General features: G+C 40.9%; 2 protein-coding genes, 2 non-coding genes and 2 pseudogenes across 7 annotated transcripts; 5 read left to right on the plus strand and 1 right to left on the minus strand.

The window, feature by feature from the left end:
- Positions 1-361: 361 nt before the first annotated feature.
- On the plus strand, positions 362-21,872 carry ARPP19 (cAMP regulated phosphoprotein 19). The gene is made up of 4 exons (XM_070422618.1): positions 362-460; positions 675-729; positions 16,701-16,823; positions 17,672-21,872. The coding sequence occupies exons 2-4, from the start codon at positions 685-687 to the stop codon at positions 17,840-17,842; spliced, it is 339 nt and encodes a 112-aa protein (XP_070278719.1). The 5' UTR covers positions 362-460; positions 675-684; the 3' UTR covers positions 17,843-21,872.
- LOC139000325 (U6 spliceosomal RNA) lies at positions 19,821-19,921 on the plus strand (annotated as a pseudogene).
- A 12,819-nt stretch (positions 21,873-34,691) lies between the features above and the next one.
- MYO5A (myosin VA) lies at positions 34,692-235,108 on the plus strand. 4 transcript variants are annotated; one of them, XM_070422631.1, is made up of 41 exons: positions 34,692-34,794; positions 104,789-104,899; positions 109,907-110,078; positions 112,202-112,346; positions 123,619-123,775; positions 128,760-128,903; positions 131,132-131,213; positions 131,817-131,924; positions 133,611-133,717; positions 140,549-140,814; positions 141,415-141,496; positions 146,647-146,787; positions 150,082-150,207; positions 151,455-151,538; positions 155,165-155,326; positions 156,493-156,590; positions 165,060-165,146; positions 165,230-165,338; positions 167,792-168,003; positions 168,905-169,061; positions 174,162-174,401; positions 176,908-177,156; positions 180,505-180,598; positions 183,151-183,299; positions 188,546-188,659; positions 189,450-189,593; positions 189,850-189,903; positions 195,593-195,820; positions 200,686-200,786; positions 203,582-203,662; positions 205,434-205,632; positions 207,833-207,907; positions 208,569-208,662; positions 215,333-215,479; positions 218,660-218,814; positions 221,240-221,329; positions 223,056-223,206; positions 225,506-225,788; positions 227,501-227,675; positions 228,748-228,828; positions 229,082-235,108. In XM_070422631.1, exons 1-41 carry the CDS (start codon positions 34,768-34,770, stop codon positions 229,232-229,234), a joined length of 5,634 nt encoding a protein of 1,877 aa, XP_070278732.1. In that variant the 5' UTR covers positions 34,692-34,767; the 3' UTR covers positions 229,235-235,108. The 4 variants fall into 4 exon arrangements, with proteins under 4 accessions (XP_070278732.1, XP_070278741.1, XP_070278749.1 ...); XM_070422640.1 differs by lacking the exon at positions 207,833-207,907; XM_070422648.1 differs by lacking the exon at positions 203,582-203,662.
- LOC138999758 (U6 spliceosomal RNA) lies at positions 152,576-152,682 on the plus strand. Its single transcript, XR_011469446.1, has one exon. It is a non-coding gene; the product is annotated as a U6 spliceosomal RNA (small nuclear RNA).
- On the plus strand, positions 194,917-195,020 carry LOC139000025 (U6 spliceosomal RNA). Its single transcript, XR_011469509.1, has one exon. It is a non-coding gene; the product is annotated as a U6 spliceosomal RNA (small nuclear RNA).
- Positions 235,109-235,844: 736 nt separating the features above from the next.
- On the minus strand, positions 235,845-235,967 carry LOC138999468 (U2 spliceosomal RNA; annotated as a pseudogene).
- Between the last annotated feature and the right edge of the window lie 1,553 nt (positions 235,968-237,520).

A 237,520-nucleotide genomic window follows, 5' to 3' on the forward strand; every position in this document is an offset into this window, starting at 1 on the left:
AGGCAGATTAAGGAGATGAAGCAGAAGGGGAGCGCCTTGTGCGGGGCAGCAGCATCGAGGCCCGGGCGCCCGGAAGGCAACCTGCGTGGCTGCACGGCTGCACGGCTGCGTGGCTGCGTGGCTGCACGGCTGCGTGGCTGCACGGCTGCACGGCTGCGTGGCTGCGTGGCTGCACGGCTGCGTGGCTGCGTGGCTGCGTGGCTGCACGGCTGCACGGCTGCGTGGCTGCACGGCTGCACGGCTGCGTGGCTGCACGGCTGCAGAGCCCAGAGCGAAGAGAAGGGACGGGGAGAGGCTAGGGAGGTGGAAATAGGCCAGGAAAGGCGGGGAGAGTCGGCTGCACCTACAAACTCCAAGTCCCAGAAAGCACCGGGCAGACGGATGTGAGCGAGGCGCGAGCCGCGACCCTTGAACGGGGAGAGGAAGTGCTCGGGCATCGCGAGCCGAGCAGCGGGGCCAGGTGGGCTGGGGCGCGGCGGGCGCGGGCGGCGGCGGGCGCGGGGCTCGGGAGGGGGTCGCCGAGCGCCCGCCACTGTGTGTCGTCATAAGGTGCCGGCCACTTTCGCGGGCGGAGGCGGCCCGGCGGGCGCTCGGAGAGCGGGGCGGGCGGGCCTGCGGCGGCCGGCGGCCTCGGCCACCGGTAATTGCATCTTTTCCCGGCGTCTCGTCTGCAGAGAGAGCAGGATGTCCGCGGAAGTCCCCGAGGCAGCCTCCGCGGAGGAGCAGAAGGTGAGTGCACGGGGCCGGGGGCCGGGGGCCGGGGGCGCCCGGGGCGCAGGGGGCTGTGCCGAGGCGCCTGGGCCGCGGAGGCGGGACACTCCCTGATCCACTGCCCGCAGCAGGTCGGGTCCTGAGCGCCAACGTGCCGGGAGTTTGAACGTTCGCCACGCCTTTCCTCCATAGGCAGAGCCCAGGCTCGGTTCCGAGGCGTGGAACCCACGTTTCCCGTGGCTTCCCCCGGCCTCGGAAGTTTCCTGTTGCCCTTGGAGAACGGCTGCCCTGCCGTGTAGTCTGCGCGCTGTCCATGCCCGAGGCGGCGCCGGTTTGGGCGGCCACGGGTGGAATTTCAGGGCCAGCCCCTGGTGGCCACGGAGTCCTGGTCAGTGATTCCACTCATTGGGCGTCCGTGTCCCAGTCTGTAAAGTGAACACTAGGGCTTGCTCCGTATGGTAGTTTGCAGGTTCAGAGGACGGGTAACTTAGGGTATGCAACGCCGGATGTGTTCACAAACGCGAGCCGGTGATCATGGCACACGGTCATCGACTAAAAACCGAAAGGTTGGAATTAAAACTTACCAGTTTAGTTGGTAAGGTTTTTCATGGGAACATAGGAATATTTTGTAAACTCACTGGTAATATCTCTGTTATGTAGGGAAGTATGCCATGGGTCGTTATGATCCACATGACGAATATACAGGCCCTAGATTTTATCTAGGCTAACTCTTGCCCCTCCCGCCAAATTCTGCTGCCCTGCCCTCCTGGGTACTTGGGGCTGGTCTACAAACGTCCATGATAAGTTGTTTCCTAAATTGTTCATGGAGCGTTACCATCATTTTCTTTAAAAAAAAAAAAAAAATTCAATCTGCATTATCATAAATAGGACTTGTTTTAATCCTTGGACATTGTAAGGGGCATCTAAACCCATTCCATGTGTTCTTAACTACGAAAACTTTTTCTGAGTTGGATGGTTCTGTTGTGACATTACTTGTAAAGTAACTGGAGCAAAACAAAACACCTATAGCATAAATAATAGGCCAAATTACTGCATTATTTGGAAATATTCCAGTGAAACTGTGTTGGATATTTCTCACTTTGTAAAAAAAAAAAAAAGGACTTTGGGGGCAAAAAATATATAGGTTAAAGAGTAAAATTTTTACAGGCTTGTCTGATGTACAATAGTACACTTGCCATTTTCTTTTGAGATTTGCTAGTATGTTGCCAGAGGGTAAAGTGCTGTTTTCTCCAGTATAAATGCTTTAAGTTGGAACAGCCTAATACTCTGTTTCAGCAATGTTAAGGAAATCATGAATATCTTCTCTTTGTGAGTGTCTAAAAGTTATTTCAGGTCCTTTGGTTGTAGGCTTGTTGTCATTAATACCAAAGAGTGTTAGTAATATAATGTCCCTTGAATTAAGAATTGGCTGTAGATGTTGAGTGCCTGTAACATGGATACCATTCCTAAACACGAGGGAAATGTGCAGAGTCACTTCTGTGTTCCTATGGGCCAAGTCACCTGTTTTTTTTCTGTTTGGAAGAATAGTTAGATGACCTAAAACATTGGATTATTGTCTGTGTACCCAACTGACCTTTCAATTAAAGTCAAAGTGTTCCACTAAAATAGCTTTATAATTTCATGGTACTTTAGCCTCTGAAAAATTAAGGCAAAGAGATGAGTACTGCATGGAGTAAGAGCTAGATCACTGTTTCTCTACCTGAGTAGTCTGAGTACCCTTTTTAAGAGAAAAAAAATCAACAGAACTATTTCTTATTGGAATACTAAATATACTTAAGCATAAAAAGAAGTTTAAATGCATATCTTTTATACCACTCTAAAACTAAAATTAAATACAAACAAAACCAGTCTATTATTTCAGAGTCACATGGAGTTTTGGTGAAAATTTCCAATGTATTGAGAATATGGTAGCAATTGTTAAAGTTCAGGAGCTTTTTGAGTGTGGCAAGGTAACACTTCCAAGACCATATGATGACTCAGTTCTCCTCATTACAAGTAAGTTGTGTGATTATTTAACTGTAGAGTCATAGATACATTATTTAAGTTGTAATTCAACTCTGTTCTTTTCCCATCTTGGACAGTAGGAGTAATACTGCTGAGTCTGTGGTCATAAATGAAAGCCCAGACAAGGAAGTCACATAGCTCTACTTAGATATGAGATGGCAATTCAGAGGTCCCAGAATATGCTTGTAGATAATCTCTTAGATTATCACCCACGTGGAAACAAAACGTTAAACAAGTTTTAGCAGAGGCCTCATGGATTTATTATCCGTGATCTCCACTTCGAATACTACTAAGCTAAGACAGAATGCTCTTTGGTCATGGGGGTGAGGAGGTATGTGGAGACTTAAATACATAATTGTGTTTTTATTGAGAGTATCTTGAGCTCAGGGACCTTTAGTTAGTTAGTTATAGAGGAAGAGAGAGAGAGACATTGATCTTTGCCGTATGCATCACGGGATATCAAACCCACAACTGGGCATGTGCCTGACTGGGAATCAAACCCTTCACCTTTTGGTGTACGGGACGACATTCCAACCATCTGGGCCACACCATCCAGGGCAGGGACCTTCTTATTTGTCTTTTCTCCCATATCACCTAGCATAGTACCTGGCATTGTTCAGAAAATGTTGAATGAATTTTTCTCAGAACTTTGCAGTTGAAACTATTGCCAAAGTATTACTCTAATACAAATGGCAATGCTAGCACTATAGTTAAAAGAGGGGTCTGGGGGAGTAGAGAGAACCCTAGCCGGTTTGGCTCAGTGGAGAGAACATCAGCCTGCAGACAGAAGGGTCCCGGGTTCCATTCTGGTCAAGGGCACATATCTAGGTTGTAGACTCAATTCCTATCCTCGCTTGTGAGTGGCAACCAATCCATGTGTCTCACATCGATGTTTCTCTCTGTCTCGCCCCCTTCCTTTCCACTCTCTCTAAAAATCAGTGGGAAAATGTCCTCAGGTAAGGATTAACAAAAAAAAAAGAAAAAAGAGAGAAAGAGGAATAGACCATGGCAATATAAAAATCTTAGCTTAGACCTACTTAAGTCTTAATGAAAAGGGGAAGGGGAGTTATAAAATAAGCCACAGGGATGTAATGTACAGCACAGGGAATAGAGTCAATAATATTGTAATAACTATGTACAGTGACAGATGGTTACTAGGTTTAGTGTGGTGATCACTTTGTAAGGTATATAATGTCGAATCTGTATGTTGTACACCTGAAATGAATATAATATAATGTATGTCAACTATAATAAAAAATAAATTTTTATAGCTGTGCCCAGGCAGGGCACATACTCAGGTTGAGGGTTCCATACCCAGTTGGGATGTGTACGAGAGGAAACCAGTCGATATTTCTCTCTCACATTGATGCCTTTCTCCCTCTTCCTTACTCTCTAGATGCAATTTTTTTTTAATAGACTTTTATTGATTTCAGAGAGGAAGGGAGAGGGAGAGAGAGATAGAAACGAGAGAGAATCATTGATCGGCTGCCTCCTGCACGTTTCCTAGGGGGGATTAAGCCTGCAACCCAGGCATATGCCTTTGACTAGAATCGAACCTGGGACCCTTCAGTCTGCAGGCCGTCCCTCTATCCACTGAGCCAAACCTGCCAGGGTAAAAATTTATTTTTTAAAATAATTGATTCTAGCCCTAGCTGGTTTGGCTCAGTGGATAGAGGGACGGCCTGCAGACTGAAGGGTCCCAGGTTCGATTCCAGTCACAGGCACATGCCCAGGTTGCAGACTCGATCCCCAGTGTGGCATGTGCAGGAGGCAGCCAATCGATGATTCTCTCTCATCGTTGTTATTTCTATTTCTCTCTCCTCCCTTCCTCTCTGAAATCAATAAGAGTCTATTAAAAAATAATAAAATAAAAAATAAATTTTTACAAAATTAAAAGATGCGCATACACACACACACACACACCCATACACATATATATATATATATGTTTTCCCCATATATATTGTGGGTTTTTATTATTTTTAAAAGATTTCAATAGCATGTTTTCTAGAGATTTTATTATAAGATCGATTAAATCAAGTTAGTTAAGAAGTCTTGGAAATAGGCTAACTCTAACTCAAGTAGAGTTTTCAACTATATTATTTCTGTCAGTTTAAAAGATATGCTTGGTCCTGCTGGGCTGGTGTGGTTCAGTGGTTGAATGTTGACTCATGAACCAAGAGGTCACTGTTCAATTCCTGGTTAGGGCACATGCCCAGGTTGTGAGCTCAATCCCCACTGTGGGGCATGCTGGAGGCAGCTGATTGATAATTCTCTTTCATTGATGTTTCTATCCCTCTCCTTCCTCTCTCTGAAATCAATAAAAACATATAGTGTATATTTTTTTGGTTTTTGTCACCCAAGGATATGTCTCCATCGATTTTTAGAGAGAGTGGAAAGTGCGGGGCGGGGGGGGGGGGGGGGGGCGGGGGGGCGGGGGGGTGGGTAAGGGTGGAGGGAGACACAGAGAGAAACATCGATGTGAGAGAGATACATGGATTGGTTGCCTCCCGCATGCACCCCGACCAGGACAGGGAATTGAACCTGAAACTGAGGTAAGTGCCCCTGACCAGAGTCAACCCGGGACCCTTGAGTACGAGGGTCGATGCTCTATCCACTGAGCCAAATCTGCTAGGGCAATAAAAACATATATTCTTAAAAAAAAAAAAAAAGATATTCTTAGTTCTTTTTTGAGTGGTGGAAGAAGAGAACTAATATTTAAATTTAAAAGTGCAGTTAATACTATCATTTTCTAGGACTGGTCTGACAATACCTTTGGTAGCTAAAAGGCTTAAGAGTGTTTTCAATTCAGAGCCCAATGTGCTAAAGCTATCAGGTGTTTAGATAGAAAGTTCCTTAGCTTTATTGAAATAGTTGGAGTGTACATCGTTGTATTTGTTGAACACCCATTAAGTGGCAGGCAAGCAGCAAGGACTTAGGATGACTACAGTATTTTTCCAGAAAGGTTGACAGTATTGGTACCTTTCTGACAATATCCCAAAGGATTTGTTGCTTTCATTAATCTTTTCTATTTATTCATAAATCAGTGCATCAATGAATTATATTGCTTGGCAGAGAGAGGAGAATTTGCTTAGAATGGCCAGATTTTTATTGTGTAACTTCTCTGCTGAAGGCTGAACATTGGTATCAGTCATTCAGGCTTAATATCAGTCCATGACAGACTACAAAATAATCCTTAGTTATTGAATGTCCTTTTATATGTATGTATTTATAACTTATACCCCACCTATTTACTGAAAGGATAGCTAATGTATTTCAATAGACTAGTTCATAAAAATGCAAGTGCCTACCATTAGCAAATGTTAGGCCCTGTGCTAGTATAGAGTATACAGTGAAGATTATTTGGGGGCAGAGGTACTTGTCAAGAGGATAACTGTGATTTAAAATACGGTTTTAAATTATTTTTTGTACATCATAAGCATATCTGTTACGATATCCTGAATTTCTGCTTTCTCAGTTTGTGCCTAGTCAAAAGTCCCAGAATCCTAATGGTACTCCTCCTTCCTCCTCCCCCTCAAAGGTCAGCTAAGTAAATCCACTCACTTTCCAGCACCTATTACTAAAAAGTAGTAAAATGGCTGCATAACACAAAGGCTTCTTGGAGAATAAAATTTCAAAACCAGATTTGAATTTTATTTTATTTATTTTATTTTTATTTTTTTAAAAATTAAATCTTTATTGTTCAGATTATTACATTGGTTACTCTTTTTTCCCACTATAACTCCCCTCCACCCAGTTCCAACCCCACCCTCTGCCCTCACTCCCCACCCACTGTCCTCATCCATAGGTGCACGATTGTTGTCTAATCTCTTCACTCACCCCCACACCCCTTTCTCCCCCCCCCCCCCAAGAATAGTCAGTCCATTCCCTTTCTATGTCCCTGATTCTATTACAATCACCAGTTCATCAGATTATTTATTCACTTGATTTTTAGATTCACTTGTTGATAGATGTGTATTTGTTGTTCATAATTTGTATCTTTACCTTTTTCTTCTTCTTCCTCTTACAGGATATCTTTCAGCATTTCATATAATACTGGTTTGGTGGTGATGAACTCCTTTAGCTTTTTCTTATCTGTGAAGCTCTTTATCTGGCCTTCACTTCTGAATGATAGCTTTGCTGGGTAAAGTAGTCTTGGTTGTACGTTCTTGGTATTCATCACTTTGAATATTTCTTGCCACTCCCTTCTGGCCTGCAAAGTTTCTGTTGAGAAATCAGCTGACAGTCGTATGGGTACTCCCTTGTAGGTAACTGATTTTCTTTCTCTTGCTGCTTTTAGGATTCTCTCTTTGTCTTTTGCTCTTGGCATTTTAATTATGATGTGTCTTGGTGTGGTCCTCTTTGGATTCCTTTTGTTTGGGGTTCTCTGCGCTTCCTGGACTTGTAAGTCTATTTCTTTCAGCAGGTAGGGGAAGTTTTCTGTCATTATTTCTTCAAATAGGTTTTCAGTATCTTGTTCTCTCTCATCTTCTGGCACCCCTATAATTCGGATGTTGGTACGCTTGGAGCTGTCCCAGAGGCTCCTTACACTATCTTCGTATTTTTTTATTCTTTTTTCATTTTGCTTTTCTGGTTGGGTGTTTTTTGCTTCTTCGTATTTCAAATCTTTGACTTGATCCTTGCAACCCTCTCTGGTCTGCTGTTGGGAGTCTGTATAATGTTCTTTATTTCAGTCAGTGTATGCTTAATTTCTAGTTGGTCCTTTATCACAACATCGAGGGTCTCATTAGATTTCTTGAGGGTCTCACTACATTTATCGGCGGTCTTACCAGTCTTTTCAAGGATCTCACTACATTTATCAGTGGTCTCACCAGTCTTTTCGAGGGCCTTACTCAATTTATCGGCAGCTTCTAAACAGTTCTTTAAAGACCTTAAAAGTGTGGTTTTGAACTCTATATCCAACAGTTTGCTTTCCTCCAATTCTGTCGTTTGTATCCTGTTTCTTTGTCTCGGCATTTTTTATGCTTCGCTGTGTCGATATATCCAACAGTTTGCTTTCCTCCAATTCTGTCGTTTGTGTCCTGTTTCTTTGTCTCGGCATTTTTTATGCTTCGCTGTGTTGATAGAGTGCCTTTCTGTGCTAAGTGTCCCAATTACCTGAGGTAGATACTCTTGGTGCACCCCCTTGTGGACTTTGTGCACAGTCTTGTTGTGGTTAAGCCTTAATTGTTGTAGTTATCACTGTGAGGAATTGACCTCCAGGCCAATTGGCTGTGAGAATCAGCTGTGTGGGGCTAGACTTGCTTCGATGGGGCTTTGGTGCTCACTGAGTCTGCCCCCTGAGTGTGTCTTTTATGGTTCCACGGACCTGCAAGCTGGATGGTCCCACTCTGACCTCTGGGCTTCCTGGCTCCTGGATCTCTAGGGAGGTGCTAATCTAGCCTTTGCCTGAGGCTATCCAGCAAAAGTCTCCCTGCAGGGCTTGGGCGGGGCAGGTCCCAGGGGATCAACAGGGCGGGGTTAGCAATTATGGCTTGCTGGGGTCCAACCCCAGCGGGTCCAGGGGTCCCCAAAGGTGTGGACGGAGTCGGCGATGAAGGAATGACACGGAGACGGCGTTCAGTTGATCAGCAGCCTAGCCAGGATCTCCAGCCAAGTTCTGGTCAGGATCTCCAACCAAGTTCTGGTGCCATGTTCTCTCGCTAGGTTCTCCAGGTTCTCCAGCCAGGTTCGGTCTCCAGGTTCTCCAGCCAGGTTCTATCCAGGTTCTTTTGCCATGTTCTGTCTAGGTTCTCCAGCAAAGTTCTGTAGCCAGGTTCTGTCCAGGATCTTTTGCCATGTTCTCCTGCTAGGTTCTGTCTCTAGGTTCTGTCTCTACGTTCTTCAGCCAGGTTCTCTCACTAGGTTCAGTCTCTAGGTTCTGTCTAGGATCTCCAGCCAAGTCCTGTCTCTTGGTTCTCTCTCTCGGTTCTCTGTTTTGTTGTCTTGTTACATCTGTATTTATACCAGTTGATTTTAATCCTGTCAATTTCTATTTCAAAGGTTAGGGCGTTTCTTATCTCCATTCCAGGGAGTAAAGATTATGTAGCTTAAGGGTGATTGTTTGTAGTTAAAGTGATTAACTACCCGCCTGGCACTTAGGTAAGAGGTTTTATCCTCTCCTTAACTTCAGGGAAAAATCCCTACCTGGGAAAACAACCTTTCTCGGAGAGGTGACCTTGGTTAAAACACATAGCGCTAAAGGGAGCAAACATATTAAGAACAGTATGCCATATACGCCAGGTCCCTTGAAACATATGTTGTGCAGATGTTTCTTCTCTGCAGCGACTGTGTCAAACAGCAAGGATGGACCGGCTCCCGGCAATGGCTGCTCTCAGTCTTGCCCTCAGAGGCTCTGCTTCTCAGTGTCCCAGTAATCGCTGCAAGCCCCACGGAGAGAAAGCTGCCCTAGGGTTCTGAGCGATGCCAGACAGTCCCGCTTCTCCCATATGAGTGTGGGTCCTTAGAGACTCGCCCGGAACTGGAGGTCAGAGCCTGAGACTCCCTCCAGATTGAAAACGACAACCGCGCACTCAGCCTCCAGCCCGCTCCGCATGCACACCGAACCTTAGTATTTTACTTCAGCACTGCGCCTCCTCTGAGCCTCGGTATGCTTTTCTCTTGCCTCCTAGTTGTAAAACTTCCACTCAGCCAGCTTTCCTGTGGTTCTGGATGATGTCCGTTCCGTCTTTTAGTTGTATTTTTGAAGTGGTTGTTCAAGGCAGCAAACTCCCTATGCCGCCATCTTGGTTTCTCCAGATTTGAATTTTAAAAAATACTTCTTGATTAAGCATGTCATTTCCCCTCTTTGTTGAACCTCTCTATTGTATCTTTGTTTTCTGTTTCATTAATTTCTGCTTTTTATTTTCTCCTATTCTCTTTCGGTTCCGTTCTTTGTCTGATTTCTTAAGTTAGGTGCATATAGCTCATTGAGTTTTGTTTTTCCCCTCTAATAAAAGCCCTTTAAGGGACACTTGTATCCCACAGATATGTTACATGTAGTTTTTTTTTTTATTAGTGAGTTCCAAGTATTTATTTTTTATTCCCATGATTCCTTTTTAAACCATTAATTATTTAGGAATGGGTTCTAATTTCCAAATGGCAGGAGTATAAACAAATTTTTATTATTGACTTTTAACCTAACGAATTGCAATCATAGATGGTGATCTGGATCAAAATGGTCAAGACTTACTTTATGGTCTAGTATTTAGTCAGTTTTTCATTTGTGCTTGAGAAGAAAATGCGTTTCAGTTGTTGGGTAGAGAATTAATATCAGGTATCTTGACAGCTTTGTCTTTTTTTAAAAAATATATTTCTTTATTGATTTCAGAGAGGAAGGAAGAAAGAGAAAGAGAGATAGAAACATCAATGATGAGAGAGAATCATTGATTGGCTGCCTCCTGCACACCCCCCACTGGGGATTGAGCCTGCAACCCAGGCATGTGCCCTTGGCCGGAATTGAACCTGGGACCCTTCAGTTCGAAGGCTGATGCTCTATCCACTGAGCCAAGCCGGCTAGGGCAACAGCTTTGTCTTTTTTACCTGTAAATAATTGAAGAAGATATGTTGAAGACTATGCTGATTGACTTTTTAGTTGCTCCCTGTATTCTGTCAAATTTTGCTTTATATATTTTGAGGCTTCTTTTTTTTTTTTTTTTTTTAATATATTTTATTGATTTTTTACAGAGAGGAAGGGAGAGAGATAGAGAGTTAGAAACATCAATGAGAGAGAAACATCAATCAGCTGCCTCCTGCACATCTCCTACTGGGGATGTGCCCGCAACCCAGGTACATGCCCTTGACCGGAATCAAACCTGGGACCTTTCAGTCCGCAGGCCGACGCTCTATCCACTGAGCCAAACCGGTTTCGGCATGAGGCTTCTTTTAGAGACATGAATATTTAAATCTTCTGTCTCCTAATGCTTTTTCTCTCAAAATCTGTTATCTGATCTTAATATAGGTGTGCTGGCTCTATTTTGGTTAACATTTGCCACGTATGTTGTTTTTGTTTTTCCATGTTTACTTTCAAATGATCTCACTTATGTATATAGATTTGTTTTTGTAAAAAAAAATATTTTTATTTATTTCAGAGAGGAATGGAGAGTGAGAGATAGAAATATCAATGATGAGAGAGAATCATTGATTGGCTGCCTCCTGCACACCCCCTACTGGAGATCAAGCCCACAACCAGGGCATGTGCCCTTGACCTGAATCTAAGGGACCCTTCTGTCTGTAGGCTGATGCTCTATCCACTGAGCCGAACCAGCTAGGGCTATAGATTTCTTTTTGTACTCAGAAAGTGGCTAGGTTTTATTTTAATACAGCTGCTAAATTTAAGTGGACAGTTTATTTATGTTTATTGTGCTTATTTACATACTGGGTTTTATTTCTCCTATTGTACTTTTTTGTTGTTGTTCTTGCTTTTTTTTCTCTTTTCTTGCCCTTCTTCTCCCCCTCAAAGCACCCCCCCATTTTACCCCCACTAGAAGTTATATACTTTGTTTCTGTTATTTGAATGGTTCCCCTTGAAATTTTATCATGCCCCCTTAACTAAACAGATTGTTAGATTAATATCATCAATTCTTTTCTAAACAATACTTAAACTCTAAAAATACTGTGCTGTTAAATAGTATTATTGTTTGTTTGTTTGTAACCATACATATTAAGACTTTAAAATTAGAAAAGTATGTCAATAAAGCTGGGGGAAAAGTAGAAAAGTTACTAGTTTGTCAGTATACATGCGCATACCAATTTCTTTGTTTGCTCTTTTCTTCTATATCTCAAGTCTTTTTAGAGATTTATTTTTATTCTAGCTGAAATAAATGTTCAGAAATAGCCTTGGTTGGTGTGGCTCAGTTGGTTGGAGCACCATTCTGTGCACCCAAGGGTCATAGGTTCCATTCTTAGTCAGGGCACATACCCAGGTTGCAGAACCTATCGATGTTTCTCTCTCTCTCTCCCATTCCCTCCCTTCCCGTCTATTCCCCCTCTTGTACCTCTCCCCCTCGCTCTAAAAATCAATTAAAATATATTTTTAAATTGATTTCAGAAAGGGAGGGAGAGGGAGAGAGAAATAGAAACATCAATTGGGATCAAGCCCGCAACCTGGGCATGTGCCCGACTGGGATTCGAACTGTGACCACCTGGTTCATAGGTTGACGGTTAGCCACTGAGCCACTACGGGCGGGCTCTAAAAATCAATTTTTAAAAAATTAAATGTTTAGCCCTAACCAGTTTGGCTCAGAGGATAGAGGGTTGGCCTGCAGACTGAAGGGTGCCAGGTTTGATTCTAGTCCAAGGGCATGTACCTTGGTTGTGGGCACATCCCCAGTAGGGGGTGTGCAGGAGGCAGCTGATCGATGTTTCTCTCTCATCGATGTTCCTAACTATCCCTCTCCCTTCCTCTTTGTAAAAAATCAATAAAATATATATTTTTAAAAAATAAATGTTTAGGAATTCCTTTGAAGGATATTAGAAATATGCAATCACACCAAACTCTGTGTTCCCTTTTGCATTTTTTTTAGCATGGCTCTAGGGATAAGTTGTTTATTTACCTGAATTTATCTGTTGGTGTCCTGTCTGGAGGATAGAAACCTATTTGGGTGTTTTAAACGAAAGAGGTGTGATTTAGGGAATTAGTTTACAAATTATTAGAAGGGATAGAAGAGCAGTGGTTCCAGTGGCGTGGGAAAGCTGTTGACCCTGCAAGAGTGAGCACTATTGTGAGCCCAATGTCCTCCATGCCCACTCTCATGTAGCTGCCACAATAGCCTCAGTTTATCTGCTCCAAGGCCCCTACAAGAGCTACTGCTACATTGTTAGTGGCATCACCAGGAACAGAATAGATTCTTTCTTGCTTGCTTTTTAATCTGGTGTAGGTACCACTGACAGAACCTAATAAGAATGCAGTTTGAGAAATGTCATTTCAGGCTTCTAACTGTAGAGATTCAGGAGAGTTTTTAGAGAAGGGTAACTGGGGTGAATGCCAGTGTACATAGTCTGCTACCTGCCATGTTATTTATACTTCACTCCACAAGCAAATGTGTAGCTGTGTTGGAGTATTGCTGAGCGTCCAGCCAGGCATTTGAATTTGCTTACCAGTGAGGTCCTAGAACTATCTACATCTGAGAACATCAAGAATGTTTGTTTATCATCCATGAAAAGTATTGATGGTATTTACTATGTTTAAACATGTAATTTACTATGTTTGGACATCTCTTCTCCCTTTGGTATTAAATGCAGCTCAAATCATGAATCCAGCTACGAATTTTCATCTGGCAGGGACTTGCCATTGTGTTACGTATTTGGCAAGAAAGTTCAAGAAAATCCATTCTCAACCTAAATTTTCTTTTCAGCTATAGTTGTGGTTTTGCCGAAAACATTCTTCTATAGTATATTATTTTAATTGAATTGAGCATGCTTACTATTATATGTAAATGCATTCCTTATTGAGAAAGTTAGGGAATGCCAGATAAGATGGCATATGGTGTCCAATTTTTCCTCCTGATATAAAATGGGGAAAACCTGAAGAAACACTGCAATTTAGGGAATGTTGCTGCCCTTATGCCAGAAATCTTAGATATAGAGAATGATATTCAACTCAAAGGAAGAAGCAGAGAGCGTTTATTTCCTAGGCCCAACAAAGCTGGATGGTTTCAGTGGAAATGTGGGACTCAGTTAACACATTGGAAAGCTTGAATTAGAAAGTTCTGAGATGAAAGGCTGTAATCAGGTTGGAGTCCTTTCCAGCCCACATCCAAATTTAATGTCCACCAATTTAAAAAACAATTTTACAGTGAACTCAAGTGTAGGTCCTTCCTCCCAGTTCCACTTCTGAATTGTAACACTGCTAATACCCTGGGGCCATAGTAGATGCCTGAGCGAATGCTGAGACACCGAGAAGAAACTGCAGTGACCCGGCCCACCTCCTACATTGAGCTGGCAATCTTAAATTTAAAGTTAGTAGGGGTGGGATGAGGGCATGTGACGGGGTAGGGGAGGCTGGGGGAAGGTCAGTGGGGAAAAAAAGGAGATATATGTACTACTATGTGTAATACTTTAAACAATAAAATATAATTAAAAAAATAAAGTTAGTAATAAGGCAAAATCGCATATAACTAAAATCCCCCTTGAAAAATCCCAACAAAGTCATGATCATATTGGAAACTTTCCCATCAGTTCTCAGTAGGTCAAGTATTCACTTGTTATCTGGTGTTTGAACAGATGGCTGGGCTGATTCTTCAGGTGATTGCCAACTGAGGAGTAGGCTTGTGTTGTAGAGGCTAAGTTTTTCAACACTAGATTGATAAGTACATAGATATGCTTGCACTCTGAGAGACACTCAGGGATTGAGATCATAGGAATGCATCACACACCTCACACTTCAACTCTCTGAGGCATACCCTTTAAAAAAATGTTTTCAGAGAGGAAAGGAGAGGGAGAGAGAGAGAGAGAATCATTGATTGGCTGCCTACTGCATGCCCCCAACTAGGTATGGAACCTGCAGGCTGGGCATGTGCCCCAACTGGGAATCGAATTTTGTATGTGAAGGAACCGCTGAGCTAAAGCCAGCCCAAGGGAATTGAATTTTGACCTCCTGGTTCATAGGTTGGCGCTCAACCACTAAACCACACTGGCCGGGCCTGGGGTATAACCTTCTTGAATGGAATGACTGGCAGAGTCACTGATGCTCTTTAGAATCTCTCTTTTTTTAAAAAAATATATGTTACTGATTTTTTTACAGAGAGGAAGGGAGAGGGAGAGTTAGAAACATCGACGAGAGAGAAACATTGATCAGCCTCCTCCTGCACACCCCCTACTGGCCGACGCTCTATCCACTGATCCAAACCAGTTAGGGCGCTCTTTACAGTCTTATCTCTGGCTGAGTCCACCTAGTTGAATTTTGTGTGAATCAAGTGAGTGAATGGTATGACCACTGTAAAGAGACTAAAAATCAAAATATGTGTATGAAACTGCAGCATAAAAGGAGGAAAGTAAACACTTGAAGCAGAAGGGAGCATATACATAAAGGAAACTCCATAGAACAAGTCTATTTGACAACAGCTGCTTTTTTCTCAAAATCCTCTAAGACTAAAATTGAGAAGATGTAACAACACATGAAGCTGTTCAAGATGAAGGGGATATTGATGCTATATAAGGTGAATAAAGCTGATTATAAAACATGTATAAATATAATTTTGAGGAAATTTGTACAAAGTTTTTTCTTCTCTTCCTAGATTGATAAATTATTTACTTGTTATATAAGAACAGTAGGCTTGACATTTATGGATTTAACCTTCCTGCTTTTTTTGACTGTTCATAAATAACCTGGAAGAATTGGGATATGCAGAAGTGTGTCATTTTGCTGAGCTGGTATATAGAGTACATTAGCTAGAAAGTGCACCTTGCCATTGCCCCGCCTCCCATATCAGGGTAGTTCTGTTTTTCTTGATTCATTCATTCTTCCACACTTCTTGCCATAAAATAATGAACACTGCTTCTTTATAAAATGCTGGTGGCCTGGTGCATGAAATTCATGCACATTAAAAGGGAATTAGAGGAAATATTTTAATATTGCTATTTGCCCTTTCTCTATAATAGAAGTGTCAGAAATGAAAGAAAATTAGTAAAATGTATAAGAAAATCTCTCTCCTGTCAGAGTCTGGGGTGCGCCGCGGGACCCAGAGTCAAGTCCCCACCCACCCACGTGCTCCTCGAAATCGTGTGAGTCCCAGACCCAGCCAGCCCCACCCCCATCAAGCCCCGCAGGGCAGGGGGCACAGCCTCAGGTCCCCCAGGCCGGTGTCGGGCAGGGGGTGCAGCTTCAGGTCCCCTGGCCCAGTGCTGGGGTTGGGGGGGTGCAGCCTCAGGCCCCCAGGCCCCAACACAAGGGTGTGATGACCATTTGCATATTAGCTCTTTATTATATAGGATAGGATGGCTCTTGGGAAGAAACTAGACTATATCAGGGCTGGTGTTAAAAATGAATAGCCTTGCCCTGGCCAGTTGCTCAGTGGTTAGAGCATTGTTCTGCACACCGAAGAGTCCTGTGTTCGATTCCTGGTCAAGGGCACATACCTGGGTTGCAGGTTCAATCCCTGCCCCAGTCAGGGCACTTGCGGGAAGCAACCAATAGATGTGTCTCTTTCACATTAATACCCCCTTTCTCCTCTCCCCCCACTTTTCTCCCTTCTACTCTCCCTACTAGTAAAAATAAAAAAATATGTCCTTGTGTGAAGATTAACAACAACAAAAAAAGTGAATAGCCTTAAGATATTGACAGTCATTGGTCAGAAAACACATTTTCATACATCAAAGAATGGAATGTTTAGTGTGAATAGGGTCATTAATTATGGGGCATAATCAGGTAATAATATATATATATATATATGTATATATATGTATATATATATATATATGAAGACTGATGAAGATGATGTTTTTCTCCGTTACAAATGTCACAGTCTTCTGTAATGAGTTATTCAGAAAAAAATGTGCTGGTTACTAAGCTGCTGTTAATTTGTATTAAAGAATCTCAGGAGCTTCCAATCATTCAGGGTTTTGGATAAATAGGTGATCAAAAATATCTTGTGTATTTTAACAGTATTAAGATGATTTTCCATATATAGGCAAAGAGTTGATGAATTCCATAGAAGGTAACTAACTATAAATGTATTATACATGACTAACAAGGAATGGCAAGCAAGACTTCAGAGCTGAGTTACCTTGATATTTTTATCCACTGTGTGGGGTGTTGCACATGCATCACACAGCTATAATAGAGCTATCACGTGGATCATTGGGAAAAAGAAGATAGAGATGTTTTAAAAGCTTCTGTGTTTCATTTTTTAGTCAGATGCTGCATTATTTGGCATTAGACAAAGTCAGAATCCAAGTATTGAAAGGTGAATTATTTTAAATAACTGAATTGTAATAAAGAAGTAATTTATTTAACATTTTTTCAGGAAATGGAAGATAAAGTGACTAATCCAGAGAAAGCTGAAGAAGCAAAATTAAAAGCAAGGTATCCTCACCTGGGACAAAAGCCTGGTGGTTCCGATTTCTTAAGGAAACGATTGCAGAAAGGGGTAAGTTCTTTTTTCTAGTCTTCAAATACTTAAGCTCTATAACCTCAGTGTGCCGATAGGGATTGTGATACGGGTATCTGCATATATAGCTCTGTGTGTGTGTATAATGGTTTTTTCCGCAATGTTTTAGCCTATTCATCCTATGATAAGAATTAAGAATCTAGGATTCTTTTATCACTTTTAACTATAAATTATTTCGAGCATGTAGAAAGGTTAAGATAATATAATAATACAGTAGAACCCATATACCCACCACGCAGATTTAACAGGTTTATGTCGTGCCATAGTTACATAAGCTTTATCTTTGCAAGAAAGAAAATGTAGATATACTTAAACCTACCACATGTGTTTGCATATCACCTTTCTCCCTTCTCTCCAAAAGCAGCCACCATCCAGATGCTGGTATTTATTCTTCTGCTCATGTCTTTGTGTTGTTGTTTTTAACTTTTAACTGTTTTCAAGGTGATTTCTACATAATATCCAAAGGCTTAAAATACCTTTTATTTGGATGAAATGAGCCTGCTTTTTCCACTAGTAAATGAAAGGCTTGCATTTCACTCCTTAAGTCCAGGACTGTTCCTTCCTGGGTGGATTGATGAGGAAGCTGATGTCAATCTTGAGGCTTCTATACTGAAACCGGAATGATATAAGTAAGCCCGAAGAAAGGGTTGTTGCCTAACTTCTCCGTTGGCTGACTTGTGGCTGACAGAGATAGCTATTTCATCTAATTTTTGTTTTTGCTTAAATTTTGTTAGAATAACTTACACTGGCAATATAGAGTCACATCTTAAACCAGTGTAATTGCATATGAAAGCTTTTAAATTCTCTGAATTTTTTTTTTCTTGTAGCAAAAATATTTTGATTCTGGAGATTACAACATGGCTAAAGCAAAGATGAAGAACAAGCAACTTCCTGCTGCAGCCCCGGATAAGACAGAGGTCACTGGTGACCACATTCCCACTCCACAGGACCTTCCTCAGCGGAAACCATCCCTTGTTGCTAGCAAGCTGGCTGGCTGATTAAAAGAGCTGAACTGCATGAATCTTCTAATTCCCATTGTTTTTCCTTAATATGTCACTCCCCGCTTTTTATTTCCTTCCACTCACAAAGTCATTTGAGAGTGACAGCTTTGCAGGTAGTGGTAGTGTGTGCTACTATTGTAAGGGAAGATACATGTAAGAGTTTTTGATTAGTTTAACAGTGCACTGATGAAGAGAACATGTTAGAGCAGCATAAAGTAATCTACTTGAAAATAATTGTATATATTACCTAACTGCTAGTGTAGGGAGGTCCTAACAACTACGAAGCAAGTTTTACAATTTTAATGTTTTGGCTTTCTTTACTTCATCCTAATTATAGCTTTGTAGGTTACTCTTATTTAATTAACCTCTATTGTATTGATTTCTTTGGTATCTTCCTTTTGGATTTTATAAACAGAAGTTTAAGACCACAAGTTGGACGAAAAGTCACATATTTCAAACACAACTAGATGGGGCTCCAAAAGATTTGTATTTCTGTGCTTGGACTTGAATGGCCTTAAACCTGTTTCAGCTTTAACAATAGAAGTTTACTTGGGCAATATTTGCCCATTCTGGTGTAACTTATGTGACGCTAGTGCTTAACAACTGCCGTTGAAGCTAATATTCTTCTTCAGTTCTATAGTTAGAATACCTTTTGTTAAAGATATGAATGAAGTATGCATGTGCATCGACTGTTGAATTCACTTTTGTGCCATTTTTGTAAATACAATAGTTTTGCACAACCTCTCACAAATGTCTGTATTAATTTCATATATTAGAAAGTAGATGATGTGCCAACCAGAAGCACAAAAGTTCCTACACAAAACTCTGTATGTCATTAGAGCTTTTGTATAGTAAGAGTAGTTTACAATCCTGGGCTTATAGAATACCAAACTGACATCTTTGCTCAGTCTGCCATAGACTTAAGCTTTTTCATTTGTTACTAATATCCATGACATTCAGTGGCCTTGTGCAAATATGATATGTTGCTTAGGCATATCTTTTGTCCTATGCAGAACATTTCATTTTGACTTTTAGGGAAATTGCAATTCATGTAATTTATATAAACTTTTAAATGTAGAAACTTTTTACTTCCACAGTCAGTTTTGGGGACACTAAAATAAAAGGCTTCAAAGCTCTGCCTCCTGTGGCCCCTCCCTTCTTTTTTTTTTCTTCTTTGACTCAAATATTGGGCTGTGCTGTTCAGTCTGTTTGGAAGCATAATGTCTATATCCTTACTCTTGAAACTTGCTCTGCTGAATGCTGGATTTTATAATGATGTTTTCCTTACAACATTTTAGTTAACCATTGTTATTCCTATATTATTAGTATTTGACAGTTTCAGTAAAAGGAACTTTATAATGAAACAAGTTCTTGAGAAGACTGGCCCGAGAACCTATGTCAGGATGAGCTGAACTCTGGTAAATAATTTTAAGGAATTCTGATGAGCTAAGTGAATTAAGCTTGTGACGATTAATGTACATGATAGGTGGAACATACTCATACTAAAATATTTAGATGTCTTGCTTCTATAGATGTCACTTTAATAAAATATCAATTTATTTTTAACTTGTGTTTTTATCTAATTAGTAAGAACTTCAACAGACTTTATTAGGACAAATTTACTGCTCTTATAGGAACTCTTCCCATAAGTCGTTGTAATGTTCTAGTGTGATGAGGATCAGTAATCAGATGATACTATTTTTCTCTTCATCCTTGACTTGCACAGGGCCTCCCTTCTTTTGGGTCCAGGCACCTAAATCATCATAGATGGTGCTTTGAGTATAGCACCTGCACTTAAAGACAGCCTAACGCTCTGAGGAAAGCTCACTGATTATCTTTGTGCTCTACCCACCCCAAAAAGCAGAAATGAACAAAGTCAGTAATGTGTTAATTTGTAATTTTAGGAAATGGGAACAAGTAGGGTATTCCACAATACCTATAATTATTGCAGGATCGATTTAAGAATTACAAAATAGTGCTGACTTTGGCGCACATACACTAAAATTGGAAAAATAGAGGTTAGCATGGTCCCTGTGTAAGGATGACAAGCAAATTCATGAAGCGTTCCATGTTTAAAAAAAAAAATTACAAAATACTCCAAAGTAGAAATTCTGCAATATCTAGTTTTTTAAAATGCTTATGTGCAAGCTATCACCATTAAATCTATGCATCAGAGACGAATCTGAAAGATCAGAGAAACCGTATTATTCTTGACCATGATAGCACTCCTGCTGTGATTTGTGACAAGTGATGTAACGTCTGCCTGAGTTTTAGTTTGTAAAATCAAAGCTAATATTTAACCTACCTCAAAACTTGAGGATCTGTGAAATACTGAATAAGTGCCCAAAATAAAATATTGTCTTTTTATTAAAAATTTCCTCATTAAACCAACCTGCCTTCTGTAAAGTCACAGTGCTTAAAATCTCAGGATTTTCCATTGGGAAAGACCTGTCATTAAGGACTTGTAGGTATAATTGCTTAGCCTCCATTATTGGTGCTTGGGATGGAGAGGTTTTAGCTTTCTGTTTTTGGTTCACCTCTGCTCAGTTTGCTGACATTTGCAGATCATTTCACCACTGCTAGAATGAAGATTTTGACTAGATGAGCTCAATCATATTCATCCATTTCTATGATTGCAGAGTTGTGGTTTGAGAGATGGCTACTTTTAATTGTCCTGTTTATTATAAACTAGAGGCCTGATGCACGAAATTCATGCAAGGGGCTTGGCCCCTGCGGCCACCTCTGCCTCTGCCCCCGTCACTGGGGCTTCGTCTGGAAGGACATCCAGTCTAATTAGCATATTACCCTTTTATTATTTTAGATGAATACTGAAGTAAAGTGAAGATAAATACTTCATGAAAGTCTTGGATAACGTCTGAAATAAATTACCTGTTTCATGTCTAGTAGCTCCTACTTGATAGTACAGTTTTGAGAAACATGCCAGTTTTGAAAGCTACAGCTGACTAAAATAATGACCGTTCTTGGCATTTGGAATAGTAGTAATGCTTGTTGGATTGTTTTTGATGAACTAGAAGGAGCATATTTGCAGTCTATTTACTAGTCAACCCTTTTGTGCTGCTGACCTGGTAAAGTACTTGTTTTACTTCAACAGTGGGAATTAGTCACTCTTCTTACTTGATGTAACAAAACCATACCTCTGAATATAACTGATACTTTTTACTAAATCAGATGTATTCTTAGTCCAAATTAGTGATGCTTTATCAAAGTTGAAATGTAATCTCAGCTTAAATTGTGTTCTAAATTTGGTGTTTGGTGAGCCAGGAGCAAGAAAGCCTATAGGAAGAGCACATCTGAGTGGCGACTAAAACAGTTTCTCTGGTGGCCTTTTCACATTCCCCAGTGTCCAAACACATGTCCACTCTTTCCTTTTTCACCTCATTTTACTGCGTCCCACATCCTGACTTATTTAAGCCCTGATGGCTTTCATTAAATGGTATTTAGGGCTTGACTTACCAATTTTTACTATTGTTCCCAATAGGTTACAATTAAGGACACATTTTTAATGTTCTAAAACACTATCTTAATCTGAATAATGACCAATTTGAGCCACCATCCCAACTCTGCAACTCAGTATACACTGCCAGTCTTCCCCACCACACCTTGTAAAATTAAGATTTTAAAAAATCTCATTCTGGTATTGTTAAAATAAGAGTACAAACACTGATTTTAATAGTTTCGGTCATTTAAGTAAGTAGGCCTATATGTTTTATTCTGCGAGCCACTGGTGGTGGTGATAACCATTAATGTGTGTTTGTATTATTTTTCAACTAAATGGCACTTGAAAGGAAATATCTAATTCTTTGAATATACCCTCAAATCTGTTACCACATCTCTCATTTGTGATGCAGTAGGACACTTTGTACTAAAAGGGCCAAGAGTAAATGCCTTTTTTGTTGAACATGTCTGTAGAGTTGGCAGTTAATGCTGAAATTTGTCAAGTAGCCCTTCCAAAATTATACTTGTGAAATATACAGAAAAATAAATGGATTTACTTAATTTCTACTGATTTAATTTGCAGTTTTTGTCTCATTTAAATGTTAATGTTTTTTCAGTGTATTTTGTGAAGTTGATCCTTTTAGATTTTGGCTATTTTTATATACAGAAAGAATGATTGCAGTCTTAAATTTTGTTTTAATGTGTGTTAATGAGATTCTAGCAGTTAACTTTTATCTTTGTGAAGGCTTTGTGTTTAAGGTAACATTAAATGTTTGCAGATTGTGAGTCTTATCCATGTCATGTATAAAACACGCTAGTACAATATTGTCAGAGATAGAAAGATGGATGAGACAAGAAGCTTACATTCTGAAAAGATATATAATAGTATGTTTATTATATGTGCAGAAAATTTAATTCAGGTAGAAAGTATTACATTTCTTAATAGAAATAAAGTTCCAGGAAATCTAGAGAAATGAGTTATTCAACTTGGGGGGATAAACGGGATGAATGAAATATCAGGGTAGTCTTACAAGTAGCTTTAGGAGATAGGTTGGTGTAGGCATGGGTGGGGGAAAAGGTAGGAAGGAGACCATTTTAAGAGGAGGGAATGTTACTTTCAAATAGTCGCCCAACCGGTGTGGCTCAATGGTTGAGCATTGACCTATGAACCAGGAGATCACGGTCCGATTCCCGGTCAAGGCATATGTCCAGGCTTGATCCTCAGTGTGGGGTGTGCAGGAGGCAGACAGTCAGTGATTCTCTCTCATCACTGATGTTTCTATCTCTCCCTCTCCCTTCCTCTCTGAAATCAATAAAAAATAAACAAAAGAACACAGTCAAGGAGTTAGGAAATGTGGACCTGTATAAGGAAGATTGGATGGAGATCATGGGCATGTGAAGGAACTCTTGATTTTTCTCCTTAACACTCTCCTTTCCCTCCAGCCTTCAACTCAGGTGCTCAGACCAACCTTGCTTCCTCAAGCTGGGACCAACATCCACCAAAATCTATTGGAATTTTCGATTTATCTCCACTGCCACCACCGTATCCCAAGCCACTAATAGTTCTTACCTGGATAGCTGGTGCAGTTCTAACATCACTTTCTGCTCCTGCTCCCTTCATGCTGTGCCCTTACCCATCCTTTCGCTCCATTCTGCTTCCATTTTTAACAGATCATATAACCTCTTAATATGTTCCATGTTCATTCCTGCTCCTGTTCAACACATTTCTTTTCCATTAAACACTTCCCCTAACCTGGCTGCTTCTTTTTCTTTGGATCTCAGCTCAATTTTTAACTTTCTTAGCGGGAGGTCTAATTCATTATTGTATCCTTAGCACCTAGAAGCAGCTTATACTCAAATGCTTGTTGAACAAGTAAAGTAAAATAGAATATTGGGTTGGAAATGTAAGTGGAAAACCAGATTAAGGGGATGGATACAGAGAGATAAGGCTTGATTTCTCAGTCTCAGCCAAGTCTAGCTTTCATAGAAGTAGGCCTTTATACTCAGCATTTCTGTGAATGAAGAAATGTCAAAGAGCTTTGTTCTCAGAAACTTCACAACTGAAATTGGTATACCTGGTTTCCATGGCAAGGATGTATTAACTTGGCTGCTTCTCTGCTCTTGCTTGTGATCATGTCCTTGCAAGCATACTTTATCTGATTTCCAAGGCCCTTTATTGACCCATTTCCAATGCATAAGGCTGATTGTGATGTATTTTAGGTTCTTGTTTTTCTGCATCTATACTAGCTAATGTTTTGTAATGACTATGTATAAATGGAAGTTACCATTTGTTTGAATTACTGCAGACATTATCCCTGGAGGCTAGTCATATTTTAACGATAAAGATCAGAAGCAGACTCCAGTGGGCAGCTTTCTGCCAGGCCACACTTATAAGTTATAGAATACAAACCTTTCATATCTTCCTTAATTCTCAACTACTTTAATATCAACATTATGAGAAGCCCCAATCACTATGGATGTTAAAAGATAGACTAAAAATATTCGTTTTCTTTTTAATGGTAGACATTTACTACTGATTATAAGATATATCTGTCTTGAAAACCTGTATATGGGTTAGGTACATGGCTCATGTTGTCAACTGGGGTAATTAAAATGGTCATATATAGTACTATTCCTACCAAATTTATTTTCTGCCAGGTTTATATGTAAACTTGAAAGAACTATTCATTATACTTGTAATTCCTGAATATATTGTTATGATGTTGCCAGCTAATTGCAGTATATTCCTATTCCCATGAGAGCTAGCTGTTCTACAAGAGTCAGAAGCAAAGGGAGGAAAAGGTTTTAATAAGAGGGAGATGGTCTCCAGTGGGGAGCGCAGTACAGCAGTGAGAAGAGTGGGACCTGAAAAAAATGCCAGAAAATTGGGAAATTGGTATCGCTGGTCCTTTGGCAAGGACGGTTTCAGTGGAGAAGATATGCATGGGCGTGGGGCAGAGGAATAGAAGAATGATAAACAACTAAAGACGAATTAAAGGTGAAGATGTTCTTCTGAGAGATTCTGAGGTACATGAAAGAAGATTTTGATTTTAAATGTAGGAAAGGTTTACATATGGTTATAGGCAAAACAAAAAATACAGGGAGAGAAACCAAAGGAGGCAAGAACTGGGATGGAGAGTAGGCGTGAAGAGATCAGCCTTGGCATGTCTTCTGAAGCGTCAGAGGATTAATGACCAGAGTTCAGGTGGGGAAAAGAGGCACTAGAGGATTGCTCACCGAATGACCTTAGTCTCATCCAGGTGGTGAGGTCATTTTCAAAACTGAATGGAGCAAATGCCGTCCAGCGGAGCATCAGTCATAGAGTAAATATATGGCAAGAAATGATAGAACTGATAGTTGGATCTAAATTAAATTGCTAGATTTCTTTTCCTGCTTCTATTAAAATTATTCTTGTGTGTGATTCTGAACTCAAGTAGTATAGGAGGGCACAGTGAAAAGCTTTAGGAATCACAAAATGTACTTCTATTACCGACTTTAGCTCTATAGAGGACTTGAAACAGTCAAGCTGTTTTGAGTTTTTTTCAGATAGCTGCCTCCATTAACTCTCAAGAATACGTTTGTACCACTGTTTCTTGATTTCTTAATTTTAGGCACAAATTACTGGTTGTCAAGACTGATGAAGATTTAGTTTACAGCACTTCCCACATTGCTCACGTCCTCTTCCTAGGATCATAATGTCACTACTTTTGATTCCTTTATAGGCTTTCTTTACAATGTCAAATAATATATTTTCACCTTTATTTCTTATTTTATTGTCTATCAACAGTATTTAGCCCTCTAATGTGTGAGATGACAACATTAACACCCTGATGCTTCCTTTGACTCTCCTCCCTTCTCTCAACTTTTGTCATCTGTATTCTTACATTATCCAGTTAACAACACTTATGTTCTATTTAATAATCATGAATAGTCTTCAGCTCTATAGGATGATACATACAGTTCACTGCAGATCACAGCTTATACTCTGATTACATTTCTTTCTATAGTTTTTGTTTTTCTTGGTGTTTCTAATTATTATTTTCCCCTTGTGCTTTTGGCTTCTATCATAGCCACAATTATTTCATGTCTTCCATCCTATCTAGTATTTTAGAGTCTTCCTTATGTTCCAGAAACTCTCCCCTAGAGGCCACTTCTCCCTTGCTTCAATCTGAACTTGTTGCTTTATTATCCCTAATGCACAGCTCTCATCGTGGGACCTAGCTGCCCTCCTGAACTGATTCCATTATTTTCTAGATTCCATGTATGGCAACCATTGCTTGTTGCCTTTGTCTTAGTTCAGGTCCCCTAGAAGAACTGGAAGTTCTTTATTTTTGAAAAGTTTTGTGAATAGTTACATACATCATAAATATCTTTTCCCAATTTGTGGTTTGTCTTGTCTTACTAGGGATATCTGTTGATATACTTCTAGTTATATTTTAGTTAGAACTATTTCAAACATGCCTTTGTGAAACGGAATATTCTCCTCCCCCATGTGTTAATTGTACCATCCTCTGACACACAATATCCATTTCCACATAACATTTTAGCATGTAATCACAGTGCATTCTAATTGCATTCATTCAGTTACTTCCTTTCCATGAAAAGTAACATTATTTTGCTGTAGCACTTACTTAGCCCAGTGCCTGGCCATAGTAAGTGCCCAATACATATTTTCTGATAGAAAGTACACCATTGAGAGTGTAGCCATTCCCATTCACCCCTGCTATATATATACTGTATATATTAGAGGCCTGATGTACAAAATTTGTGCACGGGTAGGGTCCCTAGGCCTGGCCGGCGATCAGGGCCGATTGGGGCCTTCCGGCTGCCAGAGCCTCACTTCCCCAGCTGCTGGCCGTAGCCTTCCTTCATTCCGCACTGCCCCCTGGTGGTCAGCGCACGTCAAAGTGAGCAATCGGTCTCCTGGTGGAACTCCCGCAGGGACAATTTGCATATTAGGCTTTTATATATATAGATATGCACATACACTATATCATGGTCAGGGCTCTTAATCACAAATTCATAATTCTGGCTCATTAGATCAGGTCACTTACAAAATTGTCGAAATGCTAGAGAAACAGTCTATTTTTAAAGATATATTTTTATTTATTTCAGAGAAGAAGGGAGAGGGAGAGATAGAAACATCAATGATGAGAGAGAATTATCGATCGGCTGCCTCCTGCACACCCTCTTACTAGGGATTGAGCCCACAACCCAGGCATGTGCCCCTGACCGGAATCGAACCTGGGACCCTTCAGACTGCAGGCTGATGCTCCATCCACTGAGCCAAACCAGCCAGGGCTAGAGAAACAGTCTTGATGTAAATCTAGGAACAACCCCAAAAACATGCTCCACTAATGGCTTGATAGGGAAACTGCTGCTGCTGCCACCACCAAACTGAGAGCCAGGAACCCAACTTGGCCACCTCTGCTGCCACCTTCACTGGCAATGGAAGTTCTATTTGCAGAGCCTATTTCTTATATCCTAAGTATCCTAAGTCTTGTGCAGATGAATCTAGTAGACTAACTAGGTCATATAGTCATATAGCATTCAAGCTGCAAAAGAGGTGGGACTGGCATCTTGATTTTTCTATCAGGAGGCAGGACTAATGTAGAAATTTTCTTTAATTGATCTTTTAAAATGTATTTTAGAGATAGAGAGAGACATCAATATGAGAGAGAAACCTTGATTGGTTGCCTCCCACACACCCCCCAGTTGGGGATTGAACCCACAACCTAGGTGCCCTGTCCAGGAATAGAGCCCGCTACCTATTTTGGTGCATGGGATGACAACATTCCAACCAATTGGCCAGGGTGGAACTCCCTTAAAATACAGAAAAGAGGACAGACAAATATGGTAGATGCCACTATATCTTCCTGTCCAATACAACACTGCAGTGTTGTCTACTCTCCTCTGGGAGAACTTCAGGGAGTTCTGTATTACTTTGATTTGACATGCCTAGAGGCATTAAAAGAGGCTCTTAAACTATATTGCCAGATGGTAACCAATTAAGTTAGAACATTTTTACAGTCCTAATCTTTGGCCTATATATCCCTCCTGATTCACCCCCAAGTTTATTTTCTCCCCATCAAAAATGTTCTTTCAGAAGTCACTCAGTTCTTGATTGGGCTGCCCTTGAATCTTGCAACATGATAGAAGCAGGCCGTCCAGGACAGGGAGTGAACATGTGGGAGCTAGGACTGAAAATTTGATCAATATTAACTTAAAATTATATAGCACAGACCCGTTTCCAATACTTTCTCATCTCATTTGAACCTGCCAACAATACACACATAAGTTGTCCTTTCTTTGCTGATTAAAAAAATGATAAGCTTAGGATTCTCAGTGTTGGAAAATATAGGGATAAGCCAGGGGAGAAGGCTAGAATGATTTCTGTGGTGATGGGTCAGAGTTGAAGACATTAGTATGAACTCATGCTTACCTTAATATAGTTTACTACATATAGAAATATTTATAGATATGTGTGTATACACAGATAAGTATACACATATTTCCTTACTCTGTGGCTAGAAAAAAATGAGGCCAAGAGCAATGAGGCCAAGATCTTAGTTTCTAATACTCTCCAATGAAAGGGACCAGGGCTCCTTGGAGAAATGGCTGATTCTAGGACTGGAGAAGAAATGAAGAAATATGAAGATGAGTCTGCAGCATCTTACTGAGCTAAAAGGTAAGGAAGTAATCTGAAAAACAAAAATAAAATAAAATAAAACACAACACAATCCCTTACACAATGATAGGGGGCTGGGGGTGGGGGGTATGTCAAAAGGACACAGGAACCAACTGAAAGAGCTCCCAATGGCTGAAGCTTGAATAATTTCAGCAACAAAATAAAGTATCAGATCATAACTGAAAGTATTAAGTAAATACTTGTAAGTCTATACTTGCATAAATAAATAATTGAATGAATAAATGGTGGAAATGAGACAGGTCGCCCATGTAGAAAAATTCCAAGGAGGTGGAGCATAACTTCCCACTCATATGTGAGCTGCATATAGTGACTTCATTCAAAGAGTATGGAGCTCTGGCAGGTGCAGTTGGTTGAGCATCGTCCTGTATACCAAGAGGTCACTTGTTCTATTCTGGATCAGGGCACATGCCTGGGGTTGTGGGCTCAATCCCCAATAGGGGGCGTGTTTCTTTTTCTCTCCCTCTCCCTTCCTCTCTCTCTCTAAAAAAAAAATCAATTAAATAAATTTTACAAAAAAGAGTATGGAAAAGGGCATGTATTAGTTTGCTAGGGCTGCCATAACAAAGTATCACAGACTTGGTGGCTTAAACAACATACATTTATTTCTCACTTTTCTAGAGGTTAGAAGTCCAAGACAAGGTCTTAGCAAGCGTGGTTCCCTCTTAAGCTCCCTGGCTGAGTCAAAATCAAACTGACAAAAACAGATTAATAGGAGAAAGGCATGCAAACTCATATTAAATTTTACATGACATGGGAACCTTTATAAGGAAATGAAGGCCCAAAGAAATGGCAAAACCTACTTGCTTTTATATTAGGTTGAACAAAGAGAAATAATTGAGGAAAAGTGACTAAACTATGAAAGGAGGTTAAGGAAGAGAATTATTTTAAGGTCTGTATAGAATTCTCTTGGCCTCAACTTCTAGTCCTTGGTGTTAAGAATGTTACTTACCTTGTCGTATAGGGAGGATATCTTTCATACAGAATTTCACCTGCTTTTAAGAAAAAGAAGGAAGGTTAGAATGTTTTTTCTTATATATATATATTTTTTAATATGTTTTATTGATTTTCTACAGAGAGGAAAGGAGAGGGATAGAAAGCTAGAAACGTCGATGAGAGAGAAACACCAATCAGCTGCCTCCTGCATGCCCCCCACTGGGGATGTGCCCGCAACCAAGGTACATGCCCTTGACCGGAATCGAACCCGGGACCCCTGAGTCCGCAAGCCGACGCTCTATCCACTGAGCCAAACCGGTCCTGGCATGTTTTTTCTTATATTTTTTTTTTTTAAATTAAATCTTTATTGTTCAGATTATTACATTTGTTCCTCTTTTTTCCCCCCATAACTCCCCTCCTTCCAGCTCCCACCCCACCCTCCACCCTCACTCCCCACCCACTGTGTTCATCCATAGGTGCATGATTTTTGTCCAGTCACTTCCCGCATCTCCCACACCCCTTTTTCCCCCAAGAATAGTCAGTCTATTCCCTTTCTATGTCCCTGATTCTATTATAATCACCAGTTCATTCTGTACATCAGATTATTTATTCACTTGATTCTTAGATTCATTTGTTGATAGATGCATGTTTGTTGTTCATAATTTGTATCTTTACCTTTTTCTTCTTCTTCCTCTTCTTAAAGGATACCTTTCAGCATTTCATATAATACTGGTTTGGCGGTGATGAACTCCTTTAGCTTTTCCTTATCTGTGAAGCTCTTTATCTGACCTTCAATTCTGAATGATAGCTTTGCTGGATAAAGTAATCTTGGTTGTAGGTTCTTGGTATTCAGCACTTTGAATATTTCTTGCCATTCCCTTCTGGCCTGCAAAGTTTCTGTTGAGAAATCAGCTGACAGTCGTATGGGTATTCCCTTGTAGGTAATTGAGCCTCTTTCTCTTGCTGCTTTTAAGATTTTCTCTTTGTCTTTTGCTCTTGGCATTTTAATGATGATGTGTCTTGGTGTGGTCCTCTTTGGATTCCTTTTGTTTGGGGTTCTCTGCGCTTCTTGGACCTGTAAGTCCATTTCTTTCACCAGGTGGGGGAAGTTTTCTGCCATTATTTCTTGAAATAGGTTTTCAATATCTTGCTGTCTCTCATCTTCTGGCACTCCAATGACTCTGATATTAGACCGCTTAAAGCTGTCCCAGAGGCTCCTTACACTATCTTCACACTTTCGGATTCTTTTTTCATTTTGCTTTTCCAATTGGGTGTTTTTTGTCGAATCTTTGGTTTGATTATTGTACTCCTCTGGTCTGCTATTGGGTATAATATTCTTTATTTCAGTCCGTGTATGCTTACTTTCTAATTTCTTTATCGTAGCATCGAGGGTCTCATTAGTTTTCGTGAGGCTCTGCACAAATTTATGGCAAGCCCTCAAAATTGCGATTCTTAGCTCCATATCCTCCATTTCTGTCATGTTTCTTTGTCTCCGCATCTTTTATGCTTTCTTGGTGCACCCCCTTGTGGTCTCTGTGCGCAGTCTTGTTCTAGCCAAGCCTTAATTGTTGTAGTTAACACTAGAGGGGTTTGACCACCAGGCCGGCTGGCTGTGGAAATCAGCTGTGTGGAAAACGTCTGCCTTCTGGGGAGGTGCTAATCCAGCCTTTGCCTGAGGCGATCGGCAAATGGCTGTGCGCAGGCTTTGGGCGGGGCGGGATCAACAGGGCGGGCGGAGGGAGCAGTTATGGCCACGCTCAGTCCCGTTCCCAGAGGCTCTGCTTCTCAGAACCCCGGCAGCCGCTGCAAACCTCGGAGAGAAAGCTGCCCTCAGGTCCCAACTGATGCCGGATAATCCCGCTTCTCCCGTTTGAGTCTGGGTCCCTAGAGACTCGCCCGGATCTGGAGCCCAGAGTCTGAGACTCACTCCCGGCAGAAAACGACAACCGTGCCCTCAGCCACCAGCCCGCTTTCGCGCGCACCTCGGTACCTTTCTATTTTCCACACTGCGCCGCCTCTGAGCCTCGATTTGCTGTTCTCTTTCCTTCTAGTTGTAGAGTCTCTCTTCAGCCAGCCTTCCTGTGGTTCTGGGTGATGTCCGTTCAGTCTTTTAGTTGTATTTTTGAAATGGTTGTTTGCGGCAGCGGTCTCCGGTGTTTACCTACGCCGCCATCTTGGTCTCTCTCTGTTTTTTCTTATATTTGCTGTTTTTCAAGTACCCCTTGAAATAGTCCATATGCCAAAGCAGCATTACCATGGGGTGACATGCCCTGAACTCCTTCATCAGCATCTCAGCACTTCTCAACAGTTGGGGGAGGTAAGTATTATCCCAAGGGCAAGAAAACAGAATGATTACCACCTTACACAGGGCACGAAGGAATGTAAGGGGGTAGAATTCAAGTCTCTTAAATCTCAATCCAGTGCTCTTTTTAAAATATTTACATATTTTTATTTATTTCAGAGAGGAAAGGAGAGGGAGAGAGAGAGATAGAAACTTTAATGATGAGGAAGAATCACTGATTGGCTGCCTCCTGTACATAGAGCCCACAACCCAGGATCGGGAATTGAACCGTGACCTCCTGGTTTATAGGTAGACGCTCAACCACTGAGCCACACTAGCCGGGCCAGTGCCCTTTCTGTTGTACTGGTCATAACTGCACATATGATCTTGTTTTATGTTTGGGCAATAAAGGTGGGACCCCGAAACATAAAGGTTTGGTTTTAGAATGGTAAGGAACACAGAGAATTCTGTAGGACTTTGTACTCTGTAGCCTTTACCTCTGGCACCTCTGAAGAGACTATGGGCAGTGAGCAATGGAAGGAGAGACCTGAGTTCCAGAAAGTGAGAAGTGGCCCCTCTGTCAATGATCTTCCTTCAACTACACATGCAGGATATACACAACCAAGGATGCAGCCTTAAGAGATGGTCTTGATAGACACCATCCCAGATTCTCATGACAGGCACTGGGCACCACTTAAAGTTCAAAGAAATAGGGTGAGCACACTAACAAGAAGCTGGGATTAAAAAATATGTATATACTAGAGGCCCAGTACATGAATTCGAGCACGGATGGGGGTCCCTAGGGACCCCCGGCCGGCAATCGGGGCCCATCAGGGCCAAGGGAGGTTGGCCGGCCACAACCGGTTGACCGGTCATTCGGTCGCTTAGGCTTTTATATATCTACTAGAGGCCCGGTGCACAAAAATTTGTGCACTCGGGAGTGGGGGTGGGGGGGTCCCTCAGCCCAGCCTATGCCCTCTTGCAGTCTGGGACCCCTCGGAGGATGTCCACCTGTTGGCTTAGGCCCGCTCCCTGGGGGGTCAGGCCCAAGCTAGCAGTCAGACATCCCTCTGGCAGCCTGGCAGCCCTCGGGGGATGTCCACTTGCCAGCGGGGAGCAGGCCTAAGCTGCAGTCGGACATCCTTAGCACTGCTGAGGAGGCGGGAGTGGCTCCCACCACCACTGCTGTACTGGCAGCTGTCAGCCTGGCTTGTGGCTGAGCAGAGCTCCCCCTGTGGGATTGCACTGACCACCAGGGGGCAGCTCCTGCATTGAGTGTCTGCCCCCTGGTGGTCAGTGTGTGTCATAGTGACCAGTCATTCCCAGTCGTTCTGCTGTTAGGGTCAGTTTGCATATTACCCTTTTATTATATAGGATAGAGGCCTGGTGCATGGGTGGGGGCCGGCTAGTTTGCCCTGAAGGGTGTCCCAGATCAGGGTGGCAGTCCCGCTGGGGTGCCTGGCCAGCCTGGGTGAGGGGCTGATGGGTGTTTGCAGGCCGGTCACACCCCCTTCAGGGAGGGTGGTCCTGCTGGGGTGCCTGGCCAGCCTGGGTGAGGGGCTAATGGCTGTTTTCAGGCTGGCCACACCCCCTTTAGGGTGGGGGCTCCCCACTGGGGTGCCTGGCCAGTCTGGGTGATGGGCTGAGGGCCATTTTCAGGTTGGCCAAGCCCCCCCCCCCTCGCCCCAGGTGACAGAAGCTCCCAGCCTCTCCTTTTTTTCTTTTTTATTCTGGGATTTATTTACCTTCTATAATTGAAACTTTGTAGCCTTGAGAGGAGCTCAGAGCCGGCCAGGGTGGGTGGGAGGGAAGCTTGGCTTCCTCCATCACCAGGGGCAACCCATTCCTGCTTGCTCTAGCTCCGTGGCCATGGCTGGCTAAAAGCAGGTATCTGGGGTTTATTTACCTTCTATAATTAAAACTTTGTTGCTTTGAGTGGAGCTCAGAGCCAGGGCAGCTGGGAACCTTGGCTTTCTCCATCATTGGGGCAACCAAGCCTCCTGTTCGCTCCAGCTCCATGGCTGCTGGCTGCCATCTTGGTGGGTTAATTTGCATATAGTCGCTCTGATTGGCTGGGGCGTGGCTTAAGGCCTAGCGAAGTTACAGTCAATTTGCATGTTTGTCTTTTATTAGTGTAGATCAGGGGCCCTCAAACTTTTTAAACAGGGGGCCAATTCACTGTCCCTCAGACCGTTGGAGGGCTGGACTATAGTTTAAAAAAAAAACTATGAACAAATTCCTATGCACACAGCGGCGGCAAAAACACCCGGCGGGCCGGATAAATATTTTTGGCAGGCCACATGTGGCCCGCGGGCCGTAGTTTGAGGACCCCTGGTGTAGATTGTCTTTTATTAGTGTAAATAGACATGGAGAATAATCAACCCAGGAGTGAAAGTGTGGGTGGGAAGGAGGCAGCTAGAGGGTGAAGCCACCATGGGGGTGGGGATGCAAAGACCATATTCTTATGCCTGAGGTGCAGGGATAACAGTGAGTAGACTGAATGCTGCTTCTGAGATTGAGTCTTTTATACAGAGCGACATTTTCGGTGTAGACCCTCCACAAAAGCCCTCAGGGGGCATCCGGATCGGCTTCAGCAGGATTATACATGGTGTGGGCACACCGGAAACAGGACGAGGAAGAGTCTGGAGAAAGGGCACCCCTACAAACACAGAGGCCTAGGAACAGGTCGGCTCCTGGCCCCCCCCCCCCCCCCCCCCCGCGGGGCATCTTGCTTCAGGGCTCACTTAAGTGTCTGTGGCTTAAAGCAGGCCGCTCTGCTTTGGCATCATTACCTGACCCAGCTGCAGATACCAAGGTGTTCCGGTGACCTCGGTGATCCATCCATCCATCCATCCTCCCTCCCTCCACTGCCAACAAGGCTCTTGTGGAATTCTAGGTCATCCTATGGCCTTCCACGGCCCTCCCTCCGCCCCCCCCCCCGCCCCCCCTTTAGCTAGAAATGCTTGGAGGACAGGAGAAGCAGACTTTTACCTGGACACCCTCAGTGACACCAGCTACCGCCGCCCCTTGCAGGGCTGGCTTACTCCGCACGGTTCCGGGCTCGCTTGGGGCAGGGGGCGTCCGGGGTGCACCGCGAGTGACCTGCGGGCGGGAGACCCGGGGCTGCGCGGGGTGGCCGGACAGCGATGCTCCGAGCCCGCAGCCGACGGGAGGCGACGTGCGCCCGCGAGAGCCCGGAGCGACCGCGGCAGCCGCGCTCCAGCGCAGCCTCCTCCCGTTCCCACAATGCACAGGGCGGCGGCGGCGGCAGCATCTCCGGCCGCCGAGCGGGCTGCGGCGGCGACTCCGAGGACCCCGGGCACGCGGGGCGCTCGCGGCTGCTCGCGGGGCGCCGGGGAGTGATGGCGAGGCTCCCGCGGGCCGCCCGCGCCTGAGGCGCCCCGCCCGCCCGGCCCCGCCCGGCCCTGCCCGGCCCTGCCCTGCTCCCCGCGCGGCAGCCCGGGCGCTTCCTAGTCGGCGCGGGCGGCCAGCAGGCGAGGTGCGGCCTCCGCACTGGCGGGGGGCGTCGGTGCCGCGGGCGCCATGGCCGCGTCCCAGCTCTACACAAAGGTAGGGGGCCCGCGGGGTGGGGAGGGGCCCCGCCGCCGGCTGTCAGGCTGGGCTGGGGGGTGTCGGGGGCACCACTCCCTTTCCGAGCATTTCCACCCCCTGCCCCCGCCCTGCCGCCTGCGCCCGCGGAGGCGCCTTCCTCTTTCGGGCGGTGAGGATGGTGAGGGCGGCGGGGGAGGCCGGCCTCGCGGGTGTCGCTGGCCCGTGCCACGCTTGTGGGGCTGGAGCGGAGCGCGTTTCTGGACCGGAGGCCGGTGTGGATCAGTAGGGCGGGCCCGGGGCAGGATCGCTCTGCCCTCCGTTCGCTTCTGGAAAAAATCCTGGCGGGTGGGAGATGCTTGTCAGATGGGCCCTCCCTTGGGGACACGCGCTTAAAATAACGTCTGGGGTTGGTGCGCGGTGCCACTTGCACTGCCAGCCAGGCTTTCCGTGGGATTATTTGGAACCCTGCAGACTGTCGCCAGCCAGTATCCACCCCTAGTCGCCGGGTTTCAGATCGCTGCCCTCGGGTGGTGAGCCCCGGGGTGGTGAGCCCCGGGGTGGTGAGCCCCTGGATGGTGAGCCCCTGGATGGTGCAGCCGGATCAGCGCCAGCTCATTCACGGGTTGGGATGGTCCTTACTCATTTGTCGCCGGGAGTTTGCAACCTGCATGCAATCCCCTTAGAGCCTCGTTAGGCTCCATGTCTTCACCCTCCGCTGGGGCGAGCCCTTTCTTCTGGGTTTAATTTAAGGGAAGTGGCATCCTTTTCTTTGTAATACGGACCCCAGTATTCTCTGGGTCTGGAAATCTCTAAATGGCATGTTTTGGAAAACTGTGTCTTTGAAAACTCTTCTGAAAATTTGTCTTGGGCAGTGAGTATGTGGAGTCGTGACATTTTATACTGTAACTCATGGGTAGGTAGGTGTTTTGCCAGCTATTAATTACCTCTAATTACAGTGAACAGAATTGCCCTAACTTTGCAAAGTTTGCATTTGCAGCAGAATCTCCATTTAAAATCCTGGAATCATTGTGTCCAAATGTGGCCCAAGTAAGCCCAGGGCCCATGTTGCAGCATGTTTCAGAGAAAAGAGGTCTGGACCCAACCTCAAGAGAACTGGATCCCAGCCCCGGGCCTTGTCACTTACTCTGTGACCTTGGGCAAGTCCTTAACCTCTTCAGTAGATGGAGTTAATTATACCTGCCCTGCATCTCTTACAAGGCTGTCCTGAGGATTAAGCTTAATAATAAACAGGAAAGCTTTCTGTAACCCGTGAATTTCTCTATAAGTACGAGGTGTTCGATTAATTTCTTCAACCATGAAATGAGGAGTTTTCATGGAATATTCTCTGGGACCTCTTTCCTTCCAGCCTCTTTCCTTCCCCCTCCGCTGGGGCGAGCCTTTTCTTCTGGGTTTAATTTGAGGGAAGTGGCATCCTTTTCTTTGTAATACGGACACCAGTATTCTCTGGATCTGGAAATCTCTAAATGGCATGTTTTGGAAAACTGTGCTGCTCAGTTGGAACTTCTCTCTAAACCTGGTAATTTCTTTAGGCGTTGTAGATCTCTAATGTATAAATGAATACAATTGGAAACTGACTCAAAGTTTCTTTATTAACAAACATTTATATAGTGCCTACTGTGCTCGGTACTGTTCTAAGTGCTTTACAGGTTAACTCATTTAATTCTTATAATAAATGTATGAGGCTGCTACTAAGAAATATCAAATATCAGAGTCATTTTCACATGAAGCGATAAAGATCTGCAAACATTCCTTCACTGTGGTGAGGAGTCCATCCTTGAACTGCCTGACTAATTGTAGGTGGGTTAACTAGAGACTAACTGCATAATAAATTGCTCTTGGATTTTGGATTTGCTTTTTTCCACCCAGATAATCAGGGGGTGGGGAGGGAGGTACTGTGATTTTTCAATTGTAGCTTCATTCATCAAAATCTGTTTTAAAATTACCTTCTAGTCATTATAAAGACAGACTGATTTAGACATCAAGACTGAAGTTGGCCCTGGCCGTTGTGCGGCTCAGTTGGTTGAGCGTCGTCCCGTGAACCAAAAGGTTGCGTGGGTTGGGATACATGTGGGATCTCACATCGGTGTTTCTGTCTCTCTCTCTCCCATCCCCTCTCTCTCTAAAATCAATAAAATATATATTCTATAGAAAGACAAGTTGAGCTTAAGCCACCTTCTTCTAATATACTTATGCCCAAGAATAATCTGGTCACTTGGCTATTGTTGATTAATTCTTTGTGTGAATGGACTTTAGCTTAATGGTGGGCAAAAATATTTATTGAGCACCTCCTAGGTGCCAGGTATCCTGTTTAATGTTGAGAGGTTCTAACAATGAAGAAGACACAGCCCTTTCCCTCAAAGGGCTCACAGTCTGCTTTTGATATTCCTGACCAAATTTGAACCTCCAAGGCCATAAATAACCTGCTGTAATTCAACAGCAAGCAGACAGCTGGTATAGTATTAGTAGAAGTTAGGGAATAGGTTAGCATATGGGGAATGTTAGAATGAGTCTAGAGATGAAAGCTTGAGTAGTGATTATTAGAGAAAGAGGGCAGTCATTAGAAGTAGTATCAGTGGATAAACACAAGGATTTTTCCCTTGCAGAGGATTATGGGAAAGGAAGTTCTGGGGAAGATAACTAGGAAAGATATATTAGTGACATGCCATCATAGTGGTATTCAACATAGTGCATGTTTGTTGGCCCTAGCCAGTTTGGCTCAGTGGCTAGAGCATTGTCGTGTGGACTGAAGGGTCGCAGGTTTGATTCCAGTCAAGGGCACGTATCTCGGTTGCAGGTTTAATCCCTGGTCCAGGTCAGGAGGCAACTGATGGATGTGTCTCTCTCACATCAGTGTTTCTGTCTCTCCCTGTCCCTTCCACTCTCTCTAAAAATCAGTGGAAAAATATCCTCGGGTGAGGATTAACAACAACAAAAAAACATGTTTATTGGTTTTAAAATAACAGATTTATTGAGATAGAATTCACATACTATATATACCATTCGCCAATTCAATTGTTTTTAGAATGTTCATAGAATTGTATGTTGATTTGTTTTTAGATCTACCTGGCTTGTTCCCGAAAGAATTGAAGGTGGCTATGATATATTTTGAAAATATTTGCTAGTCTTGACTTGCCAGTGGATATCTGAATCATAACATTACCCATAGATGCTTTCAGCAACTTCAAAGGATTCAGTGTATGTGAAGCAAGGTTTATTAATGAGACCTAGACGGATCACTCGCAGCAATAAAATATCATGCTAGTCCTCTTTGCTTGAGGTTCTGAGACACCATGGATAGCACCATAGATACTGTGGAATGGCCAAGATTACCTGAAGCTGTTTCATTAGGAGTCCCTGTGCTGAGTTTTGTAACAGTGCAAAAAGGACTTAAAGCCCCCGCTCTGGAGCCACGTAAACTTTCCTAGATGAAACAGCTGTTTATGCCAGTCGATTGTATATTTGTAGCCTTCCTTTCCCACCATATTCCCTCATACCTACTGAATCTATGGTCAAGATTTTTTTCTGGGATAGTTTCAATTTTATATTCGATGCCATTGTTCCTTTACTATTAATCCTGGAAATTTTAATATTTTGCTGTCAAAATTACATTTCTCAGCCAGCTTCCAAAATCTTAAAGCAAAACAGCAATCTCATCTCTGATAATTTCCTCAAGTCTTCTGTCACACCCCTTCCATCCACATTTCCTCCCGATGTCCCTAGGCCTGTTAACTGCACCGCAGTTCTAGTCCTTCAGGTTAGAAACCTCCACAGCTTTTCCCTTGTCTCTTTACATTATACAGCTTCTTTACCAAGTCTAATTTTACTTGACATCTAGCTGACAGTTCTGTTTTTGTTGTTGTTTTGTTTTAAATATGTTTTTATTGATTTTAGATAGGAAGGGAAAGGGAGAGGGAGAGAGAGATAGAAACATCAGTGATGAGAGAATCATCGATCGGCTGCCTCCTGCACACTCCCTACTGGGGTTTGAGCCCCCAACCTGTGCATGTGCCCTGACCGGGAATCTAACCGTGATCTCCTGGTTCATGGGGTGACACTCCACCACTGAACCACATCATCTGGGCCAGTTCTCTTTTTAATGACCTGTATACATTTCCACCTTATTCTAGTTATTTGTGTGTATGTCTGCCACTCCCACGCTAACGCAAGTCCCCTGAGATGCCCATGAGAGTTTTGTTCACCTCCTGTAGAGCCTGGCTCAGTGTCTAACACATAGGAGGTGCTGGTTAAGTATTTATTGGATGAATGAAAGAATACATAGAAGAGGGATAGACTGCAAATAAGGGTTTAGGATGAGCAGTCCACTTGTAGGAATGAAGCAGGGTATAAAGAAGTAGTTAAACAAGTAAGCACATTTTCAGGCATGTTTTACAGGAGTAGTAATGAGAGCTGGGACTCAGGGAGACCAAGGAAACTTACAGGAAACAGACTGTGAATGATGAAGTCCTGGTAGACTGAGGCACAGAAGGTTGGGAAAGAATAGGACACATCTGAGAGACAGCTCTCTGTGGTGGCTTAGACATCGGATGGGAAGGAGAGGAAATGATGTAAATTAATGCTAGAAATTGGAAGTTCATTTCCATTGCATCATGAATTTTTGCCGACTAGAGAACTTTTAAGTTACTCAGATACTTCTTTAGACTGCTGGAGCAAAGCAGAACACTCATGATTTTCTCTTGAAACGTTATTGTCTCTTGAAGTGTGTGAAAGTTCAATGTGTTGTCCAGTGGCTAAAAGGTTACAAAGAGGTTCTAATTTATTGAGAGTTGCTACTGTCACATAAACAGTTTAAATCTCTGTGATGCTTTTATCTTTCCAAAGTAGGGGAATGGTGGAGGGAGATCTCTGAATGGGGTTCCAGGGATTTAACAACAATCTCCAAAGTGTTGGGAAGTGGCGCTAACTTTTATAGGAGAGTGTGGGAGTAATGAACCCCCTTACTTTTACATCTTCTCTTAGAAGGCAATTTAGCTTCTCTGTTTTTCATTTTTTGATTGATTTTACCTCCATTGGGAGAATGTAGGGGCATGTGGCCCATGGAAGATGGACTTGGATTTACTTGTCTCCATTTTTGGCGGTTCCTAATGAAATACAAGGTATTATTGGAAGTGTAAACTCTCACCTGATCAATGGAATAAAGTCTGGCCCTCAGTAAAATATTGTGGGCAACTCCACTCCTCCCACTCCATCCTGATGGGCGTGTCCTCTGTCCCACAGTGGTCTTCCTAGACTTGTTCCATTTGTTTGCCTGGGGCATTTGTCCCCATTTTCCTCCAGTGCCTGCCTCTCTCTGTAATCAACTTCACTGAGATCTAATTTACATGTAATAAAATTCACTGATTTAAAGTGTACACTTCAATGAATTTTGACAAAGATATTTTGTCAAGTAACCACTACCTCAAACAAGATATAGGACATTTTTATCATCCTCAGAAAGTCCCTTGTGCTTAGCTGCTGCTGCTTCTTCTTCTTCTTCTTCTTCTTCTTCTTCTTCTTCTTTTTTTTTGTAAAATATACTTTTTATTGATTTCAGAGAGGAAAGGAGAGGGAGAGAGAGATAGAAACATTAATGTTGAGAGAGAATCATTGATCAGCTGCCTCCTGCACGCCCCCCACTGGGGATCGAGCCCGCAACCTGGGCATGTGCCCTTGACTGGAATCAAACCTGGGACCCTTTGGTCCACAGGCCGATGCTCAATCCACTGAGCCAAACCAGCTAAGGCTTAGTTTCTTCTTTTCTTCAGCTTATTTAGAGAGTTTACTGGAGTTGCATGTGCCCACCAGGGCAGAGAAGAGTTGTTTGTTTTCAAAAATAGATATTATGGTTCCACCTTAGCCCAACCCATAGAGACACAGAATACAGAGGCCTGACCTTGGGACTCACTCCTGTGGAGTGTCATTCAAGTGGGAGGTGGGAGTAGATGGAAAGTGGTTTGGGTGGTTGATTTAATCTTTCCTTCACACACTTAACCCTTTACCTTTCATAATGGTGTCTGCACTGGATGCCTGTGTCCTTAGGTCCTTAGTGTACTAAATGTCCTCTTGTCAATTTTGCCCTTTAATAGTGCTCCTCCCCCATCTGCGTTGGCTTTGCTGTCAGTCTGGGTTTGTGCTGATACAGATTTCTGAACTGTGCAGAAACGTATCCCTGACTTCTCTTCTGCCTCCCAAATTCTGAATTTCTCTGCTAATCCCTCTTCAGCTGGAAGTCTCCTTACCCAGAAGCATTAGCATTAAACATCTTGTAAAACAGAGGCTTGTTGCCAATTGTAGAATTTAGGGATGATGTAATTATGTTTCAAAATAATGACTCGAGGACTTGATTGAAATCAAGGGAGAAATGTGTTTATCCACCTTTGATTGTTCACAGGGACCATCTATCCACCTCCTTTCGCCTGAGGTGCTGCTGTGGCCCAAAAACATGAGCAAAATGCTAGCTGGGAGGGGGACCAGATAAAAAAAAGACAAGTTTTATTTGTCCTTGGTCACTCATACAAAAACATGCATTGTCCTGGCTATGAGTCCTGTGTGTGTGATTGGGGTTTCTACTTTTGATAAATACATGCTGAAACTAGAGGCTTTTCAAAATAGAAATAAAATGAATCTGGCTAGTGAAGTGGCTAGACAAATTGAAAGGGTAGAACTCTGGTTTAGGAAGATGAATGTGAGCTTGCAAAATAGTGAAATATTTAACACCAAGGATGGTAGAAGTTTTTAACATCAAATCTCAGTTTAGTAGGGACAGTTGTTAAATCTTAAAATAAATAAATTATGATATCAGTTAAGATGTAGTACATAAAGAGAAGATTCTGAATAATTCATAGATGATAGTTCTGACAAACCGATTTACCTAACCACTCCTTGACATTGTTAAATAGTTTACGAGCCTGAACTATTTTAGTTGGAAATAATGGAAACCCAACTCAAAGCCAAAAAGGATTTTATGAAAGTGTAGGCATGGCTGAATTTAAGGCTCAGACGTGGTCTCTGAGGCTCTCTGTCACTGGCTCTCCTGTCGGATTGTGCTGTCTGACCTTGATTTCATCCTCAGGACAGCTCTTTTTGGGGTGAAAATGATGGTTAGTGGTGACTGTAGATCACATGATCTTGTAGCTCTGGACCTGGAGGAAGAGAGCCTGGAAGATGACTTGCTTGGGGTCACGTGCCCTCTCCTTTCACTGTGCCGTGTGGGCTGTGGGGAGGAATATCATGAGTGGTCATGTCATGCTCACCCCAGATGCCAGGGGGTGGACAGGGCATCGAGATTGATAGTCCCACTCAGACTTGAGAGCTAATTCCCATCAGAAGGAATAGTGCTGGTCGACCAGACAACTACCCCTAGTTGATGTCCACTGTGAATAAATCACCAAAAATGACAAAGTGATTGAATTCTGTCCCTCCTTTTCTGCTCTTTGATTGAAGATTGGGAGAATTTTGCATATATAAGAGGCTATTGGATATCTTTCCCTTAGAGAATCATTTTGATTAAAAAAAAAGAAAAGTCATGGAGAATCATACAAGCAAGTGTTATTAAAACCATATCAGACATTGAAGATTTGAACATTATTTTGCAACAGTCTTAATTAGGGGACTGTGAACCCTATATTACCTTTCCTTCTAATCTCTTTCTCTGCCTATTTCCTCAGCATTTTATTTCCCATATTTTCTTCACACCCTTGCTTGCATACATTATTCTCTTTCCCATTTTCACCTAGAGATAAATTGCAGAATTTCTTATTTTCCCTTTTGGACTGTCTGAATTGTCACTGAATTCATCTTTGGTATCTGACCTTATTTTCATCCTCAGGACAGCTTTGGTATTCATCTTTGAATACCAATTCATCTTTGGTATCTTTTTCTGCTCTCTTTTTCTTCTACCTTGTCATCAACTTCTTTATTTTAAATATGTTTTTATTGATTTTAGAGAGAGAGAAAGGGAGACGGAGAGAGAAATAGAAAACATTGATAAGAAACATCAACTGGCTGCCTCCTGCATACCCCAACTGGGGCCCGAAGCTTGAGCATGTGCCCTTGACCGGAATTTAACCCGGAACCTTCAGTCCCCAGGCCAATGCTCTATCCACTGAGCAAAACCAGCTAGGGCATTACTATATTCATAATGGTAATTTTTATAATTCTTAAACAACATGTATTGTGAGAATTTTTATATCATTGAGAATGTTTTTTAATGGTTGCATGATATTCTATCATTTATTTATTGCTGGGCATTTTCACTACTATAAGAAATGTACTATGATGAGCCTCTTTGTACATAAATCTTTGCTTGAATTAGTCAGTTTTAGTCAATTTTAGATTCTGAGTCTTCTTGGCTAGAGTTGGCATTTTATGCAAGATAGGGTATTCAGATTTATTTCATTTTAAAAATAGCACTTTTTATGTACATTGCTTCAGGGCTAGGCTGACCAGATGTCTGTTTCTGTGAGATACTTTCTGGCATCCAGTACCTTTATTCTGTTTTGAGAAATTCTTTTACAGTAAAAATATATCAATTTATTTCAAAATTTAACCTTTTGGGAATCAAAAATAATTGAGAAAAAAAAACATGAAGCTACTGCTCGAGAATCTAAACAATGTAATTTTAACTTAAAAAGTACCTGAGAATACTACGTTGTACACCACATGTCCTCCTAATTAGAACAAATTGCCATTTGTTTGGAATGGTCATGATGCTTTAGTGGGCAGTCAAGGACCTGAGAGACCTTCAGCATCAGTAATTGCTTTAAAACAACTAGAATGGATCAAAATACACTCAGTGCTAAAGATAGCACCTGGAATGGAATCTTCATAGCGCTCAGAGGTGTTTTGGGATTTGTGAGATCTGCAGTTTGTTGCTGCGCACAGCAGTCCTCCTGCAGGCCTGGAAGCCACAAATGTGGTAGAAGGTTGATTGTGTGGATTCTTAGATATTAAAACACAGCAAACTGATTTGAATCCTAGGCATCCTTGGGAGTTTCTTTGCTTTTCTTCTTTGATTTTTACCTTATTTAGTTGTCATTTGTTTTCTTCTAAAAACTGTAGCTTGCATAAATGCATGACTACATGGCAGTATCATTATCAAATAATAATGGCTTAAATTTACCAAGGCCTTCCTGTGGACCAGACACTAATCTGAGGGCTTTGTTACAACTGTTCCTTCCTTGGTTCCACTGTTTCCCAGTGCCTGAAAGAGAGGCAATGCATCACAGCAGTCAGGGACAGGGCTCTGTCTACACTCAGTTTGAATTCTGGTTTGAATCCTGAATTTACTACTCACTTGCTGTATGACCTTGACCAAACTGCTTAACCTCTCTGTGCCTCAATTTCCTCATTTTTATAATGGTGATTATAATACCAACAGCATGTATTTTAATGATGATTAAATTATTTAATTATATGAAAATGCTTAGAATAGTGACCAATATGTAGTATGCACTAATAAATATTAGCTGTTATTATTATTGCTATTGGGGTTATAGCTTCCATTCTCCTTCCTCTCTGGCTGCTTTGTCTCATAAGCTCACCTACCTCCTATTGCCCCTTACATATTGGTGTTCCTAGGCTCTGTCTTTGACCTCATACTCCTTCCCACTGTGATCCACTCCTGAAGAGTCAAATACCAGCCCTGTGCTGATGACTTCCAAATCTCTGTTTCTAACCTACTTGCTCTCCCTACAAACCTAGATCCCTACAAACAACTGTCTTACGAACATCATTACAAGTACCTCAAACCTAATATATTCAAAATTGAACTTATCGTCTTCTCCATCCTCTACTCTACTTAACCTCTATGTCAGTTTCATCTGTTGATGGGATAATAATAGCACCTACTTCATAGGGTTGTTATGTTCATGCAAAGCACTTAGAATAAAGCCTGGTACCAATTAAGAAGTATTAGCCACTACAATTATTGTTACTTGTATTTCCTGTCTGGTGAAATGCATCAACTTTCATCCATTCACCCAAATTAAAATCTTATTTATTCCCCCAACCCAAATAATTCGTTACCATTTCCTGGTACAATTCTTACTCCTCTTGGGTCCTTAATATTTCTTTCCTGGATCCCGAAACAGCTTCCTAAATAATTTTTAGTCTTACCTCCGATAATCTATTTTTTGTTCTGCTACCAGACTGATGTTCTTTATGTAACATAAATATCTGACCATGCCATTCACTGTCTGGCTTGAATTCCTCAGTGATTCCCCCATAGGATTTTGTCTTGAGAATAAATTTGTTTGTCCCGGCTGTGGTTGCTCAATGGATTGAGCATCGTCCCATGGACCAAAGGATCCCGGGTTCAATTCCCAGTCAGGGCACATGCCGGGTTGCGGGCTCTATCCCCAGTAGGGGGCATGCAGGAAGCAGCCAATGATTCTCTCTCCTCATTGATGTGTCTATCTCTCTCTCCCTCTCCCTTCCTCTCTGAAATCAATAAAAAAATATATTTTTTTTAAAAATTAAATCTTTATTGTTCAGATTATTACAGTTGTTCCTCTTTTTCCCCCCATAGCTCCCCTCCACCTGGTTCCCACCCCACCCTCCGCCCTCACCCCCCTCCACACTGTCCTCATCTATAGGTGCACGATTTTTGTTCAGTCTCTTCCCGCATCCCCCACACTCCTTTCTCCCCTAGAATAGTCGGTCCACTCCCTTTCTATGCCCCTGATTCTATTATATTCACCAGTTTATTCTGTTCATCAGATTATTTATTCACTTGATTTTTAGATTCACTTGTTGATAGATGTGTATTTGTTGTTCATAATTTGTATCTTTACCTTTTTCTTCTTCCTCCTCTTCTTAAAGGATACCTTTCAGCATTTCATATAATACTGGTTTGGTGGTGATGAACTCCTTTAGCTTTTCCTTATCTGTGAAGCTCTTTATCTGACCTTCAATTCTGAATGATAGCTTTGCTGGGTAAAGTGATCTTGGTTGTAGGTTCTTGGCATTCATCACTTTGAATATTTCTTGCCACTCCCTTCTGGCCTGCAAAGTTTCTGTTGAGAAAAATTTTGTTTGTGTAGTGCTTCCCAAACTTTGGTGTCCATTTGCATAACCTAGGAATCTTGTTAAAATGGAGATTCTGATGTAGGTCTGTGATGGGGGCCAAGACTGTATTTCTAGCAACTCCCATGTGATGTCAGTGCTGCCGGATTTAGCACCACACCTTGAATAGTGAGGCTGTAATGCACAGGGCTCCTCCTTCCCCCTGCCTTCACCCTGGGCCTGCCTGGTCTCTTGTGTTTCCCTCTTGGCATGCAGGATTTTTCTTTAAGGTCAGGAGCTCTCCAGGTTGCTTTCTCCCTGCTTTGCAGCATTCTCCTTGCCTGGCTTTCTCTACTCCATTTGTGAATGAGGTCTTCCAGACCCCAGTCTGGGTAAGATGTTCCATCTGTGTGTTCATATAGAACACTCTGTTTACCTCTCTCCTGACACTTACCACACTGCATTGTAATTGTCTGTCTCCTCAGTGCTTTTCTGAATCCCCTAAAGACAGTGGACATATATCATTTGTTTTGTTTTAATAAGAACTGTATTGAGCTATAATTCACATACCATACATTCATTTAAAGTGTATAATTCAGTGGTCCTCATCTGTTTTTTGACCTAACATCTAGACCAGGGTTTGGTACATAGTAAGTAGTAAGTCCATGATTGAATGAATGAATTAATTAAATGACATTAAAGTACCATTGTAAAGTTTTCCTCCAATGTTCTTCTTCTTGTCTGTATTTTTTTTGGGTTTAACATGTCAACATTCAAATAATCTTATTTATTCATCAGTGACTCCATGAGCTTCCTTCTCCCATCCTTCTTTTTGGCACCAGAGATGGGAACCACTTTATTCTTCTCTTGGTCAGTTTTAACGCATCACTATAGTTAGCTTTCCTCAGTTCGCTAGTGCTTCCAGTTCTCCTTTTCCATGCTGTAATGACTACTTACCCAAAGCATAGATGCTATTCCCCAGCTCAAACCCCCTGACTGGCCCCTGACCCTCTCCTCCTTCTCCCCTAATTATCTGCTATAGAATTAACTCATTCCTTATCATGACATTCAAGACTGATTGTTTTCACGGCCCCCGTGAGGTAGGGACGGCCCCGGTGAGGTTGAAACTGCCCCTGTGTGGTAGGGACGGCCCCGGTGAGGTTGAAACGGCCCTGGTGAGGTCGGGACGGCCCCGGTGAGGTTGAAACAGCCCCTGTGAGGTCGGGACGGCCCCGGTGAGGTTGAAACGGCCCCGGTGAGGTCAGGACGACCCTGGTGAGGCTGTAACGGACCTGGTGAGGCTCAAACGGCCCTGGTGAGGTTGAGACTACTCCAGTGAGGTTGGGACAGACAAAGGGGACCAGTATAGACTGATGAACAGGGGTAGATACAGAGGCAGAGCAACATTGAACAGACTGTCAAACTACAGTGGGAAGTCTTGGGAGGGTTTGCGGGGGGGATTAAGAGATCAACCGAAGGACTTATATGCATGCATATAAGATTAACCAATGGACACAAGACACGGGGCGGGGAGTAGGGGCCGGGGGAATGTCAAGGGGGGGGGGGAAAGGAGACATATGTAATACTCTTTGTAATAATTTAAGAAATAAAAATTATTTAAAAAAAAAAAAAAGACTGATTGTTTTCTAGCCCTATTCACTTGGCTTGGTCTCAGACTTACTGAATGTAGTAATTTGGAATGCTTTTTACTTTTTAAATTTAAAAATATATTTTTATTGATTTTTAGAGAGAGGAATGGAGAGGGAGAGAGAAAAACATGTATTTCAGAGCAGAACATCACTCAGCTGCCTCCTGCATACCCCTTATGGGGGATTGAGCCCGCAAGCTGGGCATGTGCCCTGACTGGGAATTGAACGAATGGGCAAACTTTTTGGTGCATGGGACGATGCCCAGCCAACTGAGCCACACCAGCAAGGGCTGGAATGATTTTTAAAATGTAGATTCCTTCCACCCATGAAACAGGAGATCACAGTTTGATTCCCAGTCAGGGTACATGCCTGGGTTGTGGGCTCCATCCCCAGTAGGGGGCATGCAGGAGGCAGCTGATTGGTGATTCTCTCTCATCATTGGTGTTTCTATCTCTCTCTCCCTCTCCCTTCCTCGCTCTGAAATTAAAAAAAAAAAAAGATTCCTTGGTCTTGCCTCCAGAGACTCTAAGCCAATAGGCTTGGGAGCCCCAGGAATCTGCATTTTTAATCAACACCTTAAGGGATTTGATGCAGGTAATCTGTGGAACTCCCCTTTGTGACATTGAACCAGACTTGCTGCTTGGGCCTGTGTTCTAGCTTTGCTTGACTTTGGACTTTGTTCACCATACTTCCCTCTTGCCAGAATCCCCCACCTAATAAATGCTCAATAAAAATTAGTTGAATTGAACTATTTGTTGAGTGTTGGTGGTAAGTCTTTTTAAAATTGTCAGCCACTCCCCCCTTTCCCCGCGGCCCCCCCCCCCGCCCCCCCGGCTATCCTTAAAGTTTCACTTTTAATAGAATATGTGAGAAGACCTGGCACAAGGTAGTGACCCACTAAATATTTTTGCTATTTTTAAAGGTAACTGGAAAAACTGTATTCTTTCTATTAAAACTTACTTCTACGGTAAAAGATATGCCATTACCTTTACTAATAATAGGTGTGAAATAGTATAAGAAATGGCTTGCAAAATTACTTTGGGAGCTATTTTTCTTTAAAAAAGATTTTAAAACTATAAAATAATATTTAGTGCAGAACCTTGGAAAATTAAAAAATACAAAAGAAAAAATTGCATGCAACCCATTATCCTCAGATATTCTTAATATTTTGATGTACATCCTTCTAGTCTTTTTTCTATGTATTTTTTCTCTAGCAAAATGGTATTTTTTATGCATATTATATTGTAACAAGATTTTTTTTCTCTAAGTAGTATATTGTGAACATTTTCTCATGTCAACACATTTTCTTCTACAATATTTTTTATGGCTTTTGAGTATTATATTGCATGAATTAGTCATGTTACTCAGTCAGTCCCTTATGATAAGTACTTCCAATCTTTTGACAGTTTATACTTAAACTCAAGAGAACCAAAATCCTTTGTGTGTCCCTTTAAAAAGAAATCAATTGTAGTTAATGAATTTGACTATAATTATAAAACATCACACTTTTCTACATAGCAATATTGGTACAAAAAGTTGGTGGTTATCATCAATATTAAGATTAATCTAGTTAGAGCACCTTAGAAGGACAAAAAACCACCACAGGAATATCAAAGCACTTAGGAATAAATTCTTAAATATAATTATAGTTTTGGGATCTCAGAGTGTCAATCACAACCGCCCACTAGAAAGGAATTGTCTAGACCAGTGATGGCGAACCTATGACACTCATGTCAGAGGTGACACGCGAACTCATTTTTTTGGTTGATTTTTCTTTGCTAAATGGCATTTAAATATGTAAAATAAATATCAAAAATATAAATCTTTGTTTTACTATGATTGCAAATATCAAAAAATTTTTATATGACACAGCACCAGAGTTAGGGTTTTTCAAAATGCTGACACGCCGAGCTCAAAAGGTTCGCCATCACTGGTCTAGACTGCAGAGGTAGATAGATCACAGGCCAGGTGAATCACAGTGTAGGTTAGCTCCAACTTGAGAGGACAATGGACCTCTTTCTCCTCTAGTATTTTGGAAGCCATAGGGTAGAATGAGTTACATTGCAATCTACACGTTCATGTACCTCCCTTTCTTGTTGGTTGAGGAGACTATACCTGACTAATGAAAGCCACTTAGGATCTGGCAAGCCCCTGCATCCATGTTTAATGGTTGCTCAGAAACTGTTGCTTTAGAAATGAGAAGGTTAATTTAGGCTAACGGGAGAAGATTATAGCAGAGAAAGTTTTGCAAGAAAAAACGCATTTACTAAGTCAAGAGAAGTAATGTGGGAAATAGTCTCTGAGACATAAGACATCTTGAAAGCTCTGAAAAGGAGTCTTTTTACTAAGGTATTTCCGATAAGCATCCCCCTCCCCCTTGATTTACAAATACTGTAATTAAATGTGTGTGTGTGTGTTTTTTTAACAAGTTTCCAGCTAAAATAAGTCTGGGAAACTGTCCAGGGGTTGATAGGAGCCCGGCTCTTCAGAATATGCCCAATTCCCTTGGGGCAGAGGTGGCACCTTCTTGGGTCCAAGAAATTTTTGAATCCGTGTCAGGAAAGTTAGAAGAATCTGTCAAACAAGTGAAGTTGCTTCTGCAGTCACTGCCCCCTGGAGTCATCAAGGTCTAGTTTGTCTTTTGGAGCTGGGGCCTCCACTGTAGGGTGTTTAATAAGGATCTGGACAAAACATGTAGAGAGCAACTTACTAACTGGCTAGAGTAAGGATTGGGATGTCTTATCTGAGTTCATGAGAAATCTAAGTGATGGGGATATTCAAAAGAAAGTCAGTACCAATTTAACAAATTTGCAAGACTCAGTTGTAATTTGTGCTATTCTTTACATTAAACTGAAACAAAATAATTTTTTTAAGGTTAAACATCTGTATTTTTATTTTATTGTTTTAAAATATATTCTTTTGATTTCAGAGAGGAAGGGAGAGGGAGAGAGAAATAGAAACATCAATGATGAGAGCATTGATCTGCTGCCTTCTGAACGCCCCTTAGTGGCTATTGAGCCTGTAACCCGGGTATGTACCTTTACCAGGAATTGAACCATGACCTCCTGGTTCATAGGTCGATGCCACACTGGCCGGGCTCTCCTGTATTTTTATTTGCCTTGCTTATCCATTGGCTATTTTTTCAAGATTTTCTAAGGTAACTGTCATAAACTATATTAAAATTTAATAAATCTGAATGAGTAGAGACCAAATTAATTATTTAAAATATATATGGGTAAAATAGATGGAGTAGTACTGCTATACTGATTCCAGCTTGAAAATTGCTTTTGTTGGGCAGCAGTTAAGGTTTTGTAAGTATGAAATTAATAGATTGAGTTTATTGAGAATGTGGTCGATATATAAACAGTCTCAGAGCGCTGGAACTGCTTCTGTGCATGCTTTTCACTTAAGTCAACTTAATTCCTAAAGTAGCCGGTTGTCCATTGGTTTTCATTTTTCTTGCCTATGCACAGGGGCATCAGATGCAGCTGGAGCTTAAAGAAGAAGGGTCATGTTAATTAATTCCAGTGAAACACAAACTGCCTCATAATTAATGGAACAACAGCCTCATTTAAAGACCTTAGACCTTTTTTTCTGCTCTTCTATTTTTTCAAGGACTAGAGAAGGAGAATGGCACAGATTGTTCACTTGAGACTGTTTTAAGCTATTGATCCATTTTACAGTCTTCATCTGATGGTTCTCTTTTCAACAGGGATCATTCAGGTCATGTAGTGATTTTCTCTTGAGGCTTTCTGTCTTCTGTGACAGTTTCCAAGAGAGCAGTCCATGAACTTTGGCTTTGTCAGAATCTAAAAATGGCCTCTATTTAATGTTTTATTTATAGATATCATGTTTTAGTTCAGATACAGTGCCTAGCAAGCAAACATTTGTGTGTACAAGTAGGGTGGCAAATACCAGGTCAGGTTGCCTGCTGGGTTATTGGAGGAAAGAAGAGGCTGTGTATGTTCCCATCACTGTTCTACTCAGCTATCGCACTATCAGCTGATCTTGCTTTTATGTGGTTCATTTTTATTTTGTCTTCCAAATAGTTAAGGAATGAGGGATTGTGGACAGAGATAGCCAGAGTTAGGGAAAACCAGGTCGAGAAATAACTAGCAAGTTCCTTTCCCATGTGTGATTATCTCAGTTTTCAACCCAACATTCTTGTAGTAAGTAGAAGCTTCTATCTTGTGACCTAACCTTTGAGGATACTGCCTTTGAGCAAACTAAGAAAGTTTAATATACTTCTAATTTTAATAGATAAAAAGTGAATAAATGGAAATTAACGTGTAACATATGGTTTGCAGGTTTTTGACATACAAAAAGATATATATTTCAATGTGTTGTTGAAAATATGCTCAGGATCTTATGTGTTCAGGAGCTAAATTTTTGGGAACATAGTAATAAAGATGTAAAGAAAAAAAAGAAATAAATAAAAGAAAACAAAAATGTAAAAAAATGCTGAGGGAAGGGTGGTTTGAGATTGAGAGATTCGAGTATGATTACCAAATGTGCTACCATATTTGTGTGGGGCAAATAGGGTTATGTGCTGGGAAGGGAAACAACCTGATAACTCAGGGGACTAAACACTTGTCTACAAATAATATTTGCCACTGTGCTGTAGAGATAGCAACTCAAAGTAGTAGATGAAATGGGAGGGATTAGAACAAAGAAGACTAATATAGATGTATAGTTTTGTTGTTTGTACATTCTCTTTGTGTTGTGATGTCTTTTTTCTGGTTGGTTAGCTTTCCAGGTTAGTTGTAATTTTTACTTAAACTTTCTAAATTTAGCTACAAAATCTGTTTGGATTAACTGACTATAGGTTTTTGAAAGATGTGATTAAAAATCACATCTTTGACACTTTGGGATTTGTGTGAACCAGATATACTATGAAAAGAAAGAGAAAAGACTATTGTAATATATAAACAAGATTTAAACATTATGAATCTGAATGCTTAAATAACATACGTAAAATGAATGTGAAATACTGAGATCAAATAAAGTAACAAGCAGTAATGTGATATGGTTAAAAGCATAATTTCCAGTGTTAGGTTGAGCTTCTTTCTGTGTGACTATAGGCAAATTAGTGAAAGTTATATATATATATGCACTGAGTGGCCAGATTATTATGACCACCTGACATTTGTAGGGAAATTAGCCGTACACTGCATTGTATGGGATATGGAAGCCGAAGGCCTGTTCGAACACCTTTGCTGTCTGCAGTTACCAAGATAAAATGTCTCCAGTTAGCACAGGAACACAAGGATTGGACAGTTGAGCAATGGAGAAAAGTCATGTGGTCGATGAATCACGTTTCCAGTTGCATCATGCAGATGGCAGAGTGAGACTTTGGCAGAAACAGCATGAAAGCATGCACCCCACATGCATGAGTACAACCCTTCAAGCTGGTGGGGGCAGTGTTATGGTTTGGGGCATGTTTTCCTGGCATGATTTGGGCCCTTTAATTCGTGTGGAACAACGTCTAGATAGCACAACATACCTAAGTATCGTTGCTGATCAAGTTCATCCTATCATGTTGATGGCGTATCCCAATGGAGATGGCTTCTTCCAACAAGACAATGCGCCATGCCACGGTGCTTGTATTGTGCAGGAGTGGTTTCAAGAACATGAGGGAGACTTTACCTTGCTTAGGTGGCCCCCACAATCACCAGATCTCAACCCAATTGAGCATTTGTGGGACGAAGTTAAAAGAGCCATCAGGCAGCTGGTTCCACAACCATCAAATCTCACAGAACTGGACAGTGCTATTCATCAGGCATGGTGTCAGATTCCTCGCATCACCTTTCAACATCTCGTGGAGTCAATGCCAAGAAGAATCGCCACAGTATTGAAGGTAAATGGTGGCCCAACGAAGTACTGATGGGGTGGTCATAATTGGCCACTCATCATAATATATATCCCATGTTCAAAGGCTGTTAAATCGCATTGTTTACCCATATCTTCAGAAAAAAAAAATCACTTCTGTTGTGGTAAACAACCTGCTTCCCCATTTATAATGGTCTGGCCCTCTAGCAACTTCAGCGTGAAATTACAGCTAATTTGCCTACAAATGTCAGGTGGTCATAATAATCTGGCCACTTAGTGTATATTACTTAGCTCAGTACTTTGCATATCATAATGGAGTCCATTACGTTAACTTTTAGCTGGTATTATTGGCTTGTCTATTTTAAATGATTTGTAAAACTTTGTTTCCTTAAAAAAAAATTGTAGCCCTAGAGAGATTTCTCCTTACCATGTTCTTAAAGCTTTTGGAAGGTTTCAGGACATGAGTTAAGCACAGTAATACAGTTTTCCCTCGAGTTAAGCACAGTAATACAGTTTTCCCTCATTCGATTTGGCTAGAGATACTCTCTCAGTTATAATCTGTCTGCAAATCAGCATTGGCAGCACCATCTGACATAGCTGTAGCTTTCCTCCCAGTCCCTTTTTAATCTGTCTCCATCAGCATTCTCAATAAGAGGAACTTATTCTAAACCAGGGTTCTTAAAGATCCTGCACCCAGTTGTAATTAGCATAACTAGCACTTTATGCATAATAGAAACATGTGTCATAAACTACAGATTGAATCTCAAAATCTGTCCCAAACCCATTTCTCTTGCCAGTATAGATGTGTAGCCAAAATACTCCTTTTCTAACTTTTGTTGCAGTTAGAGCTAGCTGTATGATTCAGTTTGGGTAATGTGATATAACCAAAAATCTTCTAGAGGGCCTCTACAGGGAAAATAAAAGTGCTTTTCTGATCAAAGGAACAGAAGCAGTAGAACAGTGTGGATGCATATCCCCTTCTTTCTCCTGTTTTTAAGTGTGGAGTTGTGACAGAGTTGTATCATGAGGCAGTGAGCCTGAGAATGGAAAGTTAACAAGCTAAGGAGGTAGAGCAGAACGTGAGAGTCTGGGTTCTTAATGATGTTATTGGGCTGTCAGGACCACCCTGAGATAACCTTCTCTGGACATCTTGTTTTATACATTATTGAAGTTCTAATAGTGTAAGATGCTTAGTCAAACTTTTCTGTTCCTTGTAGCTGAGAGCATTCCTAATTTAGACAAGAAATAGCTTTAATATAGATAAAGTTAATATACACTTAGGAGATTTGTATAGTTTTACTTATGTACAAAATAAATACAGGTGAAATGGGAATATAAAATAATTTAAGAGGTGAAAATGAATTCTAGACATACTTTTGACATTGAAAAACATGCACAGTAATATATAATAATCCATTCTCAGTTGTAATTTCTAGGTTCTCTGGCTAACTCCTGAGTCCTTAAGATTACTTATGGCTTAAAAAAAAAAGTTTTCATTGATTTTTAGAGAGAGAGAAAGGGAGAAAGAGAAACATCAATGTGAGAGATAAATATCAATCGGCTGCCTTCCGCACACCATCTACAGGGGAGTGAGCCCACAACCCTGAGCATGTGCCCTGACTGGGAATGGAACCAGTGACCTCTTGGTGCATGGGATGATGCTCATCCAACTGAGCCATACTGGCCAGGGCAACTTATGTTTCATTTATTTATTTATTTATTTATTTATTCTTTATTGATTAAGGTATTGCATATGTGTCCTTATCCCTCCTTGCCCTCCCACCCCCCTGCTCGTGCTCTCACTCCCCTTGTGTCTGTGTCCATTAGTTAGGCCTAAATGCATGCATACAAGTCCTTTAGTTGATCTGCCCCCTTCCCTCCACCCTCCCCTGCCTTCCGTCTGAGGTTTGACGGTCTGATAGATGCTTATTTGTCTCTGGATCTGTTTTTGTTCATCCGTTTATGTTGTTCATTATATTCCACAAATGAGTGAGATCATGTGACATTTATCTTTCTCTGACTGACTTATTTCGCTTAGTATAATACTCTCCAGGTCCATCCCTGCTGTTGTAAATGGTAGGAGGTCCTTCCTTTTTACAGCAGTGTAGTATTCCATTGTGTAGATGCACCAGTTTTTTAATCCACTCATATGCTGATGGGCACTTAGGCTGTTTCCAAATCTTAACTATTGTAAAGTGTGCTATGAACATAGGGTTGCATATATCCTTTCTGATTGGTGTTTCTAGTTTCTTGGGATATATTACAAAGCTACTGTACTCAAAATTGCCTGGTACTGGCACAAGAACAGACATATAGACCAATGGAATGGAATAGAGAACCCAGACATTGACTCAAACCACTATGCTCAATTAATATTTGACAAAGGAGGCAAGAACATACAATGGAGTCAAGACAGTCTCTTCAATAAATGGTATTAGGAAAATTGGACAGATACATGCAAAAAAAATGAAACTAGACCACCAACTTACACCATACACAAAAATAAACTCAAAATGAATAAAGGACTTAAACATAGGTTGTGAAACCATAAAAATATTAGAGGAATCCACAGGCAGCAAAATCTTAGGCATATGCCAAAGCAATATATTTACCGTTACAGCTCCTAGGGCAATGGAAACTAAGGAGAAAATAAACAAATGGGACTACATCAAAATAAAAAGCTTCTGCATAGCAAAAGAAACCATCAACAAAACAACAGGAAAGCCGACTGCATGGGAGAACATATTTGCCAATGTTATCTCTGATAAGGGTTTAATCGCCAACATTTACAGGGAACTCATACAACTTAACAAAAGGAAGATAAACAACCCAATCAAAAAATGGGCAACAGACCTAAATAGCTACTTTTTGAAAGAGGACATACTGAAGGCCAAGAGACATATGAAAACATGCTCAAAGTCACTAACTTATCCGAGAGATGCAAATCAAAACAACAATGAGGTACCATCTCACGCCTGTCAGAATGGTTATCAACAAATCAACAAACAAGTGCTGGCGAGGATGCAGACAAAAAGAAACCCTCGTGCACTGCTGGTGGGAATGCAGACTGGTGCAGCCACTGTGGAGAACAGTATGGATTTTCCTCAAAAAACTAAAAAGTGTAACATGGGTTTTTATTTATTTTTATTTATTTATTTTTTAAAATATATTTTATTGATTATTTACAGAGAGGAAGGGAGAGAGATAGAGAGCTAGAAACATCGATGAGAGAGAAACACCGATCAGCTGCCTCCCGCACATCCCCCACTGGGGATGTGCCCGCAACCCAGGTACATGCCCTTGACCGGAATTGAACCTGGGACCTTTCAGTCCGCAGGCTGACGCTCTATCCACTGAGCCAAACCGGTTTCGGCAACATGGGTTTTTAAAGTCTTGCTCTCCTCAGGCTTAGACACCTGAACATGACACAGACAAGGACTGAAGTTTCAATAAGGGAAAAGCTGGGTATGCGTGGAGGTGAGTGGGTGGAAGACATCAATTAAAAGATGAGAGCAGCTCAAGCCAGTGTGGCTTACTCGGTTGGGCGTCATCCTGTGCACCAAAAGCTTGCCAGTTCGATTCCTGGTCAGGGCACATGCCCAGGTTACAGGCTCCATCCCCAGTAGGGGGTGTGTAGGAGGCAGTTGATCGATGTTTTGCTCTCACATCAATGTTTCTCTCCCCTTCTCCCTTTCTCTCTCTCTAAAAATCAATATTCTTAAAAAAAAAATGGTAAGACCATACCAGTCTTTCAACTAGCGTTGCTGTTCCTGAAGCTCCTCAGTGTTCTTGAATTTCAATGGGGGAAGATGAGAACAAGATATTAAAAAGACAAAGCAGCAGTAGCAGCAGCACCAGCAGCCATTGAAGGCCTAGAACAATTTCTTGCAAGCATTAAAAGCCCTTTCAACGTTGAAGTTCACTTCCACTTGGTCTTTCATCTCTTATATGAAGTTTACTAGAGGCCCAGTGCACAAAATTCATGCATGGGTGGGGTCCCTAGGTCTGGCCAGCAATCAGGGCCCATCAGGTTTCTTGCCTCCCTGCCTCCTACTTTTCTTGCTGCCCGTGTCTGCCGCCACCCTGGCTCCCTGTCCCAGCCCAGGACCTGTCCCCGATTGGGCGATTGGGACCTGCTGGCCAGGAGGAAGGACCAGGAGGTTGGCCGGCAGGCCCCTATCAAGTGATCAGGGCCTGCTGGCCCGGGGGAGGGGCCAGGAGGTTGTCTTGCCGGCCCAGGGGAGGGGCCCAACTGCCACTGGAGCGGGTGGTTGGCTGGCTGATTGGGGCCTGCCAGCCGGGGTGAGGGACCCGGGAGGTTGGCTGCTGGCCCCAAGGAGGAAGCTGGCCCTTGACCCCCCCTGGGAAAGGGGCCGCATCCTCCACCACCCACCCTCTGTTCCCCATCCCAGGCCAGGGGCCTGGCCGGGGATGAGGGTCCAGGAGGTTGGCCGACAGCCCCATTGGCATTCGGGGCCTGTGGGCAGGGGGCAGCTCCTGCATTGAGCGTCTGCCCCCTGGTGGTCAGTGCGTGCCATAGTGACCCATCGTTCTGGTCATTCCCGTCGCTCCAGTTGTTCTAGTCATTTCGTCATAACGGTCACTTAGGCTTTTATATATATAGATGATGAAGCCATGGCAATCATATGCTTAACCCAATCCTGTTACATTTTATATTATTTAATGGTGTTAAGATGCTTGATAAGTTTGTCCATTTGTTGTGAAAATTTAAAGTAGAAGTAGGCAAGAAGGGGAATACCGGTAAGAAAATACAAAGAATTTATGAAAAAGGTAGTTAGAAAATTAAGAAAATGTTGCCATATCATGAGATAAATATGATAACAACACTTTCCATTGAGGAATTGCTCTTACTTAGATTTTATCATTTGCTGAGCCTCCCAAGGCAGTGCCTCTTTTACATCTTTTTAAAGTTAATCATAAAAGAAAGTGCTAATTCTTTGTATAACTGAAGAAATAAACCAGAATATTGTTTACCAATGAATGTCACAGTGAATTATACTTTAAATGGAGACTGACATGCACAAACTCCTATATATATTCATCTATCTTTTACATTGATCAGCCAGCTTGATAGCCTCTCTGTTTTGGAAATGACTGGCCTTACTGATCTCATGTTTCTATAGATGCTGCATGGTCAGAGGAGATATTATTTCTGGTACAGAATGAGAAAAGCAGTATAGGCAGATATGGGAGGGCTGCAACTGCAGCACTGTTAGACGCATATATCATTTACAGTGATAGGGAGTAATCCAGGCTCCACTTTGCAGTTCCTCCTTGCTCTGTTCAGTGTTTGACTTTGAGTGCTTTGGATCATATTAGAATCCATTTTGTCTTATGTTTTGTGAAATTTTTAAAATTCCATTTTTAGTTTACAAATGTACTTTATTGATGTTATTAAAAATGATAGTTAACAGTGTTTCGTATTGATGTGGATAGATGTCCAAGATATATTGTTAAGTAAAAATAGCACAGGTTGCCTTGGCTGATGGCTCAGTTGGTTGGAGCATCATCCCATGCACCAAAAGGTTGTGGGTTTGATTCCAGGTCAGGGCACATACCTAGGTTGCAGTTTTGATCCCCAGTTGTGACACATGCAGGAGGCAACCAATCAGTGCTACTCTCTCACATGGATAGTTTTCTCTTTCTCTCTCCCCTTTCTCTCCCTTCCTCTCTCTCTAAAATCAATAAACATATCCTCTGGTGAGGACTGGAGGGAGGGAGGGAGGAAGGGAGGGAGGGAGGGAGGGAGGGAGAGAAGGAAGGAAGGGAGAAAAGAAGAGAAAAGGAAAGAAAAAAGAAAAGAAAGAGAAGAGAAAGAAAAGAAAGGGAACAGTTAACTTGGGGTCACCTAAGACAATTTCAGTTACATCACAATTTTACCCTACTCTGGCGCAGCCCCACAAAGCCTAGAATCCAAAGGTATCTCCAGGGTTTTTAAGAATCTCAGATGATATTTTATCTTTGATATCTTTTATAGAGATTTAGACTACATTCCTGGGCCAGCAAGATTTTTATTTTTTACTTAATTTTTTATGTTTTTATTGAGTTTTTAAAGAGAGAGGATGGGTGAGGGAGAGAGAGAAACATCGTTTGCTTACCTCCTATACACACCCCTACTGGGGATTGAATCTACAACCTGGGCATGCACTCAGACTGAGAATTGAACTGGCAGTGCTTTGATGCGTGGGATTATGCTCAACCAACTGAACCACACTGGCCATGGCAATAGCAAGATATTTATTTGTAGAGATTCATTAAGTTTTCTTTCATTCATGCTTTTCCATTAGGTGATTATTTACATAGTAATCTTGGTATAGGGCTGATATTAGCAAACACCAAATGAAAGGCAAACCATAAAGGAAAAAAAAATGATAAGAATTTAAACATTTTAGCCCTGGCTGGTTTGGCTCAGTGTCTAGAGCAGTGATGGTGAACCTATGACACACGAACTCATTTTTTTGGTTGATTTTTCTTTGTTAAATGGCATTTAAATATATAAGATAAATATCAAAAATATAAGTCTTTGTTTTACTATGGTTGCAAATATCAAAAAATTTCTATATGTGACACGGCACCAGAGTTAAGTTAGGGTTTTTCAAAATGCTGACACACCGAGCTCAAAAGGTTCGCCATCACTGGTCTAGGGCATTGGCCTATGGATTGAAGGGTCCCAGGTTTGATTCTGGTTAAGGGCACATGCCCAGGTTGTGGACTCGATCCCCAGTTGGGGGCATGGAGAAGGTAGCAAATCAATAATTCTCTTTCATCATTGATGTTTCTCTCTCCCTCTCCCTTCCTCCCTGAAATCAATAAAAATATACTTTAAAAATAAAATAAAATAAAATGGGGTTTACTTGTTAAAAAAAAAGAATTTAAACATTTCTACAACAACAAAACAAAATGTTTTAAATGACATTAGTAGGCAAATTGATAGAATAGGAACATATTTTCAATTCTTTGATTAAGGACTCAATATCTTTAATATATAAAAAGTAATAAAAATCTATAACAAAGACTAACATCTTCGTAGAAAAGTAGAAAACGCTAATAGGCAACAAAGGATAAAACTTAAATAGCCCCAAAACATTGAAAAGGTATTCAACTTCATTAGTAACCTAAGAAATGCACTTTAAGATGATGAGATATGTCCTAGCCGGTTTGGTTCAGTGCAGGGGTCCTCAAACTATGGCCCACGGGCCACATGCACATACAAATATTGTATTTGTTCCCGTTTTGTTTTTTTACTTCAAAATAAGATATGTGCAGTGTGCATAGGAATTTGTTCATAGTTTTTTTTTAAACTATAGTCCGGTCCTCCAACCGTCTGAGGGACAGTGAACTGGCTGCCTGTTTAAAAAGTTTGAGGACCCCTGGTTCAGTGGATAGAGCATTGGCCTGCGGACTGTCAGTGTTTCTCTCTCTCTGTCTCTTCTCTTCCCTTCCATTCTCCCTAAAAATCAATGGAAAAAATATCCTCAAGTGAGGATTAACAACAACAGAAAGATATTATTTTTTCACTAATCAAATTGAGGAATATTTTTTAAAAATATAATTGTTACTTAGGGACATGAACAGTATCATAAGCTGCTAAGGAGAGTAAAATTGGTTCAGTCTTTTTCTAGGGCAGTTTAGCAGCATAGGCATCAAAAGTCTTAGAATTTTTTATACCCTTTAAGTCAAAAGTGATACATTTTTAAGAATTTGTTTTAAGGAAATAAATATGAATGAAAAGTACAATGTCCAACAATAGGGACTTGTTATATACTACAAAGCTAGTTATCTAATAATTAGTATTTTGAATAATTAACTTTTGACTCTATTGATTTTTGTTTACTGTACAATTATTATATAGTTTGTTGATTATTTTTATGTTTGTCTTTATGTTCTTTCTTTTACTTTCCTTGAGTTTAATTTCCTTTTTTTTTCTAGTTCGTGGGATAGATGCTTAGACATTGATTTTCAGTTTTTCTTCTCTTGTCATATATATAATTTAAGGATATAAATTCACCTTAAAACAACTTTAGCAATATTCCTCTGTGGGTTTTTTTAAATCATCTTTTTAAAAAATATATTTTTATTTATTTCAGAGAGGAAGGAAGAGGGAGAGAGAGATAGAAACATCAATTATGAGAGGAATCATTGATTGGCTGCCTCCTGACTATCCCCCACTGGGGATCCAGCCCACAACCTGGGCAGGCGCCCTTGACTGTAATCAAACCCGGGACCCTTCAGAATGCAGGCCAATGCTCTATCCACTGAGCCAGACCAACTAGTCCAATCTTTTATTTTTCAATTACAGTTGACATACAATATTATATTAGTTTCAGATATACCCAGTGATTAGACATTATATAACTTGCAAATTCATTACCCCTATAAATCTAGTATTCATCTGACACCATGCATAGTTATTACAATACTAGTGGCCTGGTACATGAATTTGTGCACATTGAATGGAAATTAATTAAAAGAAATATTTTAATATCGCTATTTGCCCTTTCTCTATAATAGAAGTGTCAACCAAATTCATGATCGACAATGACAGATGGAAACACATGCATGTGATTGGCGCCCATGAGAGCTTTACATGTTCGCACATGCACGAGTCAACTTAGCCTTTTATAGATACTAGAGGCCCGGTGCACAAAAATTTGTGCACTGGGCGGGTGTGGTCCCTCAGCCTGGCCTGCACCCATTTGCAGTCCAGGACCCCTTGGGGAATGTCCACCTGTCGACTTAGGCCCACTCCCCAGAGGATCAGGCCTAAGCTTGCAGTCAGACATCCTTCTGGCAGCCAGGGAACCCTCGGGGGATGTCCGACTAAAGGCTTAGGCCCCCAAGGGAGCTGTGATAAGGAAGCTGGGGTGACAGAGGAGCCACGCTGTCCCGCCCCGCCGCCCCGGGTAGGGTTGCACACGGGACGTCCGGGCAGGCCGGTGGATCGCTGCTGCCCCACCCGGCCACCCCAGGTCAGGTCACACATGGGACGCTTGCCGCCCTGGGTCGCAGATAGCAGACCCGGATGGCGGCGGGGCAGGCGGGATGGCACTGACCCGCCCTGCCTGTAGTATGCAAATTAGCCACTATCTTTGTTGGCAGTTAATTTGCATATCATGCTGATTAGCCAATGGGAGGCATAGCGAAGGTATGGTCAATTACCATGTTTGTCTATTATTAGATAGGATAGAATAAACTTGCTTAATTAGACCCGCTTTCTGATTTAGCTAAACTATTTCCAGCCCAATGGAGCACCCCAACTTCTCTTTCAGGTAATTGTCAGCAACACAGCAGTAAATATCAACACGAAGCAGATTATTATTGTAGATCATGCAGGGAGAACAAAGGGTAAAATATTTAACTGCAGCAGTGTTTGACTATATTCTGCACAGTGAGAAAACCTGAAGTCATTTTTAAGGTCCACCATTCCTTTCTTCTTTTCAGTCAGGTCAAGTTTCTAAGCTTTCTAAATCTCCATTTTCCAGCTAATGAGAAGAAAATAGGATTCCACCAAGTCTACCTACTCCAGGACTTCTGTGAGGATCAAATGAGATGAGGCATGGGAAGACTTCACAGACATTTGGTTATAGTGTGAAATGTTTCCACCTGGCTATGGAACAAGTCATGTTCCTGGGCTGAAGAAACTCCAAGGAGGCTAGTCGCTAGGGAGAGAAAGCTGGGCATTGCTACATGACGTCATTACCTGGACAGTCGGACACTTAGCATATTAGCCTTTTATATATATAATTGACTATATTTCCTATGCTGTACTTTACATTCCTCTGGTTTTTATATTGAACTTTTATTGTTCAGTTCAAAATATGTTCTTATTTCCCTTGAGAATTCCTCTTTGACTTATGGGTATTTAGAAATATATTGCTTCATTTATAGAAATTTGGTAGTTTTCTAGTTCTCTCTCATGTTGATTTGTAGCATAATTCCATTGTGGACATTGAAGTTACTCTGTTATCTGTGTATGTTCTTTGAAATTAGTTGAGACTCACATCTCAAACACCACCACCCCCGGCCCGACCCCCCTCCAAATTTCACCTGCTATCAGCTGCTTTGAAAGTTTTTCTCTTTGTTTATGGTTGTTTTTTAAAAATGTTTTCATTGATTTTTTAGAGAGTGGAAGGGAGATAGAGAAAGAAACATTGATATAATATTGATAACTTGTTTCTACACACTGCCCACTGCCCACTTGGGATCAAGCCTGCAACCTGGGTATGTGCTCTGAGTAGGAATCAAACCAGCAACCTCTTGGTATACTGGATGACGCTCAACCAACTGAGCCACGTCAGCCAGGACTCTTTTTGATGGTTTTTAGCAGTTTCAGTATGCTGTATCTGCATATGGTTTTCTTCTCATTTATTCCATTATAAGCCCTTACAGCAGTGGTTCTCAACCTTCAAATACAGTTCCTCATGTTGTGACCCAACCATAAAATTATTTTCGTTGCTACTTCATAACTTTAATGTTGCTACTGTTATGAATCATAATGTAAATATCTGATATGCAGGATGGTCTTAGGTGACCCCTGTGAAAGGGTCATTCGACCGCCAAAGGGGTTGCGACCCACAGGTTGAGAACCACTGCCTTACAGCTTCTTGCTATGGCTTTATGTTTTTCATCAGTTTTGGTAAACATTTGTCCAGTACCTCTTCAAATAATAGTAATGCCCTATTCTCTCTGTCCTTCTGGTGTTCAATTACATATGAGTTATGCAATATCACTTTATTTCGTATGTCCCTGAAACTCTTTTCTCTAGTACTTTATTTTTTCTATTTTTGGTTCAATTTTTTATTTTCTATTGACCTATCTTTCACTTTACAAATCCTCTCCTCTGCTGTGTCTAATCCATTTACTGAATTCTTGACTCTAAGTTATTGTATTTTTTAGTTCTAAAGGGTCTACTTGTGTTTTATAAATATTCAAGTTCTCTGGTAAAATGATCAACTATCTGAATATTTAAAAATATATTAATCATAGTTATTTTAAAGTCTGTGTTTGAGCATGCCAATATCTGGGTCACATGTGTCTCCTTTTCTATTGGCTATTTATCTCTTGGTTTTGGTCATTTAGTCTTTGTTCTTATTATGCCCACTAATTTTTTATTGAATGGAGCATATGCTATATAAAAAATTATACAGGCTCTGGATGATATATTTTTTTCAGAAATGATTTAATTTTCGTCTGGTAGCCAGACTGATAATTAGAGATTGAGATATTTCAGTGTGTTCTAGGTTTTGTAAGAACAGTCAATTTCCAGTTTGGCCTTAATTTTAGGATATGTTTTAAAGATCTCAACCGAAAGCTGGGTTATAGTCACCAGACCTTTCTTTCTTCCTGGCCTTGAACTCCATGATTTTTGCTTTCTCATCAATTGAGTTGCTTAAATTTTACTTAGCTCTTTAACTTTTTCATGATTGCTTCCTGCTTGGTTTCTCACCCACTTTTCCTGCACATTTACAATTTAGAAACTGACAGAATGCTCCAAGGGGAAATTGTGAGCAACTGAGACCACCTCTTTTTCTTCAGGATTCTGCTCCCTTCAGTTGTGGAGTTTAAGGGTAGTCGTATAGCCAGGTTTTGTCTTCTTAGACCAGTGAGACTGCCTCAATTTCTGGGTCAGCACTCAGCCTCCACACCCCATAAGGTGAATTGGGAAGTGACCTGAGGGAAAAAAAGAAGTATCAAATATAGGGCTCACTTAAGTGCATGCATTTTCCTTCTCTCTGGAATCTTGGTCTCTCAAATTATGGTTCTTTGGTTGCTATCCAACACCTTCAGTCTCGTGTGTGTGTGTGTGTGTGTGTGTGTGTGTGTGTGTGTTTTGTTTTTTTTTGCATTTTATCCAGTTTCTTAGTTGTTCTCAGAGTGGTAGTCTGATACAAGTTACTCCATCATATCTAGAACCAAAAGTCCTTTGCTAAGCTATTTTTAAGTGCATATTATAAGCATTTTCTTATGAAGCTGCAGGAGTAACAATTTATGAAATTTTATCAGATGTCAATCAGACCAAAGATGTATAACCCAGCATTGTGTGTGAGTGGGTGTGAAATAAACCCTAAAGTAGCTTTCCATTTTTAAGGACAGACTACGTTTTCCTAGTATTTTTAGAATTTTTACATTTTTGTTGGTTGTGTGGTATACAAAGTGAAAACTTAATTTTGACTAGTATTCAATTTATGACCTATTTATGAAAACATTGTTTTATAATGTTTCTTAAAGACAAATTTGAATTTGTTTAAATTTTTAAAATAAACAAAACTTTGCTATATGTATAGTACATTTTTTTCTATAACTAAATTTTCTATATACTAATAGTTACTCCTGTTAAGCACATTTATTTCTCTAAGTCTATTGGGTATAAATTTTTCTAAAATCTATTATTAAAAATAGGGTTTACATTTTTTTTTTAATTTAGAAAAAAATGCAGGAGACCCTGGTAAAGAATTAAAATGACAGGACAAAACAAAAAGCTACCCATCAAAGACAACTACAGTGGGGCCTTGACTTACGAGTTTAATTCCTTCCGAGACCTAGCTCGTTAAGGAGCTCGTTAACTCAAATTACTCTATCAACTCAATGCAAAAAATCTGCGGAGAGACAGCTGGTATCTCAAAAAACTCGTTAGTCGGGACACTGTATTGCTAACTTTTAGATACAGTATCTGTTGTTGATACTGCACTACAATATCCAGATCTATCTTTTAGGACTTTCCAGTTCCCTCTTCTCAGATGCTGCAATGTTGCTGAGAATTTCTCAGCTTAAAAGAACCAGTTAGCCCAAGGTCACACTCTTTTCTAGGGCAGCTTACATCCATTGACTGGTTGATAAAGATATATGAAAGTCCAGCCTCCTTGTGGCAACTCAGGACAACTCTTAGGGACCATTCAGTTTCACAGCTCTGCATGGGGTTGACTGAGATCTTTGTTAGGCCTACATTGCAGTTCACCTTCTCTGCCCAGTCATGCTTTCTTCCCATCCTCTTAGAGCCGAAGATCTTAAGAACACACCCTGTAAACTGCCTATATACTGATCTCCACCTCCGAGTATGCTCGTTGGAGAACTCAGACTGCAACAATTCTTTTATAACTTTTTCATTTATGTTTTTATATTTTTTACATAGTCAAGATTATTTTACATATATATTTTTCTATGCAGCTCTTTTCCCTATTTATGACATGAACATTTTTCCTTGTTATTTAAAATTGTTTTTCAGATTATCATATGGATTAGATCTATTTTACTTAACCTTTGCTCTATTGCTGGACATTTACGTTATTTCAACCATTTGGGTATTACAAATAATGCTATTATGAATATTTGTTAAATTCATTGTTACTTGTGTTTTGGACTGTTTTCACAGAACCAATTCCTAAAGACAGAGTCACTGAATATTTTTTTAAGGTGCTTTGTATTTTTAAATTGCTTTCCAGAAAGAGTGTACCATTTTTATTATTATTTTTTTAATTTTTTAAAAATATATATTTTATTGATATTTTACAGAGAGGAAGGGAGAGAGATAGAGAGTTTAGAAATATCGATGAGAGAGAAACATCGATCAGCCGCCTCCTGCACACTCCCACTGGGGATGTGCCCGCAACCAATGTACATGCCCTTGACCGGAATCGAACCTGGGACCTTTCAGTCCGCAGGCCGACGCTCTATCCACTGAGCCAAACCGGTTATGGCCCATTTTTATCATTTCTTAATCCTCACTCAAGGATATGCTTATTGATGATAGAGAAAGAGAGAGAGAGAGAGAGAGAGAGGATAGAGGGGAGAGAAAGAGGAAGGGAGCGAAAGAAAGAGAGAGAGAGAGAGACAGAGAGACAGAGAGAAACATTGATTGGTCACCTTCCCATAAACTCCCTGACTGAAGACTGAACCTCAACGTAGGTATGTGCCCTGATCAGAAATCACGCCCACAGCCTTTTCAATCAGCTGAGCCACTCGGCCAAGGCAACCTTTAACATTTATTTAAAAATAAATTTTTGTGCACCGGGCCTCTAGTATAAAATAAATTCAGCAGAATCATTAGTACTCGCCCAGAGCTTGGCACCTAGAGAACAGATAAGAAATAACATTCTACCTTTTATTTAATCAGGATAACTTTGATCTTGATAACAGTTATCTTGAAGGAACTCTGTAACTAAATAGGGTACTACATTTGTAATGCAGTGCTAAGTAATGATGCTGTGCTTTATGGAGTTGCAGTGCTTTTCTATTGGCAGGAAAGATCTGTGGATTTTTAGTACAGAATCAAGGAGACTCTTGGCCCTTGTAAATCTGTAGGCTTTGTTTTGGTCCCAAGCCCAGAGATTTCATCATATGTTTTTGGTTATATTGGCAATTGGATGAGAGTGAGGCTGGATTCATGAAAAGCCATCTTCGCTAATAGGGAATGTTTTAGTGACGAGTCAATGCTAGCCAAAAATCCTTATTGTTTGGAGACCAGGGATGGCACCACTCAGTGGTGAATACATATTTTCTTAACATAAGAGAGGGAAGATGTGTAAGTCTGTATAACTGATTTGGGCTCGTCCTCCCTGCTTCATTCTTTTCCATCCTGTTCGGGCGCCAGATGTTGGGGTCCAACCCCAGAAGGTCCAGGGATCCCCAAAGGTGTGGATGGAGTCGGCGAAGAAGGAATGACATGGAGACAGCATTCAGTTGATCAGCAGCCTAGCCAGGATCTTTAGCCAGGATCTCCAGCCAAGTTGTCTTTTATTGTCTTGTTACATCTGTATTTATACCAGTTGATTTTAATCCTGTCAATTTCTATTCCAAAGGTTAGGGCGTTTCTTATCTCCATTCCAGAGAGTAAAAATTATGTAGCTTAAGGGTGATTGTTTGTAGTTAAAGTGATTAACTACCCACCTGGCATTTAGTTAAGTGGTTTTATTCCCTCCCTAACTTCAGGGAAAAATCCCTACCTGGGGAAACAACCTTTCTCGGAGAGGTGACCTTGGTTAAAACACATAGTGCCAAGAAGGTGAGCAAACATATTAAGAACAGTATGCCATATACGCCAGGTCCCTTGAAACATATGCTGTGCAGATGTTTCTTCCCTGCAGCGACTGTGTCAAGCAGCAAGGATGGACCGCTTCCGGCACAGGTTGAGCTGTCATACTGTGGGGTGTTGGAGTGAGAGGCCAGGTGGTAATGCTTGTTATGCTGATAGTTCACCCTTGGGCTTTTAGTTGTTTTTTTTCCCCACCCTTATATAATACAAGCTAAAACAGGGTTTCATTATATTTGTGTTACAAATAATTTATTATTAAATAGAGATTATTTGTAGCTTTAGAGGACAGGATATACCTTTCCCCCCATATTTCTCCCCACCTCTTTTAATTTTCCTATATGCCTCATTTAAGTAAAGCAAAATTTAATGCTATCTATGGAGGATGTATAGCAGTGAGTCAGAATACTCAGGAGCTCGTAATGTTTGGAACCTCTTGCCAAGGTTTTAGTCACTCTTAGGCTAATGTATTCCAGTGTATAATATTATGTGAGTAGCATGTTTCAGTACTAAGGAATATATTTTTGAAATGAAAGAAACATTCTCTATTCTTTGTTCATGTGCTGTGGGAAAGAGTAACTACATATTTATTTTATGGCTCAGCAATTAATGACTCAAACTATGATAAACCTGTTTTGTAAAACTTTATAGATTATTTAAAGCCTAGAGAGGGGATGGGAGTGGGGTGGAGGGGGTCAACGGGGGATAAAGGGGGACATCTGTAATACTTTCAACAATAAGATAAATTAAGAAAAACTAAACAACTTCACTACAGGTTTCACAGAATGTGCAGCTTATTAAAATACTAAAACTAGACCTTTCTCAACAGACTTTACTAGTAGCATTTAGAAATGTATTGGTTTTGCATTATCTTGTAGACAAATACATGCATTGCCTATTTGGAATATATTTCACAGGTGAATTGACAAAAAAAATACCTTTATAGATGGTTTAAAGTCATTTGCTAGACACTTAATCTGTGACTACAATCAAATCACCCTCAAATGTTTGGCTCTGAGATATAGTTTGCCTTGGAGAAGAGCCTACCCTTTCTGCCCCTAGTCCAAGAACTATGAACTGTTCAAAGCCTGTTCACATATGGCCTGGGACAACCACTCTTCCTTAGACCTTGATAGCAGCCCAATGGTTCTATAAGCTCCAGTTCTCATCCCCATTGATTCGTAGCCTAAGCACTGGCTCTAAGTTTTCTGCTAAGGTAAAAATCAAAACTTTTTATTATGGGAAAATTTAAAACATAAACTAAAGTAGAAATAACAGTACAATAAGTTTTCAAGTACTCATTCCCTAGCCTCAACAATATCAACTCATGGCTAATCTACTCACTTCTACCCTCTTACATTGCTTTGAGGTAAATCTCAGACATACATACTGTCATTTCATTCAGATATTTCAGTATATATCTGTGCAGAAAAGAGTTCTACCAGGCCTGATTGCTATTCTTGGAAAGGCTTGCTTACAAGTTTGCCTTTGGCTGGCATCTGGGAAAGTGGATTTCGGGAGGGTTTTCCCCACCTTAATTGCCAATGTCACTGTGCCTAAGCTTTGTGTACAAACAATATGGTGTATGCTGAACACCTGCTTTCCTTCTTAGAGTCTGGAATCTTGGTAGGGGCTAGATAAAGTGAGCCAGTGTAACCAGCCCCCAATAATACCTTGGGCACTGCGTCTGTAATGAGCTTCTCTGGTAGACAGCATTGTCACAACTTGTTCCTGGAGGAATTTAAGCACTTTTCCCTTTGCTGATTTTGCTCTGTATCCTTTTGCTGTAATAAATCTTATACTTGAGTATGGTTTATACTGAGTGCTGTGAACCCTCCTAGGAAATCACTGAACCTGGGAGTGATCTTGGGGATTTCTGACACAGTATCTCTAATACAAGCACTTCAAAATTTATATGTATAATATATATACCTACAGTGCCATTATTATACACAAAAGTCATAATAATTCCTTATTGTTGTCAAATGTCAAGTCAGTTTTTGCACTTCCAATTGTATCATTAATGTCAGTCTTTTTTAGTTTGTTTGATTCAAGTTTCAGATATTGCGATTGTTTTTCTTAAAGTCTCTTAATCTCTCTCTCTCTCTCTCCTTGAAATTTATTTGTTGAAGAAACGAGGTCAATTTCTCAGTCCTGTTCTTGCTGATTATATTGCCTTGGTGTAGTTTCACAACTTTTCCCCTAAATTGGTGGTTGTATCTGATTTTCTGTGTGACTTTTTGAAAGCCTAATGTCTTCAGATGTCCTGAGGCTATGCCTTAATTTTAGTTTGATTAACATTTGCTAAGCACTTTGAGTACTTGGATAAAAGGGGCTTTAACAGTAAATATCTTTGTTTTCATTAGCATGAGACTAGATCTTCTGACATTTGGAGTCTGACTCACTGCACTTTAGAGAATCCAATAAAAAAATACGGGTTTATTACCTGACTTTTGGGTACTAACCCTGGCAAAGTTCCCTGAGCTAAAGCTGGCTTTAATTATCTTGGGTTGGTATAGTGCCATGTGACTAGATGTTATGATGCATGGAAATGTAGTTTTTTAAAAAAGTCTCTCTTACTATTTTTAAGGCCTCGGCCTAAAACTTGATACAGAAAACATCAGAACCCTACTAAAATCTGTAAACTCCAACATGCATTAGTTTGCTATGCAACAGAATCCTTTGGAATCTCAGTAATTAAGTTCTTCCTAATTAATTACTTACTAAGTTTCTCTTATTTCAACTCTACAGTAATAATTCGACAACAGGAGTCCAATGTAGTTATCATAGGTCATCTTTGGAAGTGCACCTTTTTGAAATGACTATGTGTTTGGGCTTTTAGTAAACATTTAGAATACAGATGTATGCTTTTTAAAACTTTCATTTTTAATGAAACACACATAACAAAATTTCTCTACTGAACCATTTTTAAAGTGTACAGTTTATTAGTGTTAACTACATTCATATTGTGCAACCAATCTCCGGAACTCTTTCATCTTGCAAAACTAAAACACTATACCCATTAAACCACAACTCCTTATTCCCGCCCCCACACCTCGCCCTCCCCCTCCCCCTCCCCCAGCCCCTGGTACTCACTTTCTACTTTCTATCTATTAATTTGACTACTCTAGGTTTCTCATATACTAGTAAGTAGAATCACAAGGTCTTTTTTGTGACTGTCTTTATTTTTTTTAATTAAATCTTTATTGTTCAGATTATTACATTGGTTACTCTTTTTTCCCACCATAACTCCCCTCCACCCAGTTCCCACCCCACCCTCCGCCCTCACTCCCCACCCAATGTCCTCATCCATAGGTGCACGATTATTGTCTAATCTCTTCACTCACCCCCCACACCCCTTTCCCCCCCCAAGAATAGTCAGTCCATTCCCTTTCTATGCCCCTGATTCTATTATAATCACCAGTTCATACTGTTCATCAGATTATTTATTCACTTGATTTTTAGATTCACTTGTTGATAGATGTGTATTTATTGTTCATAATTTGTATCTTTACCTTTTTCTTCTTCTTCCTCTTCTTAAAGGATACCTTTCAGCATTTCATATAATACTGGTTTGGTGGTGATGAACTCCTTTAGCTTTTTCTTATCTGTGAAGCTCTTTATCTGACCTTCAATTCTGAATGATAGCTTTGCTGGATAAAGTAATCTTGGTTGTAGGTTCTTAGCATTCATCACTTTGAATATTTCTTGCCATTCCCTTCTGGCCTGCAAAGTTTCTGTTGAGAAATCAGCTGACAGTCGTATGGGTATTCCCTTGTAGGTAATTGAGCCTCTTTCTCTTGCTGCTTTTAAGATTTTCGCTTTGTCATTTGCTCTTGGCATTTTAATGATGATGTGTCTTGGTGTGGTCCTCTTTGGATTCCTTTTGTTTGGGGTTCTCTGTGCTTCCTGGACTTGTAAGTCTATTTCACCATGTAGGGGAAGTTTTCTGTCATTATTTCTTCACATAGGTTTTCAATATCTTGCTCTTTCTCTTCTTCTGGCACCCCTATAATTCGGATGTTGTTACGCTTGAAGCTGTCCTAGAGGCTCCTTACACTATCTTCGTATTTTTGGATTCTTTTTTCATTTTGCTTTTCTGGTTGGGTGTTTTTTGCTTCTTCGTATTTCAAATCTTTGACTTGATTCTTGCGATCCTCTGGTCTGCTGTTGGGAGTCTGTATAATATTCTTTATTTCAGTCAGTGTATGCTTAATTTCTAGTTGGTCCTTTATCACAACATCGAGGGTCTCACTAGATTTCTTGAGGATCTCACTACATTTATCCGTGGTCTCACCAGTCTTTTTGAGGGTCTTACTAAATTTATCGGTGGCTTCTAGACAGTTCTTGAGAGACCTTAAAAGTGTGGTTTTGAACTCTATATCCAGCAGTTTGCTTTCCTCCATTTCTTTCATTTGTGTCCTGTTTCTTTGTCTCGGCATTTTTTGTGCTTCGCTGTGTCGATAGAGTGGCTTTCTGTGCTAAGTGTCCCAATTACTTGAGGTAGACACTCTTGGTGCACCCCCTTGTGGGCTTTGTGTACAGTCTTGTTGTAGTTAAGCCTTGATTGTTGTATGTAAAGCTGGGAGGATTTGACCTCCAGGCCAATTTGCTGTGAGAATCAGCTGTGTCTGCAGTGGGAGAACTTCTGTGCTGAAGACACCCTTCTGGGGCAAGACTTGCTTCAGTGGGGCTTTGGTGCTCACTGAGTCTGCCCCCTGAGTGTGACCTTTATAGATCTGAGTAGTTGTAATTGGATGGTCCCACTCTGACCACTAGGTACACTGGCTCTTGGATCTAAGGAGTTGCTAATCTAGCCTTTGCCTAAGGCTACCCAGCAGAAGCCAGGTGTAAAGCAATGCAGGTTGCCCTAGGGCCTTGGGGCAGCTGCAGTTTGTTAAGTTATTTTAAGATTACAAAGGGCCGGGCCTTTCATATGCAAAAGCCTCCGTGCACGGCTTGGGCGGGGTCCCAGGGGATCAACTGGGCAGGCCGGGCGAGCCAGCAGTATGGCTGCTCTCAGTCCTGCCTTCAGAGGTCCTGGCAATCACCTCCGAGAGAAAGCTGCCCTCGAGTTCCGACCGATGCCAGACAGTCCCGTTTCTCCCGTGTGAGTTTGGGTCCCCAAAGACTTGCCCTGAACTGGAGCTCAGAGCCTGAGACTCCCTCCCGATTGAAGAAGACACTCGTGTCCTCAGCCTCCAGCCTCCGCACATTTGTATTTACTTCAGCACCACACCTCCTCTGAGCCTCGGTATGCTTTTCTCTTTCCTTCTAGTTGTAGAAATTCCACTCAGCCAGCCTTCCTGTGGTTCTGGATGATGTCCATTCCGTCTTTTAGTTGTATTTTTGAAGTGGTTGTGGGAGGCAGCAATCTCCGGTGTTTACCTATGCCGCCATCTTGGTTCTCCGTGACTGTCTTATTTCATTGCATATGTCAGAATTTCCTTCCTTTTAAAGGTTGAATGATATTACACTGTATATATATACTACATTTTGTTTATCCATTCATTTGTTGGTGCGTACCTTGTGTTGCTTTCACCTTTTGGACATTATTAATAATGCTACTATGAACATGAATATAGAAATATTTCTTAGACCCTGCTTTCAATTCTTTTGGGTATATACCGAAAAGTAGAATTACTGGATTAGATGATTAATCTATGTTTAATATTTTAAATAACTGCCATACTGTTTTCCATCGCAGCTGCACCGTTTTACATTACTACCAACAGTGCACAAAGATTTCAATTTCTCCAAATCCTTTCCATCACTTGTTATTTTCTGTGGTTTTATGTGTGTGTGTGTTTAATAATGGGCATCCTGATGGGTAAGAGGTAGTATCTCATTGTGGCTTTGATTTGCATCTCCCTAATAATTAATGCTATTGGCCTTTTTCTCATATGTTTGTTGGCCATTAGTATCTCTTCTTTGGAGAAATGTCTATTCAAGTCCTTTGTTTAAGTTTAAGCAGATTGTTCATTTGTGTTGTTGTTGAATGATAGGAATTCTTTATATATTCTGGATATTAACTGCTTATCAAATATATGACTTGCAAATATTTTTTCCCATTTCTCAGTTGCATTTTCACTCTGTTGAAATTTTTTAATTTTGACATAGTTCAATTTATTTATTTTTCTCTTCTTTTTGCTTGTGCTTGTGGTGTCATAGCCAAGAAACTATTCCCAAATCCAATGACAGGAAGGAAGCTTTCCCCCTATGTTTTCTTCTAAGAGTTTTATAGGTTTAACTCTTACATTTAGATCTTTGACCCATTTTTAGTTTATTTTTTTAAAAATACTCTGCAGCAGATACTTTAAAAATACATATGTTTTTATTGACTTGACAGAGAGAGGAAGGGAGAAGAAGAGAGAAAGAGAAACATCCATGAGAGAGAACCAAGGTTCAGCTGCTTCCTGCATGCTCCCCATGGTGGTTTGAGCCTGCAACCCAGGCATGTGTCCTGACCTGGAATTGAACCTCAACCTCCCAGTGGGTGGGACCATGCTCAGCCAACTAGGTCACACTGGCCAGGGCTTGAGTTAATTTTTATATGTGGTATAAGGTTAGATCTAGCCTCATTCTCTAGTTATATTTCTACACTTTTGTTTAATGATGTATGATCACACCATCTTACAGGTGGGGAGGGAGGGCTATCAAGCCAGTTATATTACTGACAACTGCTTGCTTTGAGAAAAGGGCCTTAACTCCTCCTCCCTTGTGCTATGATCTAGCTCATTTCCCTTGAAGAGTCTCTCTAAGTTTTAAGAAGGTAGTAAGAATTATTAAACTGTATTTATTAATAAGTAGTCATTATTTATAACTTTTAGTTTAGATTCTTAAACATTTTTAACGAAAAGTTTTCAAATATACACAAAGTAAAGAGAATAGTAAAATAAACCCCCAAACACATAGCTTCAACAAATATCAGCATCTTGCACATCTTACTTCATTTAGTCCCTTTCCCAACTTTTTTCTTTCTGGAGTATTTTAAGGTAAATCCCAATCATTTTATCACTTTGCTTATATTTGTATGTTTAATGTAAACATACAGAAATATGTATTATGTCAGAGTGTGCATTTCTATATACTTTACAGTGGAATACTTGTATAACCAATTTGTATGGTTTTAAACCCTAGGACTAGGATTTTGGTTTTTGAAATTGCTTTAGAGTTTTATAATTTTGCAATTGCTTTATGGCATTTCTTTGATCATCTCTACAACTAATAGACTAAGTCAGCCTCAGAAACCGAAACCTCAGTTATAACATTGCTCTTTTGGGGCAATATGAACTGCTTCACAGCTCTACATGTTAGAATGCTGTTTCTAAAACCTGATTATTGCCCTAACTGGTTTGGCTCTGTGGATAGAGTGTCGGCCTGCGGACTGAAGGGTCCCAGGTTCGATTCCAGTCAAGGGCATATACCTTGGTTGTGGGCACATCCCCAGTAGGGAGTGTGCAGGAGGCAGCTGAATTGATGTTTCTCTCTCATCAATGTTTCTTACTCTCTATCTCTCTCCCTTTCTCTCTCTGTAAAAAATCAATAAAATATATTTAAAAAAATAAATAAAAAATAAAAACTGATTATACACACACACACACACACACACACACACTGCTGTAATGAGAACTTATAGGAAAGATTACAAAGATAGGCCTTTCCTTTCCTTTCCTTTCCTCCCCCTCCCCCTTTCCCTTTCCCTTTCTTAACTTTCTCCTTTGGTATTTTGAGTCCTAGTGGGTATTATATAATAAGACCAACCACCTGATCCATTATTCTTTCAGCCTCTTACTTTTTTTTTTAACTGGGAAATTTAAATTTTTTTTGATCCCCACCAGAAAACATGTTTTCACTGATTCAAGGGAGAGAGAGAAATATCAATCAGTTGTTTCCTGTATGCTTCCCGACTGGCGATAGAACCTGAAACCTGGGTGTGTGGCCTGATTGGGAATTGAAACTGCCACCTCTTGGCACATGGGACGATGCTCCAACCAACTGAGCCACACCAACCAGGACTTAACTGGGGAATTTAATAACGTTCAATAAATTGGGGGACTTTTTGCTATAGAAAAAGTGCTACATCAGAAGAAGTTAAGAATTTAAAAGCACATGACATTGAATTGAGTGAGAGATAACCAGAGATCTCATCCAAAGTTAGAATGTTTTCTTCTTAGTTTTTGTCCTGCCTGATTATCCAATGCTACTGGAATGGAACCCAGAGGTGGACTCTAGATAAGTCATCTCAGCAGGCTGTTTGAAGCAGGGTTGTTTGGTAATTGAGATTGGGTGTGGGGGTGAGAAAAGTCAGAGGTGTTGAGAGCTATTGCTGTACAAGTAAGTTAGTTCCTTCAACTAGGGAAGAATTAAGACTGTCTAACAGAGTCTGAATACCCAAGAATGGTGGGCAAGGATAATGCAAAATTGAAACCAGGAAAAGCTGTAATGTAAAACCCATTTTAGCACACTATACCATACATGCCTCAGATAAATAGTTTTGTGTTAGATAATGTATTTCTTCTCTCTAAGGGCCCCTAAATTTTTAATATCAAGGTTAAAAATCTTTCACAGAGTCTTCTGAAGGTACTTGAGAAGCATTCAAACATAACACAAATACTAATTCATTATTTTCTTAAGAAAGCCACAACCCCATGCTGACATTTCAAACTCTGAATGTCTATTTCACCCGCGTGCCTAAAGGGGTGTATCTTTTCGGGGAATCTTCCACAGAGCCTTGATTGTGAGCATCTGATTACTCCATGGGGCATGACAGTAGTCAGGTTTGCACACTTGGCCTTTAGAATCCGCTCCCACGCCTCTTAGCCTTTCAGTGAAGCGACACGGGAGAAAGTGCAGTTCTGCTTTCCTTCTTAAGATCATCCTTATTTTTTTCTTTCTGGGTCATTTCCTTTTTTCTCCTCTTTGAAAAATTTTTATCCAAGTTACTATTTGAAAAAAACCTGCAAAAGGCTTTTGTTTGTTTTCAACTGGAAAAGACTCTTAGGGTCTAGTCTCTTTAAAATGTGAAGAAAATAAAGCTACTAATATAAGAGGATGGCCTGCCTCTCTGAGAAGAGACATTTGAGCTGAGGTTTGAATAAGAAACCTCCTAATGAGCCCATTGTAATGGAGAGAGAATGAAAGTTGGGGCTACACATTCTTGGGTCAAATCTTGGCTCTATCACTTAACTAGCCATGTTATCTTGGCCAGGCTACCTTATTTCACCCAACCTCTGTTTTTTCATCTATAAAATGGGTAATACCCAATAACAGGGCTCTTCAGATTAACATGGACCATGGTTCTTTGACCTCCTTTTGACATGATCAGAAAGAGAGGCCCTGGACCTGGCAAGCAGAGAACTGACTATCGTGTGGTCCTCTTGTTCCACTTCTATCCTCACAGAATGTGATTTAAACAATTTATAAAAATGAAAAACAATTTACCTTGGAAATGTTGCTAGAACTGTGACCTCCTGACTGCTTGTCTATGGTGATAATTAGCAACTTAAAATAGTTTTATGTAATTGCTTATTACCAGGCTCTTGAAATCATTTCTGAGGCTCAGCCTAAAGGATTTTCCATCACATTTTTAGCTTTGGAGATCAGAAACCTTCAGGGTGGTATAGTCTAACACACTAATGGCAGCTGCTATTGAATTTTAAAAAGAACATTGAGAGCCGACAAATAGATTTGCTTATTGTTATAGGAATGATTTAAGAAATTTATTATTTACATTATCATAATGCTAAAAAAAAACAAAAAACACAAGGCAAGAATCTTTATTCTTGTCTTCTCAAAGTTGTGGGGCTTTTTTCTACCAAAAGTTTGTGGTCTTTTTTCTAAATAGTCTGCCCACTTCACTTCCTAGTTGTGGTATGTAAAATTATATTTGTGTAATAGAAGTATGTATAATTAGTATATATGAAAGAGGTTTCTTAAATCTAAAAAAAAAAGTATAAAGATTAATTTGATTTATGTTTTTCTTTTTATTTTATTTCAGTAACATTGGTCAGTACTACCTAGGATAAGATTTCTAATAAGTTCTTGTTTTTCGGGAATTCACTATCTCATGATCTCATCAGAGATTTCATGTAGAGATCAACTGACTTTTCAAAAAGCTACTTAACTCATGTGACCAAAAATGTGAGCTCTCTGGTTAATTCCAATAGCATTTGTGAATGTTCTCTATCTACTTTGTTCAAACTCAATACTATCACATGTATTTTTTAAAACATCTTTTGATATTGAAATGATTCATCACTTGACAATCTTTTTCCACACAGTGAACTTTTGTCTTTTATCCTGTTTTAAATAATAAAAAGAACTAGGATAGTATAGTGTTTTCCCCCTGAATATTAATCTCCTCACTTCCCAGCTACTAGAACAGGTTTACAGTCTTACCATTTATGTTCTAGTTCTTTGCATTCTTATTCAATTATATTTTTAGGAAAATGTAATGTATAAAAAGCAAGGTACACCTATAAAATATTCATTGCCTTATAATTGTCTTAGAATACTTTTGAGTCTGCTTGTATAGCCATTTAATGAGTAAATTTAATTATTTTAATTTTTCTTAAGCCGGGACATCAAAGGTTAGTGCCCCTCCCGCACCCCCACCCCATTTGCTTGTTCGTGTATTGAAACTCAGCAATTCCAGTGTATACTAACAAATCTTTAAAGGAATAAAGAGGTCTCTTCAGTTCTGACTGACTTCCTTGGAGGCTTCTAGAGCTCCAGCTCTGCTGGCTGCTTCCTGATTGGGAAAGGGCTGCCTGCAATTGCTTTAAGAAGGGATTGCCAGAGCAAGGCTTTGGGTCAGAAGTACTCGTTTCTACAGTGTGACATTTGCTGTATAGACCAGACTGTTCTTCCAAATCACTGTGTTACAACAATAAAGGTGGAAGAATCACAGTTAGGGCTATGATAAGTATGTGGACACAGCTCTAAGCTAAGGGAAAGGTTAATCTAGCTTTGGAATGGACCTTCAAATGCTTGTCCCTGTGTCTCTTAAGGTCTGATTTTGCTCAATTAAAATGTCTTCAGAACCTAGGATATTGGAAAGTGGGGGTAGATGTTTTTCTAAATTATGGGATAGGAGTGGGTGGGGAAGGAATGAGGAGTGCTGAGAATGGATTTTTTTAGAAATGTCCAGTTGTGTCTCTGCTGTTAAAGACCTTGCATACATACCTTTTATATTGCTAAGTCTCTAGTGCCACCCAGATGTCATTTCTTCCATCTCAAGATTTCTGCCAAGGCCTTGCCATCATCAGTGTGTCATAAATGAATTCATAGTGAGCGCTGTACCCACAGTTCCTGCTAAGGCTCATTGTCCCTCCCTCTAGACTCTTGCTGAGGAATCATATGACGCAGCCCTTTCTGGTCAAGCTGACTGGACTAGGGGAGGTCCTGGCCCAAGGGTAGCTCACTCACAAGCTGGCAACTGTCTTGTGATGTTGCCTAGTTTCAAAAGTTCAGATGTTTTGTTTTGGAAATTGTTGCAATTTTCCGAGGAGTATAGAAAAGGTAAAACAGAGAAGAGTTATGTGGACACATGAATTATGATGACCCCGTTAACACCGATACATCAGAAATGCCATAGATCTTTCTTTGTTGCGCCTGCCTGGGAATCAATATTAAACTTAATTTTGAGCCTCTGTGCGACTCAGCCCTCCTTTGGTTCCCTATCCTTTTATTTGCCTTGTGTTCTTAATATATGCCCTTCCCATTATTCACTCAAATGAACTTAAGTGAGTCTCAGCCCCTTGTCATCATGGGAGCTCAATCATAGGGCCTTAGATGCCTAGAGGAGCAAAAACAGGGAGGTGGTCCAGGGATGTGAGGGTCAGAGTCATAATTCTGGGCCTGGAGATTGGGAACATGGATCTCAGGCTCCCAGTCTTGAGCTGCATTAACTTCTATACTAATGGACTTTTGTTTTTGTTAAACACACTTTATATTTTAGAGCAGTTTTAGGTTTATAGAAAAATTGAGCAGAGAGTGCAAAGAGTTCCTATATACTCCTGCCCCCATACATGCACAGCCTCACTTTTTATTTTTTTAAAAAGATACATTATGAACAGAAAACCAGTGTTAGAGATATTAAAAAGATAAATTTCACCTTGTTGAGTTGTTTTTGGTGTATGATGAAAATTTTTAGAATTTATGACCAGTAGTTATGGTGTCTCCCTCCCTTATTAACCTGATTGCTTCTGTTTTCTTGTCCTTACTGAAAATCTACTCTGGGCCAGAATTCCTGTGTGTTTCAGTGTGGAATTGTTAGACTATGGGTTGTGCCGACTTACTTTTTCCCCAGCTCTGGATATCCTCTCCCTTTTCAGCAGTAGTGAGAGACTCAAGTCCACTTACAAAAGCAACTACCAGGAAGTAAAGATGAGTTCTACTTCTTCCCAGTTCAGGCTTTCCTCCATGCTTTGCCATGAGGAAAGCAGTAGAGTCACAGGTACTTTATGTTGATGGTATCTGGGCATGGGGTGGGGGGTGAAAAAAGAGATGGTTGTTGTATCCAAGAAGTTCTCAAACTCAGAGACCCTGAGCATGCCCCCTTTATCTTTTTCCATATGATCCCAGCCCGTGTCTTCTCTGCAGGCCCCACCCCAGCTCTTTCCTCTCTTATGGTCACAACAATATCGAAACTGTTCAGCCATTTCCTCTTTATTATGCCTGCATTTCAAAGTAACATGCTGAGTGAGCCATGTTCTTGCTGACTGCATCATGTTCTTATTATTCTATTTATGCATTATATTTTGTTTCTACTAACAAAATGAATATACAAAATATGCCCAACATGCATGACAAATGCTCATATCTTTTCCTTGATGAAAGCTGTAGCCAGTTCTTTTATCAAATATTTTGAACACTACTATGTGCCCGGTCCTTACAATCAGAGTTTTGGGTATCTCTCTGGTTTCCTTTAATTTCTTGCTATTGTGATTCTAAACTGCTCATTTTCCCTCTCACATATATCATTCTGTTTCATGTCTTTATGCCTTTATTCACATTGTCTCTGTTGGGAATGTTCCCCCATTTGCCTGACTAACTCCTATTCAGCCTTCTAACTCCTGTTCAGGTACTCTCTCCTTGAGGAAGCCACTGTATGCTCCATTGCTTTGCCCAAGATGGGTGAAGTTTGCCTCCATTTGCATCCCATGGTACTGCATGCATAGCTCACTACCACACTTACCATGTTATAGTGACTATCTGTTTATGTCCATTTCGTCGGCAGACCTAAGGGGAGGGATGACATCATACTCATTTTTGTTTCTGCAGTTCTTAAAACACTGCATGTAATAAAATATCCTCTATATAATAATTACTTATGGAACCAAACAGAATCAGTCATAGTATAATGTCAAACAGAAAATCTTGTAGAATCTCTAGGCAATCCATGGTTGCATTTAACATTATTTTTCACTGCTAGAGACCTTTTACCTAAATCTCCAGTAAGGGCATTTCTAGCACCTGTTGTAGCAATATGTCAGTCATGAGTTACAGGCACACCACCTGATTTTTACTATATAAGAGCTGACTGGATTTTTGGCACTGTGGATAAAGGTGCCTGAGTCAAGTTCTAGTCCTGTCCCCTGAACTTAGTGAACATGATTATGAAGACTCCTAATGCAGTGAGCATGTACAGTGTGACCCAGCACACGATTAATGCCATGGCTCTCGCAGACCCTCCAGTATTCTAAGTGGATGGTTTTGAGGGAACCCAGGCATACTAGTAAGCCCAGCTGCCAGTGCAGATAATGTACCCCAGGACCTAGACCTGAGCCTGGTATAGAGTCGGCACTCAGTAAATACTTGTTCAGTGAATGCATACATTTGGATAAATGGATTTAGTTCATGTGAAGGGAGCTATGGTTTGGCACTTTGTAGCTCTGTCATTTTGATTCTGGTGGAGGCACAGCTAAGGGTTGAAGCTAGGAGGAGAAGTTGCTACGGAAAAATTTTCTCAAGGGATTTCTTCGTACAGCACAGTCTCCAGTGATACCTCTATTAGGAAAAGGTGTAGGAATCCTAGTTGTACAATAATGAAGTGGATTTTTGTTGCTCCTGATTTTGCTTTCCTTTTGCCATCTGTGCAGCTGTACAGTTTCTTACAGATCTATTAAGGGAACCAGCAAGAGCCTCAGGACTCTGGACTCAGGGCATGCTGTGCTTGATGCTGTGTCTGGTCTGAGGTAGTTCTGTAGTCTAGATGTTTTGTCCCTTGGAACTTTAAGTTTCCTTGTGAATGAGATGTTTGGACTAGATCATCTTTAAGCTCTTTTCTGGTTCTGAAGTGTCACACTCTCAATGGAGTTTGAAATAATTAGGGGTTTTCCTAAATCCTGCAGGTGTTTCTTAGGTGGGTTACTAGTCAACACTGAATATAAATACATGAAATTATAGATGATTTAGTTAAGGTTCTTTGAATTTTAGCCAAGGACTCTGCTGGTGTTTGGCAATCATATTTCCATGGTGATTAGTATTTACATAGTTCTTATTTCTTCACACATGAAAAATAATAAAGACATGCTATAAAAATTAAAGGGATCAATCTTCCTGTCATAATCACTAGAACCAACACTGTAATTGATATAAAAAGACAGGCCTCATTTATATAAAATTACAAATTTGAAAAAAGTAGATGTTCCTCTTTTTTCCCCCCATAGCTCCCCTCCACCCAGTTCCCACCCCACCCTCTGTCCTTACCCCCCACCCACTGTCCTCATCCATAGGTGTACGATTTTTGTCCAGTCTCTTCCCGCACCCCCCACACCCCTTACCCACCCCCTAGAATAGTCAGTCCACTCCCTTTCTATGCCCCTGATTCTATTATATTCACCAGTTTATTCTGTTCATCAGATTATTCACTTGATTTTTAGATTCACTTGTTGATAGATATGTATTTGTTGTTCATAATTTTTATCTTTACCTTTTCTTTCTTCTTCCTCTTCTTAAAGGATACATTTCAGCACTTCATATAATACTGGTTTGGTGGTGATGAACTCCTTTAGCTTTTTTCTTATCTGTGAAGCTCTTTATCTGACCTTCAATTCTGAATGATAGCTTTGCTGGGTAAAGTAATCTTGGTTGTACGTTCTTGGTATTCATCACTTTGAATATTTCTTGCCACTCCCTTCTGGCCTGCATAGTTTCTGTTGAGAAATCAGCTGACAGTCGTATGGGTACTCCCTTGTAGGTAACTGTTTTTCTCTTGCTGCTTTTAAGATTCTCTCTTTGTCTTTTGCCTTGGCATTTTAATTATGATGTGTCTTGGTGTGGTCCTCTTTGGATTCCTTTTGTTTGGGGTTTTCTGCGTTTCCTGGACTTGTAAGTTTATTTCACCATGTAGGGGAAGTTTTCTGTCATTATTTCTTCAAATAGGTTTTCAATATCTTGCTTTCTCTCTTCTTCTGGCACCCCTATAATTCGGATGTTGGTACGCTTGAAGCTGTCCCAGAGGCTCCTTACACTATCTTCGTATTTTTGGATTCTTTTTTCATTTTGCTTTTCTGGTTGGGTGTTTTTTGCTTCTTCATATTTCAAATCGTTGACTTGATTCTTGCAATCCTCTAGTCTGCTGCTGGGAGCCTGTATAATATTCTTTATTTCAGTCAGTGTATGCTTAATTTCTAGTTGGTCCTTGTTCATAACCTCGAGGGTCTCACTAGATTTCTTGAGGGTCTCACTAAATTTATCGGCGGTTTCCAGAAAATTCTTGAAAAACCTTATAAGTTTGGTTTTGAACTCTATATCCAGTAGTTTGCTTTCCTCCATTTCTGTCATTTGTGACCTGTTTCTTTGTCTCCGCATTTTTTATGCTTTCCTGTGTTGATAGAGTGGCTTTCTGTGCTAGGTGTCCTATAGGGCCCAGTGGCTCAGCCTCCCCAATTACCTGAGGTGGACACTCTTGGTACACCCCTTTGTGGGCTTTGTGCACAGTCTTCTTGTAGTTACGCCTTGATTGTTGTAGCTATCACTGTGAGGAATTGACCTCCAGGCCAATTGGCTGTGAGAATCAGCTGTGTCTACAGTGGGAGAACCTCTGTGCTGGAGACACCCTTCTGGGGCAAGACTTGCTTCAGTGGGGCTTTGGTGCTCACTGAGTCTGCCCCCTGAGTGTGTCCCTTATGGATCTGAGGAGTTGTAATCTGGATGGTCCCACTCTGACCACTGGGTACACTGGCTCTTGGATCTCTAAGGAGGTGCTAATTTAGCCTCTGCCTGGGGCTACCCAGCAGTAGCTACAGAGAGATCTGCAGATTCCTCTTCTTTGTTTGGGGTTTGGAGGTGCCCAGATGAGGCCCAGATGTGAAGCAATGCAAGCTGCTATGGGGCCTTGGGCCTTCTTTTGGATGTTCTGGGTCTCTCTGACCCAGCTGCAGTTTGTTAAGTAGTTTTCAGATTGCAAAGGGCCAGGCTTTTCATATTCAAAACCCTCTGTGCACAGCTTGGGTGGGGCGGGGTCTCAGGGAATCAACAGGGCAGAGCAAACAGCTATGGCAGATCCTCAGTCCTACCCTAAGAGGCCCTGCCTCTCAGTGTCCCAGTAATCGCTGCAAGCACCTCTAAAAAAAAGCCGCCCTGGAGTTCCGACCGATGCCAGACAGTCCAGTTTCTCCCCATATGAGTCTGGGTCCCCAGAGACTTGCCCAGAACAGAAGTTCAGAGCATTCGGGAGCTTGAGACTCCCTCCTGATTGAAAAAGACAACCTTGTCCTCAGTTGCCAGCCCTTTCTGCGTGTGCCTCCGTACCTCTGCACTTCACTTCCACACCTCCTCTGAGTCTCAGTGTGCTTTTCTCTTTCCTTCTAGTTGTAGAATTTCAACTCAGCCAGCCTTCCTATGGTTCTGGACGATGTCCGTTTTGTCTTTCAGTTGTATTTTTGAAGTGGTTGTGCGAGGCAGCAATTTCCGGTGTTTACCTATGCCGCCATCTTGGTTTCTGGCCTCTCTGTTCTGTTCCATTGATTTATGCATCTCTTCCTTCACCAATACCATACCATTTTGATTACTGCAGATATATAGTAGGTCTTGAAGTCAGATAGGATCAGTCCTCCAACTTTTTTCTTCTTCAAATTTGTGTTGGCTATTCTGGGTCTTTTTGTCTCCCCGTATACTAGTAAGTTTTAGAATTAGTTTATAGATATCCATAAATAACTTGATGGGATTTTAATTCCAATGAATCAATAGATCAAGTTGGGAAGAACTTACTTCTTGAAAATACTGAGTCTTCCTAACCATGAACATGAAATATCTCTCGCCCTGACCAGTTTGGCTCAGTGAATAGAGCGTCAGCCTGTGGACTGAAGGGTCCTGGGTTCATTTCCGTCAAGGGCATGTACCTTGGTTGTGGGCACATCTGCAGTAGGGAGTGTACAGGAAGCAGCTGAATGGATGTTTCTCTCTCATAGATGTTTCTGACTCTCTATCCCTGTCCTTCTCCCTTCCTCTCTGTAAAAAATCAATAAAATATATTTTTTTAAAAAAAGAAATATCTCTCTACTTATTTAATTCTTTGATTTTATTCATCAGAGTTTTGTAGTTTCCTCATATAAATCTTATGCATATTTTGTTAGATTTATATTAGAGTATTTCATTTTGGGTGCTAATGTAAGTGGTATGGTCTTGTTGCTGTTTTTAAATCCTCACCTGAAGAGTGAGGATATTTTTTTTTCATTGATTTATTTTTTTAAAGAGAGAGTCAAAGGGAGGAGTGAAGGGGGGGGGCGGGGGGGAGAGAGGGAGAGAGAGAGAGAGGAGAGACATCTATTTAGAGAGACACATTGATTGGTTGCCTCCCTTGTGCACCCTGGTGGATGGAACCTGCAACCTAGATATTCCCTTTGATTGGGAATCAAACTCTCAACCCTCTGGTACGCAGGCCGACACTCTAACCACTGAGGAACACTGGCTAGAACAATGGTATGATGTTTTTACCTTCTTTTTTTTATATACATATTTTTATTGATTACAGAGAAGAAGGAAGAGGGAGAGAAAGATAGAAACATCAGTGATGAGAGAGAATCATTGATTGGGTGCCTCCTGCACTCCCCACACTAGGGATTGAGCCAGCAACCCGGGCATGTGCCCTGACCAGGAATTGAACCGTGACTTCCTGGTTCATAGGTCAAAGCTCAACTACTGAGGCACGTCAGCTGGGCTGGTGTTTTTAATTTCAAATTCCACTTGTTCATTGCTGGTGGTAATTTTTCATATAGTGTGCTTAGCAAGTTATCCATAATCAACATATATACGTATACACATACTGATCATTCACATTCCAGGCATTGTTGTAGATGGTGGAGATGCAACAGTGAGCAAAAATAAGCAGGGTGGAGCTACTGGGGGGAGAGTGACAAATGTTGTGTCACAGCTGTGCTAAGCTCCCCAAAGGGGAGGTTCATAGTGCTGTGAGGGCACTCAGAGCAGCAGCAGCTGATGAGATGGGGTTGTGTGCTTCTCTGAAAGAGTAAAGGCCATTTTGAGGTTTGAAAGAAGTCTAGTGGTTAATGAGGGAAGTGGTAACAGGCAGAGGGCATGCACTGTGAGGGGTAGAGTCTGTCACTTTTGAGGAACTGAAAAAGGCCAGTGGGTTTGAGTGCAAAGAAGCAAAGGGGAGTATAATGAGCGATAAAGCTCAAGAGGAGGGGAGGGGCCAGTGACTTTGTAGGCCAAGGGTGGGCTAGGATGTGGGGGTTGGGGTAGAGCCAACAGTGTATGGTGATAACAGTCACTGTCAGAGATTTCTTGATACAATTTTCACTTTCATCACAGGTGCAAACAGGTAGCTTTCTTGCACAATTCTCTCCTACAAAGAAACAATTTTAAAAAAAAATCTCTTCAGGAGTGCACACATAGACTAATGGAGAAGAGCAAAGCCAGGCTGAGATATGGAGTCCAGGGCAGGGTCAGTCCCACTACCCAGTTCTGGTCTCCCTTCCCAGGAAGGTCTCACAGAAAGTGTCACTCATTTATGATGGGGCAAAGGGGTGAATGTTCAGATGTCATAGACTTTCAGTGTTCATAAAGAGTAGATACAATGGAAGAAAATTTGTACTGTCGAGCCACTATAGTAAAATGGATCTATAAATACATATTGAACAAAAGTAGAATCATAAAATGATGCTGTTTTACAACTTGCCCTTTTTCAACTAACAGTATCTTTCTGTGTCAGTACTTTATTCTTTTAAGGTATTTGTATAATCTATTATATGTTACTACAGTTATATTAACCTTTATATTAATATAGATATATATTAACCTTGTGTCCTCTCTAAATTTTCACTTTTACAAACAATGCTGCAGAACATTCTTGGAAATATAGTTGACCCCTGCACAGTTGACACCCATGTTGTAATTATTTCTACTTTTGGTATCCATAGGGGGAAGTTCCTAGATATAGACTCTCGGAATCAAGGATATGTATATTTTTAAAAACGTTTGGTTTTATTATTAAATACTTAACAAAAATGCAAAATATAGGAATACATAAAGAACAAAGTCAAAAGTCTGCCCTCCTCCCAGCTTGTTATGCATTCCTGAAATAGACATTTTACATGGTGAAAGAAATGACCAAATTGCAGTCTAATAAGGTTGTGCCTGTTTATCTATGAAAATGCCTGATTTTCTACTCTCTTTCCAACACATGTTATTATCAATTCTTTAATAACCTTCAATCAGTACACAAAATTTTAATTGTTTTAAATTTGCATTTCTTTAATTATTAGTGAGATTAAACATATTTTCTTAGGTTCAATTTTTAATTTTTTTTTTTTTTAGTGGTGCTTCTGTGAGTTGTCTTTTGCTTTCTCTTACCTGTTTTGTTACTGGGTTGTTAATCTTTTTCTTAATAATTTGTAAGAGCTCTTTCCACATTAAGAGAATTTGTTATAAGTTTTTGTTTTGTTTTTAGCCAGTATGTATTTTGACTTTGTATATTGCCACACATAAGTTTTTAATTTTTCTTAAACACCTTTTGAGCTGACCTTTCTTCCAAATGCAGGGTCTAGGTCAACTTTCATAGCTGCTTTTTCCAGTTAGAAGAACACTTAAAAAAGAGAGATACTGGATGGGATAAGGAAGCAGCCTGTAGCCCATAGGTAAATAAAGGCTTCTATTCCGAAGCAGACCAGCAGGGTTCTTTTCATTTGGTGACTAACCCTGCCTGCAGGGTGTTCTCATTTGTCCTCTCGCACCCAGCTCCTTACGGGTCCCTCCTTTGCCCCCCGCCCCTTTATTTCCAAGGCAAGAATCTCCCCTCCAGCTCCCATAATTCATGCCTTCATGCCGCAATAATAGCAGCTAAACTGCCCTCTCAGCCCCTGTCCTTAGGGAAAGTTGACTGCCAGTCCCACCAGTGCAAGCCTCATTTGCCCAATATGAATGACTTCTTGGGAGCAATTTTGGGTATATTAGATAAATCCTGTCTACAGACAAAATGTGATAGTAGTGAACACATGAGTGGGGGAGAGGACAGCTAATCACAAGTAGAAGCTGTACAAGATGTTCTTTTGATATGATTAAAGAACGGCCAATTATGCCCTGTCAGCGTGGCTCAGTGGTTGAGCGTCAGCCTATGAATCCAGACGTCAAGGTTCGATCCCTGGTCAGGGCACATGCCCAGGTTGCAGGCTCGATCCCCAGGGTAGGGCGTGCAGGGAGCAGCTGATAGTGATTCTCTTTCATCATTGATGTTTCTATCTCTCTCTCCCTCTCTTTTTCTTCCTGAAATAAAAAAATATATATAAAAAAAGAATGGTCAATTAAAACTAGGCTGTGAGAAACATCTGGTCACTCATTGCCCTGCTGGAAAGCCTTTGATGAATCCCTTTCTTCTGCAGTATAAATGCCAAACTGCCTACATGGTAATGTGACATCTTTCACATTCTGGTCCTAAACTATTTTTAAAGTTAGCTAGACACTGTGCTAAGCACTTTGATTCCACACATATTTATTGAGTACCTACTAAGTTGCCAGACATTGTTTTGAATCTGGAATTAGTGCTAGTTCCTGCTCTTAGAGGTCTTTCAGGCTAGTTGGGAAGACAGATAATCCCAAGTAAATAGAGCAATTTATAGAGTGGCCAGGAGGGGCCTTTCTGAGAAGGAGATATCTAAACAGACCTGAAGAGTGAGAAGGAACCAGTTGTGAGAGAGTTGAGGGATGAGGGTAGGATGCTCTAGGCCAGTAGTTCTCAACCTTCCTAATGCCTCGACCCTTTAATACAGTTCCTCATGTTGTGGTGACTCCCAACCATAAAATTATTTTCGTTGCTACTTCATAACTGTAATTTTGCTACTGTTATGAATCGTAATGTAAGTATCTGATATGCAGGATGTATTTTCATTGTTACAAATTGAACATAATTAAAGCATAGTGATTAATCACAAAAACAATATGTAATTATATATGTGTTTTCCGATGGTCTTAGGCGACTCCTGTGAAAGGGTCGTTCGACGCCCAAAGGGGTCGAGACCCACAGGTTGAGAGCCACTGCTCTAGGCAAAGGGCAGAATAATAGCCTTAAAGTTGGAAAGAGTTTGGGGTGTTATAAGAGCAATAGAAGGCTGGCACAGCCAGAGCTCAGAGGAAGGGAGAATAACCCAGTGATATTTAACCCAAGGGCAGGGACCAAATGTACAATTCATTGTAGAATATAGTAAAGTAATTCAGGTTAAACACAATGAGGTGGTTGGGGTGGGTGGTGTTGATGACAATATAATGTAATGGTCTTTAAACTTTATCTCATTTATCTGCATAACAATTACCTGATATAGGTATTATTAATAACCAGTTTTATGGATGAGGACTAAGGACCCCCAGGAAGGTAGTTGGGTAATTTGCTCAAGGTCATATAGTTTGAAAGTATTGGAGCCACTAAATCTGTTCGATTTCAAAGCCTATGCCTTTAACCTTGACTCTGGATTCTTTACTACCTAATTGCTTAATTTTGTAAGTGAGAAAAAATTCAAATTTAGAGGAATTAAAACTAACTTAGAATGGCCCTAGCTGGTGTGGCTCAGTTGGTTGAAGTGTTATCCTGTGCATCAAAATGTTGCTGGTTGCCCTAGCTGATTTTGCTCAATGGATAGAGCGTCAGCCTATGGGTTTGATTCTGGTCAAGGGCACATGTCTGGGTTGTGGCCTTGATCCCCAGTAGGATCCCTCCCTTTCTCTCTAAAATCAGTAAAACTATATTAAAAAAAAAAGTTTGCTGGTTCAATTCCTAGTCAGGGCACATACCTGGGTTGCAGGTTCAATCCCCAGTGGGGGCACATATAGAAGGCAACCAATCGATGTTTCTTTCTTTTCCTCTCTCTCCCTTTCTCTCTCCCTCCCCTTTCCCTTTCTCTAAAATCAGTAAAAATATATCTTTGGGTGAGGATTTTTTTTTTTTAAACTAGAATGAGTAAGAGGATGTGAGGCACTGTTTTAAAAAATTGGCCCTTCAATTTGGAAGGATCAAGAATGAACTGTTCATCTGGTAGAAGCTCAGGAAGCTGTGAAGCACAGGAAGTGGGCAATGTGGACTTATTCACTATATAAATAAGAACTCAGGTGCATCTCTTGAAGCTTCAAAGAAGTAATGACAGGCAAAATAAAAGGAAGTACTTTTTCTACAGTGGGTAGAAAATAGAAGCTGATTATCCCACATACAAATTGAAAATAATATAAATTTGGAGCAGCTTTTATGAATGCTAGAGTGAGCTATCCTAACAGAACCTTATTTATATGAAGCACACTAAAATACTAATGAAATTGTCTGTAATAGAAGCTTAAATAACTACCTAAGAAAATTAAGAAAAAATGAGTAAGTTAAATAAGTAAGGGGAAACAAACTCTGTATATTAACAAAAATGAAACCAATTGTAAGTTGATAATTTAATTTTAGGATTTTTATGTATTAAGAAGAAACACGTAGCTCATAGATTTATTTTTCTTTAAGTGAGAATCGACTACAGAGGGAGAGAAGGAAATAATATTCTTCCTCAGGCATCACAGACAGAAGTAGATTCTCATTTCCAGGCAAATCCATTTTGATCTGGGAGAAGAGTGTTGTGAGATCAGTTTCAGGACACCAGGTGGACCTCTGAGGAGAACCTCTGCTTGCTTGTGCAACATTTGTCTTTAAAAATAAAAATACTCTTTCAGCATATACAATTGGAATAACTCTTGCTGAAGAACAAATGTCCTTTATTTCATGAACTATGAGACTTTTACAACCTGAGATAGAGTGACAGTTGATTTTAATCTTTCTGTTATCCCCAACAACTCCAGTTCTGATTATCTTCTTTATTAGTTAAGTTATGCCATTTAGCCTCTAGGCCAGTGGTTCTCAACCTTCCTAATGCTGGGACCCTTTAATACAGTTCCTCATGTTGTGGTGACCCCCAATTTCATTGTTACAAATTGAACATAATTAAAGCATAGTGATTAATCACAAAAACAATATGTAATTATATATGTGTTTTACGATGGTCTTAGGCGACCGCTTTGGAAGGGTCATTCAACCCCCAAAGGGTCGCGACCCACAGGTTGAGAACCGCTGTTCTAGGCTGTCACAGTTTAGGAAAGAAGAGTGTAACCTTGGTTTCTCTAGAAGTTTGGGGATTGTTGAGAGTTTTATGACCTCAATATCTAATTATTTCTGCTTGTTGGCTCTCCAGTAATTGTCTCACCATGGTCAAGGTACAAGCATGGCCAGCAGCTGGCTTTGGTCCAATACTAGTTTTTCTGTGGTTCCCCTCCTTCTTTAAGGTAACTCTGAGGGCACCTGCCTCCTAGGTACTCAGCATGCATCTAGTAGTGTCTTCAGTATATCAAATGAACTCGGTAGCCTTATGTTATTAGCCTAACATGTTATATGTGTAATTAAAATATGAATGCTACAAAGTAGAAATTGTGGGTTTTGTTCAAACAGTTTTTATAATAATTCTGTCCATCAGAAGTCTACTCAAGTTATGGGTAGAAGGATAGGCAGTACATAAGATACAAATATTAATACATTTTACTCACCTAGAGGCTCTTCATGTTTATGTTCTGTTCATCATCTTTAAAGTAACCTCCTATTGACAAATTCTATTTCATTTGGACAAGCCAGCCTTGTATTTTTAAGTATGGGTGACTGGTTTACTGCTTTTTACCCATGCTTATAGTTGGTAGCTAACTAAATTATTTTTAATTCTCTTCTATGATTTCTGCAATGACTGGCTTTCTGTTTTAGGATAGCATTTCAAATCCATGGAAGCTCTGGGGGTCCTAAAGACTTATTCATTTAGTTAGTTATTCCAACACACATTTCTTGAGCATCTACTTTTCTAAGCACTGGGCCAGGTATGATGGTGATGCCAGTGGATAAATCATAGATCTTGTGTTCGAGGAGGTCACAATCTAGTTAAAGAGATAGGCCTATGAAAAGATAACACGGTAGTTAAGGAAGGCTTTTGGGGGGTCATAACAAATTGAGTTTTAAAGTGCTGTTTTTTTTTTTTCAAGAAAGGACATATATTTCTTTTAGACAAAAGTTTAAAAAGTAGAAGAAAAGAAGGAAAAAATACAGACATAAAATGGAGTCAGCAGCGTGGTTAAGAACAATGTGTACAGTAACGATCTGCACTTTTTATTCAGTTCTGACATGCACATTGTTTTTTCACATTTAAAATGCGTTTTATCATTGATGGTATCTTAGCTTTGATAAAATAGGACATTCATTTATTCAATAGGTAGTTATTGGGCACCTATTGTAGATCAGACACTATGTTTAGCCCTTGACATAAATTTTAAGCAAAATAGACATAGTTCCTGTCCTCATGTCCTTTATATAAAAGTACAAGATTATGTGAGAAAGTATAACAGAGGGGCTTTATTTAGATGGAGAAGTCAGGGTCTTTCAAAATGGTAGATATTTAAGCTGAGATGTGAAAGATAAGTAGGAATCAGTAACACCATAGTGAGGCTAAGGGTTCCAGGCTAAGGGAAAGTATGAGAGAAGGCCTTGAGGCTTGAAGGAAAAAGTGCAGATGGCCCTTGGTGGGGTGGAGAGAGGGGCTAAGCAGTGGGAGTAGTGGGGACTGTCATGGGATGAAACTGGTTCTCCAAGACCTTCTGGAGGCAGATGCCAAGTAATACAAGGCTCAGAGGGTTATGTGAATGTTTTATTCTCAGTTACTAAGGATTTTAAGTAAGGCTGAGACATCATCAGATTTTTCCATTTCAAAAAGAACACTCTGGTTGCTTAATAGAGAATGGGGGAGGGAAAGCTTGATAGCTATTTTTAGCATCAGGGTGAGCGATTATGGTGCTAGGATTTGGGAGGTGGCCATGAAGGTGGAGAGAGGTGGTCGAGAGTTTCTGTACGTTGGAGGTAGGACTTAGTGGTGGATTTGATATAGGGGTCCAGAAGAAGGTGATGGTAACTATCAGTTTTCTCCCAAGAGCTGGGTAGAGATGCCTGTTACTGACATGGGGATACTGTAGGAAGGACAGATTTAAAAGGCAGTGGAAGAAGAGTTCTGTTTTAGACTTAAATTTAACATTGTTTGAGACACCTAGCCCAGAGGTCTGGGCTAGAGATAGAAATTTGGGGGGAAATTGTATTTAAACTCAGGAGGGGGTGGGATACAATGTAGATATAAAAATAACAATAATGATTTCTAATCATAACTATAATATTAATATTTATGAGGATAGCTAATACTTATTGACTGCCTTAGGTGTGTTAAGCACTGTTCTGTGTGCTTTATATTAACTGATTTAATCTTCATGATAGCTATATGTTGTAGGCATTATTATTACTCTTATTGCAGATGAGGCACAGAAAAACCACAAGGCTAATAAACAATGAAACCCAGACAGTTTGGCCCTAAAGCCTGAATGCTTAATACTACAGTAGAAGAGCAGGAGACTCAGCTCAGAGATCTGGGCAATGCCAACATTTAGAGGTTGGATAGGAAAGGTGGACCTGGCACGAGAAACTGAAAAGGAGTGATTTGAAAGGTAGGAGGAACCATGGGAATGGGATGTCTCAGGAGCCAGGCAGAGTGTTCCGGTTGGTTGTTAAGGTCAGTGATCAAATGCTGCTGAAAGATGGGCTCTTAAAGGACACAAGGCATTAAGTGGGTGATGAGGGTGGGAAAAGGGTTTGCCAGGCTTTGGGATAATGTGAGTAAAAGAGATAGATATGGAGGAACCAGACGCTATTTGCCGTTGTTATAGGGTCGAGTGCAGGCCAGGAGTGGTGGGAGGTGAGACTGGAGAAGCACCCAGGGGCCAGATCATGAAAGACCTGTAATGTGCCCCAGGTGAGCACCAGACCATGATCTTAGCAGAACTGTCTGTCCCCAAAGCTGGCAGCAAAACAAAGGGAGACACTTGCTATAAATAGAGGGAACTATATACTGATGTCTGTTTGTGCTGTCTCATGTAATGTATATATTGTCTGATTTCTTCAAAATTTACCATGTTGAGACATTTTATTTAAGAATTAAATTTCCCTCCTGACGATCTTCCCCCTTGCCTTGCGCGGGCTATTGGGGAGCTACTTGCTAGGCAGGGTATTAAGTGTTTGTCTTTCCCCCACCCTTGCCTTGCTGTGGTATCTTACAGCGTATTTTTTAGTGGGAATTCAGTACTATTTGTTGTAAGTTTTATATCTGACCTCCAAGTTTTCACAATTAATATTTAAAAGAAAAAGCTTTGGAAAACTTGAATGAACAAAGAATCATTTTGTGTTTCTTTGGTTTTCTATAAAACGATAATGTTGATCATTGTTGGTGTCACAGATGGTCTATTGCAGGGGTGGGCAAACTTTTTGACTCGAGGGCCACAATGGGTTCTTAAACTGGACCGGAGGGCCGGAACAAAAGCATGGATGGAGTGTTTGTGTGAACTAATATAAATTCAAAGTAAACATCATTACATAAAAGGGTACGGCCTTTTTTTTTTTTTTAGTTTTATTCATTTCACCACGGCTGGTCTATTGTCTAACCTTCTAGCTCACTATGGCAAGAAAGGCCACCTCTTCAACGGTGATTTTCCTGGTGGTTGGAGCTCCCACCCTGAAACCTGGCAAGCTTGTTCCCAGGGGAGCAATATCCCACCTCTGCCTGCCAGCACGTGGCAAGAACATGTTTAAAAGGTTATTAAAACACATATACCGATTAAGTATTATACATACAAACTACAAAAGTTGTAACTTGTCACAGGATAGATGCTTCCTGGTTTGATGTATGTTGGGAAGATGGAACCAGGGCATTCTAAACAATCTAACGGCATCCTAAAAGATGCTTTCTGGTGTTGCCTCTCAGGTGCTGCCTCACACATACATAACCTTTCGCTGTCCATATTTCCTTCCCTGGAAGCCCTTCATCTTGAGCATGCAGTCAGTGAATACTTATTGAGCACTTACTATATGCAGTATACTGTAATAGGTACTCCTGAGGGAATCCATGTGAATATGACCATACTCAGCCTCAGCCATCATAGCTATTAAGACTCATAGAGACAGAAAAGAAACAATATCCGATACGTCCAGAATCATTTAATAGCAATTAGTTGTAAGTGCTACAAAGGAAACTTACTAATGCTATGGAGTAGGAATCAGTTTGCCCACAGTAGCAGGTGCTGCTTCTATAGCAGCAGTTTGAGTGAGTCCTGGCTGGAGCAGAGAGGTAGGGGAGCATATTATGAGAAGAGGTGAACATTGCTGGCAATGGTTAGAGAAGTCATATCCCCCTACCAGCTGGCTTTCATTCCCACCAAGGGTGTGTTCTACTAATTTGTGAAAGATAACTTTTGGTTTTACAGAAACATTGTGAACCAGTTGTTAAACACAACTATTGTAAAAAATTAAATTATAGCCTGGCTGGTGTGGTTCAGTGGTAGAATATCAACTCATAAACCAATACACTAGTTTGATTCCCAGTCAGAGCACATGCCCAGGTTTTGGGCTCTGTCCCCAGTAGGCGGAGTGGCTAAATGTAACACAGTGATTCTCTCTCATTATTGATGTTTCTCTCTCTCCCTCTCCCCTCCTCTCTGAAATCAATAATATATATATATTTTTTAAAAAAAGAATTAAATTTCCCATGACTGCTTTTATCACCATATCATTTGTCAGAGTGGTACGTATTCTGCATAGGAGGAAGATATCTATAGCAAAGGTCTGTATATACTTAAATTGGGAGCAAGTGTTGAAAACAGTAGAAAAGTATGTGTTGTTTCTCTTGATTGGGTAACTTTGGTCATAATCAGGAGAAACGGATTCATTGGGATTATGTTTGTTTTATTATTTCTTAAACTGTATATCCTAAGCATTTTTATTTCCTTTTTTGTTGTATTTTTTGCCCTTTGATTTTTAGTATGGAAGGGAGCGGTAGAGAGAGAAACATCAATATGAGAGAGACACATCGATTGTTTGCTTTCCCGCACATTCCCCACTGGGGCTGGGGATCGAGCCTGTAACCGAGGTATGTGCCCTTGACCAGAATTGAACCCTCAACCCTTCAGTCTGAGGGATGACACTCTATCCACTAAGCCAGACTGGCCAGGGCCTAAGCATTTTGAAGTCAGAGATTGTCCTGGGTTTGAATCCTGCCCCTGTCATTTATTTATTTATTTATTATATTTTATTGACTTTTTAAGAGAGGAAGGGAGAGGGATAGAGAGTTAGAAACATCGATGAGAGAGAAACATTAATCAGCTGCCTCCTGCACACTCCCTACTGGGGATGTGCCCGCAACCAAGGTACATGCCCTTGACCAGAATCTAACCTGGGACCTTTCAGTCCGCAGGCCAACGCTTTATCCACTGAGCCAAACCGGTTAGGGCCCCTGTCATTTATTTGCTGGGTGACTTTGGGGCTCATTATTTACCTCTCTCAGACTGTTGAATGAGGGACTTCTTTAGTAATAACTGTAAAGCCTATTGCAAGAATTACGTAAAGGAGAGGAAAGTTAGAAGTGCTCTTCATCCTAATCAAACAAACAGCCTTGGGATGAGGATGATCAACATGATTCCTTTCTTTGTCGGTGATTTCATTTTAATTTTGATTATTTTACTTGTTTAGAATTTTGTAATTTATCCTCAAATACCACTAGCTAATTGTAGATGGAAATAATAATAATTTTTCTTGATGTGCATTTTAAGACTATGCTTATAAAGTGAGACCTAGTTCTAAAAATAATCTCTACAGGAATATTACAGAACTGCAGTATCTGAAAATAGTCATTCCATCTCACATGCAATTCTAGAGTTATTTAATTTTTGCTATTGGATGGTGACAAAATATAAACAATTTGCAAAGTTATTGTTTCCTTCATTAATTTAAAATAATTTCAATGTCTGCTGGAAGCTGACTTGAACTTAATTTACTTTTAAACCATGCACATTTTACTGTACATGCAGGGTAACTTCAAGAGTTATAAAGAAATTAAATATCTTAAATCATTTTATTCATTTTAAATATATTTTATTGATTTCAGACAGGGAGGGAGAGGGGGAGAGAGATAGAAACAGCAATGATGAAAGAGAATCATTGATCTGCTGCCTTTGGCACCCCCCCCCCACCCCCCCACACACACACACACTGAGGATCAAGCCCACAACCCAGGCATGTGCCCTGACCTGGAATCGAACCATGACTTCCTGGTTCATAGGTCTATGCTCAACCACTGAGCCAAGCCAGCTGGGCCATTTTGTTTATTTATAGAAGTAAATGAACCTGAAATCATTCATTTATTAAAATTTTAGTCCTTGGCATCTCAGATTATTTTTTTGCTATTATTCCCTAAACTCATTTTTGGTAGAGCCTCATTCTACGGGCAGAGCCCATTGGAATACTGAAGGATGGATGCCAGGCTGATTACTGTGGCTTTGACACAATGTCCTAGATGAGATATTCCTAAGTCTCACCTGATGACATGGACTGGTTTAATGGCTGTTTCCATTATGATACCAAGAGGAACATTTTTTGAGTGAAGGAGGAGAGTTTTTTCTTCATGAAATCTACTTTTTTAATAAGGGGGAAGTGTGGTGGAGTGGAAAGAGTAGATATAGATTTGAACCACAGATCCACCACTTCTAAGGTCTAAGTCTCCATGTCTGTTACAATGGGTTAGTAATAGGGTTATGCTGACGATTGAATGGAATTATGTATGTACAATAACTAGGCCTCTATTAGCACAGAGAAAGTGCTTAATAGATGTTAGCTCTCATTCCTCACCACCAGTGTCAGGTTCCTGAGGCAGGTTGGTGTTCGTCACTTTGCTCAACAGCAGCATGCATTGCTATAAAGCTACAGTAGGACCACAGGGCACTTCACTCTTCACTTCCAGCCCTACCCAGAGGCACCATGTGTTCACCCCCAGCCCTTCTTTTCTCTTTCCCCCCATTTTAGTGTCACCTCCTCACCCTGCCCTACCCCTCTGGCTTACCTTTCTTCCCATCTGTTCCCCCTTTGCTGCTCCAGGAGATGGCTGTGGAAGTGGTCACAACACTTTTGCCTTCTGAGTGAGGAGTTTTGGGGGTTGGGATGGGGCACTCTGTTCTAGAAGTTAGGGGTAGCTTTCACTCTAAACACATGGATTATGAAGGGATTAAAGTGTGGGTTTGTGGTGAGGAAGAGAAGGATGTTTAATTACTTCTCTATTATTTAAATGCCTGTCTCTTTTTCCTTCTGTCACACCAAGATTTCAACATAACTCAATTGTCTAGTATTGCTTACATTTTTCTCTGTTTCTGGAAATTGTAGACCTTTTCAGAAGATTCTGAGAGCCTCTTGCCAATACTTCATTTAGTCTGCTCTCTTAAAGTGCAATTAATGTCTGAGGCCAAGAATATACATATCACAAAAGTTTATTAAGAAATTATTATAGGCAGGCCCTGTGTTAAGGGCTGAAAAGGCAAGATGAATAAGATGTACCCCTTCTCTTAAGCAGCTCACAGTCTCTAGAGGGAGATAGGCATGCTAAGTCATCATTTAGTGGGATAAGGATCTAGTGGAAGATTGTATGAGGTAGTGGGGACAGTGAGAATGGAGTGCCAAATGGTAAGTCGGGAAAGGCTTCTTAGAGGAGGTGCTACTTGAACACAGGTATGAAGGATAAGCAAGAGTCTGCTGGCTGACGAAGAGGAGGGCTTGTGTTCCAGATGGAGGAAATAGCCAGAGCAAAGGCACAGTGTGAGGCAGCAGGGCTTTTTTGGGTACAGCAAGCCCATAGTTTGCCATGGAGAACAGCAGTGGTGAGAGAAAAGACATGTTAAAGAAGATATTCCATTGAGGAGTTTCAATAATAGTAATGTTCTATTTCTGACCCAAGTGGTGGGTATATGGGAGTTCATTATATCATTCTTTCATTCAACAAATATTTGTTGTATGTGTGTATGTGTATGTATAAAAGTTCTGGAAAGCCCATTGTGTGCTTTAGGGTAGTAGTTTCTGAATTTTTATATCGAATATGCATTAAGGGTTATATGAATTGCTTAGTAACTGTATGGATTATCAATATATATGTCTTGCCGAAACCGGTTTGGCTCAGTGGATAGAGCGTCAGCCTGCGGACTGAGAGGTCCCGGGTTCGATTCCGGTCAAGGGCATGTACCTGGGTTGGGGGGACATCCCCGGTGGGGGATGTGCAAGAGGCAGCTGATCGATGTTTCTAACTCTCTCTATCTCTCTCCCTTCCTCTCTGTGAAAAATCAATAAAATATATTATATATATATATCTGTGTATGTGTATAAAAATTCTGGAAAGCCCATTATGTGCTTTAGGGTAGGAGTTTCTGAATTTTTTACATCAAAACATGCGAGAAGGGTTATATGAATTACTTAGTAACCATGTGAAATATCAAAGTTAATGTCCGGGTTCAGAGGCTGGGGTATTGATGATTCAGGATTTCTCTCCTGCTTCAGTTCCTAGCCTCGAGGATCCTTAGTTTTTATCACAGGCTTTTTAGAATTGTCACATAAGGCATTCGTTTTTGCAGACATTCACAATGGGATATCAAAAATGAACCAAGGCAGATCCCATGTTGCCAAAGCTGCTTATGATGTAATAGGGGAGCTAGGAAAGATGTACACGTGTGTTGGGTCAGATTTTCGAGGACTGGTCATTTACTCTGTCAGTGCTGTCTTGTTCTCAAAGTGTCTCAGGCATTGGAAACAACTGCTTTTGGTGCCCACATCTCAGAGTTCCTTGACTGACAAAATGCAAATTAGCAAAACTTCCAGTGAGTCATCAGCACTAATCAGGGATCTCTTGAGTGTTGTCATGTGGTAGGAAATAAAAAGAAAGATGACTGGTGCTTCCTTAAGGGCCCAGGGATGGTGTAACCCCTGAGAGGGTATGAGGGTTACGCTAGGCTGAGCCAACACTGTTTACTACCCCTTTCTGCCAAGTACTAGTGCAAGCATGACCCCCAAACCTGCCTTTCCAGTGCTGTGCCATTAGATTCTGAGAATTACCTCCTCAGTGCCAGCCAGGCCTCATTAAGTTGTATTGTGAACAATACATGGTTTTTATTTTCCTTGCAAGCCATTAGGCAACTTAACTCTGTGGTAGCATTGTTTTCTCAGATTTGAATGTTATAAAATTAAGCCCATCTCCATTTTGTCCCGTCTTTCTTATCAGGTGTTCCTTTGAATTATTTAAATCTTCTTGGGTATGTGTTTACATTTTCACATTATCTGCTTAAATCTTTTTTCTCTTTTCATCTACAGTTTTTTGTGGGTTTTTTGTTTATTTGTTTGTTTGTTTTTGTTTTAGTGACAGTACCTCAGATCCCAAATCCTTCTCTTACTAGTTCCTACATCAGATGCTTACTCTTTCTTTGCCTACTACTTCTTTGCCTAGTATTTCAGGAATCTCTCTTCTTTAAGTCTCTGGCTCCTCCCCAATCTTTGTGGCTTCATAAAAATATCATGTGGTAGGTCCGTGAAGTTTGCCTTTGTTACCTTTCATCCAAGTTCTCCCATCTTTTTAAAATTTTTTAATATTCACCCAAGGACATGTTTTTATTGATTTTAGAGAGAGAAGGTGGCTGGACAAGTGTAGTCTTATTCTCAGGGCTGCCATGTGTGTTTTCATAGGGGTCTGTGGAAAAAGTGGAAAACAGGGTTGTTAGTGACAGAGGCAATAGGAAGGGGCATTGTCAGGTTGCCATTCCTCTGAGTTTCAGCAACTATGTATTTATACCTCTCAAATTGACCCAGTTCTGGTATAGTTGTTTCTGTAGTAACCATTGAAGGTGGAAAAGAACCATAAAAAGACAGTGGTAATAATAGACTGATTTCTGACCTATTTCTCCTTGAATGCTTTCCCAAGAAATAGAGTTAAGGTAAAGGGTAAGTTGTTGTCAGAGTGATACTTGGTGTTTAAATATCTTGCTTTTAGAGTGTGCAAGGGCCGTAGCCTCCCTCTCCTATCTGTTAACACCTAGCTTTTGGAAATCTAGCCTTTGGAAAAGTACTTACCCATTACTGTTTCCAAATACTTGTGAAAATCCAAGCTGCAGCTTGCTATTGACAAGGAACACAAAGGCTCTTTTTTCTAGATTTAGTTGAAAATCTCATGTTTAGAGCTGGTCAGTCAGCCTTCTACAAACTCACTTGGACCCATTTTGCTTTTTTATGCTTTCGTCAGTCAGGGAAATAGGTAATTTTATGACTCTATATCTCATATATTACATACCTTTCCTAGAACCAGTAAATCCTTCCAGAGGAAGTTATGTAAATACTGACTTTCTAAAATGAGCTTCAGAGTGGGACCAGTTGGTACACAGAAATGTTTATTGAATGAGTAAGATTTTAGTAACGTGCATAGTTTATGGGCTGTGTAGCTGGGGGAAAAGTTATAAAACTAATTTCAGTAACATTTGACATAGAACATTAGCAATCACTTCTTATGGGAAAAAACATTAATAATTGTACTTATATATTGGTTTATGTTTTTCACAAAGTTTCTATGTGTGTAAGCTCTTTTTTAAAAATATATTTTTATTGATTTCAGAGAGGAAGGAAGAGGGAAGAAGAGATAGGAACATCAATGATGAGAGAGAATCATTGATCGGCTGCCTTCTATTGGGGATCGAGCTTGAAAACTGGGCATGTGCCCTTGACCAAAATCAAACCCAGGACCTTTCAATCCACAGGCCGACACTCTTTCCACTGAGCCAAACGGGCTAGGGCTATGTGTAAGCTCTTGACATGAACTAGATGAGTACTCCTATCACCCCCATTTTACAGGTGCCTGAAATAAAGGTTAAAAATTATAGTTTTGGGATTAGAACCCATAACCTAGTTTAGTACTCTTTCCTCTCCAAACTGTTCAGGTAAAAATGTTTGCATGAGTTTGTGATAATAAGAGAACAATAAAGTAATGGGTGCATTTATTTTACCATACTGTGTTACTTAATTTAAGGAAATACCTTTTATTCTGAGATTCTTTCAACAAATACTAAGTGCCCAGCCTTGTACCAGGTTCACAGGTACTCGATATTATGTTGAGTAATACAGACATGGAGCTTATATTCTAACTAGAGGCCCAGTGCATAAATTTGTGCATGGGTGGGGTCTGGCTGGCCCAGCCATGATTAGGATTGGGAGGAGGGGCCGTGGGCAATTGGCTGGCAGGCCGTGCCCCTGATTGGGGTTGGGAGGCTGATTGGGAGAGGGGCCAGCCATGGGAAGGGGCTGTATGTGGTCGGCCGATCGGGGGCCAGCAGCCTGGGAGAGGGGCCATGGGTGGTTGGTCAGCCTACCCTGCCCCTGGTCAGGTTGAGGGGACCGATCTGGGGATGGGGCCAGGCAGGGGGAGGGGCTGCAAGAGGTTGGCTGGCTGGCCCCGCCCCCTATTGGGGTGGGGGGTGCAATAAGGGGTGGGGCCGGATGGGGGGAGGGGCTGCAGTCCTATCATGGTTGGGCAGGCCGATCAGGGGTGGGGCTGGCTGAGGGGAAGAGGGGGTGCATTTGGCTGGCTGGCCCTGCCCTTGATCAGGGTGGGAGAGTCCGATCAGGGGTGGGCTGGACATGGGGAGGGTCCGCGGGAGGTTGGCTGGATGGCCCCACCCCCTGATTAGGCCAGTTCACTGGCCACAGTGGGCATCATAGCAACCGGTCGTTCCGGTTATTATGGTGTTACAGTCGCTGGATTTTTATATATATATATATGTATAGAGAGAGAGAGATGAATGAAGAGAAATAATAAATAAGTAAACAAGCAATAATTAAGTTCAGGTAATAATGAGAGCTCTGAAGAAAATAGAGAAAGGCTGCTGGTGTTATTTTCATTTATTCCTGAAAAATGGGCATCAGGGTTTAGAGTACATATGTTTTAAAGAGAGACTCCTTCCTGAGGAAATCAAGAAATCATAACACATCTTTTCAATATGGTATTTGGAGGATTCTTTCATATTAATATATTTTGTTCTTTTTCTTCAACATTAACCTAAAGTCCAAAATTGGCTTAAGTCCAGAGTGTCTAATGAGGCTAAAGATCTGCTGCTTTAGGAACCCCTGACCCTACTTCTTTCATGACACTGAGGCTACAAGAGCCAAGTTTATTGCTGGCCAAAGATACATTTTTACCATTTTCACTCATCTTTACAAAATAATGAAGGTAAAATATTGCTTTCTAATTTTTTTTTTAATTAGCAATAGAACTTTTTTTCAGTGAAAATTCCTGATACCCAGATGTAAAACAGCTATGGCTCCAAATCCCAGGCTTACTCTCCTCTCCACTCGAATGGCCTGGAGGAGCACCTGGGAAGTCACTAAGGCTTTTTAGAGCACAGGATGAAAACCGCAATAAAAATTCAAATTGTAATCCTGCTGTAAAAAGATAGCTGTGTTGCTGAAACTGGCAGAGCCACCATACTAGTGATTCAAAATTATATTTTGAAAGTCCACATTAAGTGAACAAATAGGTTTATACCAGTATATACATTTTAACCTAAAAATATATTTTCAGGTAGCATTTACTATATAAAGCAAAGTCATTCTTTCATTGTAGCTGAAAATTTATTGAGATACAGTAGACATATAGCCCTGTATAAGTTTGTGTATAGCATAGTGATTTAACTTACATATATTGTGAAATTGTTACTATAATACAGAGCATACTTTTTACGTTATGTGGGCATGACAGTACTATGGGTCTAAAATACTTTTCATCTACTAATTTAAAAATTAAATTGTATATTGACCAAGAATTATTTTTTCATAAATTAATTATAAATAAATCCGTGATATGTTTTATATATTATTATAACATAACTAGAGGCCCAATGCATGAAATTTGTGCAAAGGGCTCAGCCCTTACAGCCTTGGCCGCCCTCGCAGCCCCGACTTCGTCTGGAAGGTCATCTAGATGGTCGTTCTGCTGTCCAGTCTAATTAGCATATTAGCTCTTTATTATGTAGGATTGATTTGCTAGTTTAAATTTTTTTTCTTTTTCTTTTCTAGTTTGCCAGAGTGTGGATACCTGATCCTGAGGAAGTTTGGAAGTCAGCAGAGCTGCTCAAAGATTACAAGCCAGGAGACAAAGTCCTCCTGCTTCACCTTGAGGAAGGAAAGGTAAGAATTTAGTGTTATTTGTTGTCATTGGCACAAAGTGAAGGGAATTCAAAAGTGTTAAATTTTGAACCAATTTAACATTTTTACTTACTAAATTGATTACAAATGGCAAAATGGCAAACTCAAATTTCTATCCCAGTGGGTTAGTGAAAATAGTAGATACTTTAAAAATCCATTATTTTTGTCTATGAATTGATTATGATTAGATTTATATTCACATATAATTCTCCAAAACATGTGTGTGTTTATCTGTATTTTGTTTAGGCTAGCATTCAGATGCTTTCATATTGCCCAGCTGAAGTGGCTCAGCTAGTTAAGCATTGTCCCATGCACCTAAAGGTCACTGGTTCAATTCCCAGTCAGGACACATGCCTGGGTTGTTGGTTTGAGCCCCAGTCAGGGAGCATACAGAAGGCTACTGATCAATGCTTCTCTCACAGTGTTCTCTCCCCACCCCACTCCCCTTCCTCTCTCTAAGCATGTCCTCAAGTGAGGATTAAAAAGAAAGAAAAAAATGTTTTTATATTAATTAACATATTTCATATCATCTAAGGAGCCAGTCTGAGATTTGGCATTTGCTGGAACTAATTATTTGAAAAATTTTACTGATAAGTTAGTGTGTATAAACACTTTGCTCATGACCAGAAATATTTAAAACCAATTGTGTCTCTATATTTCCCTGTCTGCATTCGCTGGATGAGTGGATTTGTTTTAGTGTTACTCCTTTTAATCTCTTCACTGCATTTGACAGGCCATGTCACACTTTTTTTTTATAAACCTTTGTGACATTAATTTCCTTTAAACAAGGAAACTATGTATAAATACATGAAAAGTTAAGTAAAGTAAAACTATATAGAACAGTTCAACACCACTAAGATGTGAAAAGGTTAGTTTATGATTAACTACCAAATGAATAATACTCTCCTGACAGTTAACATGTATTAAGCACTTGGTAAGTGCTTTGTTTGCTGTAACTCATTCAATCCTCACAGTAAGCCTATGAAATGAGGCTATTATTATTATTACCACTTTATGGATGAAGAGACTGATGCTCAGATAGTTTAAGACTTGCTCAGGGTTATATAGGTATTAAGGTATGAAGCTGGGATTTAAAACCAGGAAATTTGCCTTTATGGTCTGTGCTCATAACCACTCTGCTATACTGTAAAGACAGTGAGTACTTTAGGGTCCCAGTAGAGGGACATTTCATTATGGATTGCTTTGTCAGGGGAGGCTTTTAGAAGAAGGAAGGATTTTGACTGGGTCTTAGAAGGGTAGATAGATTTGGATTGACAAAGAGAAAGGAGGTAGACCCTGTGAGAATTGGAATGCCTTTTGGAGATAGTTATTATAGTAACTTGAGTGGAGCACAGATTTAGAAAGGCTGGTTTTCTAGCTCAAGGCTTGAATATTAAGGTACTGGCTATATTCCATGTTAAGAGGTGGCAAAAGGTAAGAGAAATAGATATACTTATGAGTAGTATGACATATAATGTAATAAGTATAACAAGAAACAAAAGTAGAACAGAGTGGGGATGGTCAGGGGGCTGGGGAAGGTAAGGGGTCAGGGAGGCATTCTCTGAAGAATCAGTAGACAAAGGCAGTGCATTTCAGGGATCCAGAAAAGCCAGGCAAAGGCAGGGAGGCATGCATAGTAATGAGTGTTTGGGGAGCTACCCAAGTTCCATGTTGTTGGGATGTAAATGAGGGTACAGGACCAGCAAGGGGATAGGGATGTAAAGTGAGAGTACAGGATCAGCAAGATCACAGAAGGCCTGGGTTCATGCTAAAAATCTTGGGCTTCAACTAGTATGCTACGATGAGTGACTGTAATATTTATAAACAGAGGAAGGGGTGCCAGGTTGTGTTTTAGAAAGGACTCATTGGTGGCAGCACGCAGGATAAATTTCAGGAGAGCAACACAGAGGTAAGGAGATTAGTTGGGAAGATGGTAGGGGAGAATTAGGTGAGATTAGGAGAACCTTTAATGCCAAACTAAGGAATTAATTTATTCAGCATTTATTGATCATCTATTATGTGCTAGGTACACATTAGGCACTTTGGGCTATATTTTCTTATGTTAATTCTTATAGCAATCCTGTGGGTCAGTAGGTGGTATTATGACTATTTTCCAGATAAGGAAGCCAAGGATCAGAGACATTAAGTAGTTCTGCCTGAGATTACACCGCTGGAAGTGGCTTTTGTGTATTGCAGGGGCCAATGCAAGGGCCAGTCAGCTTTGGGGAAGGACATTTTCTATAATAATAAAAGCATAATATGCTAATTAGACTGGACGACCTTCCCGACAAAGCTGGGGCTACGAGGGAAGTCCACCTCCCAGGTACCTGCTGGTAGCTGGAGGGAAGCCTGGGTCCCAGGTGCCAGAGGGAAGCCGGTGCCGGCAGCCAGGGGAAGGAAGGCCTACTCTTGCACGAATTTTGTGCATCGGGCCTCTACTACCCTAATAACAGGCAGAGAGAGGTAGAGTGGCAAGTTGTAAAATTTCCTCCCCATTTAGCATAATTTCAAACAGATTTGAATATATGACCTCTGTATATCTCATCAGTATTAAGTGACTTTTTACAAAACCAACTTGTCCTTCCCTGCAATTAAATTGCATTTTCCCCCCTATTCACTTGTCATGTTATTTGCCTTTAATACATAGGTGAGTTACAGTTTCCATGCTTGGCTTTGCCATAAAGTCATATTCTCTTGACTTAAAGTGAGTAAGTACTTCTTAACTTTGAGGCCAAGCACCTCATTAAAAATCAAATGAAAGCTATGGACTGTCTTTCAAATAAGTACATCTAATCTAATAATAGACAAGCATAGTAATTGATCATACCTCTGCTACGCTTCCCATTGGCTAATCAGCAGGATATGCAAATTAACCCAACCAAGATGGCGGCTGGCAGCCATGTAGCTGAAGCGAGCAGGAGGCTTGGTTGCTCCAGTGATGGAGGAAGCCAAGCTTCCTCCCTGCTGCGGCCGGGCTCTGAGCTCCACTCTAAGCAACAAAGTTGCAATTATAGAAGCTAAACAAACCCCAGATACCTGCTTTCAGCAGGCCGTGGCCTCGGAGCTGGAGCGGCAACAAAGTTTCAATTATAGAAGGTAAATAAATCCCAGAATAAAAAAAAAAAGAAAAAAAGGAGAGGCAGGGAGCTTCAGTCGCCGGCTAGGCCAGCCTGAAAACAGCCATCAGCCCCTCATCCAAACTGGCCAGGCACCCCAGTGGGGACCCCGACCCTGAAGGGGGTGTGACCAGCTGCAAACAGCCATCAGCCCCTCACTCAGGCTGGCCAGGCACCCAAGCGGGACCCCCACCCTGATCCGGGACACCCTTCAGGGCAAACCAGCCGGCCCCCACCCGTGCACCAGGCCTCTATCCTATATACTAAAAGGGTAATATGCAAACTGACCCTAACAGCAGAAAGACTGGGAATGACTGGTCACTATGACACACACTGACCACCAGGGGGCAGACGCTCAATGCAGGAGCTGCCCCCTGGTGGTCAGTGCACTCCCACAGGGGGAGCTCTGCTCAGCCACAAGCCAGGCTGATGGCTGCCAGTACAGCGGTGGTGGTGGGAGCCTCTCCCGCCTCCTCAGCAGCGCTAAGGATGTCCGACTGCAGCTTTGTCTGCTCCCCGCTGGCAAGTAGACATCCCCCGAGGGCTGCTGGGCTGCCAGAGGGATATCTGATTGCCAGCTTAGGCCCAATCCCCCAAGGAGCAGGCCTAAGCCAGCAGGTGGTCATCCCCTGAGGGGTCCCAGACTGCGAGAGGCCACAGGCTGGGCTGAGGGCCCTCCCCGAGTGCACAAATTTTTGTGCACTGATCCTCTAGTATATGATAGAGCTGATTTCAGGGGATTCTTTGACCCCTTGGGGTTCAGTATTCCGAAGTATTTACTACACACCAGGCATTGCCTCATTTAATTTTTACCACACCCCTGTAAGCAGTTTCTATTATGCCCTATTGCTGGGGTCCAACCCCAGCAGGTCCAGGGGTCCCCAAAGGTGTGGATGGAGTCGGCAAAGAAGGAATGACACGGAGACAGCCTTCAGTTGATCAGCAGCCTAGTCAGGACCTCTAGCTAGGATCTCCAGCCAAAGTTCTGGTCAGGATCTCCAGCGAAGTTCTGGTTTTTATTGTCTTGTTACATCTGTATTTATACCAGTCGATTTTAATCCTGTCAATTTCTATTGCAAAGGTTAGGGCGTTTCTTATCTCCATTCCAGGGAGTAAAGATTATGTAGCTTAAGCATGATTGTTTGTAGTTAAAGTGATTAACTACCCGCCTGGCACTTAGTTAAGGGGTTTTATCCCCTTCCTAACTTCAGGGAAAAATCCCTACCTGTGGAAACAACCTTTCTCAGAGAGGTGACCTTGGTTAAAACACATAGTGCTAAGGGGAGCAAACATATTAAGAACAGTATGCTATATACGCCAGGTCCCTTGAAACATATGCTGTGCAGATGTTTCTTTCCTGCAGCGACTGTGTCAAGCAGCAAGGATGGACCGGCTTCTGGCATCCTATCTACAAATGAAGGATTCGGTTAAATAACACACCCAAGACCACAAAAGAATTAAGTACCAGTTTTAGAATTTGAACCCAGGTCGATCTTCACTCTACTGCCAAACTCTTAACCACTGTGTTATACTGCCTTTTATATCATAGATGAAGATAGGAAAAAACACACACAAAAACATCTTAAATAAAGATTAAAAACTTACGCTCCAGTAACTGGGTAAACATGTCTAGGTTCAAACTATATAAGCAAAAATTGTTAATACATATATACATCTAGTGAAAAAAGAAGACTCTCCTTATTTATTTATTTATTTGCCATTTGCAATAGTTTCTTATTTTGGAAGGTGCTAGGAAAACAATGACTTTAATAGCTGAGAAGCAAATGGGAATAGGAAATAAGCCAAATGCAACTGGCCTGTTTCACGTTTACTGCCGTGATTTATCCAGATGTTGTATCTTGTGCATTTTCAGGATTTGGAATATCGTCTGGATCCAAAGACCAAGGAACTGCCTCACTTAAGAAACCCTGACATCCTTGTGGGTGAAAATGACCTCACAGCCCTCAGCTATCTTCATGAGCCTGCTGTGCTCCACAATCTCAGAGTCCGCTTTATTGATTCCAAACTTATTTATACATATTGTGGTAAGTGTACCTTGCTGTCCGAGTGGACTGTAAACTCTTTCCTCTAATGGCCTTGGCCATGGAAATATGGCGATGAGGAAGGAAGACTGTGATTGGATTTTCTCTTAGAGACAATTTCACTTCAGAATTATCAAAAAGATTTACCAATGCTTCTTAGCTAGGTGTACTTTATGCAGAATAAGCTATTTTGTAAACTTACATAATTTTTGTCAAAATACAAAGAACTTGGTCCCTCTTTTAGATCCTCCCACCCCCACAGAATTTAGATGCCAACTTTAATGCCAATTTGCCAGTTATTTTCATCTCTTTTAACAACATGAAGAATAAATGTCCAAAGACTTATCTTTGGGGCTGGTTCAAGAAGTTTAGTGTCTTTCTCAATTACTTAGAAATGCAGGACTGACTTGATTTGTAGTACCTATTCCTGTTTGATCTGCTTGCCTAGGCCCCTGCTCCTTATAGTATTAGCTGCCAGGGACCTAGCTCAGAGTTCTTTTTATGTCTCTTAGAAATTAAGCATGTTCATGTATGTACATTTTGGTTTCTTTCCCTCTTTCCTTCTTTTTTCTTTTTGTTTTGTTTTGTTAATCCTCACCCAAGGATATTTTTCCATTGATTTATTTAGAGAAAGTGGAAGGGAGGGGTAGAGACACAGAGAGAGAAACATCGATGTGAGAGAGAAACATTGATGTGAGAGAGACACATCAATTGGCTGTCTCCTACACATGCCCTGACCACAGCCAGGGTTGGGGCCTGCAACCAAGGTATATGCCCTCGATTGTAATTGAACCTGGGACCCTTCAGTCCATGTGCCGATGCTCTATCCACTAAGTCAAACCAGCTGGGGCTCTATTTTCTTCCTGGCCTTTGTTTTCTCTCTCATCCCTGCCTCTTTTTTCTTGACTTCTTATCTTTATTTCACTGATCATTCTCCTCTGAGGCTCAGATCCAAGATTTCCATTAGTTTCCTTCTGTTTGCTTGGGATACCCAACTCAGTGGTGACCATTTCTTCATTACTGTTCTGTTTGGGACAGGAACAGATATCTTTTCTTTTTAAAATAATTTATATCTTTTATATCCTTGATATTAACTCCCTTTCTTCCTTGTGTATTAACTGAATATTTCTTTTTTAAAATTTTTCTTTTACTTTAATAATTTTTTTTGCACATATGTTATCTTCTTGGTGAAGACTTCCCTGCCCTACCCTCCCAACTAAGTCATAAACTCTTTGTCCCCTCTTTAGTATCTATCTTCCTTTTCTGTTTAAATTTTCTCTTTTTCCTTACTACTATCTAATCTACGATATATATTTTTTTCTTATTTATCTTGTGAATTGTTTGAATTACCCTCCAGAATATAAGGTCCATGAGGGTAAAGATTTCTTTTTTTTTATTTACTGTTGTAAGTCTAGAACTTAGACTTGAAACATAGTTGGAGCAGAAAAAATATTTATTGAATTGAATGATTTAAGTTAATATACACCTACTGTAAAAGTTAAGGAAATACAAAAAAAGAAAAGCATTACATATAACTCATCACTGAAAAATAACTATCTTTTGATTTATGTGTGTATATGTGAGAGTATAAATAGTTATAAAATTGGAGTTAGTCTCTAGTGGTGTGTCATGTTTTCCTATGACTTTTAATATTCTTTAAAAATATGATTATGTTTGTAGCACAAAAGTGTGTCATATGGCTGTAACAAAATTATTTAATCACTCTATTATATATTTTGTTTGTTTTCCCTTTTCACTGTTATGAATAACATTTTGATAAACATCTTTATTTAAAGAAAAACACCCTTGCATGAATCTCTGAGTATTTCATTTGAAGTGGAATTTTTGGTTTAAATATTATAAAAATATTTAAAGTTATTTTAACATTGTCCCAATTGTCATTATTTTAAATAACTTAGTTCAGTGTTTAATTGGTATTGTATTTAGGACTAGGTATAATGGGTTTGGAGACAAAGGCTATGGCATTTTTTGATCCTTACCAATTTGTTTGTTCAATATTGACTGAAATGGAAATTTGTGTTAGCTGTGATTCTCAGTTAACCAAGTTTAGTATGCCCATTAGGATATCATTGATTTCTTCTTTTGCTTTTTCACCCCTTTCCCAGGTATAGTCCTAGTAGCTATAAATCCTTATGAACAGCTGCCTATTTATGGAGAAGATATTATTAATGCATACAGTGGTCAGAACATGGGTGATATGGATCCACATATCTTTGCAGTAGCTGAAGAAGCTTACAAGCAAATGGCCAGGTTGGTGGAAGCTCTATTTATTATTTCATGACTCTTATTAGATGTGATAACTTCTTTATTGCTGAGTCACAGATATTTTAAAATACAGTGAATTGGAGCTTATAAATTATTATTAAATAAACAGCCTTGACTAACTTATCTTAGATGGCCTGCATTATTTTTAAAATAACCTACATTTGTAAAAGGCATATGATTTTTAAAAACCACCTTTGGAATCTCATTGTGATCCTGTGGCTATGCAAGGATAGATGTTACATTTTACAGATGAATGGATCAAGGACTGGTAGTACTAAATCGCTTGCCCAGTGTCATTCAGCTGAGTGGCAGGCAAGAACTGAAAACTGGAATAAATCTGCTTGTATCTTAGAGAATTAACTATCAAGGAAATTGTGAATTTCAGTGTTAGCATTATGTACTACGACATCAGTGATCCTGAATAGCATCTGAAAAATGTCTTTGGTACTAACCATGGAACCCTAACATTTTAAGAATGGAAAATCGGAGGAAAAAAAGCTACTTTTAAGACTAGATTATACTCTTAATAATATAATGTTATGTAATGCAAAACTATGGATGCATAGAAGAATAGTTTATATTTATCTCATTTTTCCAGCCCACAGGTAAAAACTTGGCATGTTATAAATATGATACGGGAAACCCTCAAACATTTTGTGAAGTGGAGAGAAAACTAATACTGCAGAGGATTTTGTTTTTTCCTTTCCATCCAGAGAGTTATTTATACATAATTGGATCCTTGTGTGACAGAATTTTAGAATTGTTCAATGACAGTCCATAGAAGTCATTATACCCTTTTATTAGTAAAGTATTATTAGTACTTTTTATAGCAGCAAGCAGTTATTAAGTACTCTCTTTGTGCAGTACACTGTTTATTTGTTTTCTGTTTATGAACTAATTTTATCCTCACAGAACCTTCTGCATTATTAAACAGTAATGGGTGTCAAAAGTTTAAGAAAGCCCGGCCGGCATGACTTAGTAGTTGAGCATTGATTTATGAACCCAGAGGTCACAGTTCAGTTCCCCATCAGGGCATATGTCCAGATTGTGGGCTCCATCCCCAGTGGGGGGCGTGCAGGAGGCAGCTGATCAGTGATTTCTCTCATCATTGATGTTTCTCTCTCTCTCTCTCCCTCTTCCTTCCACTCTGAAATAAATAAAAATATATATATATACATATAAAATAAAAGTTTAAGAAACTTTTTAAGCTTAAAATTGAGAAAATTCCATCTATTAGTATAATTTTTTCCATAAAGTTAGAAAAGCCCACCAGTATTTGATTTGTACAGTATTGGATCATTGCAGTAGAGTTAGCACTATACAAGTACAACCTGAGAACTAGGCAAAGAGGTAATTGCATGGAGTGCTAGAGCCTAAAAGTAATCTCAGAATTTTTTTGCTGCTCATAGAGAACTATATTACTTCTTTGAAAATGCTCTTCCTTAACTATGAAAGCTTGGCTCTTACCATCTTTGCTACTGGTAATTCACAAATAGTATTAGATTTATAGGAATATTTTTTTCTTTTTACCCTTAGATTTATTAACATTCACCCCCTCATTATTCCCCTGTGGCTCAGCCACTCAATGTAATTTATTAACTGCAGGTTTGTTGGTTGGTTTTCTCTTTACTTAGCTTTGTTTTTTACACAATTTTACAATAAGCTTCAATTATGATATTAAGTTTACTTTTTTAAAAAATATATATTTTATTGATTTTTTACAGAGAGGAAGGGAGAGGGATAGAGAGTTAGAAACATCAATGAGAGAGAAACATCGATCAGCTGCCTCCTGCACACTCCCCACTGGGGATGTGCCCGCAACCAAGGTACATGCCCTTGACTGGAATCAAACCTGGGACCCTTGAGTCCGCAGGCCGATGCTCTATCCACTGAGCCAAACCGGTTAGGGCTTAAGTTTACTTTTTATACGAATAAATCTACACCCATAAAATGTGCCATAAGAGCTAAATAGATCGTGTCTGCTTAGACTTATAGTCGGGAATTGATGTTGCAGGATCATTATTTTTTCCTTACCAAATGAAGATGTGCCATCTTTACTAGATGTGAATTCTGGTGTTTCACATTACTGGTGCTCCTTGAGGCCCCTGGCGTCTTCAGGGAGGCACAGTTCATTGCTTGTTCAATAGACCCTTACTGAGCACCATCCAGGCACTCTTTGGGGGTATGGAGGACACAGCAGTGAACAAATTAGACAAAATAGACAAAAATGTCTAGCCACATGAAGTGAGGTATGATAAACAATAAAAATAAATAAATAAGATGCAGCTCTAGCTGGTTTGGCCCAGTGGAAAGAGTGTTGGTCTGGGGACTGAAGGGTCCCAGGTTTGATTCCAGTCAAGGGCATATACTTCAGTTTCAGGCTCAATCCCCAGCCCTGGTTGGGCATGTGCAAAGGCAACCAATCTATGCATCTCTCTCACATCAATGTTTCTCTCTCTCTCCCTTCCATTCTCTCTAAAAATCAATGGAAAAATATTCTCAGGTGAGGATTAACAACAACAAAAGAGGCTGCCCTGGCCAGTGTGGCTCAGTTTGTTGGAGCATCATCCTATGCACCGAAGGGTCACATAGGGTTCAGTTCCTGGTCAGGGCACATACCCAGGTTGCAGGTTCGATCCTTGGTCAGGGTGTGTGCAGGAGGCAGCCCATCGATTTCACATAGATGTTTCTCACATACATGTTTCTCTCCTTTTCCCTTCTCTCTCTAAAATTAATAATAAAAAAGAATAGAATTGAAAAAATAAATAATATGCACATGTTGTCACATATTAATAAGTGGTATTGTGAAAAAAATAAAGTCAGGAAAGGAGGTAAGGAATGCTGAGTGGGCCAGAGGTGTATGTTCTAGATTCAGGGAAAGCATCATTTTCATGCTCCTTTATCTGCCTTTTCTGTTTTCTAAACTTAAAAAAAAAGTTTATACTTACAAAAAGGTTGAAAAATTCTATACTTCTGACACCTATGATCAGTTGCCATGTGGTACCAAGTACCCTACTTATGCAAATAGACTTGAAGGAATGCATGCTACCTGATGAGAGTTTTTTGTATGGTATGTAAAGGTGGATTAACTTATATTAATTAATAGCTGCCCTGTTTAGATGCCTACTAGGTGCCAAGCATGGTGTCAACATATTACCTCTAATCTTCATGACAGCTTGGGAGCGGACAGATGAGGAAAGTAACTTGTTTGGGTTATACTAATAGTTTCTGGGGATTGAGATTTGTATCCAGCTCCATGACTCTGAAGCCTTGGCATTTAATTTTCTTATTTTCAGCTAAGTGGTCCTGCTCTAACACATTCCCTCAAGTTAACATTGCATAATTCTATTTCTGCACCTTTTATTCAGCTTAGAATAGCCTTTCTCATGCTCCTTTATCTGCCTGATTTTTGTTTATTCTTCACGATTCCACTCTAATTTTACTTTTAGACCACCCCAGCTCCCAGTAAGTGATTCCTCTTCAGAATTCTTTATTATATGAACTTGGAACTTGCTGAGTACTCTCTACCCCATAGGATTCAGTAGGAATAAAATACAGTAAGTGTAAGAGTTGTAAAAGTTATAAACAAATATAATTAGCTATTTCTTTTATGGCATCTTTATATTAATCTCAGAGGCTCTGTACTGATGGAACAAAAAGTCAGATTATGTGAGAGGACCTGACAGCCATATGACAGGCCTCTGACCAGAAATTACATGACCTCAGCATGTATCTCTAGGAAACACTTATTTTCACTTTCTGAATAGTCTCCTTGCCTCTCTAAAGCACAGCTTTCACCAGTGCCAGCACACTCTTTTATAGTAAATATTTACACTTCAAAAGTAATACTTAATATTGTCATTGTGAACTCATTGTCTAGTATAAATCTTTTAAAGTTTAAATCTTTTCTTCTTGGGATTGATTTCAAAAGCAGAAATCATAGAGAGACAGCAGAGTTTCTTGATTTTGACAAGTGATAATAATGTAGGAAAACATAGCATTTTTCTTATAAGGGAGATAGGGACTAGAGTATCAAGTGAAGCCACATCTTTAAGTCACCACAGTAAAAACATAGCTTTGGATGAAAGCAATATATTACATGTTTTCTTTTTTTTAATGAGGGATCAAGTGAAGGGAGAAATCATTAGATTGATTGCCTACAAAAGAGTAAAACTCTAGCCCAGTCGGTGTGGCCCAATGGTTGAGCATCAACCCATGAACCAAGAGGTTCCTGATTCGACTGCTGGTCTGGACACATGCCCAGATTGCAGGCTTGATCCCCAGTGGGGAGCAGGCAGGAGGCAGCCAATCGATGATGTCTCTCTCTTGATGTTTCTATCCCTCTCCCTTCCTCTTTCTGTCTCTCTCTAAAAAAATCAATGTAAACATATTTTTAAAAAAATAAAACTAGGTTTTGTTTCATGGAGCATGTTCACATATAAGCTAAATATTAGACCCAGGTGCTTGTACACTTTATCAGGGTAGGTGGCAACACTCAGTGGGTGATTATCAGAAAGTAAATATCACCAAGGGTGGATATATTAAATTGTGTTCTGCATGAGTCAGGTCTGTGGTTGCATTGCTTCGTTTCCTCATTAATAACCTGGGTGTGAATTGAAAGTATGTTCATTATATTTACAAAGGACAAGTTTATGGTATTGGAAGATATGAATAGTATTCAATGTGCTCATGATAAACTAGAGAGATTACATTTTTAAAGGGTAAAGTTTAGAAGGAAAAATCTATAAAATAATACACTTAATACAGAACAAAAATTTAATAAATATAAGGAAAGGCTAGAGAGACCAAAGAGATACAGATATTGGTACTAAATAGATACAGATACTAAACAGATATAGATACTGAGGACCATAGAAGGAAAATAAACTAAAGCACAAAACCTCTGTCTTTCATCAACCCAGACTGGATATTGTGTTCATGAATAATTTTTTCCTGGGGTTTTGGGTGCCTCCACATAGTTTAATTATCAATTCTTTTTCTCACACAATCTGGTTTATCCAAATCTATACTAATAAAAGGGTAATATGCTAATTAGACCGGACAGACCGGACGTCATTCCAGACGTCCTTCCTGACAAAGCTGGGGCCCAGGTGAAGCTGCTCGGGGTCCTGGGTGCCTGCGACTGGCCCAAGCGAAGCTGCCAGGGGTCCCGGGTGCCTGCGGTCAGCCCGGGCGAAACTGGCCCGGGTCCTGGGTGCCTGCGGCCAGCCGGGCGAAGCCAGCCCGGGTCCTGGGTGCCTGCGGCCAGCCGGAAAGAGGGAAGCCCGGGTCCCAGTGCCTGCAGCTGGCCGGAGGGAGGGAAGCTTGGGTCCTGGGTGCTGGGGCCTAGGCAGAGGTTGTTAAGGGCGATCAGGCAGGCAGGCAAGCAGTTAGGGGTAATCAGGCAGGCAGGCGGGTGGTTAGGGGTGATCAGGCAGGCAGGCGGGTGGTTAGGGGTGATCAGGCAGGCAGGCGGGTGGTTAGGGGCGATCAGGCAGGCGGGCAGGCAAGTGGTTAGGAGCCAGCAGACCCAGATTGCGAGAGGGATGTCCAACTGTCGGTTACCCTTTTATTAGTATAGATTAGGATAAACCAGATTGTGTGAGAAAAAGAACTGATAATTAAACTGTGTGGAGGCACCCTAAACCAGCAGTTGGACATACCCTGAGGGTTCCCAAATTGTGAGAGGGTGCAGGCCGGGCTGAGGGACACCCCCCGCCCCTTGCTTCAATTTCGTGCACTGGGCCTCTAGTAACTATAGTAAGAGTCAATTTAGGCATCACTGCCTCTAGAAAACGTTTTCTGACGTCCCCTTCTTACCTTTTCTGGAAATTCTGTGCCCTTCTTCCTAGTATCCTGGATAGACCTCTTTTCTAGCAATTAGTCCACTGTATTTTAACTGTGTACTTTCTACTCTCCTGCAATAAGCTATGACCCTAAAATCTTTTATCTTCATAAAGTGCTTAGCATTTGTGGCTGCACATTACATGTTTGTTGAATGAAAGACTAAATCAATATTTTTAGATGGAGGCTTTTAGTTCACATAAGAGCCTCTGTGCCACCATTGACTGAAACAGGTCAGAAGAGCTCACCTCTACTCCAAGACACCAGTACTCAAGCTAATTAGAATCATTGTAGAGGCCCTTGAGAGGCCTGGCCGTGCCTGAAATCATAAATCTTTGGTTTATGCATCCTTAGAATGCTCCAGATTGATCTGTCCTTGATGAGGAGTGGAGAATATCTCTTCTGTAATTTGGTTTTTATCAGGCCCTTGAAGTGATGCCTGCTAGGTTCTTATAAGGACAAGAGCACCCAAAGTATTATGAATAGTGACTGATCGGCTAATCAAAGTTTCAAAGAATTATACATTTTTTACATGAATATAACAATCTGAAGGCCATAGCTCAAATGAAAAATAAAAATTTTATCCCTGATGTTTTTGTCTGTTTTCTCCCTATCTTTATCATACTCTTGTTTTTTCCTTCATTTGTCTTTAATAGATATTACCCTTCTCCCTTCTGTATCTCTACTTGGTTCTGCACTCTTGTCCTACGTTTTTTTGACATTTTTTCCTATCGCCAAATAGAATTGAAAAACATTTAAAGACTGTATTGTACTTACTTTATAAAGATTTCTGATCCCTGTTCTTAATTTAAAAGCAAGTCAGTGGATCATCTTATATTTTTCTCTTTGTAGCCCTTTATTGATTCTGGCCATCTCTAATTCAGGGGTTCTCCAGAGGAGAAACGTTGCCCATATCATATATGGCCATTCAAGACTCTGAGTATCTGTAGGCCACTCCTTTTCTGGCTCCAAGAGTTTACCCTGGCGTAGAGTGCAGGCTGTGGCCAACCCAACATTTAAAACATCAACTACAAAGTTAGTTTGACTTTTAGATCATAGCACTTTAGTTTTTAAGAGGTCTTTAGATGCCATTTAATCTTAAAGATGAGAAAACCATGACCCAGAGAGGTCATGTAATTGCTCAACACCATGAAGCTGGTAAATGTCAGAGTAGGACTGGAATCTGGATTCAGAAAAGTTTATATAGTGGAAGAGTGGTGCTTATTTATATATTGGAATGGTCTATGGGGCTTGGGAAAAAAAGAATTCTCTCTGCCAAAAAGCCAGGAATTATAAAGTAAGAAATAGCCCTGGCTGGTGGTTCTCAGTGGTTAGAGTGTTGGCCTGCGGACCAAAGGGTAGAGGGTTTGATTCCTGGTCAAGGGCACAAACCTGGGTTGTGGGTTAGTGCCCTGGCCACCATCTGGGGCAAGTCTGGGAGGCAACTGGTCAATGTGTCTCTCTCACATCGATGTCTATCTCCCTCTCTCCCTTCCTCCTCCCCCCTCACTGCCTCCCTCCCACTCTTTTTCCCTTCCACTCTTTAAAAAATCGATGGAAAAATATCCTCGGGTGAGGGAGAAAGAAAGAAAGACAGAAAGAAAGACAAGAAAGAAAGATGGAAGGAAGGGAGGGAGGGAGGGAGGGAGGGAGGGAAAAAAGAAAAAAGAAAAGAGTCCCTTAAAAACATTTAAAAACTGTTAACATTAATTTTTTAACTGGTGCTAGGGTTGTGTTATTTGTATTTTTCTGATTCTGCCTTTGAGAGTTACTCTGTTTCTATGCTGATGATGAGGTATTATTGTTCTTCAGAATTCTCTTTGAGTAATACAGATATTACCTTTCATATAAAAAATAATAAAGTTCCTTAAAAACATTCAAAAATTGTTGGTTGTATGAATACAGGATTATAAATCATGAAAAAAAATGTGTCTGGCACCTGCTTGACATCAGAATGTAGTATATGTGTGTATTTGTACAAATCTGATTTGTTTGAACAAACCTTGATTTTATTGCCTTTAATATTTTTCTTCTTCATATTATAGGAAAGGGCTCTCCATATGAATTTTTAGTTTTTTTGATACATTTTGTCATTAAAACATGAAATAAGTAGCTTTAGGATAGCCGTTCTATTAATATATCCTTTTCATCAGACTAGTGGCAGCTTGCTCAGCCTGTTTGTTATTAGAATTGCTGGGGAAATTTTGTGAAGTTAGTTAACACAGGGTATAGAGACATCTGATCATGCAAGAATCGGAAGAGGAAATTTTTCTAATCATATTGTAGAAGGTAATCTGAGGACTGCTGATACTGTTTCTTTTTATTTTATTTAATTTTTTTACTGTTTCTTAATTAATGTATTAAAAAAGATAAATTCTGAGGACATTGTAATGACTAAAAGAAAGGACATTGGTACCACAATGAGAACTGTTTTACTAGAGTGATTCAACTTGAAATCAGCCATGAATGAACAGAGGCCATGAGAGTATCCAGTGTAGTCTAGAAATAAAAAGGAAAGGAGATGGTGAGTATGACACACAGGAAGTTTCACAAAGACAGGATTAGAAGTTTCACAAAAACGGGATTACATAAAAGCTTATTCTGTGAGGACTGGACGTGCCTTATTGTGTCACCAAGGTCCTCAGTATGGGAGTCAGAGTTTCAGGAACAGCTGCTTCGTGGCTCTGTGTGATATGAATTGTGTGATCAGGCATGCACTATTCTCCTATTGTATTTTTCAAGGCCTGTGAAATAAGTCAGTGAACCTCATTTTCTCACAGAAAAAAAGAACCTTTTCCTTGGAAAAGTTCTAAATTTCTACTTTGGAAATTTATTATCAAGTACTGCTGATTCCCACCATTTTGTATCTCTTAAACCATCTGTCTCTCTCAATAGTGACCACCACAACCTTTGTTCAGACTTGGACTCTTTACCACCATATTCCACATTGCTGCCAGAGTGATTTTATTAACTGAGTTGTGTTATTTTCTGTTTAAAGCCCTGCAAAAGCACTTCATGACCTTTAAGTAAACTTCAAATCCTTTAACATCTCATATAAAGCCTTTATGACCCAGTTCTCGCTAACTTCTGCAGCCTTACCTGTCATCAGTCCATGTTCCAGCTAAAGTTAGTTATCCACTTTTTCCTAACTTCTCATGTATCTGAGCTTTTATTTATGTTACCTCCTTTCCCTTCCTAACTTTCTCATCCTTTACTTGTTTTCTCCTACTCCTCCTTTCTAGACCTTGCTCAGGTATCATCTCCAGGAAGTCTTCCTTGATCGCCTCCTCTTAGTGCTCCATCACATCTATTATAATCTTGAAATAAATAGTAGTCTCTTTTTCCTATTAGACCATCAGCCACTTGAGGATGCAGATCATGGTTTATGTAAATTATATTTCTAGGATTTAGCAAAATGTTAGTCAAGTAGTAGGTGTTTGATAAATATTTATTGGATAAATAAATCTCTTAAAAGATAAAACGATCACCTTCTGTAGTGGAATAACCGCCCCCATCTTGTGGCCTTATAGGATAGTTCCACTATAAACCTTTGAAGTCATCTTGTCTTTGTAAATTAAGGGTACAATTGATATCACCTTTATGTATTTGCTCAATTGTTGTTGTTTTTTTAAAGTTTTCAACTTTTTTTCCAGAATTTGGTATGGCAGGCATTGCTTACATGTAGCCACCCAGGCAGATCAATCCTTTGCAGCTGTTCTTATAATCAATATCAGTATCTATAGTCGTATTAATCCAGCAGTGAAGCCCCACTGATCCCGCAGCTGGGCAGAGTCTTTGCTTGGCTTCATCATATTCTGGTTATTTTGAACACATAGATATAGCCTGGGGAACAATTGGTGGTATAAAGGACATGGTTATTCTTAATGAAACATGATGACAGAAGAACAAGAAGGTTGCTTGTAGGAAGAGCTCCATGAAATATATATCCCACTTGTATTTTTGGTGGACACGATAAAAGTTTTAGCCACGTCTATCAATCTTTCACAATTCCCAGATGCAAAAGAAAAGACATCATAATTTTCTACAAAAACCTGTTTTGTAGGCAGCTATCAAAATCAATCTAACTTTTTCCTCTGCTTCAGTGGCTTCCTAATGGTGAAAAAATGTAATGGGGGAGTATTGTATGAGAGTCATAGATTTCTGTAGAGGAGAAAGTTTTCTGTATTATTGACTAAGCATGTATTGTTGCTTAGCTCCACTTGTTTTCTAGCTTGAAAATTATTAATATCTACATACGTTTATTTTCATTAATACCCACCAAAAGTCCTTGGGGGAAAAAAAGGCTGCAAGAGATCAGTGCAGATTATGGGATCTATAAGTGTGTCTGTAGTTAAGCTAGGGGACACTTAACTTTCTGAACCCCAGTTCTCTCACCTGTCACATGACATCCAGAATAGGCATGAAATTGCGTGAAGACACTGTGTACAATTCCTGGCACATAGCAGGTACTCAAAAATGTTACTTAGGATAAGATTGAATATGACTCAGGCTGGTTCTAGGCATCTCCGTTTGCTCATCCCATTTATTTTCTTCTTGCTCAGTTATTTTGATGAATTAAAGCTGACTGCTGGTTTTGTCTCAGGAAGTGGGAGTTTACTGCTTCTATCCTAGTTGAAATCATAGACAAAAGTAGAAAGATTGATTTCTAGGCTTGGTTGTTCATTGAAGTTCAATTTACTTATAGACAATACAGATTTATTGAGCATTTGTGATGTGTCAGGCTCTGGACTAGATGCTGGATATTAAAGATAAAGATGACATAGGTCCTTATCCTCAAAGAAACGATAGTCTTATGAGCAAATTCATCACTTAGAGTTTTTGAGTCGTTGTGTGAATGAAGTAAAATAATAATGATAGTCTTTGAGTTCTGACGTATCTAAACAAATCAGCCAACGAATGAAGCATTTCTTCTCTGGTAGTGAGGATATTTTAGTAGGGGTTGGAGCTTGTGGGAGACACTACTTTGTGAACTATTAGCTAGTAAATAATTTATCATTTTAATTAAATAGGATTTTTTTTCTAAATTCCTTTGCTATGGCTCCTTTCTTTTTTGAGGTGGTAGACAATAGTACTGTAATGTACCAAAATAATTTTCTAGAAATAAAATAATGTTTGAGATATGTATACACAAAAAGTTCAGACCCTTGATTTCAGATTTATCCTTAGATGTGATGCTCTCTAATTTAAAACTTGATATCTTCTCCCTCTCTGTTCCTTGGTAGTTTATAAGTAGTTATTTTTATTAGGAAATATCATTCTTAAGTTCTTTCCCACGTTGTTGCATGTATGAACCCGCAGAAACTCACCTTGGCTCATTGATGGGAACACAGAGGAAATGTTAATTACATTCAGAAGTGGGTAGCCCTGTCAGTTACTCTTCTTTGTTTTACAGAGATGAACGAAATCAGTCCATCATTGTAAGTGGAGAGTCTGGGGCAGGAAAAACAGTCTCAGCTAAGTATGCCATGCGATACTTTGCCACTGTAAGTGGTTCTGCCAGTGAAGCCAATGTTGAGGAAAAGGTCTTGGCCTCCAACCCCATCATGGAGGTAAGACAGCAGGCTTGCCTTCTTACTATATTCTCTTGTTAAGAAGATACAGCACGTGTGAGAAAGTCGGGGATCTCCTACCCACTAAAAGTAGGAAAATACTTTTTCACATGTTAGTGAGAGATCTAGAAACAGTAAATATTCAAGAAGGTAGATATTTTGAGTATAGTTCAACTGTAGAGGAATTTACTTTATTTCATAATCCTGCATTTTCAACCTAGCATTGAATTGTTGCCTCTAAAGAGCTGGCAATGCTACTTCATTTCCTGAAGTTTCTTACTCATAGTTAATTGACTCAAATCTATTGCTCCTCGTTCTAGAAGTATGTTATTAATTTCCCCTCAACCCCGAGTTCTTATTTAAGCTCCTTCCAAAATATAGGATTCACTATGTTCAAGCATGAATGAGTTTCATTATTCCTTTGTGCACATTTCATTTTATGTACTTAGCCCAACCAGTTTAGCTATAAAATTTGAATTTTTTTCCAGATTTGAACTATAAACTTAAACTATGATCTTGTAAACATTTTCCTTCTTGTTTCTGTCAGTCATATCACATAATTTTAGGTTAGAAAAAGAAATTCAATAACTATAAATTCTTGAAAAAGGAAGAACTATGAAAGGCTGTCCTTTTAAAAGTGGAATATGTATATCAAGTAGAAATGCTTGTGCCAAAGAAAATGGACCTATTTGTGTGAGAACTTTAGTATTTGTAAGTAAAGAATTATTTGTCTAATATGATTCTAGGAAAGTTACATTTTTGTTAAGTACTCCCATTAAATGGAGAAAAATAAGTCTTATTAAATGGAGAGAAATTAGTTTGCAGAAACAGATCTTTTTTATTAAAATTCAAATCAGCATATCTTATTCCTGTTTTTTCCTTTGTCAAGCCTTATTTGCCACCCAAACACAGATGGAGTTTAGAACTGGCCTGGTGCACTCGTGGTACAAGTGGTTTTTGCAATAATCAGTCCAGAGGTAATTGTGCCTGGTTTGCAGTGCTGTGTGTGACACTTCAGAGCAGATGCTGTGACCCATTGCTTATAGGGCTGCCTCCTAAAGCCGCAGGACTTCTCTTCTGGGGGAAGTGAAGAGGCCTCCTGGGCTGGGTGCACTGTGGAAAGAGAACTGGAAAAGTTTTCTGAAATAGCATGGACTGGAGGAAACAGAAGTTTGTGCCAGAAGAGAGTAGTAAAGATTTTAAGCAACTATTAAGATTTTGAAGAATTTAAGCTACAGTAGTGGGTGCTACTAGTATTAATATTGGGGCATTTCAGTCTGTAGAGCCAGTTTTGGGATTTGGCTCAGGAAACAACAGGGCTTTACTTCTTACCATTATTTTGACTGTTTTTGGTCATGACAATGAATTCTTATTATATGACAATAGTTTAGGCCGTTCTTAGTCCTTAATGTTAGAATATGCCAAAGTCTTCATTGTGATGGTATCAGGAAATTCTATCTTTTCTAGGCCTGGACCATGTAGTAATGTAAGTCTGGAATGAACCTGCTAAAATATGTCAAATTGAATGAAATAGTTTATGACCTTGCTATATTCTCTTTCCAAAAATAGCTACATTGGTTTTTCTGCAACACAGATTTTAGTTGTGTTAGTGGAGTGATATTAAAAATTTGGAATAGCCATAGAGACTAATTTTTAATATGCTGACATAAGGAATTTACCCTCTTTGCTAGGATGAGCAAAAAAAAAAATAATAATAAAGCCATCAGTTATGCTTAGCTACTTCCATCTTTATTGTTTAGTTTTTCTATAAGAACTTGGAGAAAGAAAATCAGTAAAGAGATAACTAATTTTAAAAATCTATCAGTGGAGGCATCCCAATTTGAAAGATTAAAATGGAATATGGGGCTTACGAATGGGGACAACGAGTTTACAGTATAAGAAAAAACAACATAAGTACAATATTGAATATGTGGCCCATAAAATTTGTAGCTTTAAACCTGCCTTCAGACTATGTCCTTGTATCAGAGCCCTTTACTGTGATTTCAAGAAAGGCGAGTCCGGATTGCCAGTGATCTGCTGAAATGCCTCCTTGGATAATGAGCATTCTTTATGGTTAACATCACAGCCCAGTGGCTAATAGGATTTGCACATTATCCTTCAAAAAGCAAGCTCCCCATCGTCAGCATGGGCTCCTTTTGCAAAATACAAATGATGTACAAAGAAGTGATTCTTTTTGCTCTATTTTATCACATTTTCATTTTCTCCCTTTCTCCTGGAAATTTTTGCCCTGCTGGGGACATAGAAGATCTTTGGGGCACTTTGGGTCTTTCTTAATTGTTCTTTTTCATCTTCAGTAACTGTAGTTGAAGAGCTTCATCTTTATTTAGTAAAGAAGAAGGATAAATCACTGAACATTTTACTGAAGTCAATAGTAAAATCAAGATCACACATTTTCTCCTTTCCTGTAGCAATTTCTTGCTGAATGAAATGAAAATAGCATTAAGGGAGGCTGTTGTAAACACTTATAAGGCAGAGGAAACACTTAGGGAGAATGGACAAAAGGTACTGTTTATATATAGAACCATCTTTTCATATCAAATTCAAGCCTTAGAATCATGTCTTTTTATTTTAAAAGAACCTGAGAACTCATCTATCCTAGGCAGTTTATACTTCGAGACACTAAAGCTCCTCAAAGGATTAAATCAGGGGAACGTCCAGCCCGCTGGCCGTATAAGGCCCACAAAATCATTTGGGCTGGCCCTGCCAAGGCATTATGGGTGAGTTGATTAAATGTTTGACCAAATAGAGCAGGCTAATTTTTAAGTGGATAATTTTGTATGACCCTTGAATGATGTTATAAATAGCCAAATGGCTCTTGGCAGAAAAAAGGTTCCCCACCCCTGGATTAAATGATGGCAAGTTGGTAGTAGGGCCTGGTCTGATAGCCACATCTTTAGACTTCTGTTTCATTGGCTTCTTTTACCATTTTTTGCTCTATGTATACATACCTTTTACTCAAAGGCAAAGGGGTATATTTTAACCCTTGCCTACCCACTGTCTTCTCACTGAGTAGAGAGGACAGAGATGCCATGTGGTGGGTGAGATAGGAAGGGAGGGAGGAGAGGCTGTGGCTCACCTTTCACTAACTTGCTTAGATGCTGGCAGGAAAGTACTTGGACAGCGCCTGGTAAGCACTCGGCAACTACTGCTGCTGCTGCCAATGCTGCTGCTGCAACCCTCCACCTGCTCTTTCACAGAATATATGGTGTTGAAAGAAAATTCTGCTTTTATCATTAATTTCCTTTTCTAAACAAAATAAAAATAATGGGAATATATGGAGACTGTTTGCTGTGCTTTTTATATTATCAAGAAGGGGAGCCCTGGGTGTGGGTTCAATTCCTGTTTAGAGCACATACCTAGCTTGTGGGTTTTTCCCCCGGTTGGGGCATGTATAGGAGGCAACCAATCCATGTTCTCATTCATTGTCATTCTTATTCATTCTCTCTCTCTCTCTCTCTCTCTCTCTCTCTCTCTCCCTCCCTCCCTCCCTCTCTCTCCTTCTCTTTCCCTCTCTCTCTCCCTTCCTCCCTCCCTCCCTCCCTCTCTCTCCCCCTCTCCCTCCCCCCCCTCCCTCCCTCCTTCCCTCCTTCCTTCCTTCCTTTCTAAGATCAATAAAAAAGCATATCCTCTGGTGAGGATTTTAGAAAAAGAAAAAAGAAGGGGAATATTTGATTAAATATCTTTATTGTTAAATTATGTCACGCTGTTATTTTTGCTGGGAAGATACCTTTCAGTCAGTCTTTCCATTAAAAATATTAATTGAAATACAGCAGTATGCTCATTGCCAAAACAAAATAGAGCAGTACCTGCCCTGTATTTTAGAGAGCAAAAATATATTTTCTTTGATGGAGTAGATAGTCTAGTATGTTGACTTTTGTGGCTGTGCTACTTTTTTCATCACATATTTGCATTGCCCCTCCCCCCCCCTTTAACACTCCAGAGCATTTTCACATCTTTCTTATTGCTATGGTTTCAGTATACTAATCTTGATAGTCACAGACTTTGCACAAGTAAAATAATCTTATGAAAGTATCATATTGAAGATTTAATATATGCATTTTATGAACACTTGATTTTCTAACTGTACCATGTTTTTTGCTTTGCTGAAAGAAAAATGTTAGAAGCATGTTATCTTAATTTTTAAGATTATATTAAAAATTTAGAAGAAGGTTACATTCTCTGCATTCTGTAGCAGATGTTTTGCAAGTTAGATAATACTACCAAAATCCAAAGCCAAATTTTACTGTCTCTGGTTTCTGAAAATGGTTTTGAATGGAGTGAGTAATTACTAATTCTCCAATTGGACCTTTGTTGTCACAGGATGAGCTGATAGGAACTTCTGCTAAAGATATCCTGAACACCAGAGCCACATTTTCAGGAGAATATTAATTTTGCTTAGCCAGCTTATTTAAATAAAACAGACTAAGATTTTTAAGAAATCAAAACCCTGATGTTTAACTAAGAGGGTTTGTGCCTTGGCAGCTCCCAGTGACATCCATTCTGTTTCTTTGCTGCCATGAATGAACGTGGTCAGATACACACATGGTGTATGAAGACCTCCCAGCTGTGGTTCAGGTTTACTGTTTATGAAAATAATTTGTGTGTGAATAATAAGGCAGATGCAGACTATTAGTATATATCTGTGTGGTTGTGCAGTGAGCAAAACATACACTTGTGCCCGCAGAGGCAATATTTGTTCTGGTCTTAAAAGAATCAGTTTTAAAGGATCGTGTTCTACTCTGTCCTTTCATTGAACCAACTCTGTAAATGCCATGTCATGAATTGCACTTCTAAAAGATGGTTGGACTTTGGGTGGTGGGCACACAGTGCAATATACAGATCTTGTATTACAGAAATGTACACTTGAAACCTATATGATCCTATTAACCAATGTCACCTGAATAAGTTTATTTTAAAAAATAATAAAATCTTATCTCCCCCCCCCCCCCCCCTTGTTTCTTAGTCAATTGGAAATGCTAAGACAACCAGGAATGATAATAGCAGCCGTTTTGGGAAGTATATTGAGATTGGTTTTGATAAGAGATATCGAATCATTGGTGCCAATATGAGAACTTACCTTTTAGAGAAATCCCGAGTGGTGTTCCAGGTAAGTTGGGCATGTACACAAATACGTGTGTTAGGTTGCCATAGAATTCCAGAACTCATGCTTGCTGGTTTGCATTTTATTTCCAGATATTCGTGAGTGTATTGTGACAATATTAGCACAAACCACATTTGGACTGAAACATGAAAATGACTCTTGCTGGAGGTGGGGGAATACCCATCAGACGCAAGCATATTGAACTCGCAGCCGGCAGGCCGCACGCTTCATTTATTTAAAGGAGGCATGCGGCCTGCCAGCCGCGAGTTTGACATGCTTGCATCAGAGTAATGGTCTTTTGGGCTGGGCACTGGTTTAGGTTTAATAGTTTTGGCTTTTTCCAGCAGATGCTTGTAGGATAAGCTTAGTTAAGAAGAGGTGCTATTATTTCAGTCTTGTCTCTCATAATTTCAATTGATCGGAAAAACATTGGTTTATGTGTTCAATGAGTTATAGTTTGAACTCAATTTAAGAAAAAAATTATTACTGTTTTCTTTCCTTCTTCTTCCTCCTCTCTTAGAATATGATATTATTTAGATAGGGTAATGAGGGTTTAAAAAATCTTCACAACTCATTTGTGAACTACTGTCAACACACTCAAGTTTATATGTCTCTGCAGGAAATCCTTCACAGATCTGCTCCTGGTCCTTTTTTATCTGTAAGTGGGAAGTAGTATAGATTACAACATGGGCAGGCGTGTGTCGATATATTTACAAGCATGCGAAGGAAATATGTTCTTATCATTGGAAAACTCCCAGTAGAAAGCTCCTGATGCCCCACTGCACGCTGTGAGATCAGGGTTTCTGTAGCCCCTTAACTGGATGCCCACTGCACTGAAGTTCAGATTCCTCTGGCACTGCCATGTAGCAGCATCTACAGTTTCCATTGCACAAGTCAGTTTTGAAAGTGCCTGGGACATACTGGGAGTCATGAGTTTTGGCAGCCTGCAGTTACCCTGGCTTTGACATTGGGCATGTGCCTGATTTGTGGCCACCTAAAGTATAATACCCGAGTAAAGCAATAGCCACTCTTCTCCATTGTTTTAATATGTAGGTACACATAGAGCAGTGTTAATACTTACACATATATACTTGTATAGGTTTTAAAAAATGTTTAGTAGCCTAAAGGAAGAATGGGGAAAATATGTAGATTTAAGGGAAAATTGGGTTTAAATAGTACAGAAATGATTGATAGATAAACAATTAAAGGTTAAGTGGATATGTGGCCAGAGGCTAGTAGGGCTTAAGACAAAATGTTAAGGCCTAATCCTATCTTATCTAGCGATATTGAAGCAATTCTAGTTGTTGCCCAATCCCCAGGGCTAAGTAATATTGAGGATGCGTGGTATGCCAAAATGAGTCAGATGGAGCCTAACTGATATTGTCCTCCATGTACAGAGGACCAAAGCATTTCTGTAGATTCACCCACTTTCCTAGTTGTCCGTGAGCCAAATTACCTGATCATGCTTATGATTATTTGTTATATTGTTAATGTGTTCCGTGTCTTCTGTCCCTGTAATAGGTATTCTTTACCCAGCATCAGCTCCCTTTGGGCATCAAACCTGACCTTGGCCTTACTTGCACTATTCTTTAGTCAACTGAATACACTGAATAATTCAAGGATATGATAATATAGTATTTGACTTTGCATGAATATTATAACTGTATTTTTAAAATATATACTAGTATGTGGGAAAATATTCAAGAGATACTAAAAAATTATTTAGATTTGTACATTATTTATCTTATATTTTATAAAATATTTTTATTAATATTAAAATATATAAGCCAAAATACACAAGATGTAGTGTATTTGTGAATTTCTTGAAACAACCACAGTAGATAGGCCAGTCTACATTATGGCAAAGGTAAGATATTCTTCGTCATCCAAGGTGTTAGGAAGACCATGAATCTAAGAGGCACTGTGAGAAAATATTGAGTATTGTAAAAAAAGGATTTTAGCTTCCCTCAAAGGCAATGATTTCTTATGACAATGGCATATATCAAGCTGTTCACAAGTTCAGAAAGCATTACTATCAGATATTTTATGTGCATACTTACCCATTTGCACATGGCTAATAAACCATAAGATTTAATAATCATAAATACATATTAGGAAATTTGGGAAAGGACAGTTTATTGCACCAAGATTAAATATTAAATTTTTATTTTATGTTTGAATTTTCTGAGTTTTAGGTTAAAATGATGTAATTGAAAGCTCTTCTTATTTTAAAGGCAGAAGAGGAAAGAAACTATCATATATTTTATCAGCTTTGTGCCTCAGCAAAGTTACCTGAATTTAAGATGTTGCGATTAGGTAAGAATATGGCATTAGATTTATTGCACTAGTATTGTTTTCTGTTAAATTATGTTAATTATGAGTTTATAAGCTTACTTGTTAAAAAGAAGATTATCTCATACTGAAATATTTATGGATGACATAAGAGGTCTGCAATTGGCTTCAGGGTAACCCATGGGATAGGGAAGGAGGAATAGCTGTCTAAATGAAACAAGATTGGTCTTGTTTAAGATGAATGATGAGTACACAGGTGCTCATTATACTAGTCTCACTACTTTTGCATATATTTGAAACTTGCTTTACTAAAATAAGTTAAAGGAGTTTATGTGATGGAAGCCTGCGAAGTTTCTGATGAGGGGAATGAAGTGTTTGAAGCATGTTGATTGGAATAATACCGATATAGGAAAAGACTGTTCATTTCACCAAATAAGATAAGTAAACTATGAATATTTCACTTTATTATATAATTTTGAGTTTTGTATTAAAATATAATTGAAAACACAGGCAGTGGAACTCCTGACTCTATACACTCAACTGCACGGTTATTGCTCCTAATTCAGAGTAGACGAAAGGGTAGAAATCTATTTCATAGACTGTAAATCTTTTCCTTCTTATTTGCAGGAAATGCAGATCACTTTCATTACACAAAGCAAGGTGGCAGTCCGGTGATTGAAGGAATCGATGATGCCAAGGAGATGGCCCATACCAGGCAGGCCTGCACTTTGCTAGGTAATGTGATTTTATTCTTAAGCTCTATGAGCAATAGCTTTTTGACGCAAGCAACCTTTATTTGGATTATTGACTTAGCTTCATATTAAGTGGTGAGTATAGTTGAGGGATATTTAACATTCCTTATAAAACACATTTGGACAGCAAATGGGCACAAGTTTTTTTGTGTATTTTTTTTTGCCCAGAGTGGGAACTGTTCTAAAATTAGATTGTGGTGATGGTTGCACAACTTTGTAAATTTACTAAAGTCATTGAATTGCATATTTACAACAGGAATTTTAAGGTATGCAAATTATCCTTTTATAAAGCTATTTAAAATGCACATTCAGGACATCAAGGGAGGTAGGACTAATTAACTGCTTAAGTTTTTACAAAATCTAAAACCTAGAGATAAATGAAATGGGTTCATATTTTGTAGGGTTTTTTTTTGTTTTCTGTGGCTGGAAAATGTGACTGAGCTGGTTGGGTGACAAACAATGTATTACATGTTGAAATGACTCAGATGTCACTGTCTTGTTTCTGATATTTAAAAAATATTGGGTCTACATATAAATAAATAATTCTTTAAAACTTAGTGTACAACTTTCATGATGAATTATTTATATAAAAACCTCAAAATATGAATAAATCTAAAATTGTATTTTGGTAATTTTGAGGGTACCCTGAAGTGAATTAATTTAATTGAAAAGCATTGCTATTCAGAGGATGGTCCAGGACCACTATCGAGCTTGTAAAAATTCAAAATCTCAGATCTAACTCAGACCTACTGAATCAGAATCTGCATTTGAACAAGATACTTGGGTGACTCATATGCATATTAAATTTTGAAAAACACTGCCTTCTAGGCATAAATCTGTTGATAAATAGAAAATTAGAAAACAAAACATAACTCAGGAGGTGGCAGGAACATTCATTATAAGATCAATGCTTAGTTCCCCTGGATATGATTACACATTTGGAAATAATTTTACTATATTTACTTGTATGTATACACATCTAATATTCTGGAAATTCTTACCGTATTGAAAAATGAAGGCAGATCTGATCAAAAGCCAAGAGCTGTCCAGCTTTCTTATCCTCAGGTCCCACGTTAATGCTGCACTTGGACACTCATTCATCAGCCTGAACACTTTTAGTCTTGTGGTCTCTTTGGCTTATACTTGGTCTGTAGTTAAAAGAATTTAAAAATCTGACTTAAAACTTTCTTATTGGGCTACAATTTGCATTTGAAGTAGAGATGAAAAGGTAATAATGTTAATAAAATACTTAAATCTAGTTTATGAAGATGATGATAATTTGCTTAGCATTTACCATGTGTCATAGAATGTACATTTTCTCATTTAAAGTTCGTAATCACTCTTTGAGATTTCCCATGTCTCAAATGAGAAAAAAGAAGCGTAGCAGGGTGAAGCTACCTGCCCATGTGAGATGGCAGGTCGGGAGCAGAGCCAGGCCTTGAGCCCAGGACCAGGTGTGTCTCACTCCACACCTCATGCTCTCAACCATGATGGAAATAATGTTAACTGTGATACATTATAATGTGCACAATATCTGGCAATGTTTAAGAATTAAAAATAGGCTTAAAATTATCTGCTATAATTATTTAAGAATTAAACATAGGCACATAGGCTTAAAGTTGTCTGCTATTTAAAAATTAATCACTGTTCATTTACTCTATTGTTTCAGGTATTAGTGAAAATTATCAGATGGGAATTTTCCGAATACTTGCTGGCATTCTTCACCTAGGTAACGTTGGATTTACATCTCGAGATTCAGACAGCTGCACAATACCTGTAAGTTCAGAACAAGCTTGGTGTGATGGCAGTTGATTTGTATTTTAGATTTGTTACTTCTTTATGGAAGAAATATATTTGAAGTCTCTCTGTTAACATTATCAGAGAGATAATTATCGGACATGTGAAATCTTAAAGTGAAAATAAATACAGATTCTAATCCCTGGTGCACAGTGATTGTGTGTGTGTGTGTGTGTGTGTGTGTGTGTGTGTGTGTGAGAGAGAGAGAGAGAGAGAGAGAGAAGAGGGGAGAGAGGAGAGGGGAGAGGGGAGAGGGGAAGGCAGAGACAGAGAGACAGAGGATAGGAGACTCAAACTTGTATACATGTCTGATCTGTATAAACAGAGGTTAGAAATATATGTGAAAGTTGGATTGATGAGTCTAGCGAGAAGGTTTTATTTGGCACAAGTGCCAAGAATTGATAACTTTATTTTTTTCTCCAGCTGATATGGTTCAAAACTATTCAAAAACTGTTAGCAGCCGAAACCGGTTTGGCTCAGTGGATAGAGCGTCAGCCTGCGGACTGAAGGGTCCCGGGTTCGATTCCGGTCAAGGGCATGTACCTGGGTTGCGGGCACATCCCCAGTTAGGGGTGTGCAGGAGGCGGCTGATCGATGTTTCTCTCTCATCGATGTTTCTGACTCTCTGTCTCTCTCCCTTCCTCTCTGTAAAAAATCAATAAAATATATTTAAAACAACAACAACAACAAAAAACTGTTAGCAGTGGTTACTCCTAGGAAGAGGGACTAGATGGCTGTGAGATGAGGTGTCTTCACTATGATTTACATATTCTTCCACACGTAGTGATAACTGCACACAGAATTAAAACGCACTTCCATATGTGAAAACATTTGTTTAAACTAACAAACCTGACAATCCAAATTGTCCTCACTGGGCATTTGTGATTTGTAGTGTTTGCTGATCATTATCATCAAAGATAACACACACACACTTTACCGACATACACACATACATATGCATATGTACCGGTATTTATTTGGTATCTTTTAACTTTATTGAAATAGAGGAAGTTTTAATATAATTAATTCTTTTTCCAACCTGCTTCTTCAAGGATTGTAATAGAAGATAATCTTGAGATTTGTGTTTGATTCTTCAGATATCTTAGTTGATATTAGCAAATTTACATGTAGATTAACTTGTGACTTAAATTTGGGTAAATTCAACTTTAGTTTTGAAATATATGTTTCAGTATCTCTGTTTCGGTTCAGTCCCAACTCTGCTATTTACTCACTGTGTTTTTGGATAAGTAGTTTTGCTTCTTTGAACCTCAGTTTTGGACTAGGTGCTTTCATTGACCTTCATGCTGAATAAGTTATATTTTAAAATATTTTTAGAAAACACATAAGAACCACTCAGAGGCTAAAAACTTGGTAGAAATAGGAATGCAGAGAACAAAGCAGAACCCTGAAGTTAAGACTCATCTTGAGGAAATTTGCAGAACCCAGTGATCATGAGCTTTGGATTTCATAGCTAAGTGGGATGCAGAAGAGAAAAGATAAAGCCTAGTACTTACATAAACAGGGGAACAAATACGGGAACCACTGCTAAAATGGAGACCCTAATCGGGGAACTAATAATAAACTTGTCCATGCAGACTGGTGCAGCCACTATGGAAGGCAGTATGGAGGTTCCTCAAAAAATTGGAAATGGAACTCCCATTTGACCCTGTGATCCCACTTCTAGGAATATATCCCAAGAAACCAGAAACACCAATCAGAAAGGATATATGTACCCAGATGTTCATAGCAGCACAATTCACCATAGCTAAGATCTGGAAACAGCCTAAGTGCCCATCAGTAGATGAATGGATTAGAAAACTGTGGTACATCTACACGATGGAATACTATGCTGCTGTTAAAAAGAAGGAACTCCTACCATTTGCAACAGCATGGATGGAACTGGAGAGCATTATGCTAAGTGAAACAAGCCAGTCAATGAAGGAAAAATACCACATGATCTCACTCTTTCATGGATAATTAAGACCATTACAAACTTTTGAACAATAATAAATACAGTGGCAGGTGCTGCCTCAAACTGATTGTCGGACTGCAGTGGGAAGGCCAGGGAGGGTTGGGGGACAGGAGGGAGGGGAGTAAGAGATCAACCGAAGGACTTGTATGCACCCATATAACCATAACTAATGGACATAAGACACTGGGGGGTAAGGGAGGGCAGGGGCTTGTCAAGGGCGGGGGGGGGGTAAAAAAGGACACTTATGTAATACCCTTTGTAATACTTTTAGCGAAAAATAAAAATTAAAAAAAAAATACTTTAAGCAAAAAAAATAAAATAAAATAAAATAAAATAAAATAAACTTGTCCACTACCCACTCCAAGAGTACAAAGAAAAATTCATCAGGCTCAAGCCTTGGTGCTCAGTAGAGGAGGAAAATATAGTTCCCTAAAAATTTATAGCAGTGAATTGACCATCACACATACTCCCAGGCTGATTTCATAGTTCCTGGATGGTCCCAGAAAGCTACATACAGAAAACTTAGCTAAATTTGTCCTGCAATGGTAGTGCTCTAGATGTTGGACAGAAGCAAATGCAGATTTACTTTGGAGGATCCACCTTCAATTAGGGCCTCAATAGAGTTGAGAAAAGTTACAACAAATATTGGTTCATAGTCAAAAATCTTGAATACCACAATGAAACAAAATAGAAGGACTTAGGTAAAATAACAGAATAGCAAAGGTCAAACCTAAGAAAGAAATTAATAGCAGATTTGACACAACTAAGGAGAAAACTGATTAGCTAGAAGCTAAATGGGAAGAAATCCAAAATGCACAAAGAATTACTTAAAAATAATAGATAAGAGAGATGAAGGATAGAGTAATAAATTCTAATTTTAATCTAATGAGAATTTCTGACAGAGAAAGAAGAAAATAAGACAGATATAATGTTTGAAAATATAATTTCTAATAAATTTCAGAACTGGTGAAATGTCACTAAACTACAAATTTAGAAAGTCCAAAAAATCCCTGTTAAAATAAAGAAAAAGAAAATCCACCTCTAAGCACCATAATGATACCAAATGCAGAGAGAAAAATCTTCAAACAGGCAGAGAAATATGACGTTCAGCAATACTCTTGAAGAAATAACAATTAAATTGACAGCTCATTTTCCAATTTCTACAATGAAACAGAAAACAGTGGCCTACTATCTTTATTGTTATAGAATAAGTTACTATTAACTTAGAATTGTATATCCAATAAAAATATCTTTCTGGAATGAAGGAAAAATAGAAGTGTTTTTAGACAAATAGACATTTGTGAGAATTTGTCACCAATAGACCCTCACTAAAGGAAATATTAAAGGACGTAGTTTAGGCAAAAGGAAAATGACCCCAGGCAGAAGATCTAAAATGTGAGAAGAAATGATTTAATAGACTGGTAAAGTTCAGGAAAATTTAGATAAAATTTGATTAGTTACAACAATAATAATCCTATCTAATAAAGGGAGAATATGCAAATTGACCATCACACCATAACAAGATGACGGCGCCCACAGCAGAGGCTGGGATCGCGTAACATAAGATGGCTTCACCCACAGTGGAGGCGGGGTTCCCATAATGAGCCGTAACGAGCTATCAGCAGGAATCTGAGGCTGTGTGGCGCTGGGCTGGGGCAGGCGACCTGAGGCTGTGCCCCCCGCCTAGTGGGGCTTGATGGGGCACCTCAGGCCGTGCCTCCCACCCCAGTGCCGGGATGGGGGTGGGGGGGGGGACCTGAGGCCACGCACCCCGCCCCGACGCTGGGCCGGGGTACCTGAGGCCGCGCCCCCCCTCCCACCTGGCCGGGCTTGACAGGGGACCTCAGGCCACACCCCCCACCTTGGCGCCGGGCTGGGGCACCTGAGGCTGCACCCCTTGCTCGGCGGGGCTTGACAGGGGACCTAAGACTGTGCCCCCCACCCGGCGGGGCTTGACATGGGACCTTAGGTTGTGCCCCCCGCCTGGTGGGGCTTGATGGGTGGGGCCAACCGGGTCTGGATCTCTCCCAATGGGGTTGGGGCCGGCTAGGTCTGGGTCTCGTGCGCTTTCGAGGTGCACGCGCATGGGTGGGGACTTGACTCTGGGTCCCGTGGTGAGCCCTAGACTCTGACAGGAGGAAGATTTTCATATACATTTTACGAATTTTCTTTCATCTCTGACACTTCTAGTATAGAGAAAGGGCAAATAGCAATATTAAAATATTTCTTCTTGCCGAAACCGGTTTGGCTCAGTGGATAGAGCGTCGGCCTGCGGACTGAGGGGTCCCGGGTTCGATTCCGGTCAAGGGCATGTACCTGGGTTGTGGGCACATCCCCAGTAGGAGATGTGCAGGAGGCAGCTGATCGATGTTTCGCTCTCATCGATGTTTCTAACTCTCTATCTCTCTCCCTTCCTCTCTGTAAAAAAAATCAATAAAATATATTTAAAAAAAAAAATATTTCCTCTAATTAATTCCCTTTGAATGTGCATGAATTTCGTGCACTGGGCCACTTGTCTATGTTATAAAAGGCCAGTGGCCATAAGGTTGTAATGCCAGAATGACCAAACAACTGGTCACCAGGAGGTGCATGGAGCACCTCTCGGTCCCTCCCCCTGGCCGCGAGCCGTTCACGGCAGCGGGGCAGGGCTCACGTGGCGAGCTACTCTTGCACGGCAGGTCTGGGGTCCCGCTGGCATGGCGGGTCTGGGTCTTGCGCAATTTCGCGTGCTGGGCCTTTAGTAAAAATAATGTATTGGGCTGCAAAAGATAGCACTCTCTGTAGAATACTTATTCGTTACAAAGGGAAAAATAGTTATCTTTCTAATGGAGAAACCTAGCGGACATTCCTTTAACCAAGTGATCACAATGGACATGACCAGTAATGGGACCGAGCAACATCACATAACTTCTGATATGGAGCACTGAGGAGACTGCAACATCACTTCTCTGATATTCCTGCCAAAAATGCATGACCCAGATCTAATCATGAGGCAACATCATACAGACCCAAATCCAGGGACAGACTTTTAAAAAATGTCAAGATCACAAATGAAAAAATAAAAAGAGTGAAGAAGTGTTCAGATTAAAAGAGATTAATGAATCCTGGCCATGTAGCTCAGTTGGTTCCAGCATCACCATGGTACACCAAGGTTGCGGGTTCGATCTCTGGTCAGGGTACATACAGGAATCAACCAATGAATGTATAAATAAGTAGAACATGAAACAACAAATCTATGTTTCTCTCTCTTTCTCTTTCTTTCTCACTCTCCCCCTCCCCTCTCTCCTCCCCTTCCTCCTTCCCTCTCGTCCTCTCTCTAAAATCAATTAAGAAATAAAATTTAAAAAATTAAAAGAGATTAATGAAGCATGATAACTAAATTCATTGAATGAATCTAGATTGGATCCTGGACCACAGAAATGTTTTGTATGTTTGTTTTTTCATAGTAGAAATTATTAGATCAATCAGTAAAAATTGAATTAGATCTATAGGTTAGATAATAAAGCTGTATCATTGCTAATTTTCTGATTTTATTTATTACTAGAGGCCTGGTGCATGAAAGTCATGCACTTGGCAGGGTCCCTCAGCCTGGCCTGTGCCCTCTCACAGTCTGGGGGCCCTCAGGGGATGTCCAGCAGTTGGACAGCCTTAGCACTGCCGTGGAGGCAGAGGCAGGAGAGGCTCCTGCCACCGCTGCTCTGCTCGCCAGCATTGAGCCCAGCTTCTGGCTGAGCAGCGCTCCCCCTGTGGGAGTGCACTGACCACCAAGGGGCAGCTCCTGCGTTGAGCATCTGCCCCCTGATGGTCAGTGTGCATCATAGCAACCAGTCATTCCACCATTTGGTCAATTTGCATTTTAGCCTTTTATTTTATAGGATACCCTAGATATGTAAGTGATTAAAGAGATTCTAACGTAAGAAGTCACACACATAACTATCAAGTTATCTTTTTAAAACCTTCAGTGTCCTCCCATTACTATCAGGATAAAGACCAGCCACGGTATAGCCTCTGCCTGTCTCTGGCTTCATTACATACGTCTTCTCCCTCTCTCAACTTCAGTCCTGCATATTGATGGTTACCCTCCCATCGCAGCATTTTTACATCAGCTATTCCCTCAGCTTGGAAGACCCTTTCCTCCCCCTTTCACCGAGTTAATACATTCTTGTCTTTCAAATCTGAACTCCATGTCTCAAGGAAGCTGTCTCCTGCCTCTCTGAAAAGGATACATGCATCTCACCTGCAATCTTACTGCTGTGTCCTCCTTTATAGTAATACTAGAGGCCCAATGCACGAAATTCGTGCAAGGGGCTCGGCCCTTGCAGCCCCAGCTGCCTCGCGGCCCCGCCCCCTGCCCACTGGTTGTTCTGCCATCCGGCCTAATTAGCATATTAGCTCTTTATTATATAGGATTACATGTTGGGGAGCAATTATTTGATGAATATCCATTTCCCCTAGAACTATAAGTTCTAGGAGGACAAAGACCCTGTCTGTTTTTTTTTACTGGCATATAATAGGCTCTTGGTAAATATTTGTTGACAGGCTGACTGGTTTTCTGATTGACTGACTGAATAAATGTGTCTGAAAAGAGATACAAACAAATACTCTGAAGAGATAGGTGATTTTTGAAATGAGCCTTAGAAGAAATTGCAAATGCTGCTTAGATGCTGGTTTGATGGATGATTTTGATTATTATCATCACTGATCAGCTCTCAGTGATTTGGGTGTTTGTTATAACAAACAATTTTCTGGGTTTTATTGTTAACACTTTGTTAGTATTTTTCAGTAAATTCTTAGTTGATTGATCTTATCAGTGGAGATATCACATTCTCTTTTGGCAGCCCAAGCATGAACCTCTCAGCATCTTCTGTGACCTCATGGGTGTGGACTATGAGGAGATGTGTCACTGGCTCTGCCATCGGAAGCTAGCTACTGCCACAGAGACATACATCAAACCCATCTCCAAGCTGCAGGCCACGAATGCTCGCGATGCTTTGGCCAAGCACATCTATGCCAAGCTCTTTAACTGGATCGTAGATCATGTCAATCAAGCGCTCCATTCTGCTGTCAAGCAGCACTCTTTTATTGGCGTGCTGGACATTTATGGGTAGGCATATTATGGTTAGTGGCCTGCCAGAGACCATTTCTTTTTAGAGATTTTCTAGTAACTTTACATGGGTATTTGATTCTGTCTCCTACTGGTAAGAAGGAAAAATTACAAGAGAATTTCTAAAAATCTTAATTTCATTTGCTAGTTTTCCTTCTCTGGGTACCCTTCTTTAACTTTATATTTGTGCTTTTTGATGCCTAATTTTTCATTATCTGCTTCAGTTTTTCAAAAGAACCTATGAGATACCTATTCCCAGTTCCCTTCTATGTGTGTCTAGACACTGAGTCTATACACTGACAAGAGCAATGGCTTTTTCATATTACCAAGTGTTCCCCACTTGGGGATGGATTAGCCCTTAAAAACTTATACTGCTGAGTTCATCTACATGTCAGAATATTTTTAAAAATCTCTCTGCCACTTGGCTGATGCCTGTCTTCTCAGCATATACCCCATGTACTGACTTATAAACCTTTATCTTCACTGATATGGTAAGAAAGTTTCACAATGTTGGGGAATTTCCTATTTCTTTCTAATATGCACATTTTGAATATTTTTTACAAACTACTTGTTACCTTTTCTTCTCTTTTTGTTTTACAGATTTGAAACATTTGAGATAAATAGTTTTGAACAGTTTTGCATAAATTATGCAAATGAAAAACTACAGCAACAGTTCAATCTGGTAAGGATTATTTTTTTTAAATAATATTCTGCTATAAATTATTCTCTTGAATTCCTAGTCTGCATTTAAAGTCTGATTCCTAAAATGAAGTTATGAGTTACAACTATTATCTAGTGTTTAGGACAGCTAAAGTGCTGAGGAACTCATGATTAATAAATGATATCACGTTAGAAAACTGTTTATGGTCTAGATGGGATTCAAGGTCATCCTTGGATTGTTGTTTGAGAATAGTGAAAATTTTGTACAAATAAGTTGAGTGAGAGAAGCAAAAAGCTTTGAGCGTAAGGATATCCTTCAGTTTCTTTTCCTGAGGCTAAATATATGTGGAGTTATGACTACCTTAACTCTTAACTCTTACTTGTTGTATTTGCAAGATGCCAAAATAAAAATTCAGAACGTATTCTCTTTTCTACATATTTTTTACATATTTTCTTTTCAACAGTTTGAGACATTCACTGAGACAAACTGCAATGAGTGTATTTTGAGAGTAGAATGTCTCTTGTGAAGTAGGAATATCAAATATCTAAGAACATTATCATGAGGTTGAGGGATTTGAAGGTGCTTAAAAATGAGGGGTAGCACAGATGCCCTGAGCTAAATTGCTTTGGTTACAGTCCTACTCTGCCTTGATCCAGGGGACTTTGGACAAGTTAAGGGACCTTCTTGGCCTTATTCTCCTCATCTGTACAGTAGAGTAAATAATAGTACCTACTGCATATAGTTATATGGATTAAATGAGTTGGGGTATGTAAAGTGCTCACCACATGCCAGGCACAGTTCTGAGTACAAGATTAGGGGTAATTATTAGTATTGATGAAAGAGGATATTAAAAATGAGTCACCCATAGGAATTGGAAGATATATGAAAGAGAAGAGAGCTGAAGGACAGGAAAAGAACCCTTAATAAATATCTTCATCTTACAGAGAGAGAGTTCTAGTGATATAGTCTATGGCTGATGAAGAAAAAAATAGAAGTTTAAAGATATTATTATTATTTTTTAATCCTCACCTGAGGATATTTTTCCATTGATTTTTAGAGAGAGTGGAAGAGAGAGTGAAAGACAGAGAGAAATATTGATGTGAGAGATATACATTGATTGGTTGCCTCCTGCACAAGCCCTGACCAGGGCCCAGCCGGGCAGGAGCCTGCAACCAAGGTACATGCCCTTGACCAGAATCAAACCTGGAACCCTTTGGTTTGCAGGCTGATGCTCTAGCCACTGAGCCAAACTGGCTAGGGCAAGATACTATTATAAGTTACAAAATTAATAAAAACTAGAAGAAGATTTAAAAATAGAGGTGGTATATGTGAATTTAGACTCATCTATCTTACCAAGAAATCAATAGATAAGGTTTCAAATAAATAAATTAAAAATAGCTGATAAGCCTATTCTTTAAAGGTAAATATCAGAAGAAATACCTAAGAGAGTTTGCCCTGGCTAGATAGCTCAGTTGGTTAGAGCATCAACCTGATACCTCAAGGTTGCAGGTTCCATCCCTGATGAGGGCACATACAAAAATCAACCAGTGAATCCTATCTAATAAAGAGGGAATATGCTAATTGACTGCCCCACCCTCAAATATGGCAGTACCCACAGCCAATAAGGAGGGAATATGCTAATTGACTGCCCCACCCTCAAAGATAGCAGTGCCCACAGCCAATAAGGAGGGAATATGCTAATTTGCTGCCACGCCCTTAAAGATGGCGGTGCCCACAGCCACAAGATGGCCGGTAGGGGAGGGCAGTTGTGGGCGATCAGGCCAGCAGGGGAAGGCAGTTAGGGGCAACCAGGACAGCAGGGGTGGGCAGTTGGGGGGACCAGGCCAGCAGGGGAGGGCAGTTGGAGGGCACCAGGCCGGCAGGGGAGGGCAGTTGGGGTTGACTGGGCCAGCAGGGGAGGGCAGTTGGGGGTGATTGGGCTAGCAGGGGAGCAGTTAGGCGTTGATCGGACTGGCAGGAGAGTGGTTAGGGGGTGATCAGGCTGTCAGGCAGAAGCGGTAAGGGGAAATCAGGCCGCAAGCAGGTGAGTGGTCCTGGGTTGTGAGAGGGATGTCCAACTTCCGGATTAGGCCCAATTGTGCCTAAACCGGCAGTCGGACATCCCCCGAGGGGTCCCAGATTGGAGAAGGTGTAGGCTGGGCTGAGGGACACACACCCCCCCCCCCCCCCCCAGTGCATGAATTTCATGCACTGGGCCTCTAGTGCATAAATAAGTGGAACAACAAATCGATTCTCTCTCTTCCTCTCTCTCTCGCTCTTTCTTTCTCTCTCCCACATCCACACACACCACACCCATACTGCATCTTAGGTTCTCTCTGCACAACTGCTCCGCTCCCTCTTATTATCAGGTGGCATATTCTTTCCTTCTATTCTGTATGTATTTTCTTTACCTTAAGGTTTCTGCTTATTCACCTCAGACTTCTTGTGAACCCAGCAGTTGTTGGAGTGTGCCTACCATTCTCTTAACTTGCTTAACTCCCATTTTTCTTGACTTCTTTAAGCTGCAGATTCCACTGATAACCCACTTCATTTTTTCATTAGAGGTTTCTGGTGGTAGAGTGCCCTTAAATACCTACACTTAGTCGGCTGCGACTAGGAACATGAGGTCTCACAGTAAAGAACTTGGCTGCTTAGGGCTGCTCCCTCAGCAAGGCTGTGGGTGTGTCAGAGGGCATGAAAAGCATGTTTACTGCTTGGAGGCATTACATGTTGACCAGGATCTCTTGCCGTATTGAAACCCATGCCCACATTGTCTTTTTGACAATTGAGCATTCAAAAGTTTTGAGGCCCCATCCACTTTTCCGAACTTAGACATAGATATGTGTGTGAGAAAAAAGTCTGTTTAAAGCTTGAGCCATGTTTCTTTGTCAGTGTGGAGACTGCGTATAAATTAATGAATTAAAAAGGAGGGCTCATTTTTTAGAAAATATTGTTACCATCAGTCAGGGCATCCTGCTGACACATGGTGCCTATTTGCCTTCTCATTAATAAAAAAAAAATAGAAGAAATCTGCTTTCTAACTAGCATGACATAAATTTTCATACAGGTTATTTTTATGGTTTTTTTGGTGTTTTTTTATTTATTTTTATTTTTTACTCAAGCTTATTGCAGCTGGTTAGACTACAGATGCTGGACATGGGCCAAGAGTGGCATTATAAGAGAGTATGTATCAGAAGTCTTGATGACACTTAAGTTTTACGGGTTTGGGGTCCTAATATATGTTGCCTGGTCACAGCCACAGAGGATTAATTTTACCAGAAAAGTAGCAAGAAGTGTTTGCAAACCAAGAGAGATAAGAAAGACTAGTGGAGGAAAGCAGAAACCTCCAGAACTAACAAATGGAGGTCATTAGCATCTGTAGAGACTAGAAGTTGTGGGTGGGCTGATTGGCTGGGTGGGAGCAGAGATGGGATTGCTCTTCCCATTGAACTCCCATTCAGCTGTGGAGCTCAGATCACACAGCCACACAGCCTTTCCTCGGAAGCCTTCCCTCACCGCGCTGTATCCAAACCAGATGAGGATGCTGGCTCTCATAGCTCACATTATTTTCCTCTGTAACATTACAGTTTGTAATTATATTCCTTGTGATTATTTTATTTCTGTCTGCTTCTTCCACTAGTCTCCAAACTCCAGGAAGGCAGAGCCCACATCTATTTTATTGATGGTGTTTGGTGACTGGCACATAGTAGCAGTCAATGCATATTTTTGCATAAATGAATGAATGGAGATTAGAAGCAATGGTGAGGGTGGTGGCTGAAGCATTTAGCAGAAATAGCATGAGTTGATAGTGGCTCCAGCAGATTTGGATGTAGAATCCAGGAAAGTGAGCAGTGGGTTTCCTGACTGTGGACAATAATCAAGGCAGACACAGAAGTTCACTGTTACCTAACTCTGAGACACATGGACTTCAATACCACAGTCCTTTAAGAGAATGACTGTTATGCTGTAAGCATCTCCCAGCATGGTTCAGTAGTCTGGAGGATATCCACTCTCCAGAGTTGCTCAAGGCCAGCTAAGGCAGACTGTGCCCATGTTTTAACAGCACTATGCAATAACTTAAGAGGCCAAAAAGTATATAGTTTGGATGAATACATATCAAAAATTGAAAACTGCTACATTTATCAGCTACTTAAAACATTCGGATACCTAGATTTACTTGTTCATCAAGAACCCTGTAGAGTTGTTTACTGTCTGTGGTTTTTATTTGCTTTATTTGATTGTTCTCTTTGTAGAAATCATGTTTCTCTCAGAGATTGTTGTTGCTGGAAGCCATGGACTATCTCAAATTATGTTAGCATCTTAGAGTATTTTATATAAACACTAGGGGCCCAGTGCATGAATTCGTATACCTTGAAAGGAACTGTGGTAGGCACAGGGATGGGTCTTGGCCCATCCACCGCTCCCCAGCCCGGCTCCTCCCGCTGCGGCCCCTGGTCACCTGTCTGTCGGCAGCCCTACTCCTGCTGCCACCACTCCCACGTGCTGACAGTGGTGCTGGCCCTGTTTGCACCTGCTGAAGGTACTAAGCAATTGGGGCCGGCCACTCGAACCTGCCGATGGCGCTAAGCGATCGGGACCGGCGCCGGGCACTGGCAGTGGGTGCGAGCAGCAGCTCCAGCACCAGCTGCAGGTGAGAGCAGGGCGGGCACTGGCAGTGGGTGTGAGAGGTGGTTGCCAGCCCTGATCTCCCTTCAGGGGGAGGTGGAGAAGCCCTGAGGGACGATTGGGGCTGACAGCCCCTGCTCACACCCGCTGATGGCACCGAGCGATCCAGGCCAGCACCGGGTGCCGGCAGAGGTGTGAGCAGCGGCTCTGGCGCCGGCAGCAGGTGCAAGTGCCGGGCGGGACCACAGCATGCAGGAGCAAAGAATTTTCAGTAACTACCCGAGGATCGCCCCAATGACAGTGACCAGCGCCCAGCCTTGGTCTGGCGCCCCCACTCACCACCTTCACCATCCTGCCATGGCCAATGCCCACCATGTTCCGCACACTCCCCCTGCCGTCTCTCACTGCTCGGTTGTTCAGTTGTTCTGGTTGTTCCGCCGTTTGGTCTATTTGCATATTAGCCTTTTATTATATAGGATTATTTCTTGACTAACATTACTTATGATAATAATTCAGTAATGCCACTTTTTTCTTTTTCATTTTAGCATGTCTTCAAATTAGAACAAGAGGAATATATGAAGGAACAAATTCCATGGACTCTCATAGATTTTTATGATAATCAGCCTTGCATTAATCTTATAGAATCTAAACTGGGCATTCTAGATTTGCTGGATGAGGAATGCAAAGTAAGTATGATTCCCTGATGTACTTAGTGTATCCAAATAGATATCTCAAGGTCAGAAAATAAGTGGGTTTAAGCAGAGATTCATAGTATTCCATGAGTTGCCATGAGTTAGAGATCACTCTAACTTGCATTCTGAAGGGTCACCAGAACCAAAGGCCTTTAAATACAAATGAAACTAGGAGAATTCCCTTCTTTTTTCACTTGATTCTAAATTTGTGTGAAAAATTAACATTTGATACAACTACTACCAATTTTAGCCACTTCTGTTAATCAATATGCTTATATTTGGTATTTTTTGTTCATTGGTATTATGTATTTAAAGAAATGCAATAAATTACAAAAGATATTTTGAACAATTGTTCTAAATATTCATAATTTAAAATTTGACTAGTTCTTTATTACTGATATGTATGTTAGGGAGGGAGTTTTAGCTTTAAATTTGAAGATGTAGCATGTTAGAAAAATATGAGGTTCCCAGCTCTACTGCTAACTGAGGGATCTTAGACAAATACCTATTTGTTCTCTTAATATATTTAGTTTATAAGCATCCAGATTTTCTACAGCATTCAGAATGCATATAGTGACAAGGTCCTTGCCTTGCTCAAAATTAAATAAAATGTGAGTCAAAACAAAAACAAGTTACTGTTTTACCTATCAGAAGATTTTAAATTTAATAATACCTTTCATTTGATACTACCAAATGAATATTTATTGCGTATATATTCTTGATGAAGGGCATGAATTAGTACAACATATTTTAAAGGAATTTGACAATATTCATCAAAATTGTAGATACATGTATATTTTGACTCAGCAGTGGAACTGATGGGAGTTTACCCTACGAATATACTTGCAAAAGTATCTAGGATATATATGTAAAATAAATAATTGTTACAAAAATCAGTAAAAACATAGTCATCATAAATATAAGAATGCTATTATTAAAGAGAGAACGATGCAGTGAATTTAGAGAATGAGCCTATTTATGTATATGTGCTTAGAGACAGAAAGATAAAGAAGTCAATGGAAGTGGTGAGAGGAGACTACCCTCCATTTCATACCTCTCTGAATTATATGAATACTAGAGGCCCGGTGCACAAAAATTTGTGCACTCTTGGGGGGAGAGGGGGTCCTTCAGCCCGGCCTGTGCTCTCTTGCAGTCTGGGACCCCTCGGGAGATAATGACCTGCTGGCTTAGGCCTGCTCCCGGGTGGCAGAGGGCAGGCCCAATCCCTAGGTGCAGCCCCTGGTCGGGCTCAGAGCAGGGCCGATTGGGGAGTTGGGGCGCCGCCCCTGTCATGCACAGAGCAGGGCGGATCGGGAGGTTGCGATGCCACCCCTAGTCACCCTCAGGGTAGGGCCGATTGGGGGGTTGGGGCGCCGCCCCCTGTCACACTCAAGGCAGGGCCCATCAGGGGGGTTGGGGCTCCGTACCCTGTCACACACAGAGCAGGGCCGATCAAGGGGTTGAGGAGCTCCCCCCTGTCACACACAGAGCAGGGCCCATCAGGGGGTTGGGGAGCTCCCCCCTGTCACTCACAGAGCAGGGCCGATAGGGGAGTTGGGGCACCACCCCCTGTCACACACAGAGCAGGGCGGATCAAGGGGTTGGGGCGCCACACCCTTTCACACACAGAGCCGCAGGGTGATCTGGGGGTTGGGGAGCTCCCCCCTGTCACACACAGAGCAGGGCCGATCAGGGGGCTGGGACACCGCACCCTGTCACACACAGAGCCGCAGGGCGATTAGGGGGTTGGGGAGTTCCCCCCTGTCACGAACAGAGCAGGGTGGATAGGGAGGTTGTGGCCCCGCCCCCTGTCACACACAGAGCCGCAGGGCGATCAGGGGGTTTGGTCGCTGCCCCCTGTCACGCTGATCCCATTGCCGGGAGGCCTTGCTGCTCCGCTGATCCCGGTGCTGGGAGGCATATTACCCTTTTACTATATAGGATAGAAGCGTGGTGCACGGGTGGGGCTGGCTGGTTTGCCCTGAAGGGTGTCCTGGATCAGGGTGGGGGTCCCGCTTGGCCACCCTGGGTGAGAGGATGATGGCTGTTTGCATCTGGTCACACCCCCTTCAGGGTGGGGGTCCCGCTTGGGTGCCTGGCCAGCCTGGGTGAGGGGCTGAGGGCCGTTTTCAGGCTGGTGGGTGACTGAAGCTCCCAACCTGTCCTTTTTTCCTTTTTTTTAAAATTCTGGGCCAGCTTTAGCTCTGAGGCTCGGCTCCAGCTATGAGACCTCCACTGCTGAAAGCAGGTTTCTGGCCTTTGTTTACCTTCTGTATTTGAAACAATGTTGCAGTCCTGCTGGCTGAAGCCCGGGGTTTGGTTTAGCTTCTATATTTGTTACAATGTTTCTTAGAGTTGCAGCTGAGAGGCTGGCAAGGCAGGTGGGGAAGCTTGGCTTCCTCCGTCACTGAAGCAAGCAAGCCTCCCTGTTCGCATCAGGTGCCTGGCTGCTGGCCGCCATCTTGGTTGGCAGTTAATTTGCATATCTCTCTGATTAGCCAATGGGAAGGGTAGCAGCCTTACGGCTAATTACCATGTTTCTCTTTTATTAGATAGGATTTCACTATATGCACATGTTTCTTTATTTAACATATTTTTAGAAAATACTTGATAGTCATGATATTTCATCTTTTATTAGTGAGGCTTTTATTGTTTTAAGAGAAAATATTATTTGATGACTCCATCTAAAGGCAGATTGAGCTGCCCATGGGGACATCTCAGTCTTTGTTCTCCATTAATAATTGGTTTTTGGCCTCTAAGAGAGAAATGTGGAAGAAATAAATTCCTAATCCTATATAATAAAGAGGTAATATGCAAATTGACCATCACGCCCTCACACAAGATGGCTGCCCCCATGTGGTCACAAGATGGCCTCCACAAAGATGGCTAGCAGGGGAGGGCAGTTAGGGGCGACCAGGCCAGCAGGGGAGGGCAGTTGGGGGCAATAGGACTGGCAGGGGAGCGGTTAGGTGTCAATCAGGCTGGCAGGGGAGCGGTTAGGGGGTGATCAGGCTGGCAGGCCGAAGCAGTTAGGGGCAATCAGGCAGGCAGGTGAGCGGTTGGGAGCCAGCATTCCCAGATTGTGAGAGGGATCCAGATTGGAGAGGGTGCCGGCTGGTCTGAGGGACACCCCCCCCCCCCAGTGCACAAATTTTGTGCACCAGGCCCCTAGTTTGAATATAAAAATTGGTAGGTGAAGCCAAAAAATGGTCTCTTAATGCATTAGAAAAGTCTCATAACAATATTCACTTGTGTTTTTTCTTTCCGTTTTTCTTTCATTAAATGTAGATGCCTAAAGGTACAGATGACACTTGGGCCCAGAAATTGTACAACACACATTTGAACAAATGTGCACTCTTTGAAAAGCCCCGTCTGTCAAACAAAGCTTTCATCATCCAACATTTTGCTGACAAAGTAAGGAAGCTTTATTATCTTTTTTCTTTTTGAATACTTAAGTTCAAAGAGGAAAAAATGAGTATTCAAGAGTTGTCATTTTTTTTCTTGGCTGAAGTTTGCATTCTTCAGGGCCTTATAGGAAAAGTAATCTTCATTGTTGGCTTGTTGTTTTTCTTTTCCTTTAACCTAAATGGAATTATGAAGTAAATATGGGTCTACAATCCTCTGAAATTCAAGAAACTCTGAAAATCAAAAGGCTTTTCATAATTTATTTAGTGGCTAAACCTGATCTCTGACCTGAACTAACATGAGGTTATTTGTAGTTTTTACTTATCCTATTTAAGCTGGATATTTACATATTGCACGGTAGAAATGATAATGTATTTGATCACTGCTGCCTCGGGCTTTGCTGAAAATTCTGAGTTCTAAAGTATAGCTGACCCCAAGGGTTTCAGAATGGAAATTGTGAGCTTGTGTCACCCTCCAATATTGATTCGCTGAGTCTCTGGTAACAAGACAGGCAGACTTGGTGCTCCACAAGTTCTATAGTCTAGTGAGAAAATCAGGAGCTGTAAGATTAATTTATGTTCCAAGGAGGTTATAGGGTAGGCTCTGGAGTAAGCTTCTCAGGGTCTCTTTCAGGATTTAGGGGCCTTCTGAGTCCTTCTGAGTCCTTCTTAATTCTGGCTGGAAACCTTGGAATGACTTTAGGACCACCTAAGGGCTTTGTGGTGCACAAACTGGGAGCCCCTTCAGTAGTAGTTGGCTGAAGCCGCTGGAGTTTTGGAAGCAGTAATAGTCCATTCTCAAGTAATTCCACTTACCAAATCATACAGTATTCACCAGCCTCCACTTCCACCCATCATCAGCTCTTCTACTTTCTTTCTATCAGACAGCTATTTGTTCCTTATGATCTTCTCTCCCAAGAGGAGACTTATCCCTGCTGGATGGTGAACTAGGTTAGGAGGAGATATACTGGGTCGGCGTTGAAGGAGTTGCCAACATGGGAGAGGAGAATGAACTTCAAATGAGTCTGCTTACCCTTGATAGGAGGATCGTTTAGACCACAGTTTTTCAGCACTACCACTGTTCCCTAAGAAAAACAGTATTCGTTTTACTCTAGGGTTAACATACTTCTTATCAAGTTTATAATTTCTTAGCATAAAACCCCAGTCATATAGCCTGAGCTTAATAAATATTTTGTTGTTGATGATTATGATTTCTATTCAATAGTTGTATAAGTTGAGATTTTTCTGTGTTTTCAGGTGGAATACCAGTGTGAAGGCTTTCTGGAAAAGAATAAAGACACTGTTTATGAAGAACAAATTAAAGTTCTTAAATCAAGCAAGGTAACCATGTACATGGTTTTCTTCAATCAGGATATATTCAACAAAATGTTAATTAAGCATTATCTTTTAAACAATAATAATGATTTCTCTAACAAAGTCAGCTTTATTGTTAGTTTTTTACTTATCAGATGTACAACGCTTACTGTGTGTTAGGTCCTGATTTAAATGCCATACAAATGTTAACTCATCTCATCCTCATAATGAGGTGACATTCTCATTACCCTGCTGATTTTACTGATGAGGGATCTGAGGCACAGGGACTTCAGAGCTAATGAGTTTTCAAGCCAAATTAAAGCCGAGGCTGTCTGGCTCAGAGTCTGTGTCTTAAACACTGTGCAGTGTTGTCTTTTAGTTTTATGGGACATTTTTGCCTGCACAGCAGTTCCAGGCTTTTCTTGTGCCTCTGTGAGAGACTGTGAGAGAAAACCAGTATTTTTGCTGTGTCATTTTAAAGGAATGCACTTGAAACATGGCCTTACATACTCTGTTCAGACGGAGATTAATCTCTGAATCATTGAGTGCAGTTTCAGGTGTGGTCCAAAGCATTTCAAAATTATATTTCTTTAGTATAGACTCTAGAAACACTGCTTTCTAGTGGGAAAAGAATATTCCAGAGGGCAAGGAACTATGATGGTTACACTAGATTGACCCCAGTCTCCTTCCTTTTTTTTTTTTTTTTTTAATATATTTTTTATTGATTTCAGAGAAAAAGGGAGAGGGAGAGAGAGATAGAAACATCAATGATGAGAGAGAATCATTGATTGGTTGCTTCCTGCACGCCCCCTACTGGGGATCAAGCCCACAACCGAGGCATGTGCCCTTGACCGGAATCAAACCTGGGATCCTTCAGTCCATAGGCCGACGCTTTATCTACTGAGCCAAACCAGCTAGGGCTCAGTCTCATTCCTTTGACTTTTGTCAGGAAAAGATAGAAGGGGAAGGACAGCTCACTTTCATTCTATAGGGAACAAACCAGGAAGCCAGCTACTCAGTTTAGCAAAATTAATATTCAATTATTCAATAAAAAACTAAGTATAGTGCTCACTTCGGCAGCACATATACTAAAATTAGAACAATACAGAGAAGATTAGCATGGCCCCTGTGCAAGGATGACATGCAAATATGTGAAGCATTCCATATTTTTAAAAACAAACAAACAAACAAAAAACTAAGTATATTCATCAAATTCTTCTAGATTACTGACTGGCACTTTTTTTTTTTTTTTTTTTTTTTTTAGTTTATTCTAAGACAATCCTTTTAACTTCAGTGTAATATTATCTGAACATTTTGACTCTTGTTTTTAGAATAAAATGTTTGCTTTCAATTCTTTTGATAATAGAAAGAACATATAAAGATCAGATTCCAGTGTTATGCCTCAGGAAATAATGAGTCTAGTGTCTTCTGAGAAAGTCAGTTTTTCACTTATCCTCATAGGCACTGGACATTAATGCTTGGTAGCTTATGAGACTGGCATAGAAGAGAAAATTCTCTCACAGGCCAATGCCTGAGTATTATTCAGTTAAAGATTATAAATCATTTTGATTTATGAATAGTGATGAAAACCATGACATTCTAGCGTCACTACTCTGCCTAAGTAATTAGCTTAAATAGAATATTCACAGGTTCTCATCCCCCAGGTACCCATATCAATTGTATCTTTATTCTGGCTTAACTTTACTAATTGGCTAATTATCAGCTTAATTATCAGAAGGTAGGTATACATTCTGAGGAATCATTTGGAGTGACTACCAGTCTATACAGCATTGTTGCTATTGGAATGGAGGCAGTGTGTGATTTACATAGAATCTTAAAGGCCTCCCCTGCTCCCAGTCTGAAACCCATCCACTCAGAGACCCAACCTAAATGGATGGACTTTATATGTTAATGTCTGTGCACCTGATAGGAAGCAAGTATAATATAGTGTTTATTTGTTCTCTTGGACATATTTTAAAAGGGTAATATTTGTGTTATATGTTTTAAATAGAATTATTTTGTGGTAATACAGTGTGAGGTTGAGTTTGTATGTGTATGTGTTTTGTCTTTTTTTTCCTTTAATTTTGCAGCCTCTAGCCAAATTTTCAACTTGAAAAAGAACTAAGGTCTTATAAACTTAACAAAAAGTGTCTTAAGATTTCTTTACGGTGATAAAACATAGATTATGTTGCCACATCTAATATCAGAGAGCACATAAATGAATTGCAACCTGACCAAATACTACTAAATTGCAACTCTACCAAATATCATTAAAAAGAGTTGTAACCCCTACTCTCCATATTGCTTATTGATGAGGGGAAGCACTAAGTTTATGCCTTAGATCTCTCATCTATGAAATAGAATCATAATAGTATCTAAGGGGTTCTTATGAGGATTAAATAGGTTTCATTAAGCCCTTAGAGTAGTGTTTCATTCATAAAAAGCTCTTAGTGAATAATGTTGTTATTACAGAAATGATTTCCCACATTTTCTTGAAGTTGCTACTTGGATTATTTTGTTTTCTTTAACACTATTTCCTAGACGGATCAAAGAAACAAGATGGAATGTCCAGGCATACCTACCTACTTAATATATCTGTGTATCTATCTCTTTTTATTTTATTTTTGTCATCCTCACCCTACGATATTTTTTCCATTGAAGTCTCTTTTGTTCCATAAAATTTCTCCCTATCATATTGCCTTATACCATCCACCCAATGACAAAATGCCAAACCTTTTGAAAATCTTTTTTTTTAAATGCTTTTATTAATTTTATAGAGAGTGGAAAGGAGAGGAAGAGAGAGAGAGAGAAACATCAATGTGAGAAAGAAACTTGAGCCACAACCAGGGTGTGTGTCCTGACCAGGAATCGAATTGGCCACCTTTTGGTGTTCGGGATAATGCTCCAACTAACTGAGCCACACTAGCCAGGGCTTGATAATCTTTCATATTGCTAACCTGATAGAACACAAAATTGATTACAGGAAGTTATACAATCAAGTTATAAATCCTTTGGAAACAAATATAAAAGTTATAGGATAAGGACAGGGTTTTTTACTTGCCCCATCTACCCCCCATAATCCAACCTATTTTCTAAAAAATTGTATTGATTCATAATTATTCTTAATACTATAATACTGTAGAACTAGTTCATGACATTCTTCCTGGTGAGATTTTCTGTGATATTTTTTAGCTGGTGCTCACCATTTGAATTAGTGGGTAGATAAATGAAGCATGCTGATAAAGCATTTCGTGGAACTAAGATAATAAGATAGGACTTTCAATTAGTATTTTTCTCATAAAATAATTATAATTCAAACTCAGTAATATATTTAGAGTGGCCAATTAGGATTTCAAGTCTTAGTGGAGTAGTTTTTATTTTGTTTCCCCCAAACATGGTTGTAGAATTGTTGCATTTTTCCACCTATATTTTTAGACCATAAATGTCATCTTCCTCTCACTCTCTTGGCTCCCAACACAGATACTGATTACTTCTGGAGTGTGACTCTGAAAGAGTTGGCTTAAGGAAGGGAATCACTATCGATTGCAAATCTTCATGTTTCTGTAAAGGTTTACATTTAAGTTTGAGTTTTTTTGTGTTTTTTTTTTAGTTTGAGTTTAGAGTGTAATTTTCTTTCATGCTCTCTGACTCAGTTTAAGATGCTACCAGAATTATTTCAAGATGATGAGAAGGCCATCAGTCCAACCTCAGCCACCTCTTCAGGGCGCACACCCCTCACCCGCATTCCTGCAAAGCCCACCAAAGGTCGACCAGGCCAGACAGCCAAAGAGCACAAGAAAACCGTGGGGCTCCAGGTGAGTTCAGGAAACCACTGCTGTGGTGTTCTTTCCTCTTTGGATCTGCTGAAGCCTCAGGTCTTCCTTCCTCAGCCTCCCAGGTGGGATCCTCAGGTGAGGAGAGGCTGGAGCTTTCACTGTGAGAATGTGTAACACCATCCACTCCTGCCCTCCACCCAGCTTTAGACCTGTGACTCTGATTAAGCCTTTTCCAAATATTGTTTTTTGTGTCTTAATTCTTCTTCCTTATAGACCACTGTTGCCTTTGTTTTGTTCTCTGGTTGCTTCCTCTCTGGATTTGTACAGAACATCAGCTCCTTCAACTGGAACAGTGCCCTCTCCTTGTTTTTGATGTCTTATCCTCCGTGGGGAGTGGAAAATGTAACATGCATGTTTAGTGCCTAACAGTGGCCCAGGCTTTGGACAGGCGGCTAAGCACTGGCCAGCTTGTTTTCCTGTGTGTGTGACCCCGTGCCTGGTGCAGACAGGAAACAGAGCCAGACACAGGTCTACTGCCTCCATCCTGATCCCATGTCCCTAATGGTAATCCCACCTGGCTGTACTCTCCCATTCTCCCATTCATTGCCTATACTCTTGTCATCTGTTATATTTTTCAGTATCTTACAGCTAAACTCCCATTCTGCATGAATAAATGGCCTTAATCTTCATAAAGCAAGGTTATATTTTTAGTCAGAATTTCGTGTTCCCAACAGAAAACAGCAGAGTCGTGTATTAAAAGGGGAGTAGGAAGACTGAACTCTAATGTAAACGATGGACTTTGGGAGATTACAATGTTTATGTCCATCAACTATAACAGATGTACAACTCTGTTGGGGGATATTAATAATGGGGAAGGCTGTGCATGTGTGAGGATAAGGGATGTATGAGAAATCCCTATATCTTCTCAATTTTACTGAAAACCTAAAATTGCTCTAAGAAAACAGCCTATAAAAAAGGGGGATGTGGGAACAGGCATGGGAGAGAGTGAATGTATAGTTAGGAGAGTAAGCATATAAATGGTAGAATTTAAGCAAATTGTAACATAAAGCATTCTTATTTGATAACTCCCCTTCTGAGGGTGGGTCAATCTTTGCTACTGTCATTAGGAGAAAATTTTAACTGGTTTTACATCATCCTTGGCTTTGACAAAACCTTGATGCCCCTTTCTGCTCTTTCCCATGCAGTTCCGAAATTCCCTTCACCTGCTAATGGAGACCCTGAATGCCACTACCCCTCACTATGTGCGCTGTATTAAGCCTAATGATTTCAAGTTCCCATTCACGTAAGTATTTCTCAACTACTGAATTTAAAAGTATCCATATATTATAAGGATTACCAAACCGATAGAAGGAAAAAATATTTGGGTAATTCTTCATGTCTTATATAGGGAAACTACTAGTTAATAGAACTTAAAAATAATTTTTTTTAAATTTTGACACTACCCCCCCCCCCCCCCCCCCCCCCCGCTCCTTCTTACCCGTCCAACCCCTACTTCTGGCAATCACCAATCTGTTCTCTGTATCTATAGCTTGGATTTAGTGTGTTTGTGCTTGTGTTGGTGTGTGTTGTTTTGTTTTGTGTTTTTTATTTATTTTTATTTTTTTATGAGTTTATTTGAGCCAAAATGATGACAATTACCAGGAACAAGATCTCAAATGCTCCATGTTTTATGTTTTTTAGATTTCACATATAAAAGGGATCATATGGTATTTGTCTTTCTGACTTAATTTAATTTAGCATCATGCCCAAATGGCAAGATTTCATTTTCTTTCTTTATTTTTAAAAAAATATTTTTATTTATTTCAGAGAGGAAGGGAGAGAGAGAGAAAGATTGAAACATCAGTAATGAGAGGGAATCATTGATTGGCTGCCTCCTTCACACCCCATACTGGGGATTGAGCCAGCAACCCAGGCATGTGCTCTGACCAGGAATCAAACTGTGACTTTCTGGTTCATAGGTCAGTGCTCAACCCCTGAGCCGTGCCAGCCGGGCTCATTTTCTTTTATGGCTGAAGAATATATACAACAGTTTATTCATCCATTCATTGGGTTGTTTCCATATCTTGGCTATCTACTTATATAAAAACCATGGGTGGTGTTCATCACATACAGACTAACAGTTACAACCAAGCGGAAGGAAGTCAGTCCTACAGGGGTTGTCTTGGCAATGGCTGCGCCCTCCCCCAAGCTGTTTCCCAGAACTGTTTCCTGTAAGGGCGGAGTTTGAGGCAGGAACCTGCCCTGGGAGCATGGAGGCAGATCTTTCTAAAGCAGCGAAACTTTTGAGCTCGGCGTGTCAGCATTTTGAAAAACCCTAACTTAACTCTGGTGCCATGTCACATATAGAAATTTTTTTGATATTTGCAACCATAGTAAAGCAAAGATTTATATTTTTGATATTTATTTTATATATTTAAATGTCATTTAACACAGAAAAATCAAGCAAAAAAATGAGTTCGTGTGTCACCTCTGACACGCATGTCATAGGTTCACCATCACTGTTCTAAAGTGTGCCGCGCCAGCACGGGGTGAACCTGAGTGGGGCAGCTGAAAGGCTTAGAAAAGACAGACAAGAGAATGAAAGCTGGGTCTCGGTGGGACGCTGCTTCTCTGAGAGACAGTGACCACGCCCACAGCCATGCCTTTATTTTATAGCAGATGCTATGAGGCAAAGTAAGGGCGTGACCAAGATGTTTACAAACATTCTCCTGGGTTTCAATTCTACTCAACTACATGCACCTGAACTCTATCAAGCCCACATCACTCAGGCACGTGGGGCCACGTGTTTGGACCATAGGTTCAAGCTTACAGCTACAGCTGTTGGCTATAATTGTGCTGGGAGGGCCCTGCCCTCCAAGCTGGGACTTGCACATGGCAATGAGAGGACTGTGCCCTCTCATCAGTCCAAGGCTTGAACCTGTCCAAAACACTGTAGCGGCTCCCCACAATAAAGTTTTAATTCTGTTTCTTTGTTACTAATGTTGTGGCCCCACCCCATAACAGAGAAACAAAGGAAAATTTCCCCATCGAATTTCTGAATAGTATTACTCCTTTGGGAATGCCGTGTCATAAATTAAAATTGAAAGTGGGTGCAATCATCATGCTATTGAGAAATCTCAATAGTAAATGGGGTCTTTGTAATGGTACCAGATTTATTATCAAAAGATTATGACCTAACATTATCGAAGCTGAAGTATTAACAGGATCTGCAGAGGGAGAGGCTGTTCTGATTCCAAGAATTAATTTGTCCCCATCTGACACTGTCCTCCCATTTAAATTGATTCGACGACGGTTCCCCGTGATGCCAGCATTTGTGATGACTATTAATAAATCACAAGGACAAACTCTAGACAGAGTAGGCATGTTCCTACCTGAACCCGTTTTTGCACATGGTTAGTTATATGTTGCTTTCTCTCGAGTTTGAAGAGCATGTGATGTTACAGTTAAAGTTCTAAGTACTTCATCACAAGGGAAATTAGTCAAGCACTCTGAAAGTGTTTTCACTCTTAATGTGGTGTACAGGGAGATATTAGAATAAGTTTATCAGTCATTGTTTGCATCACTGTTGTTTTTATATCATGTTTTTGTTGTTTTCATATCATGTTTTTGTCGTTTTTATATCATGCCTCTGTTGTTGTTATATCCTTTTGTTACTGTTTATTTATTAATAAATTTATGTATTTTCATATACATTTTACTAATTTCCTTTCATCTCTCACATTTCTATTACAGAGAAAGGGAAAATAGCAATGTTAAAATATCTCTGCTAATTAATTCCCTTTTTTAAAAAAAATATCTTATTGATTTTTTACAGAGAGGGAGAGGGATAGAGAGTTAGAAACATCGATGAGAGAGAAACATCGATCAGCTGCCTCCTGCACACTCCCCACTGGGGAAGTGCCCGCAACCAAGGTACATACCCTTGACTGGAACCGAACCCAGGACCCTTGAGTCCATAGGCCGATGCTCTATCCACTGAGCCAAACCGGTTAGGGCAATTAATTCCCTTTTAATCTGCATGAATTTCGTGCACTGGGCTACTAGTTGTAAATAATGCTGCAATGAACATGGGGTTGCATATATCTTTTTGAGTTAGGGTTTTTGTTTCCTTTGCATAAATATCCAGAAGTGGAATTACTGGATCATATGGTAGTTGTATTTTTAATTTTTTAAAGGAATCTCCATACTGTTCTCTATAGTGGCTGCACCAACTTATATTCCCCTGGAAAAAAGGTTTCCTTTTGCCCACATCTTCTCCAACACTTGTTACTTCTTATCTTTTTGGTGATAGCCATTCTAACAGGTATGAGATGGTATCTCATTGTCGTTTTGATTTACATTTTTCTGATGATGAATGTTGAACATTTTTTTCATGTACCTATTGGCCATCTGTATGTCTTCTTTGGAAAAATGTGTATTTAAATCTTCTGTTCATTTTTAAAATCAGATTTTTTTGCTGTTGAGTTGTATGAATTCTTTATTTAACCACTTATTGGATATATGATTTGCAAACATTTTCTCCCCTTCAGTAGGTTGCCTTTTTATTTTGTTGATGGTATCTTTTGCTGTGCAGAAGCTTTTTAGTTTGCTGTTTTCCTACTTGTTTATTTTTATTTTGTTGCTTTTACTTTTGGTGTCTGATTCAAAAAATCATCTCCAAGACCTATGTCATGGACCTTACACTTATGTTTTTAAAATTATTATTATTTGCTGATTATTGTATTATTTTCTCTTTTAAACTTATTTTATTGTTGACAGTATTACAGATGTCTTCCATTTCCCCCCATTTACCCCACTCTGCCTAGCCCCTGCCCCTCATCCCCCAGGTCTTCACTACCCTATTGCCCATGTCCGTGGACTACACATACCTATATATATAAAAGCCTAAGCAACCGGCCAACCGGCTGGTAGCTATGATACACAATGACCACCAGGGGGCAGAAGCTCCAACTGGTAGCTATGATGCACACTAACCCCAAGGGGGCAGATACTCAACACAGAAGCTGCAGAGCTGCAGTGACTTGGTAGTTGCGGTTCTTGGGTGACGCACCGGTAACCAGAGAGGAGGGAGCCCAATTCTGGGGTGCATCACCCATGAACCGCCCTCTCGCAATCTGGGACCCCTCAGGGGATGTCTGAGAGCTGGTTTCAGCCTGATCCCCACAGGCCAGGCCGAGGAACCCCACTGGTACACAAATCTGTGCACTGGGCCTCTAGTCTATACTAATCTGCACTAATAAAAGGTAATATGCTAATTAGGGCAGATGTCTTCTGGATGTCCTTCCGGACAAAGCTGCAGCGGCTGCCTGAGGCTCAGGCAAGCTGCAGATGGCAGCTGCTGCTGCCCAGGGTCGGCCTGAGGCTCAGGCAAGCCGAGGATGGCAGCTATCGCTGCCCAGGGCCAGCCCAAGGCTCAGACAGCCGCACCCGGCTGCGAGGCCCAAAGCTCAGGCAGCCAAGGTGGTGATGGGGGCAGTGCCTTCCCCTGATTGGCCAGGTCACCTCTGGCAGAGGGAGGCCAGACAGTGGCTTAGCCTGGGGGCCAAGTAAGAGGTGGTTAAGGGTGATCAGGCCAGCAGGGGGGCAAGGTAGGGACGATCAGGCCTGCAGGGGCCAAGTTAGGGGCGATCAGGCCAGCAGGGGGGTAAGGTAGGGGCTAAACCAGCAGTTGGACATCCCCCGAGGGGTCCCAGATTGGAAAGGCTGCAGGTCTGGCTGAGGGATGCCCCCCCCCCCCCCCGCACAAATTTTGTGCACCAGGCCTCTAGTAAGTATATAAGTTCTTTGGTTACTCTCTCCTCATCCCCCCATCCCCACATCGAAGTATGTCAGTCTGTTCCATGCCTCTATGCTTCGGGACTTGTTTTGTTGGTCAATTCGTTTTGCACCTATGTTTTCTTCTAGGAATTTTATGGTTTTAGGTTTATGAGCAAGTTTTTAGTCCATTTTCAGTTAATTTTTATGAATGGTGTAAGATAGGGTCCAATTTCATTTTTTGCATGTGGCCATCTAGTTTTTCTAAAACCATTTATCGAAGAGATTGTCCTCTCCCCATTGTATATTCTTGGCTTGTTTGTCACAAATTAATTGATCATATATGTGTAGATTTATTTCTGGCTCTCTATTCTGTTCCATTGATTGATGTGTCTGTTTTTATGCCATTGTCATATCATTTAATTACTATAGTTTTGTATCAGTGTTTAAAATCAGGGAGTATCATGCCTCCAGCTTTGTTGTTCTTTCTCAAGATTTCTTTGGCTGAGTTTTTTTTTGTGTGTTTTTTTTTTCAGTTTTTGTTCCTTTTTGAGAATGTGAGAACAAATGAATAGTTGGCCTTCTGAAGATTTTAAAAGTTGAGTTTAAGCAAGCATCCATAGTTCTATTTTTTATTTTGAATTTACTTCAGTCTAAGAACTTTCTGAGCTTTTGTTAATTTGGGCATTAGTTAACACCAGAGCTGGGTGGGTAACACTACTTTGGCAAATGCTCAAAGTTATCCCTGCTACTTTCCCACTGTTGAAACCATCATAGAATGTCTGCTTTTACCAAACATCTTGTTCTACGTCAATTACCATATGTGGAGGGAATGGTGGTTTTGTTTTTCCAGAAGAAACTTAATTTCTCTAACTTTAAAAGTAATGTATGTACAAACAACAATAAAAAAGAAAAAAGGTTTAAAAAAACAACAAAAAATAGAAGTAATTTGTGTAAATTGTAAAAACAATATCCAGAAAATATAAAATAGTATAAAAATAAATGAAAAAGCATTCATTTTACCCAGAGAGATAACTAGTATTAAGTGACCAACATTTCTTCCCTGGTGTGTGTGTGTGTGTGTGTGTGTGTGTGTGTGTGAGAGAGAGAGAGAGAGAGAGAGAACAAGAGAGAGACACACTAATGAAAGGGAGGAACTCATGCTGTAATTCCTGTTTTATATCTGCTTTTATCTTAATAAATTGTGCATACTTTCCAGTTAGTAAATTAAAAAATCCACATCATCATTCTAATGGCTATGTAATGTCCCATTGTTTAGACATACCATCATTTATTTGAATTATTTCCTGTTGATTGCCATTTAGGTTAGTCCAACAATGCTATGATAATCATCTTTTGCCAAACATTTTTGTATTTTTGCTTGATTACCTTCTTAGGATAATGTATTTCTAGAAGTGGAATTTGTGAGTCAGAGAGTAGACACATTTATCAAAGATGATAAGAGTTTGAACTCCTACTCTATAGTGTAGGAGTGCTCTTTTCCCTACACCCCTGCCAACCCTGTTCTCTGGCTGTTTGCCTTAGACTGGAGGGCAATTCTGAAAAACTGTTATATCCTCCTCATTGCCAAGAAGCCCTTCCCAGAGGAAGTGGGAAGCAGAAGAAGCTGCCACGCCCTGGGCCACTCTCCAGGATGGCCCTAGCTAACGTCATCTACCACCACCACCACCACCACCACCACCACCACCAGAACACTTGAGAAAATAGCACTGCAGAGGATTGGAGAGGTTGCTCAGAGCTTAGCTGGGGGAGTACAAGGAGTGATCATTCAGTGAGTGGCAGGCCTTACTACTTCCTCTTTTAGGGTCAATTTAATGTTAAGATGCCAGTTGTCTAGAGTAAAATAAACATCCTATATAATAAAAGGGTAATATGCAAATTGACCCCAATAGCAGAACAACCAACAACAACCAGTCACTATGACGCGCACTGACCACCAGGGGGCAGGCGCTCAATGCAGGAGCTGCCCTCTCGTGGTCAATGCACTCCCACAGGGGGAGCTCTGCTCAGCCACAAGCCAGGCTTATGGCTGTGAGTGCAGCGGCGGTGGCAGGAGCCTCTCCTGCCTCCTCAGCAGCGTTAAGGATGTCCGACTGACAGCTTAGGCTCGCTCCCCGGCTCCCAGACTGCGAGAGGGCACAGGCCAGGCTGAGGGACCCCCTCCCCTCCCAAGTGCATGAATTTTTGTGCATCAGGCCTATAGTAAATTATATAAGACTAGGGGCCCGGTGCACAAAATTTGTACACTGGGGGGAGCGGGGAGTCCCTCAGCCCAACCTGCCCCCTCTCACATACTGGGAGCCCTCAGGGGATGTTCCACTGACGGCTTAGGCCCACTCCCTGCTTCCCTTGGGGAACGGGCCTAAGCTGCAGTGTGGCTTCCCTTTGTGGGAGGCGACCCGGCTGATCAGGGGCAGGCACCAGCCCCATCACCCCACTGCTGCAGCCACTGCCAGTCACCGCAGCCACCAAGGTGTTTTCATCAACACGGACTACAGTCCCTTCACCATGAAAAAATGACAACTTTCTTTAGGCATTTTCAAGATGTGTCTTTCATAGGATATGACCTTTTTTTTTTTTTCTCTTTTTTTTTTAATCCTCACCTGAGGATATGTTTCCATTGATTTTTACAGAATGTGGAAGAGAAAGGGAAAGACAGAGAGAAACATCAAAGTGAGAGGAACACTTTGATTGGTTGCCTCCTGCATGAGCCCTGACCTGGGCCCAGGCCAGGGAGGAGCCTACAACCTAGGTACATGCCCTTGGTCAGAATTGAACCCAGACCATGCGGTGGGCAGGCCGAGGCATTATCCATTGAGCCAAACCGGCTAGGGTAGGATATGACATTCTTAACCCTCCAGCAGTGGACCTTCGTTTTTTTCTCCAGGAGTGAAGTGGAAAAACCCTAGATCACCTTCTTGAATTCTTATTACCCAAGTTACTAAGAATATTACCAGTGGCATACAGGGAGCTTAGCCAGTGAGCGGTCAAAAAAGGTGTTTCCTCTGTAGTTCACACCGATCGCTGGCTCGGCCCCTGCTCAGGCCTAACGCCTCTGGCCAAGGTTAGGCCTGGGCAGGGGACCCCCAGCTCCCCGTGATCGCCAGCTCCACCCCTGCTCCCCACGATCACCATCTCCGCCCCTGCCCAGGCCTAACGCCTTGGGCCGAGGCTTTAGGCCTGGGCAGGGGCCCCCTTGGCTCTGATCGCAGGCTCAGCCCTGCCCAGGAGCCCCCTGGCTCAGGCCCTTCCTAGGCTGCTCAGGGCCCACACGAGGCCTACCTTGGAGTGACCTGGGTGCCGATGATGTTCCCAGACCCAGGCCGCTGGGTGCCTACATATGCAAATTAATCACCACCTTTGTTGGGTTAAATTTGCATACTCATCCGATTGGCTGGTGGGCGTAGTGGAGGGATGGTCAATTTGCATGTTTGTCTATTAGGTAAGATTTAATATAAAACAAAAATATTTTCCATTGATGTGGGCATTATAAATGCTTAGTATGTACACACCAATAACTTTTAGAACACCAATATTTTTAAAAGAATAACTGAATGGGTCATATTTAATTTGTCCTTCTTGTTAGAGAAAACTTCAGAACTGGCCAGTCTTTATTCCAGAGGAAATTTGTATGGTGAGCTAAAGAATTATAAGCACAGTGATTCAAACCAAGCCTTGTAATGAGTATGGGCAAACTACAGAAGGGTTTTTTGTTTGTTTTAAATATTCTCACTGGTATTTCATGAGTTGTGGTATGAACAACAGATAATGTTTATGACTCTTTAGTTTTACTGCTAATTGTCTCCTCCACACTCACACATGGAGTTTTCCATTTTGATCACTGCTATAACTTTTTGAATGCTTTCTTTTCTGATGTATGTATTTGGCTTTTTACAGAAGACTCTCTGATTGAGGAGGATAATTTGCGGCTCTAGCCAGCAATTTATGTGGCAATGATTTTCTTTTGTACATGTAGGTTTGATGAGAAGAGGGCAGTGCAGCAGCTGAGAGCATGTGGTGTCCTGGAAACCATCCGCATCAGTGCAGCAGGCTTCCCCTCACGGTGAGCTTGGCAGTTTTCAAATAGAAGGGATCCTAATGAGATCAACTCCTGCTTCTTTAAGCTGATGTGAGTTTCTTTTATAGGTGGACTTACCAAGAATTTTTCAGCCGCTACCGTGTCCTAATGAAGCAAAAAGATGTGCTGAGTGACAGAAAGCAAACGTGCAAGAATGTATTAGAGAACCTGATCCCAGTAAGAAAAATTTTCACTTATCTTTATCTGAACAGGTTATGGCCAAAGACCTTGTGATTATAATCTGCGGAAGCCCTGGGAACATCCAAATGCCACTACTTCAGATTATTCAGGGCTGGGCGGATGGAGGGCACACTGGCTTGGATATCAAGGCCTACTGTATTTAGCTTGCTCGGGCTAACTGGTGAGGATGGTGGTCCTCTTCAGGAAACTGGGTGGCAAGGCCTGGACCCAGGCTTGAGTCACATTCTTTTTAGAGTTTTATCATTATCAATAAAAATTTACCTAGTATTTACTTACAGGAAATATCAGGCCAGATGCTGTGTGATTAAGAAAAAATAAGTCTTATCCTCAGGTAACAATCTATCTTGGAAATTAATGCATTTTAAAGATAAGTATAATATAGTGTCTATCAAATGCTGAGTGAGTGAGACAGGAAATCAGCAAGGCAAAGCCACATCTGCCATGTAAAGGAGGAACAGTTTCATGGAAGACCTGTGTTTTGAGTCGGACTGGATAACATTATATAAGAGTAGAAGGAGACTATTGTAATAGGAAGCATGGTGTGAAGAAGTAGGAAACCGTAGAGTGTGCTCAGAAAACATTAATGTAGTTTCTTTGCAGTATAAGATTAGTCTGTGGGACAGTAAGGAAATGCCTAGGAAATGTAGGTTGGTGTTTGGTGAGTCTTGCATTCCAAACTAAGGCGTACTCAAACTTTAAATGCATTAGTCCCCTGGAGGACTTGTTAAAACACAGATTGCTGGGCCCTACCCCCAGAATTTCTGACTCAGTAGGTCTGGGATGGGTCTAACAACCTGCATCTCTAAGAAGTTACCAGGTGATGCTGATGCTGGTCTGAGCACTACACTTTGGGGCCCACTAATCTAGGTCAGGGAGGATTTAAGATTCATGAAAGAGCTTAAAAAGTATTTTTACTTGTTTGACACTAGTTTAGATGGGTTATCTCACTCTGAGGCAGTCATAATTAACTAAATGGAATATCTTCTTTTTGTAATAATAACATTTTTTTCCCCTTTGGAAGAGGTAAGACCACTTTCTTAATAATGTGTAAAAGAATTGGGAACTTTCTGAGTTTGGCCTGACTCCTTTCTAACCTGTGTTCAGATGCGACTGCAGAGCAGAAAGTAAGGACAGTCCTATGCCTAACACCCCACCCCACTCCCAACTCCCCATCCAGACCTGGTTCAGGGCCTTGCAGGTTACAAATTGAGGAGTGCAGGCTGGTGTGGGGTGGAGTCGGGGAAGCTGAGATCAGGTCAGGAGAAGGAAAGGTAGCCACTTTTAGCTCTTTTTATATCTCCAGCTAGGCTTCCTGTGTAAATTTTAGTGATTAAAATTAAATAATTTTAGATTTATGTGGAGATTTCTGATTTTCTGATTTTATGTACAAGATAGGAGATTTTTGCTTACAGTGAAAAGTAATTTTCTGTTGCCCTGGCCAGTGTGGCTCAGTTGTTTGAGCATCGTCCTTTGCACCAAAGAGTCATCGGTTTGATTCCCAATCAGGGCACATGCTCAGGTTGCCATTTCAGTCCACAGTCTGGGTACATGCTGGAGGCAACACATAGATGTTTTTGGTTTTTTTCTCTCTCCCTTCCTCTCTCTCTCAAATAAATAAAAACATATCTTAAAAAATAATTGTCTGTTTTCACACAGATTATATTAGTGATGATTATAAATAAATTCCACTCTTGTATGAGAATAACCATTGCAGGCTTCCAAATAAGGTGGATCAGAGTGTAATGGACCAAAAATTGCATATATCTCTGTGTTTACTGCTTGGCTCTGCTTATTATCAAAAGTAAATGAACAATATAAGTGGTTATATTTTTGTAAAAGGAATTTTGAAATTTGTACAAGTAATTTATAGGGTTTTATGTATTTATTTTCAGATACTATTGATAGTGCAAAGATATAACAAGAAACTTAACTCTCTTAATATAAGTGCACGAAGTTTTTTTGTTTAGTTTTTATTTTGTGTGCATTGCTTCCTGCCTTATTCTTTATACTGGTGTTTTTGTCCCTTCAGCTTTCACATGGAACACACAGCCCGATGTAATCCTTACAGCCTGGGTCAGTCAAAGGGAGTGTCAGCATCTCCATTTCCTTGAAATATTTAAAATACAAACAAGCAAATAATAGCTGCCTATAACCCACAACCAAGGTTTTGGCCTCAGATAATAATTCCAGGTAGAATAATCTAGAAAATCACTCTTAAACTGCAGTTTTCCTTAAAATCCCTTCTATTTGCTCAACTTGCATAAGATCAAAAATCTGGCTCCATTAGTTAATTGTGATGTAGCCCAAGTTTTAGCTAATAGATTCATCCCTTTACTGATTCTGCTTTTAGATGTATTTTTTCTCTTTTACAGTTTTATTTATATGTTCATTATTTCAACTTCTGAATGTATAATTTCTTCCAAAAATAGGACAAGGACAAATACCAGTTTGGTAAGACAAAGATCTTTTTCCGTGCTGGTCAAGTGGCCTATCTAGAAAAATTGAGGGCAGACAAGCTGAGGGCTGCCTGCATTCGGATCCAGAAGACAATCAGAGGGTGGCTGCAGCGGAAGAAGTACCTGCGCATGCGGAAGGCAGCCATCACTGTGCAGAGATATGTGCGAGGCTACCAGGCCCGATGGTAGGTCTCCTGGGGACCCTCCACTCTGGCTCACGGCTCCTAAGGATTGCACAGCTCATCTGATTAGTTGTCCAAACCAGGACAGTTTTGAGTGGTCACCCAGTATGAGAAGGCAATACCTCACCTCTTCTTAGATTCAAGGAATAAGAAATGAACTCATGAGACAATTAAATAGAAAAAAATTTCACTCATCCTTATGATTTATTCAGAATCATCTTCAAAATAATTATAAATTATTGTGTGCTCATGTCCTCAGTATCTTTTATTTTTTATATTTTTATATGGGCTTGAAGAAGTTATCTGTAAACTAAAACAGTCATGAATATGAGCTAGTTAATAATGACTCCATTGAGAAGTTTTCAGGAGCAATAAACTGTGAAAGTGTTTCTAGAATTACACTTCAGTGTGATTATGTATTAGGATAATTTTAATTTAGAAATATTAGGAGAAATGAATTAATGATAAAGAATTTATGCCCAGAAAGAGTTTGAAAAATATTGTACATTAGCAAAGGGTGGATTTAAGAAAGCTAGTGATGAGTAAGTATGAGATTTCTGTGTACAGCCAGTCTACTGTGCAAGGGGGACATAACCTGGGGTAATGAGCACTGTTCTAGAAAGAATGAACCTTTATGAGTTTCATTCTCTTTATTGTAAAATCAGGTAATATGGGACATCATGATCAGGAAGGCTTAAATAAAATAATGAATAAAAAATATTTGGGGGAACTATAAATTGCTATAATATAAGAAATATGAATATTGATTTAATATTGTATATTACTAGAATAATACTGTGGAGGTACTACTTATGCCGAAGATATTGGTTCTTTAAGTCTCTACAAAATCTATTCCTGGGTTTTTCTGATTACTAACAGATGCACCGCTTCTTTCTTTGGTCAGCTATGCTAAGTTCCTGCGCAGAACTAAGGCAGCGACCATCATTCAGAAGTATTGGCGCATGTATGTAGTCCACAGGAAGTACAAAAGTAAACGAGCTGCCACTATTGTTCTTCAGTCTTATTTACGAGGCTACTTGGCCAGAAATAGGTATCGCAAGGTAAGTCATTATTTTCAACTTTGTTTATTTATTCCATTAATGTTAATCAGATTTCACATCTGTACACCACAGAGGTTCCAATGGACATAGGAGGCATATGGAGACAACCAACAATTGAAGTATATTTTAAAATATTAAATAAGTGCATATATTTAATTAACAAGACAATGGAAAAAGAAAATTCACCCCCTTTTTATCCCTCTTGACAATGTAATGTGAAGAAAACTTAGTGTACTAGTTTCCTATAGATGTCATCAAGTTGGTGGCTTAAAACAATAGAAATTTATTTTCTCAGAGTTCTGGAGGTCAAAATTCCACAATCAGTATCAGCCAAAATCAGGGTGTCGGCAGGGCTGTACTCCCTCCTGAAGCTCTAGGGGAGAATCCATTCCTTGCTCTTCCAGCTTCTGATGGCTACCAGTATTTCATGTGTTTGTGGCCATATCACTTCAATCTCTGCCTTTTTTTTTTTAATTAATCCTCACCTGAGGATATTTTTCCGTTGATTTTTAGAAAGAATGGAAGAGAGAGGGAAAGACAGAAAAACATTGATATGAGAGGAACACATCAATTGGTTGACCAGGGCCCAGACTAGAGAGGAACCTGCAACCAATGTACATGCTCTTGACCAGAATGGAACCTGGGACCCTTTGGTCCGAAGGCCGTCACTCTATCCATTGAGCCTAACTGGCTAGGGCCAATCTCTGCCTTCATCTTCACGTCATCATCTCTACTGTGTGTCTAACTTCCCTTCTTTTGTCTGTCTCTTATGAGAATATTTGTGATGGATTTAGGCCCCACAAGGATAATCCAGTATAATCTCCTCATCTCAAGATTTTTAGCTTAATCACATCTGCAAAAACGCTTTTCCCAAATGAGGTACCCTTGACAGATTCCACAGATTAGGATCTGATATCTTTGGGGGCCTCTATTTAACTCACTGTGGTGAGCTTTGAAGAGGTAGAATATATGACATATGTGTGGAAATTTGTTCCAAGAATGAAAAACCTTGGAATAATTTACTGTAGTGAAAAGGAGATAAATAACATTAATGTGGTTAAACTTGTACTGACTAGAATATGATGTTCTGAGCATTTTTGACAAATAATCTTTATGGCAATAATCAACATGACAAAAATAATGGATCACCAGATTAATTTAAAAAAATATATTTTTATTGATTTTAGAGAGGAAGGGAGAGATAGAAATATCAATGATGAAAGAATCATTGATCGGCTGCCTCCTGCACGCCCCACACTGGGGATCTAGTCCGCAAGCTGGGCATGTGCCCTGATCGGGAATTGAACTGTGACCTCCTGGTTCATTGGTCGATGCTCAACCACTGAGCCAGCCATGCTGGCTGGGCACCAGATTAATCTTAATCATCACCTCTGACAATATATGATCTAGTTGAAAGATTTTTCTCTTTCATTTTGGCAAGGTTTTGAGTTTGTCCTTCATGATATATTCCTGACAAGCCAGAAGTACAGTCTAGAATTCAGCGGTTCTCAACCTGTGGGTTGTGAACAATGAAAATACATCCTGCATATCAGATATTTACATTACAATTCATAACAGTAGCAAAATTAGAGTTATGAAGTAGCAACGAAAATAATTTTATGGTTGGGGGTCACCACAACACGAGGAACTGTATTAAAGGGTCGTGGCATTAGGAAGGTTGAGAACCACTGGTAGATCTTAGATCTCTGTGGGCACCACTGGTAGAAGAAGCATCAATAGAGCGCTTTGAGGGACAGGTCTCTAATCACAGGCAGTCTGTGAGGGTGGCCTAAGCCCTATTCATGTATGTATTTTACTTTTGAAGTAATTTTAGACAACAACGAAAAATGAAAAACTAATGAGGCTTGAACGAGAATATTTAGTGGCTGTGTTTTGAAGAAAATTTGAGAATAGCTACTCCAGCTTTTTCTTTCTGCCCATGCTGGCTTTATACTCTGGTGTTCTTTCTCTACAAGCATGAGCTTTCAGGGGAAGGAAACGCCTTATTCAACTTTTAGATACACCAAACTGGTTACACTTCCGTTTTCTTGATGACTCTCCTCAGGATCATCTATCTGAACTGGGTTTTGAGGCCATTGATTGAGCAGTAGCAGTGTCTGGCCTGCTCAGCTCCAACTGACGACACATGGGGGTGGCAGTTAGAGGCCAGCTCACGTATAGGCCACTAGTGCTTCTCTGGGCCGTGTTTTCGGTGTTTCCAGTCCAGGCTTCCCCTTCTTATGGCTTGGGAATCTAAGGGAGTGGAGACATTGTTTAATATCTCTAACTCACTAATGGAGATGAGATTGCGAATGGAAGATCTAATTACATACTGTTTCCACTTGACTGAAATGACAGAAATGGACCAATGTCTGAAGTTACATGGAGAGAAGGAAATGGAATAGGAAAATTGACATTCATAGCTCTGCCACTGTGTGCTGCTTGGCTTTGAAAGTCTGAAATTTACCATTACTGAGTCTTATCCAGTTGGTCACTAGTCATCAGGATAAGACAAGAGGTTCCCTTGGGGTCATGATGTTCGAGGAGGGTTCAGGATGGGACCCCACTGCAGCGTGATGCACAGTGACTGCACTCAGTGGAAAGCAGACTGTCTTAGCGTTAGATAAGCAGCCAAAGGGGAGCCTTGACTTGGCAAAGGTCTCCTGAGCACTTAGGTTTATTTTGTATTTGGTGGTTTAATACTTAACCACTTATTTCTTCACTGTCTCCTCTAGAATGCACTTTTTTTCATTGTTTTTCTCAGGTCCATAACCCAAAAATAGGAACTATTGTTTTAATGATTTTATTAAACTGCTATCTATTTGAATAGATGGTTTTAGAATCTTTTTAAAAATATATTTTTATTGATTTCAGAGAGGAAGGGAGAAGGAGAGAGAGATAGAAACATCAACAATGAGAATCATTGATTAGCTGCCTCCTGCACGCCCCACACTGGGGATGGATCCCACAACCCAGGCATGTGCCCAGACCAGGAATTGAAACCTGACCTCCTGGTTCATAGATTGATGTTCAACCACTGAGCCACGCAGGCCGGGCCAGAAATGTTTACATTTAGAAAGTTTCATAAGAGATACATTGTGTTCATTTGTAAAAATCGTATATAATAAAAGCCTAATTAATATGCTAAGTGTCTGGTCGTCTGGTTGTCCGTTCAGCCAATCAAAGTGTAATGTACTAATTACATAATGATATGCTATGGCTGCTGAACCGCTTGCTATGACATGCACTGACCACCAGGGGGCGACAGTCGACCAGTCGCTATGACATGCACTGACCACCAGGGGTCAGATGCTCCAACCGGTAGGTTAGCTTGCTGCTGGGGTCCGGCTGACAGGGACTGAGCAAGACGGGCCAGACACGTCCTGGAGCCCTCCTGTGATCCCTTCCTGGCTGGCCAACCTTCTGCGTCCCTCCCCAGCCCTGATCGTGCACTGGTGGGGTCCTTCAGCCTGACCTGCTCCTTCTCGCAATCCAGGACCCCTCGGGGGATGTTGGAGAGCTGGTTTCAGTTTGATCCCACAGGCCAGGCCGAGGGACCCCACTGGTACACAAATTCATGCTCTGGGCCTCTAGTTACTAATAAGTGCTAATAATCACTAATAAGTAATCACTTGAGTGCATACATTTAAATATCATTTATATCATAAAAGAGTTGTTTTATAAAATCATAGACTTAGAAGGACCTTAGAATGTTTTAATAGTTCACCCTTTATTAATTTCAAGATTTTCTTTTCCATCATTCCTGGAAATTGTTTAGACCAAGCATGTCAAACTCAAAGGCTAACACGGGCCAAATAAACGAGGCATATGGCTCGCAGGCCGCAAGTTTGACATACTTGGTTTAGAAAATCTCTGCATTTTGTTGTTGTTAATTCTTACCAGAGGGTATTTTTTCCATTTTTTTTTTTTTTTTTTAAAGAGAGAGTGGAAGAGAGGGAGGGAGAGAGAAACAGAGAGATAAAGGCAGAGAGAAAGAGAGAGACATCGATGAACTGTTTGCCTCCTGCACACGTCCTGGCCAGGGCTGGGGATCGAACCTGCAACCCAGGTACATGTCCTTGATTGGAAATCAAATCTGTAACCTTTCAGTGTGTGAGCTGACACTCTAACCACGGAGCAACACCAGCCAGGGCTAGACAATCTCTGCTTGATGGTCTTAGTGATAAGAAATTCTTCCTATAAGGCGATCTTTTGTTATAAGTTATTTATAAATTTAGGGTAATATCTTCTTATTTAGAAAGTATAACAAAATCAAAATTAAGATTTGTTTATTTCCCTCTATCTTACTTTTAGCTTTCCTTTTAAAGCGTTATCCTTACTACCTTTGACTCCCATAAGTGGGTTCCTGTTACATTTGAAACAGCAATAGGAAATCCTCACTAGAATAGTATTCCTCAAATAGGGCAACTAACAGTGTCATTTTTTGTTTGTTTCTGGAAAAAATCAATAAATTAATAATAAACTTTGCAGTACTCCAACTGTTGGCCTCTACAGCCAGCTTACTGGCCATATTCCATGTCCTCAAGAAGCATAGATCTAATGCACAGTGAGATGGTATCAGCAGTAAGGGTGGTGGCCAAGTCTTTTATTTAATAGCATGTAATTCACAGGGTGCCAAGTTCTGTTCACTTTATAGAGGATCGCCTGTTGCGACAGATATCATGCACCAATAGGATACCTAGTGTGTTTTTTCTTTACTTTTAGAATTGTTTGCCTTTTAGTAAGCTGGTGCCTTTTATTTAGATAGCTTCTGTGTGTACACCAAGCATGTTAAACTCGCAGCCGTTAGGCTGCAGGCCTCACTTATTTAAACAAGGCCTGTGGCCTGCCTGCCATGAGTTTGACATGCTTGGTGTATTCTCTTTCTTAAATCACCCTTTAAAGTCTACTTTTTAAATCACCTTGTAAAACAATTTTGTGCTTGCATATATTTGTTATATGTACAATCTTCATATTACATTGTTACTTCAACTTTTGTGTCTTTCGCTTTATGGCTTCTCAGCCTGACAGTCATAGGTTGATAGAATTGAACCCTGAGCCTAGTCTAGAGTCTGATGTTGTACACACCTTTCTCTGCAGATACTCCGTGATCACAAAGCAGTCATCATTCAGAAGTGGGTCCGAGGCTGGCTGGCTCGCACCTACTACAAGAGGAGCCTGCATGCCATCATCTACCTTCAGTGCTGCATACGGCGGATGATAGCCAAGCGCGAGCTGAAGAAGCTCAAGATTGAGGCCCGCTCCGTGGAGCGCTATAAGAAACTCCACATCGGCATGGAGAACAAGATCATGCAGCTGCAGCGCAAAGTTGATGAACAGGTATGTTTTGAACAGGATCCTGAAAGTGAGCATGCCTAAAGAAGCCCACTGGGATTGTGGTCAGCGGTGTCTCCCCTGGACTTTACCCTTTGGTCTTAGCAGAAAAGTAAAATAATAATGACAGTAATAAGAATGGAAATAGTGATGAGTTCATAGGTAAGAGTATCACTGCAGGAAGCTATTTTTGAGAATACAACCAGATTTACTAACACTCCAGACCTTTATGACTAAGAGCCATAGTGTACTTTATACCTCACCAAGCTCTTTCGTCACTGCCAGTCATTTGCATGTAGTATAATGCTCCTTTCACAGGTGACTTGTTTAACATTGAGGTGACAAAAAAAGCAGTAAGATGTCCATGCTTCTGAGGAATCTACAGCCTGTTTGCAAAGATAAAAGTTTGGTTTCTTAGAGATAGTTACTAAGTAATATTTTAGCACATGCAAATGATATAAAGGTAATTAGTACTACATAAATACTGCATAGGGCAAAAAAGCCCACAATGAAATAGGGTTCATCAGAAATGTTTTCTGAGTGTGAGGAGGAGCTTGAGGTAGTAAACAAAGAGATCTGTAAGAAAGTTGTGATTTTGAGGCCATTTTATCATTCTTATGCATCACCTGGCTAGCACATGACTTTTAGTAGCACAATGATTTGTTTTCAAAAGCAAGTATAGATTTTCCTATTTTTGGATTAAGAATCAGGAAATTAATAATTTCCTCTGGTAACTCGCCTTGTAGATAAGAGAAAAATCACATCTATGTTGCTCATTGTGTAAAACAGAAATAATGCTGTCTATTCTCTTCTCTTTATATCACTAAGAGTATTGATTATCTACACTAATAAAAGAGAAACATGGTAATTAGCGTACGACCGCTACCCTTCCCATTGGCTAATCAGCATATCCTTATGCAAATTAACTGTCAGCCAAGATGGCGGCCGGCAGCCAGGCTGCTGGAAGCAAACATGAGGCTTGCTTGCTCCAGGGACTGCAGACTGCAACGTTCCCCGCCTGACTTGCCGGCCTCTGAGCTACAACTCTAAGAAACTATGTTGCAAATATAGAAGCTAAACAAAACCCCAGAAAAAAGCTTTCAGCCAGCTGGGATCTCAGAGCTGGAGTTATACATTGTTTCGATTATAGCAGCGGAAGCCTCAGAGCTAGAGCCAGAGCTAAAGCTGGCCCAGAATAAAAAAAGAAAAAGAAAAAGAAAAAAAGGAGTGGTTGGGAGCTTCAGTCAATTGCCAGCCTGAAAGCAGCCCTCAGCTCCTCACCCAGACTGGCCAGGCACCCCAGTGGGGACCCCCACCCTGATCCAGGACACCCTTCAGGGCAAACCAGCCAGCCCCCAGGCCTCTATCCTATATAGTAAAAGGGTAATATGCCTCCCAGCACCGGGATCAGCGGAGCCGCGAGGCCTCCTGGCACTGGATCAGCGTGACAGGGGGCAGCGCCCAAACCCCCGAATCGCCCTGCGGCTCTGTGTGTGACAGGGGGCTGGGCCACAACCTCCCTATCTGCCCTGCTCTGTGTGTGACAGGGTGCGGCGCCCCAACCCCCCCCACACACACACACACACACAGGCCCTGCTCTGTGTGTGACAGGGTAGAGCCATAACCTCCCCATCGGCCCTGCCCTGAGTGTGACAGTGGCGGCGCCCCAACCCCCTGATCGGCCCTGCTCTGTGAGTGATGGAGAGCGGTGCCCCAATTCCCTGATCTGCTCTGCTGTGTGTGTGACAAGGGGTGGTGCCCTAACTCCCCTATAGGCCCTACTCTGTGAGTGACAGGGGAGAGCTCCTCAACCCCCTGATCGGCCCTGCTCTGTGCATGACGGGGGAGCTCCCCAACCCCCTGATTGGCCCTGCTCTGTGCGTGACAGGGGCCAGCGCCCCAACCCCCTGATTGGCCCTGCAGGGTACAGAGCCCCAACTCCCCTGATGGGCCCTGCTCTGTGCATGACAGGGCAGCGCCCCAGCCCCCTGATTGGCCCTGCTCTGTGGGTCACAGGGGGCGGTGCTGCAACCTCCCCATCGACCCTGCCTTGAGTGTGATAGGGGGCGGTACCCCAACCCCACAATCAGCCCTACCCTGAGCGTGACTGAGGGTGGCATCGCAACCTCCCGATCCGCCCTGCTCTGTGCATGACGGGGGCGGCGCCCCAACTCCCCAATCAGCCCTGCTCTGAGCCCGACCAGGGGCTGCACCTAGGGATTGGGCCTGCCCTCTGCCACCTGGGAGCAGGCCTAAGCCAGCAGGTCGTTATCTCCCGAGGGGTCCCAGACTGCGAGAGGGCACAGGCCGGGCTGAGGGACCCCCCCCTCCCCCAGTGGACAAATTTTTGTGCACCGGGCCTCTAGTGTTACTATAAATGTTGTGCTTAGAATTTTGGTTAGATACTGTAACATTATGATGATATAGCATGACTGTGATGAATAAGCCTAGTTTTCTGAGTAAATACATTTGATGGCATGTCTATTTACTTATTGTTTGTGTGTGTTTAAAGAACAAAGACTACAAATGCCTCATGGAGAAACTGACCAATCTGGAAGGAATATACAACTCTGAGACCGAGAAACTGCGAAGTGACTTAGAACGTCTTCAGCTAAGTGAGGAGGAGGCTAAGATTGCCACTGGGCGGGTTCTCAGTCTACAGGAAGAAGTGGCCAAGCTCCGGAAAGACCTGGAACAAACTCGGTCAGAGAAGAAATCCATCGAGGAACGTGCAGATAGATACAAGCAAGAGACCGAGCAGGTAGGAAGGAACTAATTTCACATCCTTTTTACAAAGGAAATGTGCCGTCATCTTGACCTGGCCCTTGTGGCTCAATGTTGGTTTCAGAGCTGAAATATAAATTTTATTATTTGTGTTTCCCAAGCATTTCTTCCACATGATGAGTCAGTAGCTGTTTTAGTAGAACCTTTTGACTATGATGAGAACAGAGGAAAGCAGTATTGTAAGAAGAGAATTAATAGCCATGTCCCTACTATATATATATATATATATATATACTCTTTTTCTTTACATGCATAGGTCTGGATGGAGAGTAGACTCCTTTTTCTCGGGTTAACGTGATTAAGAAGTAAATCATGAACTCTCAATAGCTGATACTAGGGAGCTTTATGGAAATGAATTAAGACTATGTTGAGAAGTCCAAGGGAGAAATCCACATGTCTGCACACTGATTGTAGCCAAGAGTTGCTATGCAGATAGAACAAAACCCAAAAAAAAAAATTTTTTTTTAGATTGACCAGTGTTTCCATACTACAAATTTGTTTTTACTTATGTTAAAACTTGACTAAAGACAGAAAACATTAAGGTTCTCAAGCAGCAATGAGATGCATTGCTTAAACAAAATAAAAATACCTCAACATAAGGCTTACTGGGGAAACAAGTCATTTTCAGGGAGTCCACTAATGTGACCACCTTTAAGTGAAAACAGAGTTCACTGTTGATTGTAACTATGAGCAAGAATCCTGCTGCTCTGTTTCTGCGCTGACATTAGCCTTCTGACCTCAGTGAGAATCTCTGAAGGGGCGTAGGAGAGTGTGCCTAATAAAACTGCAATCCTTCCATGGTATTCAGGGTCCCAATGAAACAGTTCCTCCTATTTCTCTAGCAGATCTGGGCTCTGTATTATGGAAACAGCAATGCCATTAATATGTGTTATTTGACAAGTTTGTTCTGTCAGAATTTTAAAATGCATTGAAAGCAATTCTCTTGAGGTTTAAGATCTTTATCTCTTTTTTTCTTGTTGCCATTTTCTGAGTCCACAGAAGCTTTCCAGATTCCTCTGGACCTAGAGTATTTAAGCTTGTAGGAAAATTCCTCTTTAAAGTCAAGTTCATACCTTTCTAGTCTGATAGAATAGCACACGTGAACAGATACAGATTTCTCCTTTCTTTTTTTATCCGCTTTTCACAGGCTAGCTATAGGTGTTATTGCTTATTCTTTTGGATAGAGTGTAGCAATGTGGAATGAAAAAACTTCACTGTGACAGCCAGCTTTATGATCAGGAAAGCTGTGTACCTTCAAGGAGCCTAGAAGGTACACTCGACCTGTGCTTCTTAACCAGAAGTATATATCTGAATCTCCTAGGGAGTTTTTTTTTAATTGTTTTATTGCTTAAATTATTACAAAGGGTATTACATATGTCTCCTTTTTTCCCCGCCCTTGACAATCCCCTGGCCTCCCTACCCCCCAGTGTCTTATGTCCATTGGTTATGCTTATATGCATGCATACAAGTCTTTCGGTTGATCTCTTACCCTCCCCTCCTGCCCCCCAACCCTCCCCGGCCTTCCCGCTGTAGTTTGACAGTCTGTTCTAGGCTGCTCTGCCTCTGTATCTATTTTTGTTCATAAGTTTATAATGGTCTTTAGTATCCATAAATGAGTGAGATCATGTGGTATTTTTCCTTCATTGACTGGCTTATTTCAGTTAGCATAATGCTCCACTTCCATCCATGCTGTTGCAAATGGTAAGAATTCCTTCTTTTTTACAGCAGCATAGTATTCCATCGTGTCTAGGGAATTTTTCTTAAAGATACATGCCCAAGCGCTGGGAGTGTGGACGAAGCACATGTATTTTGAAAAAGCATACCCCTGATAAAGAACAGTTTCTCTCAAGAGCATAGGGAACTCGGGTCTTCCTGTTGAGGTGGAGGTAAGGCCAGGCCAGAATGGAGGGATGAGACTGGACCCTCCGAAGGAACACCTGGGGACTTCTGCTGTGGCAGTGCTGCCATCCACTTCCCTGTTCTCCAGGGAGCCTGTCACAGAGCCCTCACTCTCTATCTGAACTCCTGACACTTATCTTTATTATTAGCTATCACTTTTAGAGTTCCTTGAACTTATGCTTAGAGAAGAAATTTTAGATTTCACTCATCACAAGTACATTATTTTATTGCAGAGATGAACTGAGTAAATTATGAACTTTGCAAAGTTGTCTTTGGTTTTGACTTTTGCTTCCTGGGACTCCTTATCCAACTAGGAACTAGAAAATTAAATTAATGTTTTTTTAAAAAATTATTAAAATATACATAGCATAAAATTTACCATATTAACCACTTTTAAGTATATAGTTCAGTGCATTAAATGCATTCACTGTAGTAAGGTCAGTGCTTAAACATGGGGTAAAAGGACTAGTTTACAACCTTGCAAAACTCTTGGGATGAAAGGAAATTCTCTTTTTCAAGACCAACAGCAGGAAGCGTCAGGAAATCTTCAGTGAGTTTCCAGAACCAAAATGCCCTGATGCCAGTCTTTCTTTTTTTTTTTTTTTTAATTTTTTAATTAAGTTATTACATATGTGTCCTTATCCCCACGTTACCCCCCACTCCCCCCACTCATGCCCTCACCCCCCTGTTGTCTGTGTCCATTGGTTAGGCCTATATGCTTGCATATAAGTCCTTTGGTTGATCTCTCTCCCCCTTACCCCACCCTCCCCTACCTTCCCTCTGAGGTTTGACGGTCTGGTCTATGCTTCTCTGTCTCTGGATCTGTTTTTGTTCATCAGTTTATGTTGTTCATTATATTCCATAAATGAGTGAGATCATGTGATATTTATCTTTCTCTGACTGGCTTATTTCACTTAGCATAATGCTCTCCAGTTCCTTGACTTCAAGTCTTTCTTAACCTCTTCAATCTTCTACCTGAATCATGGGTAAGCCCGTAGCTTTGTGCTTGGCTGTTGAGGTGAAAAGGCATTATTGTTGCTTTAAGAGCAAATGCTTACGAGGTGCCAGGCAATTGCTAAATGCTCAAGGTACAAAGTAAAACAACAGCAGTAATCATCTTTGTCCTCCAGGAATTTCTAGTCTATTAGGGAAGTAAAAGTAAATCATTTATAAGGACTATAAAGAGGCATAGCAGGGTCCTATAGTAGCCCAGAAAAGAAACACTTATTTGGAGAGAGTTTCCAGAAAGGCTTTCTGGATGAGGTATTGCTTGAACCAAATTTGAAAGACGACTAACCATAACTATGCAAAGAAATGAGGCACAGAGATGTGGAAGTAAGGAGTGAGTGACTGCAGTGTGGGCTTTATACTTAGGGCCTGGTTTGCTCTGTCTGTTGCAGCTACCTTATTTTATTTCATTTTATAGGTGGTATCAACTCTGAAGGAAGAAAATACTTTGCTGAAGCAGGAAAAAGAGGCCCTCAATCACCTTATCGTGGAACAGGCTAAGGAGATGACAGGTAAGGCTCACGTGGGTTCAAACTAATGCATGCTAACCAACCTCCCAAAGTTTTATAAGATGCCACTTTTTTTTAAATCCTCCTCAAAAGAGGGAAGGAGGAATGGGGAGGGAGGGAGGGAAAAGGAGGGAAGGAGGGAGGGAGGGAGGGAGAGAGAGAGAGAAAGGGAGGGAGGGAGAGAGGGAGAGAGAGAGAAAGGGAGGGAAGGATGGAGGGAGGGAGGGAGGGAGGGAGGGAGGAAGAAAGGAAGAAAGGAAGGAAGGAGGGAGGCAGGCAGGCAGAGAGAGAGAGAAAGGGAGGGAGGGAGGGAGCATCATTGATAAGTTGCCTTCCATACATGCCCCAACGGGGGATCAAACCCACAAACCAGGAATTGAACCAGCAACCTTCTGGCCAGGCTATGAGATACAACTTGGCTTAGAGCTCAATATTTTTAAAAGTTGAGGCTGCCATTAGTAAATTTATAAAATTCTGAGAGGCAGGTGCCCTAAATATTTTGGTTGAAACAGTTGGTGAACTCAAATCTGGTCTCTCTATGTACAAATGTAAACTCATGTTTAGTCAATAGCATATGTAGTTAAAAATACTAATTGTTCTTCATGTATAATTTATCAGTTATGGCTTAAAGGAATCCTGTTGATTTAGGAAGAATCATTGAGCTAATATGTATATGTGTCTGTGTGTATTATTTTTATTTACTTACTTTTTGCTAAGCTAATGTATATTATTCTCCCAAGATCCACCACTCTGCCACCAAACAAACTAACAGTAAAGCCCACTGATATTTTGAATAGAGGACTAAATAAATGTAAATATTTATTCTATTTGCTCTTTGTGAGAAAGATTAGAATGACGATAATTTATAAGAAATCCCTGTGTTCATAAGCATGGTATAAGAAGGTACAGATCTAAACTGCAGTAGTTGGTGTGGAAATGGAAAGGAAGAGATGGATTGGAATGAGGATATATAATATGAAAAGAATCAACACAGTGCTTTTGATGTGGTATTCAAAAAAGGAATAAAAATATTCTAACGTTTTAGTATGAGATTTCAAAACAATAATGGTGTTTTATTAGTAATGAGGAATTTGAATAAGAAAAGTAAGTACCTGTTTATGAGGAAAATTGAAATCAGTTGTTAGAGTGTTAAATTTTGGTTGTCAGCTAGGGCCTCCAGATAGAGATGGAAAAAAGAGGGGCCAGAAAAAAAAATATTCAGAAGAGAAGGAGAAAACAAAACAGACACTGAAGACATGGAAATAAAGCTGTTAGGAAAATAGATTTGCCCAGGGACAATTTGTTGGTAGCTTTGGGCAGCTTCTGCAAACTGGTAGGAATAAAAGGCAATTTATAGAATGTTATATAGAGAAGAAATTCTTCCACTCATTTATTTATAAATTATTAAAGCCTTAGGTAGGGAAACACTGTGAGGGCACCAGGGAAGCAGTTGAGACAACACACTTGGCAGTGCTTGCCCTCATGGAGCTGACAGAGAAAGAAATGGTGAAGCAATAGAAGTGGGCAGGGCAGATTAAGATTTAGCCACAAAATATGAGGGTAAAGTGGACCAGAATGGTAGCAAACTTAATATTTATAAATGTGACTGGTTGGCTCATCAAGTTAAAATATATAGCTGAGATTTGAGGCTTTTTTATTTTGCTTTATCTGCAGTCAGGGGCTAATCTCCAATCTCCAGATGCTGTTTTAGCCAGATGCAAGCCACTGACAACAGAGAGGGTCAGAGTGGAGTGGGTTCCCCCAGCAGCACACAGAAATAACACAGTTGACAGGCATGGGGAGCGTACCTGATTAGAAATGGGGACGTAATCGGACAGCGGGGCGTTCGGAGTGCTGGAAAATTGATCAAGAGAACCTGCCTACAGACGAGTGGAGAGACTGTAGAATAGGACAGCCAGGTCCACTGAGAAGCCGCCATTCCTTCAGAGACTGGGGCATATCTGACTTTTTGACAGAGTACACTAATTTGGACAGAACAATTTAGGAATAGCCTGAAACAGAATACTATTGGAATAAAACATGTATCCTTTTGTTACTAGACAATGACTAGTGGAAGTTCTTCAAGCATTGCTATGCTATGACCAGAGAGTGAACTAGAGGCACTAAGTCTGTAGTTCATGGAAGAACTCCACAGATGATTATTACTGTTATCAATGAGTTATTTCAGTTTTTGGTCATGGTATTTTTTCTTGTTGTTGTTTTTTTTTATTTTATTTTAGAGAGAGGTGGGAATGGGGAAAGAGAGAGAAACATCGATTTGTTGTTCCACTTATTGATGCATTCATCGGTTGATTTTTGTGTGTGCCCTGACAGAGATCAAACCCACAACCTTGGCTTATTGGGACGCTACTCTAACCAACTGAGCTAACTGGCCAGGGCTTCTCTTTCCCTACATTGACTGTGAAGATACTCTTCATAGATCATAGTGTTGCTGAAAGTAAAACCCCTGTGGAGAAACTGGAAGTCAGGGTCCATGCTTGTACTGTTGTATTCTGTGGAGCTGTCTTCGATATGCTTTTTCCTCTTTTCTTCAGAGACTATGGAGAAGAAGTTGGTAGAAGAAACGAAACAACTGGAACTCGATCTTAATGATGAAAGGCTGAGATATCAGAACCTTCTGAATGAGTTCAGTCGCTTAGAAGAACGATATGATGACCTCAAGGAAGAGATGACTCTGATGTTGGTAGGTCATCTACTTTTGCTTTTTTTTAAATGAAAAATTTTAAACATATACAACAGTAGATAGAATAGGAGAATGAACTCCCATGTATTCCTTGTACTCATCACCCAGTTCCAAAATGGAAAACACTTTTCTACCCCTCCATCCCACCCCATCCAATGGGTTGGATTATTTTAAAGCAAATCTCAGAAATCATTATTTATAAATAATTTATAAAGTCAAACACTTTAAAGACTGGACTATAAGATAGTTAAAGTCAGTGTAGCTGGACTTTGTTTCATGTATTGAATGACTTAATGTAAAATTTGCATATAAAGCAAATATTTATATGCTTATTTTCCTCTACTGGTTTTTATTATAATTTCAGAGATATATTCCTACAAAAAGAAGATTCAGCCTCTCTTTGTAATAAGTGATCTACTTCAAGGACTCTTCTGCATTTGCCAGTGTACCTCTTAAGAGTTCTCCCTATTTTACTTAACCTGCTATCAGGAAACAAAGAAATCCATAGCTCTCTTGTTCCCTAAAGTATCAGCCTTTAAGGTACCTTCATGGTACAAATGGCCAGAAATGCTTTGAAATATCTTTTAAACAAATAGATAATTTTATATCTGTGGGGTTCAGTACTTGCTTCAAATTTTGCCTCAATCTGGATCCTTTGACAAAGTTCTTTAAAATGTGATGTTTAAAAAGTCAAAATAAAAGAGATTATGTAACAAAAGAAATGAAATAAATTTACCACCTTGAAATGAGAAAGCCTAGTCTCGAAGAGGTTAAAAAGCTAAACAAATTCCACAGTTGGACCATTATTTCAAACCTCACTATTCCACTCTGTGATTTATATGTGACAAAGAGAAATTAGAAGTAGGACTAGGTCACCGTTATCCTTGCAATGGATACATTGGAAGGACCCTCATTAAGTCTTGTCCTCTTTGCTCTCCCTGCTGCACTTGGCGCTGGAGAAACCTTTCTTTGTTCACATTCTCTCATTCCCAGCTTTCTCTAGAGTCCTGTGTGGTTAATGGGTCTCCTTAGTCAGAGGGGCAGCCACCTCTAGAAAAGACCCTCCAGTGATTTCCATCAGCAATTTACAGGCCTAGTCCTTCCTGCTGAGGAAGTCTGCCTGCTATTTATTTTGTTCCCAGCTGTGCTATGGAAAAACCAAGATGTAGCCAAGTTCCAGGAGTAGTTTAGCTGCTTGTTTTCTGATTTCTCAGCCTATTTCCCTCCCCATTGGATACCAGTGACTCATTGTCATTCCTCTTGGGTAACAGAATGGTCAGAGGAAGGAGCCTCAGGGGTAGTTTGGTTTCCTAGCTCCAGATACAATCAAGATTGCAGTCTTTTCAGTAAATGTTGGGTGAGAATAAAAAAATTTGACTTTATATTTAGGAGTATTGACATATTAATAGCAGCATCTTATTTTAATGATTAGAACTTAGCAACTACTAGATGGGTTCTTGGCTAATGTTTCATTGACATTGTTCTACAAATGAGCTCTCACTGCCACAATGCTAAGGAAGCATTTTGCAGTAAATATGTTATCAGTGAGGAGAGCTCCAAGTTCCCTTCCGTTGCTCTTGGGAGTGGGCTTCTTGCAATCCCAAGAAAAGGAATTTTCTGAGACCCGCACGGGAGGATGAGGTATTGTAGAGAGCTTTATTTCTGTGGAATTAAACCCCTAGCTTTCCCAAGGTCCCATTTCCCTTTGCCCTGCCATAGAAGAAGTATAGCTGTGGCTTCAGCGGAGCTAGAATCAGTATCCAATCCAGCATCAGGGTCGCTTAGTTTGTGTTCCCAGTTGCAGTCCATCAGTCCATTGCATGTGGGGTCCACAGGGCCACATGACTATGGAGGAAACACGGCAAATGCAAGAGAGCCACAAGCCAAGAGAGTGAAATCCTTTGTTTGTGGGATTATGTATTCCCAAATTTACTAGGGTTTGCAGTGGCCCTTCCTACTTTGCCAGTGTTCTCTGTTTCCAGGTTTGACTGACAGGTACCTTCCCTAGTCAACCCAGCTTTACTGCACATGTGCCTATCTCCCCAATTGTCCCAGTCCCTTCCCTCAGTAATCCGCAGAGAATGGGCCGGTGTTTCCTGGGGAGTGTGAAGTTGCAGCTTCCTGGTGAAGCTGCCCAAATGACATGCCTATAATGTCTGGCCTCCCGTTTGTTCCTTTCCTATTATTAATAACTAACTAATTACAATGGTATCAAATAGACTCCTCAAAGGGATGTGGGGAAACTGAAAGGAGGAAAATTGATAGACTGCCTCAGGGCTTCCCTTATGTGAAGATAGTGCCACTGATTACCAGAGTCTAGATTTGTTTTTCCTGGTACTAAGAAGTGTAGGATTTTTCTCCAGGAACATTCAATTGTAGGGCAGAAGCAAGTAAGGGCTACGGGTGGTTCTCAACCTTCCTAATGCTGCGACCCTTTAATACAGTTCCTCATGTTGTGGTGACCCCTAATTTCATTGTTACAAATTGAACATAATTAAAGCATAGTGATTAATCACAAAACAATATGTAATTATATATGTGTTTTCCGATGGTCTTAGGCAAATCCTGTGAAAGGGTCGTTCGACCCCTAAAGGGGTCGCGACCCACAGGTTGAGAACCACCTGGGCTACAGAGTTTTAAGCCAACAATAAAAGGATAATGAGGCCAGCGAATCCAGACTTATCAAGTGTTTGAAGATAATTAATTCCAAGTAAGGAGGGAATCCAGCATGTCAACAATAGGGTCATTAATCTTAACAAAGAGAGTAAAACAAGATTCAAGAGAAGAAAGAATTATAGAAGAAATGACAGATAAGGAGAAGAGGAGGTGCTGCACACAGATCTTGAAGGAGAACATGCTGATCAAGTCAGATGTTCATCCTTGTAATGGAATAGCATATTGAATGAAAATGGAAGGGCCACCAAGGGAGTTGAATTATTGCAGGGTCCTAACAATTATAGCAGCATCAGTTACCATTCATTGAATGCTTGTTATGTCCCAGGTACTATGCTAAATTCTTTACTTGCACTCTCTTATGTAATCCCCACATAAACCCTATGAGATAGATAATATTATCCCCTTTTTCTGGAAGATGAAAATGAGGCCTGGCCCTAACTGGTTTGGCTCAGTGGATAGAGCATCGGCCTGCGGACTGAAGGGTCCCGGGTTTGATTCCAGTCAAGGGCATGTACCTTGGTTGCGGGCACATCCCCAGTGGGGGGTATGCAGGAGGCAGCTAGTCAATGTTTCTCTCTCATTGATGTTTCTGACTCTCTATCCCTCTCCCTTCCTCTCTGTAAAAAAAATCAATAAAATATATTTTTTAAAAAAATGAGGCCTAGAGAAGTTGGGTAAGGGACAGGCAAGTGGCAGAACTGGGATTCCCACCCAGCTCTCCCATGTTTTCAACCCAGAGCACTTAAACATTGCCATGCATACAAAAGTTACAGTAAATAGCAATTCTATAGTATTGCTTCTATTCATAACTGAAGATATTTGTTTTTTAAAAATACATACATGTGGGAAAATAGGGGTGTCACATCTTTAATAAACTTATTAAAAATTGTTGTCCTAGTGTTTATGGACCTGTTTTTCTTAAGAACACACCATCCTATATAATAAAACCCTAATATGCAAATTGACCAAATGGCAGAACAAGTGGCAGAACGACTGGCAGAACGACCAGTCACTATGATGCGCACTGACCACCAGGGGGCAGAAGCTCAATGCAGGAGCTGCCCCCTGGTGGTCAGTGTGCTCCCACAAGGGGAGTGCCGCTCAGCCAGAAGCCTGGCTCATGGCTCCACTGCAGGTGGGCGGTAAGGAGTGAGGGGTCCCAGACTGCAAGAGCCCTGGACTGCAAGAGGGATGTCTGACTGCTGGGGGGGCCGGGCCTAAGCTGGCAGGCGGACATCCCCTGAGGGGTCCCGGACTGCGAGAGGACATAGCTGGGCTGAGGGGACCCCCCCCCCCCCCCCCGCCGCCCAGTGCACGAATTTTGTGCACCGGGCCTCTAGTTTATTAAATAAACACCATCTTATCCAACTGTTGTCTTAGGCTAGGAACTTTAAGTCAGAGTGCCTGTGTGTGTAAGCAGAGTAACCTGAGCATGTTGGGCTTTATTTGTGGTAGTTCTCCTGTGTTGTGTGCCCAACTACTAGATAGGTCAGAGGTTCCTGTGTTCTGGGGTCTTCCCTATGCACTGGCATGCATGTTGGGCTGGCCTGGGAGACTCAGCTGCCCCATATGCTGGCTTCACTTTGGTTGCACTGATGGATCTGCTCCCTGAAAGTCTGGATGGCAGAAGGAAAGAGGCAAAGAACTGCCTGTGGCTTCTGGCTCCTTTCCTGCAGTTGGGGGAGTAATATGGGAAATTGGACAGGTCAGAAAGCCCTCTGAGGCCCTTCTGAAGCTCCCAGGATCAGCAACCCTGTGAGATCTAGGCCACCAAATTTCTCCACCTCTTCTGCTGGGGGCACCTGCGGACTGAGGGGCACAAACCCAGCCTTTTTTTTCCTTATTCCTTCAAGTCATTCTCCAGCCCCTTCTACAGAATGGAAGGGACTGCAATTGCTTAACTTTTCTGTTCCCCACAAACTTTCTGAACACAGTTTCATAAGTACCATGTGCCATAAAGTGTCACTTGGACTCCCTGAATGAATAACCCAAGGATCTTCAGAGCTTTCTTAGAAAAGTTTTCTTGACTCTCTTGCTCTTTCTTCCCACTGCTGACTCCAGAGAGTCACCTTCATGCATAAAACTGACAGAAATTACAGTCACTTTGTGGAAACCCCCTCTTTTTTATTAACTATGCCCAAACACAGCACAATAAAATGACTATGCTGTCATTAAATACACCTTATAAACTTTTGGGTAAGGTTTACTTGATTGTGACATTGAAGTCAGTGTGTGGATGCTGAAGCATCCTACTTAGGCTCCACCAGTGTGGCTGGCCACTCACAATTTAAAAACCCGGAGGAGACTCTGTAATAGCCACAGGTGACTCTCATTCAAGCATTTGTTTTTGCCATTGTTCTTGTCATGTCTGCTGGTGCATGTCTCTTTCTTTGAGGAGCTCACAAGCTGACCCTTTTGTGAGAGTTTGGTCAAGACAACATGGAATGGATCATTTGGTCATGAGAATAGCAAGTCAGTGAGTAGAGATTAAAACCAGGTTAAGATGGATGCTGTCTTAACTATACCAGGTTTAATTTTGTTCTGTGGATTATATCCTGTTTGCCTTGCAGAATGTACCTAAGCCTGGACACAAGAGAACAGACTCCACCCACAGCAGCAATGAGTCTGAATACACCTTTAGCACCGAAATTGCAGAAACTGAAGACATTCCATTGAGGACAGAGGTACACTTTGTTTTGTTTTATTTTATTTATTCATTTATTTATATTAATTTAGAGAGAGGAAGAGAGAGAGAGAGAGAGAAAAAATCTATGTGAGAGAGTTGTAGAATTTCCACTCAGCCAGCCTTCCTGTGGTTCTGGATGATGTCCGTTTTGTCTTTTAGTTGTAGTTTTGAAGTGGTTGTGCAAGGCAGCAATTTCAGGTGTTTACCTATGCCGCCATCTTGGTTTCTCCTCTATTTCATTCTTTTTAACAGCTATAAAGTATGTCATAATTTGGCTTTACCATAATTTATTTAAAAATATTCCCATTAACTAACATTTGGGTTCTTTGCAGTTTTTTGCAATTACAAAAATAATGCTGCAATGAACATCTTTTTCCATATATTTTTGTGTACTTGTGTAAGTAGTATATCTGTGGGATTAATTCTTAAACATAGATTGCTAGCTTAAAGGGTATCACACGTTTAAATTTTAATAGATATAACTAACTTGCTCTTTTAAAAGGCCTACTTTTACTTCCACCAACATCATGTAAGACCCTGTTACCAAAACATGGCATTATAAATCTTTCCAGTCTTTGCCAATCTAATAGGGGAAAAATAATACCTCACTGTTGTTTAATTTGCCTTTCTCCTATTAGCTAGGTTGACCTATTACATGTATACTCTTTGGTCCTTTATATTTTTTTGTAAGTTTGCCTATTTTTTTTCTGTTGGGCTATGCATCATTTTCTCATTGGCTTATACATCTTCTGGATTGTCTTGACCGTCTTATTTTTTGGGGGGATTAGGAGCCAAGTGAGAAGAAGGTACCACTGGACATGTCACTGTTCCTCAAGCTCCAGAAGCGGGTCACGGAGCTGGAGCAGGAGAAGCAGGTGATGCAGGATGAGCTGGACCGCAAGGAGGAGCAGGTGCTCCGCAGCAAGGCAAAGGTGCGCAATGCTGTCCACCCCAGGGCCGCGGGCAAACCCAGCACTGAGGCTGGGACTTTATATCCAGTTCTGCAGTTTCTTCTTAATGGAAGCCCAGCCCAGAAGTACTTTAACCAAGTAGGATTTGGTTCAAGTAGTGAGGGCTGACCTCTCCTCACTGTTTAATGCAGAGCAAGGAAATATTCTAAGAGTAAAAAATGTAACAATTAAAATATAACTACTTGTTTATAAAATTTCTAATTTATCTTTTCCTTAGGAAGAAGAACGGCCACAAATTAGAGGTGCAGAACTGGAATATGAGTCACTCAAGGTAATGGAATATTTCTGCCCAAGACCTGACATAGAGATCTGCTGAGAGCCTCTCTTTTTCTCGGAGAATATGTTTCAGGGCACCTGAGGCCCTAGCTTAAGTTTTATGCGGCTTTACTTCTGGCCTTGTATTACTTCCTTTTATAGGTTCTATTCTGTACAAAATGGAGTTCAGTCTAAATAGAAACAGGACCAGTAGCTAAAATTTGAGGCTGTAGAAGGTAGTAAAGGACATGGACTCTAGCATCTGCCTGGGTTCAGATGCTAAATCCACCACTATATGGCTGTGTGCAAGTCATGTATCCTTCCTGTGCCTCCGTTTTCTATAATATGGGCATATTGGTAATATTTATCTTATAGGACTCTTATGAGGATTATGTGAACTAATCCATGTAAATTGGTTAGAATAGTGCTCAGTGCTGTTTTTAATAGTATCCAACAAATGTTGGCTATTATCATTATCATCATTTTTAAAATACAGGTATTTTACGTATCAGCTCTAATTCTTACAACAGTCCTGCAAGTCAGTATTTTAGTTCCCATTTTATAGATAAGAAAATCGAAGCTAAGAGATATAAATAACTCCCCTAAGCTCACCCCACTGGAAACTTACAAGAAACAGGATTTGAACATTGGTATCTCTGGCTTCAAACCCCCAAACCCCACTGAAACTATGTGTTTGTAGAGAAAGACTGCTAGGCATTAGTTTGTAGAGTAGAAACATACTCTAACTTATTTTTTAAAAAACAACTACAACAGTTGGGAGGAAAGGGATAAAGGTGGAAAATTGTATCTTCTTAATGTTTAAAGGCAACGTCTAACTGGACAGTAATAAGCTGCCACTGTGTGTCCCAGAGCATTCGGACAGGCGACTGGCACTGGATTGGGAGCGGTAGTTCCTGGCATACAAAGCACCTTGGTAACACAGGAGTTGGAGTTTAGGGGTGGGTGGGGAAGAATCCATTCCTTGATAGAGAGCAGGCTGTGTCTCCCCCTTTCACCCCCCCTGCCCCCTGACACACACACACACACACACACACACACACACACACACACACACCTGCTCCCAGCCCCAGCCTCTCTGGTTTCCAGAATGAGAACCTTTTGAGCCCTGCAGTGTCTGAGCTATCAAGCTGACAGCTCTCAAAACACCCCAGCTTCAGAAGTTTTCTAGATTGTTAATTAATATTTTCGTCTTAAATTTATTTTTCTCAGATATTTTCTGCCTATGTCAAAATTTTACTATTTTCTGCTTTTTTAAATTATAGTCTAGGGTGGAAAATTATAGTAAGGTTTATGATTAAAACAAAACTAAAAGTGAGAAAAGCCACAAAATAGCATAAGGAAACTCATTATTTTAAAGGCTTTATGTATATTTGAGATTTCCTAGGGTCTCTCTAAGCTGTCCTGAATATTTTTTCTTTATCAGTAATATTACTTCAAGTCTAGTCCTGATATATTTTTCCCTAATACTGCGATTTGGAACTTAAATTATGCTCATTAATAGGCCCCTGTCCTTTGGATTTTCCACTTCCCACTGTCCAGAACTGCAATTACTGCTTCCTCTCCAGGCTGTGTGGCATCTTGGTGCAGAGAATGCCTGTCATTTCCTGTGCCCAAACCCACACTCTTATCAGCTCCTTCCCCGGAAGATAGAATTTTTTTTTTTTGAAATTATGAAAATAAATTTTATTTTTAATTTTCAAAAGTAAAAAATCCATAACATTTTTAATAAACTGTTAATATAATTTAGTTGATACCTAGTTAACCTCATATGGCATTAATGTTTTATTCCTTTTTCTTGAAAAGATAGAATTTTTAAACTAATATTTAAAAAACGCTTGACTAATAATACCTGTATTTTTAGTTTGAAAAGTTTTTCCTACACCTCATCTTATTTAGTCATTGTCACAACTTCTGACATAAGTTTTTTATTTTTAAATATTAGTACTCTGAGGCTTAGTTAGAAGTTAAGAGATATAGTCATAGGTGGTAGAGTCTGATCTTGAATCCAGGTCTCCAGACTAAGGAAACTTCCGTGTGTGTTTTGTGTGTGTGTGTGTGTTTAAAAAATATGTATTTTTATTTATTTCAGAGAGGAAGGGAGAGGGGAGAGAGATAGAAACATCAATGATGAGAGAGAATCATGGATTGGCTGCCTCCTGCACACCCCCCACTGGGAATTGAGCCCACAACCAGTGCATGTGCCCTGACCGGGAATCAAACTGTGACCCCCTGGTGACGCTCAACCACTGAGCCATGCTGGCCAGGCTAAGGAAACTTTCTAAACATCTTAGGTTCCTATCATTATTTGTTTGAAAACTAATTTTAAATATATATAGTGTTTACTTTTAAAATACCCTAAAAGACCCTTTTACCCTTTCTAATTACAATAGAAATGGATCTCTTGCTCTTGGAGTAAAAGCACTACTTGAGTAGTATTTATATTTGTGGAAGGAGAAATGGGTGGCAGCAGGTGGGCACCTCTGTTATTCCTACTTCCATTGCCTGCTGTCCAGAAGACCAGAACCTGATGGGATGGGACGGGACAGGTCAGAGGAATGGGGTTAGGAATCTGATCTCTAGCTCTGCTCACTCTGCCTACCTCACACAAAAATGAACAAATGAAGACATCCTCTGTGTATGAAGAAGCCTGGATCACAAAGTTCCCAAGTATTAGCTTGAGTGTTTCTCAGAATGTTGTTCCTGGAACAGGAGCATCAACATCAGCCTGTGACTTGGAAATGCTAATTGTGGGCCTCACCCCAGACCTATGGAATTGGAAACTCTGTGGGTGGGCCCTGCACCTGTCCTCCAAGCGGTCTTGATGCACGAGGAAACTTAGGAAACAGTGCATCAGAGCGTAGACATGGCTGTCACAGTAAAGACAGCCGTGCTTTCTGTTGCAGAAATGAGAAATGCACATCTGAATACCAGTTGTGGGAGATGGGATAGGAAGGAACATTCTTTTTCACATAAGGATGAACTAATTCATGAAAGAAGAGGTTACTTATTCTTAACTAGGAAAAAAAGGCTAAATAATTTTACTAAAACAGGTTAAAAAGTCTGATATGGTGCTACAAGCACAAGATTGCCTCTGGAAAAAAAGCAATAAAATATTTTATCTTTATACAGAAGTACTTCATGTCCACTATCATAAGGCCTTATCTCATGTGCTAAATAAGTCATCATGGTGCTTTTATTTATTTAAACATTTTTTCAATTACATTTCACATTCAATATTATTTTGTATTAGTTTCAGGTGTAAACATGGTGCTTTTCAATGACTGTCTACTTCACTGTTTCTCAACTGGCATTCTGTGACATGTGCATTCTAGTGCCTGTAAATATAGTTTAACTAGAGGCCCCGTGCACAAAAATTTGTGCACTCGGGGGTCCCTCAGCCCAGCCTGTGCCCTCTCGGCAGTCTGGGACCCCTCCAGGGATGTCCACCTGCTGGCTTAGGCCTGCTCCCCGGGGGATTGTGCCTAAGCTGGCAGTGATACATCCCTTGGGGGATGTCCACTTGCCAGCGGGCCAAAGCTGCAGTTGAACATCCACAGAGCTGCTGAGGAGGCAGGAGAGGCTCCCACCATCGCCAATGTGATGCCTTCAGCCTGGCTTGTGGCTGAGCAGAGCTCCCCCTGTGGAAGTGCACTGACTACCAGGGGGCAGCTCCTGCATTGAGCATCTGCCCCCTGGTGGTCAGTGTGTGTCATAGTGACCAGTCATTCCCAGTCGTTCTGCTGTTAGGGTCAATTTGCACATTACCGCCCTAACGGGTTTGGCTCAGTGGATAGAGCATCGGCCTGCGGACTGAAGGGTCCCAGGTTCAATTCTCGTCAAGGGCATGTACTCTGGTTGCGTACACATCCCCAGTAGGGGGTGTGCAGGAGGCAGCTGATCGAAGTTTTGCTCTCATCGATGTTTCTGACTCTCTATCCCTCTCCCTTCCTCTCTGTAAAAAATCAATAAAATATATTTGGGGAAAAAAATTGCATGTGCACATTACCCTTTTATTATATAGGATAGAAGCCTGGTGCACGGGTGGGAGCCAGCTGGTTTGCCCTGAAGGGTGTCCCAGATCAGGGTGGGCAGGGGACCCCCAGCTCCCTACGATCGCCCACGCTGCCCCTGCTCATGATCGCTGGCTCTGCCCATGCTCACGCCTAACACCTCTGGCCAAGGCATTAGGCCTGGGCAAGAGACCCCCAGCTCCCCACCATCGTCAACTCGGCCCCTGCTCCCTGCAATTGACCTCTCCGCCCTAATGCCTCTCGCCCAGGCATTAGGCCTGGGCAGGAGACCCACAGCTCTCCAAGGGACCTCCTGCTCCACCCCTTCCCAGGCCTAACGCCTGTGGCCAAGGCATTAGGACTGGGCAGGGGACCCCAAGCTCCCACCATCAGCGACTGTGCCCCTGCTCCCCATGATCGCTGGCACTGCTCCTGCCCAGACCTAATGCCTCTGGCCAAGGCATTAGGCCCGGGCAGGGGACCCCCGCAGCTGCAGCCTCCCAAGATCATGGGCTCCACCCCCGCCCGGGCCTTACGCCTTTGCCCTGCCCCCCGGGCTCTTAGCTCCCCCCTGGGAGTGCCAGGGGGCTTCTTCTGTGCTTTCCATTTTGCCTCCCTGCATTGTGCCTACATATGCAAATTAACCGCCATCTTTGTTGACAGTTAACCGCCATCTTGGCTGGTGATTAATTTGCATATCTCGCTAATTAGCCAATGGGAAGGGTAGTGGTCGTACGCCAATTACCATGTTTCTCTTTTATTAGTGTAGATGTGAGAACTCTATTCTGGGCTCCCATTGCCATTGCCGGAGCAGGGTGTGCAGAGGGCAGCATCTTGCTGCATTCAGATGGCTGGTGGTATGTGCGAGTGTAAAGGATGTGTGCGTCCATCTGGATGGTGAAGGAGGAGGTGGCCCATCCTTCCTCCCACCTCTCAGAACTCTGCCAGCAACTTCATAAGCATGTCACACAGGAAAGAAGTGTGAAAAAGATATATCTGTGCTTGCTTCGGCAGCACACATACTAAAATTGGAACAATACAGAGACTAGCATGGCCCCTGTGCAAGGATGACATGCAAACTCATGGAACTTTCCATATTTTTTTTTAAAAAATTATTTGTTTTCATCAAAATACTAAGAATTTGATTAGTTTAGGTGATGTGGTAATTTTTTTTACTTGAAGTTAAAAGCCTGAGATTTCAGTGGTCTTTTCATTCTGTTTTACAAAGGAGATGAAAAGATGTTCCTCTTCTTTCAGGGAGCCACTCATTTGAACTCTTCATTGGAAATAACCTGACTAGCTGGGCTCTCATAGTTACCCTTGCATTTATTTTCCTACAAACAAAACTGGGCTTCCTAGAACTGGGCTAAACTCGCCCCTTGGAACTCAGCAGTTGCCAGGCCTGGGAACACACCCTGGGCAGGCTTGGAATAAATTCGACTCTGGAATTTAGGTTGATGAAGCAAACTACCATTCACCTTGCTCAATTCTACTTGATGTCAGACTTCCTGAATTTTCGGAGTAGAGTTCCCAGTAGAACCTGGGAAGCCATTCATTAGGGTAGCTCTGACAGTCTTTTCGAGCAGAATTCTTCTACCATCTTCGGGGAAGGTGAATATTCCAATGTAAAGTTGAGGATGACAGCAATGAACTATTCTTTGTCTATTTATACAGCGACAAGAACTAGAATCAGAAAACAAAAAACTGAAAAATGAGCTAAATGAGTTACGCAAAGCCCTTAGTGAGAAAAGCGCCCCAGAGGTGACCGCTCCGGGGGCACCAGCATACCGTGTTCTCATGGAGCAGCTGACCTCTGTGAGTGAGGAGCTCGATGTGCGCAAGGAGGAGGTCCTCATCTTGAGGTCTCAGCTGGTGAGCCAGAAAGAGGCCATCCAACCCAAGGTAAGCACAAGCAAGTGGCTAAGGAGGGTGTTGGGGGACTGGCCTCTGCTTCTGTCTATCTGTTCCGTCCAATGTATAATGAAGGAAACACTTAAGAGCATTTTTAGTCTAAATGAGGATATTATAATTTTTTAAAATCGCAGTGTTATTTTAAAACTATTGCAAATGTCAATTGGAGTGAGCAAAAAGCACGTGAAATCCCAAATGGTATTCAGTCTCATCTCTCACTCATGAGCCAAGTGCTTTTAAAGTTATTTTTTATAGTAATTTGGCCACAATAAATTTTGATAAAAAAATAAAATGCTATTAAGTACACAGATCCATAAATTGTCTTGCTGTGGGAAGGCATGAACGACTTTAAAATTATTTGTTGAAGGTAGCCTGTTTCACTGGGAAGGTAACATGGAGAAATTAGAAAGGAGATCAGTGGTGGAAGTTGCATGGAGATTTCTGCTCACTTCAGGGAGTTGTGTTTACTGGGGGAGCTGTCCCAGTGGGAGGGCTGTGGTTAGTGAGGCAGCGGAAAGGACCATGCTGGAAGATAGAGATGGCCCTCTGAAGTCCTTTCCTGCCCTCGGGTATTTTGAGACCATGTGCTGATCAGAAATGGGCCCTTTTGTCATGTGCCATCAGATAAAAATTATCTGATTAATCACCTTAAAGCCTGACGTATGTCCCTGCCCGTGTTCATGCAGCAAAGTGTTACCAAGGCTTGAGGCAATCAACTATCCCAACGGCGAGACATGCCAAATGAAATATGACTGTGATATATGATGAGCTGGGTGCTTGAAAGATGTGAGAGTGCTTCTCTTAGAAATGGTAGTTGTGCAGGTGGCTGAGATACCGAACCTTGCACATAGATATGGATTTGATAATGGCAACTCTCACCAAGGATTAACATTGGTCCAGAATATATAAAATTCTGGAAAATCCCAGTAACAAATGGAGTTATATGAAGAAATGACCTTCCTTATTTCAAAACAAATCACAAACCCCTTAAGTCTGAAATGTGAACTTGGAGATGGGGAGTCTGTCCTTGGGCGTGGCCCTGTATGTACATCTCGCCTTCCCTGGGCTGACGACCACTGAAGAAACAAGTACTCCCCTCTGCCTGCTAGCTGGAGCAGAGTCCACAATCGGGATTCCTTCTTCTGGTTCCCTTGTGACAAATTGGTATTCTCATAGGAAACTTCAATTAAGTTACGGGAAAGGAAAAGAAAAATGAACTAAGGCGCATAAAAACAACCTAGCTAACAGAGCACAGAGTTCTGGGATCACACACCCTCACTTACCCAGCTCACATACCCCACGTGACAACTGCTTGTCAGCCTCTAATGGGCTGGCCCTGTCTAATCGAGGTTTCTGCTCTCTGAGTTTCCAGCTTACACATGGTAGCAGCTTGTCCTCTCCTGGGAAAAATGCCCATGATGCTGATTGAGACCTTTCAAATACCCCAGGGCTGTTCACTCCACTCAGTTTCTAGTCATAAACACATATGTCACAACTTCTTTTCAGGACAGTGGTGACACCCAGTGAGCAAGGTAAAGATCCAGCCCAGCCAGGTCTAGTGTGTCTGCTCCACCCCCACGAGTATTCTAGGAGGCTTCACTGTAATCACAGACACTGGGAGAGAATTACCCATGTACTCTAACAAGAGGGTTGTTCTTTCACATACTAAAAATACTATACAATAAAAAAATACAAAAAGAATTTCAAGCACTTGTTCCTGAGAATTAAGACTTGCCGCCACATAAAAACATGTTAATGTCCACCTCATGTCAGTTTCATGAATATGTATTTATCTGTTGAGTTAGTTTTAGGGAAACAATTCATGGTTATTTTTTATAGTTAGCTCTTATTTGTTATGATGGAGACTCAATGATAGAATTTATTTATGGAAGTAAGGGTTTATTGTTTTCTCCATTTGTTTTTTGTGCTTGCCAACTTGGGATTTCCAGGATGACAAGGTAATTATAAAATTTTTAGTATATACTATTAAATCCTAATTTTAGTTTACAAATATCCCCTAATGTATGCAATTGATGCTTTTTGGCCACCAAGTCTATTTTTATATTTGGGAAGTCAGTGGGAAAACGTGGATAATAGTAGTTTCCGGTCTGGCTCACAGAGAGGCCTCCCTGACTTCTAATTCTCAGCCAGCTCTGTGCCTCACTGTGGTAGTTGTAGGCCATCCACGGGGGTGGGGAGGGGACCCCTTAACTTGGGGGATCTCCCGTGTTCATATGTCTACCAGCTATGGATCTGAGGGTGAAGAGGAGCCTGAGTTGCTGAGCACACCTGGGAAGGGTGGGATTTTCCTACAGGGTTCAACCCTTTCAGGCCTTCTGGTCACTGGCTCAGGGGAGACACTAGATTGCTAACCCTGGCAATCTAAGTCTGATCCCATGCCCCAGCCACCACTTCTTAGCTAAGTTAGGCCAGATGGGGGAAGGATTGGCAACACACTAAGAGGCCTGGTTCAGCACAGCAACACACTAAGAGGCCCAGCTTTCCTCTGCATTAGTTAATTAGATCAACTTACCTAATTTACGAAAAGTTCAAAACCACATTCTATAATAGGTCCTCAGATATCAGAGAATACATGTAGCATTGTAGAGCCTGGGCCTTTGAGAGTTATTACTTAAAAATTAAAAATCTGAGTATGGCCCTTTGTAGTATAGAAAGATTTTCTCCTTTCAGAAAAAGTTTTCTTGAAAAAGGAAATTTTCTATGATATGTGTGCTAAAATATTTATAAAAATAGCTAAAGAAATGCTGTATGTGGTGTTTCTGGAAAAGATGTTTAAAATGTAATAAAATATAAGCTTTTGTTAATAGCTTTTATCAGATTCTGTTTGGTCTTCGCTAAGGATACATTTATAAACTCTTACAAAAGAACAGCTTTAGGAGAAAAGTGGGATTTTTTTTTTTAAAGATGCTTCTAATAAACACTGACATTCAAAAGCAAGTATTGGTAGGCCTCTAGTTGGCATTCAAGTTATCTAAGATCCTGGTATTTGAAGTGTATTCTATGAGTGCCACTGCATTGTGAGATCTGGCTGAAGCAAACTTGGACGAAAGGATCAGATATGTACTATTTAGACAAATAGGATGGCCCCTTGGATTCTAAAGTGTATTCTTCTTTAGAGACTATAAAACAGTGGTTGTTATTGTGCGTTTTTGCTTTGGTTTAGGAGAGATAAGAGAATAACTGAGTAGAAGCAAAATTTTGAAATTACAGTGGTTTTCAGACAGATTAGACCAGTGGTCGGCAAACTCATTAGTCAACAGAGCCAAATATCAACAGTACAACGATTGAAATTTCTTTTGAGAGCCAGATTTTTAAAACTTAAACTATATAGGTAGGTACATTGTTGCTAACTTAATTAGGGTACTCCTAAGGCTTAGGAAGAGCCACACTCAAGGGGCCAACTTAAACTATATCATTAGACTATAAAGGAAAAATAAAAAGGAAGTAAAAAGGTTTAACAGAAAAGTTCTTTTTATATAAAACTAGAGGCCCAACGCATGAAATCGTGCATGGGTACGGTCCCTAGGCCTAGCCTGTGATCAGGGCCATCTTTCCCAGCTGCCCACAACCGGCCCCGCCCCCTTCCACCACCCACCCATTTCCCCATTCCCCATCCAGCGATGGGAGGGATGGGAGGCTGACAGCCGGGGGAGGGACCAAGAGGTCGGCAGTTCCCACCTGTTCACCAGCCCCATCCCTGGCGCCAGTCGCCCTCTGTATGTGGGGCGACTAGTGGGGTGGGGGTCTTGGCCTGGCACTGCCCGCATCCCCCACCACCCACCCCGGTTCCCCATTTGCCATTGGCAGTGATCGGAGCCTGCTGGCTAAGGAAAGGGACCAAGAGTTGGTCAGTGCACCTCATAGTGACTGGTCGGGCGGTCGTTCTGGTTGTTCTGCTGTATGGTCGCTGGGCTCTTATTACAGAGGATCATTAGTAATTCTGACCTGCCAGGTATTTATTTCAAAAGCTTATGTACCATGTGATACTGTAACAGAGGAAAAAGAATTGAATAACAGCAGATGGTAGATATTTATAAGGAGCTAAATTCTTCCCATTTATATATATATCTAAAGATGTGAGGAAAAGCTTTTAATTTTGTAAAGCATACATCTGAATGCTACCTCTTTGTACTGAGTTTTTCATGGAAGAATGAGCTTTATGTTCAACTTTTAGTGTGTTATTATAACTGATATTATAATATTATAAGTGTTACTATAACAAATGTTTTATTATAACTGATTAAAAAGTAGTAGGAAGAACAGTTTTGTCCATTTCAGTAAATACTCAGTGTTCTTGCCTGGTTTTTATTCTAATGCTGTGTATATATTTTGAAGTATATATATTTATACTATATATATATATATATATATATATATATACATATATATATATATACACACACACACACACATATATATAGTAAAACATATGAAACCTATTTTATATGTATAAAGCATATAGTATATACAGCATTAGAACAATAACCGGTCAAGAGCGCCTTAGAACTATATAATGGAATATACAGTATATATTCACCCCCAACACACACAAACACATATATATACACACACATAATGTAAAACAACATAGCCCGTCAGTAATTTTATTTACAGGGCTGTGGTATTCGGAATCTCACCACGTTCATAGCAGCATGTTAAGGATTCTCAAGAGGAGGACTGACGGCTCCCCTTTCCCTTGACTGCCTGTGCCCCCCTGCCCTCTGGAGTCTGGAGGGGTAGAGTTGTGGTGGGCACATAAACACATGAATATGTCGTATGTGGGCCAAAGCTTGTGATTTGGTTCTTCATGTGGAACTATGTCATTTCCCCTTCAGAATACAATGACAGATGCCACAGTACTTTTGGAAGATGTACAAAAAATGAAAGATAAAGGCGAAATAGCGCAAGCATACATTGGTTTGAAAGAAACAAACAGGTAAGTTGATACTGTTTTTATTCCATTTTGGTTTAATCATATTGATCTTTGGTTTTTAGCCTCTTGTACAAAAAGGCAACATATTTATACATTGCTTTAGTAGACATCACCTAACCTTCAAAGGGAACCCAAGGTTTTCAATATATTCAATAAAATCTCATTTATAACAAGGTAGCATTATTGATGAAAGGTGTCAGGGGAAATGTTCTTAACTTCACGGGGATATATATGTCTATATCTTTAAGGTCTTAGCCTTGAGGAGAAAACCAGTTGCTCACTGTTGATTGTCTTGGGTAGTCCCTTTTCATTTCTCATTCAGGCTGGTTATTTGTGAGTGTTGTTAGGGGCAACTGCAGCTTCCAGTAATCTAAATTTAATGTGAAGGGAAATGATGGAGTATCTGAAATCTTATTAGTGGTAGCCATATAATTCTCTAAGGGTTCCATAATTTCTAGGGCAGAACCCTGCATTTGAGACCACATTTTTGTCATGTTCCCTAAGTTGTTCTAAGAAAATCCTAACTCTGGTTTTATTCCATTTACTGTAAATGTGAGTGAAATTGCAGATGGCACTTAGCTCAGTCACTCTACACTTAAGAACTTTAAGTGAGCTGGCTGAGAATGCAGAATTTGCACCATCACTAAATGACTGAACCGTTCTGAGGCTTTTTCTGTAGCTGAGTTTATGTAACAGAATAAAGGCTCGTCTCTGGAATTCCCTCAGCCTTCTTCTCACCCCCTTCCCAGCGGAGCCTTAGTGCTATTGAACTCGGACCTAAAGAGGCTACATGCTTTAAAGAATATGGCCAGTGATGACCACAGAGAAAGGCAGTTCTGGAGATTCTATTATCAGTGTGCAGTCTGGGTCTCCTGGTGCATAATAACCACAATTGGCATATAGAAATACTTCACTAACTAAAGAATATCTTCTTTTATGGGCAAGGGTGGAAAATGTGGATAAGAGTATTTGGTTAAACTTGAATTTTAATTTATGAATGTAAAATATAAATAGCACATATCTTTTATCTAAGATTGTGTACGTATAAAAATAGCTGGATTACGCTGTTACTTCATCCACTGAGCTGTTCAGTTACCAGAGATGTATTGCATGCCTGTTTAATGCCAGGCCCTGTGCCACACACTGGGAATATTAGCAGTCAGCAAGGTAAATGCATTCCTTACTTGCATGGCATTTATGGGCTGTTGGGAGACAGCTTAGAGAATTTGTACTTCACTCCAATGATAGTGGGAGCTGTTGAAAGATTTTAAGTAGGAAAATATAACGAGATTTGAATTTTAGAAAGCTAACCCTGGCATTTATGTTAGAGACTAGATTGTAGTGGAACAAGATTGAAAGCATAAAGACCAGTTAAGAGGCTATGTAACGGTGACTTTGACTTAGTTGGTGGCATTTGGGATTGAGAGAAATGGGACGCTTTAAAGATGCATAAGAAGATGAGGTCAGTAAAGCCTTGTGTTTTATTGGATGTGTCAGTGAGGAATAGGGGTCATGATGGATGACTCTGAAGTGTCTGCTGTGGATACTTGGTTGGATGTGGTGATGCCATTTGTGATCCTGGTCTGGGGTGAAGGGAAGTATGGGTGGAGATGATTGGTAGATTTACAGATATTGAATTTAAAGAGCTAGGAAGACATCCAAGGAGAGAAATCCATTAGGCATTTGGAAATATAGATCTAAAGCAGGAGAGATATGTGGGCTGAAATATAAATGTTGATGTCATCAGCATATACTATTTATAATTGAGACCATGCAAATAGATCAACTCTTCCAGGAGAGATGGTGGGTGAAAAATAGAACATGCTCTGGAATTTGTTTTATGTAAACACCGTATCAACACAGAAGTCTTGAAGGACTGAGAATCTGGGCTCACGCCGGATAGCCCTGAGGCCACTGCTTTCCAGCTGCATAGCCTCCACAGGCATCTTACTTCCAAGCCTCAAGTCTTTCTCTGCAATGTGGCAAAAGATGTTTTTTTGGTGACTGGGAGAGCTAAGTGAAATAATATATGCGGGAGTTATAGACAATACCTGACACTTAGCAAACACTCACGTATATTATTTTAATACCCTAGATAGAAGAAATCCTGTAATCAAGCATGCCGTTATTATTTATTATTTATTAATACCTATTACTTAGTATACATACTTTTAATAAAATGTGTCACATCACTAATATAAAAACAATGTCCCCAGGCCTTAAAATTAATTTTTAGACAAAGAAAAAAGTCTTTTAAAAGTTGTGTATAAAAGCTGAGAACTTTGAACATATTCTTAGTTATAAGTTTCTCCTATGAGAGTTTTTTAAAACTAGGAAACCAGATTTTATTTTAAGTCAAATCAAGATCCTACCCATAAAACTTAAAATTTCATTTTAAAATGGATTATGAAGATTGCCACACGAAGACAATAACTGCAGTTTTCATATTATATGTGTGTGACTGTCGTGGTTAGTCTTGAATATAATAAGTGACATATAAGATTATTCTACTAGCTCAACAAAATGTTAAAAACAGAACCTCTTTCTCACCTTTTGAATCATTTCTTATTTTACAGGAAAAATCGCTGTAGATCCTTGATTTGTTTGTTTTACTTTCTACCCAATTAGATGTTACACATTTTTAAGAAAATTAACCAGAAATAATTTTTTGTGATAATGTCTTAAGTTATCTGTAATTAACAAAAACAATATGAAATATCATGTGGTGCTGTTGACCATCATCATCTCATTCCCACCCTGTATCCTTTGTGTTTTGCATTGTTTCTTTTGCATGGAAGGTCGTCTGCTATGGATTACCATGAGTTGAATGAGGATGGAGAGCTGTGGCTGGTTTATGAAGGGTTAAAACAAGCCAACAGGTTATATTTGTCTCCTCAAAATGCAATGTTATTCATTTGTTGTTTTTCTTACTAACAGTGGCCTCCTGGCTTTAAATTTCGTATTTCTTGTACATTAATTGTCTTCCTAAGTAAATTTTAGTACAACTTAGAGCATTCAACTAAATACCTTCCTAAAAACCTTCTTTAGTAAGAGATGCTGTTAAAACTGAAATAGATGATGAATAAGAGTTGCTGCCCGTAAGTGAAAGGTGCTATCTAGATTGCCCTTCAGACACTAAAATTTGTGAATATTTCACTAGGAGTTGGAAAAACCCCCAAAACCTTTCAACTAGAGCTCAAACTACTGTGGGGAGAGATTAATACCTATTACTTAGTAGCTTCTTGTTTGGAATAATGATCAATCTAAAGGATATATATGCCAATGGACGCATGGCTGCATTCCTACATATTGTTGCCATGCTGCTTATCGGCAGTATTAAGTGTCTGACTTGGCATTCTATGTGGTTATTGTGAAGTCCAATTTGTGAAACAGCAAATCAGGAGGGTTTCCTGCATTGCTACAGTTCAGAATAATTACCCAGACTCAACATGTTAAATATGTTTAGGGGGAAGCAAATAAAATTGAATCAGCAGCACCTTTCTAACACAGATACTCCTCTGCTCTAGTGATGTTTGTGTCCTAAAAATCTCATAAAAATACAATTTTAGTGATTAAGCTGGAAAAATACCTAATATGCTGTTTGTTCAAGGGGCTCCTGCTTATTCTGCTTTGTTTGTTCTAACCATAAACCATTGTCATTAACTTTGTGGTGTTATTGGCTCAAATCCTCTTGAAATTTTATACTCACTAAAATATTTTTAGTCTGCTTTTAACAGTTTGCTTGCAATGTCATCAATAAATGTTGCCCAGCAGTTGGTAACCAAGGGGATTAGAATAAAAGAACGTCCTTTCTTTCTTCATGTTAATTCATTACTAACTGTAAATTTGTTTTGTGTTTAGAAAGGGGGTGAATGTGGGGTGCATGGTAAAGGGGGGATGCTATTTCTCTCTGCTGTGTTCACTGCTGATGCCTGGGCATAGCTGAGTTGAGTGTTTGCTCAGAGAAGCAGCAGCCACTTTGTTGGTCCTGTTAATAATATCTAAAACCATGTCCTGTTAGGATTCTTTTACTGATAGGGAAGTTTATGGGGAGAAAGAAGATGACAGATTTAAAATATTTGTATATGAAATTTCAGAACTACCTGTCTGGATTTGGTAAATCTGTACATATTTCAGAGAAGCATTCAGCTGTTCCTTTCTTCACAGATAAGAGTAGGAGGTAAAAAGGGGACCCTGGTTACACCCTCTGCCTGAAATTAGTAATGCTGACATTCTTGAAGTCATACTTAATGAGATCAGTTGTTTGTAATCTTGGATCCATAATGCAGTTATTTTGTGGCAAAGGTATGGTCTTTGCCAACTTGAATGCTTGTTTGTAGTCAGCCAGATTGAAGCTGTCTTTTAATTGATGATTTTATTCATCATTCCTCAAAAGAGCTAAAACTCTCCTGCTTCTCAGGGCCTTTAATACTTTATATTCGTAGCAGGGCCCACGGTTCAGAAAGATACAAACGTGAGAGCACCGTGTCCAGTTCTGGTCTTGAGTTTCCTGACTTTAATCAAGTCAGAAGTTGCGCAGACACTGGAGCCCCCGCTTTTCCTGCCCTTGCTAGTGAGCACGAAGCCTCGCCCCACCAGGCAGGGCCTCTGGTGTCGTCACCCTTTCCTACCCGTGTGGCTTCTCCTCAGGCTCCTGGAATCCCAGCTCCAGTCGCAGAAGAGGAGCCATGAGAACGAGGCCGAAGCCCTCCGTGGGGAGATCCAGAACCTGAAGGAAGAGAACAACCGGCAGCAGCAGCTGCTGGCCCAGAACCTGCAGCTGCCCCCCGAGGCCCGCATCGAGGCCAGCCTGCAGCACGAGATCACCCGGCTGACCAACGAGAACTTGGTAAGGGCCTGGCTCTGCAGGGCCCACACCGTCACCCTCTAACTCAGCAGAGATGGAGTGAGGAAATAGGTCTCTGTTCCAGAAATGGAAAAGGCATGTGCACAGATAGTGTTTCTCACAGGAGCTCTCTCAGTTCCACTTGGAGGGTCTGGAAGGTATCAACCAGCTGCATGCTGGGCTCTTGAGATCCTCGAGAACTCACGTGGCCTCTTTTCCACTTCGCTGCAGAATCTCTGCCATTCTCTGCCCTTGGTTATATGGCTGTTGGTTATATGTTTTTTCAGCTGTGGTTCCCAAACAGCCACCGAGGCCACCCCAGCCTCCATCTGTAGCAGACAAGTGGGGGTTAGAGCTATGGTCTGCAAGGCAGTTGGCACAACCAAAGGGGGACTTTTGGTTGACATTGGATGGAGCTCCCAGGTCATAGAGGAGAGAGAGCAGTATGCAAGTTTATACATTTTTTATTCTTTTAAACAGAACGTGGGCAATGAAATGAGGTCTTTTTTCCCCCTCCCCAGATTCTGAACAGTGGGAGAAGTTTTTTTCTTTTCCTTTTCTCTTTATTTCATAGAAAGTATTTTCTAGAATATTTCTTTCTCAGTCACAAAATAACTTTTATTACAGATTAATAGATTTTTTAAAATCTACTTAAATTTGATAATATAGTTAGTAAATGAAAGGCCATTGAAAAGTAATGATTTCATGTTTCTATATAAAATTTAGATTGTAGTGTCAGCCTAGTTTTGAGAACAGCTGTTTAAGGCTGGTAGTGTTTTGTTTTCTTCTCTTTAATTCAGGGTTTTAATGATCTATAATAAATAGTTTGGATTTTCTCTAAAGATTTAATAATCTGAATTATCCCTCCATTACTCCACTAGTGATCATTTATGTTACAGATAGTTTTCTAGTGTCATTTATCCAACTGTCTTTTATATTCATCAGAAGCAAAACACACAGGTGTACTTTTCAGAGCCCATCTGTCCCCTCGAAGACAGAGGACACATGTGGGAGGCTCCATTGTAGGAATTGGGGGAAGGCTGAGGGCAGTGTTTGGGCTCTTTCCAAGGTGACTGAAACATCACTGATTTCCGGGAGGAAATCTTCCAGATCATGGACTGAAATGCCTTTTTATTACTTTCAAGTATATTGTTGCTTAAGTTTAACTAACAATGCTTAAATGCCTAAGAATTGATAAATATACTAAATAATATAATAACGATTGATCAGTGTATAAATTTTCTGCTTATAAATGATTGTCTTCAAATACGAGGTGAAACCGTGAAGTAAAGATGCTTCTGGGTGCAGATTCCCAGTTTTTTCATCAAGCTGATTAAGCATTTCCCTTGCAACCTTGTCTGTCGTATTCATTTTCATGATAATTTTGCATAACTAATACAAAAGTAAACTAAGCCCCCAAATTCTAAGCTGGTAGTCTAGTTAATGATTTTTTCTGAGGTTTAGGAAAATCCTTTGCAGCTCAGCCGCTTCTCCTGCCTCACTGGTAATTCAGGAGACTGGATTCAAACCTAAGCACAGGGAGTGATGCACTTTTTCAAAATCATTGTAGTTTCTCAGTGTTAGTTGTGCATTTCTTTAGGAAACACGTGAGCAGAATATTAAAACAGCTGGGAACCTAGGCTTAGGCCTTGGAACTGCTGCCCCGAGTAACCCGCCCGCCCCCCTGCCCCGACACAAACAGAAGGTTTTCCTCCTCCGCTAGTGAACGTGCTTCCCAGGCCTCCCATGCTGCCTTTCAGGGAAGGCAGGCACACAGCTTCTTGGCGGCCTTTTCTGCCTTCAAACAACAGCGCCCATATTGCCATTAATTCTATTTGCCTGCCCTACTCTTGCCACAACTGCTGGCAACAAAAAGTGCAGCAGCTTGTGAGCAGGTCCAAGGAGTGAAATAGCAGCCTTACCCAGGGGCTCGACCACCACTTTGTTCCCCTGCTGACCGATGGCATCCTGGTTGTGGCCTGTTTCCTGTGAGCATGTGACAGCACATGTGTATGCATATAAAGCTGGAATTATCTGTGCCAGAAAGATCAGAGGGCAATGGCAGATGACAAATCAGAGCTCTTTCAGTAGATACAGTTTCATTATTTATCTTAAAATATTTTAAAAATTGATTTTGCTGAGAGGTAGCATTCCCCTCAACAACACAGAGAACAACAAATACCCATTATGCCTGTTTTTTCAGTATTTTGAGGAATTATATGCAGATGACCCTAAGAAGTATCAATCATATCGGATTTCACTTTACAAACGGATGATTGTATGTAAACTCACGAGTGCTTTTGTGTTGCTTTCTGCACTACTTCTAGCTCTCTGCAACCCAGGGGCTGCCTGCTCCTCCCCAGGAGGTCTCTGCAAAAACTCTGATGAAACCTGTTTCTCCCCTACAGCTGTCTGTCAGCCAGTGGTGTCACCTCTACCAGTGTCCTGCGTCCATTGTCGTGTTTGGTTTGTTACTGACTCTAGGCTTGCAGTGTGATGGAAGTCAAAAGTCAAAAGCCCCTACCCAAGTTCAACTGTCCTTAAAACTCTCCACAAAACATTTTGTGCATTCATCAAAATTTATTTTGCCTCTTCCCCCTTTCTAAGAAAACAGTGCACTGGAATAGTGGTACATTTTACGAGCATTTGATTGTTTTGCCCACATGGAGTCTACTGGAAAAGACTCCCCAGTGAACCTGCTGTCCGTCACGCTGTAAAGGATTGTACTGCATCGTGTATTTTAACATTCAGCTTTTATTATAGCTGCATTTCCCATGCCTGCCAGTTTCAGCCAGGTGGTGGCTCCACCGATGAGCTTTTCTGGAGCTTTTATGTGAAACTAACAGTGCTGTTTCTATGATTTCGTGTCTGCTTTCCTTCTGTGCATGTTAGAAGACCTATTTTGATCATTCTGTTGTATTTCTCATTTTGACCTTTAGGATTTGATGGAACAACTTGAAAAACAAGATAAGACTGTCCGGAAACTGAAAAAACAACTGAAAGTATTTGCTAAAAAAATTGGTGAACTAGAAGGTATTTTAAACATGTTTTATAACAATTGCTGAATCTTGGTTTTGTAGTGCTATACTAGTGTCCTAATAGGATGATAAAAATTACTTTCAGCAAACCTAGTGTCTGTAGTGGATACTTCCATTTTGAGGTGGGGGGAAATGTGCTTTCCATTGTAGTAAAAATTTAAAAGCAAGAGAATCCATTCAACAAATATCAGTGACTACTATGCCAGGCACTGTGCTAGGTTAAAAGCATGGATTCTGGAGCTAAGCCTTTTAGATGCAAATCCTGGCCTTCTACTATTAGTCATCTGATATTGGGCAAGTTATTGAACCTCTCAATACCTCAGTTTTCCCACCTGTTAATAGGAATGATAATTGTGTACTTGACATGGTTTGTAAAAATTAAATGAGTTAATATGTATTGTATTACTATAATTCCTGACACATAGTAAATGCTATATATAACTTAGTTATTATTATTATTGTTAGTATTAGGGATACTAAGATTAGTAAGACAGAGTCTGTATCCTCAAAGAACTTACCATCTAATGCAGATAAAAAGAGAAGTAAATAAGAAAAAAAATGATTATAAAGAAATAAGATTTTTTTAAAACATCTCATGATTTATATATGATGAGGATGGGAAAATACCTAAAGAATGAATCAAATATCCGTTGTTATTATTATTATATACAAATGAATCTCATCTTGTGGATTTGTGTGTGTGTTTTTTTCATATTATTTATCTAGGTACCAGGAATATAGCAGTGATCAGGGCTAAAACCAAATTCTAACAACGCTCATTGTTCAAGAGATTTAGGGATATTCTTTGGAACTGCTTTCAAATCTATGCAAACTATGATCATTTTGAAAAAAAAATGATGCCGTGTTGTTTGACCATCTCTCTATCCTCTCAATGTCGCTCTGCCTCGAAGGGTTGCTGGAAACCAATTCCAGCATGTTATAATTTCAAGAGTTTCATCAACAGGTCGATGAGACTAGGGAACTCAACAGGGTTGAGTCACACATGTAGTCACCTGTTGGGAATGGCTAAAGGCATTTCCCCAAACCTGAATAGGAAACTGATTGTGGCTGCCAGACAGCTAAAGGGCATCTTAATCTATACGTTATTGCCTCCTACTGGCCAAACACCTGAACAGCCGTAGGCTAATTCCCCCATTCTGACAATGTTTCTGTATACCCTTTGAAGTGTATATTTCTGCCTCAGGACAAGTTGTGTTAATAAAAAGCATGGGGTCCTGGGGACAGAGAGAACCTAAGACCTTAGACTTGAGATCTTGGATCTTAGCTCCTTTAGCTAAGCTCCTCTGACCCCCAATGCCTTTTAAAATTATATCTCATCTCCGGACTCTTTATTAGTCTCTGGATTCCTATGTCATCTACGCACAGCCCCTTCTCCAGATTCCTGAACCCTTCTTGATGCTGGGACAAGAACCCCGGCAAGGGTGAAGAGTCCCTAGCACTGGGAATGGTCACAGTAATCTACCATGATCCACTCTGTGGTTTTCATTCTCCAACATGCCAGGCATGTTGGTCTTTCTGTTTCTCTTGGGCAAGTTCTGCTCATCCTTTGAGAAGATCAGAGTCATGTGTCACATCCTCAAGAGCATGCTTTCCTGATCACCCAGACAGACCTTATGGCTCCCACTCTATGTATCACAGCTTGACTCAACTCTTATGGTTTTCACTTTGTATTCCCTTGGATATACAAATGCTGAAAGATTTATTTAGAAATCAGATTACTTGGCTGTCTTATTTTATATATAATCCTTATAGCATTATTGATTCAGATCTATTGGAATAAAGTTTTGAATCTCCAAATCACACACATGGGCTAAAATGTCTATTGGCCCTAGGTGGTTTGGGTCAGTGGATAGAGCATCAGCCTGCAGACCAAAGGGTCCTGGGTTCGATCCAGGTCAAGGGCACATAACCTCAGTTGCAGTCTCCTCCCTGGCCTGGGCCCTTGTCCAGGCATGTGCAGGAGGCAACCAATTGATGTGTTCCACTCACATTGATATTTCTCTCTCTGTCTTTCCCTTTCTCTTCCACTCTCTCTAAAAATCAATGGAAAAATATCTTCGGGTGAGGATTAAAAAATAAAATGTCTGTTGACAGAACTTTGAAAACCATTATTCACAGGACATTTCTGCACTTAACTCTGCATTAATTATATCATGAGATGATAATTAGATTGCAGAGTATTTGCTTGAAAGAAACTGATTTCAAGGGTATCAATTTGTGAGATTATTTTTTTAAAACTCCTAATGGTTTCACTTAAAGTTTTTACTCAGATTTCTTTGATATGTATTTTTTTAATTAAAGAGATAGATTAGGATATTTCGAGATGCTAGCAAGTTGAAGCCATTATTAATCAGAAATCTTCTAGTCAGTTAAACTATCCTGCCACCTATGTTCTTAAACCTGTAAGTAGCACTTGAGGAGGCAATTCATAGATTAAACAAAAAGATCATTAGAGTATCCTTAAGAAAAGTTGAAAAACTGATGCATGTCTAAAGTGTAAAATGAAATCAGTTTATTTGATCTGGGCCCTTGTTGAGAACAGTATTCCCCCACCTCCCAGAATTAGAGAATAAAGGTGACAGGCTCCTCCAACATTTTTTCTGTCCCCTACCCCCCATTATACAGAAAATTCTGGCAACCGTGTATAGCGAAGCACCTTCTAATATATAGAAATCTTCGTATATTTTTAAAAATGTATATTATAGTATACTTAAGTTCTTCTTGTTTAAAATAGGAGGTTCTTGCCTTCTTCTATGAGTTACATTTAATTACGGAGACTTTTGTAGAAGCCAATGAAAACTTTTTTAAACATCAACATGTAATTTTAGCAGAAATTACATAGCTAAATGGAAAGTGTTTCAAAATTTCATCTGCGTTGTGTTATATTTTAATCCAGGAGTGGGTGTTCCATCTCAGTTTTCATGGAGTCAAGGAATTTAGACCTTAAAGAGTTCCAGAAATGGGTTAATCATATTATAGGAAGAAAAATATTGAGGCCCAGAAACCATAACTAACTTCCAAAGACTCATCCAGTTAGTGGCCAAACTAGGACTAGAACCCAAGTCTTCTGAGAACCACTGACTTCTTTCCTTTGTGTCATATTTTCTAACGGAATCTCTCTATTTATAGGAATTTATTTGACTGCCTCAATTAAACGGTGACCAAGCTCTTCCTGGTACCAAAGTGAGAAAAAATAAATTGAAATAAAATTCTAGCCCTAGCCAGTTTGGCTCAGTGGATAGAGCATTGGCTGGCAGACTGAAGGGTCCCTGGTTCGATTCTGGTCAAGGGCAGGTACCAAGGTTGCAGGCTTGATCCCTGGTCAGGATGCATGAGGATGTATCTCTCACATCGATGTTTCTCTCTTTGTGTATCTCCCATCTCCCTTCCACTCTCTAAAAAACCAATGGAAAAATATCCTCGGGTGAGGATTAATAACATCAACAACAAAAAGTTCTAGTGTCCTTTCCTTTTCCAGGACAAAAAGGTTCAAGAATGTTTTTCCTCTAGTAAAAAGAATCTGTGAGATAGAAATAGGGATCACTTCAGGTCTTTCTAGAAGGAGGTCGATATTAGATGGAGCATTGGACTGGATGATCCCCCAAAGTCTCTTTTGTCTTTGAAAACTGGGCTGGTGTCCTGGCTTCTCTCTTTCAGACTTCATGCTTTTCTGATGCCATACAAGGGTTTACGTTTTATTTTAATAGCAGATGATTTGCTAAGTGAATCAAGGTTATATTCTTAAAGATTTTTTTTTTATTGATTGGTTTTAGAGCAGTGGTTCTTAACCTTCCTAATGCCGCGACACTTTAATACAGTTCCTCCTGTTGTGGTGACCCCCAATTTCATTGTTACAAATGGAACATAATTAAAGCATAGTGATTAATCACAAAAACAATATGTAATTATATATGTGTTTTCCGATGGTCTTAGGCAACCCCTGTGAAAGGGTCGTTCGACCCCTAAAGGGGTCGCGACCCACAGGTTGAGAATCGCTGTTTTAGAAAGAGAGAGAGAGAGAGAGAGAGAGAGAGAGAGAAAACACACACATAGATTTGTTGTTTTATTTATTTATGCCAGGGGTCCTCAAACTATGGCCCGCAGCCCGCTGAAAACATTTATCCAGCCTGCCGGGTGTTTTTGCTGCCGCTGTGTGCATAGGAATTTGTTCATAGTTTTTTTTTAAACTATAGTCCGGCCCTCCAACAGTCTGAGGGACAGTGAACTGGCCCCTGTTTAAAAAGTTTGAGGCCCCCTTATTTATGCATTCATTGGTTGATTCTTATATGTGCCCTGATGGGGGATCGAACCCACAATCTTGGTGTATCAGAATGACGTTCTAGCCAACTGAGCTACCCAGCCAGGGCTGACATCTACACTTTATCTGTGAGGTTTTTTAAAATTTATTTATTATTTATTTTATTTATTTTTATTGATTTCAGAGAGGGAGAGAGTGATAGAAACATCAATGATGAGAGAAAATCATTGATCAGCTGCCTTCTGTACATCTCCTATTGGGGATCACACCTGCAACCCAGGCATGTGCCCTTGACCGGAATCGAACCTGAGACCCTTCAGTCCACAGGCCGACGCTCTATCCACTGAGCCAAACTGGTTAGGGCTATCTGTGAGTTTTTATAAAGACTCAAATCTCTTGGGAGAATTCAAAGGCAGAGAGAAAAATTTTAATTAAAGTATGGCAAATTTTGTCTTTGACATTTTCTACAGAACCAAAAATATCTTGGTTAGAGATTTTGCAAAAGGAAACTGAAGCTTTCTTTTAAAACATATTTCATAAATTCTGAGAGGTGCACACTTTTTGACGTTTTAACATCTCTGAAATCAGGATGTGTCTTTCAACTGTTGATGGGTTATAGCTTAATTGCACTGTTTTCCTCCTTTAGTGTTATATAAAATAATGGTATTTCATAGTCAATGGCACCATAGGTATGATGAAATAAGGAGGTATAAAGCATTCTCATTCTCTTTACATCATATGGAGTCCAAATATGTATATTTATTGATGAACTTAATATGCTGAGTCTATTTCCTCCCAATTTCCCCTCTTAGGGTTATTTCTTTGGCTGAAAGCCACTAGTAATCTAGATAGCAGAGATTTTATTCTTTTGTATTGTGCATGTAACATGTATGTGAGCTATGAAGGCCTCTTTGTACAGATTTCAATATCCTGGCACTGTTATGTTTAATCTGACTCCAGAAATAATTTTGTAAAACTGAATAGTTTGAATCTTCTATCTCTGTGTGGAGGCACACATTTCACAGCTACCTTGGTTTCCAGACTGCACCATGCACATGAAGCACTAGGTGCCACAGCCCTGATTTATCCAACCACAGTGCGGCCACTCCTCTGATGGCCAGTGGCCATCTTCAGCACTGCTAGTCTTGGTGCTGCAGCAGGAGCTCTGACAGCTGTTGGTATTCTCTCCCATAGCCTCTTCCTGTGGAACTGGCTTCCCAGACCCAACACAGGATTGCCCCAGAGTGACAGGAGAGCATGCTGACACCTTGTGCAGTCAGCAGCACTAACCTTTCTGATGCCTCTGATCTGCATCTTGTTTGCAGGTCTCTGAACTCAAATTAATCTTCACCTGAACAGGTTTCTTAACTGCCCCCTTCCTACAGGTAACACAGCCTGCTCACTAGCATGTGTCTGCACAAACACCACAGGACTCGAACTCCTGTGTTCCCATACCTTCTCTTGCATTTCCCATTTAGTCTTAATTCTGAGGTGATATTGGAGACTTTTTGAATCCTTAGCATTATTCTTCTCCAGCAGCTGCTGACAGTAGTGACCACTTTTAACCTCTGAACAGGTTAGCTGTGCTTTAATGGTTGCAACTTCATGGTTAGCCCTTTACTAGAAACAGATAAACAAAAACTGGGTACATTAAATAGAGATGGTTTTATCTGCTCGTTATTTCTTTAGGAATAAGCGATGGTGGGAGCAAGTTAGGTCTTTGTCTTGGGAAGCCTCTGTGAAAAAGAAAACATTTCACATCAACCAGTATGAAGACACACTATCCTACCAACTCTCATGTGGTTTGAACTGATTGCAATGATAGATTTAAAGTCAGTTTTCTTTTTCTTTAATGACTAGATTCATAGAGCTGAAAGTGAGGGAAATCTACAGTTTTTCTTCCTTTTTGTAGAATATTATGTTTTTCCTTCTGTGATTTAAAGTCTAAATATATTCAACTATTTATGATTAATAACAATTCATTAACCAAGAAGTTAAAACTAACTTTGGGAACATTTAACCTTATTACAGAGTAAATTTATTATCTCCCTTCCCCCTCCCCAAAGAAAAATGCTTTTGAATCACGTAAGGTTCTCTGACGTTAATAGTAACCCAGCACTGGTGGCTGTCAGTGACATCACCATATAGTTTTGCCATTTACAGCCAATTTTAGCAGAAAAGGTAATTAAAGTAGGGACAATTAAAAAAATAAATATATTTGCTTGGAAAAAAAACAAATAATAACATAAAAAGGGGACAATTAAGTGGCAAATATGGCACTTTTTGTTTTGTTATAGAATTCATCATTTAAAATTATAGGAACATGGAACCTTCTCATCTTTTCTCCCTGGAAAACCTTTTTTTCTCCTTTTTGTTTCTCATGAAGTGGGCCAGATGGAGAACATATCCCCAGGACAGATCATTGATGAACCCATCCGTCCAGTCAACATTCCCAGGAAAGAAAAGGATTTCCAAGGAATGCTGGAGTACAAGAAGGAGGACGAGCAAAAGCTTGTTAAGAACCTGATTCTGGGCAAGTGTTTTCTTTTCTTCTACTCTCTCAGTTCTGCAGGCTAGGAAGTCCAAGATCAAGGTGCCAGTTAGTTTGGTTCCTGGTGAGGACTCTCTGGCTGGCTTGCCAACAGCCCTCTTCTGGCCGTCGTCACAGAAACAGAAGAGAAAATGGAGGGGGGTTGGGATGGAGGGAGGAGGGAGAGAGGAAGAAAGAGAGATCTCGAGCACGCAAGTATTTTGTGCCTGGGATAAAAGGTCTTTCTGGTACACGTGTCAGTGGTGGGAAAGACTAGTCACTGGTTTTTGAAATATTCAACACCAGTTTCTTTAGTCCTCATTACATACTGCGCATCTGGCGCTGCAGAAGCATCCTGGCCGCCATGCACTGTCAGTCAAACAAACAGCAGGGACGCTTGCCTAGGAAGCAAGTCCATCCATACAGATCCCTGGAGGCCAGGCCTTCTCAGCTCTGGTTAGACTAACCTGGAAGCTTTTGCAAAGTATTGTTGTATGGTCCCCACCACAGACTGATCACATTACAATCTAGAGCAGTGGTTCTCAACCTTCTGGCCCTTTAAATACAGTTCCTCATGTTGTGACCCAACCATAAAATTATTTTCATTGCTACTTCATAACTGTAATGTTGCTACTGTTGTGAATCGTAATGTAAATATCTGATATGCAGAATGGTCTTAGGCGACCCCTGTGAAAGGGTCGTTCGACCTCTAAAGGGGTCTCGACCCACAGTTTGAGAACCACTGATCTAGAGGGAAGAGACTGGCCATGTCTAATGTTTTTTAAAAATCTTTCAAAGAATTGACCAACACTGCTCTAGGCCATTTGCATTTCTGAATTTCTGTTTTCCTTGCTTCCCTAGAAAGTGTATGACAGTTCAATAATAGAGGAAAAATACACACACAAAAGAATTAAGGAAAATATTTTAGCAATGGAAGGAGAAGGCCAGACAAATGAAATGGGTGTGGAAGAAGCATTTCAGAGCAGCCTTGGAAATTGCTCTGAGGAATACTTTTTAGGGGAGGGTGGGAAATGGTTAGGGAGTGTGCACAGTTCTGAACTGAATGCTGAACACCTCTCAGCCTTTGTATAGCATTCCTCCCCCAGGTGCCAGGTGACAGCAGTGTGATTGGCAGTTACACCTGATAAAGTTCCTAAGGTTCCTGGCATTAAACTTAGTACTGTATTTAGGTGCAGAGGTGCTAAAGGTTCAACCTGATTTTCATTTAGCAAAAATGTTAAGGAGCCACTGATTTTTAAACATAGAGTTTAAGTAAAGATTCATCAGTTCAATAAACATTTAGTATGCTCTTACCAAGTGCCAAGCATTCTCTGTGCTGGGTAACAGAGAGAGTAGAGTCCCTATTCTCATATAACTTATATTCCACTGCGAGAGAAGATAGAGGGAAAAGCCCTAGTTGGGTAGCTCAGTTGGTTAAACATCGTCCCGATATGCCAAGGTTGTGGGTTCCATCTCCAGTCCGGGTACATACAAGAATCAACCAGTGAATACATAAATAAGTGGAGCAACACAAATTGATGTTTCTCTCTCTCCCTTTCTCTCTTTGTCTCTGTCTCTGTCTCACTCCTCTCTCGCCTTTCCTCTCTCTCTCAAATCAATCAATAACTAAAAAAGAAAACAGAAAAAATAAACAAACATATAATGGGGTAGAAAGGATGAAGAGTGAAGGCAAATGTACTAATTTATATAAAATTAGAGGCCCCACGAAATTTGTGCACAGCAGGGGGGGCTTGTCCCCTCAGCCCAGCCTGCACCCTCTCCAATCTGGGACCCCTCGGGGGATGTCCGACTGCCGGTTTAGGCCCTGGGATTGGGCCTAAACCGACAGTCAGACATCCCTCTCACAATCCCGGACCGCTGGCTCCTAACCGCTCACCTGCCTGCCTGCCTGGTTGCCCCTCACTGCCCCTCCCCCCCGCAGGCCTGGTTGCCCATAACTGCCCCTCGTTGCTGGCCTGATAGTCCCCAACTGCCCCTCTGCCAGCCTGGTCACCCCTAACGGCCCCCCTGCTGGCCTGGTCGCTCCCAGCTGCCCCCTGCCCCGGCATGGTTGCCCCTAACGGGCCCCCTGCTGGCCTGGTCACCCCCAACTGCCCTCCCCATGCCAGCCTGGTCATCCCTCTCTGCCCCCCCTGCTGGCCTGGTTCCCCCACGCAGCCTGCTGTTTGGTAGTCCGTCCAGTTGTTTTGGTAGTGATGGCCCCTGGCTTTTTATCTATTAGGATTGTTAGGAAAGGCCTCTTTGACCAGGTGATCTTTGGACAGAGACTGAGGAAGTAAGGAAGCAGTTCATGCTGATGATACCTGAGGAAGAACATTCCAGGCAGAAAATAGTTGGCAAATAGGCCCTGGGGTGGGGGCATGCCTGGCACGTTCAGCCAATCACAAGGAGACCCATTTTACTGGAGCACAGTGATCTGGGGCAGGGGATCAGACCTGATCACACAGATCATGCTGAGTATTTGGTTTTTAAATGAATGAGGTAAGAAGCTACTTGGAAGATTTTCATAACAAGAATGACATAATCTGACTGACATTTTCCTATAGAATTACTCTGGTTGTTGGGTGAAAATGTACCACTGGGGAGTGAGGGATGGATCAGAGACCACAATCCAAGAGGAGATGGTGGGGACCTAGACCAGCGCAGCTGGTAGCTGGATTCTGGATGTGTTTTATAGGTAAAGCCAACAGAATTTGTTGATGGATTAGGTGTGTGGTGTGAGAAAAAGAAAGACATCAAAGGTGATGACAGGTTTATAACCTGAGAACCCAGAAGGCTGGAACTGCCATTTACTGAGAGGGGGACAACTCCTGGAAGAGCAGGTACCATAGAAATGGAATTTGGTTTGGATGGGCTCAGTCTGACATGTCTGAGCTGAGCTGCCAAGAAGGCATTTGATCCAAGAAACTAGAATTCAAGGGAAAGGTCAGGGCAGAAGATAGAGATTTGGGAGTTGTCTTGGCAAAGACAACTAAAATTCACCATGTTCCCACCCTCAAAAACTTCTCTTACTGAGCTATTAAAATATGCTTTTTATGTGACCTATTTACCCTGAATGATTGGACTCTCACATGAGAACTGGGCTTTCATTGTCTCTCAAAGCACGTCTCATGAAGACTGTTGGTGTTAGGTACGATTGTTTTTTCTCTCTTCTCTTCTCAGAACTGAAGCCACGTGGTGTAGCAGTCAACCTGATCCCAGGGTTACCAGCGTATATCCTGTTCATGTGTGTTCGACATGCCGACTACCTGAACGATGACCAGAAAGTAAGGTCGCTGCTAACATCCACAATTAACAGCATCAAAAAAGTATTAAAGGTCAGTCATGTTTAACAAAATTCTCATAATGAGTATTAATAACAGAACCTGCATGTAGGGGCTTTTTCTCCCTCAGCCTTGAGGAAGGTGTGAACACTTTGCAGTTTTAACTGCTACCTTCCACTGTGGAAATGTACCACAGTAGGAAACGTTTTTTCTTACAGATTGTCTATATGCTTCTTCAAAACAGGGCTCAGGATAAACAATAATCAAAACTAATTTGATTTCATTGCATTTAATTGTGGAGAAAATTGTTTCTTCATAGACAGAAATAGCCTGCTTTTACGGTCTTAGAAGTAAATTTAAAATATTTAATGGAGTCCATCATATACAGGGAATATGATGCTATAGTTAAAATAGGTATTAAATAAGTTCAATAATCCATGGCTCATTCTTATAAAAAGATATTTGATGAAATAAAGTTTTTCTTTGAACTTTTCTTCACCCGTAACTTTCCTTGTCACCTGTGCCTGATTCCACGTGAGAAGCAACACACAGATACTAATCAGAAAGGAAAGGCTGGAAAAAGACAGAAAAATTAAGTACTAGAGCAGGAAGTCCTACGTAATGACTCAGTAATCACTAAGTCACGTTGCATAATCCTCCTCCTGACTCTAGAAAAACACTGAACGTTATTCTTAGTTTTAACCCCGGTGTTTCTGTGAGGAGCCAAGAGAATGTGTTCTAAATACTTTGCTTTCTGATTATCTGACTTAAGGAGAATTTTTAGGATGGAGATAAGTGGATAGTTAACATGCCCAGAAATCTAAGATGTCTTTCATGAAATACTTTTTTTATTGTGGTAAAACATACATAACAAAAAATTATAGCATTTAACCATTTTTTTATCCTCACCCAAGGATATGTAGAGTTTTGTTGTTTATTTGTTTGTTTTTATTGATTTCACAGAGAGAGAGCAAGAAACATTGATGTGAGAAAGAGACCTCGATTGGTTGCCTCCCATATGCGTCCCGACCAGGAATCCAACCCAAAACCTGTGTATGTGCCCTGACAAGGGATCAAATCCTCGGCCTTTCGGTGCATGGGATCATACTCCAACCAGCTGAGCCACCCAGCCAGGGCTTAGCCATTTTTCAGTGACCAACTCTGTGCATTAAGTGCATTCATCTTGTTGTGCAGCCAACACCACCCATCTCCAGAGCCTTTCATCTTCCCCATCTGCACTCAGGAAACACACCCCTCCCCGCAGCGCCTGGTCATGACCTTTTGACAGATGCTAGTTCTCAGTCCCTATTGCTAAGATGTTCTCTGTGGTTATATTCTACAGTAGTTACTGAAGTGTGGAATTTCTGAAGATTTACTATTTAAAAATTGATGAGCATCTTCTGAATATAATTCACTTCATTTTTGGTGTATTGATGCTCTGTTGCACTTAGATAGACTACAAGTTTTGCTAATTCTTAAGCCAATTTTTACAAAGACAACAAAACCAAATCTAAGGTTTTCTCCCTTTCATCTTAATTGCCAGAAGGCATTTATCTAATTTGACCAATTATTGTACCAGATTGTTTCAAGATTACCAAAGGGAGGGTACTAGAACCTAACACCCTTTTGATACCGTTTAAAATTGATGTGCATTTGTCACACATCCCTTTTTGAAATGAAGTATATTTGTCTTGTGTCCTCACCAGAGGATAGCTTTTCATTTATTTGTTTATTTATTTTTAGAGAGAGTGGACAGGGAGGGAGGGAGGGAGTGGAAGAGAAAGAGAAACATCGATGTGAGAGAGACACATCAGTTGGGGCTGGGGATAGAAACTGCAACCCAGGTACATACCCTTGACCGGGAATAGAATTTGAGACCCTTTGGTGCACAGGCTGCCACTCTAACCACTGAGCACACCAGCCTGGGCTCTGTTTTGATTTAGCAATGAGTTTTTTGGACATGTGCCCCAGTCCTGATGAAGAGACAAGTAGCTTCCCTTGTGTACTGCTCTGCACTGGACTTCCTTCATCCCATTTCTGATTCACTGCTCAAAAATTGTATCTTATCACCCTGGCTGGTGTGGCTCAGTTGGCTGGGCATTGTCCCGTGCACCAAAAGATGACTGGTTCAATTCCCATCAGGCACATGCCTGGGTTGTAGGCTCGATCCCTAGTAGTGGGTGTGCAGGAGGCAGCTGATCGATGTTCTGCTCTCACATTAATGTTTCTCTCTCCTTCTCCTTTCCTCTCCCTAAGAAAACAATTTAAAATCTTTTTTTTCTTAATTGTATCGTATCACTGATATGATGTTTGACCTGATCTGGGTTTCAGTGCTTCAGTCTTTCTGGTTCTCCTTTGTGATTTATAATTGTTTACAATGGTAACTGAAAGAATGGGCCTTCTGGTATCTGTTCAGTTATTTTTCAGATTGTTATTTCCCCAAGAAAAAAAGCAAATTGAGGCTTATTCTCTCTTTCAGAAAAGAGGTGATGATTTTGAAACCGTTTCCTTCTGGCTCTCTAACACTTGCCGGTTTTTGCACTGTTTGAAGCAGTACAGCGGAGAAGAGGTGAGAAAAACATGATTATAAAAGCAACATGCTGTGCCTTCTCTGATCTTTTTAAGGACAATGTTTAACCATTGGTTCATTTAGAAACCTGAATTCAGAGGTGGCTTGGAAGTTCATAGTTTTGTTTGATGTTTATTATTTATGGAACAGTGACTGTGGGGAACAACAAAGTTTCTTTCCTCTGAGAGTTTGTATTATAAGAAAACACAATAGAAATAAAGTGAGCATTGGTCAATGAATAGTTGGAACAATGAAACTTTTTGTCAATATGTGGAAGTGGACTAGTCAAGGACTCTTTAAAAATTAAACAGTTTTAGCTTACTATAATGCTTTAAAGGTGATAAGTTAAGACCTGTCTTTTTAAATTTGTCCAAAAATCTGTTTGGCTTTTGTTTGTAATGATGTATTCATCAATTGTTTGACAGACTTTGTTTTTTTAAAAATGTTAATAATTACTGTTTATTAAGGGCTGCTTACTATGCATCAGACAGCACTTACTAGACACTATGTCACTTAATTCTTACAACATTTCTGTGCAGTAGGGATTATGACCTAGTTTTACAGATGAGGAAACTGAAACTCAGTGAAGGTCATCCATTTGCCCAAGTCCTGTCAGCCATAAGGAGCAGGGCTAGGATTCTGGGTCTGCCTGCCTCGAGAGCCCGTGCCCCTAACCACTCCCCTGCACCTAACCACTCCCCTGCACCGCCCATCCTTTGCCAGGAGGGTAGAAGAGAAACTGAGCTGTAGCACTTGCTGAGCACCCAGACAGAGGCTTGGGGCAGAGGATGGTCCTGGCAAATTATGGCAAATGTGAGCAAGATGTGGTCCCCGGGAAGGTGGGACTGACAGACCAGAGTTCCGCAGAGGGGCCATTCGCTGCCCTGTCATTCCCACTTCTGGACCGTATTGTTAAGGACTATGGGCAGAACCCATCAAGTAGGCTTCTGTCAGATATTGCCCTTTGGCAGGCAATAGGTGGCAGAAGTACTTTCTTGTACCGTTGTCTTTCCATTTTAACAAAATACCACCAAAAGATGAAAATCATCTGTGGATACCATGAAAGGAAAACTTTTTATGTATCTACCAGTCTCTGTAGAAGTCGATCTGTTTTAAGCTTATGTATGCCCTTTGGGTACAGTATTTATAAATAGGACTATATTTAATGAACTGAAGTTTAAACATGTTAGTACTTTAGGTAGTTTAGTGTTTGGCAATAAACTTCTTGTTTCATAAGTGAAACATTAATTTTTTTACAATCCTCATCAGGGGATATGTTTTTATTGATTTTAGAGAGAGATGAAAGAAGCGGGGAGAGAGAGAGAGAGAGAAACATCGATCAGTTGCCTTCCGTACGTACCCCAACCCAGACCAGGGATTGAACCGTGACGTTTTGGTATATGGGACCATGTTCAACTAACTGAGCCACACCGGCTAGGGCAGTTTTTTTTAGATTAAGTTCTCCCATCCTATTTTATTGACATTGCTGTTGGAAAGGGAATGCTAGTTGCCAAGTTTAGGTATTATTCACAAGCTAGTGAGAAGTGGAATTTTAAAGATGGAAACAAACACACATACTGATAATGATTATCCTGGCATTTATGTGTGGGATGGATGGAAACTCTGTGAAGAGAGAAAAAGAACGGGAAGATGCTGATCAAGCGAGTCTGACAGACAACAGACATCTCACTTCCTGTGCATCATTAACTCTGCGTTGTGGCTCTAGGGCTTTATGAAGCACAACACATCTCGCCAGAACGAACACTGCCTCACCAACTTCGACCTGGCTGAGTACCGGCAGGTGCTAAGTGACCTGGCCATTCAGATCTACCAGCAGCTCGTGCGGGTGCTGGAGAACATCCTTCAGCCCATGATCGGTAAGGCCAGGGCGTCGCAGACATCAAGTCTGTCCACCTCACATGCCCACCAGTAGACAACCACCAGTGGCACAACATGTCTCAGAGCATGTATTCAAATGGAGAACATAAAATGGTCCTAAAATTAGCTGAGGAATCCCAGAACATGGGATGTTAGCCATGAAGAACTGGAATACATCAGAATCACTGCTTCCACACGAACAAGGCAGCAGTATCTAGTTTCCCTCCCCAATGTGCAGTACCTCTCTCTAAGATTGGGTAATGCTGTGTACCCAGCAGTAGACCTTATTCCTTGTCCAGTTTTGAAAAACACTTCAAACTTTGACCTAGGAAACTACTGCGCTACATCTAAAACTAGGAAGGCTGGGGAGGGTTTGCACTTTGACTAACTAATAGGCTACAGTAAAAGAAGTGGGAGGGTACCATGGCAACAGAACAGGGCTCAGACACCCCAGGCTAAGTTGTACATCTCATGGTCCTTCTGGAATTGTTAAAGGCCATTTGGTTTAATGCAGCAGTTTCTAATTCAGTAAGCCCCACTGGGTGTGTGTGTGTAGGTGTGTACTTGTGTGTTTCTGTTTCTATATATGTGTTTTCAGCTAATGTGATTCCGTGTACCTCCCTTCAAATGTGTGCATTCATTCTGCATGTTTATTTATGTATCATGCTGCACTGTGGAATGTGTAGCATGTTTGAAGTCGGAATTAGGGGGCATGTACAGATTGCAGGCTGCTAACTTTAAATGCATTGAATTAAAAAAACAACAACAACACACACTTGTTTTTAACTTACCACACTCTCATCCTCAGGCAGATTATCAGTAGCCTCTGAAGACTGCTCCCAGCTGCCCTTTCCTCCCCACCCATGTGTTTTCCTCATTTCCACAATTTCTTTCCCTTCTGTGGGCCCAGAGTGTTCCATTTCCTATCATAAGCCCACAACCAAACTAGAAACATAACAGGCTGAGGAAACCATGTGAGTCGGGGGATTTCTTCAGTCGTCCCCTGAAGTCATGAGTTTAAAGCAGCCTAGGTCAGCCAAAATGCAAGGAAGGTCAGCTTCAGCCAAACTCTTTTCCTATTTGTGCCTATTTCTATTGGCTAAACAAGAAGTTTACCTCTAAGGCAGTGGTTCTCAACCTTGGCTGCACATTAGAATCACCTGGGAATCTTTTTAAAATCTTGATTTCTGGGCCTCATCCTCCGGAAATTCTGTTTCTTTGTTACTAATGTTGTGGCTCCACCCCATAACAAAGAAACAGAATTTCCGGAGGATGAGGCCCAGAAATCAGGATTTTAAAAAGATTCCCAGGTGATTCTAATGTGCAGCCAAGGTTGAGAACCACTGCTCTAAGGTGTCTCCCTTAAACCCACCACCCAATCCCCCAGTGATTCAACAGCAACAGTGTTGACTGTATGAGGTTCTTGGAGGCTGAGGTTAGCACTAGGAGAAATAAAAGTGAGTCAGGCTTGGCCCTTGCTCTCAAGGGGCTCCAAGCCCAGGAGGAGGCATCCCAAAATCGTCCTAGAGGACACTTAGGCTACATGTTATGAGAGCACAGGAGATGAGCAGCCGTGCCCCAGAGGAGAAGGCTGAGTCCTGGGAGGATGAGCCCAGGGCAAGGAAGGGCCCAGCTTTTCAGTCCTGCACAACTGCCCCTCCCAAGTCTTCTCCAAGACCTCTGCCCAGACTCCTGCCTTTCTTCTTTTTTTTCAAACACATTTTATTGATTTCAGAGAAGAAGGGAGAGAGAGAGAGAGATAGAAACATCAATTATGAGAGAGAATTAATGATCAGTTGCCTACTACATACCCTATACTGGGGATCGAGCCTGCAACCCAGGCATGTGCCCTAACCGGGAATCAAACCATGACCTCCTGGTTCATAGGTCGACATTCAGACACTGAGTCACACCGGCTGGGCGGGCTCCTGCCCTTGCTACTTGATTTGTTTGCCTCTGGGGCTCACACAGCGCTGGAGAACGCTCATCTTCTCCTGACTGCTGCATACCTCTCTCAGAACCCTCCCAAGGTACCACACCCTGGTGCTAGTGCAGGCTGCTGCTTCTTAGTTTAGAAAATACACCATTAAGATTTCTTAATTTCATAATAAGTTTTTGCATTTAAGAATTATTCCTTTATTAAAGTTGAAAATCCAGAAGCTTTTTGGGGGGAGTTCTTTTTCCCTCTGTTTTGATGCTCAGATCATTTTCCTAAACTGAATGTGTGAATGTGTGAATGTGTGTGCACACGAAATGGTGTCCTTCCAGATCCTCTTCTAACGTGAACTATTCGTGCAGTCTCAGGCATGCTGGAGCATGAGACCATTCAGGGCGTGTCCGGGGTGAAGCCCACAGGGCTGAGGAAGCGGACCTCCAGCATCGCCGATGAGGGCACCTACACACTGGACTCCATCCTCCGGCAGCTCAGCTCCTTCCACTCGGTCATGTGTCAGCACGGCATGGACCCCGAGCTGATCAAGCAGGTGGCCAAGCAGATGTTCTACATCGTGGGGGCCATCACGCTGAACAACCTCCTCCTGCGGAAGGACATGTGCTCCTGGAGCAAAGGCATGCAGATCAGGTGAGAAACGCCAGCAGTGATGGCCTCTTCTCGCTGCCCCACTACTGCCTGCCAGCGTGCGGGGAGCTGATGGCTGGCTCGAGGTCAGTGCACCTGATGTCTGTCTGGGCCACAGCCAAGCAGCAAAGGGAGGATGGGCACGGAGCCACGTCCTGCGGCCTGGCTGGCCCTCTCCTCGGTCATCATTGCTCCGCTGTGCCTCCAGCAGGTTCCACTCACTGCTAAGCTAAGTCTTCAGAGGGAGTGGAAAGATGATGAAAAACACAGAAAGAGGGGATAGTTGCTTCCTCTTCTTTCATATATATTTTATTTTTTAAATATATTTTTATTGATTTCAGAGACGAAGGGAGAGGGAAAGAGTAACATCAGTGATGAGTGAGAATCATTGATTGGCTGCCTTTTGCACGCCCCCTACTGGGGACCAAGCCAAAACCCAGGCATGCACCCTTGACCAGAATCAAACCTGGGACCCTTCAGTCCACAGTCCGACTCTCCGCTGAGCAAAACTGGCTAGGGCTTTTGTGTGTGTTTTAATTGTACAGTAACAAAATATCAAATAATAATGAAGAATTATAATGCTTGGTTGCTCTTGGAAATTTATTTTAACAAAATACCTTTCTGTACCGTGGCCACAAGAGCATGTTTAATGAATCTTTCACTAATACTTGAAATGTGCCCCTTGGTGTTCTAGGAAGAGCTGCACTCGGTTTGATGCCAACTACTCCTCAGCATAACCTCATTATCATAACAGAATTGACTTATTTTACAAGTAATTTATTTTAAAACAGCTAGAAAATTTACCCACGGGAGGCAAGAATTCTCCTACAAAAGTTAGTTACTCAGTCTCAGGAAACATTGGCATTCTTTTCAAATTTCCCATTCTGACCCACATCCATTGTAGTTAACATCGAGAAGCTAATGCCTTACTCCCCAGTAGCAGAATCTCTTTCTGTATAAGCTTTGTTTATACATTTGCAGCACCTAATAATTCCTCTTGTTCTTGTGATTATTCAGTCTGATTGTGTGTCCATCTACCTCATTTTAGTTTGAGAACCACTGTTACTTGGTTGGCCATCTCTTGATACCTCAGCACCCATGTAGTTTGGGGGTCTTCTTCTCTCCTGGTGGCCCCCACTTGCCTTTCTCTCCTTCCCTCCCTGGGCTTCCTTGGGTCACTGCCTCCATCATCCAGGCTCTTTCCTGAAGAAGGCTGGAGCACAGAGTGTGTGTGTGGTGGTGGGGGGGGGGGGGGGGGGTGGTATTATTCAGATGGACTTAAGTAAGAGAGAGGACTTAAAGGATTATCACTTCTCACCTCTGAAGTTGTAGGAGAAGTTGCAAAGTGTTTCTGGTCAGCTGTTTAAGGGGGACACAGCCACACAATGTGTTCTATCTTATCTTTTAGCCAGTCTTACTTTTGCTATAATGGCTACTTTTCTATCTTGCATTAAAGATAATTATATTCTCTAGTCATTTAATTTACTCTTATATAATTGTGATTATAAACCTCATGACTTTTTATAATGATAATTTTTAAGTACAGCTGATAAGATTTAAGAAAAGCAAACAAGAATACTGTCTGTCATTTTAACTGAAATTCCTGACAAAGCCATACACAGAAAATTAAGGCATTTATGACATTTAGTAAATTTGCATTCTCCTCCCCTTCCTCCCTCTCTCTCTCTCTCTCTCTCTCTCTCTCTCTCGCACAGGTACAATGTCAGTCAACTGGAAGAATGGCTACGTGACAAGAATCTGATGAACAGTGGGGCTAAAGAAACCCTGGAACCTCTCATTCAGGCTGCTCAGCTTCTGCAAGTGAAAAAGAAAACAGATGATGATGCAGAAGCCATCTGCTCCATGTGCAATGCTTTAACTACTGCCCAGGTAACGCAGCTTCCCTCCTCTGACATCATTTCACATTCGTCAAGGGTGATAGAAATCCTCTAGCGATTGGTCTTGTCTGAGCTGACTTCCTCTGCGTCAGAGAAGACATATATCTGACAGCTCTTGAAGAAGATTTTACCAGGAAGTCACACATTTCAGTGCACTGAGACACAACCAGTAACGAAAGCGTCCCTGCTCTGAGGAGTCAGCATCCTAGGCCTGTTATGGAGCTTGTGTTCCAAAAAATAATTTCCCATATTGTCTTATAAGTCTTTTGACTTCTCTGTTGTAAGACAGATAATTTTTGTTTTTGAATTGAGTTCCTATCTCAAGGGACCACACTTGTTGCTGGGGGAAACACTTCCATATATAAGGAACAATCCCTGCTGAAAAGGCACTGCAAGTTTAGTAGGGAAGACAGATGTACCCGCTGATTCTGCTGGAAGAGATTCTAGCGAGCTCAGTGGTGAGACGTCCGCAGGAGTGCTGAGGGGGATAGCTGACTGTTCAGGGGAGGGCCCGTCAGGCAAGGCCTTGAGTTTAAGGAGGGAGCAGAGAAGGGAGGACCCTGAGGACCGGCAGCCGCATGAGGGGAGGCATAGGCATGCACATGCCCACTTCTCATTTCCCAGTTATTTCTGTGCTTACTCTTGGACTTTCTTGGTGTTCATCACATATCTCATAACATAGAAAGCTCACATAGGTTACACATACAGTATGTACAGAAAGCAGCTAGGAGGATAGTAACGATCCTGTCAAAAATTGCCACTTTGGGAAACTGGGAGGATGAGAGTGGGGGCACTTTTGCTTTTCATGTTTTGTTCTTTTTGTACAGTTTGAATGTTTTTCCAAATTTACATTGCTTTTTAAAATGTACAAAGATTAATACACTTTTATTATAAAAATTAAAATAATAAAAATTGATGTGCCCTCAGACCATCTCATCTCCCTTCCTGCCCCACCAGCCCTGGGAGGAAGGGGAACTGCGCTGAGATCTTTTCGGTCTTCTATATTATGAGCCCCAGTGCACTTGACTATATGCTGAAAGCTTTGATCATTTTATTTCTCACAGATTGTCAAAGTGCTGAATTTGTATACACCAGTTAATGAGTTTGAAGAAAGAGTCTCTGTGTCATTTATTCGTACTATACAGGTAAGATCTCCCAACACAGTTTTTTTAATGGAAATTTTACAATTTGTTGAAAGATATTTTTTTAATTATTTTTCTTATTTTTACAGTGCATTTTTTTTATAACAGCTTATTGGGAAAATGAAGTGAATTTAAAACAAATGTAAACATTCTTCATTTGTTGGGGAATTTGGGGTAGGATTTTTAGCAGGTGAAAATTTTCTTTATAGATTCAAAAAATTGATGCTCTGCTTTTTTTGTTTTTTAATCTTCTTAGATGCGTTTACGAGACAGGAAGGACTCTCCTCAGCTGCTCATGGATGCTAAACACATCTTTCCCGTCACCTTTCCTTTCAACCCGTCCTCCCTCGCCTTGGAGACCATCCAGATCCCAGCCAGCCTAGGCCTGGGCTTCATCTCCCGGGTCTGAAAGCCACATCGAGGCAAAAGGACAGTACATTTCTTGCCTGAAATAAGAACCCATTACTTCCAGTGAGCTACTGAAACACATTTTTAAAGAAGATGTAGTCATTATCTTCCACAAGAGGTTATTAACTGGAAATCTCCCTAGAATACTTCCATCACCTCGGAAAGAAAGTCACACTCCTTCGTGCTGTTACCTGTAGCACCGCGCACCCTTGCTCATTAGGTACCCCGAGTTCACATGCAGGTGAATGATGGAAGGAAGGGGAAAATGTATCTCGAGTTGCCAGCATTTATTTTAAATCCTTAGCACTACATCTAAATGGTATAAAAAACCATAAATTCCAGATATGAGTGGTTGTTAGGAAGGTACCCACAGAGAACCTCCTCTGTGTAACCAGAAGAAAAATCACTGTTGAGAACATACCGTATAATATCATATCAGTTTAGGAATCATGGTGATGTTGAACTGGATCACAGAAATCAACTGTAGTAGGTATAATAGCTGGACAAGTAACGTCCTTTATGTGTCATTATGATGTAGAGATATTAAGAAAATGCTGGTTTACTGTATAGCATAGAAGTCCATTTGCACTGTAGTTTCCTGAGCATCTTAAACTGCTGCTATATACTGGGTTCTTTAACATGTAAGCGGTATTCTTGTTAGGTACTACGAGAATAAGCTTCTCTTTTATCAACTCTGTTTATAGTACAATCAGATCAGTTTTAACTGGATTCTTTGCAAACATCTACAGATTCACCTGCACAAGTAGCAGACACTGGAAAGTCCTGTAGTAAAATGACAAAATGTTGGACATTCAGGGGTAGGATTAGACAGACGGCAGTTGTTGGTGTCATTATTTATTCAGGACACATTACAGTGGTGTGCTCATTATTTTTCCCTGGTGGATACCACAACAGGGTACAGTGTTCTGTGAAGTGACTTATTTTTAGTTCCCAGATCTGATTTCTGCAATGCATACAGTCAACTTTGACAGGTTTCCGTTCTTCTTAATTTATTAAGAATTAATCTCAGTCACTATCTAGAGAGCATTGTCAGAATATTCATGATTCTGGTCTTGAAACCTTGATTATCCTATAAATTATGCAAAAGAAGGTGTATAATGAATACTTATGATTCCTTTTTTTAGCCTTTGCAATTTCTATAAATGTTCTCAGTAACGCTAGATACTTTAAAGAGCATCGTGTTAGAAATACTTTGACTTATCTAAGAAATATTAGAAGATTGCTGAATTTTACAGGGGATTGGGCTTCATAAGACCCAGATTCTATGTTTTCACCCCAAAATTTTAATTAAACATATTCTGCATTTTTTCCTTAGAAATCTTATACATAAATCTTTCAGGTTGTGCAAATACAAATCCTTAGCTTTCTTCAGAAACTCTGGTTCTTCATTGCAATCATAGATTTATATAATTTAACTCCCAGATGGTTTATAAAAATGCATCTTATTAAAATATGTGCAATATTAGTAATGGAAGTCAAACCGTTTAGAACCAGTGATAAAGATTGTTATTAAAAGATAAATACTATCTGTTAACTTATTTAGGCCTCAAATTCCTCTTTTATAAATAAGAGGATTGGACAACTGACTCTAAAGGTCCTTCCATGTCTAACATCTCTCCTCTCGGCACTTAGATCCTAGAGAAATGAGCTGTAGTTCCTCAGTAAGTTTATCCTCTGATGTAGAGACCAGTGTTCGGTGCCTGTTAAGTCTGAGGGATTAATAAAAATATCACAAATCTGTTTAGTTATAACCTTTCTTCAATGTGCATGATCTGTGTCCATGCTTTTAGAAAGTTAATTGGTCTAGGTGATTTTTACTGAATCACATACTGCTGTATTCAATTGGATACATTTATTTGCAAAACCAACCCAAAACATTACTAATTCAATCAGATTCTCTCAGTTTTGCCTGGTTTGTCACTGTGGTTTTCAGTGAACAATGAACTCGTAACCAGGTGGTTAGTACTGAATGTGTCATAGTCTAAGAGCATAGATGGGACTTGAGTGGGGAGCTGCTAACAACAAAATGCCACCATGGGAAGGCTGTGCAGTGAAACCCCTGACCTCCCCCGCTCAGTCCTGTGCAGCATGTCCATGGGCATGTCCATGCGACCCTCAGTCTTGTCAGGTCTTCAAGATGCGCCATGGGTCCCACTGCCTGCAGCCCTTTTTCCTGCTCCCAGACAGCTCGCATCCTGAAGCGTCTCTCGTCGTGGCCTTGGTCTCTCCCTGGACTGCTGTCCTTCTGCTGGACAGTGCTGCAGCCTGTCCCCTGCTGGACCCAAGGGCCTGTTCAGGGACGGCCACACAAAGTTCCGCTGTTCCAGGGCTCCCAGGGCTCCCAGGACCCAGGTGGGGGTGGGAATTAACTTCTCTTAGCAGCCTGAAGACCGTTAGTCATAACAAGAGTACCTGAAGCAGGGACCCCATGGCCTGGTAACAACTGCTACTTGAGGATGCAACACTGGTTTGAGGACTGCTCCCCCGCCCTTCTGCCCACCCACACTTTCTCACGCAGCTGCACACACTTCCGGCCGCTTCCACCTGCCCATTTATCTGTTCGCTCTTCCCATTCTGTCAAGCAATCCGTGTATCCCATCTCCGCTCTGACTGCATTGAAGGCAACAGTGGATGGAGTCCTCAGCTGCCCCCTGGCCCACCCGGTGGCTTACCTTGAAGCAAATCTGTAAAACTTGTTCTCCTTCTCTGTAGTACATTTTTAACATTATCACTAATTTACTTTCTCATAATTCCTCTATGACACACATTAGGAATTCAAAGAAAAATCTTGAAAGAATAGCATTTCATTGTCTTAAGCCCTTCTCAATACTCCCCACTCACTCACATCTAGATTCAGCTCGCACCTTGGAATTCGTAGTTGAAAAATTAGAAGCAGTTTCCCTTCTTGTAGCTTTTCTTAGGCTAAGGCTTTGATCCACCTGAGAGTAACTACAAAGATGGGGAAGATGAATATGGTTTAAGATCCACAAATGTGGCTTCATGATTCCTTTGGAAGTTTTGAAAAATCCCCATGTACCTGACACTTCTTTTGTCAGGATAAAGTACATACCTATATATTCCAAAGCCAACTTAAAGGGGATTTGGAGGTTGGGATCAGTTGATACGATTTGCTTTATTTCAGTGGATAACTGAGAGTTGGCTCTTTCTGGGTAAGTATGTATAATACAGAGCAAATCTTTTCATAACAGTGGGGGGAACTCTGAAAATACTTCATTAGAATCTCAGTACAGTGATTGTTGAGAAATTACTTTCCTGGTAACCCTAGGTAAAGAGGCAACTGCCACCATCTGGAAAGTGTTTCTCTCTCTCTCTCTCTCTCTCTCTCTCTCACACACACACACACACACACACACACACACACACACTCACCAGTTCATAGAGTTCCCCAGGAGGCAAAATCAAGTATCCTCTGGGTAACTTCAACTACTTAGAATAAAACAACAAAAATTAGTGATTGACCTTTAAATTCTGTAGCACAGACCTCGCATCTGGCTCTGCTTTCCTCCAGCGTGCTTTCTCGTTACCTCACTGTGTCCTCACAGCAGCACTGGAAGGGAGAACTGTGGCTGCAGTCATCTGCTGATGGTGACATGAGAGAGGTCGGCCAGACTTGCCCTGCAGCCCAGCTGCTCACCCCACAGCGGCAAGTCCTGAGGTTACATCTGTTCCTCGGTACCTGTGGGGGGCCCCGGGTCAGCAAGAGGTGCTCTTTCTTCTTATCAGAGTTGGCAGCTGGCATATGGGAGCTGAGTAATGAGCAATGTCGAGTTCTTTGTGCTGACGAGACAGAGCACCTAGAGCCAGTAGTTTTCTTTCTGTCACAGTTGCCTGCTGCCACTAGGCTTGGCTCTGTAATTACTCAGTGCTCCCCTGGAGGGTGCGACACTGTGTTTAGGTCACTCATTAGTAGCAGGCTGTCTCGGCCTGATGGAGAGCAGTGAACGCCTCCCAAAGCGATGAGGAAGGTCACTCTCCACACACACCCTCTGTTAGAGTCAGCAGGTGAGCTGTTGGAGCCACCAGTGAGCTGTGCAGCCCTTGGGGAACCTGCAGCTGCAGGCCACGCCCCTGGGTGCTTCTGAGCGCTCTCCCCGCCAGGCCATGCACCAGTCAGGGCGTGTGTAGACATTACCGTGTGTGCATGCTGCCAGTGTCTACTTTGCAGCTAGGAGGTGTGCTGTATGCATGCGTGTTAGGGAGGCTATGTGTTGCTGGGGCCTCCGTTCGTGGATAAGGGCAGCGTCATTTCTTCTCAGGCCGTGCTGTGAGGGCCGCCTTAACCCCTGCTCCCTTCCCTCCTGGAGCTGCCTTAAGTTCTCCGAAACTTTTCCTCTGTACGGGGATGTCTTGCCTGGAGAGAATATCAAGCCCTGTTTCTCAGGGTCTTGTGAGGGTTTTGGTTGGGTGTGGCCTCCAACCACTAATTCCTTTCCCCGCGTCTGCATGCTCCTCCCCCACCTGTTACTTCTTCCTTTCTTTTCTGTTATTTCCAAACAGGTAGTAGAACTCTGGGGTAGCAACAGTCTCAGAGCCAATGGAATGGGGGCTTAGAAAGTCTTCCTGAGTTTGGGGGTCAAGAGGTGGGAGGACTCTGGGTCACAAGTAAGCAAATGAACATATGGAAGAAATGTTAGATTTTTGGTAGCATTTAAATGGCTTGTTTTCCACGGCCTTTTCTTAATAAAAAGGTAAAGAGTACCACTGTAAAACCTTTCATGGACATTCTTTAAAAATATTTTTTAAAAACCCGGTACTATAAAAGATTGAAAACAAGAAAAAATGCTATAAATTCGAACCCATTGTATTACCCTAAATTAAATCAGCCTGGAGTTAGTGGGTTTTCAGAAGATCAGAAACAGAAAAGTACTGTGTAACATATCTGCCAAAATGTGTTTTATACATTTTTTAATTTTATAATTCGGTCTAGCTAAAATGTTCATTAGCTTAACTTAATGGGTGTTAGTAGAGTCATAAATATCTGAGAATGACTAACCTTTTTAGTACTGTAATATTGCCTGAAATATTTGAAAGAAAAATGTTTTTTTAGTTGAAACCGGAATGTATAATTCAATGCTTGGTAGGTGAGTACATTTTAATGCATTTTTCAGACAATAATTTCAAATGTCTTATTGTTGCCATATGTTGTAAGATTTTAGCTCACATTTCAGGTTCTCTAAATCATTTGAGCCATTTAATTTTTTCCCCCAAATGCTGATTTTTTCCCATTAAATGTGGATATGTGTGTTGTAATTTATGATTCCTAGTTATGTATTTCTGTGGAATCCTGGAGTAAGATTGACATTTTTGTGTCTTGGAAATTTTAATTGCTCTAACATTGTTGCACAGAAATGAGCTCATGACATTTAACATATTACATTTTAATTATTAACTTTAAATTGTTAATTTATGGTGAAATGGATATGCCTTTTAACTAAAATGAAATTGAACATTGCAATTTTCCAAACAGTTCTTCTTGGACCTGGAAAAGTTTTTAGGTACAGTATTCAGCCATTAAAAAGGAAGCAGAAGTACTAAGAAATGAAGGAATTACCAACCAACTCTAGTTTTAAAGGGAACCCATCCCAGCATATCTCACATGTAGTTTTTAAAAATAAGTTAATAATTCACCTCATTTTAACAGAAGCCTTTGAAACATGGGTTTTTCACTAGATGTCACCTAGTGCTAAGATGGAAACCAAAACAATATCAGATTGATGTTTAAACTCTAAATTTGTAGTTGTCTAATGTTGTACTGAGTAAATGTGTGTCATTAATGCTGTATTCTCCTAGCTATTATAGAAAATTGTTCAAATAAAGATACGGATATAAAGGATTTTTGTTGGTGTCATATAAATAAACCCACAACACATGAAACATGGAATATATACCAATATAGACCACATTCTGGACCACCTTTAAAATTTAAAAAATAGAAGTCCTATAATGTATGCTTTCAGATGAAAACAGAATTAAACTGGAAATCAATGACAAGAAAAATGGTTGAAAAATCTCAAAATACTTGGAGATTAAACAACACACTTCTAAATAACACATGAGTCAAAGAAGAAATCTCAAGAGAAATTTAAAAATATTGTGAACTAAATGAAAATACAACTTATCAAAATGTGAGGGGTGCAAGGAAAGCAGTACTTAGAGGGGAATTTATAGCATAGACTGCATGTATTAGGGAAAAAGAAGGCCCTAAAATCAAATATATAACTTTCTACTTTAGGAAGAGAGAGAGAGAGAGAGAGAGAGAGAGAGAGAGAGAGGATGAATTAAGTGCAAAATAAGGAGGAAAGAAATAACAATTAGAGCAGAAATTAATGAGATTTAGGACAGGAAACCAATAGAGAAAATCAGTGAAATAAAAAAAAAAACTGGTTCTTTGAAAAGATCAATAAAAAATTGATAAGCCTCTAGCCAGGCTAATTAAGGAAAAAAGAGAAATGACATACAGTAGATAAGTGGTTGCCTACCTACACATAGGAGTAGAGGGTACTGAGGGAATAGGGAGTGATAACTACCGGTAAAGAGCATTGGAGTTTCTTTTTGAGATGACCATGTTTTAAAGTTGACTGTGGTGATAGTTTAACATATCTGTGACTATATTAAAAACCACTGAGTTTTATACTTTAAACTGATAAGAACAGATACTACACTTGATCTTAGCCAAAAGGCAGAGAAGCGATAATTAAATGGGTGAAGTTTATAGTATGAGAATCATATTGCAATAAATTTTTATTTTTCAGCAGACTTTTGCCACCTGGTATGGCAGACTGAGGAAGGAGCTCAACAAAGACTCTCCTCAAAAACCACACTTGTAGAGCCCTATAAATTGATCAATAGCACACAACCAATTAGTAATGGTTATCCATGGAAAACCAGTGAACTCTGAGTAAGAACAATGGAATTTGACATTGTTGGCTGGGGCTACTCCATCCTCCTCCCCTCCGCCAGTTCGATCATGTGGTAGTTCTGCCACAGTTGGGGAGCCGTGAAAACCAGCAGCTTTGCCTTGGGAGGGCTCCCTTGATTGGAGTGGAGTGCAGAAAAACCCCACACTGAGCTCTGAGAGAATATGTTTCTGTTGTTTTAAGCCACCCAGTTTGTGGTGCTTTGTTACAACAGCTGCAGGAAAGTAATACAGTATTAAACTGAAGTATCTGTGATGAGTTCAAATGCATGAGTTAATCCCTAGAGAGGTACCACTAAAAATTTAACTCAAAGAGCCTGGTCAGTTTGGGTCAGTGGTTGGAGCGACAGCCTGGGGACCAAAGGGTCTTAGAGTCAAGGGCACGTACAGGGCACATACCTCAGTTGCATGTTTGGGCAAAGCAGGAGGCAACCAGTCGATGTATTCCTCTCGTGTCAATGTTTCTCTCTCTCTCCCTCCTCCCTTCCTTCCACTTTGTTTAACAATCAATGGAAAAAATATCCTCGGGTAAGGATTTAAAAAAATTAACTCAAGAAATATAGTTCTTTTAAAGGTAGGAATTAATATGATACACTAAAAAAATCTATCACCACAAATATCGGTAAAAGAGAAGCAGAGGGATAAAAAAAACCTCGGCCATATAGAAAAGATGTCAATCATAAATCCAACCATATCAATGGTTACATTAAATGTGAATGGATTAAACACTTCCACCAGAAGCAGAGATTGTGAAACTGGATTTAAAAAACAAAAAAGCAACAACAATAACAACAACAAAAAACAAGACCCAACTGTATTGCTGTCTATAGATTAAAAAACAAACACAGGTTGAGAAAAAAAGAGAAAAATATATCAATTCCATTCAATATTGAGAAAAGCAAATATCCTAACAAACTAGGAATAAAAGAAACTTCATGTATGGAAAGACCTACTGCTAACCTTATAATTAATGCCAAAAAAAACCCCACATGAAACAAAAAGTGGAATGCTTTCCCCCTTAGATTGGGAACAAGACAAGGATGTCTATTGGTTCTTACCACTGCCACTCGACATTGTGCTGGTGGTTCTAGCCAACTCAATAGGCACATACAAAAATAAATGCAACCAGGCTGAAAAGAAAGTTAAAAGTGTATTCGCTTGCAAATGACATTTTGTATGTGGAAAATCCTAAGGAATCCACAAAAAAATTACTATAATAAATTCAGGAAAGGTCACAAGCTATAAGATCTATATACAAAAATCAATTATATTTCTCTATATTAGCAATAATCAATTGGGAAGTGAAATTAAGAAATCATTTATATACAT

Source organism: Myotis yumanensis, unplaced genomic scaffold, assembly GCF_028538775.1.
Source record: "Myotis yumanensis isolate MYYU_CA2020_CCGP unplaced genomic scaffold, mMyoYum1.0.hap1 SCAF_1, whole genome shotgun sequence".
Taxonomy (NCBI): Eukaryota; Metazoa; Chordata; class Mammalia; order Chiroptera; family Vespertilionidae; genus Myotis; species Myotis yumanensis.

Coding starts and splice junctions, on each gene's coding strand:
- ARPP19 (XM_070422618.1), top strand. CDS start 685: ATGTCCGCGGAAGTCCCCGAGGCAGCCTCCGCGGAGGAGCAGAAG. Junction 730..16,700: donor CCTCCGCGGAGGAGCAGAAG/GTGAGTGCACGG, acceptor ACATTTTTTCAG/GAAATGGAAGATAAAGTGAC. Junction 16,824..17,671: donor GGAAACGATTGCAGAAAGGG/GTAAGTTCTTTT, acceptor TTTTTCTTGTAG/CAAAAATATTTTGATTCTGG.
- MYO5A (XM_070422631.1), top strand. CDS start 34,768: ATGGCCGCGTCCCAGCTCTACACAAAG. Junction 110,079..112,201: donor ACTTATTTATACATATTGTG/GTAAGTGTACCT, acceptor CCCCTTTCCCAG/GTATAGTCCTAGTAGCTATA. Junction 208,663..215,332: donor AAAAATTGGTGAACTAGAAG/GTATTTTAAACA, acceptor TTTCTCATGAAG/TGGGCCAGATGGAGAACATA.